The sequence below is a fragment of the Crocodylus siamensis genome, chromosome 4 (assembly GCF_052110815.1).
Source record: "Crocodylus siamensis isolate JL-2025a chromosome 4, ASM5211081v1, whole genome shotgun sequence".
In the NCBI taxonomy this organism is placed as follows: domain Eukaryota; kingdom Metazoa; phylum Chordata; order Crocodylia; family Crocodylidae; genus Crocodylus; species Crocodylus siamensis.
The window spans coordinates 174,015,592-174,303,949 of record NC_143398.1 but is presented as its reverse complement, the minus strand read 5'-3'; the positions used below and the strand labels follow the sequence as shown (position 1 = coordinate 174,303,949).

At 43.0% G+C, this 288,358-nt stretch overlaps 2 protein-coding genes, 1 non-coding gene and 1 pseudogene across 11 annotated transcripts; 1 reads left to right on the top strand and 3 right to left on the bottom strand.

Moving 5' to 3' along the window:
* Positions 1 to 132,690: 132,690 nt before the first annotated feature.
* TRNAC-GCA (transfer RNA cysteine (anticodon GCA)) lies at positions 132,691 to 132,763 on the bottom strand. Its single transcript has one exon. It is a non-coding gene; the product is annotated as a tRNA-Cys (tRNA).
* Positions 132,764 to 153,186: 20,423 nt separating this feature from the next.
* On the bottom strand, positions 153,187 to 153,271 carry LOC149867188 (U2 spliceosomal RNA; annotated as a pseudogene).
* Positions 153,272 to 153,451: 180 nt separating this feature from the next.
* On the top strand, positions 153,452 to 232,219 carry FN1 (fibronectin 1). Of its 7 annotated transcripts, none has more exons than XM_090044943.1 (46): positions 153,452 to 153,802; positions 155,435 to 155,563; positions 157,674 to 157,811; positions 162,644 to 162,775; positions 163,130 to 163,267; positions 166,310 to 166,468; positions 167,987 to 168,178; positions 169,012 to 169,191; positions 170,653 to 170,829; positions 172,895 to 173,047; positions 175,575 to 175,703; positions 178,240 to 178,383; positions 182,988 to 183,109; positions 184,857 to 185,022; positions 185,340 to 185,516; positions 186,670 to 186,798; positions 186,913 to 187,002; positions 187,609 to 187,803; positions 189,284 to 189,556; positions 193,471 to 193,737; positions 195,886 to 195,980; positions 196,593 to 196,761; positions 197,287 to 197,373; positions 198,412 to 198,603; positions 200,864 to 201,139; positions 202,205 to 202,387; positions 206,773 to 206,862; positions 208,267 to 208,536; positions 209,359 to 209,475; positions 209,982 to 210,146; positions 210,946 to 211,101; positions 212,844 to 212,957; positions 214,614 to 214,883; positions 217,048 to 217,235; positions 218,968 to 219,055; positions 219,308 to 219,484; positions 221,636 to 221,725; positions 221,981 to 222,160; positions 222,985 to 223,074; positions 224,173 to 224,510; positions 225,499 to 225,637; positions 227,628 to 227,792; positions 229,040 to 229,165; positions 229,662 to 229,768; positions 230,708 to 230,818; positions 231,411 to 232,219. In XM_090044943.1, the coding sequence occupies exons 1-46, from the start codon at positions 153,643 to 153,645 to the stop codon at positions 231,483 to 231,485; spliced, it is 7,308 nt and encodes a 2,435-aa protein (XP_089901069.1). In that variant the 5' UTR covers positions 153,452 to 153,642; the 3' UTR covers positions 231,486 to 232,219. The 7 variants fall into 7 exon arrangements, with proteins under 7 accessions (XP_089901069.1, XP_089901067.1, XP_089901071.1 ...); XM_090044941.1 differs by having other exon boundaries at positions 224,041 to 224,510; XM_090044942.1 differs by having other exon boundaries at positions 153,453 to 153,802; positions 200,867 to 201,139; positions 224,041 to 224,510.
* A 9,768-nt stretch (positions 232,220 to 241,987) lies between these two features.
* ATIC (5-aminoimidazole-4-carboxamide ribonucleotide formyltransferase/IMP cyclohydrolase) lies at positions 241,988 to 284,640 on the bottom strand. 3 transcript variants are annotated; one of them, XM_090044939.1, is made up of 16 exons: positions 284,561 to 284,640; positions 280,626 to 280,752; positions 277,633 to 277,709; positions 276,481 to 276,547; positions 271,643 to 271,731; positions 269,515 to 269,666; positions 269,259 to 269,415; positions 265,700 to 265,825; positions 265,394 to 265,501; positions 261,675 to 261,760; positions 259,929 to 260,018; positions 255,936 to 256,064; positions 254,812 to 254,904; positions 244,908 to 245,090; positions 242,984 to 243,139; positions 241,988 to 242,346 (listed from the first exon to the last, which is right to left on the bottom strand). In XM_090044939.1, exons 1-16 carry the CDS (start codon positions 284,613 to 284,615, stop codon positions 242,227 to 242,229), a joined length of 1,815 nt encoding a protein of 604 aa, XP_089901065.1. In that variant the 5' UTR covers positions 284,616 to 284,640; the 3' UTR covers positions 241,988 to 242,226. The 3 variants fall into 3 exon arrangements, with proteins under 3 accessions (XP_089901065.1, XP_089901066.1, XP_089901063.1); XM_090044940.1 differs by lacking the exon at positions 284,561 to 284,640 and adding an exon at positions 284,455 to 284,554; XM_090044937.1 differs by lacking the exon at positions 284,561 to 284,640 and adding an exon at positions 281,807 to 282,442.
* Positions 284,641 to 288,358: the final 3,718 nt, after the last annotated feature.

Below are 288,358 nucleotides of genomic sequence, written 5' to 3'. Positions count from 1 at the left end.
GGAAGTTTGAAGGGCCCTGATGCACTCCTTGAAGTGCCCATCAGCTGACTGGCAGTCCCAGCCACTGGAGAGCACAAATTCCTGGAGGGTTTCAGTACATTTCTGAAGCTGGAAGCACTGATCAGCTGATCGACATTCCCAACTGCAGAAGCACATGGGAGCCCTTCAAGGGGCTCTGGTTCACTCTAATGCTTGGGGGCACTGGCCACACAATCAATATAAAGCACAATGGGAACTAGCCACAAAGTTAATTACACATTTTTTTATGTAATAACTTTGTAGCTTATTTCCTGTTTTATCATCCCAGTAACTGCATGAATTTGTGGCCACGTTACTACTTCAGATGGCATTCACTGGTTAAGTACATTCTAAGTGTAATGTCTGCCAGGGCCCTAGTTACAAGTCTACCAACAAACTTACATTAAATACTTGCCTTTCCAATGAATCCCAAACTTGGTTTCCTTCAGACCAAAGATTTGGCCCTGATTTAGAATACTAAGCCAGCAACTCATCTCATTTATACTAACAGGTTCCAAGCTTGAGTGCCTCTCAATGCTAGCAGCATGGCTAACAGCCAGACTCCCAGTTCAAGTCTTGCGCGGCAATATTACTAGAAACAGCCTTTTTGGAGTTCCATTTAACTAGAACGGTGACCATCTGGGCACTCACCAAGCAAGAAAGGAAAAATCAGAGATGGAGAAAACATGGTGGACAGAGCTCATTATGTGATACTTGTTTGCTTTTGCAAAACCAAGTGTGATGTGCAAACCCCAAGTGTGATTTGGCTCTTGAGTCCATGAAGATCACAGCTACATCTAGGGTTCAAAAAGTGGTTTCTGTTTAGATATGTCTACAGAGTAAATAAACAAAATCTATTAATATATTGTCCAGAAATCTTCCTTATTTATCTAACTTAAGTAATATTGTCTGTCAGCCTGTACATTGTTAAACAACGACATATGAATGAATTCATGGATGTACAGGACTGAAGAGTCATTCAGTGGAGGGGCATCCCATCTGTATTGTGAATGGGACCTGTAAAGGGAATGTGAAGGTCCAAAGAACATAGCTCTGTGATTGTGTCCAAGAGGCATCTAAATGTATTTATGCATGAACCTACGGGTACTACTTACTCAAGTTTTATATGTGTGTCATGCAACTGAGGTTAATGTTATTAGTTATGTGTGTGAGTGGACATAAACAGAGCCCTTGTGTCTTTAGGAGCCTGAGTAAATAAGATATCACTAATTAAGGAAGAATGAACTGTTATTATTGCTCTAGGTCTACAAAGGGCTCAGTTCTGTTTTCTGGCCCATATCCAGCAACACATTTACACATGAGTACAATTTAAAGCACCTGAATAATCTTATTAACGTTAGTTGCTCTCTATCTACAGATGCCCATTCCAATACATCATTTTGCAAGACATTTAACTGTAAAATAAACTTGGGATTTTCATCCTCTTAACCTTTATGTAAATTAAACTTAAGGCCCTATTTGTCATACTGTCTTCTCATTACCAAGTAATGAAATATTATTTCTTAAGAATGTTGGCACACAATTTATCACTAACATTCCCATCCCAACAGTTATAACAGGATTTTTGTTTATGACAAGTTTTATAGCTATATGGCAAAAAAGCCACAAGTCTTATTAGTTTTCTTTTTTTTAACAGAGGAAATTCTTCCTCTCCAATTAAAAGATGAAGATCTCAGGAAAAATACCAGACAAATGAATATAAAGACTAAAATGCCCAGAACAGGGATAGCGCAGGCAATAATAGTGTAAGTTTCCCTACACTTTTCTATCATCAGTGTGCCTCAACCCAGCTCTGCAGGGACCACCTCTTGGCATGAGAAGGTAGTTTAGTCTCCAAACCTATTTCAGTCCTTGGCCTGCTTCATGGTCCTTCCACCAACAGCACAAATTCAGGCCAAGCACAGAGATTTATGATTTGGCAGCCTGCCCACAGCACTAGACCACCAACTCATTTTATACAGACCACTAAGTAGTTCTGAGATGACCACTTTTTCAGTTAAACATGCAAAGCATACAATAAATTTATTTTGGATGAACTCTTGCATATACTGAGAGCACCTCAGTAGGAACCCATATTTACCTGAATTCAAAACCACAGAGGAGAGGCAGGGAGTGGGGGGACAGGCACAGGCATGGGGGCAAAAGGAGAGGAGAAAGGGGGCAGGTAGCAAGGAGCAGGCACAGGAGGACAAGGGGCAGGGGAGCAAGAGGCAGGGGTCAGGCTCCTTGCCCCTCCCCCCTCCAACACTGCTTTCTCTGCCACATTTAAGATTACCTTCCACTAATTAGATTCTATACATGGAAAATGATAAATTTATTTTATGGTTTAAGACTGACTCAAAGTGTAGAGTGATTGACTCAGCACCACTTTCTCTAGACCTTGAGCTGTCTTGGCCATACATCTGAAGGGGGAGTGGGTTATGGTGGGTGATTTTCCACTATGGCAGACCTTAACTTTTCTCAGTGGAGCAAGGTGTTCAATGGGCCAGCTCATTTATTCTATTCACAGCACATCAAGGGCCTAGTTATTTGACAGTATCCCTTTAAGGTGTAATGTACCCTTGTTTATTCCCCTGTTTGTCATTCATGTCAGAGTGCTTGTTCCCACCGTGCACAGAATAGCAGCTCTACCCGCCGCCTGGTTAAAAGTATACTTATTGATTTATCCCATCAATTCAGGCCCATAGAAGACAGGACTTGCTTCTCAAAGGAGAACTATTTCATCCTCTCCTTCATCTTCATCCCCACCACAATTAAAGAATACTTTAAATATTCTTAGGTACACAGACCAATTGTACTTGCCTATGGTATGAAATACAAAGATGTGTGCTAGTACTCTCCCTGTATCTCATTCTTGCATGTAAGCATGTGCTGACATATATGCCCCGTCCCCATGTTTTTCTCTGCGATGTCTAAATTAATTGATAGATTTCTTTTTTTAGTAATTAAGAAAAAATATACTGTCTTTAGTCAATTCATAGTATAGTAGGAGTCCAAAAATGCTGTTTTTCAGCTTGTATGAATTCCCTCCTTCTCTTCTTTTCCGTGCCAAATTATGGCATTGTAGTATCATCACTAAACAGACCATTTCGGAGACTGTCTCATAGACCTGAAAAATCCTCCCATATATGCAAATCTGAGACTGAAAAAACACAAGGTAGTTGCAACTGAATCATTTTCACCGTATGTACCCATCGGTTCCCCTTACTCAGCAACAGGAATGCTGGCATCTAAGAAATGGGTCAACCTCATGTGATTCAGAGTTCAGGTTTGGTGAGATTTAACATCTGGGAAACAGAATGCTTATCCACCCTACTAGGAGCAAGACCAACCCCATCTCTTTCTTCCAAGAAGCTTGATTTTTTGGAAGAAGGCCTAATAGTTGGCTGCACCCTCTTAGTACCCTCCATCCCTGCACCTTAGTACTGGATATACAAAGTTGGCTGCCAGTGTTGTTACCTGTCCTGCTGCTGCAGGACCCAGCACCATGTGGGCACCAGGCTTCTACCTGAAACTTCCTTCCTTTCTGTGTCGCTGCAAAGGTGGAGGTTAGGCATAAAGAGAGGAGGCCTTCAGTTCCTATGGAACCACAGGTAAATGGGATACTTCCCTAACTGCCAATTAGTTATTTCCATGCTTCAACTTTAGAGAAACAGTTATAAAGAGTCACTGATCGATCCCAGCTGAACCCAAAAAGGGAAGTGGGCTTGTTATCCAGGCTTTTGGAGTGTCTACTATAGGATATGTTGGCTTGAGGCAAGAAGTGAAAAAGCTGTGCAAGAAGGTGATGCAAAGGAATATGGAAAGGCCTCCTTTACTGAGTGTTCTGAGGTTCAACTTCTTTGGTTCATAATAATTTAATCTAGGGTATACCAATAAGAAAGCAATCCTGAAGTTTGGCAAAGGAATGCTGCAGGTGATTGTGTCTGCTGTAAAGAGGTTTAGAGAGAGGAAGGAGTTTCCTTCATGGAAATCTGAACCACCCAGAAAAAAATCATCTGCTAATGTAGAAATAGATCCTTTAATTAACTATTGTATTTAAGAGGGATGATTTCAAGCATAACCCTACTTAATTTAAAAATATATGCACTATCAAACTTATTGTATTCTTTAAACAGCTTAAATGCACTTGGGAGTGGAGCAAAATAATGCTGATGTGGTTTTAATTACAGAAATCACTATACCAGCTACCATACCAACATCTAAGGCAGAGAGTAAATATTCCTAATAGCCAGCTGAGCTGACCCCATGCTGCAGAGAACTACAAAACTGCTTCATATTTAATTATCAAACCATTTTCCTTTTGAGATATTTTTCACACCATTTCTCACTGAGCTTATATATTAGCAAAGATACTCTGGCCAACTCCTGCATAGCTTAGTGCTTTTTCAGCTCATCAAGAGCTTTGCCTAAATCAAGGGAGATGCATGGATGGATCCACAGATTTTTAAGGTCAAAAGGAACCATCTAATCTCACCTTCTCCATAACATAGACTGCTGAATCTAATCCTATAGTTTCTGTGTGGGAAGGAACTCCTTCTCTTTCTACATAATGCAGCCCACTGATTCATGGTTGAACTACAGCAAATTTTTAGAATGACAATCTTTGAACTGAGTGAAGAATGCAGGATCAAATAGAGTGCGTAGGCTTAAAACGTATATTTAAATAATTACCCCACTAGCCTACCCACTCCTCCTATTTGATCTTGGAGTGAAATAACAATGTTGAAGGTCTGTGAGGTCATAAAGGTTTCCTTGAAAACAGATCATCAGTGCAGATGCAAAAGCTATGTTAGCAGAAACAGCATTTCTTTAAACTAAGTTAAATCTATGTAAATTGTTTTGATAAGGGGCCAGAGTTTGATCCTTTTAGACACACTGGGCGCATCTACATATGATATTAGTGTGACACAATACACTGCGCTGGAGTTTATTGCTCCTGAGTGCTTTACATGTGCAGGACTGCAGCATATTAATCCAGGTCCGAGCAGCTCTGGCTGGCAGAGGGCCCTAGGAGTCAGTCTGCCAGCCCGGGGTTGCTCCAGCTTGGTTCAACATGTGGCAGAAAGGTTGGATGGGACACAAGGGTGTTCCAGTGTGGAGCTAACCAGCAGGCAGCCCCCACACTGAAGCACACTCGTGCCCCCAGCCAGTCTCAACAGCATCTACACGTGCATTGCAGCACACTTAATAACAACACCATAGACTAGTACTTGTGTTTACAAGTACTAAGCTACAACGGCATTTATTAGTTTATAGAAGCCTAACTGGACTACATGTGTAGACCCTGAGACTTTACTGTGTACCTAATTAGGCAACTCTGCAGTAAACATCTCGTGTAGACTTGCCCACTGAGTAACACTGTACTTGTTGAGTAATCCCACTGATTTCAATAGGGATATTCAAAGAGCAAAATACTTCTTAATACAAGTAAGAGTACCAGAATCTGGCCCTCAGTAAATGGTGTTTTTGTACAGATATTTCCCTGCACCCATTCACATTTATCCCGATGTGATAATCCCTCTTGGAAAAGAAAAGTGTCTTCCATTTGGCAAATGTAGTGGAAAGTGGCCTGGAAGGGATGTTTCTCAAAGAAGCAAAAGGCGTTTGTTTGCTTTTTCCTGCTTTGTAAACCCTGATAAATTTTCCACATCTGAATACCAAGAACATTGTCAAAAATGTTTTTTTTCTTTTACTTTACCAATCACTGCACATCGCTCTAACACAACTCAGATTCTGTAAAAGACAGAAAAGTCAGTTCATGCAGCTCTTGGTGATTTTTCAGCACGAAGGGGAGATGTTTAGAAACACACCCATGTGGCAAAAAGTGAAAACATACTGCAGTATTTAACAAAGGAACCTTTTTAGCTTAGACATTTCTGGCAACACAGAATGCACCAATCTAGCTATTCACTGAGACTTGTGATCATTTACACCTATTTAGAAAGCAGGAGTTGAGGCAGTCAACCATTGCCTGTTAAATGGACCATGATGTTGAAATGGCCTCAATGACTGCAGTTTAATAGTGATGCACAGACAAACTCTCTCACTGCCTCCATGTTTCTAAAGCTTCTAAATATGCCATATATCAGTAGCTTAAGAGGAAAAATTGAAAGGGCACTGCCATTGTATAAAATGCAAATACCTGAAAGCAAAAAAACTCTATGTTAAAGTTAGCATTAAAGAAGCAAACGTAGGCTGGAAAATAAAAAGGTACAGAATTGAGATACCTTGAACAACTTTGGCCCTACCCTCCTCCACAACCTCATACATCCTTCATGGAAGAGGTAGATGTGCCCAGGTATTGAAATTTTAAAATCTTGATAGCTGCTATTGATGTAAGTACTTTTCGGGAACAACCCATTGTTTTGTTTCCTGTTTGTGCCACACCTTAAGCAAAAGGGTCCCAGCCTAGGAAAAGGCCTTCTGGGCTTTATGGTCATATAAATAACAAATACTTTTATGGACCCAATTGTTGAGGTGTCTGAGCACTTCACAAATGGAAATGATTTATTTCACAGCTCTTCTGTGAAGGTATGAAAGTGGTTTTACATAAGGAACTGAGGCACAGATAGCAATTCAACTTGTTCAAGGTCACACAGGAAGCCAAGAATAGAACTGAGGTCTGGTGCAGCTCAGGTCATCGCTTTAACTGTAACACCATCCTTCTCTTCCTACTAATTCAGCTAAGAGTCCAAGGCACTAAAGACATTCCATACCTTAACACGTGCTACAATGCATTCTGATTAGAAAACATTAGAGCAGACTCAATTAATCAAGTCTGCTCTACATTCTAATTAAAACACTGTAGCATTGCCCCAGCATCATGTGTATAAGCCCCTGCAGGTTTAAGAATAGCCAATGGGGTGATTTAACTAAAGCACATCAAATGAGCTTTAGTTAAAGCATCCTGCAGTCATTTTTAAATGCAAGAAGGCTTAATGCATGTAATACTGTGGCTTTTTAATCAGAGCATCTCTCTAGGAACCATTCTAATTAAAGCACTTACCCCTACCCCTGAGCATGTATATAAGCACCCTTCAGGTCTGACAGTTCATGCAGCAGTAGGGAAATGAAATGGAACCTGCAAGTGAGGGGTGAAGGAAGAAAACATGGATGGGTAAAGATGGGGAATCAAAATACTATGAGATGGCTTTGGCTCTTTGGAAGACAAAATTTCTATACTTTAAGATAGTTTACTGGTATGCTGGACCTGATTCAGAGGCCACTGAAGTTAACTTATATTTAGCAGAGTGGACTCGATCACACTACGAGGCCTGTTTCTGCACTGCTGATACCAATACAAGTTATATCATTGATTTCAAAACAAGCTGGATCAAAGCTATTTTTTTATTCGTTTTGTGCCTCCCCTTCCAAATTCCCCTACTCCTTTTACACATCTGTATGGTTCAAGTAACACTGACTGGAGGTTTTGCAAACCCTAATAGCTCTGCTGCAGACCTTAATAAGCACAGAGCCTATGCATTAGCTTCCTGAAGCAGGCAGGGGAGGTCAGGTAGTTCAGTGCATTAGGAAACTTTGCAAATAGTTACAGTCTGCATGTCTCCACATGCAGCAGACATGCACATGTTCATTGTGCTGCTAATTTGCAGTGTAATGGGGTTTTCTGACTTTGGGAGATCCCAGTGTCAAAAACATTGCAAAAAAGTGGTGTGGCATGCAGCAGTGAGCACCACCAGAAAGACAGTCTGGCCAGCCAGAGTCATGTTTTAGCTGCTGGCCAGGCACCGAACACCCAGATTGCCACTGCTGCAGCCCTGGGAGGCCCTGAGGACTCCAGGTAATGCTGCTGGGCCAGCCCAGATGCTGGCTCCAGCCTTCCCTACCCCATTTGCCATGACTTAGAGCATGCATGCAGTGGCATGTCCAGGGACAAATAGCAGTGGCATAAATATGTGCCACTGCTATTTTCCCCTCAGGAACTCATGTTCTCACTCATAGGGATGTGCCCAATGGGTGCATCTACATGAGCAATTAAGGTGATGCGATAAACTGTGGTGCAGTTTGTGCTAGAATCAACTGTTCCCAGGTGCAGCATCTGCATGTGCACCTAAGACAGCAGCAGTTTGAGCCAGGGCAGAGCAGCCCTGGGCTGGCAGTATGTTTAGTGGGGTCAGCTCCAGGAACCAGGTGGCAGCGTTGGGTGGCAGAGGGGCTAGCTGAGGCACAAGAGTGATAAAGTACTGAACTGTGTAGCAGGCAGCCTTTGCACTTTAGCACCCTCATGCCCCAGCCAGCTCCTATCACTGTCTACACATGAGTTTCAGCAGAGTAAGTAAATATGCCATAAGACAGTACCATCCTCAACAGTACTATTTTATGACAGTTAGTTTATTTACTGTGCCCTAATACCAGTGCACGTGTAGACAGTGATCCTTTACTGAGGAGCTAATTAGTCAATTCTTGCAATAAAGTGCACATGTAGGTGCACACAGTACCTCTTACATAGAACCCCAATACTGTGTTATTCCCTTGTGCTATATTTAACTCCAGAGAATGACTCATATATCACTTTTTGTGAAGTCTGAAGGAAGAGAAGGCATCAAAATTTACCAAATGCTGGAATGGGAGGGCCAGACTAACTGTGTTGCAAATGCTTATGTAATGGGAGTGCTCACAAAAAGTTAAGCAAATGCACATGTGTTTGCAGGATCAAGGTTGTTGTCACTGGTGCAAACTCTGATAACCCCAAAAGGCAAGGTGCTGTTCAAGAAGGTGCTCATGCCATCAATTTATTTTAATTCCCAGTATCTATGCTCAAGAGGACCTCTAAACTTCCATTGATGCATGTTTCTTCCACACTCTAGTTAGGTAAATAGCACCAGCTAATCTCCCTGCAAATGCTGAAGCGTGCGTGCTGTTTTGACTTTTGCCAAATTTTCCAGTTTCTGCCAGTTATGTCAGTCAGTCTTGGAAGTTATTTCTAAAAGGTGGTCTCTGTGCCATAGGGAATTAGACTTTGACTTTCCTTTAAAGCCTGAGATCTGTACCTGTTGGACAAAATATTTTATGGGGATGCAAATGATAAAATTAGGCAGACAAGGTTCTTTGGGTAAATCTGATATCTTGTATTAGACCAACTAAATAGTTGGAAAAATCTTTCTTAGCGAGCTTTTAGGTTTAAAACCCCTTTGTCAGGCTGAGGAAGCATCTGTAGATGGTGTGGTAGTGCTCCACGGAAGAGCACACACCAACTGCAGATGCTTCCTCAGCCTGCCAAACGGGTTTTAAACCCAAAAGCTTGTTAAGAAAATTTTTTCCAACTATTTAGTTGGTCTAAAAAAAGATATCAGATTTACCCAAAGAACCTTGTCTGCATTGTGCCCTTAGACCAGCACAGCTACAACCTACGCCCCTGTAATGATAGAATTAGAAATTAATCTTTGACTTGTACCTCTGCCATTTTAACATAATTAGTTGCTTTGGAATTATATGATGATTGTAAATCTGTGTTTCTGAATAAAAAAAAATCACTGTAATTGAAATAGTTGTCATAAAGCCTTTTAGTGCAGTGGAAACTCATTTAAATTTGATTTATTGCGCCTTGAAATTTAAGACTTAGGATGAGATTAATGGGCTGTTTTCTGGTTACATCATTTTCATGGATTGTCAAGACAAGCTTACATTGAAATCACATAGGAGAGTTTAGTCAAAATCCCTTGTTAATACAAGAGAATGATGGCTGTTTCTAAGTAACTCAATAGGATGACATAACAGATAAACTGCATGAGGAATACATTTGGAATTTCCACTATATTATTAATGATGATTATACCAATGTCCACAACAAATGCTTTACATTACAATAAAAGGCTACATATTCTTAAATACAAAAGATCTGACTCACTCTTGTTCTGACTGGCCGGCAGAAAAACCTTTTTTGCTCCTAGAATTGCTACTAGGGTGAATTTTTGTGAAAGGCTCCTGTTCCTTTCTTTGAGCTCAGCTAGATAGGACTTGGGTGGAATTTGATGTTTACATGAAGAGTATCAAGATATTTAAGGAGAGATTTTTAAAGACCTAAAGTTTGGGTAGGTATCTCAATCCCAGCGAGAGTCAAAATACAGGGGTTGTAAACTCATTCTTGTGAGTAACATTTATTTGTACTAAAGCACCCGCTTCACGCTTCACTGTACAAATGACATGAGATGGATTTCTCAGAAGGCTCAAGGGGTCAAAACCTCCAGTTTGGCCTATGGCAAACCATCCCTTGCTGCTCTCTAGTTGAAATCACATTGTTCAAACTTCCACAATGCTGGACCCAATAAAAATGATGATTCAATACCCAGACGTTAAACACCAGACAACAGTAAATCACCTCTAGTATCCTTAAACTTAAGTAATGTGAAACTTCCATGTTACACTTCTCAAAAAATGTACAGCTCTATTCACAAATTTTGAAAAAAAATGTAAAGTTCTAACGAGGGGGAATGTTACAAAGTTTCAGCCATGTTCTCAAACACACCACTGTTTTGTGATTATCAATACTAATTCAAGAGAAGTTTTCTTTATGTGCTACCTCTGCACACTGCAAGGCTTGGCTTTTCTTGGCAGAATGGAAAACAATTTTCTCTGACAACGTCTATAAGACATTCTTAATAGTTGGTACTGGGAAAAGGGAAGATCTTATTTCATAAAATCATAGGATGTCTGTACAAGAGTGTGGAGGCTTCTTTGGTGCACTGTAATTACTGCACATTGGAGCGGACTTGATCAGTCGCGTGTTCTGTAGCGTGGCAATTACCATGCTCCAGTAACCTTCTGTGTTTCATGTATCAGTGTCCCTGTGCTGCAAAATGGTGGCAGGGGCTCATCAAATGAACTTTAGTTCAAGTGCTCCTGCTGTCATTTTGAAGCACAGGGATGCTGATGCATGAGATGCTGCTGCACTTTAATTAAAGGACTACGCCCCCCACCTCCCACCTCAGGAGCGCATGTAAAAGTGTGTATAGATCATAGAACCATAGAATATTAGGGTTGGAAGGGACCTCAGGAGGTCATCTAGTCCAACCCCTTGCTCAAAGCAGAACCGTCCCCAACTAAATCATCCCAGCTAAGGTTTTGTCTAGCCAGAACTTAAAAACCTCCAAGGATGGAGAGCCCACAACCCCTCTGGGTAACCTGCTCCAGTGTTTTACTACCCACCTAGTGAGAAAGTTTTCCCTAATGTGGTGCACTTACCGATACAGCCTGGTATGCCTGGGCTTGGAAAATCTCCAATATGATTGGTGAAGCCTGCCCATCAATCAGGTAACGGCAAGGAGGAGGTTGTCTCACCCCCTGCCTGGGGGAGGGAGGTGAAGAGCTGGACTTGAATGAAGCCTGTACATTGCAGATCTGGCAGCACTCTGGGGCTGGAGCTTCTGGAAATGAAAAGAGCAGTGTGCCCAGCACGCTGCAGATGCATCAAGGGACCGAGACAAGAGAGAAGCTAAAAAGAGCTGGGGAAGAACTGCCCAGTGGGCTGCTGCCCCAAAGAGCCCCTGTAGACACCTCTCGCCGGACAGGAGTGGCAGACGGCTCTAACCCAAGTCAGTGGGCAATGTGGTGCATGGGGTGGGACTCTGGGAGCTGTGTGAGCAGCTTGGGTCTCCAGCCACTCGGTGCATGGAGCAGTGCATGGAGCCCAGACCCTGGGACCTGCATGAGGCAGCTCAGATCTGCAACCCCAGGCATGTGGCCAGGACCTCAGTGAATGCAGCGATGCACGAAGATTGAGGCCCTGGGAGCAGCTTGAGGTGGCTCGGGTCTGCAATCCTTGGCAAGCATCCAGGGAACTTGGTGCAGGCAGCGCTGCAGGGAGTTAGACCCTGGGACCCACCTGAGGTGGCTTGGGTCTGCAACCACCGGCACGAGGCCAGCGGCTTGGTGCAGGTGATGCTGCACAGAGGGTCCGGGAGTGGATTGAGCTCCAGCACCACCTGAGGCAGCCCAGGCCTCCAACCCCCAGCAGAAAGCAGAGCCCTCGGTGCATGCGATGGTGCACAGGGGCCACCTGTGGGCAGCAGCCCAAGGGGAACCAGTGGCCTGGGAGGCCACACATGTAAAAAGCAACTCAGTCAAGGGGATGAGGACCACCCATCCAGGCCCCAGAGTCATGAGTTGTTGGGGAAGGGATTCCCAAAAGGGAGGGGAGCTACCCTGGCTGTGAGGCAGTTTATCCTCGGGGAAGCTTGAGCTAACTGATTTTTGAGGTGCCTTACATTTTGTGGGAGAGTGCCTCATATTTTGTGACACTGCGCCTTATATTTTGTGGACGTTTTAACTTTGTATATTAGTAGTTTAATAAAGTGTTAAGTATAAACTTAAGGGACACTGCTGGGACCCCTTCCCTGATGGTTATATATATTTATTACCTATACTCACCTATGCATATTTGTGGTTGAATGCTGTTTATAGGAATTTATTGTGTCTCCTTGTATTTACTTGTTGGTATTCATTTTAGATTAACTGATTATCAACCTCTTTCTTGGGGTTACTTGAAGGGGTGTAATCTTTCAACCTTTATCTGCAGGACATAGCAAAATATGATCATTGTACATTTGTGTGTATATGTCATTAATATACATTTTCTTTAGATTTTGTATATATTAATACATCTGTCCTGGCCTGGCTCTGTAGGAAGTAGAGGGATCTGGCCTGCAGTTTGAAGTTCCTTCTCACAGCATTCCTGCCTTGCCACCTGTCCCTTCTATCTGGAGAGGGAAGCACATTACTTGGGTGCACCCAGGTTACACTAATATCTAACAGCATTCTAGAAATATCTAATATAGAATCTAAAATATTTTATAAACTATTTAACAAAGAAGCATTCATTGCTTTCCTCCCCCGAAATAAGATCAAAGTCGGTCTGTTTGCATGTTGGTGCATATTTAATAAACAGCCCTAAATGAGATTTTCTTTGAGCTAGAAAGTGACTTGGGCTACACACCCATACAGGGAAATAAAGGAAAGTAAGAACTTTCATTGCACCCCAATGTCTGAGCCAAAGAATCCTTAGGATTAGAAGCATATTAAACATCTGTTCAATGCTCCTCCACATCCAATGGACAGGACTAGGCCAGAGAACACTGAATCCAACTCCCAGCACAACAGGTAATAAGAAGGTACCATCACTTACTGCTGATATCAGTAAGCTGTAGATTGCTAGCATCCCTCCCCACCCCAGGAGGGATAGGGGAAATAGGAAGATGCATTATCTCCTAGGGTTTCTCTGGGTGTGGTGTTGCTTATGCACAGTTCCTTGTTCAGGGCTGTAGGTCCACAAAATGGGCCAGATCAATAACTGGTATAAATGGATGCAGGTCTCTTTAATGAAATGGTGCCCATTTACATCACCTGGGAATTTTGCCCTTAGCAGTCACAATGCACTCCAGAAGCTCAACTGCCTGTCAATGATAATTGCTGAGCCAATAAGTAAATACAAGATGCAAAGAACAATAGTTTTGGCTAACTTATGTTCAATTATACTCCTAACATATTCAAGCATTGGATTTTCCACTAGATTTTTGTCCCCAGGGTGATCTAGTTTAGAAAGCAGATTTCTTTACAATGAAATGTATTTGGCAGACCTGCTGCAAATGAAGTTCATCTTTAGGGCAAAAAAGACTGCAAAGCAGTTGCTGTGTAATCAGGTCAATTATTGGTTGCTAGGAGGAACAGATCCAAGTTTGCCCACATTTGCCACATGAAAGACATTATGGATCTTTCATTCAAACCATCAGAAGCATTATCAGAGTTATTATTTATTCTGCCAAAACCATGATGAATTCCCTCAAGGAGGGGAGGGGGCTTTGTCCCTGGGTTTTTTTTCACCAGCATTATTTAACCTAAGAAGAACGTAAACAACTGTAAAACCAAGCTGTACAGAGTTCTTGCAGGGACCAATAAAAATCAAGGTGTTTGGGGCCATAAATTTCTTTCATTTTGTACTCCCTCCCCACAGGAGAAGGTGGGAGAGTGCAGAAAATCCAGAGGAGGAAATATTGCTAAAGAAACAAACCAAACAGGAAACAAATGTTTTTAAAATATGTGGTTCCCTTCAAAAATGCTAAGTTTTAAAAAACTTTTCTTTGGTTCCTGGTGAACCAGCTTTCCCCCAAGTCTTGTCCCCCATCCACAAAAAGGGCCCAGTTTGCCTGGTTTCCATTTCAGCTGGAATTATAGTCCACTGCTGACTGAAGGGATGCCAGTTCACAATACCAACAAATGCCAAAAAGTTTCAATTCCTGTATTCAGAACCAATGTTATTTCTGTTCCCCCCACTAAAAAACAAAACAAAACAAAACTATTCAGAGATTAATCTTTGCAGTAATGGGTAACTATTATTTCTAGGCCCAGCACTCTTCTATTATATTTTTTGTATGTTCTGTGACTACAAGGTAAAGCTGTAATTAAGGATATTAACTAGGAAATTGAAGGCCAATGCGTTACAGGCCATTGTAGACATTTCTGAATTTTTCATAGAGACTTACCATGAACGTAAAGGTTTCAACAGTGACTATTCATAGGTTTTATAGAATATTTTTCTAATATGTGAAAATAAAATTTATGTAAAACTAACATGTTAAAGTGTGGAATAATACAGATCTGGTTGAGGTAGAAGTGCTGACACATGCCAAACTAAATTTAGATCCTTGGCACTGAAAACCAGTGGTTCCCAAACGTTGGTTAGGAACCACAGATGGTTAGCAGAGCACTGGCTTGTGGTCTGTGGACCACTGGATAATGCCAAGGTTGTTATTGTCATTAATTCCACCTGCTACACTGCATTAACGTGTAATTGGAGAATGTTAATCCAGGGGTGCATCCAGGAGGGGTGTAGTTGCACTCTTCTATGATACTTGTTCCACCCAAACTCAAAATCTGGCAGTGGAAACAGCATTTCTATTCAGGGAGCAGTGAGGGAATCATTTGACTTTGTGGCTCACTATCATCTACTTATGCCTTCTAATCCCTCTTCACTCCATGGGTGTTAAAGACCCTCAACTCCATTATTCAAATACTTCTTTGTTCTGCAGTTTTGCTGTTTGTTAGCCATTCATGGTAATGTCTCTCTTCTATTTCACAGACTGTTAACTCTAGCTAAAAACCTTAACTGGGGTGTGAACTATTAACTCAGGTGTAGAAATGACTGACACTTAAGTATTGGAGGCACTGTCAAGACACTCAAGAAGCCTAGATTTGTTTGACAAATATGAATAAGAAATGTAAATTTAACTATAATGACTACAGACTAATGAAACAATATTTTTTCACTATTTATGTTTAGCTTGCTTTGTTTTTTAAACCTTTATATCTATATAATCTAACAAAACAGTACACATTTCAACACATTTGGATTTGGTTTTGCCATGATCTTAAACTGAATAATATAGTGCTAGACCCCTAGAATGTTAGTAAAATTTCCAGTTTCTGTTTAACTAGAGAAAATATGTGTTGTTATATTTGAAAAATATGTTGTCTGGGAGTGTCCTACTAGGTGTAGGTGATCACCTATTTCACTGACGCATACCAGGTTACATGCCCTTTAACATGAATGAAAGACTGGTGGACATCCCATCAATCACATCAGAACTTTCTTCTGCATATTAATTAGCAGTAACTGCATTCAAACTCTTCCAAAGAAAAAAAAATTGGAGCAAACACTTTAGACTTTAGAATTCCATGAACTATCATGCGTTTTGTTGTTAGGGTAATGAAGTGATACTGAGGTTTGCATGGACATAGGAATGGTCACTTACCCATGGTATCTTCATTATTATTATTGCACTTCCACATTTACTCATGGAGAATTCACAGGAACAATGGGAAAGTTAACATGTCTTGACATTTTTAGGTATATTTTATGCCATATTCATCAAAGGAGCCCACATGAACCAGACCTTGAGTGTGAGTAGGCTGAATGTATTGTCATTATGTTCTGATGGAGTAGGCCAGGCTGGATGGACCATTGGAGTGGGAGTTAAGAACTGGTTTGGGCTCTAATGCCATGTAACTTTGGAAGTTATTAAAGAGTGCATAAATGCCTTACTGAAGTGGGGCCCTCAGCTTTCTTCTTCAGTGTATTTATGAAAGGAGGACAATAATTCTTACTGACCATGTCACTAGAGTGTAATGAAAAGTAATCAATGTGTGTAAAGCCCTTTGAAGATACAGTGTCCTTGTTAATGCTTGTTAATTTGAGCATTACCATGATAACCAGCCTTTGGGAAAATGTTGCAGACTCCAGCAAATATATGGAGTAAAACTGACTAAGTGAAGGCAATATAATTGCAGGGTCTCACTTTAAAACCTCTCTCCTCTATACACAGTTTAATTACATAATCCTTATAAAACTCCCATTGAAGTCAATTGAGGATTGTCAGCTTCCCCAGAATGGTGTGAGTACTGAAATACACTGTACTGCCTCATGAGCTGGTAGTAGTGTAACTACGTTAATGCACTGCTGAGCGCAGGCAAATAAGCTCTGCCGAAGAGGCAAAATGCCCCTTTGCACACACAAGATCTTTAAACACACCTGCAGCCTTCCTTTGACCCAACAGGCTTTGAAAGATGCATGGCTTAAGTCTCCCTCGGGATAAAAAAATTCTGCATATCATGGGGAAATGTCATCAATGTTTTCATAGCTTTCATAGATTTCAAAGACATTAGGGCTGGAAGGGACCTCAAATATCATCAAGTCCAGCCCCCTGCCCCAGTCAGCTAGGGTCAAAGGATCCCAGCAAGATAAGCATCCAAGCATTTCTTGAATGAGTCCGGAGTAGGTGCCTGCACCACTTCTGGAGGGAGTCTATTCCAGGTCTTGGGGGCTTGGACCATAAAGAAATGTTTTCTTATGTCCAACCTAAAATGGTTGTGGAGGAGTTTATGACCATTGGTCCTTGTTTTTCCTTGGGGTGCTCTGGTGAACAGACATTCTCCCAGATCCTGATGTACACCCCTTATGTACTTATAAGCTGTGGGGAGAGAAGAGGGGGAGGGGGGCAGATGGAGGCAGAGAAAGAAAAAATTATTTGGGAGTGCACCTCCCCAGAAGGTAAGTCCCACCTAGCCGGGGCCCCACCCAACTTACCCCTGCTGCTGCCTCTATGGCACTGACCCCCACCGCGGGGGCCTCGATCTAGCCCCTGCCTCTTTCCTCCCCCACGGACTGACCTGCTGGGCTGCGGTGCACACCTGAATGCACACAGGCACTCAGCCCCCCACCACAGCCTCAGATCGACTCCAAGAGGCTCCAAGATCTACCACAAGAGGCTGTGAAATCTACCAGTGGATTAAGATCCACTGGTTGGTGACCACTGATGTAGTGGATCTCAGTGAAGACCAACATGATATACAGAAATTTCCTTATACATTAATAAGCTTAGCTAGGAAAGGGTAATTAATTTTCTTATTGCACATGAACAGCACACCTAGGTGATCAGACATGACAGTGATATGCAGACAGAGGCAGGCAGATGTATGGCTGGGGCTACAAGGAGAAACAACACAGCCATATGTTTCATTACATAACAAGTAGTACAATTAAATTCAGGATGTCAAATCAATCTGGTCTATTCAACAGGAAATTGTTTCTGTAATAGTAACCTTCAGTAGAAATGTAATATCTGAAATATATTTGCTGATCTGCATATGGTACATTGATGTCTCTGTGAATTTGCCAAAGTTTGGGCCAGTTGTTAAAAATTAGAACATGGAATAGAGGACCAAATCCTCAGCTGATGTAGACTGTCTGAACAGAACTACAATGATTTTGTTGAGGCTCTGGCCTTACATGTTTTTAATGAAACTCTGTTGTTAAAGGCTGCTTTAAAAAAGGAACCAGGCATTTTAATTCTGTTTATTGCAGAACCAGGCATTTATCTAGATTTGATAAAATAATGAATTAATTGGAGAAATAACCAGTTGCTTTTGTGTTCTATTAAAAATCCTGTTTTAAGGACTTCTTTTGCTAGACAAGTTGTTTCTATGAACTGCTGATTTTGCTTTTTCTGTAACAGTTTATCTGTTATTAATGAATCTTATAATTGTTGTTAAATGATAAATGTAATGAAAAGCAATGAGAACACTTCATACTGATAGTCTATAAGCATTTCAATGTATCCAAAGCACATCAAATAGAGCTGATTACATCATGTATTATATTTGGAATGTATCCCTTGGTAACCATGTGAATTGTTTTTGCTTAAACATGTCATGTAAGTTCATTCCAATTTAGCAGAAGGAAAGAGAAATGCCAGCCTATGCTGCTGAAGTAATTTATCTCAAGTGATTTTGTTTTTAAATCAAAATCCTTGAAGGACTCCTGTGAATTCTGGACATTGTGAGAAACCTCAACTTCGTGTTTCCTCAGAGACAGTAATACTGAAATTCAGCCATAGTATAAGGCAGCTGGAATCAGTGAAGTTCCCCATGGATAAATTGGTCTCTGATCTTTTTTTTAAGGCTTCTAGAATGGGTTTTCCCCATGTCTCCATTACGTCAACCTCTGGGACTTCACTGTTGAGGAATGCAGCATGTAACACCAAAACTGAAAGCATCTCTTGGGTTTTCTCTATTTGGTAATCCAGCTGTTCTCCAACTTTTCTGTACTTTGTTTCATTTTTGGCATCTTAAGGTGAGTGGCTTGATCGGTCTCATCTATTATTTATGTGTCCCCATTAACATAGAATCTAAGTCCATCAATACATGAATTAATTTATCTTCACTATACTCCTTTGATAAATTCCAAAACTGTGGTCTGGAAGACTAACTGCAAGGTTAGAAGTGAAGAGGTGCTAAGCTTTTTGAAGCATCATGCTGGAAGCATGAGTAAAGCATCTTGCTACAGCTATAGAAGCATGAGTTCAAGTCTTATTCTGGAATTTGGGCTGATAGGGAAGTGAGGCACATAGAGATGAAGGGCATGATGCAAAATCCATTAGGGTCAAATGGAATCATAGAATCATACAAAAATAGGGTTGGAAGGATCCCCAGGAGGTCATCTAGTCCAACCCCCCACTCAAAGGAGGACCAGCCCTAACTAGATCATTCCAGCCAGGGATTTGTCAAGCCAGGTCTTAAAAACCTCTAAGGATGGAGAGCCCACAACCTCTCTGGGTAACATGTTCCAGTGTTTTATTACTGTCCTATTGAGAAAGTTTTTCCTAATATCCAACCTAAATCTCCCTTGGTGCAACTTGAGATCATTGTTCCTTGTTCTGTCATCTGTCACCACTGAGAACAGTCTGGCTCCATCTTCTTTGGAACCACCCTTCAGGTAGTTACAGGCTGCTATCAAATTCTCTCTGTCTTCTCTTCTACAGATTAAATAAAACCAGTTCCCTCAGCCTTTCCTCATAAAACATGTGCCCTAGCACCCTCACCATTTTCATTGACTCTCTCCAACTTGTCCACATCCTTTCTATAGTGGGGGGCCCAAAACTGGACATAGTACTCCAGATGTAGCCTCACCAGTGCAGAATAGAGGGGGAAAATTACTCCCTCCCTGCATTAGGAGGAGCTAGCAATGCTTCTAATAATGCAGCCCTGTATGTTGTCAGCATTCTTGGCAACAAGGGCACACTGCTGATTCATATCCATCTTATTATCCACTATAACCCCCAGGTCCTTTTCTGCAGAGCTGCTGCTGCTTACCCACTCAGTTCCCAGGCTGTAGCAGTGCAGAGGATTGTTCTGTACTAAGTGAAGGATTTCACGTTTGTCCTTGTTGAACTTGATGAGATATCTTTTGGCCCAATCCTCCAATTTGTCTAAGTCACTCTGTATCCTAGCCCTGCTCTTCAGTGCATCTACTACACCCTCAAGCTTGGTGTCATCCATGAAATTCCTGAGGGTGCAATCTATCTCATCTTCCAGATCATTAATGAAGACATTGAACAAAACTGGCCCCAGGACCAACCCCTGCAGCATTCCACTTGTTACTGGCTGCTAGCTGGACACTGAACCATTTCTTACTACCTGTTGAGCCTGACAATCAATCCAGTAGAAGCATCCAAGCATTTAGGAAAAATGCCAGTCTGAGTCACAAATGAAAACATAAGGTGTAGTCACCCTAGTACGGCATCATAAACCTATTAGCTCCTTGGACTTTCCTCACTCCTCTGTGCTTTACGGTGACTATCCTCTGTGTGACTAACTTAGAGGGATACTTTTATTTGGAAATAAAGAAATGGTTGTTTGCCATTATTTATCTCTTGGCCAAAAGGTAATGGTCATCAGTCAGAGGAATTTCTTCAGGAGTTCAGGTCATCCATTTTTTTTGGTAGGTTACAAAGACTATGTCAGCATTCCCAACCGCCTCTAAACTCCATATTATACTGCCTGTCAGTACATGTAGATCCCTTCAGTACATCTGCTGCTTCTCCATTTTGGTGGAATCAGAACTCTTGACCTGTACTGGTTCTCTTAGCTCTCGTGGCATGGGTTGTTAGCTTTGAGAGTGGGTAGGAGTGATTTCTGAGACTGATAGTAATCATGAAGTCCTACATGACTAAGTATTTTTTCATTTGCACTTTTTAACAGTAAAAACGAAGATTGTCCTAGATTGTGCAATATAGTAACTATCATTAGGCAAGTGGTCCGGTGTGTCAGATAGTGTATTGTGCACTGATTGGCCAAGAATTGGCCAAGAAGCTCCCTTAGTTTCCACACAACAGCTACATACTGCCTAGCCTTCATGCCCTATGACTTTCTCCCCCTCTCTTTCTCCCATCCCTGAGAATCCCTCCCATCGGTGTCCTTCCTTTGCCTTTCCATTTAGCTAAATAAATCCAACTCAAGCTATTAAAAACTGATGATGCTAACATATCTTTGCCATCATTGCAATGCTCACTCAACTAATTCACAGATTATAAAACTAGAAGAAACCACTGTGGTCATCTATCTCACCTCTTGGATAACACAAACATGTGGACTTCCCTGAATTAATCCTGTTTGAACTAGAATGCATTGCTTAGAAAAACATCCTGCCTTGATTTAAAAACTGCTTGTGATAGAGAATGTAACTATGATAATAACCCTTGGCAAGTTGTTGCAATGCTTAAATAGCCTCTCTATTAAAAGTATGCTTGTATGTTATAGCCTTTTCCCTCTCCTATATCTGTTGTCTATATAGAGGGTAAGGAGTGTGGGGCAGGGACTGTAGTTGGTAGTATACAGCCTAGTACAAACAGGCTCTGCCCATGGCATTTCCCTGGCACTACCGTAACACATGTAATGCATAATGAAATATATCCTCTTATATTTTTCTTGGTAATCTCAAGCAAGCAGCAATGTTACAGATTCCAATTTCCCCCCATAATTCTGATGTCTTTAAGGGCTTACAGTAGCCAGAGGTAAGAGGCTGTCCTTTTGAGCAGCATATATCAAGTTGGAAAGGGAAGGAGAACTATGATTCACTGATTTACCTTTCATTGACTAAACAAGCTCAGGCTTTAAGCTATCTTCTTGGCCGTATGTTAATACAGCATGTTTAACATGCCACACAAACTCAAGGTTTCATTCATAACCCTAATTACATTCTGTTGACTTTATAGGGCCAGATCTAAAACTGGTACAAGCAACTTCAACTCCATTCATGTCAAATACAACTCCACCAGGTCTGATTTGATGTCAAATCCTAAATAGAAAAGGCACATAAGGAAGAGAAATCCCCCCTCCCACAGCTTCCCATTTCAACAAGCTGAAGATTTTATTCATAACCAAAGCAACTATTAATAAAATGGCTGAATAAGAATGGTTAACCCCAGAGTTTGAATGCATACCTTATGCTGTGCAAGCCAGCATGACAACAGTCAAAACAGAAATCAGCCTTTCAGTACATAAACTTATAAGGCTGTCTGTAGTGTTAAAAATCAGACAGCATCATATCAGTGGCAGACAGATGAGTCACTAAAAAGCCTGAGACAGGCAGACCTAAAGTCACCTCCAGCCTACAAAACAGTTCCTGGCTTTTGTCCAAAGTATGGCAAAATTCATAAATAAAGTGAAATGATCAGCAAATGGATGCCTGGTAGGAAAAAACAAAACTCCTCTTGTTTTTCATGGAGGGGAACCAATATATTCCTTTGTATGGCTGAAGTAGTAGAATCAAAACAATAAGAAATTTGCACCACACTGAGGGAATATAAAGGTAACCATCACAGGTGATAAAGCAGAGGGAAGGGAAAAAGGTAGGAGGAACATGAGGAGGGTTGAATTTGTTGCTGCTTTCTTACTAATTAGCAATTTACAAAGGAGACCTGATGATTCTATTTGCAGAGCCTCTTCCCCGCCTGCTCTCTTTGACCTCCACCTGGTGGTCATGGACGCAGAAGATGGTGTCCACCAGGACATCCTGGAGGGCGCCAGATACCTCCAGGATGGCCTTCCCAGCAGTGGCCTTGCCCACCCCGCATAATGTGGACTGGTGGGAGTGGCCAACTTGAGCAGCACCAGAGCCAGACGGGTGTCAGCTGGGAGGGCCAGGTACATGACAGTGTCCTGGCACTCCAGGTGGGGCCAGAGCTGGGGAAGCAGGTCAGCAAAGGTGGCCCGGGTCATGTGAAAGGCATCAGCCCACTGCTCATTGTCCCAGTCATGTTGCACCAGCACTGCCATGAGTCCCAGCTGGTGTGGTGGGCCCAGAGGCAGCAGGGCTGGAGGGCAGCAACAGGCCTGGCAGTGGCATCCTGGATCCAATCATCAGCATGACTGGCAGCACCAACTGCACAGCTGTGGGGGCCTTGGGAGGGCATATACGGGGTGGGCAGGCAGTTGCTGCATGTGGGGGAGCTGGGTGGAGCGAGATGAGTGCGGCGCAGGCCAGGTGACAGTGACTGCAGAGGGCCAGGAGGGCAACTGAGGCGGCCAGAAGGATTGGCACACCCTGTCCCTTGATGCCAGGGCCAGGGGCTGGTGCAGCTATAGCTCAAGAGCACAGAGGAGGCATGAACAGAGTTGCCATGTGCTGCCTCTGTGTGTGCCACACTGCTCATCCGAGCACTGGAATTAGCTGCCCAGAGATCATAGTGCGGGGCTGTGTTTTAAAAATGAATGCCAAGTGCTGGCAGCTGGTCTGGCTACAAACATGGCTGCCAAGTGCTGGCAGCTGGGGCCAGAGTTGGGAGTTCCCCCAAGTGGCCACAGGGGTGCATGGAAGCACTGGAGGGACATGGTACAGTACCAGGTCCCTGCATGTGTAGAACCCTGTCCAATATCACTTACTGCACATTAAGCCAAAGTACAGCAAATCTAGTCATGAATAATTGCATGTGTAGATGCACCCTATTAGAATTTAATTTATCTCATGCTTTGCTTTTCAGACAGGTTTTTATCTATACACACTCATGTCCTTTCCCAGGTCTGATCCAGAGTAATAGGCCTACACTGAACTGTATTCAGCAAGACAGATATGGTAAGGGTTGAGCAACTAGGGCATGGCACCCAGCTGATGGAGAAACTTCTCTTAAGCAAGTTGGCTTGCTGGCTCTTCAGTGGATCCACACCCACTGGAAAACAGTCCTCTACAGCAACCAAGTACCAAATGGAAGAACTTGGGTGTGGTAAGGAGCCTTGTGCCAGGTCAACTAGTTTGGATTACTGGAGGTTAGTCCAGAAAAAGCCTTGGATTTCAGCACCTTTTTCTGCAAAACTGCAGCTATAACAATATTCCTCTTCTCCTGACTTCCTTTCAGTGTGATTGAAGTCTGAGCAGTCTCCTTTTTCAAAGCCAACCTTTGTTAGTTTCTCCCGCATTCTTCTTCCATGAAAAATAAGAAATGTGGAATGGAAGGGAATAAACAAAGAAACCCAAGCAATTGCACTGCCACCAGGTGAGCTACTCCGAAAGCTGAAGTGCATACTTGGACGCCTCTCACAGACTGGTACAGAGGGCTGAGATTTAAACTCTCAACTTCTGAAGAAAGTTAAACTTGAAAGTTGTTTCACTTGGACAGTTTGCCAACTGGAACAGTCCATATAGTGTTTGGCTACTAGGTCAGCTGGACAGTAGGCCTTTATGAAGCGGCTCGCATTCATTTTGGATTTGGCCGACTCAGGGGACAGTGATTCAATTCAGTGATTTGAATCACTGTCCTGAATTAATTCGGCTGAATCTGATTCGAAGATTTGGCTGCTGCCGCATCAGCCTAATCTGTGAATCACATGGAGCCCAGACCCCACCTGCTCTCCCTGTCCGTCAATGGCTGCCCCACCCAGCCCCAGGTCCCGGCTCTTTGGGGAAAAAAAGCCTGGGTGGGGGGGTGATCCCCATTGCCCACCACTCCCCCACACCATGTGGGGGGCTCTGCCATGAGCCCCACGACCAGCTCCCAGCTCTCCCAGTCTCCCTCATAGCTGCCCTGCCTGCCCCAGCCCTGGCCCTTTAAAAAAAAACCCTGACACACTGGCTTCTGTGCTGTGCAGGGGTGATCCCCACTGCCCCCCCCACTGCCCCGCACTGTGTTGGGGGGCTCTACACAAGCCCCCAGAGGCCCTAAGGCTGCTACAGGAGCTATTGAGTGTGGGGGTTGTGTTTTTTTTCTTAAAGGGTTGGAGCTGGGGTGACAGGGCAGCTATGGGGAGGGGGGCTGGGGGAGCAGGTTAGGGTCAGGGGTTCTTGGCAGAGCCCCCCCACACAGTGTGGGGCAGTGGGGGGGCAGCGGAGATTGCCCGCCCACCCCCACCAGGCAGGAGCCAGTGAGTACTGGGGCTTTTTTCTAAAGGGCTAGGAGCTGGGACTGGGTAGGGCTGGCAGAGCAGGCAGGGGTTGGGGGCACTCAGGGGGGTTGGGAAAGCAGGCAGGGGATGGGGCCTGGCAGGGATCCCCCATGGTCCCCTCTTCCTCCTTAAGCCTCCCCTTCCTCGCCCCTACTTACCAGCTCCGGGTCCAGGTCCAGCTCCTTGCTGCAGCAGGCAGGGACTGCCTGAATCACCGAATCGGGCTGAATCTCCAAATCGAATTAGCACCCAAAGTTTCACACAGCTCTACTGGACAGCATTCATTCAAGAGACAATATTGCCAGCTTAGCATTTAACACAGCTTCAAAGATAGGCAAAGGTCTATTCTATAAACTGGAAATGTGCTACTGAATGACTGGGGCAAAGACAGAACTCTGAGAATTCAAAGGGAGAAAGCACTGAGGCAGATACACAATTCATCTTGGTGAAACTACCATCACTCTTCACTAATCTCATTTGTATTAATGAGACAGATGAGCAGCCTTTGCAAATTACCTGAGGTTTCTAATAGGTGGGGAAAGAATAAGATCTACGAAAGGAAAGGAAAGGAAGAAATATGACTTGATGACTTACCTTTCATTAACAATATTGAACTCTGACCACTAAAATGATTGTGAAATGTAAGTGTTAAACACCGGGAACATGTTAATGTATCTCATTTTCTACCTGCTGTTTATGTGTACAGATGATCCTGAAGCACAAACTCACATCTGAGCACTATAATGATGGGACTTTTAGAATCCAAAAGTTGCTGAAGTGGCAGAATAGGGAGGGTGGCCTAGTCCATAGGGCATTAGTCTGGATTTTAGTAGATGGTGGTTCCATTCCTAGATCAAGCCAAGACTCCCTGGTAGACCGAAAGCAAGTCCTTTTAACTATCCATTGCTTTGTCATCCAAAAAGTAAAGGTAAAGCTTCCCTATATTTCAGAGGTATATGTTAGGAGGTATAAAAATGACTAATGAGTGTGAGTCATGGCATTGAGGCCATATGCCTAAACAGAACCTTAATGGCTCTGCGCCTGCTATTGGCTTTTTTCAAACCAAAAGCCCAAATCTGCATTTGGCCCCAGTCTTTCCCCTGTTTATTTCTATTAGTGACTAATTAAGACCGGTTCCATTTTGCCAGGTGCTGGATGTGCAGAAAATGTGAAACTGATTCTGCCCCAAAGAGCTTAAAAACGAAACAAACAAGACAGACACAGAGGGAAAGAAAGAAAACAGTATTATTCTTTTTTTACAAATGGGGAGCTCAGGCACCATGAAATTAAATGGCTTGTCCAGTGTGATGCAGCTGAGGTACTTCTTTGTACATTCGTACAGTAAAGTACCTTTCGACAGCTGTAGCTGTAGCTGTTGCCCTTCAGCAAAAATTAAATAAAGTGAACACTGCACACTGAATTGGAGCACACTGAATTGCTATGAATTGATAAAGGATGCTAGGACATAACTGAGGAATTCACTCATACCTATCAAAGATTTTACATTAGTACTGCTGAAAGCAGATTCAAATAACCAAGTACCAGGCTCCCATCAAGAATTGCAGCTCTCTCAGTACAATATGTTTCTTATTTTTTTCATTGACATTAGTTCTATCTGTAAAATAGACCGCCAGCTGTGCTTTTGTGATGCTGCATATAAATCCATCTTTATAGTGCCTCATCACAACCATTCTCCTAAGCTAAAAAGAGCAGAGCTCCCTTCAAGCCTTGCAGTGCTTCCCCTTGATTGGCCTCACAGCTTGTTCTTGACTGACTTCTCACAGGAGACCAGTCCTCCAGCTCTATATCATTCTCTGTGTTCTCCCAGACAGTGAATGATAGATCTGGCCTGGAAGCTATTAGTGGGCCTCCAGCACTGCAGTGCATTCCATTATTGCTTGGCCCTCAGACTATCCCCAGCTTCAGCGTCCCAATAAGAAACTGTAATATCTTACCCTTTTAGCAAGATAGTGTAAACAGGGAAAATCAACTTCCTCTCTGAACATTAGTAAAATGCCTCATTTCTTTGGAATTCTAGGAATCAGTACAGCTTCTTGCAGAGGCCAGTACTCGAGCTGACCACCCCTTAGTTAAGCTACTAGCCTCTTGCCTGGGTTTATCTTACTGTGGAGGGAGAATGTAGTGGTATTTACAGGCTTCCAGGAACCCCCCCACCCAGAACTAGACCTACCAATCACAAGAAAGTAGATGTTAATCTGAGAGCTTCACTCTCCCCTTCTTCTTTTCAGGTATCTGTGCCCTATTCACCTATGTAGGATGATTTGCATTATAGAATATTAACCACATACAGTATTTATATATTTGCAATATTTAACATATATCATGCACCTACTTTCTAATATTTACTTGTGATGCAATTACCTTGAGAACCATGATTGTCACACTGTATAATTTATGACATTTAATGAACAAGTTCGACATTTAACTATAGGAAGAGAAGCAGAGGCTATTAATAGGGTACATAATCATAAGGATGGATGTGAGTGTTTTATAAGATACTTTGGGCCAAATTCTCTGAAGTCAATGGAACTATGCCAGCCAAAAATGTGGCTCTCTACCGTTTTCAACATAGCAGGTCTCAACCAAGCTTGATTCCGGTCCTCATTTTACAGTGCTGTTATTAAAAATTTTGATGCCTTTATTAAAATATTTACACAGTAACATTGCTCCATTTTAGACGGTTAACACTCTGGACCCAATCCAGAAAAGCACTTAAGCGAGATTTAAATTTAAGTGACTGAGTGATCCCCATGGCACCCCGTATACACTTAGGAGTTTGTCAGGATCACAGCAAAGGTGCTCTGTGTCTTACAGGATTCTACTCTTTAAAGAAAAAAAAATAGCATGTATGTACCAACATGGGACAGGAGACCCAAATTTGTCTGCTCCCACTTAGGAAAGCATGAGTTCCTTAATCTGGTGTTTTTTATTCTGTGTTTTTAAGTTAGAGGACTTGTATCACTGTCATCAAATGGTTAAATGTCTCTTTTTAACTAGAAGATGAGCAACTGGCAAGTAATATATATTTAAGACATCTTCAAAGAAACCCACCGTAAACAAGTCCAAAATGAAATATTGTTACTGAGTTATTATATACAATGCCTATGCCCATTTATGGAATGGCAAAGCAAACTATTTGTTTTACATGTCCTTCTCAAGATCAAATCTGTGTAGACAAATAAAATGCTGATTGCTCAGTTACTTCCTGTTTGAACACCATATATAGTCATAACATCGACAAAAAGCTCTTCTGAATACTGTGGTTAAAATGAAAACATTGTTTACAATTGATGTCTGTCAGGATAGTTTCAGATGACCCCTGTGGTCCTAGACTGTTCTGCAGCCAGCCAGTGGAGACACTGTGACACAAGCAAATGTGAAGTGTATTTTTATAACAAATATGATTCAAAGCATGTCACATGCACAAGAGGCTGGGTTATACGAACTTGGTCATAGAAAGATGTGCTATCTAACAAAAACAAAACAGCCAAGTGAGAAGCTTAGTCATTTGACTAAAAGGTCAAATTTAACAAGGCAAAATTAAAATTAATTCAGCCCTCAGCCAAGGAGATACAATAAACTATACATAGGAGCATCCAGTTAAGAAGGACAAAATTAGCTATACTCATACATCCATTGGTTTTTTATGTTTTCTGTTAGTATTTGTACTTACCTGTAATTATGCCATATTTGTGTTTCTCTGTTATAGCTCATCAGCTCCCCTCCATGATGCTTGAGTAAATGATTTATGTCAAATCTGTGAAACAACAGGTATACTTTGTCTTTCTCTCTGATGCTCACCTTTGTTGGTTTCCTCCCATTTTTCTTCCTGCCAGTGAGGGCCCCGAGTACTCATGAGCTTTTTGCTGTTTGTCACCTGCTCTTTATATTTACCATAAAACTGGGAATTTCAGATGAAAATTTCAAGCAATCAGCACAAATACATCAGTGTCAGAATAATGCCCCTGAACCATAAAATGCTATTGTGCTGCAGTCTCTGAACTTCATTGCAGCCTGACTGCTAAAAATGAGTAGAATTTGTTCAGATTATTTTCTTGCTGTGATCCTTTGTTCCAAGGAATTAAGGAGTAGATCCACAAAGAAGACTTAGGGTGTCTGTAGATGAAACAGTGGCCCTAAATTGAAGTGGTGGGTGTTAAAAAACGCTGCTTCAATTTAGGGCCGATTAAACCCCCATGTCATGCACACACCCTGCTGACTTACTTGCCTCTCTGGTGGGGAGGGCAAGGTATCGGTGGGTGGAGTGGTCCCTGGGCTGCAGTGGGGGGCGGGGGAGAGTAGCTGGTGCCTTCCTCTGTGGCAGCGGTGCACAGCCCAGGCAGGCTCCAGGGGGGACAAAAAAAAGATCAGGCTCACTGCTTTTCTTGGGCAGAGCCTGCCTTCCCAGGCTGCTGCCCGGCTGCCTGCAGAGCCGTGGAGCTGCACGGAGCCTGGTGCTTCGCTCCACGGCTGTAGGGGCAGCAAACTCAAACTCCTTAAAGGAGTTTGAGTTTGCTGTGTCCCAAGTCATTTAAGGCGTATTACGCTGCTGAATTTCCTACAGTGGATGGAATTAATGAGCAATACGCCACCAAGGCATGCAAACACCAACACCATTAAAGCAGTGCAAAAGCATGTAGCTCACTTTAAAGTATCGTGCACACACGCCTCTCATTTTGTCTGCACATGGCCTTAGGTGTTGCATTGGTGAATGCTGCTGTGGCTAAATTTGAGGTGCCTAGTCTTGAATTTGAAAGTTTGTCTAACTTTATTCCAATTATGAAGTTGTTCCAGTAAAAGATATCTTACCTCCCCAAAATCCTAGTCAGCTACTGGAATTCATAGATCCTAGTTAGTTGCCTCAATACCTTACACAATGCCTGGGGAGACAGGGGTACTTCCAAATGGGATCCACAAAACCCAGCATCCTGAATAGGGAACATCTCAGATAGGTGGGGGCAGGGGGTGGAAATGCTGAGGAGATGAGTGGGTATTAAATCTTTCCCCTTTCTAGGCCTCAGGCACCTAATTCAGGAGTGCAGGAAGGTGTCCCCCTCCACTTAGAATTCATGGTCTGAAGCCCTACTCTGGAGTTAAGGCTTTTCTTTCAAAGGATAGTCAGAAGACAACAGAGTCATAGTATCAGAGCCTCTTTTATCTGATAGATCAATAAACCACCCCAACCTCAATCACTGGTATGCTGATGATGCTGTAGTCTGTGCTCACTTGGAAGCAGACCTTCAGGCAATCATCACTATCTTTACTAAGGCATACAAGAAAATGGGACTGACCCTTAACAGTCAGAATAATAAGGTCCTCAATCAACAAGCTCTTAATGAGTAGTGCCCAGCTCTGGTAATTCATATTTACAGTGAGACTCTGGATAACATTGAATATTTCCCATACCTGGGAAGCCATCTCTCACAGAAGGCTGATATTGATGAAGAAATCCAACATCACCTTAAAAGTACAAGTGCAGCCTTCAGACAGCCGAGGAAACAATTGTTTAAAGACTGCAACAACAGATCCAAAACCAAGGTCATGGTTTATCAAACAGTCATGATCCCCACCTTACTATATAGAACTGAGATGTGGACAATGTACAGGAGCCACTTAAAGTCTCCGGAAAAGTACCATTAACACTGCCTGTGAAAGATCCTTCAAATCCAGTGGGAAGACCAATGCACCAATATTAGTGTCCTCTCACAAGCAAACTATGAGCACTGAGGCAATAACCATCTGACATCACTCGCAAGGCCAGCCATGTCATCCAGATGTCCAACTCCAGATTCCCAAAGAAATTTTACTCTCCAAGCTCAGTCAAGGCCATAAATGGTGGAGCAAAATATTATTTGGGGGGGCTGAGCCCTGCCTGAACGCTGCCCCTCCCTTCTGCGGGGCCGTTGCGGGGTTAGCATATGCTGGTGCTGTACGTGGCAGCAGAGTGGCTGTATGCTGAGTGGTGCCGGGCACTGTGGGATGGCAGCTCCATGGGGCTGCTGCTGTTGCTGGACACCACAAAAAGTCTGGGGGGGGCTAAGCCCTGTTAGGTCCAGCTTTCTACTGCCTATAGTCAAGGCATATGCTCAAGGGGAAGGCAGAAAATTGCTTCAAGGATGTCCTCACAGCCAACTTGAAAAATGTAACATTGACATCAACTCATGGCAGACTATTGCCCAGGACTGTCCCAAATGGAGAAAGTCTGCTACAAGGATTTCAGTACTTTTAAACCTTATGATGACAACAGGAGATGGAAAAGTGGGAGTGGCAGAAACAATATGTCGCAAACTGAATCAGAATCCAGACCCACCCACCTCACATGGAAACACGTCTGAATAGCAACAGAGTCTGTCAATCTTGGATTGGCCTCAGATAAAGCAATCCCAGAAGACAATCATCCTCGACTGGGAGGGATTGCCGATGACTAGTTTCTCTTTCATCTGATAGCTTAGTGATTGTAGCACTCATCCAGAAAGATGCAGCCCAGGGTTTAGCATCTTTCTCTGCCTAAGGTATTTTAAACCTAGAACTCTTACCTTCTAGGAGAATGTCCTAACTGCCAAGCTATAGGGTTATGTGTGTGTGAGAAAGAGAAAGGAGATGTGTATTTAATCCCTCCTTTTCACAATATTCCATTTTGCATGGAAAATTTATAAATTTGGGGGGCAGGGGGAAAAGGGAGAGAAAGAGACCCTGTTGCTTGGTGATTAGAACAGTCATCTGGGATCACAAGATCTGAGTTTCAGCCCATGATCTGATGAATATTTAACTATTTCAGAAGTCACCAACTTCAAAAGGAAGGAATGAGAGCACAACCCCTTTCTTTTCCCCCCACCCCACAAAGAAAACCCTATAGTCTGGTGTTGGAAGACTAAATTAGGATGTGGGACACCTGGAATCCAGGCTCCCCAGGCAGTGGAAGGAACTGAACACAGATCTCACATACTGGATAAGTAGTCTAACCAATGAGCTATTGGATTAAAGAGGGCCCCGCTACTATCTCTGCTTCTGGCTCTCCTTTGTGCAGAGTGCAGACCGTCAGCTGTACTCTGAAGACATCTACCAGTTAAATCCCTGTAGCGGAAAGAGATAAAGGAATGTCTCATTTATGGATCCTGATGAGGCACAGGAATGACATTATTGTTCAGCCCTGTGAAGACCAAGGGATTTCTGGCTGTGTCCAGAAGCAAGACCTACGGTGCGTGGGGAAGTTAAGCACCTGTGGACTTTTGATGCCTCCAAAGTTAGGCAGCAACTGAGTGCATGCTTTGAAGATCTAGATTTTGGACTCAGCTGCCTCAAACAGCAGATAGATGCCTAAAACTATCCTAAATCTCCTTATGAGTCTAGCCATGAGTTACTAGAGTTAACTGCCTTATGTAATCCCACAAATTTACAGATGGGGGATCTTTTGAAATTTCTTCTATATCAGTGGTTTTCAACCTTTTCAGAGTGATGGCACCCATTTGCAGGTTTTTTGAATGTGGCGGTTAACCCAGTCGAGAACATTGTTTTATTTGTTGGGTAGCTGACAGACTCATAATCTTTCCTTATGATAAATCAGAGCATTAATTGTTATTGTTACTTTTTTCTGAAATCCCTCCAATTTGTCAGTATCTTTCAGCTAATGAGGTGCTCAGAGCTGAATGCATGTTGAAGAGAGCTGTAAAAAAGAGACATTGTATCTTCCTGTCTTATGACGTGATGCATCAGGGAACACGGCCAAAAATTCCATTGGTGGTTATTATTACAGTATTATTATTTGTGTGTATTACAGAAGTAGCTAGCAACCCGATGAAGATCAGGGTCTATAAAAACAAATATCAAGAAGGGATTCCTTTTCCCAGCAATTGTACAGCATGGGGTATCTCTAGTCCTGTTTTAACTAAGTCAGAAATGCTAGTTTGGATGGTTCCAGGACACAAATAGCTGTGGCTTACTCTGCAGCTCAGCTTTGGACACACTACAAGTGTTTACATCTTGAAGCAAACATCCGTGGAGTGGCCAGACCAGCATTTACGCCCCAGGAGGATGAATTTGAGTTTATTGTCCTTAAGTTTAAACAGGACCACAAGTGCTAGTCTAGACATACCCTCAGACAGGGCACAGCAGCTGGACAAAATGGATGAATGGGGAGCATGTGGGTGGGAGGATGAGATAACAAAAGGAACAGTATTTAACAGAGGAATGGACATCTCACCTTCCTACTTACTTAACCAGTACCAGACAGTCTTTTGGGGATTGCTTTGGCAGTCAGTCTTTCTCATTGGTCACCTTTGTTCCCACATCCTATTACCTCACTCCTGATTTCCTGTTAACCATCATACCTAAGGCTCTTGCATCATGAATACACTTCCACTTTCTGTCTCCTGTTGAACATATGTGCTTATTTTTATGTATGGGTCTTTTCCCACATTGTATCTCATCATTTTATTTTCTTCTCAGCTTGCTAATCTTTCCAGATCCTTTTGTGCTATATTTTACTTCATAAGTAGCACCTGCATGTTTTGTTATTCCCCCCTCTCTTAAATAAAACCAGCCCTGTGGATTCCTGCCAGGTGCTGTTAAGACATCACCCAAACTCAGCAGTTTAGCAGGTAACCCTCTGACAAGGCCCAGTTCCAAATGGATTTAATTTCCTTTTGCTAGTCAGGCTGCCTGCAGTCCTGCTTATTCTGACTACATATAGATAATAGAAAAATAAGGACACAGATGAGCTGCGGTGCAATAAAGAAACTCCATTTCAGGGTATTGTTTCAGGGTGAACACTTCCAATGATGAGAAAGCAGGATGGCCATGATATAACAAAGTGGGGCACATCTACATGAGATGTTTACTGCACAGTTAACTAATTAACTGCACAGTATACATCTCAGCATCTACAGATGCACCCCTATTATGGTGCACAAAACAAATAAATTGTGCAGCAGGTAACAAAAGCAGGGTAGTAAAGTCTTTTTGTACACAGCAGTACATGAATAGACCCTGACAACTGGCTGGGGCACAAAAGTGCTTCAGTGTCAGGGCTGCCTGCTAGCTAGTCCCACACTGAGGCACCCTTATGCCCAAGTCAGCCCCTCCACAGTACACTGAGCCTAGTCAGAGCAGCCCTGGGTTGGAAGTCTGACCTCTGAGGCCCCCTGCCAGCCAGAGCTGCTCTGACCAGGCTCCATGAGCTGCACATGAATAAACTCTGGAGCTAATTGCTCCAGAGTTATTTGCCCCCAGGCATACCATTTGAATGTGTACCTGGAAGCAAAATACTCGAGCAATAAGCTCCGGAGTTTAGTCATGTGCACTAATTGCGTGTGTAGACATGCCGACATATACTGAAATAGCACTTGGCACCTAAAATAAACCACATGTTTAACTTTCTGAATTGGGTCCACAAATAGTTTCTTTGAGAATTTTGTGACTCCCCTAAAGGATAAGTGGAATTTCATAAACCCCATGAAAAGAGTATGATCAGTATCATTATTACTTTGAGGTCATGGGTCACCAATTAGATCAAGGCTCCATTGAGCTGAGTGCTATACATACATATGGTAGGAGGCAAGTCTAGGCCTCAGGAAGCCAAGCCCACAGAGGCAGACTCCTGTACCTGATGCCAATTTTCAGCCAATGGACTATGCTCAGGTAACTGGGCCCACCCTCATGGAACAGTGTGAAGGTTTGAAGCGTGGGGTAGATACATCAAGGTGTAGCAGGCCAGATAGTCAGTAAATTGGCCCAGCTATACTGGAATCCCCAGTCAAGCCAAGCTTTCTTGGTATGCTATCTGCCACCATGTAAACCAGTACAGCCTGTTCCATGGTTGGGTTGTCAGCAACTAAACTGGTGACCCCACCTCAGTTAGCCTGAGTGAGGAGGGTGTGTGGGTACCCAGCAGGACTAAAAACAACACTTGTCAAAGGGTCAATGGGCTCCCTGCAAGCCAATGGTCATCCATACCTAGACAGGAGTTGGGCACCATCAGGTCATTCTGTCCAAAGAATCGCCAATGATGCAAAGCAACTCAACTAGCTGGAAGGTTGCTACAGCATCTAAGGTGCCCCAATAGTTACAGCAGCCTTGGGACTGGCCTGACTTGACTTGATATTGGAGTCAATGGAGTTAAGCCATGTCACCTCGGACTGATATGTGAGTGAGACAAACAGATGGAGGAAGCTTGAAGGAAACAGTGCTAACAATCTCAGACAACATATCCTGTAGGCAACTGCTAATAGGATTTTTTCATAAAGGGATCAATAAAAAAATGGATCTTGGCAATATCAATAAACCCTGCTGGACATATGCCCAAACCACAGAGTCCCTCAAACAATATGGCTGGAGAAATAAAAGGCCAGGAATTCTCACTTCTCACTGACTTTCACAATGTTCTTTTAAAGCTGGAGACTCCAAACTGCTTTAAAAATAACATCCATGCCCCCAGACATTAGAATGATGAAGTGGTTCTTAGGTACCATGTCCATAATGAAGCTAAATGTTCCCTCAACATTTGAAAAGTAATTATATAGCTTGTTTTTTAAAAAAGGTCTCTTGCCAACAGCAACACAATTTAAACAATTTTATTTATTTTTGAAAGAGCCTGCTTTTTAATAATTAGTCTATAAAATAACTTGGAATTAATAAGTATCCATTAAAAATCAAATACAGAATTCAATATAAGAACACCCAATGGATTTCAGCTGGTAAATTTTCACTTATATCTTCTTGGACCCTGGATATCTATCCCATTATGCCAACTACATCACTTTCTTCAGAGTCCTGTCTAGCAATTTCCTGACCTGTCCCAAGCCCTATTTGGAAAATGTCTAAAAGTAGAGGCCTATTGATGTGTGTTTGAGAGGCATCAACACTTTGGTTTGAATTGAATTGGTTTGAATTCTATCAATTCTGAATTATACCAGTTTAATGGAGCATTTTTAGTGGCCTTTTTACATTAACAATTTTCCTATCTCTTTCTCCCCTAACGCCCTTGATTGTTCAAATAATATTTTTCCTGGAAAGCCATACATAAATATTGGAATAATATTATTGAAAGTCTTGTCCTTGACTAAATTTCTCTTCTACTGAACCACAACTACATTTAAATAACCAATCCTTACCAAAACAGAACAGTACACTGCATACAATTTAGCTGCTTGGAAGAAAGTGAGGGAAGGACAACAAACCATGTATCACAGATATTAGCATAGATTCAACAAAGAATAGAACAGAACAGAACTAAAAAGATAATAAATTATAGGGAATCAAAATACGTTTGCAACCAGCAAGTAAATCAAGCAGGGAGCTCCCAGGCCCCACTCCCCAATCGAAATTGCAAAGCAGGGGGCTGGGGAAATTGTTCCGAGCTGCAGCTCTGCGATTGCAATCGCAGCCCCCAGCCTGTGATTGTGGAGTAGGGGCTGGGAACCGTCCTGGTCAGGGACAGGTCCCAGTCCCATGCCCCTATCAGGCAATCCAGATGCAGGGCTTGGAAAGCTGCAGAACCCAGCCCCCTAGCCCGATCCACTGGTGGGGCACCTAGCAACAAGCCCCTGGCTGGGTGGGGAATCCCAGAGGCCTCAGACCTGCTCCTCCCTTGCAGGTTTTTCCAAGTCCCCTGCCCCTGATCAAGGAGCCAAAGCCAGGAGCTCCCTGCTGCTGGGGCCGGGGGACATTGTCCCCACCCGGGCTCCAGTTGCAGAGCTTGTCCCCACAGCAGGCAGCCCCCATGGGGCAAGCAACAGTCTCCTAGCCCCCACCAGGTGACAGCTGTCTCGAGGCCCTGTGCTCCCTGCCAGCAGGGGTCCAGTACAGGGCTAGAAGGGGCGGGAGCAGACTACTGCCAGGAGCAGCAGATTTGCTCTCATATTTCTGCACAGATGGAGATATGGAGTAAACCCACACTAGGTAAGCATCTACACATACAGGGATAGGGTGCAGATCTTCTTCTGGCAGCAGTCTGCTTTTGCCCCCTCCAGCCCTGTACTTCTACCCAGCCCATAGCATTTGCACATATAGACATGGCCTAGGAGATCTAGATTGTCTCTAGCTCCTCAAGGAAAATGAACAAAGTAAACTTTTCCCCTACTGTAGCTGTAGGGTTTCTAGGTTGGCATTTCACAGTGAGATTATCACTTTACAGATTTTTGCGAGGATGATGTGAGGTATAAGGCAAGGTAGCAGGAACAGCTGGTTAAACGAGGAGGAAAAAAATAGGCATCAATATTCTGATTAGTGGCACTTAGACTTTCAGTAAATAAAAAAATTGAATATCATGTTGATGATGTTTTGACAACTACTTTAAAAATATTGAAAATTTATGAATTTTTTCATTAACAAAATATCATCACAAAGTCAGTATTTCTTATGAAATTTTTGTTTTCATATTGCCATTGCTTCTAGGGGAGCTACAATTCTCCCCAAGGAGTGTCAGGACTGAGAAGATGCTGGAAGCTTTCAAACAAAGTTTATTTACAGCTCTGGAGAGGCAGAGCCACCTCCACATTGTTACAGCTATGACCATATTAATGATAAAAAAGGATCCTGCACCAGCCACAGGTTCCAGAGATGTTCTTACTTCCTCACTGCTAAGAGTACCAGGGCGAACTCGAACCAGTATCCCATGATCATCTTATAGAAAAATTCGCCAACTGCGGCCTCAGCTACATCACAGTCTACTGGCTGGGGAATTGGCTTTGAAGTTGGACCCAGAGAATGGTAGTTGACGGAAGTCAATTGTTGTGGTGTGCCATGACCAGTGGGATCCCCCAAGGCTCCATCCTTGGGCCTATCCTTTTCAACATCTTCATTAATGATGTGGACAATGGTGTCAGGAGCCGACTGGCCAAGTTTGCTGATGACACCAAACTTTGGGATAAAGCGTCCACGCCTGAGGACAGGATGGTGATCCAGGCTGACCTTGACAGGCTCGGAAAATGGGCAGACAAAAACCCAATGGCCTTCAACTCCAAAAAATGCAAGGTACTCCACCTTGGGAAGAAAAACCCGCAGCATGCTTATAGGCTGAGCAGTGCTACGCTTGCTAGCACCATGGCCGAAAGGGACTTGGAGTTCATGATTGACCACAAGATGAATATAAGCCACCAATGTGATATTGCAGCCGGCAAAGCGAGCAAAACTCTGGCTTGCATCCATAGACACTTCTCTAGAAAATCCCAGAATGTCATCCACCTGCTGTACTTGGCCTTGGTGAGGCCGCAGCTGGAGTACTTCATCCAATTCTGGGCTCCACAATTTAAAAAGGATGTGGAGAAGCTTGAGAGAGTCCAGAGGAGGGCCACACACATGATCACAGGGCAGGAAAACAAGCCTTATAATGAGAGGCTGAGAGCTACAGGAAAGTGCAGGCTCAGGGGGTACCTGGTGGCTGCCTGTAAGTATATAAGGGGTGTACATCAGGCTCTGGGGGAACGTCTATTCACCAGAGTGCCCCATGGGATGACAAGGTCAAATGGTCACAAACTTCTCCACGACCATTTCAGGCTGGACATAAGGAAGAACTTCTTTACAGTCAGAGCCCCCAAGACCTGGAACAGACTGCTGCCAGAGGTGGTGCAAGCACCTACTCTGGATTCCTTCAAGAGTCAATTGGATATTTATCTTGCTGAGCTCCTGTGACCCCAGCTGACTTCCTGCCCCTGGGGCAGGGGGCTGAACTTGATGATCTTCCGAGGTCCCTTCTAGCCCTAATATATATGAAATCTATGAACATAGAAAACCCCCCATCTTCTGTGCTTGAAGAACTGAATATACATAGGACTGACTAAAGCATGAAGAAGGGGTATAACTTTAACCCCTACTAACTTCTGGTTGTACTGTGACTCCTCCCCTCTTTGTTCTGGGAACACAAGGACTTGGGTTATGGTTTAGGAAGGAAAATTTCTTTTGCATTCTTACATGCAGTGTCACTTGCTGACCCTCATGTAAAAGGCTTTGTGGTTTGTTTGCCTCAGTGTGACTCTGCTGGCGGAGTGGGATACACATAGGGCACAGACAGAAGTGACAGCTTTCACCTGATCTGATCCCTGAAAGTTCTCTACAGCCATGACTTAACACAAGTGCACACAGGTACAGAGTACTTTAAAGGGGCTTGAACTTGCAACAGTCTGAAACCTCATTACATGAGGGTTCAGACGAAGGTGGTCCAAAGAAGACCACCTTCATTAACTTGTGTCTGCACATGTGAGCAGTGTTTTCAGAATGGGAAGTGCAGGAGGAAGAAGAGGGAGCTCATTCTGGGGGTTGCTCAATTGGCACTGGAGGATGGGAGGGTAGACTGGAGGCCCATTCCCCACCCGCCAAGGTGGGGAGCTCCAATCCACTCCCCCCACTCCAGCACAGGTTTGGAAAACCCCAGAACAGACCTCCCGTCCTGCCTTCTCCCTTTCCCGTGCTGAGACTGCACTGGGGCAGAGCTAGGGAAAGTGGCTGCTGAAAGCTCTTCCCATATTGGCTTCAAATTGGAACTTGATCCCCCACCCTCCCAACCCAACAGCTAACGTCTGTTAGTTTGGGACAATCAGTCTAACTCATGGTGCTTTCTGTAAACCACCATGAGTTAGACCAAGGAGCTGCACTTCTGTCTGCACCCACAGATTCTCACCCAGTTTTCTTACACCACTATACCTTTCACTCACTGACAAAATTAGCAGTAGAAAACAAGTCTATATTAAGTCCCATTCTTATATAGCAGGATATTGGCAGAAGGGGGAAAGGACAAACAGAAAACACGAGTATTATACAACACAAGGTCAATCCCATAAACAGCATCAACAGTTATGATTATGATCCTCTGCAAAACTCCATTGACCTCAATGGGATTCCATGTGATTGTAGAAATCTCATGTAGGAAATAAACAAGATATAATAACGGCATCTCTAGGCAAAAGTGGTAATATGTATAATGGTTCTGATTCTCTGGCATGTTGATATCATACCCTCCTACAGCAGTGCAATTCCTCTCATTACCAGGTCTGCATGTAAGGTCTCTTTAAAACATTTTACATATACAGTAAATTGGCAAATTTTGGCAGCTGACTTGACTTTCTGTATTTCATGAACAAGTGACTTTAAAATGTTTCATTTTTGCCAACAATATTTCACCAAATCAGAACTAGGCACCTGGCCAACCTCCAACTGTTTCAGCACTGACATTAGAGAGACTCCTATTTTCAGAGGCTGGATGATTCAATTGTAGAAATGTGCTCCAGGCACAGAGGGTGGAGAAGGCAGGCAGGGCTTGATTCAACATCCATCAAAGTCAGCAGGAGCCTCTACATGGCCTTCAGTGGACCCTAGAGCAGGCTCTTGGTTTGTTTGTTTGCCCAGAACTCATTAATCTTCCCCATTTCTGCTCCAGCTCTACATAGTAAACTTCCAAACCCAACACCCTAATATCAAAGCCTTATCACTCAGTGGTCTTCTCTCCAGTGGAGAAGTGCTGTCTCTCTATCAACACATTTTGCTGATGTGAAGGGAATCATGCAAAGGGTTGATCCAGTGATTCTCAAGTGTATGGAGGTTGTATATTCCCTTTTACACTTGTTAGACTGCTGGGTGCCCCTATGATTCCATTTATGGGTAATAAAAATACCATGAGTACAATATGGCAACATCTCCTACAACCTATCATACTGTAAAGTCATTCTTTTTTTTCCTTCACTTTCCTCTGTATATACTTTCCATTGCTGCTCTTCCCATTCCTTTTTCTTGTGTACCCTCCAGATGTTCTCTATATATTCCTAGGAGTACACCTACCCCTGTCTGAGACATACTGAGTTAAGCAGCAGTGCAACAAGAGGTGGGCAAATAGGGCACCAACTCCAGGCACCAATTTCAAAAGGGCACCAGAGCATGTGCCACCACAGCAGTAGCCTGTGTTTGGTGAACTCATGCTAGCACAGCTGTAGCACATGCTGCCCACCACAGTGGCACCAGCAGTTCTTGTGTGAGGAAGTAAGCACTCTCTCCACTCTCCAGTGCTGAGTGTATTTTCTCACCCCTTCCTTGCCTAGGGCATCAACATTTCTAGTTATGTCTCTGGGGTTAAGCAATCAGGAATTCATTTGGCCTGCTCCAGGCCTTGTAGACGTGCCACAAGTGACTGAGTAAATATTTTCCTGGTCTGGGCCAGCACAGACAGGACCATGGCAAAATGCTATGTACCACCCTCCTGACAAGCCCCAGTACAGACGAATTATGCTGGGAGTGGTAGAAAACAGGAAGGTGCACAGACCCCAGTGCCAGAGAGGGCCCAGTGAGGAGCAGAGCAAGATGGGGCTGCAGAGGGCCCAGGCGCCAGTGAGGCGCAGAGCAAGACGGGGCTGTGGAGGGCCCAGGGAGCACAAGGGGACCAAATTGCAACAAGGTCCAAACCAAACAACATGGGTACCATCTGCGAGGCTTGGGGCATGGTAAAGGGATGCTTGGAGCCATGCATAGCTCATAAGGCTAGGGTGCCCTGAAACACCCAGTGTGACATCTATCTTGGAGCAGGACCCACCAGGGGTCCAGAAACCCACGGGGTCCAGAGACTCAATCAAGAAAGGGTCCAAGAGGTCTTAGAGGCAGCCTCCCTATCAATCATTCAATCAAAGATGTGGTGGGCGAGAATAGAGGGTGCCCATTGGGCCAACTTGGCATGGTAAGGGGGTCTTGGAGAGATCGTGGTCATCCTGCAGGACCCCATCCCATGACAGCACCCAATAGGACTGTTGGGCTCTGCCATAAGCCACAGGAAATCCAGATAAGTTAGCAAAGCTGGTGGCTGGACCCAAAGGTTCCATATAGAACAGATGTGGGTGTTTTCCTCCCTCTTTCTCTGGATGTAGCATTTCTGCTGCATCTCCTGAAGGTAGGGCAAAGAAGCAGGCACTTGACTCCTACTGAATTTCCAGCCACTTTCAACCACAAAAGTTAGAGCCAAATGTTAATGTCTTTGTGTAGCTTTCATTCAAATAAATTCCCACTGAAATCAGGATGTATTTGTTTGCTATGAACTGAGTAAGGACTTCAGAATGTGGTCTTGTTAAGTGGTTTTAAATCATCAGGTGCTGATGAAGTACTCTGACAGTCTTGCCAAACAAGGCCCTGTCCTTAAAACAATTAGACCCCTTGTTTCACATACCCCCCACTCCACAGTTCATCGTTTTTCTCTGGCTAGAGACTAACATGGAATTTATAGGTTTTCCAAGGCAGATTAAGCATTAGACAACTACCTACCTGTACTGGATTTCTTCTGAATGTGTGGAAGTGGCTATGGAATCTGTTGTAAAGTCTATAGCAGTTGCACTTAGTACCACTTACATATATGGGAGATGGTACAGAATTTGGCTGGGCTTCAGATGCCTAAGTGCCACTTAGATGTATAGCAAGCAAAGTAGAATTCTGCCCTAAATATCCACTGTTGGATGGCAGTAGTAGAATATCAGAGAAGACTCAGAGACATGTAAATTAAATTAGGGAAATAAAACAAAAGACACAAGATGGAGAATCGGATACAAGAGGAAGAGGGTTAAAAGTACAATGGAAGATGTGTTACACTAAAATTGGTGTAAATCAGCATAGCTCTATTTACCTCATCCAAAAGACACAGGTGAAAAATCATCAAAATGTGATTACAGATGCATATTTGATATGAATATGGCAGTACTGATTTCTGCCGGTAGAGATTCTGACCTGTGCTACTTACAATCCTATTTTGGTGACTCTTCAGTAAAAAAACTAAACACTGTTTTGAATGTCATCAGACCCTCTCTGTTAAACTGGCATCTAGTATTTGTGACCTAATCCTGAAGTACTGAAAGAAGTAAAATTGCCCTTGAATTTAATAGTTCTTCCTGTTTTAGTATTACAGCACATCATATTTATTATGAACTTTTTGAGGATACTTTTCTCATTCTGTTACTGATGTTCTAGTCTGCAGTTTTACACCAGGTTACACACCAAAAAAGTTGATGTGTCTGTGGTCTTGGAAGTCTAGTAAAGTTCAAACACTTCCTAATAGCGCAAGATAAAAACAAATGCAGGATTATTCAATGAATCAGGCCAGGTCATTCATTAACATGAGATCACCCATATTTGTTGGCTGCTTTCCTTTTGAGAAGCCTTCAGCAGAGCTATATTTCCTTCCAAATGATTTTTCCTTTTTTCAGTCAGAGGGGACCTGAGTGAGAGAGTCATCATTTGGAAAAACACAGTAAAAGAAAAAAAAATCTACCCTTTAATTGCTAAATTATTCATTTTCAACAGTCTAAATGATAATAGCTTGTAATAGAATAGCAATGTACAAAGCTTTCTTTCTGTTGCAAACGGGGGAAAAACAAAGTTGAAACTTAATGTTTACATCCTTTAGGAGAGAGATGGCTGTTTTTCTCCTTTAACCAAATATGTGTATTTGGCCAAACTCCAGTGTCCTTGTGGTAGTGCTGTCATATTCTATGTTGGCTCCCCAAAAACATCACTTTACCTAACATATCAAACTAGACACTGTACTTTGCCAGATCCACTGCTCAAGCAATCACTGTTTATGCTCACAAATCCTGGCAAATGGAAATGACAGCATCTGAGTACTCGTCACTAGCATTTTTACATCTTTTCATGGTTCACAGCAATAAAACTGCTGCAGATGAGGGTCTTCATCACTCCATCTCCAAACCAAAGTGTGTGTGTGGGGGGGGGGGAGAGTGTGTATTTACAGATTTTCCAATAATATCCTGTTTAGTATAGGGAGAAGAACGCTGCTGACAATGGGCTCTGTCCAGCTTGAAGTCATGGGAGGTTTTCCGTTGGCTTTGGAGGGCGTTGGATGAGGATGAAAATGACTATAATGCAAGCTTTCTTTGCCTCTAACAAGACTTGTGGGCTTTGGGGCATGGAATTTTTCACTTTTCAATCCCAGTTCATCAGACTTACGATGTGTCTATTTCTGGAAGCTTTAAAAAAGAACATTTCAGGGAGTGTCTATTTGACTGGTAGTCACATATGGTATCTTTACCTCCAATTATTAAAGAACAGAAGACAAAAAAATACCTGCTGCTTCTCTATTACTGCAGCATGTTCTGTATTTTTATAATGGCTCAGACAGTAAAGATTATATCCATAATTAGGTTCTACTTTCCTGAACTGACAGATTTGAGAACTGACTTTTTTATTAGGTTGACTGAATAGCTTTCAAAGTATTTCACATTTCTTATTGATTCATGAAATCTTCCAGCATGTCTGCTCCCATTCATTGTAAACACTATCTTCATTCTGTTTCCTTCTCTCTGATCTGTAGGCCTGACCCAAAGGCTAGTGAAGTTGAAAGGAATTTTTCCAGTGACTTCACTGGGCTTTGTATCAGACAATAAAAGTACATAAAAGCATTCTTTCTGTAACCTTCCATTTCAAGTCTCCATTAACTACTGATCACATTGAAAATGTCAATTCTCTTCTAAATGTGTGATGTATCTAACTGGTGATAGTTGGGCATCCAGGTAGCTAATCCTTGCACATTGATGGATAATCAAGCATCTGCCATACCTGAGACAACACTGTCAAGTGAGATGCCTCACTGGGATGAATCAGTTTGTAAAATAAGAAACAAAAAATGTGGTAGATATATATGGAAATATGTTTTTTGGAAAGACCCAAAGGCGGCACATGCATAGCTCAGTGTGATAATTAGGCAGTTGATTTGCTTTTGCCTTTTACAGAGTCCTTATATTTATATCCTTATATTTATATCCTTAATATAAACACTTTGTAACTTTGATTTGAAAGAATGATTTGATTCTCGCACAAATCATTAATATTAAGGGTGTTGATAAAATCCAAGTTTAACAGCTTAGCATTTATGGGCTGATTGGAAAGTGGTGATTTTTCCAAGTGAAACAAATTAAAATGTTCCTTTGAAAATCCATAAGAACAGAGGTTTTGGGGAAATAATTTTAACCAGCTCTCTAAATATTACAAGTCAGGAGTTTGTCCTCCACTGAAAACTTTATATTATGGGCATGAGGAGAGAGAAGAATAAGAGGGAGGAAAGAAGTAAGTTGGAATAAAGAAGCTTTATCTGTGGACTAGAGAGCCCGAAGGGAAATGAAGTATGGATTCGGGGAAAAATTGGAAACAGGAGCCCCAAAGACAGCAATAAAACCAGCAAATATCTCTAGTGGGAAAGGGAAAGGGTGTAGAAAGGAGTGGGAAAGGGAAAGGGTGTAGAAAGGAGTGCTGTATGCACTACTGGCATGCATCCCAAAAGGGTGAGGGGTGTGGGCTATGTTTTCTCTGGATCTTAAGGGCAGAAGTTTTCTGGCAGTGAAAGACTATGTTGGGAGAGCACGCACACCTGAAAGTAGAATTTGCTATACTAAGCCACTTGAAAAATGGACAATGGCAACAAATGTGGGGAAAACATCTGCTTAGCATGCATTAGACCACCAGCAGTGCAGCAAGAAAAAGGAAAGGCAAAGAGCCAGTGAGAAAGGGAGTGGATCATGCATGTATCCAGATATGTTTGTGAGTAGTACAGCTACCATTTTTGTAGAGAATAATCATCATCATCCTTTTCATCCTACTTGCAGTTCATCATAAGGAGAGAGAAAGCAACAGCAGGGTAGAGCCCTTGTCTATTTTGTGCTGTGTCCTGCCACCATAAATTCTGGCAGCCAGTGGCACAGCGAGCTCCTTCAGCACAGCACACAAGGTGAAGAGGGGGTGTACCAACCACAGCAGGTGGGGCATAAGCACATTCTACCTCTTTAGAATTGGATTTTGAGTAGGCTGGTAAATCCAGAGCCCGTCCTGACTCAAGGGATGGAATCCCATTTCCCTTTGTGCAGCCAAATGGGACTTTTCTAGCTGTGTATTTGTGTGTTTCAGGGTTTATCCTTGCATTATTGGCATGTGAGTGTGCATGCACAGAATGAGTGTGTGCAGTATGTTATATACTCATTTGGCGTCCACATCTGTGCCTGAGCATAAGCTCCCTGTCAGAAGAGAGCATAGCACACTTCCCCAAGGAGCAAGAGACTCAGATTCTTGGCCTCCCTCACCCAAAGGGGGCTTGACTGTCTATCTGTCTGACTTGGACCACTGGGTCACAGGTCCAGCACTATCCAGGCCCCTCTTCAGCCCTCCTTTTGAAGCTGACCCACTTGTATTTAACAGTCACTGGATAAAATGAAGGGAGAGCAGTACAGTCTCTGCTATTGGGAGTAAATGCTAGAACCCACAGCCCCATCCCAGGCAAGGTAGCAGACCAGCCACTGACCCTACACACCCTCTAGCTTGCTCTCTTTTGTTGGCTGTCTTGGCTGCCTGGGAGGGCATCTTCAAAAGGAGTGCTAAAGAAGAGACTGCATAATGGGAGTGCAGGGCAGTACAATCACAGCCTTCATATAAGTGCCAAAAATGCCACTTACGTGGCTAGATAACTGCCATTTAGGTGCCCAAAGAGAAACAAAATTCTCCCCCCAAGGTCATGACCATTATCAGATCTTCACACATGGCTGTCATGTTGGGGATAGCATTTGTACAGTTCCACAGCAACACAACCCCCTTCCCCATGCATACACCCCAAGTTTTCTTTCATTGTCTCTCACAGATGCTAAATAGACTACTGTATCTCCTCCTGAATGGCTCCATCTCTTCAAGAGATTCTGGGTTGTCACTTTCCCTAGGTAGGGTTTACAGGCATGATGAACCACTGCTTCTACCAATTTTCACAAGCACTTGTTTGAGAGGGGGCTGGATGCACATGTGAAAATTTCCCTTACTCAGTCTTCAGCAATGATTCAACCAAGGGCCCAAGCATCTTAGAATATGAGCCTGAGTTACAGAGCAAAGCTATTAATTTCCATGCTGTAGCAGACTCATTAACATGCCTTTGTGGTCCCAACTACCAGACAAGGACAAAGTTTTAAAGTGGGTTAGTGATGCTTACACACACACACACACACACACACACGCGTATATATACACAGTGCTGAGCAATGGGCCACAGATGGTGTGTTGCTTTGATGACCAGTTAACAAAGGATTTCTATACCAATTTTTATCTGTACCTATTTTGATTCACGGAGCAGCAGGAAAGGCATGTCCCTAACTTCATGAAGCACATATCTTGAAAATGTGCATGTCATTGATAGGCAGGAGGGAATATTTTCAGGCAGCAGTCATAATTCTTGCCTGACTGCTAACATCTGTTTGCTAAAGCCTGCAAACTTCCCCAGAGTTTTGAGGTTTCAAAACATTACTTGAAGATGACATATGAAATATTATGAAAATGTGCCTTGCAATCCACACCCAAACCCCCGCAAAGAGCATTTCATATTTTCAGACTTTGGTCAACAGAGCTGTTTCAGGCTGTTTTTAGTTCCTTAAATGATGGGGTTTCATACATCCTTGATTAAAAATGAGCCCATGCACCAAAGCTTAGAGAAAACTAGACAACCATAAACCCACAAGGCCAACTTTGAACTAGACTATGATGGGAAAATAGTGGTTATTTCAGACAACATCTTATTATTGGAACTGGGATAATTTCTTAATATATGTTACCCACAATGTGTGGGTAAATAAATGGTAAACAGGTATTTCTAAAAAGCCATGGTATATTCCAAAGCACTACCAGTATTCATCAGATGATTAATCCTTCTTTCAACATAACCCATTACTGACCTCCCAGACCAGCCAGTCCCTTTACTGTAGGAATAATTGACAAAAGGCTGGGCCTGGTCTTATCTCCACTATCAACTCCATGTTACTCTTTTCCCTACCTACAGTCCAGGTAACATTTGTGATCCATGAAGGTTTCTTTCTTTATCCTTCTTCCTTTCTTTGAGGTAGATTATGACTTGGAAGTAAACCTCAACCTCCAGTAATATGATATGGATAACTCGGATCTTGTGCCTGGGCAGGAAGGATTCAGCAGAGCTATACACCTGTTATTCTCTCTTCAGATCTAGTGGGCAGGTTGTGGCTTGAGAATGGCTGGAGCCTTGGCTGCAGCTCCCTAGGTTTTGATGCTGAAACAGTTTGTGAGAAGAAGATAATGATTCACTGCTGAGAAAAGAGAGAAAAAGACTGGACTTGTTAAAAAAAACAGAAGGAATTAGATTCCTAAGTCCCCCTGAAATCTAATTGAATTTCATCCTCACAGGGCAGTATTTTTAAAGATATCTAGCTGCCTAATTCCCACTGAAAGCAATGGTAGTTAGGTGTCTAAACTTTAAAAATTAGGCCTTTGGTGTTGTTTGAAAAGCCCAGCCCAAATTACTGCCACTCAGAAGTGAGGAGGAAGCAGGTTTGAAAACCAGTAGCTTCCCTGAGGCAGGGTGCCTCCCAGGGCTGCTTTTGCTATGATGCAACTTAAGCACAACTTGTTCAGCGTTGAACTTCAACTCAGTATGGAGCTTTCTCTGTGCTACTCGGAGGGTATGTCTACATATGCAGTTAAGTTGATGGACTAAACTCTGGCATAATTAACTGCTCCCGGGTGCAGTGTCTACATGTACACCCAGGACAGCAGCAGTTCGAGCTGGGGTAGAGCAGCCCTGAGCTGGCAGGAAGCTTGGGGGAGGGGGGCAGTCCTGGGCTCTGGGAGGTGGTGGCAGGATGCAGAGGGGTTGGCTGGGGAACAAGGATGCTAAAATGCAGAGCTGTGCAGCAGGAAGCCCCTGCATTTTATTTAGTACCCTTATGTCCCGACCAGCCTGTCACTGTCTACACGTGCATTTTGGTGCAGTAAAGTACTCCGCTGTAAGATATACTGTCCCTGACAGTACTATCCTATGACAGAATTAATTTACTGTGCCCTAATATTGCCACATAGGCAGTGATGCTTTACTGTGAAGTTAATTAGTCAACTCCAGAGTAAAGACCACTTGTAGATTCACCTACAGTCACTCCAGCTGTTACCGAGTTTATTAGTAAACATTTTTCCAAAGAAGCTAACTACTAGACAGCAAGACCCCAGATGTGGATTCAGACACAATTCTTTTAACCTGGATTAGTAGAAAAAGAATCACCATCCTGGTATCATATCATACTCTACTGTGCACAGTCACAGAGTGGCGACTTCACCTTTTGAACTGACATGTGGGAATATTGGCTTGGCTATAAAAGATATATAAGAAAGAAAACAGTTATTCATAATAAAATTTGAATGAGATATTTTTCCAACTAGTTGGAGGACACAGACGAGGGGCCCGTTCTTCAGCAATAGTCCAGCTGTGCAAATTTGCAGCCCAGTTTTATTAAAATGAGCTCATTACTATTTAGTTTGAGCCAATTCCCTCTTCCTTCACCCCAAAACAACAGCTACACAGCCCTTCATAAAATGATTACAGAAAGATAATTCAAGCAAAATTTGATGCTTTTCAAAATGCAGCTCTTGGGATCCATTTTACATCCTGCTTGCTTGTATGTTAGGTGAGTGTAACTTCCCTGACATCAGTGAAGTTACTCTCGATTTATACCAGAATGAGTGAGATGAAAACAAGACTTTCCATCTTACCAGCTTACTCATTTCTGTGTCTGTCTAATGTGTGTGCCCTTGCACTGCTGCATGCATTTACCCTCGCATAGTTCAAGGTCACAGAGGAAGTCTGTGGCAGAGCAGGGAATTGAGCCGAGTCTCCTGAATGCTAGACCAATGCTCAAATCATGCTTCCTCATGAAGCCAGTGGAAGCAGATGCTCAGGACTGCAGAACTGTGGTCTTAGGAGACCACACAAAAGCCATGCAAGCAATAACAAGAAGGATCATTTTCCTATTAAGGCATTAGACTGGGACACACATCCAATTTCCAGCCCTGCTGAAGGATGTCATCTAGGGCCAGACCTTTTAAAGATATTTAGGCTCTGTATTCCTACTGATTTCAAATGCACTTTTAAAGATCTGACACAATATCACTACATTACATAGTTCCGCTACTATAAAATGAAGATATTGGCATTCATTTCTTTCACCACCTGTCTCTTTTAAGTAGTGTGCAAACTCTTCAGGACAGGGGCTGTCTTTCTCACCATGCATGCATATCACACCTGTCACAATGAGACCTGAAGCTTGATTGAAATACAAATAATTTATTGCATTAGTATTCATGTGTATATACCAGAAAACACTCACAGCAAAAGTAATTTTTGCACAAATCATGCATTTTGTGGATTTACTGCTGAAAAGTAAATTGCCTTTTTTTCAACAGCTTGTTTTTTTAGACTTTACCAAACTCCAGATGAGTCAGGGTGCCATCCTGCCCTGCTTTCTGCCTTTACCAAACATAGTAAACTTCTACTTAAACTTGTTTAGCTCTAGAATCATCAGGCCGAGTGAGAAATTCAAACAATATTCAATTTAATCAGTTCAGATGAGTCTTTTTTTTACTCTCTTATTGGTTTCAATATTCCTAGAAGACAAAGTAAAATCCCCTCCCAAATGTGAGTTAGACCCTTTCAAAGTGCTAAATGTTGTCAATATTGAAGACACAGTAGGAGAATTGATTCTCTTTAATGGGGGAACACTTGGCCTTTAGAACCGAGACTCAACTCAGGACCCCAGAGAATCAAGATCAGATAAAATAACTAGGGTGCTCAGTGGGGGTAGACTAATTAGTAAGTAATGAATCCAGGGCATTCCCTCTAGGAAATCCATCCCTAAGCCCAACTGTTCCTGCAGTGTCATTTTACTCCTTTGATATGGGTGGGATCAAAGGTGCTAATTTGAGATGGAGTTATTCATGCATAGGAATTAAGGAAAATGAGTTAAACAATTCCCCTACAATTCAAGGTTTCCACAAAGACCAAAGTGAATATGTAAATGAAAGATCTGATTAAAATCAGCATGAAGTCACAGGGAACTCTAAGGATACTTTCATCCAATGGAAATCAGAAGTGACTTCCCAGAAGTCAGTGGGGTTAGAACTTTCTAAAATCAGGAGAGAAAAATCAGGCCCTGAAAGTGGTGACTATTAAATAGTCAGCTCAATAGAGAATGCTTAGATAGACAAACAGACAGATTGATCAATCAATCAGAATCTGGTACTTACAGCAAGTATTCACGATCCTTCTTCTGCTAAGGCCTAGATGAACAAATAGGCAAACGGGGCACATGCCTATGGCCCTCAGTGAAGAAGGGGCCCAGTTGTGCTTATTTTAATTATTGAGTGAATAAAGTAATATACAGTATTAAGTAGGGGCCCATAAGTTTCTTTGTCTAGGGCCCACTAAAGGGTTAATCTGGCTCTGCCTCTGCTCCCAGCTTAAAGGCTTTAAAACTGCCTGCTTGTACAGTAAACTGTGCTGCTGGCATCTGTGCTCTCTAGAAAATAATGGTGTGCCTCTGCCTACCACTGCATGCAAGGCCCTGAACTTTTTCAAGCATCTGCAGTGTTATTAATAACATTTGAAATTCCAAAGACAAATGATATTGACAAACGATTGTTAAAAAAATTGGAAGGGCGGGGGTAGAAATCATAATACCCACTTTTGACTTAAATTCTAACAAAATTTTCAACCAGCTGTGCTAGAGGGCAATAAAATCCCAAAGTCTCACTTTCCTATTTGATTTCTATCCTATCTTGACACCCATTTTCTCTAAACCCTATAGACTTAATCAGAATGCACTGGACTGGTTTGATGCAGTTTAAAGATGGTAAAAAGTCCCCATAGGTAGAAAATAAACCCCACAGGTTTATTATGTTATGGGGACTTTTTATAATTTTTACCATCTTTAATTTTCCCTGAGCCTGAGGAAGGGCATATATGCCCGAAAACCTGCTGGAAAAGGTATTTTTTTTGTGATTTCTTAGTTGGTCCAATAAAAGGTATCATCTCTGAGCCAAGAGTTCTAGAGTTTTGCATTTCTTTTTGTCTCAGACCAAGATGGCTACCAAATACATCCCTGTAATGTAGAACAAGTTTTGTGATTCCTCCTCTTCCCCTCTCCTCCTCTCCAAGCAGAGAGAGATCACTTTGTAACCACTATGGGAAATGAGGAGAAAAATAAACTCTGACTTGTCAGAGCATGTGTTGTTTAAGGGACAGTTTCAAGATCAGGTTAATACGCAGAGCCTAAGGCTCTGGTTCTGAAATGTGCATTAGTCTAACTCTCCCTTTAATAGTTTCGACAAGTTGTCATAATGCCATGCATGTCCTTTGAGTCCAAATGAATGCTCTCTCATTTTCCTTCTATGTGTTCTTTTTTAAAATCTTGCAGTTCTTCAGGTCTTTGTCAATGAAGTGTTGGGTGTAATGTTTGTTGTTCAGCCTAAATGACTTAGGCCACAGGACCAAGCTTTTCAAAACTGGCTAGCAATCTTGGGTAACTCTCAGTTTTGGCTTCTAATTTGAAACTGCTTCCTGGAGCCAAATTTTCAGAAAAAGTTTTGCTCCTACCCTCTGAAAAACCAAGCTTCAACAGGCAGCTCTAGGTGGGCCTGAAAATCACATGTCATTTTGGAAAATGTTGGCCTAAATCTCTTCATTCTTCAGTTCCTTTCAATATATCCATCTATGAAATCTATTGGCCCAAAGCATGCAAAGGCATTCAGATCAGCGACTGAGACATTTGTGAGGCTCTGTGACCTCCTGGTCAGCAAGTACTACAGATTCCTCTGTATCCAATCCACAGAGGATATGAGTCTGTGACAGTCGTATCAGAGAAGCTTGGCTCTTTGACAGCTCTGAGTTCTGGAGTACAGTTATAGCCATTGCACTTATACTTCTCATTGCATTTTCAACTCATGTTGTTAATTAGAAGACACTTGATAATAAAGGAAAGACTTAACATCCTGAAAGAGCTTCTTGCCCTTCAGTAATCAAATCAGACGCTAAGCCATAACTTTATGGACCCAATGTTGTAGTTGTAAAATATTTAAAGCTTGAAGTGAAAGGGATTTGTTTGTGTGAGACATCAGGTACCTGGAGAAAAACAAAGGGTTAAATTCTAGCTGCTGCTGCCCGATGGGGGTGTATGAAGTGGGCCCTATTCGATTTGGGCCCTATTGTTAATTTGGATCACTGTCCCTAATTCGATTTGGCCGAAACTGAAGATTCGATGCTGATTTGGAGAATCAGCTATTCAGTCATAGACACAGCTTTAAATGTTTTTTTCTACATACCTCAAGGTACCAGCATAGCTTGTGAACTCTGTGATGCTGGGGCAGATGGAGCATCCCACAGGAGTGTGGAGGGGCCCTCCATGTGTTCAGCAGTGAACCCAGAAGTGAACCCAGAAATGGAAATGGAAGTACTTAGAAGTGGATCAGAAGTTCTTTCAGGTCTGTTGGGGAGCACACAGGGCCCACCCCTCCGCCTCTCCTGGCTCGAAGATTGGCCATGGGAGGCTGGCGGTACCCCGCCCCAGACCCAGGAGACACAAATTGCTGGGCCAAGGCGGTGCTGAAGGTGGGGAAGGATGGGTCCCCTGCATACTCCCCGGCAGACCCAGAAGTGGACCAGAACTGCTTCTGGTCCACTTCTGGGTCTGCTGCTGAGTATGCTGGGGAGCCCCCGGTGCTCCTGTGAGATGCTTCATGTGCCCCACATCGCAGCATTCACAAGCCGCCTGCTACCTTGAGGTATGTAGAAAAAACATTTAAAACTGTGTCTATGTCTGAATCACCGAATCTTTCCAAATCGGGAGTTATATGTAAAAAACCCGTAACAAGTGAGGCAAAAATAATCAAAAGATGTTGTTGCGCTAGTCCTGTAGTCATTAGAATTAAATGTACATCTTTTTTCAGATTCATCAACAAAATCTAGCCTTCTCGAACATCTTGACAGTACATCCAATACTTCACTGAAAGTTATTTACACAACTGAATTAATGCTCATTTGAGCTAACATTTCCACACCTGAGTTCATGTTTTTAGCTAGAATTAAAAACAGTCTTCAGGGTTGTGAAATAAAACCTACATTGCCAGAAGCAGCTAACCGAGAGCAAGCAGAATTGCAGAAGAAAGGATAGCTTGATTAGTAGAATATCAAGACTGTTGAAGGGGGAAGAGCTCTGCTAAGACATATGAAATGAAAAGTTTATAAGGAATCAGGTGCCATGAAGTCAATTGACCCCCTCACTGCTGCCTAAATAGAAATGCTGCTGTCACTGTCAGGCAGTTGGTTTCAAACTTTGGATGAACCAGGAATCAAAGTGGGAGAGGGTGCAAATGCAACACTGAATCCCCCTCCTTTGAATCACCTCCCTCCCCATTTGCTTTGGAAGAGGTAGGTGGATAAAAGGCTCCCATATCACCCTCTGCTCCCAACACAAAGCAAATCAAAATGTAGTCCTACACCAGTAAGCACTCAACTTAAAACCTGCTTTTCTATTACATGCCCAGAATATGCTGAATGAACTTGAAAGCTATGTTGCCTAGCATTTAATTACAGACCTCAGTACAGACCACAGAAAGTCAGGCTCTCATCTCTTTAGCGCTCACACACACATTGAAGACCATATGAATGAATACATACCATAAGAATAGGATATTTTCTTAATAAGTTACAAAGCCCACTCCTGATCATTCTGACAGTTAATATAAACCTTTAGCAAACCTAAAGATGTATGAAATCAGAAATCATGTGCAATAAATGTTGTTTACATTATTATTATTTGTATTTATTTAGGAATCTAAAAAAATAGGCCAGTCTAGACAGGAAGGGATGAGTAATCAAATGCTCCAATCAATCTAGCTGCATAGGTTAATAAGGATATTTGTTTTAGTAAATGTTTCACTCATTGACAATAGCATCATTATACTGATATTCCTATTATGTTGCTGATTAACCTTAGCAGTGGAATCTCAGGCTTACCGGACCTTTCTCTTCCAACTTGCAATGCCTCCATGCTTTATACAGTTCCAGTTTCTCCCAGAACAGAGTACACAGAAACTTCTTTCATACAGATTTAGGTACAGATTCAGCAAACTGCCGAGACTTGGGCTTGCCTTCAAGTATTTGAGTCATTTTATTAAAGCCAATGGGGCATAAAATTGTTCACATGTATATATACTCCATGGAATTGGGCATAAGCATGACAGATCATCTGTTTCATACTTTTTAGTTGTCTGCCATCTTTCCACAATAGAGCACTAATGGTGTTACAGAGTAGATTAATAATAGCCTTTGGGGCCTTTCATCAATAGACTACTGGTTCAATTCAACTTCAGATCAGTTAACATCACCTGTCTGGGAATGAGATGAGTTGTTGTTAGTGGGAAGATGCTACAGCATTCCCACCACATTTAGTACTAATTGGAACATTTGTTTAGCAGTCATAGAGCCAGAGTCTGAATGAATCCTCTTGCCCACAGAAGTTACTGTGCCAGGTCAAGAATATGGCATACTGGCCAGGCACTGACACTGCTTCTTGTTTTGTGGATTCAGATTCCAGTTTCCAGGGCTCTCAACAGAACATGGATGAAAGAAAAACAAAAATAAAAAAACAGAAGTAAATAAGGCTTAGGACAAATTGAACCAAGTTGTGTTAGCAGCTGCAATGGCTCTTACCTTTTTTTGGTAACAGGCAATGTTCATTATTAAAATTTTGGGGAAAATTTACTAGGATTATACGTCAATGGAATTTCCTCCTCTTATACCATGAGAGAATTTGTCCCTTGCTCTTACATCAACTTGCTGTTTATTTTTAGGGGGTCCAGTATAGATTGGTTGGTTCATCCTGACTACTGGACTATTCTCATGTGGTACGTTCATTGTTTTCAAGTTCTCACACCATTCTTGGTAATTTTTTCAATACTAAGCTTCTTCTTTGTCATGTCTCCAATCCAACCTTTCTGTATGGTCTGCTCCCAATATTCTGCACAGGTCACTGCTTCTGGTGTTGGTGTTGCCAGATCTTGTGGGGTGAGTTGTGGTACATCTCAGGAGGTGATCCATGGTTTGCTTTTCCTGACAAACACATTGGTCAGTTGCATAGAGGCCCCATGATTTCATAAGAAAGTTGCATCTTGAGAGACCCACTCCCAATCTGTTCAGGCTCTGCCATGTGTGCCATTTGTAGTTGGAGCCAGATGCTAACTTCTCACTGGCGGTAATTCCTCTCTGGCTCCATTCAACAGCTTTGTTGCTTAGCTTCTCCGATTTCTTTTTTTGTTGCCAGATGGTAGTTCTGGCTGATTCTGGTGGTAAGGTCAATGGTGTGGTAGAAGACAAAAAGCTATTTCTTGATGAGAGACGACGGTGCACTGGTTGACGTCCCTATAGTGGAGGACAGTCGTCTGACTCTTGAATGTGCTAGTCAGTGCTACTTTCCTCCTGATATAAGGGGTGCTATGCCAGATAGTACATATAGACAGGGAACAGGGGTGGGTTTTAGCCAGTCTGTTATAATTCTGCATGGATCACTTAGGACAGTGTCAATATGTTTACTGTTACCTGAGCATCCCCAGGTAGCACAGGCATATCTCATAGATTTTCATAAACATTAGGGCTGGAAGGGACCTTGGAAGATCATCGAGTCCAGCCCGCTGCCCAAAGGGCAGGAAGTCAGCTGGGGTCATAGGATCCCAGGAAGATAAGCATCCAATTTGCTCTTGATTCAGCCACAGAGAAACAAAGTGCTAAGGGTGGATGGATGTGCTCCCCACTTGGAATTTGCAAATGGAAAAAAGCCATTATCCCTACAGTTACAAGGAAGCTCTTATATTTTGTCAGTTCCTTAACTGGAAATCTGTCATGTCCTCACAGGGTATGTATGATAGTTATATGCCCCACAGTCCTTCTTTATCTTGAAATGTGCTTCCAAACACAGTAGAACCTTAATTAACAGAAGATCTGGGGCAACAAAGAATATTTGCAGGTTCATACAATTGGAGAGGTTCATATAATTGGTCCATTAGATTTGAATTCTACTCTCAGGAGATGTGTTGTAGTCATACTGTAGCCGTGATGGACCTGTTTTCCATTGTGAGTGGCAATTTCCAATATCCTCTATGTTTTGGTATTGTTGGAGTATTGTTATAGTCATAATGACCTCAAGGGACATAATTCTCAGAGCATTTGAACTGCTTTGCTGTGCACCACTTCATCTGTTTAAATTTGCCTTAAAAACCACTGGATTCATCCACAAGTTGATTCCACCATCTCTTACACCATCTAACCCTTCAGCTCTCATATTTAGTTCACCCTGTCTTTAAACCATCTTTGATGCACCCCTCTAAATAAAAAAATCCAGTCTGGAGAATCTTAGTATCTGACGAAGTAGGCTACTGCCTATGAAAGCGTATGCCTTTCTGAACAAGTTAGTCTCTAGGTGCCATCCTGCACTGCCTTCTGCCTAAAGTAGAAAAGAATGAAGATCTCACTTTATTTGAAGCTCATTTGTCCTGAATCTATAGTAGGTTTGAAATAAGAAAACTGTTTGGATAGCAGGGGTTTTCAACAACAGGGGATGTAGATACCATGGTATGATCCTGGGGTCAAAAGAAACCATGCAAAAAAAAAAAAAAAAGCGAGGCGGTGTACATGGGGACAGCACAAACCACCCAAAATTAGAGCCTGGTCGGCCGGGACTACACTCCAGCTGCCAGGCAGATTCCGAGCAGCAGGATCACCACTGCTACAGCCCCAGGGGGCCCAAAGGACCCCAAGTAAGGCTTCTGGGGCCAGCCCAGTGCTGGCCCAGGCATTCGCTGGGGAACAAATGTCCACGCTTGTGTGGATGAGGCCCATAGTGGGATTCATGATTGGAAGAATCTGTAGAAATGTATGGTTGAATAAGAGCTCTTTCTGGAGTGTTTCCAATATTACCACCTATGCAAACAACCCTGGCATGAAAACTGGAAAAATAACTGTGATTCAACATAGATTTCTCCTCAGTGCAGTGGGTAACTTGTAGCCAATGCAAGAATTATTATCATCTCCCTGCTGAATACAGCATTTAGCCCAATTCAATTTTGTCTGCAGTGACAGATATCAAGCCAAAATTTATGATTGTAGGCCACCTGGGGAGGGAACTGTGCTTTTATTATGTCAGCCCTATTCCCATTTATTAGTTTGATCATTTTTCAGATAAAGAGAACAGGTGTGTCCATCAAATCAGTAGTCCTTCTCTACGACTATTCACATCTCAGTGACAGTTGGCCTGCATCATAGCCCAGCCCCTGGAACAGATCTTCGAGAGTTCCTGGCACTCTGGTGAAGTGCCCAAAGATTGGAAGAAGGCCAATGTGGTGCCTATCTTCAATAAAGGGAGGAAAGTGGATTCAGCAAACTACAGGCCTATCATCCTGACCTCTATCTCAGGGAAGGTCTTAGAAAAGGTTATCAAAGAGGTCATTCATAATGGACTGGCCGATGGCAACACCCTGAGGGATAGCCAGCACAGGTTTGTTGCAGGTAGGTCATGCTTGACCAATCTCATTTCCTTTTACAACCAGGTGACCTATCATGTGGGCAAGCAGGAAGAGATTGATGTCATATATCTTGACTTTAAAAAAGCCTTCAATCCCATGATCACCTTTTGGCAAAACTGGCCAACTGCAGCTTCGGGTCCACCATGATCTGCTGGCTGGGGAATTGGCTCCGTGGTCAGACCCAGAGGGTAGTAATTGACAGAAGTCAATCATTGTGGTGCCCTGTGACCAGTGGGGTCCCCCAAGGCCTATTTTGTTCAACCTCTTCATTAATGATGTGGATATTACAGTCAGAAGCGGACTGGCCAAGTTCGCCGATGATACCGAACTTTAGGGTAAAGCATCCACACCTGAGGACAGGAGGGTGATCCAGGCTGACCTTGACAGGCTCAGGAAATAGGCGGACGAGAACCTGATGGTGTTTAACACTGAAACATGCAAGGTTCTCCACCCTAGGAGGAAAAATCTGCAGCATGTCTATAGGCTCGGCAGTGCTATGCTGACTAGCACTATGGAGGAGAGGAACTTGGGTGACAGGAATGATCACAAGATGAACATGAGCCTTCAATGTGATGCCGCAGCTAGTAAAGCAAACAAAACCTTGGCTTGCATGCATAGATACTTCTCAAGCAAATCCCAGGACGTCATTCTCCCGTTGTACTTGGCTTTGGTGAGGCCGCAGCTGGAGTACTGCGTCCAGTTTTAGGCTCCACAATTCAAAAAGGATGTGGAGAAGCTTGAGAGAGTCCAGAGGAGAGCCACGCACATGATCAGAGGTCAGGAAAACAGACCTTATGATGAGAGGCTGAGAGCCATGGGACTCTTCAGCCTGGAAAAGTGCAGGCTCAGGGGTGATCTGATGGCCATCTATAAGTTTATCAGGGGTGTTCACCAGGATCTGGGGGAATGTTTGCTCACCAGAGCGCCCCAAGGGATGACGAGGTCAAATGGTTATAAACTCCTGCAAGACCGTTTCAGGCTGGACATAAGGAAGAACTTTTTTACTGTCCAAGTCCCGCAAGGTCTGGAATAGCCTGCAGCTGGAGGTGGTCAAGCACCTACTCTGAATGCCTTCAAGAGAAACCTGGATGTTTTTCTTGCTGGGATCCTATGACCCCAACTGACTTCCTGCCCCTGGGGCAGGGGGCTGGACTTGGTGATCTTCCAAGGTCCCTTGCAGCCCTAATGTCTATGGATTATCTATGACAGCTACCATGTGTTGTGCCATGTTACAAACTCTTTTGGAAGGGATAATGGATTACCCCATATCTGCCTTGTGTGGTGTTTTCTGAAGACTCTGGTTCTACTAGCCATCATCAAATAGACTATACTGGACTACTTGGGCCATAGGTCTGATCCAATTTGGCAGTTCCTATGTTGTTGTTGCTTTCTGGAGGAGGAGGGGAACAAAGGCTATTTTACTATACATTCAGTACCTAGAGCAGTGTGACTTTTGAGTTTGGTTGAGGCTTTTAAAAAGCTATACTGAGATTTTCAAAATAGCCTACAGATTTTTAAATAGGGATTTTCGAATTAGCCCAAGGGAACCCTGAATCTTTGAATATTTGTGCCTTAATGAATAGTAAGAGCATTTCCAAGTTGGTTTGCTGTTCACAGTGTGAAAATGAGAAAAAAGAAAAAAACGTATCACAAGCAAATGCCTTCAGATTCTTTCAGTATGATGAGGATGCTTCATATGAAATCCATAGACCATATGGACCAGGCTAATAGGCTTATAAGCAGTGGGTGACTGAGCATCTAGCATAGTACACTTTTAAATGTTCAGGCACCAAATCAGGAACCCACAGTCTATAATTGACAGTCATTTCTCAATACTTCCTTGTCGCGAGCATGCTTCACCACCCATGTCCAATGCAGCCACATTCCTGAATATTTCATCTTTTAGGGTCCTTATAAATTAAGCATTCCCTCACTTAAATATCTTTATAAATTGTAGCTGGTGTGAGATCCAAAACCATGATTCCTCTGTTTCACTAGGTTTGGCTCTAGAGACTATAGACGCGTTATTTTTGCAGCAGCCTACAGAAGACAGCCAGTTAGGACAAACCACTTGCATGCAAACACCTATTAAAACCCAAAGAAACAGGCAGTAACATCAAACTGGAAAATAAAAGACAAATAAGATACAATGAGTAAAACATCCTATGGAAACCCTTGGAATAACAGGCTGATAGCAAAAATTTAGCTGGCATCCCATCCTTTACCCATTCTGAGCCCTATATATGCATCTGTACCACCAAAGTTCCATATGCATAAGCTAACTCATTTTAGCATTCCCTTCTCTACAAATTTTATGATATGTACATTTGATAGGACCTTTACTCTGAAAACCTCTAGTAATTAGCATTATTGTCATTCTAATATTTGCCTGTTGCTATGGAAAAATGCAGTTAGGATGTGGTATGGGCTTCATCCAAACTGGTCCAGGTGTAGGCATGCCAAGGTTTTTAGTCCCAGTCTTATAAACCTGTGTGTTCCTCACCTGCATTACAGCATTGCTACTTCTTACAATGACAGGCTACAAGATCTGAATAAAATAAACAGTGAAAGAGGGCAAGTCTGGAGATGAACGGGCAATTAGGTGAATGAGAAAGTGAAAGGATAAAAATGCATGCACAGTATTTTGCAGGGCTTGAGCGGGGGTTATATTTATAATGGGCGCATGGGATCATTCTAGCAATGGTAAAGAACAGTGGGACAATGCTGTCACATGTTACTTCTACAACTAGACCACCAACATAGCCTGAAAACCAGGTGGAGAGAGGTGAAACAGCAGTAAAGTATCCCCTGAAGTCATGAATATAAACAAGATTAATATTTTATGAAGAGGCCAAACTGGGAAGCAAATTATGAACAGGAAATAGGGAAGTGCCTGAGCAGGAAAGTGGGCATGATTTTTATCTAAGAACTTAAACCACACATTTCAAAACACTAGTTTAAATACAGTTGGGCCCTAACCACACAAATCAGATCTGGTTCCAGAATTCAAACTGTTTGGCGGGGTGGGGAATGACCCAGGTTTGAGTTCAGTCCATCATAAAGAAAAGTGTGATTTGCAAAATTGGGGTGAGATTTAAATTCAGATTTCAAGCATCCTTAGAAGCTTGATGTTATTCCTATCTGGGATCTTGGTTCACATCCTCTCTAGTTTAAACATAAAATCTCAAATCCTTACTTACGTCACTCTGCTAACCTAGTATTGTAAAGACACCAAGAACTGAGTAAATGGGAACTCATTTTAATGCCTCTGTTAGAGTGATAGAAAGGGGCCCTGGCATAACTGAGCATTAAGCTCAAAGAATCCCGGTCCAACTCACATATTTTTATCATATGATTGTAATTTTCAATTAATACATTTACAATATCTTTAGATTTTCCCAATAAATTGTAAAAAAAATACATTTAGAAAATCATCCCGTCACTTTCCCAACAGCATATTGTAAGACAACATCTTCCAACGTTGGCAGTTTGAGATCACTGGAACAAATTCACTAGGAGGCTCTGGTACTGAAAGCAGGGTTCAGGGCACCTCTGGCTATACAGTGGCAAAAAGCAGTTAAAATACATTAGTGACTCTGATCCATTGTGTGCTAACATCACAGAGTAGAGAGATATATGCCAGACTTTGCTGAGTCATGAAAAATAATATTCATGACTAATTTCTTTACTGATTAATATAAAAGTCAAGAATAAATTATTTGCTGAACCCTATTCAGCCAGCTACAAAATATTTAAAACCGAGGAAAAACAAATGATCATGGAATTTGGGATTAATGTTTAAACTTATATAAACTTGTCATGGCTGTGTTGTGGCCTAAAAGCCTAAGGTCCCATTTCCAAAAGTGACTTAGCCACTTGTAATCAATGGTATCTAGGCCCTTAAGAATATGGTGAGACATATGTCAAGATTTACAGAAGTATTCAAGCGCGTAGCTATGCAAATCGGTATTTGTAGGACTTATAAACTGACCTAAGCCAGTTCTGACTTACGTTCCACTGACTTTCAGTCAGAATTAAAGGGCACCTGTACACATGCCAATTAATTGCATCTGCTGGAGTGTGTTAATTAACATGATCCAGCAGCCCCCATGTCACATATATTCAGAGTCCCCCTCAGTCTTTATCCTGATGAATAAAGAAGCGGGGGCTCTTTATCCATCAGCTTTTCTATGGTAACTACCTGCATGCATGGTCTTGCCCCATGGTAAGAAAAAGATAAATCGTAGTATCTTAGGCTGCCTATACATGAACAGCGAGGCTTCTCTGACATGCTGTAATTACAGTGTGTACAAGCAAACTCAATTAATCAGTCAAAATACACTGTGGTAATTACCACGCTCCAGCAGTCTCCAGCATCTCATGTAGCAGTGTCCCCACACTTAAAAATAGTTGCAGGGGCACTTTATCTAAAGCTCATTTGACAAGCTTTAGATAAAGTGCCCCCTCCACCATTTTTAAGCATGGGGAAGTTGATACATGAGACACTCCAGGTGCTCTAATTAGAGTCCCGTCCCCCCACCCCCCAGCACATGTATAAACACCCTTAGTTATCAACAAAGAAAAGGATAAACTATGAGTGACAAAAACTCTACAGAGTCAAAGTTTCAAGCAATAAGAAATGGGTCAAGCAGTTGCTTGTTAGCACCTGATAATGCCTCCAGCATAACAATTCCATCTCTAGTCACCCTCCATAAGACTTTCCCTTGCTGACACCCCAAATTATTTATCTCTCAGATGAGTAACACTTAAGAGAGAAAGAGCACAGAACCTTGGACAAGGAGGGGAGTTCAGGAGAATTTCCAAAAAGATCTTGAAATAAAGGTGTATAGGAGGATGGCTCACAGAGGAGATGAGAAAAGCAAGCAGATCAGAGTACATTATGGCACAGGTAGATTCTGAAGAGATAAAGTGTATGTGACATATAGATGTGTACATGTGATGTATACCTGTGGACCTTTTGGCTAAGATCAAGTGTAATGGCAGGGCATCTGAACTCCCAGGCTTTTGGGCCTGGGATTTGCATGTTGGATGCCAACCCAGTAGAAAAATGGACCATAGGTATTGATAAACAAGGTTATTGAATTTAGGTCATTTGGATTTGGAATGAAACTGGCTACTGGATTTGGACTGAGACAAGAGTGTGTGTGTGTGTGTGTGTGTGTGTGTGTGTGTGTGAGATGAAAAGCCAATAATGATTTTTGTGGATCACACCTCAGCTTTACTATCTTTATTATGAGTTGGCTTTTAATTGTATTTTAAACTATATATGGGAATTAGGAATCATGGTTTTTTTTATAGATCCTTAATTTATGAGTATCTCAGTGTGATATGAAATTGATAAATGATTTATCAGCTACTTCTGTGACAATCCTTATAGCAATGGGTCTTACTCAGGAAAGTGCAGATTCTGGCAATAATTTTGCCTAATTATTATCCCCTTCCTAATGTTGACCTGGATCCTTATCTATGAGCAGTTCCAGTGCTTGCAGAGGTATCAGAATCTGGATCTCAATACTTAAGGCTGTCTTGTGGCTTTTAAGCAGTCAGAAGCAGCCCTGTTTGTACCCAGACACAGGGAGTTCAGAGCAGGGACTGCTCTCAGCATTAAACACAGAATAGAAACTGGTATAGAATGGAAGTTAATAGCCCCAGGCCCTTCCTTGCCATCCTTCTAGTGTCTGGCACTGCCATCAGCACTGCAACTTCCCCATTCTCCTGCACTCAAATGTCACGTGAATGGAAAAAGCAAGATATGGAATTCTAGCTGTACCCTACAGGGGAAGAAGGTCAGACAAGGCAGGTAGGGACAAGTTTCCTCCACTGTTTTGGGCATTCATGCAAGTTCAGCCACATTTTGCTTCACAGGATAGAGAAGGAAATGACCAAAGCCCCAGACATAAAGCATTGCTGACTGAACCTACATAGCAGCACACTTAGAGGATTCAAATTACTCAGCCTGTGTATTTAAAGGCTCAGTAAATAACTAGTCTGGGGGAAGGTTTCCCAAACATATTAATGATGTTTTTTTTTCAACGATCCCTTTTACTGAAATAGATGAAGGAGAAGAAATATTTGTTGAGGGTGTGTTTCTACATGAGCCCCTCTGGCTGGGTTTTTACAGTAAATGACTGAGATAGGCTAGGGCCAAATACATTCAGTGGACCAGTTTTATCCCTGCTCCTGCATTAGCATGGTATAGCTTGTGCCTCATGTACTTAAACCCTGCTGGGGGACCCATTTCTTCCCCTAGCCCACCTTGAAACAGCTCTAATATGGAGCCATTGCAGATGCAGAATTATTTGATTGTACAAATGCTCCACTCCTGCTTCCCGATGCCCCCAAATATCACTCTCCTCCTCCAGCCCAGCTGTACTGTCTCCATAGACAATCCATATGGAGGACTGGGTGCCCCAGCAGGAGTAATACAGGGTTCCTTGTAGTTTGGGATACAGGAGGTCCCCAGCCCCCTTCTGTACAATGCCTGTTCAAGTTAACACAGATGCTCTGTTGCCCAGGCTTCAGAGCTTATCTCCCACTCAGAAGGTACTCTGCCATTTGAGGGAGTTTCAGTGGACAGACTTCATCTCCAGTTGTCTAGTCAAGTACATGTGTCCAGAGTCACATATATTGGGATCATAAACTCTACTGGAAACAAATATTATCAGCTTGAGACTTGAAAAAGACCACAAGAGAGGAGGGGTCTTTGAGGGTGATTTTGGCAGGGACAGGCTAGGGACCTTCTGCAGCCAGGATCAGGACCCACAGAACTATTTACCTGTGCTTTATTCACTTTGGCTAATTCTGGAGGGACCACCAGTCCTGGGAGAACTGAGGAAATTTCACTCCAGCTATACACCAAGCCAGGGCTGAGTCTTACCGCAAGAAATTGATGTGCTGGACAATGGGAAACAACAAGGCATGGACTGATACAGTTGGGCTGACAGTGTAACAAGTTATTCCATGAACTTTCTCACGCCTGTCCAGATTACTTGGAATATAATAATTAATGACTCATATCATGGCATATCTTCAGTAAGGCTGTGGCCTTTTGTACAGAACCTCAAGTCCATGTTCCATCTCTATCCAAAGGGATGAGAGATGCCACAGCAACCACCGTACATCTAATAAATAAACAAAAATATCTGCCAAATGTGTTGAAAGGGATGTTAAAATTTGTGGGTGGCTCAGTCTCTGTTTTCAGAAAGAAATATACTAGGGATGCATGGGATATTTACTATGAAGGCTGAAACTATCAAGTTTACGAAAAAAAAACTTCTCTAAGGTTCATAAAATTGTCAAGTCAACTCTATATTTTCTTTGAACAGACATTTTGTGCTGTAACCCTGTGAAATTTTGAGCAAAGCCAAGAAAAGCTCAATGCCTTGGATAGAGCTTTCATTTGAATTTTGATTTGAATTTGAAGAAAAACTTCCTGGAGTGTGACAACTCCTGGATGCTGAAATCAAGAAGAATCATCATTGAAGTGCTCTTAGTTGGACACTGGACTCACACCCTTCCTATCAATCTCAGCTGAGTTCATTGGGGTTTTTAACATAAGCTATCTGGCATGGCTTAACTGTATGAGATGGAGTTCAGATTCCACTTTCACATAGGCTGGTAACCATCTGTTATGCAGTGAGAATGAAGGAAAAGACACTCAAGTGTTAAAGGATTTTCCATTCCTTCCCACTATTCCCATTGTGTGACCAAAGGACAGGCTGGTTATCCCAAAAATTCACCAGGAAAGAATCATAGAGTTGCTCAATTTACTGCAGGGCAAAAGCCTTGGGATGTACCCCCTGAAGTTTTAGCAACATATAGGGGGGCATCATGAATGGTGCATGCCCCAGCAGCTGCAGGGCATGGATGCCCTGGCAGCGGCAGGAGCATGGCAGTGGGAGCATGGCAGCAGTGAGCGGGGAGCTCCTGCAGACGCTGCCAGCACTGTTGGTGGTGGGGAGGGGGCATGGCAAGCACCGACCAGGGGTTGACAACCACCCACAGGTGCCGCCGGCAGCAGCGGCGAGGGGTGATCATGGACTGCATGCAGATGCCACCGGCAGTGCTGGCAGCGGGGTGGTGAGCAGCGACCGCCCGCAGGCATCATCGACAGTGTCGGCAGCGCTTTTTTGCAGGGGGTGCACCGCCATGCACAGGGGGTGCATGTGCACTTTGTGCACTCCTTATGTATCACCCCTTGGGGGCATGCTGTATGAATGAAGATACAGTAGCTTGTAATGTGGCTGTCTGTTCCTTGGTAAGCACTCGGACTGGATTCCAATTACGTGAATTAACTCTGTAGTCATTAAACACTCTAAGTGTTTGTACCAATAGAGCTACCCTAATGGCACAGTGGGCTAGATTCTTCAGTGTAACAAGGCTTTCTTTTCCCAGGCTTGCGCCAACAGCAACAGGTACATTAGCAGAAACGATTGGGTTTGCTGGGCCCAAGATGATAATATCATGGAGATAAAGACTAATCAGCACCTCAGTATGACTCCAAGTGCTCTTTTATTTGTTGTATTGCCACTTTTGTGTACAAATAAACATTGTTTTTGTTGTAACATAAGCGGTGCCAGGATGTGGGCTGTGTCGGAGTGGGGGCCCAATCTTGCAAAACTATGATCCTGGATGTACTGCCCTGACCCAGGTGTGTTTTTCACAATGCTGTGCCTAGACCAGAGGCAAGCAAGTGTGGTTCCCATGCTTGCAGATGTGTGCCCCTAGTCAGGAAGCAGCAGCATGAAACATGCATCCCAGATACCCCTTTCAGTAGAACTCCTGGGGTGCACAATAAATTAACAGATATCTTCCCCTTTAAGGTGTTACAAACTGTGACTAAGTTTGGTTATGCAAATATTGTTGGGCAACTAGAATGTGACAAGGACTGAAGACATTTGTTTGCTCTCAGCTTTGTGCCATCATAAAAAATTTTATGGAGGTACAAGGGTAATGTGTCTGCTTGCACTCTTTGATTTCTAGGTGTCCTGTTTTCATGACTGCCTGCATTTTTCACTTCTCATTAACCTAGGTTTTATCCTGTGGTGTAAGTTTCACTTGAATCACATTCACTTTCACTTGAATCACATTAACCAGAAATATAGACAAAGAAATGCCACCAATTTTTCCATGACAAATGGGAGGAAGACACCCCACAAAGATTTTCAGTGCTTCCTCAGTGTAATGATATTATAAAGTCAGTTATACCAGGGATGAATATGTGCCACATAACAAAATAGAGAAGGAAAGCCTATGCCCTTGCAGGATAACCTTTACAATAGATTGTCTTGTCTAAAATGTTTTGCAAGATAAAGTATTTCATAATCAGTTAGGTATTTGTCTCTTCATCTTGTTCCTCCTGATCAAAAGCCCACTGGAGTCACTAGAAATCTTTCTACTGACCTTATTTGCTTCTAATTCAGGACTGGCGCTGGGTAGGAAATTGTGTAACTATACTTAAATGGGAACAAATTCAGAGCATTACTGCCAAATGAACTGGAACAAAAGAAGTGTGTTTCACTCAAGTTAAAAAGCAACATATTCACTGTATGGTGCATGACAAAATTTATCTGAGAACAGTTTATTACTATATATGCTTATATAACCCCTCATAATGTGATCCTTCCACTTACAAGCTAACTATCCCAACATGGATTATAACATCCAGGATTCATTTCCTCTACCAGTGTCATACATTCCATGACCTACTTACAGGGTGCATCTACACAAGACACTACACTGCCATAGCAATGCACTACGGTGACATAGCGTTGGTGGGGAGAAATCATGATGCTGCAGCTACATTGCTATAGCAATGTGTTCCCTTGCTATAGCATGCTGCTACAGCGTCATACCAGCTAAAAATAACTGTGAGCCTCCGGCACGGCACAGTGATGGGCTGTTACTACACCGCTATTTAGTACTTCCAAAAGGAATTACTAAATTCATTAACCCAGGTTTTATCCTGTGGTGTAAGTTTCACTTGAATCACATTCACTTTTACTTGTATCACATTAACCAGCTTCCTGGATCAAGGACAACAAGAAGTCCTTTTTTAAATACATAAGGGGCAAAACGAAGGTACCAGGTAACGTGGGGCCCCTGCAAGGAAATTTGGTCGTCACACCAGACGACAAAGCTAACCTATTTAACAACTTCTTTGCCTCCATTTTCCTGAGCAGGGACCGGATCAGCCCCCACCACCAGGCCCCCCTCAGGCCCCAGGGGAGGCGCACCTAGGCCAAGGGTCAGTGAAAATCTAGTCAGGGAACTTCTGGAGGGACTGGATGTATTCAAATCAGCTGGTCCGGACGATCTAGACCCTAGAGTGCTGAAGGAATTACCTGAGCTCATTGCGGGACCCCTGGCACAGCTTTACGAGCACTTCTGGTGCTCTGGTGTGGTGCCAGAGGACTGGAAGAGGGCCAATGTGGTTCCCATCTTCAGAAAAGGGAGGAAGGAGGACCTGGGGAACTTTAGGCCAGTTAGTCTTACCTCGATCCTGGGCAAGCTTTTTGAGAGAATTATTCTGGCACATGTCCACGAGGGGCCAGCAGGGGGGATTATGCTTGGGGCAACCAACACGGGTTCATTAGCGGCAGGTCCTGTCAGACCAACCTGGTGGCCTTCTAGGACCAGGTCACCAAATCCTTAGATGCAGGGGTAGCAGTGGACATAGTCTTTCTGGACTTTTGGAAGGCCTTTGACACTGTGTTTCACCCTGTTCTCATTAAGAAACTGGGGGACTGTGGTGTTGACACCTACACAGTCAAATGGGTTGCCAACTAGCTGCAGGGCCACACCCAGAGAGTGGTGGTGGATGGGTCATTTTTGACCTGGAAGGACGTGGGCAGTGGGGTTCCACAGGGCTTGGTCCTCGGGCCTGCACTTTTCAACATCTTCATCAGTGACTTGGACAAGGGAGTAAAAAGCACCCTGTTCAAATTTGCTGATGATACTAAGATGTGGGGGGATGTAGGCATGCTAGAAGGGAGGAATAGGCTACAATGGGTCCTAGATGGGTTTCAACATGGACAAGTGCAAGGTGATGCACCTGGGGAGGAAGAACCAGCACCATACCTACAGGCTGGGGAACTCCCTTCTCATCAGTGCAGAGGCAGAAAAGGATCTTGGAATCATCATTGATGCCAAGATGAACATGGGCTGGTGGTGTGGGGATGCAGTCAGGAAGGCCAACTGCACCTTGTCATGCATCTACAGATTCACCTTGAGCGAGCAGGTCCAGGGAGGTGATCCTCCCCCTCTATGCAGCACTGGTCAGGCCGCAGCTGGAGTACTGCATCCAGTTCTGGGCGTCGCACTTCAGGAGGGATGCGGACAACATGGAGAGGGTCCAGAGGAAGGCCACTCACCTGATCAGAGGGCAGCAGAGCAGGCCCTATGAGGAGAGGCTACGAGACCTGAACCTGTTCAGCCTCCACAAGAGAAGGCTGAGGGGGGGTCTAGTGGCCTGTTACAAACCAGTCAGGGGCGACCAGCAGGCATCAGGGGAGTCCCTGTTCCCCTGAGCACTAAAAGGAGTGACTAGAAATAATGGTCACAAGCTGGCAGAGGGTAGATTTAGGCTACATATCAGGAGGTGCTACTTCACGGGCAGGCCAGCTAGGATCTGGAACCAACTTCCAAGAGAAGTGGTGCTGGCTCCTACCCTGGGGGTCTTTAAGACAAGGCTTGACAATCACCTTGCTGGGGTTGTTTGAATCATAGAATCTTAGAAGTAGGGTTGGAAGGGACCTTGTAGATCTTCAAGCCCGACCCCCTGCCTGGGCGGGAGAAAAAGACTGGACTCAAATGAGTCCAGCCAGGTAGGCAACAAGCCTCTTCTTAAAGACCCCCAGGGTAGGAGCCAGCACCACTTCCCTAGGAAGTTGGTTCCAGCTCCTAGCCGCCCTAACTGTGCAGTAGTTCTTGCGGATGTCTAATCTAAATCTACTCTCTAATAACTTGTGTCCATTGTTCCTTGTCATGCCAGGGGGCGCTAGGGGAAACAGTGTTTCCCCTAAACCCTTCTGGTCCCCCCTAGTGAGTTTATAGACAGTCACCAGGTCCCCCCTCAGCCTTCTCTTGTGAAGGCTGAACAGGTTTAGGTCCCGCAGTCTTTCAATGCAGGGTCTGCCCTGTAGTCCCCGGATCATACGAGTGGCCCTCCTCTGGACCCTTTCAATGTTGTCCACATCCCTCCTGAAATGGGGCACACAGAACTGGACGCAGTACTCCAGCTGTGGCCTGACCAGTGTCGCATAGATGGGGAGGATCACCTCCCTGGCTCTACTTAAGATCCACCTGTGGATGCACGACAAGGTCCGGTTAGCCCTGCCAACCGTGACCTCGCATTGTCGGCCCATGTTCATCTTGGAGTCAATAATGACTCCAAGATCCCTTTCTGCCTCTGTGCTCTCAAGAAGGGAGTTTCCCATTCTGTAAGTGTGCTGCTGGTTTCTACTGCCTACGTGCAGCACCCTGCACTTGTCAGTATTGAAACGCATCTTGTTTATGTCAGCCCACTCCTGTAACCTATCTGAGTCTTGTTACAGTTTTTCCCTCCCTACTAGTGTGCTCACCTCACCCCAAATTTTGGTATCATCAGCAAATTTAAACAGGTTGCATTTCGCCCCATCATCCAAATAGCTGATGAAGAAATTGAACAGTGCAGGCCCAAGGACCGAGCCCTGGGGGACTCCGCTGCCCACTTCCCCCCAGGTGGAATATGACCCATCCACCACCACCCTCTGAGTACGACCCTTCAGCCAATCTGCAATCCATCTGACTGTGTAGGCATCAATGCCACAGTTGCCTAGTTTTTTTAATGAGGATGGGGTGGGAGACGGTGTCAAAGGCCTTGCTGAAGTCTAGAAAGACTACGTCCACGGCAACACCTGCATCCATTGCCTTTGTGACCTGATCATAAAAGGCAATCAGGTTGGTCTGACAAGACCTGCCCCTAATGAAACCGTGCTGGTTGCCCTTGAGCATCATCCCTGAAGCCAGCCCATCACAGATATGCTCCTTGAGGATCTTCTCAAAGAGTTTCCCAAGGATCGAGGTAAGACTGGCAGGCCTATAGTTGCCTGGATCCTCCCTCTTCCCTTTTCTGAAGATGGGGACCACATTAGCTATCTTCCAGTCACCTGGCACCTGGCCCGAGCACCACGAGCGCTTGTAAAGCCATGCCAAGGGCCCTGCAATAACCCCAGCTAGCTCTCTCAACACCCTGGGATGGAGAGCATCTGGACCCGCTGACTTGAACACATCCAGCCCCTCCAGAAGCTCTCTAACCCAGCCATGCCAGGGGGTCAGACTTAATGATCTGCTCAGGTCCCTTCTGACCCTACTAACTGTGAAACTATGAAACTATAAATGACGGTACAGTAACAACGGTGCCGTAGGGGCACGTGTATACACACTCACAATGCCCCAAATGAAAGCACACTGATTTGATATCCAGAAAGACGCACAAGCCTCAGGCAGAACATTTTAATCCCCCTGGATATTTCATCACTGCTGTCAGAGGGCTAGTCTTAAACAGCAAAACTTTAAAAACCAACTTGAACAGGAAACTGTGGAACTAGAACTCTCTATAGACTGGAATGCATTAAGTATGGTCTCAGCAGAAACTCCGGATTTTCCCATTACCTGGAGTAGCTTTTATAATCCTTATATGTAGTGGGTTAATTGTTCTGCTTTTCCCTTTTGATCTTTTCAACCCACCTTCCCTTCTCTTAGAAGTGCCCCCTCCCGCTACTCTTTCCTCCTCCTTTACCTATCCTTTGCATTGAAATTACTTTATTTCTTTCTATTTAGTACCTCTGCTCCCTGAGCAAGTCCAATCACAGCATCTAACACCTCTCTGAACAAGTTAGTCTATAAGTTGCCACCCTGACCTGACTTCCTTGCATACAAAGTGAAGATAGTTCTGCTATCAGTTCAATGCAATGCAAGTCTACTCAGAAAAGCATTTCCAAAAAACTATATTTAACAAAAGTAGAGAAACCATGGGCCAAATTCTCTGCTGGCCTAACTTAACTGAAGTTAGGAGTTGGACCAGGAGAGAATTTGGCCATACATTCTTACAGCATTACTGCTGGAAAACCTCTCCCTAAGGAGAGCAAAAACCTAGGGAAATGTTTTGGTTGAATGAGGTTTTGATTTGTTGCTAATAAGAGTCCCTTAGGTTAATAACATTCAGGATAGTAGTATCTTTTTAAATTAGCAGTTCCTGAATGACCAGCATTTGGAACCTGGAAACCCATGACCTCCATGAACCCTGAAAAATCAACTACATCAAAAGGGAGAGTGTAAAGGCGAGAACTAGTTTTCCCTTGTCTCCTCAGAGTTAGGGGGGCTAATTCATAATTGTTTGATTTAGTTTTACACAGAAAGCATAGGATCCAAACAAGTAAAATTCAGGTAATTGTGTGTTCTCAAGGTCCATTAAATGCCTTATGTTTTCAGTGATAGGTCTATACCACATCATTTGTGCTTTCAGGAAGAGTTGTGTTGGCACATGGTGTATTTACTTGCTCCTGCTCAGAAATGTGGAACCGAGAGGTGCCCATTTCCAAGATCTCTGTTTGCAGTGTACTTGAGAGCAGTTACAAGGGGTCTGTTTGCGTGGCTTCACTGACACATTTCTAGTAAGAGCAGGTAGGCAGGGCATGCTCAAGCACATTCTTCCCTCAGAGCACAAGAAGTGTAGACAACCCCAGAGTAACAGATAAAACTAATCTTGAGGCAATTATCTTGCGGAGAAGGTTAATACATTTCAAAAGGGGGTAACATTTCCACACAAAGTCAATTCAGCTATCCCCTAATATCTCTGTAGCATTGTCCACTCCTGAGAGTGTATGAACAGGCAGCACAGACCTTTGAGTAGAGCATGAACAGGGGACAAGATATTTGCATTCTTCTCTTCTTTCCTCTCCTTACCCCACTAATTCAAGATCCTGTCTGCTATGTGACCCTGTGCCTAGTGTTCTTGTTTAATGCCAAATGGATAGTAAGAATGTCCTATGCTCTGTGAAAACTTAAAAGGAAGGCAGTGAATTATGGCAGCCTCCTGTTACAGCTGGTTCAGCTGCTAGGAACAAGAACTTCAGAAAAGAATTGATCTTTCCATCTGCAGATGCACTTTTAACTGCTAGGAAGGATAAGGGCATGTATGGTAGATTCTAATACTTTTTATGCTTTCTCACTCAATGCATCCCATAATTTTTTAACCCTGGAGCGATTCATAAGATGCGACTAAACTAGTATCAATGACTATATATCACTGCCAGCTTTGATAAGATCACACCTGCAGTCTGGTGCATTCTTTTTTATGCTAATTATCTGTCAACAGATTTAGATGTCCTAAGGCACCAGATTTCTTACTTCGCATGAGGACCTTCTGGCTGTAGCAATCCTGTAAGTGTAAGGATTGTGTTGGAAGAAAATGGAATATGACACCATGAGTTCCTTCGCATAAGCCTTGATACACTTCAAAGGAAAGGCTTGAAATTGCATCTGCAGTTTGCCGTCTAGACTTCCATCACAGCAAAGACATGTAGGGTCTATCAAAGCCACATAAGGGATTTGACTTTATTTTAATGGGAGTTGGTGTTCAAACCCTTTAAGGTACATTTGAAAACCTCAGTGATACAATATAAATACTGACCTACACATTATAAAATGACTGGTGATTTTGCACCTCTCCATTTTTTCAATACCCAACTGAAAATACACTTTAGAGTTGCCCAGCCTCTGAAAATAGCCTCCTTTGAGTGTCTCAAATTAGGCATGTAAAAACAAAGGCATCTAAAATCTCTAGCCTCTTTTGAAAAGATAGGCTGCTGAACCAGCTTTAACTGGAGTATAGAGCAACAGACCATAGTGGTGAATGGGCCATTTCATTGCTCAAGCCAACGAGCCAGCATCTAGACTACAGAACAACTTCCCCCCACCTCTATACTTAATGAACTAAAACAAGTTTTCTCCTTTTTCCCCACAGCTGTAGAGCATAAGGACCCCTACTGCTGTTGAGGTACCTACGAAAGGGGAAAGACAGAGATTTTTCAGCATGGCCCACTTCTTAATCCACCTTTTTTTCCAGTGCAGTTTCTCCTTTGATTTGACATGTGCATGTAATAATGACTGAACCCATTCAGACTCACAGGCAGACATGCCATTTTTTACCTTATGGAGCAGTTCCCTAGAGGGGAAAAAATGTGTTTGACATGGAAAAAAAATCCTTCCATCAATCATCATATTCCTGTCACAAGTATTTTGTAGTTACTCCGTGCCTTTCAGGTCATTATTTAAAAAAACCCATTGATCTGTAATTCTCATTTACTTGCCAAACAGGATTCACATTAATGGCTCACTCATTTTGTCTCAAAAATTCTGTTCCCAATTTCATGTGTGTTTGTTTTTCAGTCAGGAGGGAAAAGTCACTTCACTGTCAGGTACCTGTAATAGGCAAAATGTTGACCTATTCTGTTAGAAGTCTGAAGCCAAATATAGTTTAGTTTGTTTTATTTAAGAGGAGGAAGAGGGAGCTATCGCAAATAAATCAACATTCTTGTTTGTTAGAATTTGTGCTCTTAAGCATTTTGGCTCTTATCCAAGCACTGCCAACTAACACCATGTTCCTTCTAGAGAGCAGTGAATTTCCAGCAAGTGTATCCCAAAACACGGCTGAATTAAACATACCTAGCAAACACTTTTGCATTGCACCAGCTAGTATTTTGATTTATTACTGGTTTCTACAGTAAGCCCTTCTCGCCCCAAAGTACACAGAGAGTACCCAAACTGATTGCTTTCTCCCCTAGTCATAGAAATCAGGTATGTTAGCATCTGTTACTGACACAAAAGAGGCTAGACTGTTTTAAATTAGCCCCTAGGTCCCAAGTCAGGCAATCAGTGAGTCCTCTGAAATGTCTGTCTCAGTGCCGAAAATCTCATAAATATAACACCTGATGAAATATAGGCCATTTTCCGGTAATACACTTAAACTGGTCCAAGACTTGTGGATAACCTTTACCGAAAGAGCAAAGCACTAATACTGTACACAAGCTCATTTATTCCCCTTGAGTTACATGGACTGTAAACCAGGGCAGAATTTTCGCATGGAAAATTACATGTATTGCTCCCTGCACAGTTTTCACTGATATCTGGAATCTTTCAATCATCCCCTCTTTCTATGAGTTTTAATGAGTATTATTTGACAGCTGCTCCATCAGCATTTCCATTGTTGAAATGTTCAGTTCTAGTGTCTGAACTATGGTCAGCTGTATGAAATATAATTCTGTATCTTTTACCCCATGGAGACTCCAGAGCCTTTGTTCTTTCAATCCAGTTTCCCTGTCATTCCAGGATTTGAATACATGGATTGAGGAGGTGGCTTTGAGGTCTCGTCTAAATAAGGTTGAAGACAGAATTTGGTGTTCTGTTCTGAAGCTGCACACACGAGGGTTATCATTGGCACTGAAATACGGCAAACTGAGTCCTGAGATGGAGGCTGCAGCTTATTATAACTGGAATCAGGACTATGAAGAATAGGGTGGAAACCTGTTCTCTTGTCCCCCACACATGCTCACATCCTTTCCCAAGATGGAGCAAACAAGGTTTTGAAGTTCCGATCTGGGCTCATTTCCACGTTTTATCTTTTCCATCAGTCTCAGTTGCTTTCTCACATGAGACCAAAACTTCTCCCAAGACACTCTGCAGTTTGTATTTAATAACTCTTGCCCAAATGTTTTTCAAGCAGATGTGCTTGTGACCAGCTTGCTCCTGGGAGCCAGATGTGCACATCCTATATCATGTATGTGTGATGGCACCCCCAGACAAGACACATTTAAATCATTCAGGAGGCAACTACTAGATAATATGGTTTAGTCTTTAAACATATCCACAAGCTTAATTCCATGCCCTAGCAGAAGACAAGAGCCAGGCATCTAGAACTACATCTCTTGCCTGCAGTCAGGCTGTTAATATCAATATGTTAAAAATAATATAAGAAGAGCGCTGCCCTGAAAGAAGCATATAGCTGTTGGGCTGCACCTCCAGAAAGCTAAGTGCCTGCTAAGGTTCAGGTCTGTAATCCAGCCCTTTGGAAATTATGAAAAGCAATGATGAGAGCAGTTAACAAAGGCCTTTGGGCATCATTGGCTTTTTGCCTGCCCATCTCAGCTTCAGCAGAATTAGACGTAACTTCCAATTATTATACACTAAAACAAATGCCTGGTTGTGGAAGAGCGCTGAGTTGCAAGGACACAAGAAAGTAACTTCCTCTATTCACTGCCTTATATCACCAGGGCTGTTTTGCTGGAGCCTGGAAGAACATTTTTCCAATTCTGATAACATAGTCCTTTAGCCCTCCTACTGCTAAACTTGTCCTTGCAAAAAGTATAAATTTTTAGCCATTGACTAGCTAAAGTCTGCTGTGAGGAGCCTGTCATTTTGCTTCCTAATAGAGTACTGAACCTGACTCAGGGATTTATTGCAGACATTACATGCTTAGAAGATGACAAGCCCTGTCACGGTTAATCTACCTCATGTAGGTCCCACTACAAAAAAAAAGTTTTTTACCACATTTTGAAGATGGCACTTTGACCACGCAGATTGGCTCAATGGGCAAATACATATGCAATGTAATGTCAATGTCACTCATAAGGGAAGAGTTGTTGCCTTAGAAATAAGGGCGTGACCATACTACAGCTTAAGGTGTGATTGCAGCACAGGCAACGCATCCCTGTGTTAACTTTAATCTAGCTAAAACAGGTAACAAAAGCCATGGAAATGCAAAGTAGAGACTTCATGAGAAGCCAGGAAACTATGCATGTCTTCAGTGTGTCCAGCAAGCTGGTGCATCTTCACAGCTATTATTATGCAGGCTAGTTAGACTGAAGCTAGTGCAGGCATGTATCACACTTTCTATTACAATGTAGGCATGCCCTTGTAAACCATGACAATTAATAAGAATATAATAACATAAACAATACTCAAAACACCTAACTAATGGCACACTGATTTCACTGGTTTTAGATTTGGGAAAAATCTTGCACACACACAAAATCTCATGCCAAGTTTTTCCAAAGTGCCTCAACTTCTGAGACAGATGGACAATATGAGAAATCTAGCAGGAGTCTCATTCTCAGAGAGTGGCTGCTCAGTGTTTTCTGCTAGTCAGGGGCCTCAGACTAGCATCTAAGATCACAATTTCCTTGCTTTAAAAAATCTAGGTTGCAGTCTCCACCAAGTATCAGAAACCAGGTAAATACTTACATCTGTGGCCCTTGTTCTGGTAGGGTCTTAGGAATATGACAGACATTAAAATAAAGGTGTAATTGGATCTGATGTAGGAAGAATCTCTACAATTGCACTTCCTGCATGCCACATTGCATGGCAGGAGGCGCAACTATGGGATCATGCATCAGGTCCCATTGTGCTGTATTGCCAGTGGAAGGGGAGTCTGATCCACTGGCTAGGAGCAAGCTTAGCTCCCAGCTGCGGCAATGCACGCTGCACTCCCCCAGCTGGGAGCTCTGATCAGCTCTGACTGGGATTGGGAACTCCAATCAGTTAACTGGGGCTCCCCACCTCTTAGCACAGTGGAGTTTTGAAAGGCTTCTGTGTGCTCCAGAGGCTGGGCACTGGCCACACATTCAATTAAAGGCATGATAGGAACCCACCACAAAGTTATTACACATATTTATCATGCCATTAATTATTTGAACATGTGGCCTGGTCACTACTTAAGATGTGTTTAAGCAGTTAATCATGTCTTAAGTGTAACATTTGAAAAGGACCTTAAGGAGTTCCTACAGACCATGTACTATATCAGTCTACTTCTACTGAGTGTATCCAGCTCCAGGTTGAATTCCTGAGTGAGTAAAGACTGGCAACTTTGATTACATGATAGAATTGCATATGATAAAATTAAGGTTGGGAATTCCAAAAGAGGTAAGGGAATGAGATGCCCAAATCCTACTGAACTTTAATGGAATACTAGTATAGCTACGCTCCAGGTAAGCATTTGGATAAGGTGAAAAGGAGATAAAGGTGAGGCAAGAAGATATTCCTACAGAAAATGGAAGAAATTAATTACATAAATGAATCTGAAATAAATATGAGGGAATCAATGACCAGTGGAAAGTAAAGATGATTGCTAGAAGGGTTATATTACTGGATCTACCAGTTTCAGGGATATCCATGCTGGAAATTCACTGCTCATTTGTAAGAACAAGGGGTTATTTGACCAGGCTTGGATGTGAACCAAAGTCTTCAGGAACCCAAACTCTAACAGACAAAACACTTCCCTGCCTGCCCGGACCAGAGGACTGACCACAGGGTAACGTTGGGCAAATGGCTTGTTCAAATATGGGATATTTTTTTCAGTGTCAAGAGAACTAAAAGTGGCAACTAAGAGCATTCCCAATTCATCTTGTATTAAAAGTATTCAGAAAGTAAAGAATGTATCAAAGAACAGTGGAAAACAGTGGAAAACATTTCCAGCAGCAACCAGAAAGCCATGTGACAGTTCACCTAGTTTGACATCAATGCTTCAATGCAGAGTATAAGAATAAAGGGAAAGTAGACAGTGAAGGACACTTAATGGGTGAAACCCCATTAAGTTGTGTCATCTGTCTAACCCTGCCCCACTTCTGGGATATACCAGAAACAATTATTTCCAGGTACAAGTTAAAGCAGCTTCAGGATCACCTCTCTCTCTGGGTTTACTGCTCCTTTGCATTTCTGCCCTACCACTATCACCCTCCTTTCTCACCCCATTATCTCTCTCTTTCCACTCTCCCTTGTCTTTTGTATTCTAATTTCTCCCTCCCTCTAACACTCTGCTTCATGCATGTCCTTTCACGGCATCTGATGAAGTGAACTTGGGTTCACCAAAGTTTGTGCTCACTCTCTATATATCTTATGTAGTTATTATAAAGGTACATATAAGGTGATGCTCCCTTCTGACAGTAAGGGGGGAGAGGTAATGTCAGGCCAAGAGCTAGTTGTGCTTGGTGAAGATTTCCTTATGGCAAGAGAATCCTTGGATATTGCTTCATTCCAGTTTTTAAATCCTTTGGGCACCATGGCTGTGGACCAAAAGGAATTTAGGAGGAGGCAGCGCTCTCACTCATTCAAAAAGTTTCTTCTATGTGTTACTGTGTTTGAAACAAAGAATGGGCTGGGGATGTATTTGCCTGATATTCTTTAGATTTAAATAATTAAAATATCTGTTCAAAAAATTCCTGGTCCTGTAATAATTAATAAGGCTCAAAATGACCAGTGATAACTAGAACTGGGTGGGAAAAGTTTTCATATCCTACAAAACTTAGAGATTTAAAAAATTCCCCTGCTGCTCAACAAGATGAATTAAAGGTCTTTAGAAGTTTTCCATCTGGGAGAGAAAGAAAAACCTTTATTCTAAAATATCCTGCCTGTTGGGTCCCTCATTTGGGATCTGGGGGTGCCTGTACATGTGCAGGGAGACTGTAATTATAGGGTGCTGTAATTACAGCACATTGAAGCCGACTTGGCTAACTGAGTCTGCTGAAGCATGCAAATTATTGCACTCCAGCAGCCTCTGTGTCTTACGTATCAATGTCCCTACAGTACAAAATGGTGGTGGGAGTGCTTTAATTAAGCTCACTCAATGAGTTTTAGTTAAAATGCCCCCACCATCATTTTGAAGTATGGGGATGCTAAATAAATGAGACTCTGTGGGTGCTTTAATTAGAACAGCTCCCCCTCCTACCCTGGCGCGCATGTAAAAATGCCCTGGGAGCCCCAGATTCAAGTCCTGCTATGCTCTGAAGTTCTCCTTCATCCCTGATAAATTCCATAAGCACAAGTCTCTCTCAGGTTTACTGTTGTGCTGAAAAAATTCCAAACTAACTCTAATGATTACCATACAGAAGCAAAAAAATATACAAAAAGTTATGCAAAGAATGAATTAACCCAGATAATAAATCACAGCAGTAAAATAGTCCATTTAGCTATTCTGGTTATTCAGCATCAAAATTTTCTGAAAGCTGATCATTTTCTGAAAGTTAATAAGTGTAGGAGATTATGAATAGCTGAAAAATACCTAGGAAGTGTAGGAAAAATATTCTGTACTATCTAAGGTGCGCATTTGCTGTTAACCAATGTGTTTGGATATGCAGTTTGGCATGTGCATGCAATTAAGGAATGGGGAGAAAGGAGTTTGCATGAACAAGTTAGGTTTTATCCATATATGAACTGACTGGGTCTTTTTTTCAAAATGTCCTTTTATAGTTTCATAGTTTCTAGGGTCGGAAGGGACTTGAGTAGATCATCTAGTCTGACCCCCTCCCATGGCAGGAAAGAGTACTGGGGTCAAACGACCCCAGCGAGGTGTTCATCTAACCTCCTCTTAAAGACCCCCAGGGTAGGAGCCAGCACCACTTCACTTGGAAGTTGGTTCCAGATCCTAGCCGCCCTGACAGTGAAGTAGCGCCTCCTGATATCTAGTCTTCAGCACCTCCTGATATCTAGCCTTCTGGCAGAAAATTTCCTATTTTCAGCTAGAATCTCACAGTGAAATTTCTTGAAAGTTGGAGATACAGCCATATGGTATGGTTTGTTTAAAACTTATTCCCGTATAAAAATATGTTTTACATCTGACTTAACAAAAATACAGCTGAAAAGTTGAACTTCTAATGTGGCATGCATGTAGTCATAAATTTAGGATGTCTGCTGCTTGGAGAGGAAAATAAGAAACTCTTTGCAATGCATCATTTTGTGTATACACTTTGCAAATTACATTTATAAGAAATTTCACATGTTCCCTGTAGTTCTGTTGTACAACTGTGTACTTACTGTGAAACTACAGGATCACATTCCCTGATTCTTGCTTAGACTAGTGGTTTTTAACGTTTTTTGGACTCAAGACAATCATCATTGGACTTGAGGCACCCTGCCAGAACTTTTGTGAATTGAGTGGCACTCAATTTCAAAACCAATTTATATATTACAGTGCTTACCTCCTTGTAGAGGGGCTGGGCAGGGCAGATGGGGTATTTTTCAGGCAGGGGGAAGTCTGAGTCTGCACTTATCTACCTAGTTTATTGTTTATCTCCTCACACCTCAAGGGACCCTTTAGAGGATCTGGTGGCACCCCAGGGTGCCCCACCACTCTAGTTGAGAATCACTGCCCTAGACTTGTTCCATAAGTAGCTGTTCTGAAACCAAATGTGCCACTCATTGGAAGGGTGGCAGAAACAAGTCTATGAAGAAATGCCTTGTATAGTTTGACATTATTTTCTCCATCTCCATACCTGTGCCCAGCGCACACAGACTACAATTATTCATTTATTTTATTCATATGCTTTAGACTGCCTCACACCAGGTTTCCTGCAGGTTGGAACAAGAGCAGTAGTGAGGATGACTGGGAGGGTGACACCAGGATGCTTCCAAGAAATTCCATGTCTTTGGGGAATTATGCAAAAGCTCTGAATACACAATGCACCAAATGGCTGGAAGTAGCAGCAATGAATACAGCGCACTTAAAATAAAGATGTAAGTCAATATAGTCCAAAGCCATCCCTTTATTATTGCACAGAGGTCTGTGCATGAAAAAATGGCATCTTCACAAAGACCACATCTACAGAAGATGCTGACTGCACACTAGCTCATTACTACTGTGCAGTAGTGTCATGTGGTGGGAAGTGTGATGCAATACTACTGCGTGGTAGTAATGAGTTACTGTGCAGTCACTATCACGAAAGAGCCATTCGGTTATACAACTACTAAATGATTGTGCAGTAATAGCTGCACAGTCAGCATCTAATGTAAATGCGGCCAAACAGTAGTGCATCCAATTACGTACTCTTCTGCTAATGCCTATATATGCATGCATCCTCAACCCACTGGGGCAACTATGAATTGAGCACATGTATATACAGACTCCATGCTCATATTCTGACCTATGTTTAAAGTCTCAAACACAAGCCAAAAGTATCTTTAGTGGTGGCAAGATTTCACTAACAACATTAGATGCATATAGACACCCTCTACAATAAATACCTCAAACCAAGCCCTTCTCTGAAATCTACTGAGACACACACAAATATCACACCAAATCACACATACACCCTCACATTCCATAAACATACCTCCCTTAGGATCATAAGAAGTAAGGCTGGAAGGAACCACATGAGATCATCTAGTCCATCCCCCTGCTCAAGGCAGAATCATCCTTAACTAAATCATCCCGGTCAAGTGTCCGTCCAACCTGAAAATTTCCAGGATGGAGATTCCATAACTTCTCTACATTGCCTGTTCAACGCTTAATCACACTCATAATGATAAAGTTCCTACTGATCTCCAAATAATATTTCCTCTGCTGCAGTTTGATGCTATTGCTCCTGGTCCTGTCTCCTACTGTCAGAGAAAAATCTATTTCCATCTTTTATATAATTTCCCTTCAACTATTTGAAGACATACCAAATTCCTATCAGTCCTCTCTTCCCCAGACTAAATAACCTGAGCTCTTTCAGCCTTTCCTCATAAGTTTGTGTTTAGTCTAATCAGTTGTGTCATTCTCCACTGGACTCTTTCCAACTTACCCACATCTTTCTTGAAGTGTGATCCCCAAAAAGCGGACACAGGACTCCAGGTGAGGCCTCATCAGTGCTGAATAGAGTGGAAGAATACCTTACTTTGATTTGCAAGAGACAGTCCTGTTGATACAACTCAGTATTCTGTTGGCTTTTTTTTTTGCAACAAGAGCATACTTTTGGCTCACATTCAGCTTGTGGTCCAGTGTAACACATCTGAAGTACTTCAATCTAGCCAATCATTTCTCAGTCTGTACTTGTGCAAACAATTATTCTGTCCCAAGTGCAAAACTTTTCACTTGTCTTTGTTGAATGTATTCTGATTGATTTTAAATCATTTATCCAATTTATCCAGGTCATTCCAGATCCTATCCCTACCCTGCAATGTGGCTGCAATTCTACTCAACTTGGTGTTATCCACAAATTTGCTAAGCATGCACTCCATCCCAGTATCTGAATCATGAATGAAGATATTAAATAATACTGGACTTAGCCCCCTAGGAAATTTACTTGATACCTTCTCTCAACTACCCATTAAGCCAGTGATGGATACTCATTGAGCATAATAGTACAACCAATCATGTATTCACTTTACATTACTTTCCTCTAGTTTTTATTTCCTTAGCTTGTTAATGAGCATGTAATGGGAGACAGTATCAAAAACCTTGCTAAAGGTAAAGTACATCCCATCCACCACTATTCACTTATCCACAGAGTCTGTCACTTTATCACAGAAGGAAATTCAAGTTGGTCAGGCATTACTTGGTGAGTCCATGCTGGCTGTTTCTGATCACTCTGTTCTCTTCCAGGTATTACAAAACAGATGCCTGGAGCATTTACTGCTCTTGTCTACATTCACATTTTGCCAATTCTACACATGTTGTTTATCCTTTTTTCCTTTTCAGCATTTGGTTATTTTTACTTTTCCATCCATTTTCATATTTCTGTGTATTGCATGCATTAAAATGTGTCAAAACCCAAGGCAATTCCATGCAAAAAAATCTTTGTTGATCACACAGCTAAATATGTGAAAACCAGATTAAGCCAAGTTATAGATCATTCAACATTAATTTTGCTCCCTTGGAAACTGTGTTATATGAAAACATTATCAAGTAATTAACTGCTGCATTACATTGTGAATATAGACCTATGAACACACACACAATCAGTTCATCATTCCCTTGGTTTTGCTTGTTGTTTTAGGGAATCCCTGGTAGGGAAGGAGTGGGGTGCCAAAGACCAGGATTCTCTGCATGTCTCTTAGTCTCTGGTTACCCAAGGTCAGCCAAGTCTACAGGGGAGTACTCACTGGTTGTCTGTGGGGGATAGGATGGGGAGCAGATCACTGTCGTATGCTGGAATTACAATGTGTCAGACAAGATTTGATTAATTAAGTCTGCTGGAACATGATAATTACCATGCTCCAGAAAACTCTAGCGTCTTGTGTATTAGCATCCCTGTACTTAAAAATGGGACAGGGGCACTTTAATTAGAGCTTGTCTGATGAGCTTTAGATAAAGCACCCTTATCACCACTTTTAAGCATGGGGATGCTGGTACATGAGACACTCTGGGTGCTTTAATTAGAGTTACTCCAAGAGCTGCTCTAATTAAAGTGTCCTGCCCCACCGGCCCGCGCTCCTGGAGCACGTGTATAAATGCCCCTAGACACCACAGACATTTCAGGAAGCACTTCAAAATGAAGTGCTTCAAAGATGTTCCTTTTTTTGAGTCATTTTGAAGCCCTTTGGCCATTTTTGAAGTGCTTCTTTGTCTGTGAACATCTGCACCTTTCCTGTGTGGAGGACTTCAAAGGCACTTGGTGTACTTCAAACAGGACATCCATGCCTTAAGTGAATAGCTCTACCCACTCAAAACACCACCACTGCAAGTGTAGAGGCTTAATTATCACCATTTTAAAAATAAGAGTCCTGTCTGAAATATTCTGTTACAGGACATACCCAAAAGCTGTTATAAATTAAAGGAATTAAAATGAAAAATGTCTTTCAGCTTGATTATTCTATTTGACATCACTTTGTTTGGAGGAAACAGTGAAACTAGCTATACACAGGCAGCTTGCTTTGCTGTTTACATGGGTCTCTTGCTTAGCAACAAGGGAGAGAAATATTTTTGAAAAATAGGAAATATAACTGTAAGACTAAAACAAAATTGGCAAAGGCAGGGAGGGGAATTTGAAATTACTTATAACTTAATTGTTCATACTGATTCAATGTTAATGTAGGTTTTGTATGGAAGGGAAATAAATATTTAACATACATTTATATAGGAACTTTTTACCCCAGAGAGATTCCACTGGAAATACTTGAGGACCTCAGTGTGTATAAGTATTCCCAAGTCAATGAGATTGTTCATGCGCATATAGTTAGTACAGGCAGTCTTCGGACTTATGACACAATTAGTTCCTGAAATCTTCATCTTAAGTAGAAACACTGTAACTCAGAACCAATTTTCTCATAAGAAACAATGTTATAAATAGGGGATTGGTTCCTGAACCAAGGCCCGATACCCTATTTTCACTAAAAGTACCCCGGAATTTTGTATTCAATCAGTTATAGATGAGTAATATAGCTACATTAATGTATTTATTTTGTAAATAGCAATCATACTGATTTGGAAGGACTTCTTTGAGGTGACTTTGCTAAACTTTTTGAAGGGCTCTTGGTTGGACTTTTTGAAGGGTTCTTGGCTGGTGTCTTCTCAGGAGTCTTGGCTGCAGGTTTTTCTGGAGTCTTGTCTGCTTTCTTAAAGAAAGTGTCCAAGGAAGTTTGGACAGATGTTCTCCAGGGAGATGAGCGACGCAACGAACTTGTTTGCTGGTATGGTGTTGCAACAGATCAAGCATTGTAAAGCCAAAATTGGCATTGTAAAGTTGAAACAGGGTGTCAATTTATAAACGCCGTAAGTGCAAAAAGTTGTAAATTGAGGACTGCCTGTAATTGGTTTATGTGTTGGTATAATTGAGGGCCATATGCAAAGATCGTCCACATGCAACTGAAATAAAGCCACCTTTGAGGCCAGATGTAAGAACTATTTAATAATAGGCAGCAACTCTATACAAGGATGTAGGTCAAGAAATTAAAAATATTACATTTAAATGAAAGTTTTTCAGAAAACGTAAGAAAGCAGATATACTAGAAATTTCTCAGGGTTAAAATCAATATTGCTTCCCTAACTAAAGATGCTATGAGATATTTAATTATATACCTATGAGTCATTAGAAGCTTGTTTTTTTTTCTCTCACCCAAAAGGCAGCATCTTCAGTCAAACCAAAATGATTTGTAACACCATACTGGCATAAGTACCTGGATTAAATACTAACTGATAAAAAAAGAAAGCTGCTGGCTGAATCACCAAGACTTTCATGGAAATATTGGGCTTCATAATCATGAACAATCAGATTACATGATGAAACTGAAATAACTTGCAGAGGGGTGCATCACAGAAGGTACAGAATTTGTTCCTATTAACAATTTTAAAAAAGAGGTCTGTGAGAAATCTTTCAAAAGGAGAGCATTAGCACATCAATGATGAAACAGGTAAGGAAAACGTCCAGAGTAGTTATACTGTATATAATCATAGATAATAATAAAGTCCTGTAGATTTTGGACTGTATATAAACTGTGGCAAGCACCATTATCTTCCAGCCTAAAAATTTTCCAGGTATCTCAGCAAGATTCAAGGCCTCTGCTTCCGACCAAAGAACATCCTCTGCCTTTCTTTGTCCCCCAAAATAAAAATTCCTTTGGGGATTTTCTCTTTCTTTAAAAACAAACATTAAGAAAAAAAATCACACCTTCCTGCTCTAACAATTGGCTTGGAAGGGAATGGAAATAAGTCAGCAACACAAGTACAGTACTATTATTATGTGGAAGACCTCTTTGGGGTTTTTGATAGCTTATTTAGATTCTAAAGTAAAGCACAAGCTCTAGTCAAAGTATTTCCCAGAAAGTTGAACACCGAAGTGAATTCCATCTCCTCATTCTCAGTTATCAGAGCCTGCTTCTGTTTATGCATTCTTTTGTATAAGAAGGAAGTCAGATATCATCTATGGGTGAAATTCAGGGCCACTGTTTACACCTCACTCAAGCCTTACTTTTTCTTTTATTTGGTATATCACCTGTATGCTAATACAGACCAGAATTTTGCCCCAGGTCAGAAGCCAGAAAAGCATACTACCAGGATAAATGAAAAACAGGCACTGCAAGATTCTGATCTTAAAACATCAGAGGGAAAACAGCAGCAGCTTATCTGAGTGTTTGTTGTAGGACAGCAAGATTCCAGCAGCACTCATCACACAGTTAGAGCTGAAGACAGATTGTCTTTTTTTGTATTTGTACAGGATCCAGCATGATGGGGCCCCAATCCCAACAGGGGCCTTTGGGAACCAACATACCATAAATATTTACCATTACTTGTAAAGAGTGCCTTGATAGATCAAGGTCTAAAGTCACTGTCTAGCACTATGTATTTTTCAATACCTTTCCAAGGTAAATTCTAAGGTATTCCAGTAAGTGCAAAGGCTAGTTATCTGTGTGTTTGCCTTTCTGTTTGTACAAACAAGTATACCAGTACTTTTCCAGGGCTGCAGAAGAGCTAACAATGTTATGTATATGGAGCTCACTATGCTGGCATTTCTATGGGATGGTTACATTCTAGAGAGCACCAACACATGCAAACACTGTGCAGGAATTGTGGCAACTGTCAAGAGCAAGAGGATTCCTATTACATATTTTTTGATATTCTGATTAAGCATTTTATTTAAAAAGGAATCAGCAGTTTTGAGAAGGACTAGTTAACTCTGTGTTTTTCCATACCACCTGCCAGCATTTAATATATTTAAAACTACTGGTATATAACTAGACAATCTTGGGGGGGGGGGAGAGGGGACACAAATATTACTGTAGTAATATGGGTTTCACTTTAGCAAGCTGAATATTTTCTGTCAGTTTCAAAATGGAATTAGTTACTTTCATCCTGCAGCTATATATATAGATCTATAGATCTATATATATAGCTGCAGGATGAAAGTGACTAATTATATAGATAGATAGACTAATATATATAGATAGATAGATATAGACACACACACACACGTATAGTTTTACTCTGGGCTTTAATATGTAGGATTTGAATTATACACATCCCAGACTCTTTGGAAATAGCAGACTCTGAATGACTGGCATTCCTCCAAGCTTATGAAACAATTACTCTCACTGACTCACCAGGGTCTTGTTACATCCAGCGGAGTTTGGAACTATTTATTTAAGTCTAGCCAGTTTCTACCCTAAATATGCTCACACCATGTTTGGGCAAGTACAGTACAGGTGATGGTACCACTTAGTATTAGAAGACAGGATCAGCCAGCTCAGAATGGTACAGTTTACCGCATTTATTGACTCAGAAGCCGGGGGACTGAGGTATAAACAAAGCACCATAATTCTTCTCCTGTTTATAGAAAATAAGGAATAAATCCACTGTAACATACCATAGCTAGTAATATGTGCCCAATGGGCTGTTCTGGCAGCTGGAAATTGCTGTATTACACTCCAGCCATGCTGATTCACATCTCTGATATATCCTTGATATGTACCCTCCACAGAGGAATTCAAGGGATGGGGGTATGGAGTTGTTAGTGTTCAATGTACAGCATCTGTACTTATACCTTAAGCTCTTTAGGGAAGGGAGTGTCTTTATGTCCTGTGTTTGCAGAGTACCCAGCATAATGGGGTCCTAGTCTGCGACTGAAATTCTTAGGCAATGTAATAAATCATCATCAACATCATCTGGATATTTCCCTGTGGTAAAGGGAATTTCCAACTTGTCTCCTAGGATGCAAAGCAGACCCTTTTGGTGCTAAGGAACCTGCCCAATGGAAGTTTTTCCAGGGGAAGGACTGTAGGTACAAGATGCATTGATCCTCAGGACTATAATTAAGTGTTAGTTCCAAGCTGCAAAGTGCCTAAGCAGCAAATAGCTTGAGGAAAAGTTCTGGACAGAAAGTATTATGTGTGGATAGAGTAACAGAATGGTAATATATCTAGCCTTCAGCTCAACTGATTAAACCTTCCCTTCATGACCAAATGTGGACTAGAAGCTTGGTGGAATTTTTTAGCATAACAGTTAAACCTTTAAAACTAAGTGTGGGGATAAGTATTAAGGCTGTGCAAAATTTCGCCATGTTTTGTTTCAAAGCTGTTTCAACACGTTTCAAGCTCAAAACAGCAAAATTGAAAGGAAACAAAAAGCATTGAAATAGCTTTGAAATGAAATGAGGGCACACAAAATGTTTTGAAAGTTTTGAAACATTTCAAGTTTCGAAGTAGCTCAGTGATGGGAGGCAGAGGAGAGCCAGGGCTGCACTCTGAGTGGCTCCACAGCCCCACGGAGCTCAGCCCAGCAGGGAGCACAGCTCTGGCTCTCCCCCACCTCCCGCCACTGGGCTGCAGTCTGTGGGGCTGGTGGAGCCTATTGGAGCGCAGTGCTGGCTCCGATTGGCTCCACCAGCCCCATGGAGCTCACCCCAGCAGCAGGAGGTGGACAGAGGAGGCACTGTGTTTTGCCTCCTGCCACCAGGCTGAGCTCCATGGGGCTGGTGGAGCCAACTGGAGTGCAGCATTGGCTCTGCCTGCCTCCCGCTGCCGGGCTGCACTCTGTGGGGCTGGCAGAGCTGATCAGGGTGCAGCCCAGTGGTGGGACAGAGCCAGCGGACAGAGCCGGCACTGCGCTCCGATCAGCTCTGCCAGCCCCACAGAGTGCAACCCGGCAGCAGGAGGCAGACAGAGCTGGTGCTGCATTCCGATCAGCTCTGTCAGCCCCATGGAGCTCAGCCCAGCAGCAGGAGGCATTCCCATGTAGCGCAGCCTTGCAGCAAGAGGCGGGCAGAGCCAGGGCCGCACTCTGCCTCCTGTCACCGGGATGAGCTCCATGGAGCTGGCCCCAGGTGGCAGTGGCAGTGTCCTGTCATCTGACACATATCCGGAGGCCTGCACCCCCGGGAAGAGTCTGGGATAGCCCAGCAGCCCTCCCAGGGGTGCAAGCCCCTGGATCTGTGCTCTGGATGAGAGGAGGCTCAGGCTGCCTCTCCCACTTGGGTCCAGCAATGGGCATTGGCTACTCCCAGCACCGGACAAGATTGCTGCTGCTGGTGCCTGAGCCTCCTCTCATCTGGGGTGCAGATCCAGGGGCCCACACCCCCAGGAGAGCTGCCGGGCTGTGCTGGATGCCTCTGAGGGATGTGAGCCCCTGGATCTGTGCCAGATGAGGGGAGGCTGCTGCTGCTGTCTGGGACAGGTGGCAATTTTCTCTGGTACTGGGTGTAGCCCATGCCTAAGGCCAGTCCCAAGTGGCAGGGCAGCCTCCTCTCATCCAGGGCACAAATCTGGGGCCCCACTCCCCCAGGAGGAGTCTGGCACAGCCCCACAGCCCTCCTGGGGGTGCAGGCCCCCAGATCTGCACCCAGATGACAGGAGTCTGCCACTACTGCCTGTGGCCAGCAGCAGCATCTCTCTTTCCCGGTGCTGGATACAGGCTGTGCCCAGCGCCGGTCCCAGGCATCAGCAGCAGCCTCCTGTCATCCAGCACAGATCCAGAGGCTGCACCACTGGGAGGAGTCTGGCACAGCCCTGCAGTCCCCAGATCTGCATGCTGGATGACAGGAAGCTGCCATTGCTGGCAAAATTTTGCTTTCAAGATTTTGAGGTCGTGTTTGTTAGAAACCTCTGCACCTATTTCCCTGAAACTTGGCAGGCTTCATACCCTCAGAAGGGGCTACCATCCCTGCAATTTGCATCCAAATCAAGCAACAAAAGACAAAGTTTTAGGCATTTTCATGATCCCCATTATAGCCTATGGGCGAAATGCTGAAACGAGTCAAAACAGCAAAACGATTTTGACTAAACGAAATGGAATAGTGCTTTGAAATGAAATGAAATGATGAAACGAAACACCATCCCTTCGAAACAGTGAAACAGATATCGAAATGAAACGATAGTGTTTCACACAACCCTGATAAGTATCATTAGATATCTCATTAGATATCATTAGATGAATCCAACAGGAGTTTTGAAATGTTTGAAAAGGATTCACAGTGAACAAGGCTAAAATAATTTTGGTTTCTTGAATGGCTAAAGTGTAAGTAAGCTCCATGGAAAAAATAACATTAAAATACCTAATGAGCAAAATGAATCCTCTACCCCCTCAAGAAATTTTATCCTTTGGACTAACCATTCTGTTGTAATCCAGCTACTGTCACTTGAACCTAAAATGCACATCCAAATAGGGGCTGGTCCAACTCTGACTGGGAAAAAGTCAAACCATTATTCAGCCTTAACTGTATGTTACTCTAGCAGTGGTCCCCCTGACAACAATGTAACTACTCATGCTATAAGGAAATAGTCAATGAAGTTCGTTGGGAATTTTTTGATAATTTTTTTTGTCAGAAAGTGTTGATTTATTAAGCTCAAAAGTGTTTCCAGGAAAAGGTTAGATTCAATACATTTTCCATTTCAAATACATTTTGGAACAATGTTTTGAAATGATCAAAATGCTTTCAAGAAATGCCTGAATGCTTATCTTGGTGGGATTATTCGACCCCAGCAGACTTCCAGCCCTAATGTCCATGAAATCTATGAAATTTTCAAAGGAAAAAATCCGTTTTTGCTGTTCAAAACAACTTTGAAATAGCTAAAAAATTTAAGAAATTAAACAGTGTAACATTTTCTTAAATATCTCAAAATTATCAAACTATTCAATTGACCAAAATTGATTTTTCCTTTTATTTTTTTCTTCCTGTAAAATTTTCTTACAACAGAAAAACTGTTTCTAGCCCAGCTCTTCTACTTACTGGCCACATACAGGAGACACTGACTGAGCGGTTATTACTGTGCAGTCATTTAGTACTTGCTGACAAGTACTAACTGACCGTGCAGTAACCAGTGTTACTGTGCAGTAGCATCCCCGCACAGCTTTTTGGTGACACTGTCTGCACAGTAGCTTGTTACTACTACTCAACAGTGTTGTGTAATGGTTTGTGCTACACGATGCTACTGGGCAGTAGTAATGAGTTACTGTGCAACCAGCGTCTCATGTAGCCACAGCTACCATAAAGTAAACAGGAACTAAGAGACAACAGTGGATGTACTACATAAAAATACTGTAAATAGATATAAGCTTATTTTAATGTAAGTATTGGCATTACATGTGCCTTGACAGAATTACAAGTAAGAAAGATTTTTCCTCCTAGTGGGTTGCTAAAGAAATGCTACATAAATATTGCTATACAAATAAAAGAGCCCAGCATTCTGGTATGTTAAGAGATATGTATGGCATACCTGCTTATTTGAAGGGCCACACTTATACACATGGGGACAGATATGACCTCAAGCGTCTTGAAAACCAGTGATAACATTTAACTTGCAGTATTACTGGGAAGTGAGGATCAATGTGACACAAAGCAATTTGTCCATTGATGGTGAATATATGAAAGCAACCTATTAATTCAGGGCTATCCAACTTCTGAATGACTGGAGGCAACAGGCCTCTGCACCAAATGCCATGCAAGCTGCATACCTTCTAGGGTGCACACTACATCATGCTGGACTTTCTAGTCACACCAAATGGCAGATGCCCCTGCCCACCACTGGACCAGACACGGTCCCTTGGTCATAGGCTTCCTTAGCTCTGTGGGCCATCCTACCCCACCCCCCCTTCCCCCACCCCTGCCCCCAGGAGAAGGTCCAGGTGCAGGAAGCAGAACCTGGAGGAAAAAGGGAGTTCAGAGACTCCAGTGATAGGAGGACAGTAATAGGCAGATCAGCACCCAGATCAGGAGCTGGGGCGGGGGGGGGTGTTAAGGTTAACCCCTTGGGAGGCACATGCGGCTCATGGCCCACCAGTTGGACAGCCCTGTATTAAAACATTAAGACAGTGGTTCTCAACATTTCTGGACTCAAGGCACCCCTCATCAGACTCAAAGCAGCCCTTGGACAATACCAGATGTTAACTTTCACTTATTATTTTACAACAAAAAAATAATAGAGCAATTCTTCTGCTGCAGAGAACTCAGAAAGCCCACAACAGGTCAGAATATTTTCGTCTCTGTGGATTCCTACTTGAAATGTCTGGGTTTATCTTTTGAATCTTGGGTAGATGTTTCCCCACCTGGCACGGCAATCCTAACCTTGAACCTGAGACCTCAGCCTGGCCAGCACACCTTAGCATGCTACCAAACAGCTAATCCTCAGAATGGTTATGGTTGGCTTGAAGCCTCTAACAGGACCTACCTCTCTGCTCACTCCCTAAAGTGAACAGTTGGGATCAGCAGACTTTCTACCTCTTACATATAAACCCCTGAACAGGAAAAGGAATTGTTGGTAATAGCTCCACCCATGTCCTGATGTGACACCTTGGTTGACAACAATGCATTAAGGAAACAAAATACAAACTAATAGTAGGGTGAGATACACAGAGACTCTGAACCAAAGATCTTGGTTTAAAGATTCTCACTCACTTCAGTCAGCCCTTTGGATCAGCCCCTTATTTTGTATTTTTTAAAAAGATGGATATATATTTGTGCATGACATTTAGGCTCCAGACAAATTGGTAGTGAGGCCTTTGGTACTGCATCCCTGTTGTACATTACTTTGCAATGTTTTTCTTCTGCACAGGTCACCGTGTGCCTGGAACTGGAATTTAATTTTGCCCTAGAAATCATATTGACTTGTATGAAGAGTCCTAACTGAAGAGTCCTAACTGGAAATAAATTGTGCTAAACTGCACAGCGTAATTAGTTGTTATGTATCAACCCACAAAAGACTACATTAAATTGATGGGCAAGTGAGTCAAGGTCATCAAATGGTGGGTGTTTCTATAAAAGCCTGAGAAACATGAGGGAGATGAGATAGGGTATGGGGGGTGGAATGTGAATTATTCCAGGTTTGGGGTTTCAACAACAACAACAAAAGCAAAGTAAGAGAATAAAGGCTGGTAGTAGCTCTAGTAGTAGTATTCACAGATTAACATATTTGGATAAACTAAGCCCCCTCCCCCCCATATTTTAACCTATTTGAAAACAGATCAAGCCTTTTGGATGTTTGGAATTGTTCAGCTAAATGTTTTTGGGGTTTTTTATAAATTTATTGGTTGAGGATGGAACCAGATGCTCTTGGCCAAAATACTGTGAGAATGTTTCTTCTCAAAGTATTTTCACTTAGGACCAAAGCAAAAAGGACCTTTGGTCCTTAAGTAAGTTCTATTTCCATGAGAGGTATGGAAATGTTTTGCCAAGTTCTCATCCTTAGGATGAATGCCCTTTGGATGCTAGTAAAAGCAGGACAAAAATTATCTACTTTCTGAATGTTGCCTATCCCTGACGATGGCCAGGAAGGAGAGGATTTATTTGTCTTATGGGTTATTTTACAGTTTAATAATGGTCTCTGCACATACTTGAAAAACAATCTTAAAAGTTTCAAACATAAGATACAGAAGGCAAAAGTGACTTTTACTGAATGGATCAAGCATACTGGTATGAACTGCCCCAAAATGTTAACATAATAAACTATCATTGCACCATTTAAAAATAATATTTATCTATTGGAAGTTTTGTCTGTTGTAGGAAGGCAGTCAATTTTATGCGGTTTGAAATGTATTAAATTATATAGCAGAAGGCCTTAAATACACAGCTCTGTCAACCAGGAATTTGCATGACAGTGTTATTCTTCTTGTTAAGAATTTGTGAACAAGAGATCTGCATGTTTATATGGCCTTGGCACAAAGTGCTAGGTATCAGATGTGACCATTTAAGGTCTGATCCAACCTCCACTGTTCCCCTCCTCCCACCTCCCCGCCCAATTATTGGCCTCTGTGAGAAGTGGATCAGGTACTTAGGATTTGATTCAGCACCATGTACTCTCACAGTCAACAGTGGCAATTTTGAGCTCAGTCCCAAGCTACCTTGAATTACTCTAGTGGTATGAATTCACTTTGAAATTGCCAAGTGTCTCAGTGGTGTACAGAAATTTCCAGGCAATATAGAAGGGACATAGAAAACTGCATTCCATTCCTTTTCAATGCCAATGATGTGTCAAGGAGGGACAAGGCTGGAGGACACGGCTCTTGTGACCCTTTTGAGTATTATCTGCCTCAGTGTTATCTGAGTGTTATTGGAGGAGGCCATAACTCTGATTTATTTTTTCCTTAGGAAAATAGGGGAAAGCATGCAGGGCAGATGAGATAATGAGTCAGGAGACCCAGATTCTGTCCCTAGATTTGTAGCTGACCTCCTCCATGACCCTGGAAAACTTGTTTCATCTCTGATTTCTCTCCCATCCTGTTTGTCTTTCCTATTTATAATATATGCAGGATAGTGATTGTCTCCTACTATGCATGTGTACAGTTCCTCAGGTTATGGAGCACCACTCTCATTTTGGCCTTCTGGATACTATTGTAATGATGATGATATAAGAACCTGGAAGCCTCTTTGTGCTGAAGGCTTTGTAGCCCCTGCCATTTTTGCCCTCTGTCTTGGGTTCTGTGCACAGACTACACTTTACCCAAACTCAAGGATGACAGCCACACAGAGGCCAATTTATTAGTCCCCCAGACAATCACATTTCAGTTTGAGGGGTTTTATACTATTCAGTTTTGTCCCTTTTATCAACTATTTAGAACACACTGTTGTCTGTGAGATGGGGCCGGATTCATCTTCTGGGGGCTCTCTGCTAATGCAACAGGGAGCCCCTGGTCAGCTTGCAGCCTGTGCTCCTGCACAGTTCACTCTGCCCTAATGCCAGACCTGTCTGTGCATCAGAAAAAGGATAGCTCACATTGTTTAGAAGGCATTTACTCTCTAGATGCTCAAATCCTATGGAAAACCTTTTGCTCAGATTAAAACAATGTTGTGTGTTGCCTCAGATAAAGCTGTATATGGAAAAAGCTTTACATTAAGGAAAAAGATAAGGGGAAGACAGCTAGTGTAGGAGGCAGTAAAGGCTGCAGAATATTATTTAAGCTGGTAAAGGAATTATCTCATTCATAAGACCCCTCTGACTCACAGAGCAGTTAAGAGTGGGAGGAAGGCAGTGTGTTACTGGACAAAGCAGAGCTCCCTTTGCTCATTTCATATTTCTATTATGAGTCAGCACTTGTAGGTTATTAGTGAACAGAGATGAAACATTTCTTCCTTATTGTCCCTTTGATGCCATGGAAGGTAATGAAAACTCAGTCCTAGTTGGTTATGGCCCCAGTCAGCTATTTTACCCTGGCACCATAGCAGGGAACTCTGTAGCCTCAGTCCTCTGTTTGACACATGGTGAGACCCTTCTACTGGGGGTCCCCAGGTCTTAACATGGGAGCTGATGGAGTTGCTGGCCATAAGGAAAACAGATCTCCAGTCATTTACTCACTTTCTATTAAGGCTGATTGGTTATTAATTACAGGCAGCCTGGCTAGGGGGTGTGGAATTGGTATGCTACAATGTGAAGGGCAGTCCATAGATGCATAGGAAATGGTCAGTACCCCACAGGGATAAGTATCCTCTGCCAAAGAGATTCTTAGCATGAGGTGCAGGCAAATCTTACTCACTGAGGCCAAGATGTGGGGCAAATGCCTTGAGGTCACACCTTCATAGAATGTCATGGCCTCCTACTTCTATGTTCTAGGAGGGAACATTTAAAATAAATGTAGAATGTGTCCTCTACAGTACCCATTCAGCACAGTACTTAAAACATGTGCCTAACGTTAAACACATGGTACTTCTATGGAGGAGATTTTTCACATCCTTAATGTTAAGCATATGCTTAAGTACTTTGTTGGATTGGGATCATATAATTGTTGGGTTTTGTTCCCTAACACGCTCCACCTCTTTCATTCTGCAAACTACTTTGCAAGGGAAGGATTCTTGTGATGGCATAGACGAACCAGAAACTGTTTGAGGGGGAGGTGGGATGGGGGGGAATCCCAGTAAGAAAGAACAATAAAAAAGGACTTTAAAGAGATTGTGTTGAGGTATATTATGGACACTCAGTTTCAGACTTGGAAATGGAAAGGGATCTCTAGATGGTCTTGTGAGCTTTTATTCATAGAGAAAATTGTGTAATTGAGGGTACAGTATAAATAATGGAGTACAGATACATTCAGCTCTAATTAAAGTGAAAGCCCAACCCCCCTCCACCCTGAAGCACATGTACAGATGCCCTAACAGACTTGGATGTGGAAGCTGCATTATGTATCTTAAAGCAAAGGGTAAAATAATACCAGGAGTCAGCACGTTAAGTGAAAAGGAAAAAAAATAGCAGGGAAGGGCTACAGACCAACATGGATAAACATGGACTTAAAACAGGCCATTAAGAATAAGGAGAGGAAAATATGATCCATCAGTAAAGAGGAACATCTTTCTGTGGTCAAAGAATGCAGAATGGACAAAGATAATTAAGCCTGACATTGAAAAAAATGTTCAAACAAATAGCAAAGGGTTCATTGGTCATATCAATAAAAAGAGACCCAGGAGGGAAGAACTGGAGCTACTATATTTTAAAGGTAGCATGGAAATGAAGGACAACATGGGAACTAAATAATTACTTTGCCTCGGGCTTCAGTAAGGATGGTGTAATTGAAGACAGTGGTGGGGTATCACATGGCCATATGGACTTCTGAAGTAGAAGCAAAACTTAAACAGCTTGTTGTTACACAATTGGTGGGGGAGGGCAACAATCTTCATCCTAGAACAATGAAGGAACTGGCATGTGAAATAGCAACTCTTTTTTAGCGGAGCTCTTCACTAGACTAGTCAGCTTGAGGAGAGTGATCCAGATAATAACAGGCCTGTTAGCTAGACTTCAAATAGTATGTGGGGTCCTAGAACAGATACTGAAGGCAAGAATAGTCAAAGACATGGGAGCATATGGATAAGGGGACAATACAAAACATGGATTTAGCTCAGAAAGATGGTATAAGATTAATGTAATATCCTGCTATGATAAAATAACAGATTTCTTAGACAAAGGCAATATCATTGATTTAATTTATCTAGATTTAAACAAGACTTTTGATACCATGCCTTATGGGAAATTATTGGCCAAGCTGGGGAGAATGGGGATCAGTGCTGCAACTGTGACAAAAAAAAGAGTACAACTGGTTATGTTGAAAGTTGAGTTATTTGAATGGAGAGCAATTACCAGTGGTGTTTCTCCTGTTTAATGTGTTTTTATTAGTGGCCTTGGTATTAGAACTAAATGTATCCTCATGAAGTTTGCAGATGACACTAAACTGGGAGGAATTGCCAATCTGGAAGAGGACCAGATTATATAAGGAAGTGTTAAATTATCTTGTGGAATGAAGCGTAAGAAAGAAAATAAAGTTTGACAGTATGATTATAACAGTGCAACTAAGCCACTTCTCACAAAGATAAGCTTAACATTGAGCTGGGGTGGAGCAGCCTAGGCTGGCAAGTGGCTCAGGGGGTCAGCCTGCTGGCCTGGGTTTGCTCCCCCCACCTCAGTATGCTACAGAGGGGCTAACTGGGGCACAAGGGTGCTTCAGTGTGGGGGCTAGCTGGAAGGCAGCCCCCACAATGAAGCACTCTCATGCTCCAGTCATCTCTTTCAGTATCTACACATATGCTGCTGCAGAGTTTTTTACTCCGTGGCAGATAGTACTTGTATATTTACAAGTACTATACTGCTGCAGAGTAAATTAGTTTACTCCAGCCTAATAGAGGTACACTGACCTGCAGACACCAAGATGTTTACTGTACAGTTAGTCAACTATGCAGTAAACATCCTGTGTAGATGTGCCCAGACAGCATTTCTTTGTAATGACATAAGTGAAATGGGACTCTACGAAACACTCAGATGTCCAGTCAGACAATGGGCATGGTCTTACAGACTTTATACATTCCAGACGCCCAAGCAGACTGATGTAGTGACTGAAGTTCCCACTTCATTGAAATTTTAGTGATTTCAAAAAGTTACATTTACATTCTGAATGACAAAATAAGAACATTTCAAACCAACTTGTGAAAATATATATATTTTTAATTGTCCTTTGGATGAATCAAAATGTTGTTTTACCAAAACTAAAATGGTTTATTTCAATATTGAACTTTAAGATATTATATTATAAATCTGGAAAAAAAAATAAAGAAAAGTGGTTCTGAAATGGCTAATCAAAATACTTTGGTTCTATTTTTTTCCTAAAGAAAAATGAACAATGGAAAATAAAGTTTTCTTGAGGAAGATTTCTATTTTCACAAAACAATATTTTCGGATGGAAAAATCTTTAAGACAAAACATTTCTGCCACTTCTGCTCCAAACAAACTGTACTCCCAGCTGAGACTTCTAATGACTTTAGGGCAATTACACCTTCCAAAGAACAGTTTGGGGATGATAATTGGAGACATGATCATTAGTGAGTGGCATCTCATCTGAACATTGCTGTAGTTGTACTGTTTGCATAACAACTAGTCAACAATGCATACTTTATACTGCTTAATAGGCACTTATTCCTCTACTTTTGCCTACTTTCCCCTCCCCCATACATTTCAAAGCAAATAAATGAGAAAAACTGGTAGCTTTGTAAATAGGATGTTTACAGTCCTTAATCTCTGTTTATGCAAATTATACTTTGGAATGGTCATTGCTCAGACAAACTTCCATTGAAACCATTGGCTTGGTTTCAATGGGAGCTTTGCTTAACTAAGAGGCGCATATTCAGGTTCAAAATGAACATTCTTGCCAGTAGACCTTTTAGCAAACATGTTTAGCACTTTATAAATGTTTTCACTTTTGTGTGTTAGGACTTGAGCCTACAGACTTGTACTCAGATAAGCTATTCCTCAACATGGTCCCATTTATGTTAGTGCCGCTTTTTGTGCAAGTCAAAAACAATGCAAATAAATCCTGTCAAAATCCAGCCTGGAATCAGTGGTAAAGTTGATCTCAATTATAATATTTCTTCCATGGTGGTATCTTGTCACCAAAGGACTAAATTTTTAAGAAAAGATTTTAGGGGAAATCACTATAAAATGATCAATCTTTAGGCTGTATTATCATCCTATTTATGATAGGGTTCAGATTGCCAATTAGCACGCTCCAGCAGCCTCAGCTTCTTGTGCATTCAGCATCCCCATGCTTCAAAAGCGCCCCCACCACCATTTTCAGGTGCAGGATGCTGAAGACATGAGACGCTATGGGTGCTTTAATTACAGCAGCTCCCTAGAACCACTCTAATTTAAGATCCCTCCTTCCCCCCCCAAGCACATGCAGACACGCAAGGACTTTAAGATTTCACGAATACTGCATTTATCTCTATATATTTATACTGGCAATGTTGCTAATAATCCTTCTCTGTCTTTTTCGACCCTTCTCCAGTCTACTTTTTTCCTTTCACTCTTTGTTTGCCTTTTGCTTTGTCTCATTCATTTTCATTCCTCCATTTCTTTGGGCTTCTTTTTGCATTCCTGTATTACTTTTTGCATGTCTGCATGAGCTGTATCCACCTCCCACCTTTATTAAAGTTTTATTAAAGTCAGTATTACAGTACTACCCAAATCAGGGGCTCTTTGTGCTAGGTGCTGCTTATCCACATGGTAAGGTCAAATCCAGTCCTGATGTGTGTACAGTCTGAACAGAAACAAAGGAAGTAAAAACAGAGAAAGCAGGAGAGAAAGCTCAAGGCACATAACAGATCAGTAGTAGAGCTAGAATAAACCAGTTGTGTGCCCACAGGGTCACATGACCACTATTTTTGTTTTGCTTCCTATGAGTTGTACATCTTTCTCACCGCTGTAGAAGAAAGAGAATGATGGCAGGTTCCACTGTTCTACTTCTCCAGATTGTGTATATATTAAGGTGCTAAAGTGACACTCGGGGTGTTGCAAGAGCCTTTCAAGGGTGTCACAGAGTGCCATGTTAACATTGTTAGGTGTACAAACATGATTCACAAGATAAACCCAGAGATTTCAAACTGGAAACTATGGTGTTAAAAACATTCTGGCTTGTGGTCTTTCTAAATCCTTTGTTCTCTTATTTTTCTCCAGTCAAAAATAAAGTGAAATTTGGCAGCAGGGAAGCAGGAATTAACATTGCCGCCACTCCCCTGCCACTAAACTTGGACCTGTGAAAAGCCCTGCAGGTCAGATGAAATAGATCTAAGACCCAGATCTGGCTCATAGGCACCCCTATGCAAAACAATCAAAGGCCAAGTTGCAGCCAGCTTTTTGTAGTGGACACTCCGGGAAACTATCTGAGATCTGGGAGTGAAGGCCTAAAGCTACATTACTGCAGGACTTGAACGGAATGCTTGAAAGCTGCAATCCATATGTTTTAGCTTCAAAAAAACTGTAAGAACTTAGTTGGAAGAAAATTCGAGAGCAGCCGCTGGAAGTGGAGAACCAACAAGCATTACTCTTTATTTTTATAGTGACAGCACCTCTGATAGATGAAATTATAATCCAACAAGAGTATTGGAACTTGCAGCACTTTTTATTTCTGATGACAGTGCTCTACCAACCAACATGCATATATATTGTTGTTTACTTATGAAATCCTAGCTCTGCAAATCCTTCCACAAATTAGACATAGAATTTGGCTGAAGATCAACAAGAAAAATCAAGAAAGAGCCAAATGTTAAAAGGAAAAATTGCAGCACAGTGGAAGCAAGAAGAGGAGAAGTGGCAAGAACAAATGAAATGTGCTCCAATTGATTAACAGTGGTCACGTCAACACTTGCAATAATGCACTGTTGTTACTGCACATTAAGTTTAATACCTCTAAGATGAGGTACTACATAAATGTGCAGTAGCCAGCGTTAAAGTGCAGTAGCAATGGCGCATGGTCTTTTCGTGACGCTTAACAAGCAGTAAACTCATTCTACTGCTCATTAGCATGCATTATCATGGTTTTTGCCGTGACAAGCTAATGTGCAGAGAATTAATCTACTCTGCATTAAGTGTCTCATCTAGACATGCCCAGTGTGACGTATTTGATTGTGTGTTACAACCTGAAGCATCTTTTCATTTTAAACAGAGGTTATGACTGGCAAATAAATTTGGTGTAGAGTTATTTGAGAAAGAATGTTATGCAAAAAGAAAATGTGCAACCACAATAATTTTTTTTTTTACCAAAGATTTGCTGGGTACAGACTTGTATTAAATGTTTCAAGAGCCAGACCTCTCAAACACAGGAGGAACACTTATTAATAAGAAATGCTGAGCACACACAGCCTGAAAGTGAAATGAACTGGTACATTTCTAATGAGTGGAATTTGACTGATTTTTAAAAAGTAGTAATCTTAAGGAGAAAACACATCATTGATATGTTAATGGAATAATCAGTAAATGAGCTTTAAAGCCAGTCACAGTACAAAACAAAGGGCTTGCCAAAATGAAAAATTACAGAAACTTATGTCACCATATTATTAAGACTGGGATATTTTGAACATGAAAAGAAAAAGAGGGACTATTCTGGGCTGAATTCTCCTATCTCTACTTCATTTTGTCCTGCTGAGGTGGAATGTGACGTACAGATTTCAGCTGTAACTTGTGAGTAGAGAAGGTGTACAGATGTAAAGCTAGTGTTGGAAACAGAGTTAGCAGCTGAAGAAACCACCTCATCCAAAGGGAAATGGAAAGGACATGATGAAATATTGCTCCCTACTACCATCTTCCACTGGCACAGAGTCATTTAGGATATATCTTCATTGCACAGCTAACTCAGGTGTTGCCCTTAAACCAGATTACTTCCATATACAGGACACTAACCAGCTGTTTGTGGGGTTTTTACTCCATATTAGCAGACCCATCTGGGAGTATTGGTTAAAACCCAGTCATCTGTGGTCTTTTAACATGCCCACTTTTGAAGTGAGAACATGAGATAAACCACTTAAGTGCTAATGGTTCACAATTCTCTGTACCCTGATTTGGAAGCCCAAAAAGATCTCCCACTGTTTACTAGGAAAGAAGCAAAGTGCCTCTGCTTACTGAACCACAAAGAACTATGGAATATGCCTCCAAAGTCCTACAAAGTAGAGTTCAGCAAAATGCAAGATTTCTCATTCAGAAAAATCTTCATATTTCAGTCCAAAAATGGTTGAAAGCAAAAATTGAAAAACCTCCTGCAAACTAAAATTTACACATCCTCTCCCCGCCACCACAATCATTTCAGGAACACCACCGCATGGCATTTCTGAAATGAAATATTGTTCCCAGGAACCTAAAACTGATGAAAGGCCCTGATGAAACTGATACTTTTGCCAGTTACCCTGCTAGGCCTGGGGTTCTCTGGCTCTCAGGCAGGCCTACCACATGGACAGACAACCTAGGACTTCCAGGCTCCCAAGTTGGTTGTCTCATATTTATTTATATATTTATTGGATTTATATGCACCTTCTTCAAGAGATTCAGGACAGTTTAGATTTAAAAAAAGAAGATAAATTTGACCAGAACACCAAACCTAGGTGAAATCTGAATTACAGTAGTTATAAAATTCTATCAAAGCAAAAAAGACAATGAAACCCATTTACCTCAAAGACTGATATCTTTTCCTCTACATGTTTTTTGAATGTGCTCACAAGTAACAACTTCATAGAGAAGACCCTGTTGTAATAGGTGTAATAGGAAACTATGACCACTCCAATTCCAAAAGCAGCTTGTTGTTAACACTTGCAGTGGTGAAAAGAAATGGGGATTTAGAAGAATGTGGATATCTGAGTATTCACTGAGGACTATCACTCGGGAATAGGAGTGTTAAGAAGTGGGTGGGTGAGCATAAGGGGAAGGGCAGCTGTGAAAGACTCTTCTAATATTTAACTACTTGCAGCTGCTATCTGTTCAGTACTTTATAAACAGGACATGCTTTGTCTCAGGCTGAGGTACAGTACCATACAGAACAAGAAAGAAAAATCTCATACTGTCCTGGTTAGCTGCCTCTTGTTGACACTATTTGGAAAACAGTAAGCGTTTTCCATGACGTTTCAGCATTTTTCATGGACATTTTCCAGTTTTTCAATGACAAATAAGCCTTTTTTGTTTTTCCAATAAAACCCCCAAACCCTCCTTACAATTAAGCTAGCCCAAAAATAAAAAGAGTGAACATTCAGGGAAAAATTCTCCTATCCGCTCCGTCCATTTGGTATTGGTCGGGTTTGCTCAGAATAATAATAATAATTCTTTGCTAAAAAAATATGAACAAAATTACAGTTTGGTGGGAGAGGAGAGGGGGAACATTTTGTTGAGTTTCAACCAGTTCTATCTTTAAACTGGTGAGTGGTATGGAAAATGTTGCCTCTAGATGAACCTGGCTGTGAAAAGGGGAAAGGATGCAGCATCACTGATATGATTTCCCAAGGATATTACAGATCATAAATATCCCAAGTGAGTCAGTACATCTCCTTCAGGGGACAGAAGATGAGGTCAATCAGTGGTTGGTATTTTTGCTAATGCAGTATGTTAAGTTACTGCTGTAACTACTGAAAACTTCAAGTATCAGTCCATTTGTTCATCTCCCTGCAGGCATCAGTGGATGATGCCATTAAGCATCTGCCTTCTAAATGCCTTTGATTTCTTCTTCCAGCCAATGTGTAGGAATATGTTAAAACGCCCATAAATATACTCTGTTCTTTCCCTGTTACATTTGCTTCTCACTGATTCATTTTGTATGCTGGTGAGAGTATTAGTTGTCTTTTCTGCATAACTTGTGAGTAAGTAGGAAAATATGAAGAACCTCAACTACATAATAAAAACAAGGCTATTACCTGCTGCAGGTAATACTCTGCCAGTAAAAGCAAGTTGTAGAGTTTAACTGTACCTATTAATCATTTAACTGATGGATGCATACAAGAGCTCAGTACAGCTCTGACGGAAAGTAAAAGAAATGGATTTAAGCCATTTTGGTGTTCTATCTCACTGTATGAATGCACACCATATGCATGCACAGCTGAAGACATAAATATGTTAATAGATTATTTCAGAAATCTGTATACAGGAAAGGACAGCCATATAGCCATATCACCACTTAGGTCTACAACAAGTTTTGGGCTTGAGGGGGGAAGGGAACACTGCTTGAGGGGTGGCGCTGACAGGTAGAGGAAAATGCTCCTGGGGCTCACAGGGCAATACATGGAGCAGTACTGTCTGCTGCAGAAAGATGCTGCCTGTACTGTGCCCTTTGCCCTTTGCTTACCTTACATGGTAGCAGCGCCCCAGAGGGCAGGACCTATATCTAGCCTAGCTGAGCTCTCCTTGCACATGAGGCAATTTACTGAAACCAGGACTGTTTGAATGAAACATTTGCTTCTCCAGAAACTAGTACGATCTGACAAAACTCTGTTTTTGTCAGAAAATTTCCAACCAGCTCTACTTGACATTGGACTGGTAGTTGTTGTACCAAAATGATCATAACAGGAAGGGCTCTCCGTCTGAAATAACGCTTCTTTTAGCCAATTCAAGAATTATATTTACCAAACCATCCTGTTAGTTTTATCCAGCTTTTAAAAGGAAGATCTGTATTTCTCCTATTCATCCATCAGCATATATCAGTACAGGCCTGTTTTGATCTAATTTTAAAATGTTTGTCCATTTTCAGGAATGATGCGAGTAAATTAACTGGTTATTTGGCATCATTCAGTTATGCAGAAGAATAAAGGCATGATGCTAGAGTTTGTTTCTACCTGACTAAAATTGGTGACCCACAAAGTCCAGGAATAGCCAGAAATGAGGTCCCATAAGGAAAATATGAGAAGAAAAATAGAGGTATTGATTAAAGGCATTGATGGAAACTATTATCTTTACATGATGGATCTTGCTCCTATTTAATTAAATGATGGAACTTACACTGGCCTTAGTGGTGCTGAGTAATTATTATCCTATTCATAGGGGAGGAAGGACTGTGCACTGACTGGCTCACCAAAGCTCTAGACTATTATTCCATATTCATTTCCTTGTTCTTCTACATCTTTCTGTATGATCTTGAGCAAGTCCCTTAGTTTGAATTCCTCTTCTGCCAAATGTAGGTGATCTGCTCTACCTCACATGTATGCTGTAAGGATAAATACATGAAAGATTATGGGGGATATTGATACTGCAGTAATGAAGGCTTAACTATTTTAGATAATCCTGTGATGTATTGCAACAACACCATGGGGCCCTTGTCTGAGATTGGGGATTCACTGTCAGGGAATTACTGGTTAAGGCTGCAGTACTACAGAAAGGGATATGGAAGGTCAACTATGTGTTAGCGTTGCAAGAGATGTAAATAGCATAGTGGGATGTTTTAAAAGTCATTCTGCAAGCAAGGCATGGGAAGTGACTCTTCCACTCAATTCAAGATAGGTACTTACCTGGAATACTGTGGCAAGTTTTGAGCACCACGTTTCAAGAAAGACATGGTCAGATTGGAAAGAGTCTAGCAAACTGCAATAAAAATACTTAAGAGGTTGAAGAAATGTTACCTACAAGGAAAGATTGAAAGAACAGGGACAATTCAGCCTGATGAAGAGAAGACTGAAGGGGGATTTGATACCTGTATTCAAATACATGAAGGGCTGTTATAGAGGACGGTGATAGACCAGTGGTGCACAACCTTTTGGTCCCACGGGTGAGATGGGTGGCATGGAGCCAGTCTGTGGGCTGGATTGGGCTGTCTGCAGGCCAGATCAGGCTGTGGAGCCCAGCTCTAACCCCTTGCTGCCCTACATACCAGGATTAGGTCCTGGGGGCCTGGCATTGCCCCTTCCCACCCACCAAATGATGGGATTGGGTCCTGGTGGCCCAGCACCATCCTGCATGCCAGGATTGTGTCATGGCGGCGGGGACAGCATTTCCCCCTGCCACCCTTGAGCTGAGATTGACCGCTCCAGCAGTACCCCCACTAATCCCCCCACACCAGGATTGGGCCCTGAGGCCTGATGCTGCCCCTGTCCAGTCCCAGCCAGATCCAGTGTGAAGGGCCCAGGACTCCCTACAGGACCAGAAATTTGGCAGTGGAGGAGCAGTGGAACAGCTTACTTCCGCCACATTTTTGGACCCAGAGAGAGCCCCACAGACCAGATGACATGATGTCATGGACCAGATCTGGGCCATAAGCTGAAAGTTAAGCACCCCTAGGATATATTATTTACTGTTGGCCACAAGAGATGGGACAAGAAGTAAGTCATAAATTGCAACAGAGAAAATTTAAATTGGAAATTTGGGAGAACTTTCTAAATATTGGATGCTCAGGCAGCCTAGCGAGGTTGTGAGATCTCCATCATTGCAAACCTTTGAGACCAGAAAAACACTTGGCTGCAGTGTTTAGATAGGAATGATCCTTTCTTAAAAGGGGTTGGACCATACCTTCTGAGGTCCCTTCTATGATAGGCACTGAACAAGCGAGTAAAAAGATAGATTCGGACCTACACGCCATGGTACGGCAAAATACAACAGGACAGTGGACAGATTAACTAGTACAGGTGACATCAAATAGTACAGATGGTGACATTTCCAAGGACCAGGATTTTAATTTATTGCATTTTATTTACCAAGTAATCATCTAATTAGGCTGAAGCTTTATTTGGCCACAGACACTTGTGTAACTTCCACTCTTAATAACTGATTAGGGAGACCAAAGTACTGCCCATTTTATCTGTAGCCAAAGGGAACTCTCTTCCAGGATTTGTGTTATAACAAGAGCCAAGCTGAGAAGACTGACAGTTAGATGACTGTGTGGTGTGCAAATAAAGGGTATTGCTTCAAAAGAAAGTGTATCCCAGAATCTATAATAATGATTCTTTCTACTGAAAACAAAGAAAGCCTCAACAAAGGAAAAACTAGGGCCTGGGCCAGAAACTCATCTCGTATAACTCAGTATAGCTACTTTGACTTCAGTAGAACTAAGGGCTATTATACCAGCTAATACAACTGCATGGAAAAACATTTTCTACTACATTATTTTTCTTACATCTAGTAAGAGCCTGCATCCCTCCTTTTTTGTTGCTGTTTTTATAGTCTTAGTAAAATTTGTGAAGAGATTAGAAGTTTCTCATAGAAATAAACATTTACCATTGAGTTGCACCACAGTTAGCTTCTCTTCATTATGATTAACAAAGTCGCAGGTCCTGGGTTATTGACAGACATTGTGGAGCCCTAAGTAGTCTGACCTTGTAAGACTAAGTTCAGACTACTGGTCTTGACAAAGCATTATCTGAAATACAAAAATCAGTGTTGCTAATTCTTTCAATTTGATCATGGGTCTCACTACATTTGCCTTTTACCCTCTGACTCCTGGGCTAGGGACAGATATTACACATAAAACTGTTTAAGTGATTAGAAACTGGTTTAAACCTGTAACAGAACAGCCATGCAGTGCACATAACCAGTTTCAATATGGCTGAAACTGGTTTAAGATAAATCTGGTTGAATGTAGTATCAGACTTAACTGATTTGGCTCAAATTGGTTTATGCAATGTCTGTCCCAGACTCCTTGCTGGTTTAAGATAAACCAGAGACCCCCAGCATTCCAGCATGCTCTCTGGGCTGGGCAGAGCTCTCTGCTCCACATCAAGACTGACCCATCACTCTGCTCTCTAGCTGGAGCGGGGACCGGCCCTAGCAGAGACACCGGGCAGCATAGCTCTGTTAAGGCAAAGTGGGCAGGGACAGGGTTAATTCTTCTCTCATTCCCCACTTCTCCCACTGCAGCCTGGGTCAGCCTGTCTGCCAGGGAGCAGAGGGGAGGGGGCTGCAGTGGTGGCCCCTGGAGCTGGCAGACCCCAGCTACAGGGAAGGGAGGAGAGAGGAATTAATCCTTCTCCCTGCCCCATGCTGGGTAGGCTGTCCTGTAGGGTTGGGAGGGGGGCTCTGCTCCATGCTAGGGGGGGCTCTTTCCCCTCCTTCTTCTCCCAGGATGGGGAGGGGGTCTCTGTGAGGAGCTGGATAGGGTCTCTTCCTCCTCCTCCCCTTCTCCCTCCCCTGCCACTGCAGCACTGGGAGGGGGTGTCTCCATGTGATGCTGCCTGACCTGGGTGGGTGGGTGGGGGGAACTGACAGGGGGAGACTCTATTCCATGCTTGGGGGAACTCTTCCCCCTCCTCCTCCTCCTTCTTCCAGAGAGGCAGCAGGAATGTGGAGCTCAGTTGGGCAGGGTAGGGTGGGGGGTCTAGGGGACTGCATGGCTGCACACACGCCCCCATGGCTGCAGCGCCTGCTGCCTGGCAGCAGTAGCAGGTGGGGAGGTCAGGCTGCTTGTGCCTGGCGCAGGTTTGGATCTGGCCAGAACTGCACTGGGGGAGAGAGTGGAGCCTGCCTTACCCCCCACCCAGGGCTCTGAGCCTGAGCTCACAGCTTCAGCGGCGAAGCGAGGTGCTTTCCCCACTCCCTCCTGTGCAGTCCAGCACTCACACTCTGCCGGGACTGGAGGAACCCCTGCCTGCTTCCCTGCAGAGTCCAGCACTTTGCTTCTCCAACAGCGAGCAAGCTGTGGGCGTGATGTGAAGCTGCGGGGATAGAAGCAGCCAGTCAGGCCATGCAGGGCTGTACTCCTCACAGTAGTGATGTATAGGGGGTGCAGGGGGATGCACATGCACCCCCTGAGAGCACTGGTGCACCCCCTGTCAGGCCATGCTCCCTGTTTAGCTGGTGGGCAGGGGGGCAGGCAGGAGCACCAGTGTGCCCCCTGTGAGTGCCAAGGCAGGGAGCAGAACTGTCACCCAAAGTGACCGCACTCTGCTTCTGGAAGTCGCTGTGGGAGTTCCAGAAGTGGCATGGCTGCTTTTACGGTAAGTGAGATCAGCTGCGGGGGCACTCCCCCTCTGATCAGTGGGATCAGCCACTGGGGGACCCCCCCCGGCTAGCAGGATTGGTCGCCGGGAATCCCCCCCAGTCTCTGACTGGTGTCAGGGGGGGTATGTGCCCCTCCTGACTCAGGAGGCACCAGACACCTGTGACTCCTCACCTCCAGCACAGAGCCGCACCTGGGAATAGAGGCTCCCCTGGGGATAGAGGCAGCCAATGCTGCACTGGGGCTGAGTTCAGCCCTGCGTAGACTGTCCAGCCACTTCTATCCCCGCAGCTCCATGCTGTACCTGCAGCTCACTTTCTGATGGATTAACCCTGTGCTGGACTCTGCGGGCAATTAACCATAGTTGAGGATCTGGCCTAGACAGCACCTAAATAAAGCATTGAAAAATAGAGGTGTGAAGACAATGACTTTCCTGCTCCTTTGAATTTATCATGGTTTCATGTATTTTCCCATTTTACATGGGGATGGATCTGAGACTTTAGTGTGTTTGTCATGAAAAAACAGAACAAGGCAATGAGCAGACTGGGGGCTAGGCCCGTGGGACATAAAACACCCAAGTGCAATTCCCAGTTCTGCCTTTCAAGTGCTCATAACAAGAACCTGGAAGCTGGTCACCCACATCCCAGGTGAGAGCACTGACCCTCAAATTACTTACTGGTCCAGGGTCACTTTCTTGATGGATTTGATGAAAAATTCCTGGGCCAATTTCAAAACTTTCAAAATACCTGAAATTAGGATGTTTCTACAAGAATTTGTAGGACTAAAAGGGTATTTTTCAAAGAAAAACACTTCACTGAAAAAATCCTAAATACCTCTAACTAGAAAATAATAGGGCAGAATTTTGCATTTGCTAGCAAGCAGCCTTGATGCCTTCAGGGACCTGATAAATCCTTTTTTCTCTAAGGACATTATTACACATGCTGTGTGTGTGGGGGTGCTTTAATGAAAGCATCTGCAGTGTCTCATGTGTCAGCATCCCCACATTTCAAAATGGTGGCAGGGGCACTTTAACTAAAGATCATTGAATCAGTTTTAGTTAAAAAGCAATCTCTGCCATTATGAAGCATGGAGATACTGATACACAAGACATGGAGGCTGCTAGAATGCGCTAATTAGCAGACTTGATTAATTAAGTGTGCTCTGAAACACTGTAATTAGACCATGTTGGAGCAGTCTTCCTGCACATCTACAGGCACTCTATAGTAAATCAAGAAAATGTGAAATGTTGCATAATGCAGACTAAGTTTTTAGCTGCTGAGTATTGGGAACGCTTGTAGTTTTGTTCTTCTTTCAACAGATCAACCCATTAATACAATCTCAAAGAAGGGAACTTCCAGTTTGAAGGCTATACTAACCCAATTTGCTTTGCCACCAACATTATGCATTTCTTTTCCTGACAGGACACCTATTTTAAATATGTTTAGTGTATCACAGTGATTGCATTAACTAAAGGGGAGACCCTCAACTTAAGAGCCAGATCTTGGGTCATGCCCAAGGCCACCTTGTCACTGGTAGCATGAATGACCTCATGACAACTAAGGATTTCCCTGGTGTGGAGGATTCCTTCAGTTGCTAAAAAATGAGGAAGAATAGGGGTGAGAGGCTATATAGCATGCCATCAAATTCAAGTCACCGTGATGGCCGCAAAAGCATTTCTGAGGTTCATGGAACTCCATAATGTCATATCCCTGCTGTAAAACTGTAAGCCAAGAACATAAGGGTTATTTTCAGTGTATTTCTATTGCCCCTACAGTTTTATCATGAGGGCTGCAATATTTGGTGACTGTAATGCCCCAGCTCCTGGAGTCAAGAAATTCCACTGAATCTCATCTTTCATTAACAAAAGCATCCAGTTGTAGAGAAAGCATGAAATGGGACATCAAAGCCCCCCAAAAATTCATGTTAAAAATCATGAGTCAAAAGAACCGCAGATTTACTTTTAAGAAAAGAAACTCACCAATTTGAAGCCAGCCTCATGATTTCTAAGGGGCCCAATGCATAACTTTTGGTAGTTAACAGTTATCAATGCTACCTTTTCAATCCAGCCCAAAGAAAACACTAGGCTATGGGCAGAATTCATCTCCCAGTATCAAAGAGCCTCAAAAGGTAGATTTTTTTTATATTTCAACATATTTATGGACCTATTTGAACATCCCTTCACCGAGAGTAGCACCCAGCTTTATACCTCTCAACATAAATTCTGAATCCCTTTTCTTACCTACCAGCTTGCATGTACTATCAAGGAGAAGTCTTACGTGAAAACATTCTAGTAACTCTGATGTTATTTTCCTTAACTAAGGAAAACTTCATTTCCATGATCAGGAATTAAGGAGTTTCCCTTTGCCCTGAAGTATTGTTTTTCTCCCACAATTTTTGTCAGCCAGTCAACTTCTGGAACATGGCCAGAATTCTTTTTTCTTATTTTGACCTGGCTTCTTTTGAAAATATTTATTCTAATTAAATCTTAAATCATTTTCTTTCTATCTGGCTTGATGTGATATTCTTTCTTATGACTTGCCAAAACCCAACTCTAAGCCATGAGGCACTCAAATGTACAATCAAAGGTATTTGTCAATTCAGAAAGCAAAAAGATTCCACCTATTCTCTGACAAATTTATAGGTTTTTTGCTCTTCACTGTTGATCCATCAGTTAATTCATTTCAGAGTCTGTCTTCTGGTTTTGGAGATCCCCTATGCCAGGGGCTGACAATGTGCAGCACACATGCCAGAGCATGGCACATGAGGCCATTTTGCTTGGCATGCCACAGCCAGCTGAGGCGTTGGGCAGGTGCCACCAGCTGCAGAGCCCAGGCTGCTTGCAGCAGGTGGCAGGGAGGCTGCAAGTCTTGCTACAAGCAGCTGAAGTTCTGCGGCAGGCAGCAGCTGCCCAGAGCCCAGACTGGATTTGGCAGACAGTGTAACCAGTGCACTGTGGTCCGGAGCCCCAGCTCAGTTCCACGGCCAGAGGCAGCTGTACGTGAGCCTTGGGGAGCATGGCAGGGAAGGGACCGGGGATAGCACTGCCACAAGGATCAGGCCCCTTGTGACTCTCCTGCCATCCACTCCTGGCATGCCAACATCTTCCAAATCCAAGTTGCAGGGTTTTTTGGTACTTGGCCCAGAAATGTTGCTGACTTCTATTCTATGCACTCATCTTATCCTACCTCTCTGGCCTCGTATTAGCCGATTTCAGGTGTCCTAACTGCAGGTGCGAGGGAACGTAATAGGGGTAGGGACTCAGGGTAAATGGGAAAAAAATGACTGTGGCCAGAAGCTGCATGTTTGTGATCATGGTGGCAACTGGAAGTTATTGCTTTCACTTTGCCCCAGGGCATCCAGCCACATCCCTATACTATTGGCCTATTAGTCCAGCAATTAATATTAATTCTCTAATGCCCACTTTTGCTCTCTCTAATGCAGAACTGTTTAAAGTTTCTGGTTCCATCTCACTAGCATTTTTTCTTTCAGCCTCACCCCTTCTTCCTGAGTCACTTCTTGTTTTCAGTCTTGCCTAACAACACTTTTTTGCTTTGGCTTTTGACTAATACTCTGTAAAGTAATTTATGACTGTATTAAAGGATTTGTGCAGATGTTTGAGGATTTGGACTTACAGACCCAGAATCCTGAACTGATATAAACTAGAGGCATTTGAAATCAATTGAGCCACACCATTTGAAGAGATGAGTCATAATAGTTACGCTTCCTCTGCGCTAAGATGATTTTACCCCTCCTGGAAGGTTCTCCATTGCTTTCCTCCTGGAGATTCTTTATTTTCCCTTGACTGCCCACACAGCATTCTGACTGCTCCAATGTCACAGTGGTATTTGTGTTACCAGGAAGTGTTGCTGCTCAAAAAAGGAAGTTTTCACTTCCCTTTCAGCATAACACTAACAATTTTTAATAAGATGGAGATGCTGATTACATGCTTTTAAATATCAACATGCAAAAGAATTAATTGAAAACTAAGGAAACAGCTGCTTGAAAACAGAATGACATTTGAACACCTAAAATAGAGACACTTTGTGAAGAGAGAATTGCTTCTAAAATTAAGATTTTCCCATATAATAAATTCTGATAGAAAAAGGAGTTTATGAATCTGACTCATGACAAATATGAAGAGCCAAAGTATCTATTTTTCTTGTTAGCTTTTAACCTACTAAAGCTGATAGGGTTACACAGGTGTAATTGCTAGCAGGACTGGGCCCCAAGGGTTTTATGACCTAGAACAGGTTGGACTGCATTCTTTTGGTGACCTCTATACTCCTACAATGGGAAGGTTAATGGCCAAGAAAGAACAATTTAGATCAGGACTTGGGTTAGGAGACCAGAGCTGTTACCTTTTTGAAAATGCTACAAAGGGTAATTATAATTGTTATAAGCCTTTATCCCATAAATAATGAGGGCTTTATTTAAATCTCACACCAGTTTTACGTGGAGTTTGTTCTACTGACTGCAGAGAGGTTACTTTTCATTTACATTAAGCGTAAAATTAGAATTGGCTGCAACAGTTTGAGATGGTCTGAGATTAGGGTTACCTAATCAGGGTTTCCCGGACATGTCCTCTTTTTGGACCCTCTAATCTCTGTCCAGCATTTTTTGAAATCTGAACCAACATCTGGGATTTTGCTCTGCTTCAGTGGCGGGAATAGGGGGAAGGGCAATTGGAGGCAATGAGCACACGTGTGTTTGCATGTGCACATACACACATGGCCATTTTGGAGTCAGGCAGAGTCATAGGAGCAGCCCTGGCAGCTGGATGCAGGTAAGTCCGTGGGGGGCAAGGGTTGGAGGGCCACGGCTTGGGGACAGTCCGTGTGTGTGTGCATGTGTATATGGGTGCATGTGTATGTGTGGCAGCAGTGTGTGTGGAGCTGTGGGGGGCTGCCAGTGGGCAGATGGGGTGGGGGGCAGGCACATGCCCCTCCAGCAGGGGAAGAGGATGGGGGAACCCTTTGAGGGCAGTGGGGAGCTCTGTGGCTCGCATGGCAGCACTGAGGCCGGTGCCAGTGCTCGCGGGGCTGGGCCAGCTAAGAGACACTGCCTGGTGAGGCAGGGCCAGGCTACTTGGTGCCACAGGCATCCCCTCTTCCCTTCTACCCGTGCTGGGGCTGGACTCACTCTGCTGCCACCCACATGGACCCACACTCTGAACCGGTTGGGATGGGGGCAGCTGGGGGCCTCCTCTGGCAGGGTTGGGGGGAGCAGAGGGCTGCAGGTTGAGACTGAGGGGCACTGGCAGGGCCAGGGGGCTGCAGGTTGGGAGTCGGGGTACCAGCATGGCCCAGGGGCAGGGGGCTGTGGGTCTGGAGTTAGGGGCAGCAGTAAGGCCAGGGGTCTGCAGGTCAGGAGTGTGGGTCACTCGCAGGGATTGGGGGGCTGCAGGTTGGGACTGAGAGGCACCAGCATAACCTAGGTGGGGTGAGGTACTGTGAGTCAGGAGTGAGGGGCAGCAGCAAGGATGAGGAGCTGCAGGTTGGGAATGAGGGACACTGGCAGGGCTGTGGGTGGGGAGTGAGGTGTTCCCCAACCGGTGTCCTCTTTTTTGGAACTGGAAATATGGTAACCCGATCTGAGATACCATAAAGATATTTTAAATAAGGGATTTTCTGTGCAGTTAGTCTGTATATTGGAACTACTTTTTATGCACACATTCCCCTTAAGTAACAGCAAAATAGAGCAAACTCAAGATAATCATCTTAAGCTTTTGCATATCTTTGAATTGACTGTACTGTACACTGAAAGATGCACTGTTACAGTCTTCAAAAATTGTACATCACCTTTTAGTTATCCTCCAAAATGGAATGTCAGGACATGAGAGGAAGCTGAAAAGACAACTTAGATCAGGAAAGTTAGTCCTGGTTTATCATGTCCAAGTTTAGCTCAAATGAACAGCAAATCAGTTTACCTAAGTAAAATGAGTTAGTGGAATCTGCCAGTTTTATACAGGATGAATTTCCATGCCATAAAAATAGTCAGAAAAATTCTTCTTTGCAAGCTTCTGGGTACAAACACTGGTGCTTGTACCCAAAAGCTTGCAAAGAAGAATTTTTCCAACTATTTCAGTTGGTCTTACAAAAGATATCAGATTTACCCAAAGAACTTTGTCTGCCTTTGTCCTCAGACCAAGACAGCTACAACCAACATCCATGTTATGAAAGGTACTTCAATTGGCAGTATAATTAATAGTTTCATCAGAGAGACCATGACTGAACAAGCTCAATAGCTAAATTACCCTCACACTGGTGGGAATGGTATTTTGGATGGGAAGCTCACAATGTCGCTGTGAAATATCTGTTCTGTGTCCTAACAGAGGACTTCAGTAAGATTAAGATAGAAGCTTTCATAAACATTATTTGCATGTAAAGATATGAAAATAAAAAGCTTAGCAATGTCCTGTGATTTTGGCAACAGGAACTCCTGCCCATGTGTTAGCAAAATCCAGCTGAAAAAACCTACAGGGGATAGTTAATGGTGTAGGAAGGGTCAAATCGTCCTTTTCCAGAAATTAATGTACTTAGTTGAAGCAATGGCTCTGAGCACTTGTGTACTGTTCTGCTACCTCCTGGGCCTAAGCCTAGGGTTACCATACGTCCGTTTTTTCCTGGACATGCCCTCTTTTTTGGCCCCCTATGTTGCATCCGGGTGGGTTTTTTAAATGTAAGCAAAATGTCCAGGATTTCCTCCCCCGGTCCATTTTCAATATGGCCGCTGCTACATAGAACTGCATTTCCCAGAATACCTAACATGGTGCGTACATGACTGGGAGCTGAGGTTGTGATTTTGCTTTGCTCTGCAAGTGGGAGCAGGGAGTGGGTGATCCAAGGCAGCAGGGAGCACAGAGGGTCAGGAGTGAAGGGCACCGGCAAGGCTGGGGGTGTAGGAGGCTGCGGGCCCAGAGTGCGGGGCACCAGCAGGATTGGGACAAAAGTGGGTGCAGGTTAGAAGTGAGGAGCACTGGAAGAACTGGGAGGGGGTGGGGGCTGCAGATCAGGACTGAGGGGCACAGGGTGGAAATGGGTGACTGTGGGTTGGGCGTGCAGGGCAATGGCAGAGCCAGGGGGCTTCAGTTTGGGAGTAAGGGGCAACAGCACAGAGGGTGGGGGGCAGGGTATTGCTTTTTGGAAGTGAGGTTCACTAGCAGGGCTGAGGTCAGTGGGTCAGGAATGAGGGGCAGCAGCAGGGATAGGAGGATAGTAGGCACTGTGGCTTGTCAGTGAGGAGCAACATAATGGGCAGGGGCACTGCCGCCCCACCATCATATTTCCCCACACCCCACTCTGTCCCCCCGCAACTGTCCTCTTTTTTGGACCTAGATATATGGTAACCCTGCTAAGCCCAAAATGCTAAGGGAGTACTTATTTATTGATCTCATAGAAGGGAGGTTTCTCAATGTGTGTTGAAACAGAGGGAACAGAACCAAAGAGTTTCTGCAACTTATCTCTTCTGCCTCTCCCAGTAAAACTGTCAGCACACATTCTCCACTCAGAAAAGTTAGAGATAACCAGGGTATATGTTTGGCTCTGGTTGGTGCCAGCCACCTCATGCCAACACTATAATTTGCCCCAGATTTAAATAAATCATCTAGCTGGCTTCTTATATGGTCTTTGACACCGTAGTATCAAAACACATCATAATCAGAAAAGGATTTTATTTTCACAGGACATATCTGAAGTAGGGATATACAGTCCCCCTTTTATAGATGGGAAACTGAAGCAAAGGCTACATCAAGGCTAAGTACAGACAGTCAAAAAAGCCTGAGGCTGAATTGATTCATTCTTTGCAGGTTAGTCTAAGCTGTGTAGAGCAAACCAATAAGCAAGTGAATACACATTCACTCTTGATTCCAGAAATGCAGCCACGTGCCTGCAGTGGCCCAGGCCAGAAGCTGGGGGGTGCTAGGGCACACCTCTCTGCTCAGCTGGAGCAGACAGCTTGGGCTAAGGCAAGCCTGCCCACCCTGCAAGGAAGGGTTTGTGGAGGAGGTGCAAAGCATCTTGGGATGCTGGGGGACTATGAATTAACTTGAACCTGGAGGGAGTGTCAACAGCCATGCACAGAGTCTGTATGGTATGCATCTCAGTCAAGAAATTAATCTGAATCTCCAAGGTCCCAATCAAGCAGTGTAACCATTAGCCTACTCTTTCATTTTGTGATTGAGAGACATAGCAGTAAACAGACAAATTTACTGGAACTGTGTGTAAGAGACTTATTGCAAAAACACACCTCATTCCTTAGTGCACAGACAGTGAATGGAAAAATAGACACTAGCATCTAAAGAAGTAATAAAAAAAGAACTTGTGATTCATGCAAGTAAAAAAACAATTCCCTTCTCTACCTGTCAGCAGTAGATTTTTCTGTGACAAGCTCTGCTATTCTGGGATATAACAGCATGTGTCTGTGAAGCTATTCCAGCGTGATTCACTTTTCTTTGGTTTGTTTTGAAAACACACATGCATGTAGCTGAAGCACGTAACTGTAGTTTGGGTTAGGGACACATTTCCTTTTTTTATATAATTATGCTAGACAAAAGGATCTTTTGTCAGTTTGCTGTTCCTGCTGCTTATATAAACTTGTACAGATTTCTCAGAATGATGCATATGCATAAAGATAATTAAGAAGGGGGGCAGAGAAAATATTAGCAATGTGAGCAACTTTCTGTATCTCATCTACTATTGCAGATCATCAGCATGTACAACAAAACTGTTGACAGCCATATAGAGAGACTACAAACTCTCTTTACAGAAGTAATGTATTTTTTGATGTAAATATTGGATACATTTTGCTTGAAATAATATATTTTTAGCATTTTTCAATGCCAATTTCCTTTTTTTTACTGAAGACCGATTGAATGTTCAAAAAAATTTCTACTTATATGGATCTGGGTTTCCCTGGCATAAAGATGAGCAATAACTGGATCGAAATGGGATAAGCTCAAGAAAGGACATTTTACTGGCTTTTTGGTTTTGAAACCCTTTTGAAATGAACCCATTGCAGCTGCAACTCAGTCCATGTAAGTGTTTTCAGAGTGTTAGAAATATTATTAGGAATGCATAATAAATAGAGTGTTGTTAGAACTGCACAGTTTGCATCTCATACCTGATAAGGAGAAACACTACCAAGGACCTTTTGTGCTAAGAATCACTCCCTTTCTTTCTCCCCCTTGGCCATTGCTAGCTTTTCTAATGCTAAATTACTCTCTACCCCGACACACTCCCCCTGACTTTCTCATGCAGATTACAGAAGCTGGAATTCAACTGACTGTGTCCTTGAAAGGGGGGGGGATTTCAACCCTTAGTAACCTAGAGAGCTTTCTGAGCATGCATAATTAGCTGATGCATATATGCCTATCCGCCCCGCATACTTAAATAGTTAATTATAATATACATACGACGGATGAAGTGACGTAATCACATGTATGTTTGTATGAACCGGAAATGAGTTGTAAGAGTTCCTGTTTCTGCACACGTGCCCAGGAGGGAGAGCATATAGTGCTTGCTGCGGGTTTCCTCGGGGGCGGAGCAATTTGAGATTTTCTGTCTCTGCTCTGACCCTATTTGCAAATACACCTTTTGTGCTGCTAATAGTGTGTGTCTGAGAATTATTTGCGAGCCTCCAAAAGAAATGAACCGCTTTTTGCATCAAGAGGAAAAAGAGAAAACGAGCCTACTAGATTTGACATGAAGACCTAGAATGGCCAGATCTCCAGCAACATATATATGCATTGCTTAAACTGGAAATGAATTCCTTTAGTACTAATTTGTACAATCTAACCATAAAATATCAGTGAGGTCTAGACTGTTCCTTATGACTAGGACTTCCACCATTTTACATGGTTGGATTCTGTATGCATTCAGATCCCAGAAAACTAGGTGGCATCAGGAATGCATCAGAGATCTGAAACATGATTTGATTCTGTACTGCAGAATGGAACCATGTTTCCAGTGAAGAAATAGGGATCATGATCTACCACAGCATGCTGATAAGAAGTCTGGTGGCACATGAAACACCGAAGCCTTCACAATGCAGGAAGCAAGCTCGCATTTAAACCTTTGCAGGATTTGGGCATTTCATAATGGCAGCTCTGAAATTAATTTAAACCATTGCTCCTAATCACAACAAGACTTTATTCTTTTTTATTTAAGAGATTAGCCACAGTTTCACACTTTGAAGTGTCATTTGTTTTAATCCTATTCCTTGCTTTTCTTCAAGCTCTTCAATTCTCCATTCACAAGTAAAAGTAGGTATACAATAAACCAAGGGTGGGCAAAATGGTGAATCTAGCCCATGGCCGGACCCCATTTCCCAGCAGCCCTGGCCTGAGTGGCTGGGACTGGTTTCCACAGAAACCCCAGCAGTAGCAGCACTGTCATAGCACAAGGCCGGGGTTTCCATGGAGACCAGCCCCAGCAGTGGCTGGTAGGTTGCATGGCAGGGCATGAAGCTGCTCTGCAGTCAGGCTGGGACCTTGCACCAGTGACAGCATCATCCAGAGCCAGGGCAGAGCTGCGAACTGCAGCCTGCATGCTCTCAGCAGGGGTGTGCAGGCAGTGGCAGAGCCACAGTCCATGGCCTGTATGCCCCTGCCCAGAGCATGCAGGCTGCAGATGGTGGCTCTGCCCTAGCTTTGGATCTTGCTGTCTCTGCTTCAAGATCTGAGCCTGACCCTGGAGCAGCTCCCCACCCTGACGTACACCCTGCCAACAAGAGTGGTGCTAGGGGAGGGTTTAGGGAGGGCTATATCCACCCCAAAATTCTCTGCAGCCCCCCATAGCCACCGCTCCCAGCAACACCACTGCCACTGCCCACCACTCACAGGTGGCTGCAGCTGAATCTGCCCTGTTCCCACCCACAGCACAGCCCTCCCACCAGGAAAAGGCTGGCATCACTGCTGCCTGGCAGTGCTGCTGGGGCCAGTCTCCACCGAAACTCCAGCCCCAGTGCAGCTGTTGCTGGGGTCTCCATGGAAACCAGCTCCAGCCAGGGTGGGCTGGGGCTGCTGGGAAATGGAGTTCAGTGCCAGCTGGATGCGGCCTGTGGATTCTGCCCACCTTCGCACTAAATTCATTAGTATCATTTCCCTTTCTTATCTTACCATGGTTTTCATTTTACAACCCTTCAGATAATACTCATGCATTATTTAAACGCATCACTCAAACTCATCATCAAGTGTGCAATTAACTATGGATAAGTATAAAGGAATAGCACAATCAAGTTTTAATTAGCATGGGGCCACAAAGTATTAATGGAACCTTTCCTTGTTGCATAAGGTCTAAGAGGAAAACCTGGAAAAGTGTAAACCTGTTATGAGAAAGGAGAAAGGGCAAAAAAATCTGGTCACAATTTAGCTTCACAAACTCAATTTTAACAAGAAGATAGAAAAGTAGTCCAGAGTACAGGAAGAACAAGTTAAGTAAGAGGTTCAGGTTGGCAGGGCCTCATGCAATTCATCCCAGAGTGCTAAAAAAACAAAGTTTTCTAAAGCATTAGTGATCATCTTTTAAAAAGGATGGTGGATGGGGTTGGTCCCAAAGGAAAGAAAGGCCAATGTAATCTGTATCTTCAAAGAAGGGAAAAAGGAGTGCCCAAAAAATACCAACCAGCTTATCTTTGATCCCTGGATAGATTATTAAATTGTCCAAATTATTGTTAAAATTATTAAATAATCAATTTGCAAATACTTAGAAGACAGTCGCAGAATCACAGAAAAGTAGATCTGGAAGAGAGGTTGGTCATGACCTTTGGAGGTTGTCTAATCCATCTCCTGCCAGCGGTTGGATCATCCCTATCCAACCCATCCCAAACAAATCCTTGTCTGATTACTAAAACGATGGTAGCAAACCTGTGTCACAACCACAAGGCATAGTATCTTAACCTGCCATAAGTAAAGCAAGATGACGACAGTGGATTTTAACTGTTTGACAATTTAAATCCAGGAACATGGATTTGCCAAATATAATTCCATAGACACCTTCAAGGAGAAGTGGGTGCTTTCAGGGGTTTGAGTCCCAGGATCTCCCTTTAGATTCCTCATTTTAAATTTTTGAGCTGAACCCCCTTTCCTTTTTTCTCCTTCATTGTCCCAAGCATCCACCTGAAGCCTTCAACCTATTCTTATCCCCTCATGATGAGATGACAGAGAGGGCTTTAATCTCAGTTTCATTTCAGGGTTCTAGATATTGCAGCTTTGGATAAGTGCTCTATACCTGGTAACAGGGAGAGGTTTGGAAGACTGTGGAATCTCTTTCATTGGAGCTCTTTAAGAGCAGATTAGACAAACATTCTCTGTTGGGAATAGCCTAGGTGTATCTGATCCTGCCTCAGTTCAGGTGGTTGGGCGGACTTGATATGGGGTGACCAACCTGCAGTACACATGCCACAAGTGGTGTGGGCAGTCTGCATGGCACACAGCAGATCAGGGAGGGACCAGGCAGCACTGTAGCAGATGGGGCAGGACGCAGAAAGCAGAATAGAAGTTTGGGCACGGAGCACAAGGTGGAGATCAGAAAACAGACCAATAGATCAGGGAAGGGGATTGGAATGGCACTCTGAGAGACAGGCCTTAATTTGTGGTACACCTACCAAAACAGGTTCCCCCCCCTACATTGGATGATCATGAGACTCTTTCCAATCTGGCGTTTCTATGCTTCAAAGATACCAATTCAAGTCCCCTCTGGAACAGCCCAGAGACAAATAATAGCTTAGTCCTGACCCCATTAAAATGTGTGGGTTTTTTGCCACTGACTTCAATGGGGCCATGATTTCACATAATAAATCCAAAACAATTTTCAGTCTGGAATTCCAGTGTTAACATGAAGTGTGTTCTTTTGTTCAACTTCTACCCAGCACACACCTAATACTATACAGCACCTAAACATGCGGATCATAATGAAGCCAATGGAAATATTCATGCACTCACATACTATCCTGAATTATATTTAAATGAATATGAAATTAACTCCAGATAGCTAGAGCTAGATATCAGAATTTGGACCTAGATATCAGATCTAAGGTTTCATTTAATTTGTCCACTGCCGCAGTGCAGACATCATTGGGTGAAATTTGACTCGTGCTTATCAATGACAGTTCAAGAAAAGTACTATAACTTTAGGAAACTTAGTGAATAGTATTGAATAACTCCTCAGTTTATCTTCTTGCTTGACCTAAGGACCAACTTTTTAAAAATCTAAGTTTACTGCATACATGTAATTTTTCTTGTCTCCCATAGCAGTAGCAGCTTTGAAGAACATTAGCTAATAAATTGGCTGCATTCTGATTGACAGAGCCTAGATTCTATCCATCTTCACTTCTGGTTATTATATATTTTGTCATTTCCCTTTATTAGATCTAGATCTGGCTTTATGGCTGGTCAGCAGACTCTACAGGAAGTAATCCTGTGTTCCTGCATTTACATGCTTCCTTCCTTAATTCCCCTCATTATTGTTTTCTTAGGCAATTTCTCAATAATTGAAATGTTCATACCCATTTTACTGACCATTTGTCATTTATTAGACCTTGTTGGTATGCTTGCATTGAAATGTTTTTCAAATACAAAATAGCTTCTTAGCTAAAATTATTTGTTTGTGTGAAAAAGATTAAATTTAGTTAAAATTCTGATTTTTTCCAGCAAAACGTTTGACACAACTGATTGTATAGAGATTTTTGGGTTCTTGGGTTGTTGTTTTTTTTAAATGAAAAACAATATTTTCTAGTAAACTTTGTAGAATACAAATATATAGTGATTTCAAAGAACCTCCCACTATCAGTGCTATTAAATGTTTTAATTATTATTCAAAATAAAACAGCATAAGGTGCAACCTACAGCACCTGTAGCATTAGTGAAAGTCAATGAAAGCTACAAATGCTAGACATCTTAGATATAATGAAGGATTTAACACTAATGCTGGTTTTATGGCACATTATATCCTGCTTGATTCCTGAACTATTCCTATAGGTGAAAGGTGATAATGATACTCCTTCCTTTTGATAGGTCTTAATCTCCCAGAAATCAACCTTTCTTCTAATTGTTTGTTTGCTTTCTCTGAAAATTTCTCTCTCCCCCCTCTTTTAACTGTTTTTACTATGCTGTACCAGTTTGTATTCCTCAGACTTGAAGAATGTCTTGTATTCAAAAAGTCTAATAGGGCCAGCACACCAGGGCCCTGGCAGTGACCTGATCCTGCTGTCACCAGCCACAACGTGATCTTGTTAATAAAACTTGGAAAGGGAGACTGCCCACCTGTTTCAGAAAGCCACAATCTCTTTGCTCACAGATTCGTCTTGGACCCTGATACATGGGCTAATCATGGCCTCCAAACCTCCCCTACAACTGGCCTGTGGGCTCTCTAGCCCTGTTGCTACTGGGCAGTGAGGTTGCTGGCCTATTCTCTGTCTCATATTGTAATCAAGCCCCTGCCCTTTGGCAGGGCTCCAGACAGCCACATGCCCCTTGGGAACCACTGGGACCTCCTATCACTCTTTTCTAGTCACACTCAAATTACCAGTATAACAAAAGAGCAAGCCTACTGGCTATAACTCAGCACACTGGCTGTTAACAAAATCTCTACTCATCCTGGGTCCCAGCTCTCTGCAAGTCCCCAGTTCCTTATGTGTTGTTAGCAGGCATAGCAGGATCCCCAGGCAGTAGCTCTGCCACAGCCAGCTTGCTACAGAACACTTTCCCCTGTGACTTGCAGGGCCAGACTGACTGCCCTGGCTCAAGTCCTGGTTTATATGCTGGTACTGCTCTGGCTACCTCTGGTAAGGTATCTTGCAAGAGCACTCTGTTCTCTTGCTGTGCTACCAACACAGCAATAGCAATAGGTACTCTTAGCTGAAGCCTATGTTTGTCCCTCCAAAAGCTGTCTACTATTGTTTTTTCCTTTTAAAATAACAGGAGCCCCAGGCTTCCTGTTATAAAAAGCTTGTCTATTTCTAGCCCAACTGTGTAGTTGGTCCAGTAAAAAAATCCTAAAAAAATCTTGCTTCCTGCAAAACATCTTGGAAAAACTGGCCCTGAATATCTATGCAATTTGCCCATGAGAAGAAAGGAATTAGAACTGGTTAACAGATCAATGGCAGAACAAAATCTAATGTAAGAATCCCATTCTTTAGTATATCCATCCTTTCCTCAAGTAAATAAAGTTCAGAAGGTAGTGGACGCAGTGAGGCAGAAGGAAGCTGGAAGAACAGTCAATCTTTCACCATCAGCCCTGAAGCAGCCACAAGGAAATCTGTGATTAAGTCAGTCTAATTAGAAGAATCCATGGGAACAGGATTTCAAAAAGTTCCTGGCTAAATGTCATCCCCTAAGTGGAACAATATACTCCTTATCTTGATTATACTTTTAAATTTTGCAAAAAGTGTGTCACTGACGCAGGTGGGGAAGAAATATGATATAGCTAGAGGCACAAGAAACATCATACCTCGGTTTGAGGTTATATTAGAATGCAGAATTCATCAGAAGTATAGGAAAACAAAGCAGCAAGGGCAGTGGCAATATGGGTGAGAGACAAAAAACAGCAGTTTTTTGCTCCATCTGATTTATGATATATGGCATACGTGCCTATTAAAGTTTTGTTTTTTGTATAATATAATGTTAACTCTTCAAGAACTCTGTCATTCTGAGAGCCAGCATTTCTGCCACCTGCTATACCAAGATGTCCAGAAGGCTTTCAGGCAAATGGGTGCTAACATAAGCAGAGTTTGTCCCAGTATCAGTTCATTGCTGGCCCCCATGGTAAAGTGTTATTATGGTCAGCTATGATATAGAGTTCAAAAACAGCATCTTCCTCCAAATTCTCTCTCAAAACCATCATAATTTGTACTGTTGCTCTAACTCAAGTCATTTAGTGTTTTGACATGCTATAAGGTTTTTGTTCATATGGATGTATTGGATGCACAGTAACTGCACTTAAATTAGTCGGAGAAACTAAGGAAGAAACTAGATTTTTATTAGTCGTCTCAAAATAAGCTTTTTTTCAAAGAATAGCATTGCATGCAACTGTCTGTCCAGATCTAGCCACCTAAGCAAACAGATAAACAGAAGCAATAAGACACTGGGCCAGCACTATCTGGCTTTTTCCATTAATGCTACAGCTATCACATGAAAATATGCTCTCTTTAAACCATATTACTTAAGACAAAGCTTGACAGAAATGATTGTTTCCTGCAGTTGTTGCAGCACAGCAAAATGAGGATGTTTGCCAAAAATGACATAAATCTAAATTTAAAATAAAGTTTGCTACCTAGTAAAATTGTCATGTGTTACTGAGTGGCATCTGAGATTTGTTACATATGAGTATGGTTGGTAAAGGTCTGGAAGAAAGGAGGATAAAAAGGTGTTCCCTCTGGAATGTTTAGTGCTAGCAGCATCCATCAAGTTCAACATACCTTGTGGTATAACCGTGAGGCTAAAGGGATTGTGTGTTCAAAGAAAGCTATTGCTACTGCTGTGAGTTACTGTATTTATACTTTTCATTGCCGCTGGTAACTTACAAATGATGACAGGTGAAACATTTCTTTTGTTCTTTGTGAGATTTTACAGTTACCTCCAGGCTCATTGAGATTGCCTCCCTGCAGAAAGGTGTAGACTAGAACACTCATTTCTAGTCATTTCCATACAGAGTTGCATAGATTTTTTTTCTTTCTACACTTCACAACCATATATTGTACACTCATGGTGCTAGTTTTATGCCACACTTCTCCATTTAATTCAGTTGAGTTCTATTCAGGAGCAGCTCAATTGGCCAATCAGAGAGGGGACTGCAACAATGTCTCCAGCTCCCAGGCCCCAGCTCTGAGATTGGAGCTGGCCCCATCGCAGGCAGCTGCTCAGGACAGCTGACAATGTCCCAGCCCCAGCTCTAAGATCAGAGCAGGGGTTAGACAGTAGGGCTGTGTGAAGCTTCGGGTGGTGATTCAACTCAATTCAGTGGCTAAATCTCTGAATCCAAATCAAATCAGGGGATCAATTTAAAGGTCCAAATCGATTCGAAGCTCTCCGAATCTTCGGAAAAGATTCAGAGAGCTTTGATGATTTGGGCAACCTCCAGTGGCTGCAGCAGGGAGCTGCAGCCAACTCTGAGCTGGTAAGTACTAGGGGCAGGGGAGGGAGGCTGGGGGAGCAGGGAGAAGACCATGGAGGGACCCCTGCTAGCCCCCTGACTAGTGAGTGTGGGGTTTCTCTTTTTTTTTTCTTGAAGAGCCAGAGCTGGCCCAGGCTGGGCACCCATGGGGGAGCTGGGGGAGTGAGGGGGGAGGTCCTGGGGCTCATGCAGAACCACCCTTGCAGTGTGGGGCGGTGGGGGCAGCAGGGATCACCCCCCTGCCTAGCAACACCCAAGGAGTCGGGGCTTTTTTTTTTAACAAGTGCTGGGAGCTGGGGTGGGAAGGGCTTTCTGCACATTAATTGCAAGTATAGATGAACCTGTGTGATATCCCCTTTTTCTCATCTTCCATGTAGGAACATAGTGCATGGCAGGTGACAGGGAAAGGAAGTGGTCATATCCCTCAAGGTGATAACCATTCTGGCTGATGGAGCAGCTCTCTGGCAATTGTATACCTCAATCTGAAAAAGCCCATGTGAATTGAACTAATTATGCTAATATGGAATAGAATAAATCTAAAATTTCCATTTTTTGCCAGTGTCCCTGTGTGAGAGATGTAATTACACCTTCCAAATTAGTACAGTACTCTGCAGACCTTTCCCAGCCCAGACCAGATCAAGCTTGTGATTTATGGGCTGTGAACAAGGTGTGTCTACTCAGGCACATCTGTCCTTTGACTGCAGGAGTCATTAAGTGTGAAAACCTCATTCTAATTGCTCCCAGTTAGAACAGAAATAGCGTATATCAGAAGAGATGTGAATAGGGGCACCACGGGCCAGAGCAGCACATCACATTACTGCTTTACAAAGCCATTTTGGAAGAAAATGGTGCAATACCAGAACTAGTTCCAACAAACATAAAGCTACTACGCAGGTTTCAAATATGTACAGTCATTTTCCCCTGATGGATACTGTAGCATCCTTATACAGCTATAAAAAACCACTGTGCTTAAGGCATTGAGAACAATGCAGACTCTTTTTTAATATTAGTAATTTATATTTAAATAAATTTCAAGCCTAAAGTGTTCGAATAATGAAAAGTGTGTCTTGAATGCATTGGTATGTGGAAGTTATAAACAAACAGTACTTTGACATAATTCACCAGTAATGAAATTTGTTTTGTGGCATACAACGAGAACCACAAGTTTATAATTTTAAGATTGTCCTGGGGACAGCTTATGCATATAAAATTTCCTGTTCATTTTACTAACTTGGGCATAAAAAATGATGATTTTCTGTATCTGATTACCAGACCTTAAAAATAATAATAAAAAAGGTATAGTGCGACTCATAGAAACCTGCAAAGACTCAGCACAAATACCATAACTTATATGAGTTCCTGATTTAGTTCTATATAAACTATGGAGACTCTGCAGGAATAAGTGTGGCCCAAGAAGTTTGGTACGAGTTGTATTTTGCAAATCCGTAACAGGGAATTTGGTACCTTAATCCTTCATTTTCTAATAACAGGTATCATAAAGTTTATTATTGCTGAACTGTGTCAAAGTACTGTCCATTTATAACTTTCACGCAGGTCAAAAACCTACATGACTAGTCAGATCTGGCCGAGTGCTCTTCCCAGCAGATGTCAGGGTAATTGAGGTCTGGATCCAGCCCGCGAGGCCATTCTGTCTGGCCTGCAGGGCACCTAAAAAAATGTAGAAAATTAATGTCTCTGCCCTTGGTTCCTGTCAAAAATGACAGGAACCAAGGGCAGTAGGACCCAAGGGAAGCCCAGTGGGCTCCAACAACAGTGGGGCTTACCTGGCCCCACCCCCCCAGCTGGAAGCCCCAGCCAGGGTTTCTGGGCTGGGAGCATGTGGCTGCCCCGGTGCGGAAAGCTCAGGTAAGTGATCGGAGGGACCCCGGGGGGCAGGGAAGGAGCATGGGGCAGGGAAGCAGCCCCTTTTCACCCACTCCCGGTGCCCCATGCTGCAGTTGCTTGCAGCCTGTGTGGGGCTGCCTGTGCCCACTCCAGACAGCCCCACACAGGCTGCGAGCGCTCACAGCACAGGGCACTGGGCATGTGGTGGGGGAGGGGCTGCTTCCCCCTTGCGCTCACCTTTTCCCTGGGCTCTGTCCCTGCATGGAGAAAAGCGCCCCCTCACCCACCCCATGGCCGGTGCCCTGCACTGCAGGTGCTGGGCACGGGGTGGGGAGGGGCTGCTTTCTCCTGCCCATGCTCAGCACCACCGTGTAATCTGGCCTCATGGCCAGGCTGGCAGTGGGGCCGGGTTACAAGCTGGTGCTGAGTGTGGGGAAAAACAGCCCCTTGCCCGCCCCATGGCCAGTGCCCCACACTAGAGCCGCCTGCAGCCTGCATGAGGCTGCCTGCGTCTGCTCCAGACAGCCCCACATGGGCTGTGAGTGCTTGCAGCAGGGAGCATCATCCATGGGGCAGGCAAGGGGCCACTTTTCCCCACACTCAGCACCAGCTTCTTTTGTGCTGGCAAGCAGGGGGTCAGGGCTGCATGCTGCCCCCGACCTGTACCACAGGGCTGGTGGGCACTGGATGTGAGTGGATGGAGAGCCAGCAGGAGCACAGGGCCTGCAGTGGTGTTCCAGGGCCGGTGCTGGTGGGGCCCAGAGCAGGGTGGCAGGAGCATCAGGTCCCAGCTGGCAGGGGCTGTATGGAACCAGCCCAGCTCCCCCCTCTCCCAGCTGGTGCAGCCCCACTCTGGGCCCCACCGGTGCTAGTCCTGGGACACTGGTCCCAAAATGGTGACCAGAGGGTGGGGCATCTGTCAAGGTCCCCCGCCCAAAATAATTGCCCACCCCTGATTTATAGGGAGCAGGAGGAAAACCAAGGGGAATATGGGGCCCTTGAAAAATGGGAAGGGACAGCTGATAACAGACCGGACTTGTGGTGGTTGGGAGAGGTTCCAGAAGACTGGAAAAGTGCCAGTGTGGTGCTAATCTTTAAGAAGGGGAGGAGGGAGGGTCTGGGAAACTATAAGCCAATCAGTTTGATCTTGATACCGGGTAAAATTTTGGAAAAAAATTATCAAGAAGTCCATTTGTGAGAGACTGTCAGAAGGCATAATGCTGAAGGATAGCCAACATGGTTTTGTTGTGGGCAGGTCGTGTCTGATCAACCTCATCTTCTTCTATTATCAAGTAATAAATCGCTTAGATGTGGGAGACATGGTTGATATCATATACCTGGATTTTAAAAGGCCTTCAATATGGTCTCCCATGATGTTCTTATAACAAAACTGGGGAATTGTGGGCTGGTAGAAGGTGGGTTGGGAACTGGTTAAGGGGTTGAACCCAGAAAGTGTTAGTGGACAGGTCTGTATTGTCTTCGTGGGAGGTGACCAGTGGTGTCCCACAGGGTTTAGATCTTGGCCCCATGCTGTTCAATGTCTTTATCAACAATTTAGATGAGGATGTGGAAAGCACGCTGGCCAAGTCTGTGGAGGACACTGAGTTATGGGAAAAAGTGATTAGGATGTGGATCCAAGTGGACCTAGATGAGCTAGAAAGGTGAGTGGAGCATAACTGGATACAGTTCAATAAGGATAAATGCAGAGTGCTTCACCTGGAAAGAAGTAACTATAACATGAATATAGGTTAGGAGGAAATATCCTGGCTAGCATGATGGCTGAAAGGGACCTTGGGGTTATGGTTGATCACAGCAGGAACATGAGCCATCAGTGCAACTCTGTAGTCAACAGAACTAATAGCATTCTGAGATGCATTAGCCAATATGTTGTGAGCAGGAGTGTGACCAGCAAGTTTCAAACACTTGGTCACATGCAGCCTTGGTCCGAGTAATGGGTGATGTCCATCTTACAGGCTCCTGTAACTGGCCGAGTAGCTGTTCACTCCAGGGGTAGTCTTCCTCTATCTCTCCTGCCACGACTTTGAATGTTCCAGTGTGGGGGTCAACTATTCGGGGTCCCTCTGCAACACACGGTCTGCCCGACGGTCACTCATGGGGCTCCGCCACCCCTACACCCCAACCACGCACCACCTCGATGGATCCCTCTGTATTCTTGGCCACGTCCCCTCTCTCCTGTAGCTATGGTGCCTCTTGGGTTTCTTCTCGTCCGGCATATCAGCCCTGGAGCCTGCTTTGCTGACCCCTTCATGGGTTTTCTATGTTCAGAGGTCCTGACCATGGAACCTACCCCTGTCTAGAGCAAACTCCTGCCCTCAGGATCACATCACCACGTGATGCCCTACAGGTTTTGCTCCATTTATTCTGTATACCTAAACCCGTCCTGCCTCTCAACCCCTTCACCTGGGAAAACAAAAAGAAAGAACACGAAAGAAAACCACAAGACACCTTATCTGTCACTTTGCTGGGAATTTGGATAGTCCTCCTCCCTGGTTCCTTATGTGTGAGAGAGAAGGAGCCACTGGGCTCCAAAGCACATGGGCTAAACAAAGGCCCAGCGGCCCCAGGTCTGCAGCCCCAAGGAGTCCGGCAGAAATCTCCCTTACCCAGGTGTTTCGGGAGGGGAGGGGCAGAGAACTCCCACGCTGGTATAAAGATGAGCCTGGGACAGGGAAGTAGGAGGAGTGCAGAACTGGAAAGAGGAGGAGGAGGAGGAGGAGCAAGTTGGCACATGCTGCAGGAAACTCTGAAGGCAACATGGAGTGCTGGTAGGAGACCCTTGCAGAGAGTAAAACCCACAGCGGGGACTGAGAGCCAAGCCTACTGACTCTGCAGGGGCGCAGAACTGTTTGTTTATGCAGGGGAGCTGGTGGAGCTGGCAGATAGAGTGTTACTGTAATAACCATAATAGAGGGGCACTACAGACTTTCATGGTACTGTAATACATGTAACAGTGGCACATGCCAATAAGATGGGGTTATAGATGGACTCAAGGTGCTAAAAGAAGTGGTGGCAGCCTCCAGAAGAGTCTTTGAGAGAGAGAGAGAGCCACCAAGGAGGGACTGACCTCACAAAGGTCAATTTTGGTTTAGATATTGTCTGCAAACAGCAGGAACAGTGACATGGGCCAGGAGAGCCTTCTTTGTTTTCTTGCTTTCTTTTTTTGGGTCTTTCGTTGGTCGTTTGCCTGGCACCAAGGACATGTGGCAGGACCAAATGGCTGGTCAGACCCCAGTGGAACAGGCGAGGGTGTAGGGGTGGCGGAGCCCTCAGGAACGCAGGACCCTGCGGGACAACGGTGAGACTACTAATTGGACTACATGTGCAGGTAATGAACCAACTCCATTAACATCAAGTAGTGGCAGGCATGTAGATCATCAATTAGAAGCAATAACATCTTCGTTGAGTGGCAGGTGGCATCCTACAGGTCTGCAAGGGACTGTAGTACTCAACACCTTACAACAGGGTACCAGGAGCCTAGTTCCCCTATAGTTTAGCTAGGGAATACCCTCCCATGCTTAAATCGTATCCTCGTATCCTCCTTTTTGGGCCATCCTCTCCAACTCTGAGACTCCTTTCCCCAGCCCACTTCTCTCCCTCCTGAAGCGTCCCTGTCCAAGTACCTCATAGTTCCTTTATGTATGGTTGGTCACTCTTTGATTACGGGCCTGGAGGACAAACCTTATGAGAAAAGACTATGGGATCTGGGACCATTCAGCCCGGAGAAGAGAAGACCAAGGGGGACTTAATGGCCAGCTATAAGTATGCAAGGGGTGAATATCAGAAGCTGGCAGAAAAGCTGTTCATTGGGGCACTCCAGGGGAGGCCAAGAAGCAATGGCCATAAACTGTTAGAGGATGGTTTCAGGTTGGATGTAAGGAACAACTTCTTTATGGTAAGGGTGACCAGAATCTGGAATAGACTTCCCAAGGAGGTGGTGCAGTGCCCAACCTTGGAAGTCTTCAAGAGGAGGCTGGACAGACACCTTGCTGGGATCATTTGATCATTTCTAGCAGAGGGGGTATAGCTCAGTGCTAGAGCATTTGAATGCAGATCAAGAGGTTTCCCCAGTTCAAGTCTGGGTGCCCCTAGGTAGGAAAGAGTGCCCCAGCCAGATGCCTATCCAGCCTTCTCTTAAAGACTCCCAGGGTACCTCCTTTGGAAGCCCATTCCAAATTTTGGCCACCCTTACTATGAAGAAAAATAAGGGGGCACCCAGACTTGGGCTGGGGAACCTCTTGATCTGCAGTCAAATGCTCTACCACTGAGCTATACCCCCTCTGCTAAAAATGACCAAATGATCCCAGCAAGGTGTCTGTCCAGCCTCAATGATCTGTTGAAGTCCCTTCTGACCCTAGCATCTGTGAATCTATGATCTCAGCAGTATTCCTATCCAGAGCAGGGGGGTTGGACTCGATGATCTTTCAAGGTCCCTTCCAGCCCTTAATTTCTATGATTTCTGTGATAATACCCTGAGTGGCTTTAAAATTATGCTCTACATATTAAGTCATTTAGTTAAACGTTTCAATCCAGGTCTCTGTCAATTACACTCCTGTAACAACTCCGATGCTTTGTTCTTGTTACTGACGAGGGTAGAAATGACTGAAGGATACACTGAGCGTCACAACACACAAGATTCTGGCTTTTTACTTATTGTTTAATACTTATTGTTTACAGTATTTTTAATTAATACTGACACTTAGACATGAAATACTAAGGCCAGATGAAAAGCCTCCTGTGCATTACCTCATCTGATTTCAGAATTTTTTTCGTATGTAGTTAGACATGTCTCAGGCTTTTTCAAAACAGCTTAAAGAGACATTGTAAGATTTGAAATAATACATATTTTAAGTCTCTGTTATAATCATTCTGATAACGAGCCCTGAAGTGTTTTTAGTTGGTTTTTTTTATCATTAATGGTTTTTATTTAGATCCTGTATTGGAGAATGAATATAAACGGGACCGGGGTTGGCAACCTCTGGCCCACAAGCTGGACCTACATTGCCAAGTGATTTTTATCTGGCCCATAAAGTAGAAACTGGTGGCAATTTTGCAGGGGAGCAGGGGGTGGGGAAATTTTGGCTGGCAATGAGAGAAAACTGGCAGCAACATGAGCAGCAGGAGAAGCTATGGTAGCAGCTGCATCTCTAGCAGTGAACTGCCTTCAGACCAAGTTGTGTTAATGCCATCCACTGTCACTGAAAGGTTACCAACCCCTGAACAGTCACTTTTACTGTTATGTGTTGCCCTTTTCTGATCAATTTCTTCTTCAGCTTCTCAAGAAGAAATGCTGCCATGCTGGGGTTAGAGATGCTACAAGAAAATATTTAGGTCCAGAATCTGTAAGGGCTTAAGATCTTTCCTAACGTTAAGTATGTGAATATTTATTAATAAACTCATGCTTATAACACCAGGTACATCTACACATGTGCTTTACTGAAGAATTGACTGATTAACTCTGCAGTAAAGCACCACATACAGCACTATTAGGCCATAGTAAACTAATTAACTCCACTGTAGGATAGTACTGCCCAACACAAGTATTAACCTGCAGTGCAGTTATTTAGTGCACAGCAATGTATGTGTAGAGCTGGCGAGGGAATGGGGGTGCTACAGTGAGGGGCTAGTCGGCACTGCAGCGCTCATTTTGAGACTGCCCCTGGAAAGACTTATTTGATGCTTGGTGGCTGCATCTACATATGAAATTAGTATGCCTGAATAAACTCTGGTGCGGTTTGTGCTGGAGTTTATTGCTCTCAGGCACAGCATTTATATGAACCTGTGACTGCACCACGTTGATCAGGAGCAGAGCAACTCTGGGCTGGCACACTGACCCCACTGACCTCCTGCCAACCAGTGCTGCACTGCCCTAGCTCAATGTAAAAGCTGCTCCTGGAAGCAATAAAATTGAGTTCAAACTGATCTGGAGAGGCAGTCTCATTTGTTTACAAAAAATAGATTAAATTGAAATTTCCCCAAAAATCTTCTATGGGTCTTTGTATTTCCATACTTTGCTCATGTGTATTCTACAACAGGGGTTGGTAACGTTTTTGAGCAGAGTGACAAAAACACCCACACCCTCAACTTGTGAGATGCTAGCATGCCAGGGGTGGATGGCAGGGGAGCCACGAGGAGCCAGATCCTTGTTGTGGCAGTGCAGCCCAAGCTCATTCCCCACTATCCACCCCAAGGTGTACATACCAAGCAAAATGCCTTCACATGCCGTGCTCTAGTACCTATGCCATTGGTTGCCTACCCCTATTCTACAGGGACTTGTTTTCTTCCAGGCGCAAGTTCAACTGACTTGCAATTAGACCTTGGTGCTGTCTTTACTGATTCCTTTCCAGACCCAGGGATACCCCATACGAAATTAGCCCCCAACTCCACCACCGCTTACTCCTCTTCCAGGCATACCAAAGTCTGGCAATTAGTTAGTATGGATAACTTGGAACAGCTCTGAATGCACACTACAGACTCACTTTCAGGGTCTTTGTTTTTCTCAGGCATTTGTCCAAGCCTCTAATCCTTCTGTGGTGCTAAACTGCTGGGCTTTGGCTAGTCCAGAGTGGGAACAAATGAATGGCCCTGGGATCATCAAGGTAGGGGCCTTAGGAATCTAAGTCACAAATTTAGATTTTAAAAGGTATTTAGGAGCCAAACTCCTAGCAATGTGAGGCCAAATGCCTTTCAGGAGCCAGGATTTTAGGTATTTAATTTAAACTTGACTCCATTTTTAAATACCAGTGCTGCAAAACAATAAATCCTGCCACACACATGAAACCTTTTCTAGCAGTAGGGTACTACTGATTTGTTGTTCTCCTTTGCATTTCTTTGACCTAAACAGTTATTTCTCATGAACAGAAGTGCTGACTTGCCCCTCTCCATTTTTATTTTTTTCTTCAAGAATTTTCATCTAGAAGAGAATATTACAAGTCAATGTGTTATTTTAGTCAGAAGAGCAAGGATGAATTTTAAAAGACACATTTTGGAAAATGGCACACAAAATATCCTCAAAAGAATTCATGGGATTTATGTTTCCTTTACTGCACTCAATTTCACCTTCTTGCATGTCTTTGAAATGATGCCTGAAAATGATTACAAAGAAAAAAGGTGATCAGGACAAGTTACTAGCATCAGTAATGTTAATTTATTTTCAATAGTGTCATAACACTTCTTATTATAAATAGAGAAGATAGGCTGCTGCAGGAATTTTGCCTTTTGTAATGTAGACATGATCAGTATTGTTACAGTAATGCAACAGATGGAAAATATGAGTGCTTGGACTGGAAAGTGAGTTATGCTGTATTTCCACATTGTTTATACATCTACAGAGCATAATCAAAAGCAGAAGAATTGTATATCTTCAGACTCTAAAACCTTTACCTGGTGCTATAAATCCTTCAGCTGCATAACAGACAGCAAGTGGGTTTAAGCTAATCGAGCCAGATAGATACTCTGATCTGACAATTTGTACTTGGTAATGTTTGTTTCATTGTTGCATGACTGGGCTAAGGAAAAAATGTGCCTGCAGTAAATACAGCTGACTCAGGATATAAACAGAGAGCACAGATATCAAACTAGTCATTGAGAGACTATTTTTTAGTATTTGTTTGCACAATATGATGCATCCTTTCAGAGATTTCTTCTTCACTCAGTAAGTACATCCAGCTTTTTTTTCTTTGCCAAGAGGACAGCTTTGAACCATGTGCTGGGGAACCCCTGTCCCTTGGGAAGGTTAATTAGTTAACAAGCCCAATGCTACTCTCTTTCAAGATCAACAAGAATTTTGTACTTCAGTTCAACAGGATAAATTGCAGTGATCCCTACTGCCAATACACTAAGGAGTCAGAATTCCACCCTCAACTCTATGCAGTAAGGCATGGGTTTTCAACCTCTTTTTAGAAGTGTACGCCTTCTGGTGGCAGTGGCCAGATGCGGAGCGGGTGTGGTGGGGGAGTGGTTGCGTGTGGCAGCCACTGCCACCACCAACCACCCTGTGCTGCTGCCGCACGCCACTTTCCTACAGCCGGTTGCACATGTGTCTCCGCGGGCTGCTGACATGCCTCACATCCAGCTAATCATGTGCCACCCGTCAGCAGCCCACAGAGCTGCATGTGTGACCAACCATGGGAAAGTGGTGCATGGTGGCAGTGCGGGGCAGTGGGTGGCAGCGGTGGCATGGATGGAGGCAGCTGCCACCATATGCGAGCCCCCCCCCCAACACACATCTGGCTGGCCAGGTGGTGCCTGTGTGGTCAACAGGGGGGCACCGCTGCCCTCATCCCCCCCATTTCTGCTCCTGGTATGTGTACCCGCGGTTGACAACCCCTGCAGTAAAGGATGCTTATCTTCATTTAGGTTCAGGGGAGTGTACCTTTCTCTGGACTTTGCCTGAAAGTTGTCCTCAGTCAATCCATTATAGAAACATAGAAAAACAGATCTGGAAGGGACCTCAGGAGGTCATCTAGTCTAATCCCCTGCTCAAGGCAAAATCATTCCTATCTGAAGCATCTCATCAAAGTGCTTGTTTAACCAGCTTTTAAAAATTTGAAAAGGATGGAGATTCCACTTCTCTACATAGCCTGTTCCAATGCTTAACCACCCTCAGTGTGAGATGGGTCTTCCTAATACCCATCCTAAATATCTCTTGTTGCAATTTAAACTCCTTTTTTATGCCATTGGCTACAAAAGCTTGTACTCCTTAACCATGATAGGCTTGTTTAGAGCTTTTTGACACTGCAGTGGGATTATCTTGAGTTTGGTTCTAGTATATCAACATATATAAGTTCTTGCAGTTCTGTTGCTCCCACTACTAGAAAAGTGTACTGAAGGGGTGTGAGGTGTAGGTGGAATCAGGACTCCCTATCACCTTCCCATGAACTGATTAAAGGAGCCAGGGGATCATGAGGGTAGTGAGTTAGTATACAGGGTAACCTACTTTCCTTCCTATGAAGTAGGAGCAATGCCTCAGGTGGGATTCTGAATCACAACTCTTCCTGGGACTGTGCAGTAGGTCTGTGCGATTTGGGCAGCTATCAATCTGGCTTCAGATCCAGCTGCTTCAGATGTCAGCAATCCAGTCCGGAGCTCTGGACCAGGTTCCTGCTTCGATCCGGCCAAAGCAGCTCCGAAGCTTTGGAGCCGCCTTGGAGATCCGGCTATAGGGTATAATGGGGAATCAATGAAATAGCTATAACTTTGTTGTTTCTTTTCTGATTTGGATGAAACTTGCAGGGATCATAGCCTCTGCTGAGAGCACAAAGCCTGCCATATTTCAAGAAGATCAGTGTAGGGGCTGGGGGGAACTGCACACCAAATTCTTGAAAGCAAACCTCATATCACTTGTATGTGTTACACCACAGGGGGGTGAAAACTGCTGGAGTGGTAAGCTCCGGTGAGACCATGAAGCCTGCCACATTTCAAGAAGATCAGTGTCTGTCTGTCTTGGGGCAGCTGATTGCCTGTATTAATTATTTCCTCTGCTTAGTCTGTGGTTTGGTAGGTGTTAATATTTGCTTATTAACTCGTTAACACCTAATTAACATCTACAAAATGACAGACTAAGGAGAGGAAATAATCAGTACCGACAATCAACTGCCCCAAGACAGATAGTCAGTTGCACAAGCACCTATGACACGAGTTTTGCCTATCAGCAGCTAGGGGTGCAGGGCCCCAGAACCCCCCTACACCTATCTCCTTGACAGCTGGCAGGTGTCATGGCCACAGCAGGGGCTAGCAGGCCTGCAGCTTTCACCATGCTGCGCCTTAACACACACAGTCACCCATGTCATGAGTTTTGCTTGTCCGCAGCTTGAGGTGCAGTTTCCCCCAAACCCCTGCACTTATCTCCTTGAAACTCGGCAGGCTTTGCGGCCTCAGCAGGGGCCACCACTCCTGAAGTTTTCACCCCCCCGTGGCATAACACATACACATAACATGAGTTTTGCTTTCAAGAATTTGGGGTGCAGTTCCCCATGAAGCCCTGCACTGATCTTCTTGAAGCTTTGATCTGGACGTGCTGCTTCAGATGTCAAAGTGTCCGAAGCTTCTCCAGGTCCAAAGCACAGTTCGAAGCCTTGCACAGCCCTTTTGTTCAGCTCTTGTATCACTTTCGCAGAGGCCTATGCCTCTAGGCATAACCAAGCCTAATGAAGGCAGGTATGGATCCAATGCTTATAAAATTCTTTGAAGCATTTTCTTCCCTGATATCTATCTACATATACACCAGGACTTGTGTATACAGGTTGATGGATGCATAAAACTTTCTTAAACAAAAACATACATATGCAAGCAAGCTCTTACTCAAGTCTGATCTCAAATTGGACTGGAGAATGAAGTAAAATGGATGCAGTCTATAAAAATGAAGACCTGTAGTTATTGTTATTAAAATAAATTCATCATTCAAAGCCTAAGGAATAACTGCAAGTATCATAAATCTTGTCAAGAAGGGAAACAGCAATAAATGACAAGCTTTGGAGGGGATCCACTCTAATGCTGCATGGTTTCATGGCCATTTAGATCAGCACATTCTGAAACTAACCCTGAGACAATCCAATCTGCAAAGCAACTCAAAATAGAGCTATAACTATTACCGGAAAACATATGCAAGCTATTATCAGCTTTGAATGCCAGCAAAAGAAAGGTCTAACTCATTATAAGCAACGTTTGGAAATAAGGAATTAATTCAAAGGATTAATGATAGGGTTAGAAAGTCTTTTGTCACCAAAGCCCAGCTTGTAATCAAAGAAAATGTCCTAAATAAATTGGGTTTCAGGGTCTCTTGATTCAAGCCCTTACCATAAAACTCAAAAAAGACATAGCTTGGCATAATTATATGTCTGCTTAGAAGAAGCCAAAAAACAAACTTAGTACAGAGTCACTTAGTACTGTCACATGGATGTCAACAAAATAGTCTAGGCCAGTGGTTCCCAACCTTTTTTTGCAACGACCCGCTGCTTGGAATGGAGTGCGGCAGCAGTAGTGGCAGCTGCCCAGGGGTAGGGGTGGGGGAGCTCCAAGCATGGGGTGCAGCTTGCCCTTTGCCTGCAGTGCTGCCAGTATTGCCCCCACAACCCTCATCTGAGTTGCAACCCAAGGTTGGGAACCATTGGTCTAGGCACTGAAGAAGTCTGACTCATGGTATTGAAGCTGATTGAACTATACCTGGCAAAGAGTATATCATTGGGCAACTTCATCTCACTGACTTTGCCTTTCTTCTGTATGAGTGATGACACTGCAGACAAGCAAACAAAAGAGGTGGTAAGAAACATTCCCTGAGGGTAGATTTTGTATTAACTCAAAGCTAGCACACCCATTTCTGACAAGCTAGAAGCAGAATAAGAAAGATCTATTCTCCAACCAAACTCTACAGTAAGTGATTTGCAGCATGAGTTTCTTGCTGAACTGGAGGAAAAAACCAAACAAGGAAGCAAACTTTTTATAAGGCTAGACATGTGCCCAGGCCAGAAACAAATTGAGCCTGATGGGAGCAGTGTAGTCCAGGGCTGCTCCTGCCCTCCTCTGCTCCACTGCAGTAGCCAGGGGGAGCTCCAGGCTCCCCCAGGTACCAGCCGCAGGCCAGCAGGGGGGTCCAGGGGGCTGAGGGCATGGTGAAAACTGCAGGCTTGTTAGGCCCTGCTGAGGCCATGAAGCCTGCCAGCTGTCAAGGAGATAGGTACAGGGGGAGTCTGGGTTCTGGGGCCCTGCATTCCTAGTTGCTGACAGGCAAAACTTGTGTTGTGGGTGCTTGTGGGACTATGTGTGTGTTAAGGTGCACCCTCACTGGTGCTGGGCCATCTACACAACATGGTAGTGTACCCCAATGAGGGCTCCTCCTCCCCTACAGCCTCAGTCCTGTCCACCACTTTTAAACAGCAGCAGGTATAAAATAACCTAGTGAGTGAGCAGTACTAGCACAGTCGTACCAGCAGCATCTCCAGTAGCCTAGCCAAACTAACACAGAGCCTTTCTTTTTATAAAGGGATTGAAAACAAGAAATAAAGATGTTGTGTTGGATATATGCTACTCATGGTGTGTGATGGCTTATCTTGTGTTTTTATGTCTATATATTTATTATGAAAAAAATGGAATAGTTACAGAAATATATCTTAGGAAGCTTTTGGCTTGAAAAACCCTTTGTCAGGCTGAGAAAGCACCTGCAATTTGTATGTCTGCTGTTTCTGTTTCCCTGCAGGCAAGCCCAGCTTGAACTTCGAAACTTGAAATGTTTAAAATATTTCAAAATGTTTTGACTTATATCATTTTGTTTCAAGGCTGTTTCAAAGCTCTCAGTTTCATTTCAATTTCGCTGTTTTGAGCTCAAAACGAGTCAAAACAACGTTCAAATGAAACTGTCGGTGAAATTTGGCACAGCCCTACAAAGCAGCTATTGTAGCCCCCTACTCCCTGGGCTGACCAGGAGCAATTTGATCCTGCATCAGTGTCTACATGTATACTTAAGGCATATTAGTTCGAAGTTCCATTTTCTAGTACCTGTATCTGTTGATACTAGCAAACAGCACTTTAAATTAATGTAGTGCACAGTAATTGCTGTGCACCTGTAGACAGTGATGCATTACTGCACAATGGATTAATCTGATGTGCAGGAAAGTGCACATGTAGACATGCCCTAAATGAAGCAGATCTATCAGTTCCTTGATTCTGGGTGATTCCCGAACATCTTCCACAGTACCAGGAGCAAAACCACCTAGGAAAACTCATCAGGTAGACTTTAACTGCTCCATTCTCCATCAGAGCTCAAATTCCCTGGAAACGCAACTGGAGAAAATTTAACACAGTGGGTATCAGCCAAAGAAAGAGTCAGAAGGTAGCCATATTCTCACAATGGTTGCTTTTGAAGCATTTGTTTTCAATAGTTTTCAGTTCATAAAGGCAGAGGAGTCCAGTATGTAAATGTATTACAGAAATTTGAAAAGTGCTTCACTGAATGTAAACTTGAAACATCAGAGGTATGTTTTCAAACAGAGTACAGAAAAGGGGCAATGATATAGAAAAATCGATGAATAATCTTCAGCCAAAACTCAGTCTTCTAAAGGAGGAATGGGAAAGAAGAAAAGCTGAGTCCTTGAGAAAAGAACCAATTATAACTGGGATCTAAGGAAAAGAAAAACCTGAGAGAGAGATTTTTGAATTTGCTAAATGAAGAAAGTCCTTAGTCCAAACCGAAGTGTATTACAAGAGAGTGAACAGTGCTGGCACTGTGAATGCTACACAAAACACAGAAACATGATAAAAAGAGACTTGCTGCAAAAAGCTTTCAGTGCTGAAGTTAGAGGGTGCATCTACACAAGATTCTAACTGTGCAGTAGCTTAATAACACTGCACAGTAGTGTGCGAGGCAAAAACTGTGCTAATATGCTACCTCACAGTAGTATTAGGTTACTGCACAGTAAGCATCATTAAAAACCTGTGCACTGGCGCTACTGCACAGTAGCACAAGTTACTGCACATTGATTTAGTACTTGGTTAACCAAGTACTTGGTTAACATGTAGATGCATCCACAGTGCACAAAAATAACACAAGGAGCTCCATGCATGTTTGGAAAGGGTAGGCCGGGGTAGCCAATGTACAGTATGCATGCTACAAGTGGCATGAGCAGCCTCTGTGTGCGGCATGTGGCAAACTAGGGAGGAGAGAGGTAGCACAGCAGTAGATATAGAAGCAGAAAGTAAAGCAGCATGTTGGGAAGGCAAAACAGCACAGGCATCAAAAAGCAGAGCAACAGATCAGGCAAGGAATACATGACAGGAAGCAGAAAGCAGATTAGCAGATGAGACAGGGAGTACAAGGCAGAAAGCATGAAGCAGGGTAGCAGATCAGGAAGGAATCAGAGTAGGGAACAGAAAGGAGAGCAGCAGACCAGGCAGAAGAAGGGGAATGGAGTGTCACTCTGAGGATGCTGGCAGAGCCAACACTAGGGGTGTGCGGGGTCAAGGGCATATCAGGCTGTGCAGGGCCTGTGCTGGGGGAGAGGGGTGGTGAGCAGCTGGAGCATGGAGTGAGGGGGTGGAGGGGTGATGAGCGGCTGGAGCACCGAATGGGGCCTGTACAGCACTTTCCGCAGGGCTCCCCAAAGCATGGGGCCCAGGGCGGTCACCCCAATTTTCGCCCCGCCCAAAGGACAGCTGTAGATGCCAGGCTATATTGTAGCACACCAGCCAAAAAGCTTGGCTTCTACTGGCATAAGCAAAACCAATACCCAATATCTGGAAAAGATGCAAGAGCTGTAGTAGGTGACAGTGTTTTTTCAAAGGTTTGTAAACATCACTGCAGTTTGTTCATAGCTTGGACATCCAAGAGTTCATCAGTAGCATCATTAATTCAGAGGGGTTTCTCGCTGGAGCAATGGAGGAGGTCATAGCAGAAAATGAACAGATCCTCAGCCTGAGAACAGTGGTGCTGATGTCTCAAGAGAGAGCCACAGGTCCATACAAAAGTACAGGGCACAGAGACTAAATATTGTTAGTAGGTTGTTTATATGTTTTTGCTGTTCATTAGTTGTTATTGTTAGTTTTGGGAGGAAGAGTGTGGGGAAAATGTACCTAAAAGATGTTTTTACAAGAGTCATTTGGAACTGCTAAGCATTTGGCAATGCTGATCAGCTAGAACAGAGACACTGAATGAGGCAAGCCCCTGTTTCAAACTTCCAGGCTCCAAGTGCTTTCTGAATAGCACACAGAATTGACTTAAATGTAGCCATACACCAAAGCTGTTAACAGAACTTGCCAAATGAAGTGGATCAGCTGTGCGGGGATGTGTACTGCACAGCTAATGTGTTTCATTGGGTGACACAGAAAGTAAGGCCCCTGCTGCTCCTAGGGCTTCAGGGGTCCCATCCTGTGGAACAACACTTGGGGCATGCCTCTACGACTTAGGGAGCACCTCTGCAAATGTGGAAACCCAGACAGGAAATCCCAGGGTTTCAGGGGCCTGATCCTGCACCCCCAGGAATTTCCTTGTAGGGGAATTTCTGGGGTACCCAGGATTAGGCCCATGAAACTCTAGGAACACCTGCCCAGGGAAGCTGGAAAGCACAAAAAGACATCTGCTGCAAAACAGCAGCACAAATTTATAATACCTTTTATCATGGCCACAAATTTAGACATTTGCAATGCTGGGCTACAAATGACATGAACATGCATTTGCTTTTGTTTTGTGCTGCCATAAAAATGTTTCTGGCAGCATGAAGGCAACATCAGCTTTCAGTGCAAGGCAGCTAAACTGATTTACACCACATAGGGATCTGGCCTCTCTCTAATATTTTAAACATCTTTTTTAGAGAACATTTTTCCAGTGTCTTTTACTCTTGGTTGGGGTTTCCCACTGAGATATCTCACTGATCTTTCAGGAGGGTGGAGAAGGCCAACAGAAAACAGCAGTCCAGAGAAACCTCTGCTTCTAACTGATTTGTACAGGAACAGAGACTATTTGCTAAAATCCCACAACTTCAGTCCTCAAAAGGAGGGCTTAAGTGGGCGATAAATCTCCATGTTCTGGGGCTCTGCACATATGTAATTCCCCCTCAGATACGGATTATGTATGAGGGACCCATGAAAGGAACATAATTCTATCACTAATAATTAGTTAAAAACTAGTATTTAAGCAGTGAACTGAATGTTGGGACAGACTGTATCCTTGTCCTGCTCAGCTGAGCAGAACAGTAAGATTTCTCTTCCCTTCCTGACTTACCTGACAGACAGGTGTGGTGCTCAGTCTTGCTTCCTCCAGGAACCAGAAAACAGAAACAGCAGGCAACCAGAATTGGGCAGGGCTAAAAAAAAACCCCAAACAAACAAACATGTTAAGGGTGAAGTTTCTTTCATCATTGTGATATTGAGCTGAAAATCAGATTATTGAAAAGGAAACTGCAGGTGTTGAAAACAATGTAGCCTTCAACACTTGCTAGCCTAGCGTAGATTATGGAGGAAACTACAGGTTTTTTGGATGTGGAGGGGAAAGGATGCTGGAAAGGGAACAAGAAAGGAACGTAGAAAAAAATAATAAATTGTAATTCACAAGCTTTTCTCCAGGTTACTCTTGGCTCAGTATAGTACTCTGCTTCAATCCCAATTACATCTCTCCTGTAATAATAACAAGTAGCTGTTTGCTACAGACTTCTCAGGGGATTCAGCTTCCAACAGGAGGCTACACTCAACCAAGAGTAATATTTGTGGCTATATTTTACCAGTCCTGCCTAAAACCAAGCCACCCTTTGCATGATTTGCAATATTCAGTATGAAAAACAACTGTAAACTGCAAACATTTGTAAACAGTACGGCTTGTTGCTGAATGTTGCTGTTGGGAATATCATTGTTATTTAACAAGCAAATTCATATGTAGAGTTTGGCATTAGCTGCAGCCTATATATCTCTGCACTTCCACGCACAGCCTTATAAAATGCAGGGGATGACCCTTCCAGCCCTCCCAGCTCAGAAACTTGTGAGCCAGACCCCAAAATCTTTTGGCTTCAACCCCCAACAATATTTTTTTAAAGATTATCCTGATATATATGATGTATATCATTTGGTTTTTGAACTGTCATTGCCTTTTCCCAGTAGGAAAGACTTCATTGTCTACTCTTCCTGATGTATTAAGCTGGTGTTGGCCCCTGCTGCAGTATCTACTGATCACACAGCTGCCCCGCTTTTCCCAACAGTTAGTTCTTTCCCTAGGCTCTGCATCAGTTTTTTCCTTAATGAATTCTGCCTCCTATCTCCATATCTGATCAGTCCCAACAAATTCTCACTCCTAGCTTCACCCCTTTTCATGGGGTTCTTGATCTTCATCCTTTCTTTTTGGGCTGGGCTGTGACAGGTTCCTTCTCCATCTTTCTGACTGCATTTCCCTCATTGCTTGACTAGTAGGGTGATGAGGAGGGGAGCTTCCAGGCTCCTGCTTTCTCCTCCACATCTATGAGCATGATTTCATGCCATCTTCATGGAAGGGAGGAGAAATAAGCTCGACTTGTGTACAAAGCAGCTGCTCTAACCCAGGAGGCAAGCAGCCAGAGAGTGGACTCCCCTCAAAAGCAGAGCTGAAGGGCAGGATCCTTTCTTGTGAGGGGGGGGAAACAGGCCCCAGTCGTGGCCAAAATAGCATCACTCACAAAATGGTAGGGAAAGGAAACAATGTTGCTTTCAATCTCAGTAACCACATCCTAGTTATACAAAACCAGAGCTGTAACTGGAAAGGTCTGAGTGTCTATAATGACCTGTAGGGTCTATAGTGATGAATGCTGTTCATGAACTTCCTCTAAGTGGACATCCAGGACTGGTGCCCCGGTCAGTCACTGTAACGCATTGTAATGCTGCTGTACACAAATAGTGCTACTGACAGTGACAATGACATGGAGTTATTTGTACTGTGTTTCAAGTACTGCTTTAACATGCTCTGAGGAGTGGGGAAGGAAGTGTCTAAAACATTCCAATCAAGAATTTAGACTAGGATTTTCAAAGGATTTAGGCAACTTGGGTGGGATTTGGGTACCAAATTCCTCTAGCCCCCTTTAAAAATCCCATTCCTAAAGTCCCCAAAGTCAGTTTATATAGAGCTATGTCCCCCATAGATGTAAATAGGCAGTTCACTTTTGATTTAATCAGTTTTGCTTGAAATCAAGAACCCACCAGATAGATCTAATGTTGCAAGTTACTGTAATTTTACGGCAAGATTTATTATATTTGATGTTTTTCTTAAAGCCCTGGCTCCTGAGAACATATTATGATGCAACAATCTCAGTCTTTATTCATAAAGAGCCATGTTTTTTATAATAGCAGAGAAAAGCTCCAGAATGTGATCTATGTATATGTAATGAATCATAAAGCAAAAGGAGAATAAAGGAAACCCCCATTTTTTAAAAAAATATGTTTTTTTCAGGGGGTTGACTAATTATTTTAAAAAGCTTGGGGAAACTAGGAACATCTCAAAGTTGTGTATCAAGTTAATTAACGGAATTATGGAAAGGGGGGAACGTGTATTTTGTAGGTGAATGCCATTGACTATTTAGAGCCAAACAACAAATAGTTCATGTCAATCTTATTAATTGATTAATACATAAAGAGTGTGTGCATGGGGAGGGAGGATTGGCCCTTGGCTTAAGGACAATTCACCCTGTTCTGTCTGTCAGAACAAATATCTAGGTGTTCTTTAATTTCCAGTTGCAGGATCACAAGGGGTAAGCATCACTCAGAAACAGCAATGTTCTGAAGTCATGACTGAGGGATTTAGAACTATTATGCTTAGAGCAAATAAAGTATTGCACATGCCTTAGAAAATCCTTGTTACTTCTGTATTGAGTTAAACATTGACTGGACCTGGAAAAACCACAGAGTTTGAAATTCTGATTTTATGGAGAATTCCAGATCACAACAGGAACTCTTGCAAAATATTTGGGAACTGCAGGCACCATTGCCAGGTCCCCTTGAATCACTGAAAGAAATCCTGTTTTGTTCCAATTACCACTTACAGAGATAATGAAAAAATGGGCAATACAAGCTATACTGTACTGCCCATAAGACTCTTAAAAGAGCAAGGTATAATGTGGTGCATTGTTTACTGTCCTGTTTCACATTCACTTCACTGTCTGGAATTTGGCTTGAGCAAATTCTGCTCTTAGTTGCACATCTGCACCCCACCAAGAAACATATTTCATAGACATTAGACATTAGGGCTGGAAGGGACCTCGGGAGATCATCGAGTCCAGCCCCCGAGTCCATGAGTATATTTGGTGGGTGATCTAACTGGGTTGAGGAAAAGTCAGGAGAACCATTTAAGTACACAGGGGTGGTTTCATAAACAAAGAGGCAGCAGGCTACAGCTAGTTTATAGATGTTTATAGAAAGAGTGCAAGTCCAAACCAACATTTTTGCAAAGGTATAGGAGACTGCATCCTATTAAGAATTAGGAAACACCAAAGTTGGTTTAAACAGTAAATAAATAAAGCCAGACCAAGCATTTCATTAAGAAGAATACACATTTTTGTTCCTGAATTTCTATTGGATCAAAATCTAAAATAATCCTATTAGGAATCCTGAAGAAAGACAACTGGAATCCTATAAGCTTCCTGAAACAAGCAGGAGGGATATCTGAAGTCTAACTATACATGGTATTACAATAATTGTTACTTGCTGCATAATGATTAATGACACAAATTCCTTTGGGATATATGGCTTCTAGACTAGCAGGATGCCATGTTACTACTTTGAGTGAGCTGTGTGAAAAATAAATATGACTAAATGACTAAATATCAGTCTAATCCGGAAATAGGAGGATGGCTAATAGAAGTTTATTTGAGCACCAGGGTAGATTACCATTTTATTTCATTCACTGATTATCCAACTAATGTTTTCTTAGAAAAGAACCTTACATTTTTCTTTATATTTGGAAATGATATATCGTGGCAAGGCATTCGTCATGGTAACACCCATTTGCTAGCCCTGTATTTCCAGTTCAGTTTTCAGTAAAGTGGCATGTGTGAATCAGCTTTGCTCTTGTGACTTTAAGGGAGTTATGTTGATTTGCACCAGGTGAGGATCTAGACTTCAACTACAGTAAACCAGGGTTTTTTAAAAACAAATCTTAGATACTTCATCCACTTCTGACATGCTTGAGCTCCTTGGAGAAGAGATTTTTCCTCTCACGCATTTGGCAAGTATCTATTGTGTGCTAGGTTCTACCACCAAAAAAATATCATTTACTTAGTTCCAAAGCTCTCCCAGGCTGCCACCATCTTTTTGTTCTGCATTCATATAGCATACCAATGCTACGGTCATAAGAAAAATAAACATTACATCCTTATTTGTCATTTTTCTTATCCAATCTGTCTCCTTATCACTGTTTCCTCAGCCTATGAATACTCCTCAGCTCTTAGATTTTTAAGAAGCCTCCTCCAACCAAGCTCTAGCCCACACTACAAAGGTTTGCTGTCAAAACTCAAGTTTAATGGAGAAACTTTGAATGAGTCCACACAAGAAGTTCCTTTGTGATGGCACACTCCTCCACTCAGCCTGCAGAATTACTTCATTTCTGCTGTAATAGGCAGAGTAAGGCTTCTTCCACCACCTGGCAGCCAGCTGAAGGTGTATAGAAACACTCTTGTACCTTCTGCCAGCTGCTACCATCTGTTGAACAGCTACAGGCAGTCCTTGACTTACAACATTTTGAGTTACAACATTTTGCACTTACAGTGTTTATAATTTGATACCCTGTTTCAACTTTCTGATGTCAGTTTCAACTTTACAACACTTGATCCAATGCAATGCCACGCCAGCGAACAAGTTTGCTTCATTGCCCATCTCCCTGGACAACTTCTGTCCAAACTTCCTTGGACACTTTCTTAAGAAAGCAGACAAAACTCCAGAAAAACCTGCACCCAAGATTCCTTAGAAGACTCCAGCCAAGAACCCTTCAAAAAGTCTGACAAAGAGCCATTCAAAAAGTCCAGCAAAGTCACCTCAAAGAAATCCTTCCAAATCAATATGATTGCTATTTACAATATAAATACATTAATGTAGCTATATTACTCATCTATAATTGATTGAGTAGAAAATTCTGGGGTATTTTTGGTAAAACTAGGGTATTGGGCCATGGTTCAGGAGCCAATCCCCCATTTATAACATTGTTTCCTATGGGAAAATCAGTTCAAAGTTGCAATATTTTGACTTAAGACATGGTTTTCAAGAACCAATTGTGTCACAAGCCCAAAGACTGTCTGTAATGCCCTCCAATGCCAAACTTTGCACTGGCAGCATCGCTGGTATAACAAAGCTAAAAGGAGCCATCAGAAGCGCAAGGGTGTGCACATGCTCTGGCAGTGTTGTCTGCTGACAGAGGCAGCACAGTAAAGGTGTAGCCTCAGATATTTTTGTGCATTCTACTAAGACTCCTCATCTCCTTAATGACAGATGAAATCTCTCTCTCTCTGGCATGTGTACATACCCACCCCCACACTCTCTAATTCTCTTCCACTATATTGTATGGAAACCTATTAGCAGTTCTTAGCAACAGCAAGAGGATTTATCTTGTGCCCCCCTGTTATCATCATTACAAACACCTACACAGCAAAGAAAAGCTTTCTTAAACATTTCTAGGCTTCTTGGGAAACATGCCTTCAGTCTCCCTGGCATAGTTAACCCAACCTGTGGACTTGCTGGAGCAAGTCATCTTTGCTTTTTTGTCTCTAGTACCTGGAACAAGCACATCTTAATTCTTAACTATGCTAGGTGCTAGCATAGTACGGATAAGCTAGACATGATATCCCATCGCATATGTGGATTTTTCAAATTGACACGTCCTTCTTTTCCTCATTTGATCCTAGCTCAGCAAGAGGATCTATTCCAAATGTCTGGGAAAGACATATTCCTATTATAAACAATCAGTTTAGAGCATCATAACCCAGGAATACATGCTCAGAATCTCTCTCATCGAAGGATTCCAATTCAGCATCTACAATTAATTCCTGGGTAAAACAGCATACAACATCTTAAATATGGGGACCCATTTTTAAAAATGAATGTATATTGTAAGTATAGTAGAACCAGATGTTCACTGCTTTGCAGTGATTTGCACCTTTTACAAGATTAAGGTCCTCTCTGGATACAGCCACACCAATTCTGTGTGCACATTGAATGGGAGGGAGCTAGTACCTTAGATAGCTTACATCTAAAATTAGAAATGAAGAATGATCACAGTTCACCTTTGTCATGTCATGACTAAGCTGATCCCAGCCCACCTTGACTGCCAGGTCAAGTTCCTGTCAACCTTCAGGCAGATACGACTTCTGGGTAATGGATACAACTACGTTTTTAAATGCCAAAATAAGGATATTTGCAAATGTGCTTTCCTGAGACAAGAATTATCTTTATAACTTCTTATATACCTGTACAGTTCATACTACGATGGGACCCTGATCCCAGCTGGGACCTAGAAACAGTATTGTGATGCTAACAGAAAAAATACTTGATAAGGAGTTTTAGTGAATAGAACTAGACCAATGACACTCAAGTCTTTTAGCCCCACGGGCCAGATGAGTAGCATCAGGCGGTCAGCAGGCTGTATTGGACCCTGTGTTGCCCCTACATGTTGGGATTAGGCCCTGGGGCTATGCACGACCTCCACTCAGCTTTGCACACTTAAAGACTGGGGCCTTGTGCCACCTCTACATGCTGAGATTGGAGCCACAGGTCCCCATGTGCCTCTGCTTGGCTTCACACACTGTGATAGGGATTTGGGGTGCCCCATAGGCTGAATTATATGGGCTGATGGCTGGATCTGCCATAGTTAGAGGCTGAGAACCCTTGAACTAAATTTATATTTCATTATCCTTTGTTTCCCTGCAGAACTCTTATTGAGACCATTCAGAATTCAATAGTAGGTCTGGGAAAACATGTGTCCATGCATGTCAGGACCCGACCTACTCAATCAGGAACCAGACCAGCCTGGTAGTTTATTATCTCTCAGTTAAGAATTTTTATGACATGCAGCAATAGCTCCCAAAGCAATTCATAGAGAAGACATACAGGCAAAATTGTTATGTGGCATCTTGCTGTCCATCATCCCAGAGGAAATTCATCTATGCCATGATGGGCCACTTCAAGTGCCATTTTGGGGCAATGACCACATCTGGCTTCTTATATAGACAAACAAAGAAGGTATTGAATGTGGACTAGCCAGAACAGGATAGGTAGCCATGCTGATGGGAAGCCATTGACCTTGAACACCCTACATTCATAAGTGGAACACTAGACAAAGCATCTTTGGGCCAACATGAAAGCTGTAAACTGTAAGGAGCTGTAAACTAATGGAGGTATGCTTCTAGCTTCGGGGTGTGGATTTTTATCTCCCTAGAATGTCTACAGATGTCCTACAGAGCCTAATTGTTTTGGCTTCCAGCTGAAGAGTGGGTCTGAACACAGTCACCCTTCTCAACCCCCAGCATTAGAAAGTCTTTCAAATTGTCTTAGTAGCCCAGGCTTACGTGCAGACTTCCATTTTCACTGCTATTGTTACTTAAGGTAGCTAGATTAAAACAAGTACTGTCACCCACATGACACCACCTTCTCCAAATTCCATGTGGATGTACCCTAAAGGTGAGTGGAAGGGATTACTCTGAGTGCAAGTAACATCTTAGCTATGCGGCTTTCCCTGCTACCTTCTGACATCTTGGGATATTTTCCAACAAAAGCTGTGGATTAGAGAATGGGGGAGTGCTTTCATTGGTAATAAGTTCTCTTTTTGAGGAGTGATGCCACTGAGGTTAGGTCAGAATAGGGGAGTGCTTGATTGGTAATAACCTCTCTTGAGGAGTGATACCACTGAGGTTATGTCTAGGTCAGCATTTCTCAACCCATGGGTCACAACCCAAAAGTGGGTCACAAACTTTAAAGAATTTTTTCAGCAAACTTTAAAAATAGATTCTCCTGCAGCCCCATGCCCACTGAATGCACAAATTTGGGGGGGATCATGTATCCCCCTATGCCCGCCCCACCCCGCACACCCATCCCCTGCCCCACACACTAGTGGGGCCTTGTGCTTGGGGGTGGTGGGCAGTGGGTGGGGAGTGAGGGGCACCAGCAGGGCTGGGGCTGAGGGGGGTTGGGAGTGAGGAGCATTGCCAGGGTCAGGGGTCTATGGGTCGGGGCTGGACATCAATATTTACAAATGGGCCCTGGTACAAAAAAGGTTGAGAACCTCTGGTTTAGGTGATTAGTGAAGAGAATTATGATCATAAAGCAAGATCTTTTCTTTACAAATTTTTGGGAAGCAAGGAAAATAAAGAAGGATGCTTAGAGTCCCGATGGGCATTGGCGACTCATAGGGTGTGCATGTGGGTGCACGCGCTCCCCCACCCCGAGATTGGCCACCACCAACATAGCACCCCCCCGAGACTGGCCACCACCAACATAGCCGGGGGCGTCTGCAGGCGGTTGCCGCTTGCCACCCCCGCCATGCTGCCGATGCTGTCAGTGGTGTCTGTGGGCAGTTGCCGCCTGCTACCCCCCGTTGCTGCTGACACCGCCACAGCCACCTGCTGGCAGTCCCTGCTTGGCCCGCCCTCGCTGCCAACGTCACCATGGCCACCTGTAGGCAGTCCTTGCTCTCTGCCGCCATGCCCCTGCCACCGACACCACTGCCTGTGGGTGGTTGCTGCGCCCCGCCCCCCCCCCAGCCTCTGGAGGCACAAGGCATTCATGCTGAGAGGGATCTGAAGACCTGTGGGGGGACAATTATACTATGGGGGGAACGGATCATAACCTAAAACACTGAATTAATACTTTTTGTTAGTTGATGTTGTCCTATTCTCTCTCTTCACAGAAGGGAAAATAAAAATCCCCCAAAAAGAAACAAACAAAAAAAGGATTTTTTTCCTTAATCCCATTGACTTCAGGGGTGTTGAGTCGTTACTCAAGATTAAAGTCTTTATTGGGTTGTTTTTTCCCCGCACAATATTTTGTGCGGTATTTTTTGCAATATTGTTGTGGGAGTGCTTCTGGCAGCCTCGGGCTATTCAGAGCGCTCAACACCCGCCTTTTCTGTGCTTTAGCCTGACTGGCAGCGAAACGGGGAAGCATCTGAAGGCTCCAAAGGCCATGTATTACCTCGGCCTCTCGGGGGAGCAGACCTGAGCGGACCGTGTGCGGTTTCCCCGCTCCAGGCCGGGGGCTTTTTTTTTTTTTTTCTGTTTTTTTGCACCGGTCCTGGAAGCACTGCAATACCAGGTCAATGCATGGAGTGGATGGAGCATGCTCCGGTTCCACCACCCAATACCAAAAAGAATCTGCTTCCAGGCCGGGGACAGCTCGGGCTGCGCCGAGTCTCGTCCGCGCCTCACGCAACTTAACGAAGTTTGCAGTGGTCGCTTTTGTTCGCCCCAGAGTGCTCAGCCCCGTGACGTCAGCGCGCGCCGGGACCAATGGGAGCCGCTGGAATCGGAGCAGGCAAATAGGTGCGGGAGCGGGCAGGGTGGGCGCCCCGCTCCCGCTGCCGGGGCTATATCAACCCCCGCGGGCCGGCGCTCTGCCGCTCTCTCGCCACGCAGGGAGGAGCGGGCACGGCACTCCCCGCAGCCACCCCGGGAAAGTTGCCGCGAAGTGCAGAGCCGCTGCTCCGCTTCTGCCCGTCTCTCTCCCCCCGACCTCTGCAGGATGCCCAGGAGCCCCGCGGGGCGGCGGCGGCTGCTGCTGTTGCTGCTGCTGCTCTTCGCCCTGTGCCTGGGGGCGCGCTGCACGGAGCGCAGGGCGGCCAAAAGCAGGAGGCAAGCCCAGCAAATCGTCCAGCCCTCGGCGCACGCCACCCAGAGCAAACGTGAGTACCTGGCGAGGGCAGGGGGCAGTCCCCAAGAGCCCTGCCACAGCTGGTGGGGAAGGTTGGGAGGTCCTGCAGGGAGTTGGGAAACACAGAGCAAGGAGCAGCGGTCTCAAGTTGCAGCAAGGAAAGTTTAGGTTGGGTATTAACTCACTAGTCTGGTAATAAAAGACTAGAACAGGTTACCCAGAAGGGTGGTGGACGCTCCATCCTTGGAGGTTTTCAAAACCTGGCTAGACAAAGCCTTGGCTGGGATGATCTAGTTGGGGCCGATCCTGCTTTGGAACAGGGAGTTGGACTAGATGTGACCCCCTGAGGTCCTTTCCAGCCCTCATTTTCAGCATGAAACACAACTGCGGTCCTGGGAGCAGGTCCTGTAGGAAAGGGGGCTGAAAAGGATTTGGTTTGACTCGCCTGGTCTTGTGGGCGGTTGAACCCTGCGATGGAGCTCAGCCGAAAGTTTGGTACTCTGATGGGTCTGATGGGCTTTGCTTGGCATGCTTGGGAGAGAGAAAGAAGAACGTCTTTCTTCCCCCTCCAAAGTGAGCGAGTTGCAGCATCTCTGTAGTGCCAAGTAGTCGCCTGGCCTGACACTCATGTAAGGATCTGGCAGCGTGAGTTTCGATGGGCAAAAGTGCCACTTCCCAATGAAGACATGGGAGTGGAAGCTGGTTAGAGAGCTTGCCTGCCGCATGCCTGTAAAGTAAAGACCGGCAGGGTTCTTTGGGTAGATGTGATATCTCTTCTTAGGCCAACGATCTGCTCTAATAAAAGCTATCACTTCTACCCAAAGAAGCTTGCCTGCGTATGCCCTTAGACCAACACAGCTACAACCAACAACCCTATAAACTAAAGAGCTCTTCAGCTGGATTAGCGTCAGACCCCTTCATCTCAAAACAATATGTGTTTGATTACACAGTGCAATGAAAGAGTTAAACACAGTGAAGCAAAAACACTAATGCACTCCTTTTTGCCAGGTTCTTTGGATAGATGTGGTATCTTTTATTAGACCAACTTTCTGCAAGCAATTATGTTGTGGGGGAAGGGGATGTCTGCTGAAACAATTGCCCTTATCACCTTTCAAACTGGTTGGGAAAATGTAGCCTGCTTATCAAGGACAAACTTCCTGGCATTGAAATCCAGTAGGCTGGGAGCTGTTCTCTCAAGGGAAGTGGTGGAGGCCCATTGCTTGCCACGTTAAGAGGTGTACTGACAGAGTTTTTGGCAGCGTTACCTGGGGAACAATCCCAACTAGCAGAGATGGACCGGGACTTGCTCCAAAGACCAATGAAGGCAATTGAGGTCTTTCCATAGATTCCATCGGTGCTTTGGATTGGGCCCTGAAGGAGTGGTATTTTCCATCTGTAGATCTGGAGCCTGTTAAATCTCTACTTCAAAGCCACCCATGCAGTTGCTGGAGTATTTCATTCAGAGCAGAGTGCTCACAAGGTTTCAAATTCAGTGCTCCATCTTGATTTCTCTCCAAATCTCAAAGTCCAGTTGCCACATTAGGGGCCGGTCCAGGACCTTGGGTATATGCCACTGAATGCTTTAACTCTTTCCCCCTTTTATTTGAGGGTCATGTGCAGGGAGACAAATGTAAACTGAAGACTTATGTTTTCATTCCTTCAGAGGGCTGTTTTGACAATGGGCGACACTATCAAATAAACCAGCAATGGGAACGCATTTACCTGGGAAACACGCTGGTCTGTACCTGCTACGGGGGATCCAGAGGCTTTAACTGTGAAAGCAAACCTGAACGTAAGTCTTTAATGACAAATGTGGAATGGATTGTGAGGCCAAGTAAATGAAGAATCAAATGGTATTATAGATGACGGACCAAGTTCACAGTTGGTATAATGTGGCATTGAAATCAATAATGGATTTATGCTGATTGACAAAGATTTGGCCCTGGGCTTTAACAGGTGCTTTTGATTAGAGATGGGCCACTACCAGAATGCTGTACCCAATCATCAGTCACCTCTAGGGAAGAATGAATCTGAACCTTAATTTTGGAGCCAGCCTTTTCTTTATAATGAGCTGTCCCAGTTCATAATTACCAGGAGGAAAGTTCAGATTGCAAAGTTTGACGTGGAGCTGTCTCTTCTCTACTTTCACCTATAACTTTCATCTTTATTTCAGAGCTTTTTTTACTGTCAACATGTTTTTAAAACAATTTTTAATTTTTTTATTGCTTACATATTTACTTGCTCCATAATTTGCACTTGAAGTTCCCATACGTGGCTGTAAGACTGGAGTAATTAATACCAGGTTGGACTAATTAATACCAGTTTATGACCATTCATATCTTCAATGCTGAGGATACATTTCTAGTTTCAGCTAAGTGCATGAGGGAATACAGAGTAAGTTTGGATAACAAGAGATTTTAAGTTTACCAGATGCTGGGCAATGTGACCTAGTTTGGGATAACAGTGACATTTGGCTGATCAGATGTTTATCGCTGGCTTGCTAGGACTGTTTTGTACTGGTCTGGTGATGCAAAGGAGTCATAAACCTATCTTAACTGATAAGATAGTTTATTGTTGTCTTTTGGCACAAACCATCCAGAGCCTACCAGTGACTCTAGCCTTTAATTATGTATGACGCAAGGTCTTGGACACTGCTGCCCAAGAATCTACTATAGTGGCAGAATACTTTTGACTAGTAACTCTTCTCCATTCCATAAAGGAAAATAAAGCAAAGTTCACTTCTCTCAACCTTTTACCATTGAACTGTTAAGGTCTCCTGTGGACCATCTAGACATCATAGTGAAAAATCAACAGAATTAGTTTTCTATAGAAAGGAATTCTGAACTTGATGGGAACACAGTCATGTAACTGTCTTGCAAACATTTAATGAGAGTTGTTCACACTTACACATAATTTTACTGACTTTAGTGAGACTGTTCCTGATATTTAAGACTATGTACCTCAGGGGCGGGCAATTATTTTGGGTGGAGGGCTGCTTACTGAGTTTTGGCAAGCCACTGAGGGCCGCATGGCAGACAGCCAGGGGCAGATAAATATTAATTTTCTAAATTTTGGGAGACCCTGTGGGCCAGATAGAATGGCCTGGTGGGCCACATCTGGCCCCCGAGCTGCATTTTGCCCACCCCTGATGTACATGAATAAGTATTTGAGGGCCTTGTTATATAAAGAAAGTGCTTCATCCTGTAGACATGCTGCCATACAAATGTTTATTCACTAACTAGGCAGAAGATTTGGATCACTGCATCTCTGTAAATACAACTACAATAGAAAGTCAATTATCCAGAATAATTAGTATCATCATCCTTTTGGATAATCGTATTTTTTCTGGATAATTATCATCATATATATGTTACTGTACTGTGTAGCACATTAAAAACAACAGGAAATAAATATATAGTTCTGCATGATGTTTAAAAATGTCAAAGACACTGACAAACAAAACCCAAGTAGGGGTTTCGTGATGCAAAACTGTCTGGTTAATTGACTTTTTGGATAATTCACTCTACAATAGTTCTTTTACCAGCTCACCCACAACAGTTTCCTCCATGTTCAGTTTTCTCCATGTATGGATCCTTCCCCTACAGTTAAAGCATCAGAAACCCTACTGTACAGTTACCCTTATCTGCACTCCCCATATTCACAATGGGGCAGTGCTGATCTTCAGTTATATAGAAAACCTTGTGTGAGGTCTCAGTGCTTTGATATATTTCACTCTTATGCGGCTGTCCTCCAAAGAAAAGTAAACAGATCTGAATTTTCTTGCTCGCAGGGGAACACTTAGTGAGAAGGAGGGAGGGGAATTGTGGTTTGAGTTGCAATCTGAATGCTAAAGACTGTACATTACTGTCATGATCACATGGAATCTATTCCTACCCCCTCAGCTGAAGAAACTTGCTTTGACAAATACACTGGGTCTACTTACCGAGTAGGGGAGACTTATGAGCGCCCCAAGGATTCCATGATCTGGGACTGTACTTGCATTGGAGCTGGACGTGGAAGAATCAGCTGCACTATCGCAAGTATGTTAGAAATCCTATTACTAGAAGCATTATTTTCTAGTATTATGCATTTTTCGGAGATCTGCATTATACTCAAGTGAAACAGTCAATATACATTTTATTTATAAGTATGGGGAGTGATCCCAAAAGCCCAAAGCACCACTATGAATTTTTCCATTGAAAACGCCAGTTGTATTCACATGAATGGACCTACCATAAGTAAAAGGAATTATGGCATGGGCAAGGCTAGCAGGATTTGGTCTTTTATTTAAAAAGAAATGTATTGTTCTGTCCTGTTACAATAGGCCAACATTGGAATAATTTGTGTCCTGGCACATGCTTTTAGGACTAGTTTAAAACATTTCAGCTGCTCTATAATTATTACAGGTCATTGAGATTCATCAGATTTCGATGGTAACAAAAAGAAGGGTCTTACTATAAAAAGACGGCCAGATCCCCAGGTGTTGAAAGTCAGCCTGGTGCCATATTAGTGGACCTACAGCAGCTGAGGGCTACCCTTTAAAAAGTTCCATAGGCCTCCGTAGCAACAAACAGGCTACAGTTTTGTGTAAGAGAGTCAGGAGAAACTGGCATGGGCCATTATCAACATATTTCTACACTTCTTTATTCACTACTGCTCCATCTTCTTAGCTAGTCTGTTTCTTCACAATCCCTTCCTTTCATCTCTAGGAGGCTTTTTAAGCCTTTCCGTCTAGAAATCCTTTTGGTGTTATTGGAGACTATTTGTCACCACTTCCCTACCTCTTTGTTTAATGAGAAGACTTATCTTGACTGAACAGCCTCTGGTACCATACACTAAAAGCATGATGTTGGTACATTTAGACCAACATTTTCAAGTCCCTTACACATCTTTAACAAGTCTCCTCTTCATTGTTTTTTCTGATATAAAAGCCAGTTTAGTTTGGTTTGCTGTTCAAAGCTCCTAATATTGAATATTTCAAACAGGACATCAGAAGTGATACTTCAGGAGAAATGCATAAGGCTAGAATCCAATAGAGACAGACCAAATTCTACACTGAATTCAGAGGGGGTATGTTAAACATAATTAGAATTGCAGTTACCCTGGAAGCAGTAAGATGGGATGTTTGAAATGCTAGTTGTTGTCAAATTTAGTAGAGTAATTATTGCTAGACTCTTATTTTAAATTTCCCCAGCATTGACCTGATTCAGAGGCCTCAATAGATGGACTTCTGTTAACCTCAGGTCATTGCATTAGGCTCAGTACTTTTGCTGCTACACGGATTATTTTAGGAAGTAGGCAAAATCAGTGGTTTCTAACTTTGATCAATGTTGGAATCTTCATCCTCTGATTTCCCGTAAGACCCTGCCATTCACTGCTTCAAATACTGGTCTTTCTGTAAATGCTGACCAGTGGATACAAAATATGTGAGGCTGACTTGCTGTTATTACTAGGTCATCTGATGATAACCTAGCCTACAGCTTGACATTGCATTGAATTTGAAATCTAGCAGGAATAAAAACAACAGTGGCTCTAACATCCTGTCCCATCAATTCACTCCCTGCTCTCCATGCTCTGGCCAGCACTCTGATGTCTTCTGGTTCTGACAATAAAACAGTCCTAAAGGAGATCAGAGACTTCTCTGATGTTTTTCCAACACACACACACACACACACACACACACGAAAAAGAAATAGGGAGGAAGCCAGAGAGAGAAAAATGCCGTTGAACAATATTTTTCCATGGCAATTTCTAAACTGACTGACTTCTACTGTAATTTATGTTTCAGATTTTTCATTTTATTTACATTTGAGCTGAAAATTGGTAAACTTTGGACAAATCTTAAACTGTTTGTTTCATTTAGTTGTTGAAAAATTGATTTAAACAGGATATTTTCTTTAGACATTGCCCATCAAAAAACAAACAGTACTCCCCACCCCCCAAAAGCAGGATGTTTCATTGCAAAAACATAATCCTTAATGATAACCCTGTCACTCACCTTTGCCCAGTAACAGCCTCAGTTTCAAGAGGATCTGCAGTGCGTTCCCTTTAACTAGCTATCACCATTCTGCTCTTTGAAGCTGGCTTACAACCTAAGCCATCCACTGGAGTCTCTTAGATTGTTAGGGGCTGGAAGGGACCTTGTAGATCATCGGGTTCAGTCTCCCTGCACTAGGCATGAAAAGACAACTAGGGTCAAGTGACCACAGTGAGGTGACTGTCCAGTCTCCTTTTGAAGATTTCCAGGGTAGGTGACTGCACCACCTCTGGAGGGAGTTTATTCCACAGTCTGGGCACCCTGACTCTGAAGGAGTTTTTCCTGGAATTGAGCCTGAAGTGGCCTTTCAGGAGTTTGTGTCCATTGCCCTGGTCTTCCTCAGAGGTGCCCTGGTGAACAGCTGTTCACCGAGTTTTTGATGTACTCCCCTGATGTAGCAGTAAGCTGTTATCAAGTCCCCTTTCAGCCTTCTCTTCTGTAGGCTAAAGAGGCCCAAGTCCCTCAGCCTTTCCTTGTATGGCTTGTCTTGCAAGTCCCTGATGATATGGGTGGCTCTTCTCTGGACCCTCTCAAGTTTTACCAAATCCTTACTGAAGTGCAACACCCAGAACTGGACACAGTACTCCAGCTGTGGTCTTATCAGTGTGGAGTACAGTGGGAGTATCACTTCCTTAGTTTTGCATGAGATGCAATGGTTAATGCATGCCAGCATGTTGTTTGCCATGCTGGCCATAGCATTGCACTGCCAGCTCATGTTCATGTGGTGGTCGCTCACTACCCCTAGGTTCCCTTTCAGCTGCGGTACAAGTCAAATTGTCGCCACCAAGCCTTGAGGTATGTGGGGGATTGTTTGCCCCCAGATGGAGCGTCTTACACTTCTGAGCGTTGAACTTCATCTGGCTTTGGTCCACCCAATTCTCCAGCCTGTTGAGGTCTGTCTGTATCTGCGACCTAACTCCTGGTATGGCCACGCTCCCCCATAACTTAGTGTCATCTGCAAACTTGGCCAGCGAGTTTTTCACCCCCACATCCAAATCCTTTATAAAGATGTTGAAAATCACTGGTCCATGCACAGACCCCTCAGGGACACCACTGGCCACTTCTTGCCAGGACAACACAGATCCATTCATGAGAACTCTCTGGGTCCTACTATGCAGCCAGTTTTCCACCCACTGAACTGTTGAGCAGTTAAGCCCACAATCTTCCAATTTTTCCACAAGCATAGCATGGGATACTAGATCAAAAGCTTTTTGCAAGTCTACCACGTCTCCTGTGTCCAGGTGGTGAGAGACGTGGTTGTAGAAGGAGATGAGATTGATACAAACAAGACCTACCCCTGACAGAGCCATGCTGGCTGTCGTTCAGAATCTTACCCACAACGAGCATATCGCACATAGATTCTTTAATGAGTTTTTCCAGGATTTTCCCTGGGATGGAGGTTAGGCTGATTGCCCTATAGTTGCCCGGGTCCTCCCTCTTTTCCTTCTGGAAGATGGGCACAATGTTGGCCCTTTTCCAGTCTTCAGGGATTTCCCCAATGCACCACGAATTCTGAAAGAACTCTGCCAGGGCTTCTGCAATGACCTCAGCCAGCTCCTTCAGCTGATGAAGTCCATCTGGTCCTGCTGACTTATAAATGTCTAGCTTTTCTAGTTGGTTTTGTACCAGCTCAGCATCCACAGTGGGAAGGCTGTCATTTCCACCATGCCCCCCTGTGATCCTTATCACGCTTGTCTTTCCTCTTGGTCCAGTGAAATACCAAAGCAAAGTGGGCATTCAGGAGTTCAGTTTTTTTCTGAGTGTCCATTACCAGCTGTCCCGAGGTGTTAAGCAGGGGCCCCACACTTCCATTTGTTTTCCTTCTACTGCCTATATACCTAAAGAATGACTACTTCTTGTTCTTGACTCCCTTGGCTAACTTAAACTCAGTTGTCGCCGAAGCTTTCCTAATAATTTCCCTACAAGTGCAGACCACTTGTAGTCTCTTAATAGTCTTTCTCCAATTAGAGTAGCACCCAAAGTCTCCATCTCTCTCCTCCATGTAGAAACACCAAGCAGCCCCTCTCTGTCCTCAGCAAGCCACTCTACTTAAGGTCAGTGGAGGAACCCTGACCCTCCTCCTCCTCTGGATTCTAGCCCAGGAGCCACAAATAAAGCATCTCTAACCAGCTTTCAGTCCATTACCTTCTGCATCCACAGATCAGCTCTTACGTTGTCGCTGGGAAAGCACCTCCTGTCCTCCATCTGCTGTACTTCTTTTGCATAGGTGCTCAGGCAACCCTGCCGAAGCTTGTCACCACAGGAGGCTTCCAGCATTGGTGCTTCAGCCTGTCTGAGCCAAATCTTCAGGATGGCCCCAGTAACAACTGCTTCACAACCCAGTTCAGACCTGCTGACAAGCTGCAGGCAATCACCTGGCCTGTTAAGCCACCTCTGTCCCCACAGGAACAGCAGATCCCTCTCTTGTTTTCACTGCTCCAGCCAGCCTTTAGCTGCTTGGCTTTCCCCCTTCATAAAACCTGCTACTGGCGTGGCTGGAAAAGCTACTTAATCTAGGCTGGCCAGCCTCTAGGCTTCTATGCCCTTAAAAGGGATACTGTTCATTAATGTGTGTTAATCACCTGAGTTTCTTTTGTGGTTGTGAAACTTAATGTCACTGAATTTCCATTTGGAACTAACTTCTTTTCATTCAAACAGGATCCTCAGTGCTTTTACTTTCAGGATATACCTTGGTTTATTTCCTGTTGTCTTGGGATGCCTACGGGGAATGCTTCTGAAATGACAGTGGGTTATATTGTATGCCTTGGTATCACTGAATATGCACAAATATTCTTGTTCTCAAAGCTAACTAAAACCATTTTCTATTTGCCACAGATCGGTGCCATGAAGGGGGTCAGTCCTACAAGATTGGTGATACGTGGCGCAGACCTCATGAGACAGGCGGCTATATGCTAGAGTGTGTGTGTCTAGGAAATGGGAAAGGTGAATGGACCTGCAAACCTGTAGGTATGTAAGGGTTTTGACGTATTTCTTTGAGAGACCAAGCTTTTAAAGTGTTTGGCAGAAGTCTGCAACAAAGGCCATTAAACAATCGTATACTCAAACAAAGCTTGCTCATTTTACTTGGTTTGGGCCCGTAGCCTATTTTAACTTAAGCTGGTGGACCAAACAGGTTTGTGCACTGCTAGTGGCTCTTAATCTCTTTTCACGCTGAGATCACACTTCTGTTTAGTAATAGGATCAACAGAAGAACAACTTCCTCACACATGTGCATACCCACAGTGAAAACCCTTGGAGTGTAGAAATAACATGCATTTAAAACAGATGAGAGAGAACACTGACTTTTCTTTATTCCTGTAGCTGAGAGATGCTATGACAACAATGCTGGAACCTCTTACGTTGTCGGAGAGACTTGGGAGAAGCCTTATCAGGGCTGGATGATGGTGGACTGCACCTGCTTAGGTGAAGGCAGTGGACGTATTACCTGTACCTCCAGAAGTACGTATTGATCATTATTGTCAAAGTGTTAATGTTATGGCCAACTGATGTGTGTGCATTGTTTTTTAAAAGCACAGATTCTAAAATGACATCTTTTTTTTACTCCTTTTTTGGGCCTTGACAGTACAAGCTAAGACACTGATAAGATGGAAAAAGAAAATGTCAGGAATGCTTGGCATTACATAAAATGTAGGAATAATGTTGGCCTGCATCAAATATTGTATGCATGTGCATAGTCAGGGAAAGGGGGTGTGATTTTAAAGAACAATCAAGTTAGTCTAATGTAAAGTGTGTGAAATAACTTTCAAGATGAGGTTGGAAGCAAAAATTTACAAGTGGTTTTTACCATATTCCGTTTAGTAATCTCAGCCCCACTGGGGACACGCAAGAGTTAGCTTTGCCTGTGAATGACAGGTGGTTATGTTTGTGGGTTCTACTTTACAAAGACAGCTTTGGAGAAATATACATAAAGGCTCACTAAATATCTGCCTAGTGGACCAAATTATCCACTGATTTACAGTGCCTGAATCCCCCAGGATATCAGTAGAATTGTATGGTCTTCAAATTAGTGCAAGATTTTGCTTGAAGTCCTTCTAAAGCTGCCTCTATGCTACTTGTTTTCTATTGATGCAGCTCTTTACTACAGGATTGCACTAATGCTAACACTTCTGTGCTAGGATTTTGTACCACTGCCACTATATTGACACAAAGTATCCCATTGTATTGGTATCTGCAACCTAGGCAGGGCCTTTAAAAGTCATCCCTTTACCTTCCTTCAATTGTGAATACAGGTCTCCTTTGCTTTATGCGGGTTTTGTAGGTGCAAATTAGCTCTTTTATGTGATGACCCTTTTTATACCAAAAATTCATTATATGCATGGTAAATTCACTCTTATGCGATCAGTGTGGTGGGAGCTCACTGTCAGCTGCTTTGTGCAGTGCATTATGGGAGTGATGCACACCAAAATATAGTCTCTTGTGGAGATCTTCATTCCTCACTCATTGTCTGCAACTCGTGTTTCTGTAGTTGCCCTCCCCTTTATGTCTTCTGTGCATCCCTCTAGCTTATCTCCTACCCCTCTCTGCTGTTGGTAAATACCAAAATTGTCTTGTAAAAGTAGTAGAAATGGGTCTGGGGATCAGTACAGTTGAGATCTTGAAACGTATCCCTATTTGTTACATTGTAAAGTGGGTTCCCTTTATGCGAATTTGAGTTATGCGCCATTTCCCAGGAATGCATGTACAGCATAAAGCAAGGGAAATCTGGACATGTAAAACCAGCTCATTGTAGACCCATGACAATTTGCACCAGCTGAAGATCTGCCCTGAGGCAATTTGACTTGGTGTCTTATGCCTCAGTAATGCAAGTTATGATAAATGTCTCTGAAGCCTTTAAATGGCTGCATACCCAATTGTCTTGGGATAGGATGCTAGTAACTTTCTGCTGATACAAACAATAGAACTGTAAAGAACTAAAACTCAAAGAAGATTTGGGATTTGAGGCAAATTTATGGAATGATACAGTCAAGAAATAAGCTATAAAACCAAACCAGCCATGTCCATGTTAATGCTGTTTGAAAGAAATAGGAAAAATTATTAATTGTCAAATGGGAAAGGATAAAGCCAAGAGAGAGTATGTTACCTGCAAGGTTTGTCTTTTGTCTTGTAATTTTAGGGACCTTCTGTTCAATCAAATTGGAAATTACAATATGTCTTCCCTATTCATTTTTTCACAAAAGTGGATTTTCTTCTAAAATGTAATCCTGTATCGATATAGTCTTTAAATATAAACGGACAGCTGTGGCTTACATAATTGTGTACATACCAGTGGATGTGTAATTAATTTTGGAAAATCTGGTCTGTAATTCTTAAAAAGTGATTTTTGGTTGCTTTACTTCTTGGACACCTTAAAGGGGCCTGATTTTCAGAGGGCAGGTGTATTTCCATGTAAAAATAATTATATTATCAGCACTATGGCCACTTTTTTGGCAAATGCACAGCTTTTTGTCATTTTAACTACTAGGACTTGCTAATGAGTTTTCCACATGTTAGTTTCCTACCCAACAGCAATCTGAAGTAATGCATACATCATCTCACAGTTGTTCATACAGTAGACAGGACTTTTTTTTTAACCCATGATTAAATTTGAGCCATAGTATCAAGTTGCCTTTGCATGTGAAGGTAAAAATGTTGTAATGGAAGAAGAATTAGTTAATCTGTGTGGCTCTGCATTCAGCTAGAAGAAGTTTATTGTACTATCATTTGAACCTGTTCACTCAATTCATTGGGGGTTGTGGTTACTAAAGACAACAGCAGGATTCAGAAATGTTAAGATTCCCAGACAGACATCCGTAACTTCCATTAACTTTATTGGCAGTTTCCTGCACATTTCTTGAGGAAGAATTTCTCCTCAAAATATTGCCCATCAAATAGGATTTATTTCCTTCTAACTGAAATAGGTCTGTGTGGGTATGAACTGGCCCCCTCTGTAGCATGAAATGAACATGCAGAAAAAGTCCTTGTGAAAAATTAAAATTGGTTTCAACTTTGCAGGGGAGAAGGGTTCCCACAATGTGGACAGGATGGAATATACTTAAGGTGGTTTTGAAATTAGCAAGAATGGCAATAACCTAAAACTTGATTGGCAAAAATAATTTTGAATGCACTCTGTTTTGTCCACAGTGGGAGCACACTTGTGGTAGCCAAAACCTGGTTCCATATCAGCGGGTTAAATCTTGTCCCACTAAAATCAAGGGGAGTTTTGTCCTCCCTGGGAAATTTTGCCCTTGGCTTCAATGGGTCTGGGATTTCTGAATGGCTCTCCAACATGTGCTTTTTTGCAGTTTAGTCAGACATTTAAAGCATATGGCTAGCTTAGTAACAAGTAATGGAACTGGGTAGTGGAAGATAAATTGGGTTATGGAGGATTAACAGTGGAATAGCTCATACCTGTTGCCATGTGTCATAGCTTTTGCAATAGACAAGCATTTTAGTATTGAAACATTAAACTCTTCCCCTTATTAATTTTTTCTTCCCCTACAGATCGGTGCAATGATCACGACACCAAGACTTCCTATAGAATTGGAGATACATGGAGTAAGAAGGATAACCGAGGAAATCTGCTTCAGTGCATCTGCACTGGTAATGGCAGAGGCGAGTGGAAATGTGAAAGACACACATCCCTGCATACTACTAGCACAGGTAAGTGCCATCTCTTAGTGCACCAGAAGCACTGAATAGTACAAATCAAACGAGGAAGATTTTGTGTTGAATTGCACGAATCAACAGGAGTTCTGCCAAAGGAAGAGCTTCAATCTGAGCCAGTTTTCAGAGGAGACTAATTGTTGTCTTGTTTGTACATATGTAAGTAATGAAATACACTTACACATGACTTGCATGCACAAATTAATATATTTGCTGCGAAAAAACATGCAAAAAACAGAACATGTAGAATCATGCACCTACAAATAAACTAGTTTGAAAATGTGGCACTTGAGGTTAAAAGGGTTGCTTCAGGGTGACCAACTTTAAATTTCCTGAACTGAAATTCTGCTAAGGCCTTCTGGTCTTCCAAGATTATGCTGTTTTGGGGGGTTTTTTGGCAAGATAACTACTTCTGCTCCTGGTCAAGCTTTAACATACAGAAATGTTATATACAGCATTTGTGTATTAAATGACTTATATTGCATATGTATGATCCTTCGTGATTTTTGCTCGACATTTTATATGATCATTGTAAACAATGTCCCTTTTTCTTTGATTAGGTAAACTGTTCAGCAGCTGAATTATTTTTCAACATATCTTTCCACTTCCAGAATTTAGTTTCCTTTCAAAATAAAAACATTCCCAGGGGCCTATCTTAAGCTTTTTCACCAGAAGTTTCCTACTGCTGTTGCCACCAATTTCAGTCCAAAATGGGAACACTAGTATAGACAGGGCTCCAAGAAACCTCTTAGCATTTTAAGAGCAGATCATGGAACAGGTCACTATGACAAAAGGCTTCAGTGATTGCCAGTGTCATGCCTGCACTGTTGCTGAAGTGGTTGTAGGAACAGCAGGAAATTTTAGCTGAAGTTTCCACATGTAGAAGAGGCCTCTGCATGTCTCAGCATTACTCTTGACTACAACTGGTCAAGAATTTTTCATCAAATACCTTCTTGACAGGAAAAGGCTTTTCCCCAAACCATATATTTCTTATTAATGTTTTTGTTGCTTTTGAAATGTACATGCTCTTCAGTGAAAAAATGTAAAATAACAGCCTAAAATTGCAGCTTTGGGGTTTTTTTCCTCTTACCCTTTCTTACCTCCCAACCATTTTTATTTCCTCCTTTCATTGGGTTCAGGCTTTCTTTGAAAAAGAACAAGCAAGTGTTTCCCCAGGAAACTTAATTTTTTTAAAGTTTTTTTTCATGTAAAACAGCTAGATATGCTTTACTCATAATCCTTATGACTGTAATAGGGATGATTATTAACGGAGTTGGGTAATTCTTTTTTAATGTTGACGTACTAATCAAAGCTGTAACAAATGTTATGTAAATGGAAAAATATCCTCAAACTAGAAAATATGACTAAGAAGATTAAATGAGGTATCCCTTTAATAGACTTCTTCACTAGAAAGTTAAGCCTCCGATGGTTACCTAGATTAAAGTTTTTCTCTTACTCATTTTTTTTTGTAGTATCTGCTGCTTAGTTCTACTTCTCTAATGTTTTCTGCCCTAGGATCTGGGTCTTCTAGCTTTACAGATGTACGAACTGCACTTTACCAGCTTCAACCCCAGCCCCAGCCATATGGCCAGTGTATAACTGATAATGGAGTGGTGTACTCAGTTGGCATGCAGTGGCTCAAAACACAGGGCAGCCAGCAGATGCTTTGTACTTGTCTGGGAAATGGAGTCAGCTGCAAGGAGATAGGTAGGACTTTTCTTCTAATGCTCATTCCTTGAAAATTAAAAGCCTCAGGCCAACAACGTAGTTGAGATAATGGTTCATTTTATCTATTTAAATATTCCCTTGGTGTTTAACGGAATTACTCACAGGCTTAAGTGTTTTGCTGGATAGGAGGGCCAAAATGGATCTTTAGAATATGGTTGTCTTAAATAGGGACCAGAGCTCACTGAAGTTGGTGGAAAATGTCCCATTTACTTTGGGTTAGGCCCTAAGATGCTTTTGGCTTTAGCTTTCATTCATATGAGACCCCAGTATCTAAACCATTAAGACTTTCCATTCTATGGTGACTGCTTAAAATGCATGTTAATGTTAGTAGCCCCTATGTGAATTTAGGAGAGTGAAAACTCAGATTTTTGTCTTGCACTAGAAAGTGCAGCCTTGGGGGGATGTATACAAAGGGTGTTTTTGAAGGCTACAAAATGAAAGACGGACAACTGCTAGGGTAAAGGGAGAAAAATAATTCAGTTTCTTCCTGTTTTTGAATATTTGGGGCCTGGTTCCATAGGATAATGAGTAGATCTCACTGAATTACATACATTCTGCAGTGGGAGAATACAGATATTGGGAAGCAGAATTAGTAACACAATTCAGCCTCAGTTGCAACAATATACAGGGGAAAGATGCAGGTGAATGTTAATATTACAGAGCTGTGTCTTCAGCTGGTGTAAATGGGTGTGGGCCTATAGAGGTCAGCAGCTGAAGATCTGACATCTGGCTGACAAGTTATTTTATAAGAAAGGGAACTGAGTGGGGCCCTCTGAGCCACAATGTAACACTGTATGTTGTTTGTTTTGAAGCTGTGACACAAACCTACGGTGGCAATTCCAATGGAGAACCATGTGTTTTGCCATTTACCTTTGATGGGAGAACCTTCTATTCTTGCACAACTGAAGGCCGTACGGATGGCCAGCTGTGGTGCAGCACAACCTCAGACTTCGTGCAGGACAGGAAATACTCCTTCTGCACAGAACAAAACGGTCAGTTATTATGGAAAAATATCTTGGAGCAGTTGGCTTAATTGTGTAGTTCCAGGTATACAGTATATAGAATATAATGAACCAGAGCTTTATCTGGTATAAATCAACATAGCCTTGCTGAAGTTGGCTGATTTACACCACCTGAAGCAATCTGGACAAGTACTCATCCTAAAAATTTGCATTAAATTTATGTAGCTGCTCAAGAAACAATTAACAAATGTGACTCTTTATGTCTAATCTGTTGACCTTGCTCTTTAATTTAACTAATAAGGGTCTGTTCCTGTTGTTTCAAGTGGGAAGGAACCTAGATCAAAGTATTTGACTCTTATTCTTGTTCTTCCTAGTTGGCCTGAGATTTGGAATGGTTAGCCAAAAGAGAGATCTTCTGTCTGATCCAATGGACTTTTAGACTGCCCTTTCAATCATGAATGCCTTGTGCCTCCCAAGGCTGGGTGGGGGAACGGTGACTGCCCTTACGCAGTGGCGGTGTGGGTATGGTGGTGGCAAGCAGGGACCGCCTGCAGGTGGCTGCAGTGATGTCAGTAGTGAGGGCAGGCTGAGCGGGGACTGCCCACAGGTGGCTGCAGCAGTGTTGGCAGCAAGGGGGCACAGGGATGTTGAGCACCGAGTGGCGATTGGCGACCTCCTGCAGACACCCCCAGGTAGCAGTCAATCTCAGGGTGCATGTGCACCTCCTACACATCGCCAATGCTTTCAGTTGTCTAAATTTCAACTAGCCAGGAAAAAAGACCTCCATTTAAGGAGAAGAGGGAAGGACACTGGTTTTTGCAATCCTCTGATGTTAAAATTCCAATCCTGCCTCTCCAGATACGTTGCTATGTATAGCAATAATCCTGATCTTCCAGGTGGAAGATGGAAGAATCCTAATCTTCCAGAAGAATTCTAAATTTCCAGCTGCTAACTAGTGCAATAACGTTCTATGTCATCTGTACAGGGGAAACGCTTCTTTTGTAGTAAGGGGTTATTTGCATCTTTGCATACTGGGGGTGGGGGTAGGAAGAACCATGGACCTCTTTATTGAGGGTTAAGGATTGACTTAAAGTCACTAGTCTTGACTCTGGTTCAAAGGTAAACCTACTCAGCCCCATCAACTTTAGTGAGGTTGTACAGATGTTTTAGGATGAAGAGGATTTTGACTCATTAGGCCAGTTTTCTGGACCCACCCTTGGCTCTTTGGATGGCTCCATTGGTGTGAAGGAGCTGTAAAGGTGGTTTCCAGTCTCTTGGTAGAGGTTCTAGATTGTCCCTACTCTCCAGGAATTATCATGACGAAGCCCAGCCCCTCTTTCAAATCTGGCTTTGCTAAACCTTTGAATATGGAACAATTTGCAGAATGTGTACATTTACATTATTGAATGAATACAACTGTTTGTCTGGTGATGGGCATATGTGAACTGTGTCAGTACAGGCTATTTAATTTAATCCTTCTGCTTTCTGCAGGTTTGGTCCAGACACGTGGTGGCAATTCAAATGGTGCTTTGTGCTACTTCCCCTTCCTGTATAACAACCGCAACTACACTGATTGTACTTCTGAGGGACGGAGAGACAACATGAAGTGGTGTGGAACCACCCCTAACTATGATGCTGACCAGAAGTTTGGCTTCTGCCCTATGGCTGGTAAGCTGCATTATAAAGATGTAGATGGTGATGTAGGAAGATCTATGGCTGGTCAGTTAGTTTTAGATTTGAATCCATCATAGGATTTTTTTTGACCAGCAATTCCCAAACTATGGTCTGCTAATCTGCATCTCTCACTGATGTAAGCCCTCTACAAGTGTTCAGTCATGGATGGCTTCCAGAAAATGGCAGTCCATCTCATAACTGATGAATTTTAAAGATTTTTTTTTTTTTGGATAAGTGACATGTAGCAGAGAATCACATGTAATTTTCTTTGTCCATTTGCAACAAAGACCTAATGCTTGCATCACCTCTGGAGGGAGTCTGTTCCAAACCCTGGGTGCTTGGACTATAAAGAAGTTTTTCCTTATGTCCAGTGTAAATCAGCCTTCAAGGAGTTTGTGGCCATTAGACCTAGTTATCCCATGGGAAGCTGTGGTCAACAACTGTTCTCCCAGATCCTGATGTACTCCCTTATATACTTATAGGCAGCCACCAAGTCACCCCTGAATCTTTTCTTCTGCAGGCTAAAGTCCCATGTCCCTCAGCCTCTCCTCATAAGGCTTGCTTTCTCATTGTAAATCAGTACAACTTCATTAAAGTCAATGGAGTTATTGTGTTTTATACCACCTGGGGTTCTGACCGTATATCTGTAGTAGGCTTATCCCTCACTGCTCACTATTTCCTCTCACATGATTCTACAGTTATGGATACTCTGTGTTCATAATATCAGTCTGTTACTATAGAAATTAGTGTGATGTCATAAAGTCAACATGATGGGCCATTTCTAAAGTTTGTGCAAGTCTCCATGATGTCATTAGCATGTGTGTGTGTAAAACTAGGGCATTTAGGGGAATTTTGAAGGATCAAAACACAAAGCAGTTATAATAAGCAGTTTGTAAATTACAGACCTTTTCTAAATTGCAGATATAATGTAGAAGTTATTTAAAGTAGTTGCAGCATGGTTCAGAGTAAATGTAATTACTTTACACTCACAGACATGCCTTTTATATGATGACTAAAACTTACAGCATATTTGTGTAAGCCTAGTAGCATGTAGGTGATCACTGCACCCATCTTTGAACACTCTCTCTGGGGAATAACCGAGAGAGTATCGAATGCTATGCAACTCTTTAAGACAGGAAGTTGAAAAAGAGAACAACATATCCAATTGAAACCCTGGAGATAATTTGATGTAGATAGAAAGTAATTACCTCTGTTAGTGAGACACATAAAAACAAATTATTTTGGGAAAAAAATAGTTAAATTAAAGCATAATGCCAGTCTCAGCTTGTGTACATTGGGCACCTATCCACATGCAACGAGGCTGCTCAATGCGCTGACTTTAGTGTCCCATGCATCAGACACCAGTGTCCTGTGTATCCATGTTCCTGTGCTGAAAAATGGCAGCAGGGGTGCTTTAACTAAAGCTTGTTCGATGAGCTTTAGTTAAAGTGCCCCCACCACCATTTTTCAGCGTCGGGATGCTGGTACATGAGCTCCCAGAGCTCATGTATAAACATACCCATTAGTTTTAAATCCATAAACTACAATAAAATTATACCAGTTTGCACCTTTGCACCAACCATAGATTTGGCCTATATTCTTCCTTTGATTAATATCTGTTACCTTAGAAGTCATCCCCCTCCACTCCTGTCTGCTCAAAGCAACAAGTGATACACCCTGCTCAATACTGTGCTCCTTTAAAATCAGTATATCTTGTTCTGCTGTCTCATTGTACCTTGTTTAGACATTTCTGCCTTTGTAAGCAGAGACTCCTGTCAGAGTAGCAGGAGTTTGAACACCCATGTTTCCATATCTATATTGGGGGTGGGGAGCAGCAGATTTTAACAGTTTTGGATACAGAAAAAATTGAGGATATAAACTTTAAGGACTTTTATTCACAAAATGTCAACACCTAGTAAAATAGCACTTTCAAACATATTGGATACATAATGCACCCCTGTTCAGGTCTATACAGTATGCAAATGCATGGCAGATTATATGACTGTGTGTTAATGTTAATACTAGCTAAATAAAGCTGCTCTTACACCTTCTTGAACAGCCCATGAAGAAGCCTGTACAACCAATGAAGGTGTCATGTACCGTGTTGGTGACCAGTGGGACAAACAGCATGATATGGGCCATATGATGAGATGCACTTGTGTGGGAAGTGGCCGTGGTGAATGGACATGCATTCCATACTCCCAGCTCAGAGGTACATGTCTTCATTTATGCATCAAGGGTGTGATCCAGGCACACTGAAGTCAAGGGATTCATTATAGTGACTACACTGGGAGTTGGATCAGGTCCCACAGTTATTATCTATCTATCTATCTGTCTATCTATCCAAAGATCTGGGTCTTGTCTACATTCAGGGACAGGTTGGTTCAGTCTTCACACTATAAAGTAGAGAGAAATCCTGGGTAGTTGATCAATAAAGATCCCTACATCCTCTTCCTCTGCATTCAGAGTCAGCACCACTGATATCCTCAACTGTGGTTATCTTCAAGTACAGACAAATGCCCAGACTAGCCTGAAGCCTGAAGGCAGGATAAGAGGCAAGGCAGTCCTGCTATATTATTGAGCAGTGATGTTTTTAATTCCTCTGCATAGAATGAATTACCTTTGGTGGCTAATCTATAAGAAAAGTTGGCAGGACAGTACCTTTTTTTTTTAAATACCCCAAGTGGGGAAGTGCTTAGACAGCACCAAAAAAGAAGACTTCAAAGCAGAGAGCACAGACATTTGATCATTCTAAAGCAGACTTACAGCTTTGGTTTCATGTCTGGAAAAGCAGAGGGGTGCTGTCAGAGAGCCAAGAAAGGACTGTAACATCATGGCTGAAATTGGATATAATTTATAAGGAAAGGCTCACTCCAGAGCTTTGAGGTTTTTTGTGCATTTTGTTCAGGATGGTGAGAAATATTAAATACTACAAGACTAGCTGGTTACTAAAGTTCCTTTCTTTCCTGCATAACTGTCTGGCTCTCTACCTTCATATCTGTGAAGGATGGGTTTGGTGAGGTGAAGGGCAGAATCTTAAAGGTCCAATTGTTGCAATTTCTGCTAAAAAGAGCAAAATGATCATCTTGGGGAAATACCTTCCTTTTTTTAAAAGGATGCAGGCTCTGTTAGGCCAGCTGTTAGACACACATTGACTTGGGGAAATATCTTTGGCCCTTCTGTAGAATTTGAGCATTTACAAAGTAAAAGTGGATTTTTCTTTACAGTGAACCAGTGCAATAGGAAAACACAACTGCGGGCAGGAGATTGATTAAATTACTTGCCCAAGAACAGAAAGCCTGTGACTGAGCCAAGAATTGAACTTGGGTCTCTTAAATCTCAGTTAAAAAAACAGCTAACTTCTATAGTGGTTTTTATTTTATTTTTTTTGTTGGAGGGCGGTGATTTGTTTTTTAATTAGACTGTATCAATCGGATTCTTCAAGGATCAAAAATTCTTGGCCAGATTATCAATTGATATGAATTGCCATAGATCTGAAATGTGAGACATTGTACTTTTTTTTACATCAGTGGGGGATCTGGTCTTGCATTTCTAAAGAAGAATGAATTAGTTAGTAGTAGTAATAATTTTATTTTTATAATAAAATGTCATTTTTATGTAATCTTTTAGGATTACATTAAATCATGGGCAAGATTATCTTTCTATTTTGTTATATGAGAAAATCACTTTGGACTGCATCATGATCTTCTTATATGTTCAAAGTAGCATCTTACTCTTCTAGTAATCTTATTGATTTTAGTGGGAGTACTCAAAACGAAAATACTATTCAGCAGGCACATTTACACAAGATATTTAGTGCAGGCCTGCCTAATTAGCTCCGCAGTAAAGTCTCAACATCTACATGTGCAGCCTTGTTAGACTGGAGGAAACTAATTTACTCTGCCACAGGTTAGTACTTGTAAATACAAATACTGTCCTGCCACAGGTTAGTACTTGTAAATACAAATATTGTCCTGTGGCAGGGTTCTTTAGTGTGCAGCAACACACAGGTAGACACTGATGGGGCTGGTTGGGACATGAAGGTGTTTCAGCCTGGGGCTGCCTGCTGGCTAGCCCCACACTGGAGCACTTTCATGCTCCACCCAGGCCCTCTGCAGCACACTGAGCTGGGCAGAGCAGCCCTGCGCTGGCAGGCTCACCCCCAGGGCCCCTTGCCAATTGGGGCTGCTCTGTCCTTGCTTAATGTGCTGTGGTCCCTGGTGCATGTGAAGATGCAGTACCCTGGAGCAATAAACTCCAGTGCAATATGCACCAGAGTTTATTGCTTTGCATCAGCTTCATGTGTAGATACACCCAATGTAAATAAAGGTGTCACAGTCTAGACCTGTATAAGCAGAACTAGTGATATTCACTGTGCTATTTTCAAATCTCTTCAAGTGTTAGAATCTACATACTCCAAAGAATAAGCAGATAGTCCTTCAGTTTTCATAAAGCATAGCTTTTTGGATCTGATCCTACAAACCTCTTTATGCTAGTGGACCTTACTCAGAAAAATAATCCCATTTGACATCTGATGAATGGACTTTGGGGAGCATAGTGTACAGCTTTGTCCTGCAAAGATCACACATTCCTCCAACAGGTCCCCAAGAGTCCGTCTTCTCCTAAATTTTCACTACACTATGTTGATTGGGAATGGGAATAATATGTTCAGCAAAAGAATTTTGTATCTTTTTATTTGGAGCCATTATCAACTGAAATAACATGTCATTTTTAAACAGACCAGTGTATTGTTGATGACATCACCTATGAGGTTAACCAGACATTTCACAAGCGTCATGAAGAAGGACATATGCTGAACTGCACATGCTTTGGCCAGGGTCGTGGGAGATGGAAGTGTGATCCTATTGGTAAGTCATTAGCCTACTGCTCTCCTTCTTTAATGTCAGATGAAAACTACCATGATAACATGTTATTGTGTGATGAAATGGAAGTGTGAATTTGGGCCAGTTTTGGGTCAGATTTTTTCTTTGGAAAAATCCTGCTAGTCACAACTGGAGTGATTAAAGACTTTAGAGATGTTAGGGTTGATGTACAGTAGCGTGAATAAGAGCAGAATTTGACATGCTGTGGGAGACACTGATGCTGTCTGTAGTAGCAGTGGCTAGCAGCAGCTTAACTCCCTACTCATTTCTCTTGGAATAGTCCTTCCCTATAAAACCCTGTTATCAGCAGCTATCACCAGCCTTGAGTAATTGAGTATTTTAACCACACATTAGTGAATGAGCTGATCAGCAGGCAGGAGTCTGATTTAATGCAATTAGCTGTTCTGTGGAGCAAGTGAGTAAAGATTACCTTATCTTCTAAATTGCTATTTATCCCCTTCTTTTCTGAAATTTCTAGTCTCCTAACTGAAAGCAAAAGCATGGAAAACAGCACCAAGCAAATATTACCATACCTTGGACTAACTCTTTATACTCTCTTTGCACAAGAAGATAGTGGGCTTGCCCAGACAAGCACAGATGTTTGGTTCCCTGGGGACAAGTTGCAGCAGCACAACTTGTGCCAGAGCTGCTTGTCCCCGGGAAATGCCCGTGCCACACTTTGGCACATGGCAACTTACCTTGGGGGCAATAGGGGAGGCTGGCACCAGCACTGGGCTGGCCCCAGCAGCCTTACCTGAGGTCCTGGGGGCTTCCTGGAGCTGCAGCCACAGCAATCCTGCCAGGCAGAGCCTGGCTGGCAACTACAATATGGCTCTGGGCAGCCTGGCTGTGCTTTTCAGCAGTGCGTGCTGCCTGAGTGTGTGCTGCTTCGTTTTTTTTCCTCGCAGGTTTTTTTTGACCCCTGGATATCCTGGGGTCAAAAAACCCATGGGGGAAAAGAAAACTGGAGCAGTGCATGCATGCACAGTGCACCCTTGCAGCACAGAGAGTGTCAGACTGTGAGGCATGTGATGCTGTAGATGTGTTTGTGGCACCACATACCGCACAGCTGGGCTCATCTGGATGTGCCCAGTAGGTCCAAAGTATGAATACATACATCAGTAGCACTGCATAGGTTAGTTAAAACCATATTAACTTTGTGAAGAGAATTTTACTTTCCTAACCAAAAAATGGACACTGTTTGGGTGTTAAAACTTAGTTATTTGATCTGTAATTACTAAACCCAAGAGATCTTTAATATTTTTCTCTTGGCAGTGGTTCAGAAAGCACTAGCAGTTAAATTGTGTCTTATTAACCTTGAGTCTGTACAGATTTACTGGACAAGTTCAGATAAGAAAGTTTGTGAAATCCGTTATTTTGAAAGAAAGAAATGTATTTAAAATAAGATGGGAACATTGTAAAAAGTTGCTCCCTGTTTAATTTTGCTATTTATTTGTCTAAATGTAGGCATCTATTTTTTAAAGGAGGATCAAATTGCTGTTCATTGAAATCTATGAATAAAACTTACACTGAGGCAGATTCAGATCTGACTTGTGCTTGTGCAAGTCCTTAGTTAGTCTGTTGAAGGCAGTAGTGTAGATGTAGACTTTCATTGGTTAAGCTGACTCCCAAATTTGATCCATCCTTCTTTCATTCAAACAACTGTACTTCTAGAGCTGTGGTTCTCAACCTTTTTTAGACTCAAGGCACCCCTGAATAGACTCAAGGCAGCCCTCAAAAAATATCCATTCTTAGCTTTTACTCTCTTTTTCTGCCTACATAAAATAATAGAGCAGTTTTTCTGCTGCAAAGAACTCAGTAAAACCACAACTATAGACTTCTGTTTGAAATCCCTGCATCTATCTTGTGAATCTTGTTTGCAACACTGTTAATGCTAACTTTGTATGACACCCTGCAGCACCCTTGAAAGAATCTCAAGGCACCCCAGGGTTGAGAACCACAATCTTGGTTGAGAATCACTGATCTAAACTAATTTTACAGAAATGAAAGGAGTAGCTTCAGATTTAGATTCGTGTAAGGCCATGATCTGGGACCCCTGAGGCCAATATTTTTCCTGTTGACTTCAATGGGAGCAGCAGAATTGAGCCTTAAATGAGAGGACTTGGCCAAGTGGTTGAAGCAGAATTGGGCTCCACTATCTGCTGGGGTCATCCTTGCTTAAGGAAAGCTCCCATGGCCTTCAGTGGGAATGGTGCCTGAGTAAGGACTGCACTGGCAGAGCTGGCCTTTGGAGTGTTGTCATTTTAACTTACTTCAATGGTGTTAGCTTTCACACATATTACTTCTCATTTTTAATAGTAAAAGAGATGTCTAAAGAAGTTTCCAAGGACCTTTGTTTTAAAAGTAGCCTTCTGCTGCCTCTTTTTCCTCGAGTAATGCTTTTACTAGCACTGCAGTATACTTTGCCTCAGGGTCTTCATCATTTTTCTATATTTTAACACAGGGGATTTATTTCTGTTGTTTAAATAAACACTGACTTGTACCTATCTCATGCCTTCAGATCAGTGCCAGGATTCAGAAACCCAGACCTTCTATCAAATTGGGGATGCATGGGAGAAGTTCGTTCACAATGTTAGATACCAGTGCTATTGCTATGGCCTTGGTATTGGAGAGTGGCATTGCCAGCCTTTGCAGACCTATCCAGGTAAGACTCCTAAACGTGAAATACATTCTCCCCAGTCATTGTGGAGCAAAAACCTAATATGTTTCCTCTTCTGATCAGTGCAGTCTTCATGTACCTTCATATCTTTGTCAGCACTGAATAATGCTTGGTTCCTCTTTCTCTAATAAGCAAGAAAGGGTAGAAATTCTTTGGGACACGATGAATGCAGATGCTTTATATTCTGCTCCCCTCACAGCTTTATAGGAAATGGCTAAATGGCAATGACTGTTGTCTTCCATTTATAGCAAGGTTATTTCCATCTGAAGGCAGAGATGGAAGTATCAAGCATAGCAGTAGAAGATCAGGGTCTGATCACAGCTAGTGTAATAGAAATCTGGATTCATTCCTTTGGATTCAGTGAATTTAATCTGGATTCATACCAAAATCTGGGCCACTGGGGTTTATTTCCATGTTTAACTTACAATATATATCTGCAAATCACAGTCTGTAGGTACTGAGTCTTTTATGTTGTCCTGTATATGTACAGATCTTTTTTAATCAACCCACATACTGAAGCAAAATGCACCATGCAATGAAGTCTCTTCTCTGGCTGTGGCATGAAATAAATATTTGAACTCTTCTTTGCCCAATCAGTTCCAGGAAATCTTTATAAGCCTGGTCAATGTCTCTATTTGTTGGTCTGTTCTTTTGCAGTTTCATGAACATAACATGATAACCTTTATATTTAAAGGTTGCTTCTGTCTAGTCATCCTAGTTTTAATAGTGAATCCCACTCAAGTATATTTAGACTCCCCTTCTGAGTAAAGACGGATAGAAAATCAAGCAGTTCCTTGTTTGGTTCTCTGAAATTTTGCTTTCATCCTGGTGCAAAAATGAAGTAACTTCATAGAAATCAATGGAGTTACTGCAACAAATAAATTACATCTGCTTTGGCTGCATCTACATGAGACACTTAGTACTTGCATGCCTGAGTACTAAATGACAGCACAGTAACCAGTGTTACTGTGCAGTAGCATCCCCACATGGGGGCTTCCTGGTGATGCTGACTGCAAAGTAGCTCATTACTACTGCACAGTAGTGTTGCATCATGGTTTGTGCCCCACAATGCTACTGCATAATAGTAATGACCTACTGTGCAGTAGGCGCTTCATGTAGATGTTTCCTTTATGTATAACAGGGTCATTATCACCAGTCCATTTTGATTACTGACAAAAAGGGTGCTAAGTATCCAGTAGGGCTCAGAGAGCTTTTTGGAACACCGTGATGCTTTATAAACCCTCTGTATTTTTTGTCATCCAATACATTTCTCTGAATCAAAACAGCATGCTTTAGTTTTGTTTTTTTATAAATGGTGTGGTCTTTATGCAGTGCAAGATGTCACTGTGTATGAATGGTACCTTCAGTTTCTATAAATGCCATCTAGTTACAGAAGCCAATTGGAAGCTATGTGAAAACAAAGACTGTGATTTATGTGCCTATGTTGTGTGCAGTAGAATGGTGATCTGTGAGTAGTTAACATAAGCCATCTACATCATTTTTGCTGGTGCTTGTATTGGAGCACTAACACAGAAAATTAGATGCTAAATTGCAGAGAAAAAGGAAGATCCTGTGATTAAGGCATGCTGGTAGAACTTTGCTGTCCCTTTTAGGTTGATCAGTAGTGCACAGTAAACTGGCAATTGTGTTAATCTCTTATAGTTATCAAACTTAAGGAAAGGATATTGAAAAACGTTAATGTTGAGTGTCAACCTTCCTCCCCTCCCTTCCCCTTCTCCCTCATCACAGCAAACTAAATAGAAGTGGAGCTTACATTTTTTATGTGATCAGGCAAAAATCTCAGTTGGGGGGGCACTTACCAAAATGCAGTATGAACCCACTGGATTTAACTGATGCTTATAACAAGTATATAGCATATTTTTTCATACCTAATGCCTCACAGGCTGGGGTGACATCTTGCGTAGATGCGCTGCCCAAGGAGCAAGGCAGGGACTGACTTATTGCTCTTAATGTCTAAATGGCAAATGAAGTTTGGGTTTCAGAATGTGTTAGCTTAATCTAGCTAGCCCAGGTAACAACAGCAGTGAAGACATGGCAACACAGGTTTAAACATGTGCTAGCAGCCGGAGTGCAGATTCTCTATGGACCCTTGGTATGTACTTTCATTGATAGCTAATGCCGAAGCCTGTGCTGCTGGGACTACGCTACTGTTGTCACCTATGCTGGTTAAACTAAGCTAGAACAGCTCTGCTAGCATATGCTACACTCAGGTCTTTATTTTGAAGTGTGGACAGACCCAAAGAGTTACTTTATGATCTCTGCTTCTCGTTTTTGGCCTTGGGAGGGAAGGAATAACTTGAATAGCTTTATTCTTATGAAAATTAGGAGCTCTTCACTGCCTGTTCAGCCTTCACCTACTTGCATGGTGGGGATTGGCAGTGCAGCAGCATCTCTTCCCAATCCCTTTGGGCTTTAACAGTGATGGCATTCATTCAGGAAACTCAGTTGGCTTCTTGGTTCCCTTTGCACCTACATTCCCAAGTATTCTAGCAGCCAAATGTCTATGCTTTAATGTATTTATACCTGTAACACACTTGTGAGGTAGGAAATTACTTGAGGCTCAAAAAGGCCAACAGACAGCTCCTGTTCCACCTATCAGGTGCTTAAGTGCAATGTTGTTCCACTATGCTGAACTACCTGAAAAAAGCATCGGTGGGCATGCCTACACCAAACGGTAACTGCACAGTAAGTGGCCTAATAACACTGTGCAGTAGCATGCCAGGCAGAAACCATGCTAGTACACTACTGTGCAGTAGTACTAGGTTACTGCTCAGTAAGTGTCACTAAAAAGCCATGTGCCAACTCTACTGCGCAGCAGAGCAACTTACTGCACATTGATTTAATACTTGGTTAACAATGTACAGGAACTATAGCGCATTAACGAATGTGTAGATGCACCCACTGTGTCTCTTTTTTAATATGGCATTATCTAACCCTAAGACTAAGTCACAAGAAGCATTGAGGAGGAAGATGCATCTGCTTTCAGCATAAACTGTTTTTCAGGAACTCAAAGCACGGTGGAACAAGAGCTTAAGCAACTTACACAAGGTCAGACAGGAAGCAAGTGATACAGTAGGGAATTGAACCTGAGCCTCACAAGTCCTAGGTTTATGCCCCTAACTAGTGATTCGGTGTTTCTCTGTGTCCCACAGCAAAGAGCAAGACTGGAAGTTGAACCCTAAGGGTTGAAAAAAGACATGGGTTCATGCTTGGGTCTGATTGTCCCAGGCTTTGAACTGTATTGATTAACTTCAAGAAAAGATGTTTTCTGGGATACTTCACTTAGTGGGACAATGGCCTTGTATATTTGTAGGTTCCCAGAGTAAAATGCAGTGTCCTGGGAGAAATACAAATGTCTGTTTTTAGGTTGAGAGAGATAAAACAGGAATTAGACAGTAGATCTGAGAACTACCCTCCTTTGAGGCAGTGAACCAATGAAGGGAAGAATAGGAAGCAGACCTTCTTTGGATTTCTTTGTCAAGTTTTTCTAATGGTGCTTGCTGAGCCTCATAGACCTTTATCAGACTGCTAAAACAAACTCCTTGCTGAGTTATGCGAAATATGTGCACCCTTAGACTGGAAACCAAGGCTTCATACTTTCTTTAGAGACAGGAATGACTGGAGATGTGTAAATAAATCAAATATAAAGTTCCTGAATGTGTAGATTTGGGGTTAGACAAGCTTTGAAATATTCTCCATGTGGGTATGGGTTTGTTTGGCTGGAAGTCTTTTTGAGTACATATAGGTATGTATGTTACACAGTTGTCCAAACAAACTATAAAGAAAAACTTTAAAAAATAAAAAGGATTTAATTGCTAAAATAACAACTCTTCCTGCTGAGTTAGACTGTCCTTTACTGGAGTTCTCTGGGAACACATTCCTGCTAGTTTAATGCCATATGCATGTTCAAAGTGAGATCTCCTTGGCATTTAGCTGAAAGATTTTCATAGCACATTTCTAGGCAAGTGATGAAGAACAGAACAGAGGATCATGAATAAACCTAAAGGAGCTGTGAATTGTGGGCCTGGTCTAATGACTTCTGTGGTCATAGGAGTCTTTTCACGTACCTCTAATCAGCATTGAATCAGATTGTCAGTGTTTTTTGGTTTCAGTTCAGCAAAGCACTAAAGTACGTGAAATGAATGAGGCCCTCTGAGTCTACATGTCTTCTTTCAGACGGGCTACAGCTAAAGCTCCTGGCTTTCTTTTCATTTGTGGGTCTGTGTGTGTAATCCATGCTTATTCTTCTGTTGGGTGCTTAGGTGCATCATTTAAAATCCAGCTTGTTAAATAAGTTGATTCAGAGACGTAGGGAAAGGCATGCTGTGATATTCTTTCATTAATATGAAGTTAATGCTGCAGGAAAATAATGCTGCCTCTGCTAGGGTGGTCCATAGTAATCACTATACAGAGCATTGGCTCCTAGGGGATAGAAGGAAAATATACTTATTTCATATTTATACAACAATCTTAGACAAACAACACCAGTACTTTAAAGATGCACTGACTGAACAGTGAACAAAGAGGAAATTCCCTCATTAAGTTAAAATGGAAAACTTGTATTTTAGGTTCAACTGGTCCAGTTCAGGTGATCATCACAGAGAGTCCCAATCACCCCAACTCCCATCCCATCCAGTGGAATGCACCCGAACCTTCTCACATTTCTAAGTACATTCTCCGATGGAAACCGGTAAGTACTTCTGGTTGCATAGGAGCAGAGCAGTTAAAGCATCTCACTACAGCTACAGAGGTGTAGGTCTGACCTTTAGTCTGGACTTTTGCCAAACGCTATCTTAGTTTAACCCATCTGTCAGTGGCTACCTGGAGGATCTAAGGTGACTGGATGTGGTTCTAGCCATGTTGCTCCTTTTCGTGTTGTTGGCTAAAGAAATCGGTGTGCCTTAACCATGCTAGTTTGACGTGTCACTAGGCTGTAGCAGGTTGCTGACCAAAATGTATAGCATCTACCATGCAGATCTTTTCCACGCCAAACACCAAAAGATTTTGAGCATGTCTGTCTGCCTCATTACCACCATGTAACACTATAGTGAGACACACTATGGCCATTTTGCATGTATCGCCCACTGAAATAGGATTTATAAAGCCAGCTATGTGGTGCTGGGCTCATACTCAACCCTCACCATGGTGCTGAGGTGTTATAGATATCCCCTCTCCTTTCCTTCTTTGTTTTGTTTTTTTTCCCCCCACCAAAACCCCCCATAAATATTGAGGAAATGTAGCTCCTCATGAAAATTCTCATATTGTTAAAAAGGTATTTTTGGTAGTTAAAAAAAGTCTATGCTGGTCTTGTTACTAATCCAGTGTCCATGTCCTAATGGAGGGGACATTTGCATTTAGGGCTAAAGGTGACTGATGTTCTATAAACATGTATTGTCGTCATAGATGTCTTTGCAAACAGTACTAGTCACTGTATTTATGAGTTGCATTATTGGCAAATACTCTAGGGTAGCAGTAGGTTCAATTAGGGTGAATAAAACTAGTCCTTGTGAAAGATGTCTTATTTGAAGGGAACGCAGTTTTTTACTATCCACGTATAATTGCAACAATTGGATTTGATTGTACCGCATAAGTGAGGAGGTAAAAACAAGCAGGAAATGAAGATGTAAACTTCTGGCAGGAAATTAAATAAACACAGGTCATTTCTCTTCTCCTGTGAACCCTAAGCCACAGCTGGTTAACCTCTGCTTTCTGGCTTATTCATAATTAAGTATGATTCATTTTAACCAGTGTAAATGCATTGCCACATAGTCTTCAAGAGAACACTCTTTACATTTGGCTATTTAACATGTTTATGTCTACCCACTGCCCATTATTAAGAGAACAAGGATGTTTTAATCCAAAGCCTGCTGACATTGCTAGGAGTTTTTTCTACTGATTTTAGTGGAACTTGGATCATGGCCTAAAGATAATAGGCTTTAAGCATGGTTGGGGGAGGGGGAGGGGAAACATTTTTAAGCTGGGGTTTTGTGTGGGAACTTCTCATAGGAAATAGTAGGAAGAGGAGGAAAAATATTGCAGTTCATGATTTTTCATGAATTTTCAAATGATGGCTCACTGCATGATTTCCAACTATGTATTCTCCAGTTGTTTGTACCTGTTGTAGAAATAATGTGTGATTTCAGGTTTTGTTTTTGAAGAATGATTACAATGTGTGTATTGTACTAAGACCTCTCTGGACACCTCTAATATTAAAGTTTAACTATATTGTTATCCAATACCCCATTGCAAATTAACCAACCTGTTTATAGATAGCTCCCTGCCTGTACTTCCCCATGAGGGGCTGTTTATCTGGATATTAGTCTTTCCATTCAGACATCACAGTGGTGGGAAATCATATAGAAGCTTAGCTAGCTAGATCTCCCTACTTTTGGTCTTTGAGCTCTCTTCCATGACAGTGGATGACTTTCTTCTTTTAGAAAAACTCCAGAACACGTTGGAAGGAAGCCACCATCCCTGGTCACTTGAACTCCTACACCATCTCAGGCCTGAAGCCTGGTGTAATATATGAAGGACAGCTTATCAGTGTGCAACAGTATGGACTCAGAGAACTCACCCGCTTTGATTTTACTACAGCTGTGATCAGTAAGTAAAACCAGGGAGTAGAATTCCAGCCCAGGACTTTTCCGTATTTCACTTCTTTGCAAGGTAGTACCCTGAATTATTTGTTCGTATTACAAATGAGCTGCATCCTATCAGGATGTTATTTTAAAGTGAATTTTTACACGCCTCATGGTGGACTTCCCTGCTTGAAAAGAATTGGGCCAGATCCTAGCTAAAATAAGTCAGTGGAGCTGAGCTGAATGATCCCAGCTGAGAATCTTGCCCATCATTTCTACTGGACTGGTATTTGATCTTTCAAATAAAATTTATTTCCATTCCCCATCTCTTTCCTTTTTTAGGCAACACAGTTGTTGGAGAGACAACTCCACTTACTCCTATGGTTGCTACCTCTGAATCAGTCACAGAAATCACAGCCAGTAGTTTTGTAGTCTCCTGGGTTTCCGCTTCTGACACTGTATCAGGATTCCGTGTGGAATATGAGCTCAGCGAGGAGGGCGATGAACCTCAGTATCTTGGTAAGGACGATGGTTGGACCCTTTGGGTCGGATTCTCACCAGCGGTAAACTGCTAGGGCCCCATGGCTGTCGGGGGTTATTGTCATTTATACCAGTCCAAGACTTGGACTTTCTATACTTACGCATGGTTGAGTCCCTCAGTTGTTATTATCAGAAACATACCCATTTGGGATAATGGCGTGTTTTTGTACTGTGCTCTCACCATTCTATAACGGGTTGGCAGCGTTTTTGGGCGGAGTGCCAAAAACACCCATGGCATTGACTTGTAAGATGTTGGCATGCCAGGGGCAGACAGTGGGGTAGTCGTGATGGACCCGATCCTTGTTGTGGCAGCTCAGCCACAGCCCCTTTCCTGCTGTCTGCCCCAATGCACACATGCTAAGCAAAATCCCTTCACATGCCATGCTCTGGCACTCGTGCCAAGCATTGTCTACTCCTGTTCTGTAATACCAGCATTTTAGGCAATGCAGGAAGGATGATCTAGTAGTGGGATAGACTACAGACATTTGGGTTAATTTCTTAGCTCTGTCACATACTTCTTGTCTGACCTTGGGCTGCTTAATCCTAACCTTTCTGAAAAATGAGATTCATAATATTTCACAGGGATTTATGAGGCTAGATAATGCTTATGTGCCATGGGGATTTGCGTGTTATAAAAAATAATGTGTGAGAGAGAATAACAGTCACTGATTTATTTCTGTTCAACTGGTGCCCTGCTGAAGGCTTGACACTGATTATCCCTGGATCCTTCAGATAATTTTTCTAACCTTTCGGGGCCAAATTGGGAACTTGGGGTATAACTTGGTACAGAATCAGTGTTTGCTGCATATCAGTGCTTAATACCAGGCAGAATGCAGCTGAGGTGACATAAAGGTTTGTCTACATGGGCCTGTCATTTCAGTGACTTCACGACTCCAGGTCCTGGCTTCTTCCAGGCAGACTTGCCAGTTGTAGAGGGCTAACTAACCTAAATTGCATGGAGTTCTTGAGATGTGGACTAAAGATTAAGTTTAAACCAAACACATTTTTTTCAAATATTTTCACTCAGAACTAGACTTGAACCTAAGCCTCTCATGTTTCGGGGTGGGAGGGAGTTGGTGAACAAACAGCTAGATTGCTAAGCCTTTTCTTTTTTTTTTCCCCTGCCATAAAGATCTCCCAAGCACAGCCACCTCTGTTAACATCCCTGACTTGCTTCCTGGCCGCAAGTACATAGTTAATGTCTACCAGATCTCAGAAGAAGGAGAGCAGAACCTGATCCTGTCCACTTCACAGACAACAGGTACATGGCTTCCAAAGCCAAGGAGAAGACACTATTCTGTGTTTGTTTTATTAGAGGGAGATTGTCATGTCTCAGCCTCACTTGTTTTTTTTTCTTTGTTACTCCTTTAAATAGCACCAGATGCACCTCCGGAGCACGCGGTGGAAAGTGTGGACGACACCTCAATTGTCATTAGCTGGAGCAGACCACAGGCTCCCATTACAGGTCTGTCTCATTTAAGTGATTCTGTTTGAAAATGTCAATGGAATCTTCAAATCGTGGCATTAAAAAGGAGAGGGACATACAGAGGCCAGCAGAAGTGATGAGCAATTCATGTGGAGTGCAGGATTCACCTTAAGGCTGAAAAGACTATGTAACATTTTTATAATGGGTTTATAATTTATAATTTGAAGCCCATGTTTCAGTTTTCAAGGAGAGGAATACAAACAGAGCCCTGCAGGTTTATTTTAAGGTTCTGGTTTGTTTAACCACAACTTCACTGTCCTTCCTATATGTCCCCTATTTGTCCCCAAGTCATCCCCACAACACACTGGAGACTGTATTGTTACCCAGAGATCACTGCTTCAGAATGCTATGGTCTTCTTATCCAGAGATGTGCTTTGTCCCATTTTAGAGACTGATATATTTGGAAAGGGCCACTATGAGCCTCTAACTTGACTTTTGATGGGGTTCATAGATGAAGACAGCTGCAAACCTCATTCAGGCATGTTATTTGGATCATCTGGGGAAATCTGTTCATATAAAATGTTCACTATTCCTTGTTCCAACTTGTCATGAGCATGAATGGTGACTCTGTTTTCATTGTTTTAGGTTACAGAATTATCTATTCACCATCAGTGGAAGGGAGCAGCACTGAGCTGAACCTGCCTGATACTGCTACCTCTGTGACCCTCAGTGATTTAATGCCTGGTGTTCAGTATAATATCAGCATTTATGCAGTGGAAGAAAATCAGGAGAGTACTCCTGTCTTTATCCAACAGGAAACCACAGGTGTCCCACGTGCAGGTAAAAAGCCAGGACACTCCCTGTGATATTATAGATATTATGGTAGATATTATAGATTAATCTAAGAGACACAAAGAAGCCAAGTGTAAAGGAATATGTGAACCTGAGGGTATACTTTTAATTGAAAATCTAGCATCTGCAAATGCTCTGAGCAGGCTTGTAATCAACATTGGATTTAATTGTAAATCTCACTAATTTTCAGTGAATATATAAGCTTTAACCACTAACATGGATAAGTCAAATGTTAATGAAAGATTATCACTTAAAATCAGTCATTTTAATTAGCAAAGGCTTAATACCGAATGGTAAGATTACAGACCAGTCAAAAGACTGCCTTGTTTTGTAGGATCCTGTCTACATATATGGAAGATAACCGTAAGAGCTTCCGGTGTTGTCATAAAAAGGCTCCCTTGAGTGCAAGTGCTGCTACTGTTGAAAATGTGTTTTGTTGCCCTGATATTTAGGTCATCATTTCAAATGTATTGGATCACATATGTGGATCCACTAGCTATAATTAGCTTGCTTTTTTTTTCCCTCAGGGGCCAAGTCCTTTCCTATTCGACTGAAGTCAATAGGAATATAAATTTTGCAGCATTTTTATTGACATCAGCTGGATTGGGGCTTTATGCTAGGGACATCAGCTTGAAAAAAATGGCATTACTTTAAAGCGATCAGCTAGATTGAGTAACAAAACCAAAAGGAAATATACTAAAAGAACTAGAATTTGGTGTACTGGCAGGGGAATTAGATATCCTTGAAAGTAGCAAGCATAATGTTTTCACAGTGGGAATCCACCAAAAATAAAGTTGGCCCAAGGATTTTATGGTTTGGCATCCATTTGTTCTGAAAATTACAGAAGTTTGTGCTGGCTAGCATTAATGCAGCTTCAGTGCTTGTACAGAGGTCTTAACTGGAAACCTGCTTCGAGTATATGAATCCACATTGGCCCCACAATGCTGAAGTCATGAGAGTTTTGCTTTCGACTTCAGCGAGACCAGAATCGGAACCAGTAGTTGTTGAATTATAAAGATGTTGGATTTTAAGTTAATTATAGACCCTCTGAATTTGCTGCAGGTTTTCAAAATCCTTTCCTTTAATTTGCAAAAGATTCTTGTTTCCAATCCTAGAATGTACTTTGTCAAGCTTGTGGTTCTGTATGAACTTGACATTCTGCTGCTTAGTACATTTGATTATTCAGTTTTTCCTTTTGTGCCAACAAAATGTCATATATAAATCATAGAACAAAATCTTTTAAGCTCCTCAATGGCATTTCAGATGTACACAGATACTTTCAGGAATTTTTTTAAAGATAAGGTTTACTTGACATTTCTCTATTTGGTAAACAGTTTTGATCAGTGTCAATGGATTGTATTATTCAGTAAACACCCACTTTTTTCTTGGTTCACAACATACTGGTGTAGACTCCTTTGTCATTCAGTGAGGACATGCTCTGATTAGCTGTACTGATCTTTTCTGTTAGATGATATTCCTTCACCCAGAGATCTACAGTTTGTGGAAGTTTCTGATGTCAAAATTACCATCATGTGGACTCCACCTGAGAGCGCTGTGTCTGGCTATCGTGTGGAGGTGATCCCAGTTCACCACCCTGGTGAACATGGACAGAGACTGCCTATTACCAGGAGTTCCTTTGCTGAGGTCATTGACCTTCTACCCGGAACAACCTATATCTTTAAGATCTTTGCTGTGAGCCATGGGAGGGAGAGCAAACCATTGACTGGAGAGCAAACCACCAGTAAGCATCTTTCCTTTAAGCTTTTTAAGAACGTTGAAATAAATATTTTTGGTCCTTTCAGTAAAATGTAAATGGAATACTTAGTTCTACTCCAGGAGGCACCCATTCAGTAGAAATACAGAGCTGGGAATTCGGTCAGTCAACCATTGATCTCTTTAGGAGATTTATTTTCCTCCAGTGCTTTCCAATGGGAGTTTAATTCTCATGGCAGTTTCCAGCAATTTAATGTAGTTGAAATTCTTTAAATTGACTGAGAATTTATGGGCTGCCTAGAGCTCGCCTCTATCAAACAGCTGAGACTCTGATTTTCAAAGACATTACCATTTCTGTTTGCTGTGGGAGCAGACCTTGCTTAGTTTTCTTTGAAAACACCAGTCATAATTATAACGGTTGGCCTGCACACCTGGCTTGCGATCACTTCAGTGCATCCGAGAACTTGGTTTGTGCCCTGGGTCTTGGTTTTACCAAGTTAGTCCTGTAGGGTTTCTTTTTTATCAGATACCTCCACAATGTATTTCAGGATGCACAGAATTACTCGACATTCGATATATCCAGGACTTTATATTTATACAATGTGTGTTCAAGGCAGATTGCTAACTTGCTATAAAACATTCGTTATACCTTTTTTTTTTCACTCTCATCACACTGAAGTTTCTGGACGTTTTCATGTTGTGTGTTTTTTTTGTGGACTTTTGATCAGGCTCATAATGAGTGAATGTTTCACACTAATCCTGTCTGGTCAAACCCTGTCCTAGTTTTGATAGTGACAGTATTGCAGTATGAGTCCCATATGTTACTTTCTGTTCAGTGTAAAATTCCTGGCTCCTTGGGTGAGAAAAAGGTAGAGGAAATCTGGCAATTCCTTATTTTCCAGAATCACAGAAAGGAGTGAGATATTAGATAAACATGTTAAGAGGAACTCAAAGAAGCTCAGCATCACATCTTTGATGTGTCCCTTGCAGTGCTTTTCCAACCCAGGAAAGGCAGATCAAAGAAAGAATCCAGAAAATGCATACTTGAGTATTGCACAACCCTACAAATTGTTGCTAGAGTAAGGTCCAGTCCTTGATTTTGAAAGTTTGTTCATATTACTCTTAACCTTGGACTAGCCTTTCAAAAGCATTTAACCCCCTGTTGTACTCAATGCTATCATATTTGCAACTACATCTTTTCCCAGGTTACCATTTTGAAAAGGGGCTCACACTGTTGAAAATTTGGTTCAGGGCACCTAAAAGCAGGGAAGTAGAAGGTCTGTAAATCTTTTAAGTTCCAAAACAGTTCAGATGCCTGGACATGAAGAGTGGTGTTTTCTAAGCACCTAGAGGATTCGGGGTATGTCTTCATTGCTTTCCTGCTGGTCCTGGGAGTACATACTTGAGCATCCCTCACCTGCCTGCCTCTGTCCACATGTGCCAAATATAGAAATGAGATAAAGAAACCATGCTTCACAGCTGCTCTTTAGCATATTGGAGATAGATGCTATGAGAGCTGCTCTGGAGGGGTGCCCCCAGAATAGTTTCGCTGCTTACTTTTTGGGGTTGGCATGGCAAGTGAGATCAGGCAGGCATGGCATACTTGAGAGCAATCCGCCCTGGAAGCAGCAGGGGTACAGAAAAATCCCTGCTTTGATTGGGATTTTTCTGAACATGTCTGTAACTTAGAAGCACTAGTCCCATGAGAAAGCACTTTTGAAAATCTTTTACTCTGCTATTGCTTCACTCTTTAAAAACACATGCCCACCCACACAAACCTCACATAGCAGCATTTACAAATCTCCCAGTTAGACCTACAGATTTCAGTTTGTTCTTAATGGAGATTAGTAGGTTCTGAGTACTTCTGGAAATCTGGCCCACGTCACTGAGGTCCCTTAATGGATATGGAGCTCTTTTGGAAATTTGGTCCCTGGTGGGATACAAAGCTGAGTATAGGCAATTGAATAGCTCTGCACAGACATAGTAGCAAATGCCTGGAATTATTTTCTTGGAGGCTACGATCAGTCACTTAACTGTTTTGTTTAAACCACATTTCAGAAAGTATGCTATAAATTGTGTCCTGTAAGCAGAAGTCCTGGGAAAAAGAAAGCAGTCAGAGTTCCCAAGATAAAACTCAGCGGCAAGTCTTCCCACGGTGCATGCTTGAGTCCCTTTCTGTTTTTCTGTTAAACAGTGGTCTGTAAATAAACTGATTGTGTGTGAGTGTGCAAGTGTGTTGTTTTTAATGTGGAAGAAGGAAGTGAGGAGAAGCCCTAGCAGAGCTGACAGAACAAATTCTGTAACAGATAACTGAATACATATCTACGTATGAGATATGACCTCCTAACCATTTTGTGTGAGGAATAAGGCTGAATAGTAATAGAGGTACACAAATACAACTTGATACATTTATATTTATTATCCCCAACCAGCTTTTTATATTCTAGATGGAGACAGTCCTCAAACCTTTTTTGAAACTGTTATTCTGGGGCTTTATGATAACCACATTTTCTCACAAAAGAATTTCCATTTAATCAAAACCATTTTTCATCAAAAAGGGCTCGATGGAAATTTTTTGACAAGTGCTGGTTCTAACAACATGATACAGAAAAGGTTGTAACTCAGAGCCAGCTTTTAAAACATATTGAATTTGCTAACTTCCATTGCTTTCAATAAGAGTTAGCCAGCGAAATATCTTTTAAAATCTGGTCCTTAGTTTTTACAAGGACATGGTCTGTCAAGGGTAACATCTCTGTTCCATTCATTTAGACCTGGATCCAGGCACAATATTAAATACAGGCATAACTTTAAGCATGTGTTTAGGTATTTTGGTCTGTTGGAGCCTTCAGGACTTTGTAGTGCTGGTTCTTGACATAAGGATGAGGTTAAAAGGAATGCTAGTATGATGACTGGTAGATGGCTTATTTCAAAAGCTTTGCATGAGGCTTATAGAAGAGACAAACATGTGTAGGATTGCTTTAGAGCAGGCTCTAAATCCTGACAATGGTAGGAGACCAGAGGAGTGATTCCTCCACAGAAATATGATATATTTATTACATTAAAATTAAATTAATTTTAAATTAAAATAAAATTATATTTTAAATTTAGAATAAGTGTTTTGGTATTTGTAAAAAAAAAAAAATGAAGACTGTTTTTTTTCTTTTTTCTTTTTTTCAAGGGCAAACTAAAGTTAAGCACCAAAGCCATGTTTAGGAGTCTAAGGGCATGTCTCTACATGCGAGGCATACATTTTCAAAGGGCACAAAAAGCGACAGCACACATTTATGCCACTGCTTTGTGCCCCAGGGCATGCCCTTGCATGTGCTCTCTGACATGTGACAAATTGTCTTGAGTGGGATGGGGGAGGCTGAGGCCAGCACCTGTGCTGGCCCTAGCAGCCTTACCTGGGGCCCTGGGGGTCTCCCAGGGCAGCAGCAATGCCGATCTGGCTGTACAGAGCCTGGCCAGCAGCCAGCCCATGGCTCTGGACAGCCAGGTTCCATTTCTGGTGGTGCGCTTCTGCCATGCTGTTTTTTGCAGCATTTTTTTTAATAGGGGGACATTCCAGTATTAAGTTTTGGCACTGTACTGCAAATCTGCAGTGCAGCGCACAGTTGCACATTTACCAAGTACAGTTTGCAGCCCCACAAACAGGTTTGAGGTGCTGCAGATCACATGCGTTCACTTGTCTGGATGTACCCTAAGTAGCTTGATTAAAGAAATCTGTTAAGTACTCAATCATGAACTCAATAAGAGCTGCTGGGCTCAACAGTTTTAAAAATCAGGCCATTTCATTAAGTGTGTTGATATGGATTTAACAACCTATTTTTAGGACCCAGTTTTTCAAAATCATGACGGGTGTATTTTGAAATTAGCAGCAGCAGCAGCAGGGTGTTGTTATCTCATCAGAAATACTAACATTCGTTTTGCTTTCCTTTTTAGAACTCGATGCCCCCACCAACCTGAGGTTTGTCAATACTACTGAATCTTCAGTGTTGGTGACCTGGACCTCACCACGTGCTCCAATCTCAGGATACAGACTGACTGTAGGTCCCACGAGAGGAGGCCAGCCAAGGAACTATAATGTGGGACCATCTGTCATTAAATACCTATTAAAGAACCTGAAGCCTGGGACTGAATATACTGTATACCTTGTGGCAGTGAAAGACAACCAGCAAAGCACCAGAGAAACTGGGGTCTTCACAACTTGTAAGCACAATGGATTCCTATTCATTGCTTGATAACACTGCTGTCTTCAAAGCTGTAGGGTTTGTGCTGAGAGTTGTTGTTTTAGTTTGCTTTTTTAAAGGGATACTTTGAAATAAAGTTTAGATAGAGCCATTCAAGAAATTGGGTGCTTTCCTATGAGAAATTCTGGCAGAAACAGAAAAGGGTTCATCTTCAAAAATTTTCAACAAAATGTTTTAAAATGCTGAAGAAACAAAAACGTGTTCAATTTTCAACAATAAGATACTAAAAAAAATGTGGGGGAGGGTGGTAAATGTAACACTTTTTCTTGTGGCATCTTTGAATTGTTGGTTGGGTTTTAAAAATTCTAAATGAAAGGTAAAAATGGACATTCTCCACCGGGAAGTGGGAAAAAAGTTATTCACAAGTTTGCAAAAAAAAATCAAAAGGTAGTATTTATGCAGTTGGAGTGTATCATTTCATAAAGATTGGATACTTTTTATAGTTACAGACACAAGTATGATATATTATTATATTGACCTCTGTCCCTTTTATTTCTGCTGTTTGATATGAAAAAATATATAAAGAGGCTTTCCCCAAAGCAATATAGGCATAATATGCATTCCTTAAAAACCTAACATACTTTTAGAAAGAATAAAATATGAATACAAATAATAAGATTCACTATTTAAATTATGGTGAAGTTGCTACATAAACCAACAAAACTCAGGGGGAAAAAACCCTCATTGGTCAGGCTGAGAGCCACATCCTCTGTTCAAAGGAGCACAAGTTGTTCTTTGAAAACAAATACAAAGTTAAAAGAAAGGGTCTACATTTATCTTTGGAGAAACACTATTAGCTTAAGCGACCTTACAGCAAAGATGTAATTGCTCCACAGACTCTCTGTTAAGTGGAATCCATTTCCTCCTTATGACACAGCATGGCCTTTTATATCCAGCTGAGTAGAAGGGTCCAATCTGGGTCACATATATGGACCAGTGGGCCATGCATTGCTTTTATTTACACTGGTGTCAATTCAAAGTAAATCTGATGATTTCTTTAGAGGTATTCTGGGCTGACGCTGCTCTAATCAAGAGCTTTGGTTTCTTTGTGACACTCCTACCAGCTGGCATCTGTTCGGGATCATCACAGAGCTTGATAAAGCTCCTCAAACTTGGTTTGAATTACCTTTTTCCATATTGGGTTGAAGATGCTGCTGAGGGCAAGAGACAAGGGAACGTCTTTGGGTTTGAGCAGGGGAGATGAATGGAGGGAACTACAGTCATAACTACTGGCCTGGAACATTGTAGATAAAGGGCCCAAATGGAAGAAGCTGCCTGTTGGGCCAGTAAATATATTTACCCTCCCCAGGAGAGCATTCTTTCCCAAACATATGGCTGGGAAAAGAGACTCCATGAGGCCCTGTGCCCAACTGGTATCTTTTTTTAAACCCTAATATTTTGATTTCTCTGCACAGCACCACCAAAAACAATTGAGCTTTTGGACAAATTGGTTGTCAAATTCATTGTTGCCAGCTCTCAGCATTTAAAAATCATTGCTCGTGCCCTCAAAGTATGTGATTTTAAAATATACATTAGTTTCTTTATATTTGCCTTTTGAGATGGGAACCCTTAGGACTCATGTGCTTAAACTTTCTGTGCAACTCCAAGGGCTAGAAACTTACTTTCAAAAGTGAAATCTGAAATCCTTGTGTAATTATAATAGGGTACCAGCGACTTGGAGTTAAATCACAAGAGTAGGCAACATTTCGAATTTACTTTTTGGAAAAATAGTATATTTTTTAATTGATCTAGGTATAGACAGGGGGAAAAAAAAGCCCAGGCTTCTAAGTCTGACCACAGGATGTACTTGCAGACAAATTTTGAACTTTAAAAGAAAGATTTTAATGCAAAACAAATATTGACAGCCTCCCCCAAAAATGTATACTTCACAAATGAAACAATATTACAGTTCTGTGATTTTTAATTTTGTAGAGAACAAACACAAGGCCAAAATAAGATCATGAAAGTTGCATTGTAAGGCATTAGTGTTTGTACCATTATCTTCTACTGAGCAGCTGTAGAATGAGAAGTGTGTTAATACAGGTTTCTGTGACTGTCTGTCTGAGTATTGCTAAATATGAACTCCTTTTATTAATTCATTTCACAGTGCAGCCAGTGGATTCAATCCCTCCCTATCACACAGAAGTGACAGAAACATCCATTGTGGTTACCTGGACACCTGCACCAAGAATTGGTTTCAAGGTAAGAAAGTTAAAGTCTTTGGCTCTTCCCCTCCCCTCCCCCATTGCTTAATTATAGTAGCTGTCACCCAAATAGGATCAATTAAGAAGTAATGGTCATGAGCTATGTTGAAGTTAATAGCCTGGGAGAAGATGTAGTTGCAGATATGATAGCATTGAGTACAACAGTTATAAGTGCCTTGTGTTCCTTGCTTGGAGTGACTATTCAGAGATTAAAATATTTATCCAAGTAAGTGATGCCTAAAATGGGCCTGATACAAGGCCTCTTGAATTCAGTGGGAGTATTTCATTTGACTTCTATGGGTGGGAGACAGCCCATTTATGAAGCACCCTGATGATTTATTCTTATCGCCCAGTGAGGTTGCATCAGCACATTTTGGTATGTGGCATCATGTTCCCCTTGGCTTACAGAGGTGTACTCTATTTGTGTCCTTTGTGTAGGAGATGGAATTGAACATAAGCTAGCTTCCCCACAACTACTTTGTTAATGATTAGTATGAAATATGCAGACCCATGCTAGGGTCACTGGGGAAGAGGTTTATAGCATGCTTGTAAGGACGTAGCTTGTTAGTATGCAAGACTAAGACACGACTTTTCAAACACGACTTGGCAGCTGGGTGTGCGACCAAGTCAAGGTGGAGAAGCCCCACGGGAGGTGATTTCTGAATCTGGTAGCATTGTCATATCTGGCTTGACTCCTGGAGTAGAATACATCTACAGCATTTCGGTCCTGATGGACGGCGAGGAGAGAGAGAATCCAATTATCAAGAGTGTAGTTACACGTAAGACACCTCTGATTTTTCCCTTGATTACCTTCCATATTTGTACTCTTCCTTGATTTCATCCCTAATTTATCCAGGGATAAAGTACTGGGATAAAGACTGGGACTAGGGACATCTGGATTCTAGTGTCATGTCACCTGCATCACTGACTTGCAGTATTACCTCTGCTACCGCAGGCATGTCTCTGTTCCTCAATTCCTCCTTGTAGTTAATGAGACAAATGGCACTGACTGCTTATAAAGAACACTGAAATGTATGTGCCTGATCCAGTTCCAGTTGGCATGAATGGAAAGACTTCAAATGTGGTATTTGTCTCCCTGTGTCCTCTCCTTTGTCTCCCTCAGTCTCATTTATTTTCCCTTTGATACATGTATGCCATTTTAGTTTAATACATGGGGAGAGCAAAGAACAGTTCTGAAATAATCAATTTTTTTAGTTAATCACAACAAGGAAGTAGGGTTTCTTCATTAAAGGAAATAATGATTCTTTGAATTATCTACTAATCATTTATTTGGTTTCTTGTAGCATTGTCCCCACCAACTACCCTTCATTTGGAGCCTAATCCAGACACAGGAGTCCTGACTGTATCCTGGGATAGAAGTACCACTCCAGGTAATTGCATATAGGCACAAATTGCTTTTCATCCAATCAGCCTAAGTCAAGTGTAATTACACTGACTTGCATTACATTCCTGTTACAAGCAGCTCCTACTTTATTAACTGGTCACCAAATAAACATTTTGTTGCCATTTAACTTTGAAATACAATGAGGTATAGTACAAATATTCCACCTCCACATCTGCCTTACATTCCATGTGAAATTATTTTTCAAAATATAATGGAAATGGTTTTAAGCTGATGCAGGAGTTTGAAGAAACTGTTCAGATATTCCCCCCAGTTATAAAACAGGCTAAGGAAAGAGAGGATTTATGGCAGTAAAAACTGGGTGTATGCAATGGAAAGCATGCATGGGATTTCCAGAGCACTCACTTTCTCCCATTGAAGCCAATGGGACAATTCTCACTGACTTCTACAAGAACAATTAAGTCAACACTGAGCACTTTAGAAAATCCAATCCCGGGTCTATAAATGTGGCCTTTTTTATGTTACTAGAAATTTGTCTTGAACTCCTAAGAGTGCATAGTTAAAGTGCTGGAATGAGTGATCATATCAGATACAAGTCAAGTGTCACCTGACTCTAGTGGCCCTTGACCTAGCACGGTTAAGGCATGTCAGCTTCCATAGCCACCATCACACAAGTGAATTATGTTATTAGCATCCTTTCTGCCTTTGATCACATGGCAAATGATCAGATATATACTTATAAGTAGCTCCACTTTGGCAGGAGTCCAGAGCAAAGGTCAAACTTAGACATTTGGTGCCACAGCAAGATGCCCTGACCTCTCTGCCACTGGATCCCCCTGAATAAGCATGGATTTCCCATTAATACCTATGGGAACTGCTCAGCTAAGTCTCCACTGGGCAGCTCTTTGGAAACTTTTCTTTGTGTTAACTCCAAATGAATGTGTACTTGCCTGCCAGGATCAGGAGTTTGGGTATGATCAGGAGGGTAAGATACAAGTAATTATATATGCCTGATTTGCATAAATATAGCATGAACTGATTTCTTTTTGTGCTTTATGTATTTAAGGTATTTCTGGGTACAGAATTACCACTGTTCCTACCAGTGGACAGCAAACTTACACCCTGGAAGAAATGGTCAGTGCAGAACAGACTTACTGCACCTTTGAAAATTTGAGCCCTGGAGTGGAATACAATGTCAGTGTGTATACAGTCAAGGGCAACCAGGAAAGCATCCCCATCTCCAAAACCATCACACAAGGTAAAAAAAGGACAAGGAGTGGCATCAGCCATTACAGCAGTAGGCTGACCCTACAGCCTAGCATGCAGAACACACATTGACTTTGCTGGAGGAGGATTGCAGCTTTAGATATTCATTTTACACATAGGGCAGGTGACAGAGGGCGCAAATTAAATCCCTTTACTCCTCTGTATGAGCCACTTTCATTGCCATCTGTAGATGGAATGGGAAGGGAAGTTAGCTCAGTGGGACTACTATATACCCTTTCACCAAGTGGGTTAGAACGACTGCTGCACAATACTCTAATCAGCAGAGCTGCACTGGTTGAGATGAGAAAGGAAGGAAGTAATGCACTACTGAAAGGATCTAAGAGGAGGTTATTTCTTCCCTGGAATAACTGAAATAACAAGGCAGGTAAATGTAGCTTATTTCTCTATACTACTCTTCATTGCCTGCAAGGATGTCACATTGGAACTTTCCTTTTGTAATTGGAGTGACATAGTGGTAAAATTAACATTCAACTCTCTGGAGAATTTGGTTTCATTTTGCTTTGACAAGGGCTTTGTTTGTTTTGTCTCTGCAATGTCCTGAAACGATGCCAGCTATTATGTATGGCAAATGCTTGGCTCTTAACACTGCTTTAAAATTTCTATGCTTCACTGGGACGCCATATGCTCTCAGGGGTAACCAAGGCGGCAGTACTGTAATAATTAAAGCAATAATAGCTTTAACCCTGTGCCATCCTCTACTGGAAGATGTACTAAAATGTCATCCTTTGTGTCTTTTATTGCTCTTTCAAGGTGATATGGAAAATATATTTCATGTGGATAAATAGATATTTTACAGAAAATGAGCATTTTGTTGCACTTAGTCTGTAAAATGATAGTTTTTCAAAGTTAAGCAATATTGCAATGTTCTGTTATCAAATACAACATCCTTTTGCACCATTTCTATCCCATATTTTCTTTTCCACCTAATGACTCTAATAAGCCACAGGTCTTTTACTAGGGTCAGATCCTGAGATGGGGAGAGCACCTATGATTCCCATTGACTCAGGGCTTGCACTCTTAAATTTATGGAGCCAAACTCTCTGCTGGATTAAAGTAGCATAGTTGTATTGACTTTGGAGTCAAAATGTCACTTTATATCAATAGAAGTTTGGGACCCATAAGATTAAAGACAAAGCCAATTTCCCAATTTCTGTTGAGTCTAATCCTTAGAAAAAAGCGGCTTTGCTAAAGTTGTGATGTTTATAGGAATAAGTCTCACACCTGCCTTAGCCATGCAAAAACACTGGATACATTTTGAAGGATATTTAAAATGAATCCTAATTTAGTGGCTTGGTTTGGGGAGATTAAAATGGTTTAATTAAGAAACTAAGTCAATTTCTGTCAGTCACATGACACTGTTTTTGCATGAAACTTTGTAAGGTTTGAATAAACTACCTAGGTTCTAAACTTTTACATTCAAGTAGATCTAAAGTGTCTGGATTAACGTTCTGAGCATGATGATGCTGTGAGTTTCATATGGAATATCTGTAACCTAGAAAGGCCCATTTTCAACCACTTAGTTTTTTCCAAGTAAAACATTTTCTTGCTTCCAAGTGTGGGATTTTTTTAGCATGTGTGCTGCAGCTGTAACAATGGAACTTTAGGAATACTGGGCCACATCTCAGCTGGGAAACTGTTGTAGCTTAATTGGTTAATAAATTGGTTAATAAAGATATACCAATTAACAGCAGCTAACTTCATTTGGAGCTAGAGAGGTTTTCATCAGCTGAAAATTGGGCCTGCTGATTATTTCTACATTCCAAATGGATAGATAATGTTATGAACTGAACAATTCATTTTGGAGGGGCAATTAAAATATTTCAGTTTCTTTCATACACATATATAAGCTGGCAGAAGAAGGGGTTTTTTTAATTGCTGAAATTGGGTAGGTCTTAAAGATAGTCATAAAACAAAACAAATGAACAAAAATCATAGGGCCCAGTTGTGCCATCCCTTTACCTGCTTAGGCACTTTTGTAAATCCAAGTAAGGCTGAGATTTTCTTTGGGAGTTACCCTTGTAAAACTGGTCATACATGAGTTGTGCAGTGCTATTGAATATAAGAAAGATTAGCACAACTGGGCCCTCAAGAGAAAAATGCCACATCACCCTAATTGCTTTAACATTTCAGTGTTAATACGTGTAATCTGATGAACACTGCTTTATTTTTTTCCCTCCTCTTTTCTTTTGCCTCAATGTGTCTTTGCCTTTCTCTTTTGCTCTTTTAATCAGTAGAAGTGCCCCAGCTCACTGACCTAAGCTTTGTTGATATAACTGATACGAGCATCGGCCTGAGGTGGACCCCGCTAAACTCCTCCACCATTATTGGTTACCGCATCACAGTAGTTGCAGGAGGAGAAAGTGTCCCTATTTTTGAAGATTTTGTGGACTCCTCAATAGGATACTACACAGTCACAGGCCTGGAGCCGGGCATTGATTACGACATCAGTGTAATCACCCTTATTAATGGTGGAGAGAGCGCCCCTACCACTCTGACACAGCAAACGGGTGAATTTTGAAGTCTTCTGTGTTTGCAACATGGACAGTGTTTCATGCTGTCACTAGCTGCTGGGACAACTGGGGCTTTCTCCAGGAAGAATCGAGCCACTCACTGTAACGGGACAGGGTAGATGAGGCCTAGCTTCTGTTTTAAATATAAGGGTTGATATGCAGTTTGCACTTTTTGATTCTGTCCATGGATTTCATTCCAACATAGCAGAATAACTGTCAAGTTGAGAGTTTTACTCATGTTAACTGCTCAGATTTTCAGGTTGCAGTTGGATTCACTGACAGTGCAAAATCTGAGTTTATGATCTCCAAATATCCTGAGTTGCAATCTGCAAAGTAACATGAGATCCACAAAGAGGATTCATTCAGTAGAAGTGACTTAGTAGAGAGTCCATTGACTTTCTCACTGGGCAGGTTAATTGAGATGTTAATGTTGTATTTCAGTGGTGGCACGACTCTTTCAACAATGTCCTAAAAGGTAAATAAGAAATGTTGGTCCCTGAGCCTGCGCTAGTGACAGGCACGTCACTCTGTCAAGGTCCTTCTCTCTAGTGCATGGGCAGAAGACAAGTCAAAAACTGTTTTTTGCATGGAACCCTGTCATGTTTGCATAAACTGCCTATATTCTGGAACCTCACACACAAGTAGTTGTAGAGTTATAGGAAATTAATAGATATCCCATCTCCTCCCTTGTGCATGCATGTATAACATCTGGACAAGAATTTTTCATCTATTGGCTGCTGTACGGCGACTTAAGCCTCTTCATAGCAGTAATGTGAGATCCAGCTGCAAAGGCCATATTATAGACCTGCTGCCTTGTTTTCAAATTAGCTCTACAGAATGCATTGAAGTATCAATTATTGCTGAGAGGTTAAAGGAGCCTGACAGTAGTAAAACCGTTTTTTAACCGTAGTGGAGCCAAATGTAACTTAGGAGTATGTTTGCATGGGTCAGACACAGTAGCCTCTTTTTGCATGAGATGTTTTCTCTGTAGATTTTCTGAACTTGTGCCTGAGCACACTCTTGCCTCCCAGGGAATGTTAACAAAAAATGCTTTGCCCACAGCTGTTCCTGCTCCAACTGACCTGAGCTTCACCAGCGTGGGTCCCGATGCTATGAGAGTGGCTTGGATTCCTCCAACCTCTGTTGTCCTGAGCAGTTTCCTAGTGCGTTACTCCCCAGTGAAGAATGAGGAAGATATTGCAGAGCTGACCATTTCACCCACTGACAGATCAGTATATTTACAAAGTAAGAGGTTAACTGCAGAGTCCAACCAAATGTAATACACTTTTCTCCAGCAGCAAATCTCGGGCTGAAATCTGTTGATTATTGGTGGTCTTAGGAGCATTTGCTGGTGGTTTGTAGAAAGCTGCTTGAACTCCTTCCCCTGTCCCCCCACCCCCAGCTTGTTTCCAGCTACATGTTTGTTGTCTGTAGCAGGGACATTGTGTAGTCACGAACAGAAGGAATGTGATTACTTGACTGCAAATGAAAAGTGAATTGGGGGTTTGAAGTAACCCCTATTAAGATGTGATCAAGCTTCTGAATAAATTGAGAACTCCAACCCTGTTAAAGATTCCTTATTAGAGATGCACTCCAAAGGAGGAGGCAAAAGCAAGAAATTAATTGGAATAAATATAAGGGGCCATATTCTGATGGAGAATAACTTGATGTGGCTCCATTGCCTTCAGTGGAATAGGACAAATTGACCATAGATTTGATTTGGCTCATTGGTTTGGCTCATTGTTCTAAGCTATAGTCAAAATCCATAAAGGTTTTCTTGATAAGATTCATAGATTCATAGATGCGAGGGTCGGAAGGGACCTCAACAGATCATCGAGTCCGACCCCCTGCATAAGCAGGAAAGAGTGCTGGGCCTACATTACCCCAGCTAGATACACATCCAGCCTTCGCTTGAAGACCCCCAGGGTAGGGGAGAGCACCACCTCCCTTGGGAGCCCGTTCCAGACCTTGGCCACTCGAACTGTGAAGAAGTTCCTCCTAATATCCAATCTAAATCTGCTCTCTTCTAGCTTGTGGCCATTATTTCTTGTAACCCCCGGGGGGGCCTTGGTGAATAAATACTCACCAATTCCCTTCTGTGCCCCCCTGATGAACTTATAGGCAGCCACCAGGTCGCCTCTCAACCTTCTCTTGCGGAGGCTGAAAAGGTCCAGTTTCTCTAGTCTCTCCTCGTAGGGCTTGGCCTGCAGGCCCTTAACCATACGAGTGGCCCTTCTCTGGACCCTCTCCAGATTATCCGCATCCTTCGTGAAGTGCGGCGCCCAGAATTGCACGCAGTACTCCAGCTGCGGTCTGACCAGCGCCCGATAGAGGGGAAGTATCACCTCCTTGGACCTATTTGTCATGCATCTGCTGATGCACGATAAAGTGCCATTGGCTTTTCTGATGGTTTCGTCACACTGCCGACTCATGTTCATCTTGGAGTCCACTAGGACTCCAAGATCCCTTTCCACTTCCATGCCACCCAGCAGGTCATTTCCTAGGCTGTAGGTGTGCTGGACATTTTTCCTCCCTAGATGCAGCACTTTGCATTTCTCCTTGTTGAACTGCATTCTGTTGTTTTCTGCCCACTTGTCTAACCTGTCCAGGTCTGCTTGCAGCTGCTCCCTGCCCTCCGGCGTGTCCACTTCGCCCCATAGCTTAGTGTCATCTGCAAACTTGGACAGAGTACATTTCACTCCCTCATCCAAGTCACTGATGAAGACATTAAAGAGTATCGGTCCATGGACCGAGCCCTGCGGGACCCCACTGCCCACACCCTTCCAGGTCGAAACCGACCCATCCACCACGACTCTCTGGGTGCGACCCTCCAGCCAATTCTCCACCCACCGGACTGTGCAGTCATCCAAGTCACAGCCCCTTAACTTGTTCACCAGTATGGGGTGGGATACCGTATCAAAGGCCTTCCTGAAGTCCAAGTATATGACATCCACCCCTCCTCCTGCGTCGAGGCGTTTTGTAACCTGGTCATAAAAAGAGACTAGATTGGTCAGGCACGATCTGCCTGCCACGAACCCATGCTGGTTTCCCCTCAGCATAACTTGCCCTGCCAGGCTCTCACAAATGTGAGCCTTGATAATTTTTTCAAAGACTTTGCCAAGGATGGAGGTGAGACTAACTGGCCTATAGTTGCCCGGGTCCTCCTTCCTCCCCTTCTTGAAAATGGGAACCACATTGGCCCTTTTCCAGTCCTCTGGGACTTGACCCGTGTGCCACGAGCGTTCAAATATTCCCACCAGTGGCTCTGCAATGATGTTGGCCAGTGCCTTCAGTACCCTCGGATGGAGTTCATTCGGTCCTGCCGACTTAAAGGCATCCAGTTCTTCCAAGTGACCCTGCACCACCTCAGGGTCCACACATGGAAGTCTGGTGCCTTGCTGCTGCCTCCCTACACTCCCAGTGAGAGACTTGTCATGCCTCTCGCTTAGGAACACTGAGGCGAAGAACTCGTTGAGGAGTTCAGCCTTGTCCCCTCTGTCCGTCACCAATTGTTTCTGCCCATTTAGCAGAGGTCCTATTCCTCCCTGGGCCTTCCTTTTACTCCCTATATATTTAAAAAACAATTTCTTATTGTCTTTTACTTGGGTTGCCATCCTCAGCTCCATGGTAGCTTTGGCCTGTCTAACTGCCTCCCTACAAGCACGAGCAGAAGAGGTATATTCCTCTTTGGTGATCTCTCCCTGTTTCCACTTTTTATGTGCTCCCCTTTTGGCCCTTAGTCTGCCCTTGATTTCTCTGGTCAGCCAGGGAAGCCTCCTGGCCCCTTTCCGTCTTTTACCTCTTAAGGGGATCGTCTCGCTTTGTGCTCGAAGGATAGTTTCCTTAAGGCACAGCCACCCTTCTTGGGCTCCCATCATTTCAAAACTACTACTCTGTAGTGTGTCCTTCACTAATCGCCTGAGTTCACTGAAATCAGCTTTCCTAAAGTCCAGCACGTTCACCCTACTAGTTACCTTACCCACTCGACGCCTTATGTTGAATTGTATTTTTAGGTGATCACTGTCCCCCAGATGGCTACCGATCTGTAGGTCCCCTACTATGTCATCCCCCGTTGCCAATACCAGATCCAGTAAGGCATTCCCCCTAGTGGGACCATGTACCTCCTGCGTCAGGTGGAGGTCCTGTACACAGGTTAGAAACCTGCGTGAGCGGTGGGACTTTGCTGTCTGTGTCTCCCAACAGTTGTCCGGGAAGTTTAGGTCCCCCATGACCACCGCCTCTTTAGCTTTTATGGTCTCTGAGAGTTGCCTCAGGAGCCCCAGATCTATTTCTTCCCCTTGATGTGGGGGTCTGTAGCAGACCCCTACCACCAAATCCTTTTCTCCATGCCCCCCATTTAGCCTAACCCACAGTCCTTCTACTTCCTCATCCTTTGATTCTGTCTTGATGAGGGTTGATGTATATTGCTCCTTAACATAGAGCGCAACCCCTCCCCCCTTTTTCCCCGCCCTGTCCTTTCTGTACAATCTATAGCCCTCGATATGTACCGCCCAGTCATGGGATGAATCCCACCAGTTTTCCGTCAGCCCCACTAAGTCATAGGCGTTTAGTGCAACCAGGAGCGCTAGTTTATCCTGCTTGTTCCCCATGCTCCTAGCATTAGTATATAGGCACTTGAGCCCTGCGACTGGTGCCTTTGCTGCCCCCCCACTCCAAGTCCCAAAGGGCTCTTTGTCTCTTACCTTCTCGTTCCTTACCTGTGCCGTATTGCTGTCCACCCCCTGTCTTTCATGTTCCCAAAGCTCTCTTTCTTCAGGCTGGGCTGTCCTTGTTGGTGCCACCTGGTTTGGTGGTCCACAGCTTCCCCCGCCCTCATCTTCCCCTCCCCCCAACGAGCCTAGTTTAAAGCCCGCTGGAGGAGATCCTCCAACCTGTAAGAAAACACACGCTTACCTTTGGGGGACAGGTGAAGCCCATCCCAGCTGAGCATAGTCAAGGACTATGATGCACTCTGCTGTGGGGCAATCGATCTGGATTTTCAGTTAGGTTAGGTATTAAAAGTCAGTACATATTATTTGCCAAAGGTCAGTGATTGGCAGGGCGTGGGTCTTTGCTTCATTAACTCTAGTTTTCTGAAAAAGAAATAACTGCACCATTTGAAATTTTAACCCTGTAATTGATTTGCTCCTCTTGATACCAAAAAAATACTTTATTCCTTCCCTACCCTAGAAACAACGTAAGTGGGTTGTGTGCTTTCTAAATATAAAAAGCCAAATTCTTATCTGATGTAAATCAAAATATCTTCACTGAAAATCAGTGGAGCAATACCAGTTTACATCAGTCGGTGACCTAGCTTAACGTATAACTATATTTGCAGAGTTGTGTGGCAAACTAATCAGTTCTGGGCAACCCTTCAAAACAATGCCCTTGGGGAGGGAGGACCCACTACTGATGCTTTTTACAGATTAAGGATTCCAGTGAGCCAAAAAAGCCATTCCTGAAAATGCTGAAGCTTCCCCTGGGTTCAAATTTCTAACTATGGATGAGCCTCTGTTTTTGGATAGAGCTACTTGATAAGCAAAGATCAGTCATTCCATCTAAGAAGCTGCAGCTGCAGCTGAGAGTCTAGTAACTGTGAGTTTCTAAATTGCCATGTTTCAATCCTTCAGATCTCCTGCCTGGCACTGAATATCTGGTGAAAGTCTATAGCATCTCTGAGCAACATGAAAGTGTCCCTTTGACTGGTGTGGAGAAAACAGGTAAGTGTGAAAGCCTGGAACACTTCAGCCAACTGCTGTTCCCTTCCATTTACCACCTGTTAATGTGATAATTTGGGATTTATTTAATGAAACCATTCAAATTATCATTGTTTTACAAGTATTGTCATGCTGTTGGAGAGAGGGAGTTCCCAAAAGCATTTAGCTAAGGCTGCAGGCCCTTAGTTCAGAAAATATTAGGTATTCTCAATTCCCATTGTGGTTAAAGGGCCAGATTTTTAGTGGTTTCAGAGCAGGGGCGGGCAGTTATTTTGGGCAGAGGGCTGCCAGTTTTCGTAAGTTGTTGAGGGCCACATGGGTAACCCCACCCCCTGACAGGTGCCCTGCCCCCTGGTCAGCATCTGGGGGCCAATGTCTCAGGGCCAGCACTGGTGGGCCCCAGAGCGAGGCCCAGGCTGGCAGGGGTCTGTGGAGTCGGGCTGGGCTGCACCAGCAGAAAGAGGGGTGAACTGGCCTGGCTCCATAGAGCCCCTGCTGGCCAGGACCCTGTACTGCTGTAGCCCTGCCCTGGGCCCTGCCAGCACTGGCCCCGAGACACGGGTGTGGGCCCTCTGCACCTGCTCACTCCCAGTGCCCCCCAGCCCTGCGGTACAGGCAGGGGGCAGCATGCCCCCCAGCCCTGTGGTACAGGGAGGGCAGTGTGCAGCCCCACCGCCCTACTTCACAGCAGGGAAGGAACTGGCAAAGAGCATGGGGAAAAGTGGTCCCTCACCTGCCCCATGCCCGGTGCTTCCAGCTGCAGCCACTCGCAGCCCACGTGGGGCTGTCGTGAGCAGGCACAGGCAGCCCCATGTGGGCTGTGAGTGGCTGCAGTGTGGGGTGCTGGCCACGGGGTGGATGAGAGGCCACTTTTCCCCCACACTCAGCACCAGCTTGTAACCCACCCCCGCTGCCAGCCTGGGCCCTGCACTGGCTCCAGGCTTGCCTGTCAGGGCTGCGCCTCAGAGCCAGTAGCTGTGGCCCCACTGCTTGCCGTGCTGGGCAGTGTTTGCCACTGCCGCCTATGGGCTGCTCAGCATGTGAGTACCAGGTAGGCAGCAGTAGCAAACACTGCCTGGTACAGCAAGCGAGGCAGCCCTAGCTACTGCTGCCATTTAAAACTGCCAACTATCTTAAGTTCAGAGGATTGCAAATGTGGACTGAAGCAGTGATAGATTCCACTTTCTACAATTATATTCCTGTGGTTTTTTACACTTCTGTATGATCAGGGAGTGTTACATATTTATGCTTCCAGTGCTGAATGGCATTATGGCTTGAGTTAAGTGCTATTACAGTGCTGGCCAGGATTACAAAATTACTTTGGTAGGCAGGCAAGGCATTCTCTTTCCTTCAAACATGTTGTTCTAATAAGCTAAATCTCCCTTTTCTTTGGGATGGGGAAAACAGGTATTGATTCCCCAACGGGCATTGACTTTTCGGATATAACAGCGAACACTTTCACCGTCCATTGGATTGCTCCTCGTGCTACCATCACTGGCTACAGAGTTCGACACCAGTTGGAGCATGGTGGTGGTAGACCCAAGGAAGACCGTATTCCACCTTCTCGGAATTCCATCACACTCACTAACCTGGTTCCCGGATCCGAATATGTGGTCAGCATTATTGCTTTCAATGGCAGAGAAGAGAGCTTGCCCTTGGTTGGCCAGCAATCTACAGGTAAGCTTGGAATGAAGTTGGATAAAATGTAGAGTGAATCTCTCTCTCAGCTGACTATGTTGTTCCTATTAAAACATGTCCTTCTAGCTGGCTGGCAAATCACTGAGTGACCAACAGTAAAACGGAAGGTTTGCTAGAAAAGAAAAGCAATGCTAAGCATGAGAAAGGACTTGATGCTGAGCCTACTGAGATCAGTGAGGGGACTCCTACTGATTTTGTGGGCTTTGGATCACAACTGAAGTGTAAGACATTTGTCTTCTTGGGAGGCAAGGTATTTTATCTTGCAAAGACATTTCTAAGGAGGCAAAATGTTAATTAGAGTGAATGTGATTAATGTCCATATTTCTTTTGTTGTAAATGAAATTAAAGCTTACCTTTGATATGGTGCCCAGAAGAGTAAAGGACGGTCACCTCCCCACCCCCCCGGGTAACTTCCATTACAACTCCAGGACTGGTAGAGTCAGAAGGATATTGGAGCCTCGCTCCTTAACCTTATTATGAGATTTTCAAAATCCTCCCCTAGTTGAAATTATCCTTCAGAAACGAGCTTTCTTAGTACCTTTGCACTCATCTAGATATTCTCACAGGAGGGTAAACATTTAGAGCTCAATCCAATCAATGTTGAAGTCGAAATAAGTTTTTTCCCTTTGGGGTCAATAGGCTTTGGTTTCTGGCTCTTTGCCCTTTGACTTCATGCCAGCTGTGGGCTTTGAAAGGATCTGTTAGTATCAACAGTCTACACGGTGGTAGGTGGAATGTGTAGCCAGCTGGTCTTAAATATTTTTTAAACTTCCTTACTAAACTGTTTAACCTCTTTTCCAGTGTCTGATGTTCCACAGGACTTGAAAATTACTCCCACCAGCCCCACAAGCCTAAGGATTTCTTGGGATGCTCCAGCAGTGACAGTGAGATACTATAGGATCACCTATGGTGAAACAGGTTAGAGTGCCCTAATATTACCAGTCATGACTCCTCTTTGATATTGTAGTTTTAAGTATTTTTAAGGCTGCAGCAAAGATTAAGGGCAACTTTGACTGCAATGTGTGATATGATTTTTCTGATTCTATGATATGTTCTCGTGGCTCTGAATTATGAAGTGATGTTTTGCATATATGTTTCAAGAAGACTACCAAATAGGTGGCATACTGTAATGGCATATCTTTTAAAGGATAGTAAATCATTTTCATTTTCCAAAATAAGGATCACTTCTAGACACTCCAGGCAGTGGAAGTTCAGCACAGGTCTCCTTTGCCTCTTGGTTCAAGATAAAAAAAAAAAAGTGTTTACTAATACATCCTGGGTTAACCCAAAGCTCACTTAAATGAAAGGGAGTCTTTCTCTAACTTTTGATTCAGTGGGCTTTGGATCTGCTCTTGCTTTTGTATTTAAAACATGAGTAATATCAACAGGTTTGAGATTTTCTTTTCCTGCTATGCCCTTCTTAGGTGGAAGTAGCCCTGTCCAGGAGTTTACAGTGCCTGGCACCGTATCTGATGCTAACGTTAGTGGCCTTAAGCCTGGAGTAGACTATACCATCACAGTGTATGCAGTAACAGGCCGTGGAGACAGTCCTGCCAGCAGCAAGCCAGTCACTGTTACGTACAAAATAGGTAAGATTTTAATGTAACTCTATTAAAATTCATAATTTTCTTAGTTTCTGTTGGAAATAATGGGCTGAATTAGTAGTCCTTTGGCTTCAGTGAAATTACTTTTCAAATTAATTTAGTCCTATTGTGTGAATAACATGAAGAAGCGGGAAGGAAGCTTTTTGGAAGTGGGGAGCAGGAGGGACATTAAAATAAAATTAAACAAATTCACTGGGGCTGTGGGTCTGTTCCTTGAGAGGAGCCTCCATAATCATGAAATCAGAGTTGCAGGACATGTTCAAGCAAATGTTGTCTTCTTCATTGAGTGCATAACCCTCTGGGCTCTTCTCTAGTCTTTAGACTAGCTGTCTGCATCAGTCTATGGTATGTATCAGAACCACATTATCAAGGTGTTATCTGATCCTAATATGAACTACCCTTGAGAATTCTTAGGGCAGTGGCTGTCTTCTCCTTTCTGCTTTAAAATGTTCTAATGCAACTCCCACCACAGGCAATGGAAAGCCCTTTAATAGACATTTTAAAAGAAGCTCCTACTTAGCTCAGTGGGCAGTCACTGGACTGTGACCAAAGTCCATGATCCCCAGTTAGGGCTTCTGTGTACTTCCAGTGGATAAATCAAAAGATAAGTAAAAAAAAAAATTACATACTGTGTCTTCCTTTAAAAATAATCTCAATCTAGAAAAAGGAAAGAAGAATAAATGTAGGTGGGAGTTAATAGCTGGGCCTATCAACATAGGACATGGTCAGAAAGAGGGACTTTATGCATCACATATACTGACACAATTTATTTTCTGATGTCCAGAGATTAACACACCATCCCAGATGCAAGTGACTGATGTTCAGGATAACAGTATCAGTGTCAGATGGCTGCCTTCATCTTCTCCAGTCACAGGTTATCGAGTGACAACTGTTCCCAAGGATGGCCATGGGCCCACAAAAACTAAAACTGTCCCTGCAGGTAAGATCATGTGACCTGGAAGCAAAGAGTGTGACACTGTAGTACATGTGAAGAGCTAAAACCAACCCTAAGAGTTAGCAGGTTAGTTATACAAACCAAGTCTTGCCCTAACTTGCATCCCCATGCAGTCCCTCTCCCTTCAAGAGCATCTCACAACATGGAAGCCAGTGTAAATTTAGCCCCCAAACTTCATAGTTTCTAGGGTCGGAAGGGACCTGAGCAGATCATCTAGTCCGACCCCCCGCCATGGCAGGAAAGAATACTGGGGTCAAATGACTCCAGCAAGATGTTCATCTAACCTCCTCTTAAACACCCCCAGGGTAGGAGCCTGCACCACTCCTCTTGGAAGCTGGTTCCAGACCCTAGTTGCCCTGACCGTGAAGTAGCGCCTCCTGATATCTAACCTAAACCTACCCTCTGCCAGCTTATGACTGTTATTCCTGGTCACTCCTGGAGGTGCTCGGGGGAACAGTGACTCCCCCAATGCCTTCTGATCCCCCCTGACTAGTTTATAACAGGCCACCAGATCCCCCCTCAGCCTTCTCTTGTGGAGGCTGAACAGGTTCAGGTCCCGTAGCCTCTCCTCGTAGGGCCTGCCCTGTTGCCCCCTGATCATACGAGTGGCCCTCCTCTGGACCCTCTCCATGCTGTCGACATCCCTCTTGAAGTGTGGCACCCAGAACTGGATGCAGTACTCCAGCTGCAGCCTGACCAGTGCCGCATAGAGGGGGAGGATCACCTCTTTGGACCTGCTCGAGATGCATCTGTGGATGCATGACAGGGTGCGGCTGGCCTTCCTAACGGCCAGGTTAACTGCGCTGCCAGGTTAACTAATACTGCCAGGTCTTCCTTTAACTGGTTAAAGTCCAGGAGGCTCGTCTAGGTGCACTGGGGGGCTCCCACCACTGCACTCACCCCGACAAAGGCCCAATCTGTGCATGGGGCTCAGGGCATAAAGTCCAGCGTCATGTTTTAATGGTGCAACAAAGAGAACAACATTGATGCAGACCCCCTCTGAGAGGGTCTCTGTATCTTTAGAAAATTCCTCCCAATTTTATAGAGTCCCCTAAGGATTAACTTGAAAGCATGACGTAGACTCCTCTCTACTGGCTGACAGTGACCAGCCTACAGCCTTTTCTGGAGACTGTCTTGAACATTTCAGTGTGCTTTATACATATACGTTAAGCCTAGCTCACGAGGATATTTGCTGTTGTTATTAGGTTAATGTTCAATCCCATTTCAGAAAATCAAATGTTTCAGTTCTGTCTGTGCAAAGAGCAAGGTCAGGAAGCCAGAGAAGACTGGAAATCTACAGAAAACCCTGTGCCAGCCCTAAAGATTCCTAATCAAACCAAAGAGCTTACTTTGGTCAGCCCCTTCCAGCAAGGGTAGGAGATTCATCATGTAATGGCTAATGATTGCTCTCTATCCTCTCCAGTGGAACTGACATAGGGCAGTGTTAGCTAATCGTAGACACTGGAGTACGGGGTGGAGCACACCGGTTTTACAGTGAAACCTTTTTACAGTGGCTCCTTTTTGCTAACCTTCCCCATAACTTTTGCCAAGACATTCATTGACTCCACAGTCTCTTTCCTGAGAGCAGGAAGAGACAAATTGCATAACCATATTTACCTCCACTCAGCCACAGGTTTCATTCTGGCATCACTCCCCTCTGTAGCACTTGGCAGAAGAGGCACATATTCCTGTTCCAAATTAAACCTGGTGTTATTGTTTAATTGCAGATCAAACCGAAGTTACTGTTGAGGGCCTGCAGCCCACAGTCGAGTATGTGATTAATGTCTATGCTCAGAATCAAAATGGAGAAAGCGAACCTCTGTCTGAGACAACTGTTACCAGTACGTATTTAACTTCACAGCAAGCAAAAAAACAAAACTAAAAAACTCAAAATAACTCTGATGTCTGAATCTATCAAACACTGCTGGAACCCAGGAGACAATGACTAACAGCTGTCTAGACTCCAGAGGAATAAACACGAGTCCTGATCATTGAGAAGTACCGGGCAAAATGCAATTCCCAAAGGCTGCCACAATGCATTTCCCCCAAATGCTGCGCTTTAGTTTCTTCTGCTAAAAATGGCCTAAGCAAATTTTTTTTTCCTTTGCCTTTAGCCAATCTAGGAAAATTGTCCTGCATAGACCTGATTTCTAGAGCTGGATGGCAAAGGTGGTTTTACCCTGTACTATGTAAGGGCTAAATGTTGTTATAGCACACTTTGCTATGCATGGGAGTAAGAAATTAACTTTATACCCTTCTCTGACGTACCCATACCTTGTGACAAGTCATATAAGAATAAATGGGGTGTACACTCAGTCTGTGGGCAAGGAATAGGCTGAGCCTTGACTTCCACTCACTACTCTTCTTTGGGTATAGGGCAGCAGTAAGGTATTCTCTCATTGAGAAAAAGCAGGGGTATTCCAGAGGGGTATCTAATACACAGGCCTACCTAATGTAGTGCAACTTATATACTCTTCCTTGTTCTGGCTTGTGTTTAAAGTGACAGTAAAACAGAGCATGAGTTTTCTTGAAAAGCTGTATCAAATATTAAGACAAAACTTTCCTATTAAAAAAACCACCTTTGCTAGCGATAAAGCATAGAAAATGCAAGACTAACCTTACATGGCAAATAAAATGACACTGGGAATCTTCATGAAAATCTAGATCTGATGTACAGATAGAGATTTAAGGGCCAGATCCTCAGCAGGCATAAATGAGTATAGCTTCACACAAGTCAAGCTAGACTTCAGCAGAGCTGTGCTTCTGTTTACCCTCGCTTGGGATTTGGTGCTATGATCTGGTTGCATCAGATGAAGACAATGAGTGGAACTAATTTGCGGGTGTTTGTGATCTGATTGTATATATGAGCATCCTCTGCACGCTCATTTCACATTGAAAGGTTTTTATTGATTTAGAATTTAATTTGCATAGCAATTTACTTTCTTTACAAATAATTTAATTGGATGCCAATTTACAAAGGAAAATGGTGGATCCTATGTTTGTCAGCCTTGCACTTTGTACAGCCATTTACACCAATAAAATCTAAGTACAACATGAAGCCTCCAAATCAGAAGGGTAGGCTTGCTTGTCATTAACATTATGACAAGTTTAAATAGTTCTGGCTCTGGTGAGGGGTCTTAAAAAGGGTATAAATGATGTTTCCGTTAATCTTAAGGCCCCCTTGATGCCACCAGAATGGCATAAAGAGGCCTTGGTATAAACAAGAATCGGATGTATGGAGTGAGGTCCTGGTCACACTGAAGTCAATGGGGAAACTCATTTTCTTCAGTGGGGCTGTGAGTTCATTTCTAGTGATTAACCTTTACTTCAGACTCATTTTGCACAGATATGGATATATGTACAAAGTGAAAGGCACTGTAGGACTGGACGCTTATCCTAGCAAAACTGAAAACTGCTTTGCATGTATTAGAAATGCTTTTTTCCTCCCACTGCCTGCTTTTTATCACATAACCTCTTACCGTTAATTTGCCTAACAGACATTGATCGCCCTAAAGGACTGACATTCACTGAGGTGGATGTTGATTCCATCAAAATTGCTTGGGAAAGCCCACAAGGGCAAGTCACCAGTTACAGGGTGACCTACTCAAGCCCTGAGGATGGAATCCATGAGCTATTGCCTGCCCCAGATGGTGAAGACGACACTGCTGAGCTGCATGGCCTCAGGCCTGGTTCTGAGTACACTGTCAGTATCGTTGCCTTACATGATGACAAGGAGAGCCAGCCCTTGACTGGAACCCAGTCCACAGGTATATTTTTAACTACACCACCCAGCTGGCCATGGCAGCAGTGACTCCTGCCCTGTTGGGTAAACTATGCTTCCATGTGCAACTGATGCTCATTGATGGGAAAACCCCTGTAGAAGCCAAGGGGGGATGTTTCCTGTTAAGAGTTGGCTTGGTTTTGTTGGAAAACTGAAAGATATTTCAAGATTACTAGGTATAAATGAGTAAATCACTGGAAAGCCTGTATTCAAAAGAGCTCAGCAGCTGAGCTAGCAGGACTGAAGACCAGATTGCAGATTCCTCAGAGAAGCAGGTGTCTTGATAGTTGCCGTTACCTTTTAGTTCCTTGTCTACAGATCTTTGGGGTAGTCAGGGCAGTCTGGTCATCAAGCCATATTAGGACAGCTTAATTTGAGTTGTGAGGAACAGCTTTGAAGAATGTATTCTGTTATTTCTGGACAACCTCATGCTCTACCATGTGCTTGCAGCAGATGGCAGGATCAGGAACATATGTCATAAAGGACAAGAGAAATGTTCAGATTCTAAGTCAGAGCAACTTTAAATCCCTTGGTGCTGCTGGAGCTGAGGGGAAAAGAAATGGCATGGAAGCCAGGACTTGGCCTCCGTTTCAGAAATAAGGGTCACTTAGCCCTTTTAAATCCAAAATGCATCCAGATTCCTTTTTGATGCTGCTCCAGAAGAAAAAGAGTGCCAGTCAGGCTGTCATTTACACCTGTCTCACAACAAGATATGGGAGGGCATGCTCTGTTTGAAAAAGCATTCTCTAGTACAAAAGTCAGATCCAGCTTAGTACAGAAGAAAATAGTTAAGTCCTTACTTCATCAGCACAACAGGAAAAATAAAATTGTTACAGTATCAAAGGCCTGACATGGAGTCTGAGTAATGCTCCTTCAAGACAGGTTTACATTCTCCTGGGTTTTGAACATCACAAGTTATCTTGTTTGCTGTCTAACAGCTACTGCCGTGCTTCTTTGACAACAAGCAGTTTGATTTGATATCCTCCTTCAAGGCAGTATGCCATACTCCTGCAGACATGTTTAGGTATGGAGCCAGATCCTACTATGTCTATTGATTTAAAACCTCCTCAATTAACAAATTCCTTTCCTTTGAAATGAGAGAAATGGACAGAAATTGCAATCCCTTCCTGTATTGATTTGTGATTTAGAAATCTTCCTGCTAAATAATTCATGTCATAGTCCACACAACTGCTTGGATACTTTTTTAAATGGCTTTTTGAACAAGGACTAGACAATGAAACTATCACATGAGATTTGTCTTCTTCCAGCAAGTTGAAATTCATAGCAGTTTCCAATGTTAACTCCTCTGTCCTAAGTAGAGATCTACCTAAATCGTGCCGGAAGTGTGCTGTCCTTTAAAATGACTCTTTTTTCACATGCTCCCACCTCTACCACTGCTGATTGACCAAAGAACACTGGCGGCCTCACTGCTTACTCCTGATTTGGCCAGGAAGCAAAAATCATGGTTTTAAATATACCGTGGTTTTTGCTTCCCACCACTGATTGGCTGAGGGGCCTCAGCGGTCCCGCTGCTTGCTGCTAATCAGCTGGGAGGTAAAAATCAGTGCATATTTAAAACTACAGTTTTTGCCTCCTGGCCAATCAGAAGCAAGCAGCAGGGCCACCACAGGAACAGGGGAGGCACGCAGCTAAAAAAAAGCAAAATTTAAAAGAGCCGGTGCGCAGTGTACTTCTGTCGCAGTTTACGTAGATCCTTATTCATAACGAGTTTCCATTAACTTGCAAATGAAAAGTTGACACAAATTCCAAGAGTGCAGGGCAGACCATGGATAATGAGTCACAGACTGATGCTATAGTATATACAGTATTATAATGTATTGTAAGTACTGGAATGATTGAAAGGCTACAAAACTGCTCAGATGGGATACCTTTTCATTTTACAGGAATATACCTATCTCCTCATTTCCAAAGAGAAACACTATCATGGCATCTAAGTCTTATCTTGAACAGTCTGGCACTATGTACTTTGAACCTGGGTTCTATATTAGATCCCATAGCTACCCAAAATATATCAGTATCTGCAACCCTTATTTCTTATTTTGTATCTGAAACTATTTAATTCTTATGATTGATAGTGCTGTCTTGACTGCAGCCAAGTCCTTCTAAACTAATTTTCCCAATTTCCACAGCAATTCCTTCTCCAACAAACCTGAACTTTGCCCAGGTGACTCCAACCAGCCTGATGGTTACCTGGAGTGCACCTAATGTTCGTCTCACCGGCTACAGAGTCCGAGTGAATCCCAAGGAAAAAACTGGGCCGATGAAAGAAATCAACCTCTCCCCAGACAGCACAGCTGCTGTTGTGTCAGGATTAATGGTAACTCCCTTGATTCTAATATTGCTGGGCATGACGTGGGAAGAAATGTTGGACATGTCAAGCAATTTAAAATATTCTGGGCCAGAACTTCAGCTGGGATGGATCAACATGAGTCCTGAGTGTCCAGCCCATCATTTGAAATCTAGCCAGTTGTCAGACATTGTCACTTGTATCACAGTAGTTAAAAGAACAATAGATTTGTCTGCTAAAGCTCCTTCAAATTAAGACCAGATATCATTTTTGGAGGCTGTGTTCTTAGTCAAGCACAAGTTATTAGACTCCCTACAATAATAATTGATTGAAGTTCTAGGGCCTTTGCTATGCAGGCAGTTAGAGTACATAATCTGATGGCCCCTTCTGGTCTTCAAGTCTATGAATCATTCTTCTGCATAATTTGAAAAAAAATTATTAAATAACAAAACATTCTAACCTAACTGAGCCCAAGTCTAGATGGCATAAACTAGATTAGCTCCAAAGAAGACACAAACTCAAATAAAAAATATGTTCTAATTAAACTTCAATCTGTTATTCCCATCATTTTTCTTCTCAAAGCAGAGCAGTCTTTTGGTAATAAATCATGTCCAACAGCACTACTAAATCACTGACATAATCCTATCTTCTCATGGGTAGTAAGCACCAAAAGTCCAGGGAAGCATTCCTTTTCCCAGTATTTCAGAATGATGCACAAACTTCCACCATCATTTTTTATTTCTTCTTCCATGTTTATGCTTTAGTAAGTCATATATGTCACTGTTGTAAGTGCTTTTTAGTCATGTGTTTGGCCATTAGGTTACCATCATTATGCTCGAGAACAGGATTATCCAACTGCTGCCTGGTGGGCCTGTGGCTCGCCTTGGTGCAGCCTGATGCTTAGAAATTGGGCAGCCCTGCTCCAAAATATACTTAACATTGTTGCTGTGATTCATGAAAGAACTTGTGTTCCAGCAGCAGAATATGTTACTGTTGTACTACCCACTTTCCCCCTTTTTTTTTGAAGTGCAATTCAAATAATTTTTAAAAATGATTATGAACTTATTTGCTTTTTAATTTTTAAAAATTATTGTAATTGTTTTAATTAAATACATTTTTGGAATTTGAATACGTTAAAATACAATTTTGGCTTTCAAACAGTTGTTAATAATAGTTTCAACCTCATCCCTATTTGCCAGTATTGTAAGTAGGGGTGGGCACAAGTCCCAGGCACTAATTAAAAAGGGCACAAAAATGGCAACTGCACACCATCACAGCAGCAGCCCATATTTGGAGAGCCTGCACTGCCACTATGGCATCCCACTCTGCTATGACAGGCAGTGAGGAGGTAGGTGCTCAGAGCCCTTTTTTTTTTTTTTGCCTTCTTTCCTCCCTGCAGCCCCAGGTGCCAAAGTACTTAGTTATGCCTCTACTGTTTGCTTTTAAAAAGGGCTTGATTTTCCTCCAGATCGTATCTCTAGATTAGTATCGTGGACTTTGACTGCATTATACTGCTTTAACTAAGGCAAAGACTCAGACTCTTTTTTCCCATTCAGCTGGGAATAAATTTTAACCGTCCTAATGATCTTTTAATTTTTAAGTTTCATGTTTAAATTTTTAAATTACTGCTTAGATCCTATATGGCTCTCCTAAATACTTATAAATTCATGCACATTTCCTAATGTCCCAATTCTGGTTCCCTTTCTGAAGCTTACATGTTCCATGTAGTTCTCTTAGCATAGTATAGCTTTGTTTTTCCTAGGTGGCAACTAAATATGAAGTCAGCGTGTATGCTCTGAAGGACTCTCTAACCAGTCGACCAGCCCAGGGTGTCGTCACTACCCTTGAGAGTAAGTGCCATACAAATACTAATATGTTCTGTGTATGGAGTGTGGATCATCTGACAGAAGTCAACAGGTTACGCCTTCAGCAAAGACCTAATAGAAACAATTGAGTGAGGGTGTCAGGATCTGGCCATTTCAAAATGTGGCTATAAGTTGCTCTGAGGGGGGAATTCATCATTATTTTCTTTTCAGACCAACTACTCCAAACCATTGCTTATGCCTATTATACTGACATTAGATTTTGGTCCTTTTGTGCAGATGTCAGCCCTCCCCGGAGGGCCCGTGTAGGTGATGTTACTGAGACAACCATCACAATCAACTGGCGCACCAAGACAGAGACCATCACTGGTTTCCAGGTTGATGTCATCCCAGCAAGTGGCCAGAACCCTATTCAAAGGACTATTAAGCCTGATCTTAGAGTGTACACCATTACTGGTAAGTGAACTTCATCATCAGACAGCCTCCTCTACATTGCAGGCTTCTGAGTAGTAAGGAAAAGATAGCAAAAGACTTTAGATGGAATTCAGGTGCACTTGAGAACTGTTACTAAAATTTAAATCCTACCACATGCTGTGAGAGCAGAGCTCCTGTTAAAGATGAAGATGTTTCATCGAATGAGACTTGCAGAACCAGGCCCTGATTCAGTGGGACTCACAGAGATATCGTAGTTAATTGTTCTGGGCACTTCTTTTTTCAGACAACAAGTGAGTGTTTTCTGGATCTGTTACAGGGAAGTGCACTTGTTGAAACTGGCAGTAGGGCTGTGCGAAGTTTCTGTTCATGATTTGATTTGGCCCGATTTGGAGGCTGAAACTCCGAATCTGAATCAAATCACTAGAAGCTTAAAACTTTCCAAAACGATTTGGAGCCTCCGAATCCATTCAGAAACAATTTGGAAGAGATTTGGAGATTCAGAAGGCAGTCTTTCAGAGGAAACAAACTTAGAAGAAAGGGGAGGAGCAGGAGAAGGAGGAGGAGCAGGGGGTGGGGAAGGACTAACATCTTTAGCTGGCCAGTGAGTATGATTTCTCCCTGACTGCCCTTCCAATCACAGTGTCTTGGGGAGGGACATAGAAACAGCGTAAAAGCCTCTGTCTGCAAGCTTTTTCTGTCCCAGACTCCCCCTGCACCTATCTCCTTGACAGCTGGCAGGCTTCATGGCCGCAGCAGGGCCTAGCAGGCCTGCAGTTTCCACTGTCCTGTGCCCCAAGACATACACAGTCAGTCTTACAAGCACCCATGTCACAAGTTTTGCCTGTCAGCAGCCGGAGGTGCAGGACCCCAGAATCCAGACTCCCCCTGCACCTATTTCCTTGACAGCTGGCTTCGTGGCAACAGCAGGGCCTAGCAGGCCTGCAGTTTTCATGCCCCTGTACCTTAATACACACACAGTGTCACCCATGTCTTGAGCTTTGCTTGTCAGCAGCTTGAGGTACAGTTTCCCAGAAGCCCTGCACCTATCTCCTTGAAACTTGGCAGGCTTTGTTGACTCAGCAGGGGCTAGCTTGCCTGCAGTTTTCACCCCACTGTGACTTAACACACACACAACATGAGTTTTGCTTTCTAGACTTTGAGGTGCTGCTCCTGCATCCTTGAAACATGGCAGACTTCATGCACATAACAAGGACTACCACCCCTACAAGTCTCATCCAAATCAGCCAAAAAATGACAAAGTTATAGATATTTCATTGATTCCCCATTATAGTCTATGGCCAAATCTCTCTGAATCAGTGCCAAATCTTCCGAAGGCATTTCGGCTGAATTGATTCGGAAAAGTGATCCGAATCTCTGAATCAAGTCACTGGCCTCCGGATCAGCCAAATCTGAATCGAATAGTTCTCTATTCGCACAGGCCTAACTGGCAGTACTCTCTTATCACATCCTGCAAGTGACTGACATTGGTTCACACCATGATCGTAGATCTCTTAGCAAGTCCAGAAATGGAACTGCCTGATCTTTGCAGGAGAAAGACTTCTAGATCATCTCCATTTAGTACCTTCCAAAAGCTGAGCTGACCTCTATGAACTGTTGTTTAACTACCCATTTGGTCCTATTCCCTGCTTCGTCCTAGCATTCAGGTTTCCTGCAGCTTGAACTGATGTATTGCTTCATTTTAAATTACTTCACTTCTAATCTGATAATTGCTAGTGAATGGGACAGATTTAATCATTTTCTTACGCACTAGAGGATCATAGTTCTGTGGCTTATGTCTGAAGTTAGGGACAAAGAGTGAAAAAGGTTAAAGATCAAATCATTACGTTTATCTCTTGGTTGAAGGCAGCTTTAACTTAGGATTTAAGTGGCATTTGAAAATAACTTAGTGTCAGTTTAACTGAGTTCAGTGAGAGAGCCCCTACTGCCTTCAGTGGGAGCACATTCAAGTCAACTGGTTGTTTTAGAAATATCTCAGTGCTCTTTTTTTAATTCTCCAGCAAACACAGCTAGTACCAACTTTGAAAGTGCTATTTTTCCAGACAGGTGAATTATCTGGCTGTAGCAATGATCAGAGTATCTTGCAGACTCCTTCTGCAAAAATTTAAATCAGAGCAGGCTAAAATTTGTATTTTTTTTCTACTCTAATTTTAGGCTTGCAACCAGGCACTGACTACAAGATCCATCTTTACGCACTGAATGACAATGCCCGCAGTTCCCCAGTTGTGATTGATGCTTCTACAAGTAAGAGCTTTTTTTTTCTCTCTTGCATGCATACATATATACTAATGGAAATTATTTATACACAATGACTGGAAATTTATATTGTCCTTGCATTTGAGCATATACATCATTTATTGCATTTTTCAACCTTATTTTTTCCTCTTTGAACATGGAATGGATTAGTGACAAAGGATAAATTCATCCCCCATGGGAAGGAGATGTGCAGTCACACGTACTTTTTCCAACATTCATTACATTGATTTTGATTGCTTATAGATGTTGATGCTCCTTCAAACCTGCGATTCCTCACAACCACAAGCAACTCCCTGCTGATTACCTGGCAGCCTCCCAGGGCCAAGATTACAGGCTATATCATCAAGTACAGTAAACCTGGAGCACAGCTTAAAGAGTTGCTTCCCCGACCACACCCAAGCACCACAGAGGCCACTATAATTGGTATGTCTTTGCTTCATTTGGGAGCTCATCTTGCTAATGTCCTCTGCATTGAACAGAGGATTCTGCTTAAGGGCTAGAACGTGGCTGTCCTCACACAATTATATAGCACAATCATATATACTACTTGCATCATGAGATAAAAGTTTTTAGGATGGGGGAGCAGACTCATAGGACTGGAAGAGATCTCAAGGGTCATCTAGTTTAACCCTATACACAGACTCAGGAGAGCAGACTTAATGGAGATACAACAGAAATCCATAGATTAAACTCAGCAGATTTTATATTCCCTCTCCTTTACAGCTGAGTAGGGACTGCATGCACTGTGCTAGCCAGCACATCAAAGGAGACATAGATTATGCAGTCCTTATTACCAGCCAAAATTAATTCAGATAATCCCTTTTTCCCACCCCACAACAAACCCTTCCTTGATCCAGGAAGAACAGACTGTGGTCAGTGATCAGACTGTGGTCATCTCAGCAGGAACTAACAAGTCCTATCCCATTGCCTGGACTAGTGCTTTACTCTGATGTTCCTCTCTGTGTTAAACTGCCCTGTTTCTCACAATCATTATAATCAGTCCCCCTGATTACCTCTCTAGCAATGTACCCTCCCCTTGTATCTTTCCCCTATATATATATTTTTTTTTTGAACAGTCAGTACCTAGCATCTGATGAAGTAGGTTGTTGCCTATGAAAGTTCATGCCTCTCTGGACCAGTTAGTTTCTAAGGTGTCACTTTCTCCTACCTTGTCCCTGTCTCCCTTTGTTGAGCTGTCTTATTTAGAGGTGTTTTTTAGAGCTAAAATTTGGCTTTTTTTCTTCCAGGTCTGGAGCCAGGAACAGAATATACCATCTATATCACTGCTGTGAAGAACAATCAAAAGAGTGAACCATTGATTGGCAGGAAAAAGACAGGTAAAATAAAAAGCTGGTCAACCACAGCTGGAGAAGGTGACATCTCCTCACATGGGGATTGGAGTCTCTGCCCTCTGGTGGCATCTCCAAAGAGCTAATATTACAGCTTCGTTTATAAGGTTCTTTTTCACAGGTCTATGTTGACAGCCAAATACAAGTTCTGCTTGAGATGACAGGTCACTTTAAAAAAAATAGTATTACTTCATTTTTTTTTTAAATTTTATTTCTCAAAGAGATGAATAAATGTATCATACATAGGGCTTTTAGGGTGGAAAAGATAAGATTTCAAGTCAAGCAAATCACATTTCTCTGTGTTAAGAGGTTAAGCACATGAGATCACATTCATTTTTTTCCTGTGTGCCTACACCCTAATTTAATTAAGGTTAATGCTCACATTTTCTTTTAGCTTGTGATGACATCAGTGGGAATGCTATATAGGTCAAGGTTATTCCTTTGATATGCATTGTATTTCTCTAGTTGTGCCCAGTCCCATACTGCATTGTAAAATAGACTACGAGGAGAGGTCACCAAGTAGCAACTCTGCCACACAGGTGGAGACCTGAATAGCATAAGAGTTAATTCCTTAGTGTATGGTACAGATCTTCTTAAACTGCTAATATATGAATGCCTATTGCAAATATATCTTGTTTCCTTAATTTGAGCATTGGTGGCTTCTTTGGCATGCAGTGATAATAGCTTTGGTTCAAGGGTATGAAAATTTCATACCAACACACTTTTTTTTGCCTGTACTTCAAATGATAAGACAATATACCCTCTGCTGAATAATCAGAGGCCCTACAAAGAGGCCCTAAAAAGTGTGTTGTATTCATGAGCATTGCTAAGCTTTAATTGCTTTGAGCAGTTGACAGTTTTCATTGTAGCTGCCTAATGTATGATAATTAATTCAGCCACTTTTCTGGGGCTTAACCTGCTTTGCTTTATTGCTTCTAACATGTCTTTGGTTAGATGAGCTTCCCACACTGGTAACCCAAACTCACCCCAATCAGCCAGAGATTCTGGATGTTCCTTCCATCGATGAGAGGCCTCCCTACTTCACAAACAACAGGTATGACAATGGAAATGGTATCCAACTTCCAGGCACCACAGGTCAGCATCCATCAATAGGACACCAGGGACAGCAAGTTTTCTTTGAGGAACATGGATTTAGACGGACTACTCCACCCACCACAGCAACCCCCAGTAAACACAGGCCAAGACCGCAGCCACCAAATGTGGATGAAACAGTTGAACTCGCTAGGTACCCAATACCACATGTAGTTGAACCTTCATATCCTCACTCCCGTGGGCCAAGGCGCAATGGCACTACAGGCCAGGAAGCTCTTTCTCGGACAACGATCTCCTGGAGGCCCTTATTGGAGAGCACTGAATATCTCATCTCATGTCTCCCAGTCGGCAATGATGAAGAGACTTTGCAGGTAACACAACTGTCCCTCTGCAATGCACTCTGAATGCAGGAAATGTATTGGACTTGATGGTGGCAGTCCCTCTAGCTTTGGGATTATAGCTGTCAGTGGCCACATCTACATGAAATGCTGACTGCACAGTAGCTCATTACTACTGCACTGTAGTGTCGCGTGGCACAAAGTGTGACATGATGCTACTGCATAGTAGTAATGAGCTACTGCACAGTCAGTGTCACCTAAAAGCTGTTTGGGGATGCTGCTGTGTAGTAGCTCCAATTGTGCAGTCATTTAGTATTTGTGTATATAAGTACTAAATGACTGCGCAGTAACAACTGTGCAGTCAACATCTCATGTAGATGTGGCCAGTAAGTCACGATTTAGTTATGAAAGTCCATCAGCATCCATCTTAGGCATGCCACTTCACAGCATAGCATTATTAGCCCTGAAGCTGTTCTGGGATGGAAGTACATGGAGGGTGGCTACACACATGAAAGAATATAGAATACACTGACAAAACAGAAAGACCCTAGGACTGTCTATAGTGTTTTGGTATGAAGAGGTGCAGTGAAAAAATGCATGGGGATTTCCTTCCACTGAAGTTCTTAAGATAAATCATACATAAGCGAAGAGTGGAGCCATGTAGCCAGATTAATATTGCTGTTGATCTTACAGCTAAGTGTGGGGGAAAAAATAAAATTTAGGGCATTTGAGTTCTGTTGCCACCCTCCTAAAGACTTCCTGTATGATCTGGGGCAAGTCACTTATTCTCCTTACCCCTAAAAATTGAGATAATACACCTATCACCAAGATGCATGGAGTGAGACTTCAGGTACTGATACTTGTTAAGCACTTTAGGCTCTAATTATTAGGCCTCCAGTGTGTGACTCCCTGTAGAATTAAATCTGTAGACACTGTCTTTATCCTGAACAGTTTATAACCTAAGAAACACATTCTTTTTAAAGCCAACTTTTGTGTGACACTGGTTTTACTGTAATTGCAGTTCAGAGTTCCTGGAACTTCCTCTAGTGCTACACTGACGGGCCTTACTAGAGGTGCTACCTACAACATCATAGTGGAAGCAATAAAAGATCATAGGAGACAAAAAGTGCTGGAGGAGGTTGTCACAGTAGACAATACTGGTAGGTTAAATTTATACAATCTGGGCAAACTCTGCTTTGCAAGTACATCTCTTACAGGGAAATGGTTTATAGGTGCTTAGGTGCTTAACTCTCATTGTACCAATGGGGTTATAAGATGTGGTTACCTGCAGTTGCAGGGGCTGGGCTCTGAACAATGAAGTCCTTCCAGTTCCATGTTCCATTTATTCCAGGTAATTACATCAACTCTCTGAAAATTATGTCAAACAACTGCCTGACTGCATAATCCTTTTAGAGGTCCCATGTATTTATCTATAGTAGCTGTTAGAGTTAGTCAGAGATGTTAGCTGTAGCTGTTATCAAAGAAAGTTGGTGGCAATGCCCATGTCATGGCCTGCATTCTGATCCAACATCAAATTTCCTTCCTTAGAATAATCTCTCAAACAAGGAAAGGGTTGCTAAATCAGTCTCTTCCTGCTCCTCTCTTTTCTTGTCCCACCATTGGGTGGTGATTTGCTATGTCTTCTCCCTGGTTAGCTGGACTGGGACCATCACTGACTGTCAGTTTAGAAGTGACTGCCCCATATGGAGTTCATATGACTGCACATGGGCAGAAAGCAGACAGCCAACATGCTGTCAGATGCTTCAGAGAAGAGGCACCCTTTCATGCTTATCACCTTCAAGACCTGGTAAACTCAGTCAACACTGCACAATTGAGGGGATCCAGGCTTTGGATGGCATGTTATTAGGATTTTTCTTTTCCTTTTCTTCCCCAGTATTTAATTTTTTCTGGGCACTAAAAAAATAAGATAAATTAAGAGCTAGTGAAATCTGCCACATTTAAGAGTTTCTTTACCCACAAGGTGAGTCTAACCACACAATGCCTCAGACCTGATCTGGAGGCCGCTCAGTCTCTTATCCCAATGAGAGCTCTTGTGTGGGCACATGCCTGCCAGAAACTGGACTGAGACTGCTAACTCATCCAATACAGGCCATCCAACACACCCATTTTTCAGTCAGATACTAACTACAACCAGTGATGTCCAAAGCAGAGTAATATATACAGGAAATCACTAAGGCATTCATATTCCCCCTTCTAACCTTGTCATTTAGAACAGGGGTAGCCAGCCTGTGGGCAGCCTTTGTGGCCCACAGCAGCTTGGGGAGAGAGCAGGCCTCACAGTGGTAGCTAGGCCAGGGAGCAAAAATCGAAGCAGCAGATCAGGAAAGGAGCAGAAAGCAGAATGGCAGATTATGCAGGTAGCATAGGGCAGGGAGTACGAAGTGAAGCAGCAGGTTGGGCAGGGGAAGGAGATTGGAGCAGCACTTGAAGATGACTCAAGGTTTAATTTGTAGCACTCCTGCTAAAAGGGTTGGCCTCCACTGGTTTAGAGCATGCTGATACTGTTGAAAGAGCATGTTGGGTATGAGCTAGTAAGCATGCTTAAGATAGAAATGTCCTGGTATGTACACAGCCCTGCACAAAGAGCAGCTATTATAACATCCTTTAAGGGTGCACCATGCACCGTGGTACACTGTGCTTCACTGTGGCACTCCCTAGTACCATCCCTTCAATAATTCAGGCATGGTTTTTATAGCTTATTTCTCTACCAGGGTTCTACTTAAAACTCAGAGCACTTATGATTTGGGAGGGATAAATCTCATGTCAGAAGACAGAACCACCTGTCATCCCTAGGAGAAAAGCATGCATCTCAGTTAAAGTGGTTCAGTCAGACTGTTGCTTTCCAATAGCAAATACAAAACTCAAGCTCACTTGAAACCTGGCAATTCAAAACAAGCAAAAAAACCTTTCACCTAATATTTTCTTACCACTCCACTGCTCTGCCAAATGCAAATGGAAAACAAATCAAAGAGATGCTGCTGTGCTGACAGAAACAGCAAGAAAATATCCTTACATGGTTCCACTCCTGCAAAGGCATTGTAAGGAAAAACTTGTATTCAGAAAGGTCTTTGCTTATCTTTCCTAGGCGTGTATGCGGTGTATGATTCCTGGTTTTTTTTCTCTTTCCAGTGTCTGAAGGATTAAACCAGCCAACTGACGACAGTTGTTATGATACATACACTGGCTCCTTCTATTCCATTGGAGAGGAATGGGAGCGATTATCTGAAACTGGCTTTAAACTCTGGTGCCAGTGCTTAGGTTTTGGCAGTGGTCATTTCAGATGTGATTCATCTAGTGAGTAGCTTGCTTTTGTCCATCCATCCATATATTTAAACTCCATGCATAAATGTACTAATGGCATGTTTGACAGATCCAATCTGACCCAAACATGAAGCAAACACATGCGCATTTTAGTTCAAAGTAATGTTTTGCATCATCAAAAAATGATGGAAAACTTTTATCGCTTGTGATTGAATTTTGCAGCCCCCTCAGTATTACTGTTCACTGTAGAAAAAATGGTCATTTTTTGTGTTTGTCTATAAGGAATTTGCAAGAAAATACCTTTTTAGTATTTTCCCCTCCCCTACTAAGCAAGTACAGTTATTGCAAAAAATTAAGAGATTTGACACCTCAGTTGAAAAAGTTAACTAGTCATTTAAGAACATATCTGTATAATCTTCAAATCTTAATTTTATGTATTGGCACAATGGGGCTGATAATTCTCAGGGATTTCAAATGGGCACAGATACAAGACTGTTGTTTGGTTAGTATATGATTGCCCTCTCCACCCACCTTTCTGAAGCTGTCTTCCCATTTTCACAGTAACTCATTAAGGTTGGCAATCAGTATTATTAGACGGCCAGGATGACTAAAGTAACACTTAGGTTTAATGCCCGACAGATGTAAGTAGATGAAATTTAAATGTAAGCTAAAGGGATAATATGAAGTCAGAATGAGTAAGTGATTATATATGGCATACGTCCAAATTTAAATGTGCTTGTTTATGGCAGAGAAAACTAACAGAGAGAGCATATCTAAGCCTTGAAAGTAGTAAGCTACAGGGAAAATATTTATTTATAGGGCTAATCATTATATGTCATCATTTGATATGCATGGTCTTTTTTCCCATGATCTGTGTAATGGTTTTAATGTGAATTTACTCAGTATTAAGTACATTCTCCCCGTGTGCCTGTTTAATCAGGCTCTCTTTATAGTTGCATCCAAAATTTCTTCCCAACCCAATCCTGAGCCAAGGCCCTAACATTCACATCTGTAAGTTTTCCCACACCAGTTCCTTTCTTGAGGGAATCCTTTACATGAAGCTGGTATGACCCTCACCAATTTAAAGTCCTACTCTCAAATCAACTTCAAGTAAATGTATGGATATGTTTATGTCAATGAAATTGTGCTCATTTACAGAATCAGTGAATTTTCCCTTTGAGGCTCATGTGAAAGTGAATGGGTTTCTTTACTCTACCACTGAGTAACAGAAACATCTAGATTAACAACCTGACTGTACTGTTCCCCTCTGGTTCATTCAGAATGGTGCCATGATAATGGTGTGAACTACAAGATTGGCAAAAAGTGGGACCGTCAAGGCGAGAATGGACAGATGATGAGCTGCACATGTCTTGGAAATGGAAAGGGAGAATTCAAGTGTGAACCTCGTATGTCACTTTATCATGTATATTTAACTGAATTCTCAGCTTGCAGAGGTGCCTCTTAGCTGTGCTGTTCGGGACAGACTGTATAAGGGCACTTTTTATGTTATATAATATGGTACACCATGGCAGGTCACTATGATTGAACCTCCACACAAGACTGAGTGCCATATTCTTTGAATGTGGGTTACACTTCTAACAGGATGTAATTTGATACCAGTAACATGGGGTACTGCTATGGAGTCTTTTTTTACTGAAGATCTGAACATCTTCCAGATGTGAATTAAGAGTCACTGTCCCTGTAAAGATGAGCACATATGAAGCACAAGGAGTGCTTTAAAACAGCTTATATGCTCACAGCTAATCACTGGTTTGTAGCAGACCTGAGATTGTGAGCGCATTGACTCTGTCTAACCACTGCCCCACCGTACTACACACCTTCATTCTTCAGAGTAAATATGAACCATGCAACTGAATCTTGCTTATTCCTGATTCTCTGCAGATGAGGCAACATGTTATGATGATGGTAAGATGTACCACGTAGGAGAACAATGGCAGAAGGAATATCTTGGTGCTATCTGTTCCTGTACTTGCTATGGAGGACAGCAGGTAGGCAGAACTGGTTTGGCACCATGGCATGAGGACAGATATTATGGGAAGAGTGGGTTAAGGGGATGACATTTTATTTATCATAAAAGCAACTTTAGTTTACATTTTAAATTGGCACTATTTTCATGTCTGAATTACAGAACTGGGGAACACTGCCATAAAATCTGCAACCTTCACAAATAAAAACAAACTTGGAGAGTCATCCCTCTTCCCCTTGATTCAAAAGTGAATCAAGAGAAGTCAAGGCTGGTGTTATTTTCCCTTCTTCCAGCCTTCCACACATGGCTAGTGCGCCACCTAGGAATTCCTCAACTGTGGCCAGAGGCCACTTGGAATATTTGAATAAGAGGCTGGTCCTGTGGATTTTATCTCATTCCCTTTTCCAGTTGCTAAATTACCCACAATACTTTTCTATATAAGTAGCCATTACAGGTGCATGGGGGTAAACATGAGGAAGTAGTCTGCGTAGTGAGTGCAGGAAGGAGGGAGGCATTTACAAAACAACTACCCTGTTGAAATATGACTTATACTGTGGAAAGATTGGAGAATCCCTGATGTAGGCTGGGTTAAATCAACACTCTGTATAATTAACTGCCATTCCCTTCTATATACATCCCCCAAATTAGTGCAACAGATAACCAGGTAAGACTGGTAGCAGGCATAACAAGAAACATAAGGAATCGGGGCATATATCCATGCTTACATTAACTTGCATATTACTTCTATTTCCTTTGCATCCAAGACACCACTGGGTTGTACTGGTGTAAAACTGGAATAACTTTTGGGATGTTAGTGGATTTCCATGGAATAATCCATCAATCTCGGTGGAGTTACACAAGGGGTGAAGGCACACTTGTGTTAGAATGTAGTAGCTTTATGTGCCTTTTGCTCTTGAAAGACAGTGTCTGATTTGTACGTATGTTGATGTCTTCTTTCAAGGGTTGGCGCTGTGACAACTGCCGTAGACCCAATGTCGACGCAGCCTCAGAAGGCTCTTCTGGCCATACCTACACACATTTTACACAGAGATACCACCAGGGCACAAATACTGTAAGTACACAGGACCCTCTCCAGGCAGAGTGTCTTTTGCATGGGTGTCCTACATACAAGTCTTGTAAAAAATAATGGACTAGAACTGCTTGCAGTTTTCAGTCTGTTCTGTCATTTATATTTAAGGCCCCAATTCAGCAAAAACTGAAGCACAAGCTTAAACTTTTAAGCATGTGTTTGAAGCCACTGACTTTGTTTTATAGAGATGGAATATTCTTTGTTGACCCTTTCATGGGTGCCACAAGATGCCATGCAATGTGAGAACTGTGAGGTGTGCAAGGCAAACCCAGAGATTTCAAATAGGAATCCATAGTGTTAAAATTATTCTGAACTGTTGTGGTCCTTTTGAATTCTTTACAACAGAAGAATAATTCTATTATTTTTCTATAGTCAAGAAACAAGTGACAACGAAGAGCTGGCATTTTGCAAGGGGCGCTTTGAGTCTAAAATGGGGTTCTTTGAGTCTGAAAAGGTTGAGAACCACTGCACTAGACACAAAAAGGTTGGCTGCAGCTCTCAGACTAATGCTACTGGCCTACAACACTGTACTTGACATGACTGAGGGCTAACTGGCTTCCTTTTCTCTCAACAGAATGTCAACTGCCCAATTGAATGCTTCATGCCCTTAGATGTACAGGCAGACACACAACATCCACGAGGACAATAATATCTAGCAGGCCTTAATACAGCAACAACAAAATATGCATCTCTCTCCCAAGACGATCATCTGAACTGGAGTGATGCTAGCAAAATCGCATCTTTAAGAATGGCCCCCTGCTCTGGAGTCACTTCCCCAGCTTAAGCTCAACTCACAGCTTCTCCAAGCATCACCCTTGGAGTGTTTCAGACTTTTCTCATAATTGATAGCAGTGTATTGCCTCGTTTTGCTCAAAGTATTTGATGCCATTCAGTATTTTTCAAATAAAAATGGTACTGAGTCATAAATTAATTGAGGATCAAAATGATATGTGGGAGGGAAGAGTGGTGAAATCTCCCTTGCCATCCTAACAAATCTTAATGGGAATGATACTACTAAAGTTTAGAGATAGGAAAGTCCACCAAACACTTCTGCTTTCACTTAAGCGTGCAGCCAGCAATAACATAGGAATTGCAAACCCCATCACTGTGATATTTAAAATATGCACAGTCTTAATTCTTTCCAAATGATCCTAGTATTTTTCTAACTCTATCTTTGTATCTCATACTGTTATTTATCAGAATTTTTCCCTGCCCCTCAAGTGTTTTTATATGGGAATAAATTGTTTTGAAGACACTCAGTATGCAGTTGACAAAGGAGAATTTGGTGTAATTATGATCAGTGATTATTTTTTATACTGTAAGTGCCAAAGCTTTACTACTGTGGAAAGACAACTCTTTTAATAAAAAGATTTACAAACCAGATGCATGGTTAACATTACTTTTTCTTTGCTGCTCTGTAGTTAGAGAGAAAAGATATGAGCTTCCCTGGAATAAGATGGGACAGCTATCATTCTGCAGTATAACATGAAACAGGCAAAATATTTATAGGTCAGTTTCTGGAAGGACAGGCAGACAGACTAATTGTATGAGAAAGTACCTAGAAATCCCAGCTGCGATCAGAGCCTCATTCAACTATTATGCCCCAGTGTAGTGAGAGACAGAAAGTGCAGGGTGCTGAATCTAGGGAGGAGGAACCAGCAGCATACTTATAGGCTGGGGAACACCCTTCTCAACAACAGTGGCCAAAAGGGATCTTGGAGTCATTGTTGACTCCAGGATGGACATGAGCCGCGAATGCGAGGAAGGTGTCAAAAAGGCTAACCGCACCTTGTGCATCCACAGATGCATCACAAGCAGGTCCAGGGAGGTGATACTTCCCCTTTACATGGCACTGGTCAGGCTGCAGTTGGAGTACTGTGTCCAGTTCTGGGTGCCACACTTCAAGAGGGATGTGGACAACATGGAGAGGGTCCAGAGGGGGCAGCAGGCCAGGACCTATGAAGATAGACTAAAGGGTCTGAATGTATTCAGCTTCCACAAGACAAGACTGAGAGGGGATCTGGTGCCTGTCTATAAACTCACCAGGAGGGACCAGCAGAAAATAGGTGAGGCTCTGTTCCCCCAGCACCACCTGGGATAACCAGGAATAACAGCTACAAATTGATAGAGAATAGGTTCAGGCTTGATACCAGGAGGCATTTCTTTACGGTATGGGCTGCCAGGCTCTGGAATAGACTCTCAAGGCAAGTGGTGCTCTCCCCTACCTTGGGGGTCTTCAAGAGGAGGTTGGATAGATATCTGGCAGAGGTATTATGATCCTAGCACTTGTTCCTGCCCAGGGCAGGGGGTCAGACTTGATGATCTGTTCAGGTCCCTTTCAATCTTAGAAACTATGAAAAAACTAGGGAAGAGGAACTACTATCCTCATATTAAAAATGAGAAAGGGGCATTAGGTACTTAAGCATTTAAAACTCAATTAAGAACATATCATGTGTTGTCTCCTCCATTTCACCGAGGCTAACGGCTTGCTGAAAATCAAGCACATGCTTAAATATTTGCTAACATATAGCACTAAGAATTGAACGTGGGTCTCCTGGGACCAGACCAAGGTCTTTGCCACAAACCCAGTTTTCTAGAATGGATTTCACAAATGCTTATAAATCATAATTAATCTTTCTACTTACAACTGGGTGATGGAGGATCATTTAATCACTTATTTCTTAGCAAGGGATTGAAAAATAAAACATGCCTCCCTCTGTTCAAATAAATATATAGATTCACACTACTCTATTCACCTTCCCAAAATTGGGCTGTTGCATATACAGTCTCACTATGGTAAAATATTTATTTATTAATTTCCTTAGAAATGAATATGCAGAATTCAGTTTATTCAGCTGGCAATGATCTTGACTGAGTTTCTAGACCAAGGATTCTTGGCCAGGGACCCCATCAGGGGTATTATGACACCCAGCCCCCGAGCAATGAGAAGTATACCACTCACTCCTTCCCCTACCTACCCCAGAGTCTCACAGTCATAGGTATGCATGGCTGCCCCTTCTGCCTTCTGTGCATGGGTGGGCAGTTGCAGAGCTACATTTTTCACCCTGGTTCATTACCCAGCTCCTTGCACATATCCAAGGCTGGGAGGAAGAGCCACAGAAGCAGGTAGCTCTGGTCCCAGGTGTGTCAGTCCTCAGAGAAGCAACCACAGCAATGGGGGCTGTGCTTGCCCCTGTCAGGTACGGGGAGGGGGAGAAGGGGAAGGGGACTTTCTCCCTCCCAAGCCTCATGTTCTGTCATCCCCTGCAACCATGTGTGCAGCCCAGCACCTCCAGGGCTGGAGTTTGGGGTGGGGAGAGGAGACAGGGTATAGACCTCCCTGGGAAAACTAAGCAGAAATTTGCCCACTGGCTCCTGGACCCACTTGTAGGGAGTCAATGTGCCCTGCTAACAGCAAGCATGCACAGGACCAGGGAGAACTGGGTAGAGCAGTCCAAAAGGGTGACATATTATATTTTATATTATAGTAATATAACTAATTAAAAGTGTGTTGGCTTTTGAAACGGGGTGCTGCTGAATTCTGAAAACATGCAGAAGGGTGCCACGAGTCTAACAGGCTGAGAACTACGGTTCTAGGCACTACTGTAATACACACAAAATAATTAAAGGAATTAGTTTTAGGGCATGTCATTAACACTTCTGCATAAAGGAAGCCATGTTTCTTAGACAGAGAGCAGGGAAAGAAGCAGGTAACTGTTTTTGAACAAGTAATAATTTTGAAATATTGGGAAGAATGTGTTGCTGTGTTCTTCTTGCCTATGGAAACTGAAATGTTACAACTTGCTTACGTGCACTATTGTGAAGGTAACTGGTACAAACACTTTCTAATGCTCTATTTGTTCTCAGTAGAATTGCAACAGAAGCATTTTTTTACATTAGAGACCAAAGCAGCACGTCTTGCCTAGATACTAGTAACTTGCCTATTAAGCTCATTTTATGTACTGATGAAAGCATGCATCCATACTCGACCCTGTTAAAAACCCTTGTTTATAATGGAAAACCTGCTTTAGCTTCAGACTGTTTTTACTCAACAAATTACCACAAACCTAAAATATTATCCCTTTAGAACCTGTTGAATCGCACTTAATTCAACTAGGAACAACATCTTTCAGTGCTAACTGCTTACACTGCAAAAACCTCAAGATCCACATTTGCAAAGAAATCAAAAATACAAAGGCTCCTGGACCCACAATTCTGCTTCCAGTTACACAGAAGTCACATCTATGAAATTACTCTGGATTCACTTAATAGCATAAAGATACAGCTTGGCTTTTTGACATGAGACAAATGTAGCAATAAAAAGCTGTTACTTTAATGGAGTGCTGTCAATAGGACAGCTGAAGAATTTGCAAAGAATAAAAGTATTGCAGTGGGAAGAAACATTTTGCTGTCACCAAAGAGGCTAAGTGGGCGAAGTTCTGGCCTGGGGTTCTTGTGGGGAACACCCTGGAGGGCTCAGTTTGAGCATCTTTTGCTGTAGTTTCATAATGGGACATACAGATTCAATTTTTCACCCCGCAGGAAGATAACCTGGGCCTAGCTACAGGCCCCAGAAGCTGCTCTCTGATTGATTTCTGATAACACAGGGTGCCTATACACATGTAGTGAGGCTGATGTGCTGCAATTAGAGTATGTCTAAGCAGACTCAATTAGAGCCGCCCTAATTAAAATAACCCCCTGCACCTCCTGAAGCGTGTATAAATACCCATAACGTTTTATTTTATTGGGGGAGTGTTAGTCCCCTGGTTAACTACTATGGGTTTGTTCACTTGTTGCTGAGGTGGCCTACTGTAAGGGGAATTAAAAGAGGAGGCTCTGGGAGAGCATCAGGGGAGTGAAACCTGGAGTCCTACGGAGCACTGAGGGAACACAAGGGAACAATCACATTGATGGTAGGGTGCTTGCTGTTTAGCGCTCTGCTGGCTATAACTGTGGCAGTTCATGCCTCCCACCTTGAGAGCTGAATGAAGAGGGATCTCTGTGAGGTCAGGGTGCTACAGACCACAAGGAAGCCAGGACCAGAGAAGAGCCAGGATCTCAAAGCCAGAGACTTACCTCTCAAGAAGTCATGCCAAGGCTGGCTTTGGGAGGGGGGTAGGGGTTGGGAGGAAAGGTCCTTCCAAGAAGGGAAACGGGACAAGTTTGGGGGTTTTATGGGGAGGCGGGGTGGGATGTAAGAGACTTGAGGCAGAGCTTTCCCTGAAAGGGGCCAATTGTGACAGCTCTGTGACACATTTCAACATTGCACAAGAGGAAAAGCTAAATGGCTATTGAGAATATATTGGAATTAGAGCACTTTGCATCTGCCAAGAGAAAATTAGCTTATTAACCTAGGTTGGCTTATACCCTGACATGTAAGGGTGTCTCTCCTAAAACTCCTGTTTGTTATAACTCCTGCTATTCTTGTCAGCCTGACAAAATGTCTTCTTTGCAGCTTGCCTGGATAAACATTAGCAGAGTGCCAAAGACAGATGGCTGAAAAATTGACATGCAAAAAATCAAGACCTTTGTTTCCTTATAGAAATTTCAACCGGGAAAAAAAATCAAGTTTGTACGAATGTGGCAGTTTTTCAACCAGTTCCACCGCAGAGCATAGGAACAAAAGAACTTCCAGGCTCGCTCTGTATTTACTCTTGAGCTGGTGATGTCCTTGCTCCCGGATGTCTCTCAAACCCCTGGTTCAGCAAGTACAGTTCAAGGTCTATTAACATTTCCAAACTCAAGCTAGGTTTACTGAACGAGGCACCGGGGTACAATGAACTCGTCATTCGCTGCCTCGTAATAGATCACACTGCAGCTCATCCTACTCTCAGGAAACTATAGAACTTGCACCTTTCTGAGTGCAAGAACTGTTCCATGCTTGCCCCCGAGGGTGGGACTGAAGCAAGGCTACGGCTGTGCCCTCCACATTGGAGCTGCTTACTCACCAAAGAGCAGTACAGCAAGTGGGATTCTCCACATCCTTGGGGAAGCATCATGCTGAGGCAGAACACTTCTGTCCCAACCCCAGTGCATTTGATAGGCACCTTCTAGCCCTTGAGCCTGCTACATCTTTCCCCGCTGCTTTGAGTGGCAGTGTTTTATTCCTGCATGCCTAAGCTGCTCAGCTAGCCTTGAATATGCATTGAAGTGTCTCAGCAAAAGTTATGCAGTGTTTGGTAACAAGCAAGGAAAAGCCTGTAAACCCTATGTACAACTCCCTCAGCGGGTGACAGAATAAATTGCCTGTCACTTACACTACAGGTACTACCAGAGGTTTCCCCTTATGTAAAACACATTTGAAGACTCAGGATGGTTACATCCTGTCTGGCCTTTTGCTCGCAAACTCTGGAGACTGGAAACTGTTCTTTTGCTCTACAGCGATGTGGATGGCATAACAGAGGTTGTCACAGATGGAGCAAGAACCATCTCCCTATGAGACAGGAAGCTCCCTTGATTCTGAATAGCATACATTATAGAGTGCTGCCGTGCCTCTTAATCATCGCATATATATCAAGAGAAAAAACACTCTCATCTGTTCAAGTCTCATAGAACACTGGAATACGTATTCAGGAGGAAACATCAGATATTTACAACCATTTGAAACAGACGATTGAAAGAGACCCCTAGGGTCACTGGGTGCCTATACACAAGCAGTTGATGGTGCTCCAACACGCTGTAATTACAGCACGTCAGAGCAGAGACTCAGTTCATTGAGTCTGCTGGAGTGTGGCAATTACTGTACTCCAGCAGACACCACAGCATCTTGTGCATCAGTGTCCCCACGCTTAAAAGTGGCAGTGGGGGTGCTTTAACAAAAGGTCACTGAACAAGCTTTAGTTAAAGCGCCCCTGCCACCATATTTAAGTGTGGGGACACTGATACACAAGACGCTTTGGGTGCTTTATTTAGAGCGGACCTTGGAGCTACACTAATTAAAGCACCCCCCTGACTCTGCCCCTTACTCCTGGAGCAAAAATGCCCATTTAGTCCAAAGCCTCCCTGAACAGATCCTGGATTCACTGGATTAGTTGAAACTGCCTTGCAACTGCAACATCACACAGGTTGAAAAGTATCCTGAGGACTGCAGATAAAGAGTAAATGATAAAACAACAGCAAAACAAAGAGCTACTAGTATAGTAACAATCCAGTATAGCTCCTGTATTAGTCAATGCTTTGGAAAATGCAATTAAGAGTATGTGTAAAAATAAATAGATATTTAACTGGGTTTTTTGGGGGGGGGAGTGGGGGGTTATTGCATATACCACAGAAACCATAAAAAAGGCATTCAGAGCACAAAAATAAATCACAGGAAACATGAAATTCAGCCTGTAAAAATTATAGCATAGGAAAAATAGGGGGAAATTATTACAAACTCAGATACCCTACAAGCAAGAGATACATAGAAAGCAAATGGAGCCAAGGGTAACATAGTTAACAAACAAGCCTGCATGACAATGCAGCAATATTTTAATATTGGGTTGTTATCTGTATATCTGAAGGAGCTGGTAGCCCTTCTATTATGGCTTTGGGGGGCATTTACTGTCTTGCCCACAACTGACCCCTTAGGACTGAAGTTAGAGAACATATGTACCAATTTCCACAGAGGCCACATCAGCATGAAATTCAAATATACAAGAATGCAAAGAGAATGTCGCTGCCTACTGCAAGTAAAGAACGAGAACTATGAGGAAAGTGATGAAAACCAGGGGTACAATAGCATGAAATGGTTAAAAAAAACCCATAGCACATAGACTACGATCTCTTGGAGTCTACCACTCTCCTTCAGAAAGTGGTTTAGGCCTCATGCTTCACTGGATAAGTTGTCAAGACCCTAGTGCAAGGAACAATCCCCCGTTGTTTGGCAGGGAGATTCAAGAGATAGCTCAGTATTTATTTTAACTCATATTGGCATCAAAGAATAATTTATGTCAAGATGCATCCAGCCTGGAAAATTCAGAATAGCTGCTGCTCCATCTAGCTAATTGACATTCAACAGTTCACGCTGTTGGCCAGGAAGGGAACTGATTTGAGCATCTGGAGAATGCCCCAATTTAGCCACACCTTGAGTAGTATTCAGTGGCAAAGTCCATCCATCTCCATGCTATGAAGCCTATAAGCAATATGTAAAATTCATTATGGAACGTACAACTAAGGCCAAGAGCACCTCTGCTGTGTTGCTATGACCTAGATTCTGCTCTGTACATAACCAATTGTAGCCAGGACCATTACAAGGATAGTGAGCTTGGCTGGGCAGGGATGTAAGCCACTTTTAAGTAGGTTTTTAACTGGATCCCAGAGGGTTTCCTTTTCTGATGCAGAACACTTGCAGTGGCTAAACCTCTTTCTATGCAGTACAGAAGTTATGCCAGGACACCCAGACATCTATGCATCCCTGATGCTGGACTGTCTTTTTTATAACCAGTGCAAGTCAGAGCAGCCCTCAGGACAGACAAGTGCAACATGGTTCCAGTACCGGGGAAGCACTAAGCTTGGTTAAGATACTTGCACAATGCTCCTCAGCTGTGCAAAGCGTTCCCTCTATTACATTCAAGGATCTAAAGCGAGTGCTGGGTTCCACAGCTAATGACATATTTGAAGATGATTATGTAGCTACTAAAAGGAAGGATATTCATAGTGAATATGGGTCTCCCTGTATAAACCCCATTCATCCCTTCTCCCACAACACTCACCCATGTTTCATAGTTAGTAGGGCCAGAAGGGACCTGAGCAGATCATCAAGTCTGACCCCCTGCCATGGCAGAAAAAAGTACTGGGGTCAAACAACCCCAGCAAGGTAATTATCTAGCCTTGTCTTAAAGACCCCCAGGGTAGGAGCCTGCACCACTTCGCTTGGAAGTTGGTTTCAGATCCTAGATGCCCTGACAGTGAAGTAGCGCCTCCTGATGTCTAATCTGAATTTAACCTCTGCCAGCTTGTGACCGTTATTCCTGGTCATTCCTGGCAGTGCTCGGGGGAACAGGGACTCCCCCAGTGCCTGCTGGTCCCCCCTGACTAGTTTGTAACAGGCCACTAGATCCCCCCTCAGCCTTCTCTTGCGGAGGCTGAATAGGTTCAGGTCCCGTAGCCTCTCATAGGGCCTGTTCTGCTGCCCCGATCATGCAAGTGGCCCTCCTCTGGACCCTCTCCATGTTGTCCACATCCCTCCTGAAGTGCGGTGCCCAGAACTGGACGCAGTACTCCAGCTGGGGCCTGACCAGTGCCGCATAGAGGGGGAAGATCACCTCCTTGGACCTGCTTGAGATGCATCTGTGGATGCATGACAAGGGGTGGCTGGGTTTCCTGACTGCATCCCCACACTGCCGGCCCATGTTCATCTTGGCATCAATGATGACTCCAAGATCCTTTTCCACCTCTGTACTGACGAGAAGGGAGTTCCCCAGCCTGTAGCTTTGGTGCCGGTTCTTCCTCCCCAGGTGCATCACTTTGCACTTATCGGTGTGGAATCCCATCCTATTCTCATCCACCCACCCCTGTAACCTGCCTATTCCCCCTTCTAGCATGCCCACATCCCCCCACATCTTAGTGTCATCAGCAAACTCGAACAGGGTGCTTTTCACCCCCTTGTCCAAGTCACTGATGAAGATGTTGAACAGTACGGGCCCGAGGACCAAGCCCTGCGGAACCCCACTGCCCACATCCCTCCAGGTCGAAAATGACCCGTCCACCACCACTCTCTTGGAGTGGCCCTCCAGGCAGTTGGCAACCCATTTGACTGTGTAGGTGTTGACACCACAGTCCCCCAGTTTTTTAATGAGAACATGTCACATAGGGGAGCAAGTCTTTGACACTCTTGTATTTCCTAGGAGGCCCCTTGTACTCTTAAGGCCCTCTTCCAAGTTTTCTGTTCCCATGCCATGCTTCTTATTCTAACACCAGTTCCATGCCCACGTACCCATTGTGTTTCATTTCTCACCACTGCCTTCCTCCCTATTAGCATCCTTTTCCATCCTGGTCCTTTGCTCACTCTCTGGTCTGTGTGTTCATTCCACAGCTCTGGCAATAACTTGCTGACAGCAGACTGAGATGTAGTGAGTTGAGGGGATGGGAGATATCCATAGATAATGGATTTCAAGGAGCAGTAAAGCCACATATAAGCACAGTAGCAGTGTCTCAAAGACAGGAAAATCTTCATGCAAAAAAGCTCTTATTTAAGAAACTGTTATCCCTGATAAGTAACATTACTCTATATACTTCCTAAGCATGTGAAGGCCCTGTTTGGGACCCACTGTACTACAACATGCACAACTCTTCTGAAGATTTTACACTCTAAATAGCCAAGATAAAGGGAGAGATAGAAATAGGGAATATGGAATTTGCAGTTAGTAGCAGAGCTGGGACTAGAACTTGTACCCTGCACTGCACCCTGCCCAGTGCCCACAATACTTTTGCATAAGCTGAATGGCTGCAGGGCCTGTCTTTTACATGAGCTGGGGATTAAGCCCATAATGCTATAACCCAGAGATTTTTGCTAGTGAACCTGTACTAAGTTAAACAGATTTTGTAAAGTGTGACCAAAAAATCTCCCTTGAAATGTACTGGCTATAGCTAATAAACCAGCAAGTTGGGAATGTTACCTTTTCACCTCACTGAGCTCTAGACATGTGCTTGTTTTTCCAATCAGAGTTCAAACCTACTCAGAGTAAACTGCATACAACAGAGAACAGAATTAGCTCTAGGCAAGATACATTGCAGATACCCATGTCTGAACTCTGAATTGAACTCTTGTGGTATGAAAATCAAGCGTGTAAGATTCATAGGAATTAGTCTCTCCACTATCACCTCCAAGAAAGCAATTCAAGTTTGCCCCTCAGCAAAACCGTATTTCCTCAGCGGAACTTGCCATGCTGAATCAGAAAGTACCTTGGACACAGAAACAATTACATTCTCACTGCAAAGGAGGAGGATAATGGATTGGACACACCTGGATAAAGCTACCTGCTGGCTCCAAAGAAACCCGTACTGATTCAGTTCTAGCACAGATCTTTATTGATTCATTAAAGTTGGCTGCAAGCCAGAGTTTCAGTGTTCTGTCAGCTTTTTAATGAACTGATAATATCTGGGCTATAAATTTTAACTCCTAGAACTTTTTCCTGAATACAGACAGAACGAGCATCATAAAACTATAGACTCAGTACAACCAGAAATTGTACGTTTATTTTCAAAAGAGTTCAAATTCTTCTCTATTAATTCACAGATAACAGCAGTGGTTGTGGTGGTGGGGGGGAGGTTATTTATTGATTATACAAGAATATTCTCTATGTGTTCAGAGAATGGGTTTCCAAACTTAACCAGTAAAGTTACAGTCACTGTTCTAGACAAGCCCATGGACAAATGAGGACTACCAGCTATGACAGCCCACAGTGGAATCAGTGATGGAACAGTCGGAGGCTGGTGTGAATGAGAACAATTCCCAGTTCATCACAGGCTTCGATCACAACCTGGTCAGCAGCCGAGCCAGACGGGGCAGCAATAAACTGTACTCCACTCTGAACAAAGATATCATGAAATTAAAAGTTAGTAAAAAAAAATAAAAACAAAGAGGTAAGTTGTTTAGCAAAACACTGAACTGCACTACACCATCAAAGTTTCATGTTTTTCCCTGGACCGGACTGCAAACCTCACCTCCCACATTTGTATGACTAGTATGCAGAAGCCCCAGTCACAGAAAAGGACTGTATCATATTAAATTGTGTTTGTACAACACGTATGTAAAAAAAACAACCCCTCACCCCCATATTCAGCCTTTAAGAATATACAACATAGCAAGTAACCCACATTGTTCTGAACTTCTCCCCCTGAATAAGAGTTTATCAAGGAGTAAAAGTCTTGCAACACGTCACAAATATTTTTCTCCATATTTTTCAATTCTGTCATATTTCAATCCTCCTTTAACTCTATATGAATGGACTGAATGATCGTTATTCAACTGCTGTTCTACTGAGACCCATATATATCATAAAAATACGATCCAGAATACAGCAGTTCTAGTCAGCATTTTTAGCTCATGGCAGGTTTAAAATGCAGACACATTCCATAGTGGTTTACATGAAATTAAAACAAAGAAAAACCACCCAGGCATTTTCCTTAAGTAACTCTGACATCCTGACTGCTCAATGATCTTACCCGCTTAGCTCTGTCTACATTATCCCTAAAAGGGAAGAATGCATCTGAGCTGAGGGAGACTGCATTCAGTTTGCCAATCCATTCCTTCTTGTCTGCTTCCGTTAACTGTGCGGGGACCTCCTCAAACACTGCCTGCCATTTAACTAGATCATCACCCTAAAGAAATAAAGAGGCAACTTAGCTTGACAGTATTCACTCTTTTTACTGCTTTATGGCTATTAGACAGCCAGAAATGGCTTCTGGGCTTTCCTCCCAGCAATGGTATCTCTTTTATACTCACGTTAACATCTGTTCTATAGCCCTCATATTACTTGGTGCTCTGCAGTTGGGAACTTTACACTGAGAATTATTAAATTTTAAGTGAGCGTGGGAGCTGATTACTGACTACTAAAAGGAAGATTACAATGCCTTCTGCACCATTATAATTCCCTTTCCCCCTTACTATTTCCAGTGCCATCATGCTTTGCTTGGCCCATCTGTGCTATGGCATTCTGTGTAAATGCCAGCACACACAAACAGGATTTGGTATATGACCTAACACATCTGACAAACACCAGCTTAGCTTATGATTCACCTTCTTGAACTGCATCAGTCCAGCTCCCACCCCCTTAAACAAGCAATTGCTCTTGTAGTGATGATTCACTAGGTTCCCATTCCAGCTGTTGGTTTTATACTTTAAAAGGGCATATTATTTACTGAGCTCATCACTGCTTGCAACAGCAAAGTCAGTTGGATTCTGAGAGTCCAAACAGCAAGATACAAAAACTGCTATAAGCAAGTAAAAATAAAGTGAAAAAACCTTCAGTTCTGACAATACTTTTAACTCTTTATTTTCTAATATCCAGAGTAAAACTGATAACTGGAAAAGACTGTTGGTTAAAAAACAGTGCTTGAGGCTTCAAGTTCTTTGGACAGATATATAGAACAAGTTTCTTCATGTTGCAATACAATCCGGTAGATGGGGTACTCAATTGGAACCAGGAGCATCTGGGTTCAATACTTTGCTCAGCTATGGATTTAGTATGTGATATTGGACAAATATTATTCCTTCTTACTCCAACACTTTGGGGATCCATCTGCAACGTAATATGAAATTGTCCAATGCCTTCAACATGCCCATAACTGAACCCTGCCCTGAAGTCAGCTCTTTAGGAGCTACTTTATCCCAACTGTCTGCTACCTTTAGCTGTGCAAGTCCATGTCTGTTTTCATGTCATTCAGAACTCAGCTAGGAACACCAGAAAGAATAATAATTTCAGAGATTTTGTGAGGTGGACATTTTGCCCTTAAAGAACTAGAGCGAGACCCTTATTTTTACCTGGGCCAGTTTTCAAACTGTAATGGCATGTCCCTGATCAGTCTGTGCTTTTGGTTCAAATGGCATCAGCAACTGTGAACCCCAATATCGATGTAGTCAGCCAGCACTCCCAGTTTTCCACCTCCCTTCAGAAGGTCTGCAGGAAGATTGGCTAGTACCCTTAGTAATAAAAAACAAGCCAAGTATGGCCTCAGTCATGCTCTCCCACTTCCTAGAATGATCAGGGCTAGAACAGCAGCAGATGAAGCACACTTATGCAAGGATGAGACCAAGGAGTGCCTCATCTTATACAAGAGCAAGAGCACACTGTCATGCAACTAACTACAAAGTGAGATGTGAAGGTTTTAAACCCTGGGCAGAAGATTAAAAGATGATAAGAAATTATGGGAGGGAATGGACACTAAAAAGAAAAAAAGAATCACTGCCACACTCAGGTCCTCTCCCGAATAGCCTTCGAGCATATGAGAAGCACCGTCAGTCACTCCGTCAGTGAAACATGTTCTGGGTCCTGAAATATGAATATATTAATACTGATCCCATTAAAAAGATGTAGCTTTTTTTTGCAGAAGGTTGTGGCCCATCTTTGAGGACATCCTTGCGCCTTACCTCACCAATAGTTCCAGTGACATACTGATCGATGGCATTGGAGATCTCTGCTCTCTTCACTCCAGCCTTGAACTTCATGGAGAGCACCCGTGGGTGATGTCTGAGCCACCAATGGTTTGCCTTGTCACCAGCAAGACGTGTGCAGTGAATTCGGGACTGCTGGCCAGCTCCAATCCCAATAACCTGAAGCACATATTGAACTTTGTTACTGAAAATCCAGTACATCTTTGTGAACAACTGTCCGCATCAAAGCAGCACTGGTCCCAGAGCAATTACAAACATTGGATAGGTGCATTCATGTCCTCCCAGCAGTTATTTCCCCACTAAAGTAGAGGAAAGCTTGGATCACAGTCTGTCACCTGATAATAAAGTGATAGGGATGCCAGAAATGCCTAAATTCCCTCCCCTGCAACTTGTTTATGACGCAAGCTGCAGCATTTGTGATTTCTGTGGTCTCCATAATTGGGTTCCTCCTGTGTATAACAAACAGCAGGATCAGGACCCAAGTAATTCAGATTGGCACAGAGCAGATTAGAATAGATTGAGCCCATAATGTCTTACCACCTTTACTAGAGGGCTCCTTATAGTTACATTTCCCCTCCATCCCCAAATTGTAGTTCTTTTAGATTGACTTAGTCCAGGCACACAAACTACTTGGCCCACCCTGTCCTTGATGTGGCTTTCTTTCCCATCCAAAAAATATAAATGTTTGCCCTAACCAAAAGGACAAGCAGACTGTAGAAACCTATATATAGCAAATGTTGTCATACACCCTCTGCAAAAGTAGCTAAAATATTAAACCAAAAAAGGTTTGATGTCATTTTGGCTTTCATTTCAAAATACTCACTACAGTAAAATGAAAGGGGCCAATGAGAAATTTTAAGCATCAGACTTGTAAAGGGATATGAGAAAGAAAGTTCGGGTCTGTGTCTAGGCCACCCATGTTTTTGTAATCTTTCAAGGTGCTCAGATATCCCTGTGATTGACACAGTATAAGTGACTAAGCAGATTAGGTGTAATTCCTTTTGTATTATAGATTCAAAGGCAGTAAAGTCTTATAAGAAAGAAGATCGGGTACGCTATGTGAAGGACCATGGTGCGCAGCCACCACATCCTAAAACTTCAAAGCTCTGAAGCTGTCAATGTTTTCACTGTCATCTGCCAAAAGGAACAGGATTTTAAAAATAGCTGTGCGCTACACCTAACTCTTATCTAATGGGACTGGAGTGTGATGTAAAACAGACATGCTGAGGGGAGAATAGAAGCTGTTTCTAGGAGAAAAGTTTGAAATGTGACTTTTCCAAGTAAGCTAGAATGACAGGAACTGTTTTGGCTTTCCATTATTTTTCAGCTCTGCTTTTTGTCAGACACATTTTTTATTCAATGGATATCTTACCTTCGTCTCTTTTTCACTTGGGTGTACCATGGAGTTATAATTTCAGGAGAACTTTCTGCTGTTTTGTAAGCATTACTGCTGACTTGTGTTGCTTAGCTCAGTGGTCTCCGAAGTGGGATGCATGCACCCCAGGGGGTTCACAAGACGATCCATTGGGGTAACGGAAGAAAATATTCAAACTATTTCTATAAATATACATATACTGGGGGTGCGTGCTCAAAATTTTTTTACTGATAGGGGTGCACAATCAAAAAAGTTTGGAGACCACTGGCTTAGCTAAGCATGTCAAATGCTCACCATAACTAAACCCCAGCATACCTACACCTGTCTATAGGCATTGTCTATGCTGCCAAGAAAATAAACCCCAACCATCTGCTTTTGCTTCATACATCAAACTACCTTGATGGGTGACTGGCAGCCTGTGCAAGATCTAGGTTTCAGGTGTGCTCCACAGCAGCAACTTGGAGTGCCCACAGGGTGTCCTTACAACCTCATTTCTAGGATGTATGCTTGGGAAGAAGCTGGGCAGGGCTTGTTTCCTGAGCAATGTGACTGAGCATCGTGATACCCTGCTATGGAGATATGGGCTAGCAAAAACCTGTAACCTTACAAAAGATCAGAAAGTATCATTTAAGATAGCCACTTTTTTATACAAACATAGGTAGTGAATTCCCCCAAAATAAATGGAGCAGCAAGTGATTCTCTTTGAGAAATACGATGTCTCATTTTTTAGAAGTCCTGTAATCTGCATACCTCTGGCCCCCGCTGGGGATAAAGTTGTGGCAATGCCCCCCTTTAGGAATAGGTAGGCTCCTCATTTTACAATATTGCCCTGTGCTTTTACATCTCAATGAATTTAAAGAGGGCAATCCTGTAATTTGGACAATATCCTCACGCCAGCCCAAGGAGGGACTGTGCTGTAGGACTGTATGGAGCAGAAACCAACAAAGCCACACTGCATCTGAATATGGCTAGGGCTGGAATGCAAATGCCAGGTTTAATTTTAGCACGTATAGTATCCTGAACATCTTTCTGAACCTGGTTACTTTAGGTTGTGGGTCCAGAAGGCTTGAATCTACACAGATGCCTGCTAGGCCCACAGCCAAATGTCATGTCCTCTGCTGCGTGTCCACCTTAGATACTCTTCTGGTATCTAAAGGGCATCTGACTCCTTACAGTCTTTTTATGTACCCTTACGCTCCATGCCACAGGGCATCCTAGTCTCAAGATTTTGCAGGTAAGACCCAGAGAGGCTAAGGGACTTGGCCCAATGTCAAGTGGCAAGGGCAGGGAACTGACCTGTCCTGAGTTCCTACTAGAACTATTCACTGGACCATTCCTCTCTAACCCTCCCCCTCCCTGTATCTTCAGTGGGACTCCCTGTACACTGGGAATGTAGTTGATCCAACAAGACTCATGGACACACAAACCCACATGTTGCACATTTCCTGTAGCCCACATGCACAAGGGCAAGTAACTTCTGTTTTATGCACCAGCAAGATATAAAATTTCCTTCACTCATAACCATCGTAACAAGTGGGTATGTGTGGGGATGATGAGAGAAGAGGATTTAACATTTTGTGTATGAGCCAGTAACCTTTTGCAAGCTTTGAAAAGCTGAACACACATTTTTATGAGTGGACTCTTACTATTTCAAACCCAAAGCTTGCAGGAAAGTGAAACCCATTTTCTTAATTTCTTCCTTCTTCCATTAAGCTGAGATTGAATCACTAACCAGACTTGCTAGTGTGGGTTATTATTGTGGAGACACTGTGCTGAGGCCAGCGGTTCTGGCCAATGCCTCAAACTTTCCAGCTCAGCTAGCTGCAACAGATGTTATAGTCATAAAGTCAAAGGCTGGGATGAAAGAAATGAATCATTTGCCTTCTCATTCATCAAGATGTTGTGACTTCACCTCTTACCAGACCCATAAAACATGCTGTAGGATACCCTCCCCAAAGAGTAAATGAAAGATTTGTGCTACTACCTAATATCATATGCTCTTAATTATTTCACCTCAATTAACACTGGCCTTCTTTAATAAATGTATAGAGTTGACTATCAATGTGACTGTTATGCATAGTCAGGAGTTTAACTATTCTGTTTACTCAGTGAAAATATTTCCCGTCAGTGCCTGCCCCCACCCTCACACATCTTTTCTCCTAGGCTCCAGGCCTGCAGCAAAGCCTCTGTACAGGGAACCCTGACTGAGTCAATGGGATATTACGTAGGTGCAGGTTCGATACTTCGCCAACTTCAGCAGCAGAGCTTTTACATTTCCCAGGCAACTCACGTAGTTTAGCTACACGTCTGTTGAGTTTAAGGCCAGAAAGGCCCACTACACATTTCATAGATTTCATAGACATTAGGGCTGGAAGGGACCTCACAAGATCACCGGGTCCAGCCCCCTGCCCCAGGGGGCAGGAAGCTGGGGTGAAAGAATCCCAGCAAGATAAATGTCCAAATGTTTCTTCAAGGTGTCCAGAGTAGGTGCTTGCACCACAGTTGGGGGGAGTCTATTCCAGGCCTTGGGGGCTCAGAAAGTAAAGAAGTTTTTCCTTTATGTCCTGCCTAAAATGGTCTTGGAGGAGTTTGTGACTGTTGGATCTTGTCATCCCTTGAGGTGCTGAGTCTGACCAAGTCTGACCTCCAGTACCTCGTAAGCCACTAAATTTCACCTAGTTACCACTATGCTGGGCCCAACAAACTGGGAGAGAGTAGAGAAAGGGGTCATCCAAGCCTGGAACATGTACCCCTGAGGATCTTCAAGACTGGGGGAAGTGGTAAGCCAACAACTGAAAAAAGAAATCTCTCCATTTCAAACAGCTGTTGCATGTGCTCCAGCAGGCCAAGAAATGGTGGAGAAGCAAAACACTCCTTTTAGTCACAGCAAGGAATAAGGCTTTTACTGGCATGTGTATTGTGCACTGGTCTTCCACTAGGCCTTACCTTCAGCTTGCGGCAAGCCACACAGTACGCACTACAGATACTAAATATGATTAAATGGGGCCAGTGCAGATCAGCTGCAAAAGCCTGCCATCGCAGGGAACCCCAACAAAGTGCTCTCACATAGGAAACGGCTGCGGAGAAGTAGCTTTCTTTGCATGGCATGTCCTGAGCTTGGGCTCTGCAGAGTTGTGGACATATGGACAATCCCCTCCAAAGAAGTGAAGAGGGAAACAGGATACAGGGGTACACCGGAACTGGCTGAAATTTGAGTCTTCTGTAAGACAGAAGAGCTCCTCTGCAGTTTTCCCACATTGTAGGCAGCCAGGCCCTCTGTACGGGTAAAGGAAAGAGCCGCTGAGGAGAAAGATGCCTTCTCGAACTGAAGCCATCTGATTCCTATGTAAAGCCCCCACTCCCCTCATGGCCTATGATCCTTTTATATGTCCTTCCCTCCCTTAATTGCACTTTTCCACTCCAGGTTCTCCAAGAGCCACTCAAAATGTTATATTTTGTCTCAATTTAAATTTTGTAAAATGATGAACACGGTAACCTCTGGTTTCTGTGCCAGGTAAGAATTAGCAAAACTTTTATACATAAATTGGACAGGTCAAGCCACTGAATATAGCTCTAAAGTATACCAAAATGTATTAAAGCCACCTTTGTGACACATTAATTGTAATATCATTTCTGTGGCACAAAGGGCACAGCAATGGCTGCTTCATTGCATTTCTTTTTGACACACTGTCTAGAAACCTGAGGCGTTTAAAAGCAGAAAGTATAATTAGAGTTAGTTAGGAGCTTCTCCATAAAATGTTTTTTTTTTCTGGAAAAGGCTGATTCAGTGTAACCCAAACTTCCCTTGTAGAAAGTACAGGGTCTTCATAAAGTTCTTGTGCACTTTTAAACTTTAATAACTTAGGTTGTAGGTATGGTAGAAACAATCTGTAAACGGCATTTAAAAGTAAATTTATCAAAGTTTTAGCACAACTAGAGTACACAATGCTAGGCTTCATAAGTAAAAACTAATTTATTCTTAAATAAGATGGAGCTCTGTGCCACTCCACTCTGAATGTATGACAGTTCCTAAATGATGTTTTCCCAGAGAAGTGGATAGGCAGAGGTGGACCAGTTGCTTGGCCAGCTCGTTCACCTGACCTGTTGCTGTTGGACTTCTTTTTATGGGGACATGTTAAAAGAGCAGTTTACTTGTCAAAACCACGTTCTTTGGTGGAATGTAGGGCTAGGATCACCAATGCAATTAGTGCAGTAACTCAAGAGCAACTGGGAAACATTTTCAAGGAGTTGGAAGATTGGATTGAGCACTGTATCATGATGGATGGTGGTTATGTTGAAGTCTGGTATTGTGTACTCTAGTTGTCCTAAAACTTTAATAACTTTGCTTTTAAATGCCGTTTACAGATTGTTTCTATCATACCTACAACCTAAGTTATTAAAGTTTAAAAGTGCACAAGGACTTTATGAAGATCCTGTATTTATTTAAATGAAATTTCTTCAGAAAGTTCTCTCAGGTCCAGAAAGGAATTTCTGAGCAAAGCAAGAAACACCCACTGCCTTCCCGCAAGAGATCCTTCTAACAGATTCAAACCACAGCTCCAATCCCAGGGCTATTCAGTGTTCCTGTTCTGCTTTTTTCTTTAAAATATTAGAAAGGTCTTAGGGTTTGTGTTCCATATTAAAATAAATATTAAAACCTCATTTTTCCCCCCCAAAAAACTGAATTCTCATTTTCTCACCAGGCCTCTTTATAATCAGGCCTTTTAGGCTTCCTTGGGCATTTATTTTACTCTGGACTCCTGAAATACTTCAATAAAGTTTATTAAGACCAAAAATAAATGTGCACAATACAGGGAAATATATACAGATATCACAGATTTCTAGGGTCAGAAGGGACCCTAGAAATCATTAAGTCCGACTGCCTGCTCTGGGCAGGAAAGAGCACGGGGGTCACGTAACCTCATGTGGTTGTTCAAGTATCAGAGTTCATAGAAAGATGATATGTGAGTCAATAAACTCTGGAAACCACTCGTCTAAAGCAAGGGTTACCAACCCATAGCCCATGGGCTAGATCTAACCTGTGGAGCCACTGGATATGGTCTGGGGAGCTTCACCAGTATTCAGTGTTAGGGGGTTTCACCTGTGCTGAGCTGTGACTGGGCACTGAGGATTTGCCATAGCCAGGTGGCAGCAGTAGCAAAAGCTGGGTTCAAGCATTGGCTTGCCTCAGACTGAAGCTGGGTCATTCAGTCTGCCACCGCAAAGAGGGTGCAGACTGTTGGTTTAAAGCAGATGAGATTAAATTGTATGATGAGGAGAGGCTAAGGTGCCACCTCTCAGCATGACTCCTACACTGGCAGCAAATGAAAGTTATGTGGTACGTCCAGATCAGTGGGTCTTAACCAGAGTGTTGGAGGAATCTGGGGCGCTGGCAGAACTTTTGAAGGGTGCCCTGAGGTGTGAGGAGATAGGCGAGATGTGAAGAGATAAGCAGATAAACTCAGGCTCACTACCTAGGTGATCCTCTGCCCCCGCTGTCTGGCCCCTTTGCAAGGAGGTAAGCACTGTACCATATAAATTAGTTTTTTGAAATAGGGAGCCACTCAATTCATAAAACTGACAAGGGGTGCAACAAGCCCAAGAAGAGGTGCCAAATCTGGAAAGGTTGAAAAACCACTGGTTCAAAGGATCTTAACAGGTTATTCATGCTGCTATGGACATACCTACTAATCTTAGTATGCAATGTGAAATTCTCAATTAAGTTCTGAAATTGAAAGCCAAAATATAAGCCATCACAATATGAGAGAAATGTGAGGCAATAGCTGGAAAAAGTCTAACAACAGTTAAATACACTGGTTTGTTTTATAGTTAAAATACTATGCAGAGAAAGGGGAAAAACATAATTGCTAATTTTTAAATGAAATAGTGATTGGATCATTAAACAAAGAGTTACCCTAACTTGCTGCACATTATAATGCTTGGTTTTCCCATTGCTGAAAGGCAGGCAGGGGAAGTAAGAACATGCTTATTGCAATTAGTGACAGCTGGTTTCCTGCAAATTAAGTGACACTCAAGTCCATAAACACTCTTTCCCATCCTTTCCTTTCCTAAGCCTCATTAGCACAAGGCACCTGCTATGGTTGTAGTGTCTATTCCAATTATAATCCTCCAAAAAACTGAATTGGTTGAAAGAAGTGTAGATAACTGATGTACAAAAACTCCACTTAAGAAAACAAAATGAGGGGTGAAAATGAAGTATCCCCTTGACCGGGGGGGGGTAACCTATGGCCTGCAGACCAGATCCAGCCCACAGCATCTCAGGGAATTGCTACTGCAGGCAGTGGGGTCACAAGCACAGGCCCACAGTGCCAAAAGGGCACTTTAGCAATTAAAGACAAAGTAAACAGAGGAAATTCATCTCTTCAAACTGGCCCCATATCGTCTTGGTACAGTTCATGTTTGATGCCAAGAATACGTCCTAAGTCAGGACTGTCCAACTGGCAGCCTGTGAAGGATGAACTTGCAGTCCACAGGATCCTGCCTAGATGCCACCCCCATATCACTCTGGCAGCAACAGCAGCCAGTCTCCTGTTCCCGTTCCCTCCTCTGGCTTGTTTTGCGCTCACCCCAGTGCATTGAACAGAGCATGGCATGGGGAGTGCAGGGTACAGCTGGGTCCACACAGGTATGAGCTGCAGTAGGGGGAGTGCAGGGATGCAGTGCAGAAGGAGAGGCATTCATGCAGTTCTGGTTGGTGCAGCACACATGGCATGCAGCCCCCAGCCACTCAGAAATTGCACCATAAAGCACTATGAACTAGGAATCAAGCATCTCTTCCCGGCTTTTAATTATTTTTGGGAGGTGAACATTGTATGTTCCGTATAGAAATACTGATCTAAAGATTGGGAAGATGATCAGGAAATCAGTTATCTCTGGGCAGCACTGCTTTCAGAAAAATCTGAACAAGGGGACTTCTCAGATAGGTATGCTGTAGACAAAGAAATAAGACCTCTCAGTGTATTTAAAAAACTAACACAGGGCAATGCCAACCCTTAAGTCCCAGAGGACATCTTATAGGTTCTGAGGCCAAAAAGGACTGTTTTGATCTATTCTGACTGCCTATGTAAGCAGCCACTGAATTTCATCCAGAAATTCCTGCATCAAGTCCACGACTTAGCCTCTCTATAAGAAATATATTAAAATAAATGTAGGCTTGTGCTGTACATTCAGAAACAGAAGCATGTGTGTCTGGGTAAGATACTTCGCTAGTTAGTAAAATAAGGCCTATTCTAATTACATAGTTTCTCATGTATGACCATACCCTGCTTACATATGGTACATGCATTACTACAATCATTACAAAGACATCTGCAGCAGCACATCATTGAAAAGGCTTCAGAGACTGGTGAGGCTACTGCTGTATGGAGGGAAGTGGAGATAGCAAGGCTTTTGTTCCAAGGCCACCAAAATTAATGCTTTCAAAATGGAGACCTACTTAAAAAGCCATAGGGAGAGGGGGAAAAATACTAGCTTTCCAAACTAATGACTTGCTGTGTGTTATATGGCTCTTGCACCAAAAAAATAATGTTAGGTAATGCAAAAAAATTTTTTTTACCCTGTATAGAGACAATATGATGCATGAAAATGAATACCCTTGAGTATCAAACATATAACATGTACCTCTGAGAGTAACTAAAGTTAAGAATGTTCCCCATTTTGATTCTTTATGATGTACCAAGGGCCAGATAGTGCCCTTTGTTCCCAGCTTTTCCTAATACAAAAGACATTCCTTGGTGAGAGGAGAATCAGTGAAATGATGCATAATGGAAAGTAATAAAGAGGGGAAGTGATTTTTAGTCTGTGTAAAACCCTTTTGGTATTTAAACCCAATATTGAATAAATGTTGGAAGAAATATATATATCTCGATATATATCTATATAGCTATCTATATATATTCATACCTTCCAATTAATTTTAAGGTGCAACATTACACAACACACCTGAAAATCCCTCCCCACCTTCCATCTTAGCTTCTTAAAATACAGATGATCTTATTATTCTTGATATTCCAAAACTGAGGGAAACAAGACAAGACTATTGCTCTTTTTATGCGAATAAAAGCACAACACTACACAACACCCAGGCAGCTGAACTTTAGTAGAAAAACCTACTCAAGCAAATATCACCCCAAAATACCCCACCTGGATAAAACATCTATATATGAAGCAAATCATTCAAGGCCTGATCCTGCAAACACTTCACACGAGTAAAGCTGAAGTACTTAAGTCTTTGCTAGCATGAGTCCCTATTTTCCAAGACTATCATCCAGTACCATGTGTGGAGAGATCCAGAGATTCTGCTCTTTAAGGCAGCCACTTGAGAGCTACAAAACATTAGCTACTGTTCTGAATAACACTGTCTAAGCTAACTTGTTTAATAGCTTCCTGTACACTAAGAGATTTTACACCCAGTGCTTGACAATGGCTACTTCAGGCCAGTTTGGCTGATATGGTATATTCCCCCAAGCAGCCCAATTTGGTTACCTGCCCATTCTTGGCGTAACAAACTGAATTGGATTGGGTGTATTTGACAGCGATACTGGCAACAATCAAGTCTCGGGAAGCAGACTCAGGCAGCTGAAACAACAAAAAGCAGTAATAAATGTGCCACTTAAACTGCAGATTTATAATGCTTTGCCATTGGCTATCAATCTGCAAGGCTAAGCCCATTGCAAGTACAATTTTATATTACAGCAAAAAAGACAACAAAGATACCCTATTACCAAGACAAATCTGCTTGGTCTAAAAGTTATAAATGAACAATTTAGGTAATAATGCCATCAACTCTTTAAAAGACAACGCCCAAAACCAAGCTTGATTCTTGGCAGATAAGAAATGGGTAGACATTTTAATAATACTGGCCACTATCCTACAAATACTTATGTACTTGCTTAATTCCAGTTGAATTCATTGGGACTACCCATGCATTAAGTATGTGCTTAAATATTTGCAGAACTGGGGCTGTTATTTGAAACACATTTATAAATTTTACTTTACAGATAATCTGCTACTAATTTGTTAAACTGTTCTCCATTTACAAAATTTATCATCTCACCTCCAATCCCATGGCTATTTATGCATTTACCTAGGTCCGTTTCCTTAAGTAAAGGGCAAGGGCTGCAATTCTTTAGGTGCATGTAATTGGCTGTTCATTACTCATGTGATCTTTAATGACTAAACTAATCTGCATGGAATAGAGAGAGCCAGGTGTTTATGCAACAGTGTAAATAAATAGGGCTATTAAACAATGACTCAAAATGAGATCACAATGGTTGCTTACCATATGGCTGCTTAAGCATAATAAAAAACGAAGTGGTATCTTACAATTTATACAGATTACTAATATTTTGATACATTAGCAAAAGAAAAAAAAAAAAAAAAAGGACTCAATCCAGCTAGTCGTATTTTTGCAAGTAGGTACAAAGAAGACAATTTCTCTCTGTTTGCCTAAATAAGGACCAGGACCTGAGCATCAAATTGTTGAAAACCAAGTCTCCCCAAGTGCTTTAAAGGGACTTAAAATAGAATCCCTCCGCTTTTCCTATGTAAAAACACACAAATCACTCCCCGTGTTCAAACTGATTTTTCATTAATTATTTTCTACTTACATTTTTATTTTTGGTAACAATATTCTTGAACAGAGACTGGTCAATAACCACATTATTCCTCTTCTGCATGAGATGCAATCCATAGAGGGTTCGAATCTCATTCTCATCTGGCTCATAATAAGGGTCCATCTAAAAGTAGACAGATAAGTAGCATTTCATACTCCTTGGGCCTTTCTGATCTGGTTTCTGGGAACAATTTACACATAATAATATGTAAAAACCCAAAAGAGATGAACTGATAAGAGGGAGCACTGACAAAGTATCAGAAGCAATAATAGCTAAATGGAGCCAGCTATTAATACCAAAATAAGAAACCTCACTTTAAGGGATATGGTAGATGGTAACGGATGTGCACACTAGCAGAAAGATACAAAAGTCCATATTGGGATATGCAAAGAGGTGCATGCAAAAATGATCTAGCTGCACCAACATGCCAGTTGGAGAAGTCTACCATCTCTGTAAACTTCCCTGATCTTTAGAGCGCCCGCAGGGGCTGTCCACAGAGAGCAGGTAGCCTTCTCTGGAAAAGAAGCAGGGCTTTGAGCAGTGATTCTCAACCAGGTTCGTGGCACCCTGGGGTGCTCTGATATCCTTTCAAGGGTGCTACAGGATGCCACACAATGTTAGGACTGTTAGCTTTACAAATTGTTAGCTTTACAAGATAAACCCAGAGATTTCAAAACAGAAAGCCATAGTTGTGGACTTTCTGATTTCTTTGCAACAGAAAAAAAATATTGTTTTCTGTTGTAAAAAGAAAGAGAGTGAAAAGTAAAGGAGTGACTCAAATCTATCCGGGGGTGCTCTTAGTCTAAAGAGGTTGAAAAACCCTGGACTAAAAAACATCTTAAATGTCAGAATGGAGGGACAGAGAAGTCCTGCTACTAGGAACATAACTTGCAGAGAGATTCTCTCAGAGTTTGTCTATTTAGGGGCATTCAGGAAAATTTATCTGCAGTAACTAAAATTTATCTGCAGTTGCAGAACCCCTAGTGAAACTCTTCCATAACCTGTGGTGCTCTGTAGAAGTCCCTGAGGACCGGAAGAGGGCCATTGTTGTGCCCATCAACAAGAAGTGTGGGAGGGAGGACCAAGTAACTGTAGGCCAATCAGCCTAACTTCTAGGATTTTCCTAATGATGGAAAAGTTCACAAAGTAGTCTATCTGCGATAAGTTTGCAGAGGGTAAGATTCTGAATGACAGCCATGCTGGCTTCATCGCAGGCAGGTCTTGCCTTACCAACCTCATCTCCTTCTACGAACAGATAACTCGCTACTCGGACACAAGAGCAGATTGACATTGTATACCTAGATTTCCAAAAGGCCTTTGATCTAGTATCCCATGATGTCCTCACAAGAAAATTGGAGGACTGTGGGCTTAGCTCCAAGACAGTCAGGTGCGTGAGAAACTGGCTACAGGATAGGACCCAGAGAGTTGTAGTGCATGGATCTGTGTCATCCAGGAGAAAACTGGGCAGTGGTGTCCCGCAGATGTTGGTACCTGGTCCAGGACTTTTCAACATCTTTATTAATGATTTGGATGTGGGGGTGAAGAGCTCACTGGCTAAGTTTGCAGATGACACCAAGTTACGGGGAAGCGTGGTCACACTTGAAGAGAGGTTACTGATACAGACAGACCTAGACAGGCTAGCAAGTTGGGTGGACTGGAACCTGATGTTCAACACTGAGAAATGTAAAGTGCTCCACCTCAGGATGAGCAACACCCAACACACCTACAGGCTTGGTGGCACCAAACTGACTAGTACCACGAATTAAAGGGACCTGAGGGTAATAACAGACCACAGTATGAATATGAGCCAGCCATGCAAAGCTATAGCCAGTAGGGCAAATAATACTCTGGCATGCATTGATTGAAGCGTCTCCAGCAAAACCAAGAAGGTGATTCTTTCACTCTACTCAGCACTGGTGAGACTGCAGCGGGAGTACTGCATCCACTGCAGTTCTGGGCACCGCACTTTAACAAGGACATGGACAAGCTTAAGAGTCCAAAGAAGAGCCACCCATATGATCAGTCTCACATGGCAAGCATATGAAGAGGGACTGAGGGATCTGGGACTGGGAATGCAGAAGAAAAGAAGGCTAAGAGGGGACCTGGTAGCAGCTTTCTGCTACAATAAGAGAGTACATCAAGGGCTCGGTGAGCAACTCTTCACCAGCTCACCCAAGGGCAAAACTAGCAGCCGTGGCCACAGACTCCTGGAAGACCAGTTGAAGCTCAACATTAGGAAAAACGTCTTCACAGTCAGGGTGTCCAGACTATGGAATAAGCTCCCTCCAGAGGTGGTGCAAATCACCTACCCTGGAAATCGTCAAGAGGAGAATAGACAGTCACCCTGCTGGGGTTACCTGACCCCCCAGTTATCTTTCCGGCTTGGTTCAGGGGGCTGAACCTGATTATCTTCCAAGGTCCCTTCTGGCCTTACAATCTATGAATCTATAAAACTATAGGTGCAAATTTAAAGCAAACTTGGGCTATTGACATATGTTTGTGTGTAGCACTACACAAATGAAATACTGTGGGGGTGTCCACATGTGCACAACTCTCTGGATAAAGCACTATAGTCACATCAAATGGCGTGCTCTCCAGCCAGAGAGTAACAGGGGAGTACTGCTCTACTTCCCCCACCCCCAGGGAAGTCTGTCAGAGAGGCAGCAGTGACAGAAGCCATTTTTATAATGCTACAGATCTCCTGAACCTGTAAACGCTCATTTTTTGTAATATTACAAATGTAGCATGTGTACATGCCTAGGTAAACTTCAATAAACTCCTGTGTAGATATTATTCAAAATTTAACCCAACTTACTTTATTATAGAAGTCAAATTCACTATAAAAGTGAGTTAAGTTAAATAAAGGTGGCTTGAATTCCAAGTAGACTGTTCACACAAAGCTTTAATTCAGTTCAACTAATTCATTCTAAAAGTTAAAATTAATTGACTTGAGAATCCCCATGTAGACAAGCCTGCAAGCAATACTTACTGCTGTATCCTTGCAAAACTGATTTCACTTAGGAAATAATCTGCAGCTGAGACTGCCTGTAATTTCATCCTTGCCTGCCTGAAGCACCTGAGCCATCTTTGGGTGGCCACTGACAGTAACGTTTGAATCTGCCTCATCAAAGTCCTGAATGTTTTATATGGAGCTGCTGAGGTTCTTAGCTTACCTGTGCATGACAGTCTCCCAAAGAGAGATGGAAATAAGGGCTACAACAAGGCAGTGACTATACGATAAAATCTGCCAGTGGTTCTGCACCAGAGCCAGAGGACTTCTGAAGTCACAATCAATTTATTGGACACTTGTTCAGCTGCATGCTTTGGGAAACAGGTGGTATGGGGCTCAAGATGGGCATCTGACAGTTATTTGGCAATGCTGTCTTAAATCTTTCCTGACAGGCGTTACTAAAACAGTATGGAAATGTATGTTATCAAAGGGCAGCATCTGCAGCCTGATTACAGCCCCAGTGCATGGGTTAAAAGGGACTTTTAAGAAAACGGCTTGCCATTGTCACTGGCTGGCGAAAGACAACATGAAAAACTTGTCAACAGGTGTTGACATGTCAAACTGCTTCCGATGATCCTTCACTTATAAAATGAGAGAGTTGGAGAACTTCACTTTATAAAGAACAAATTTTTGAAGACAGTCCATTGACAAGAACAGAAGGAAGAGAGAGGACTGGAGGATGCAGCATAGAGATTGGGACTTCTGTTTCAAAAAGGGACTACTGCTTGCCAGAGTGGTGGTACTCAAACTAGTAACAGTGATGGCACCGTCATCAAAATATCTGTTTCATGTTCATGGGAAACAAGCACTCTCTGAAACCCTAGATCCCCATGCATGCTGGGTGTAAGTCCAAATATATTCAAAGGGCATGGGGGAAGATCATAGAAGAAAAAAAAAAGCAAAGATTAAAAACAGAGCCAAGCTGTGTATGTGACTATGAGACAATGAAAATATTTCCCAATAGGTAGAATACCAACCTGGAGAATACAGTAGCCCCCATTTTTCTTTTTGGAGAGGAGTTTGAGAGCTTCTTCCTCATAGCCTGGAGCCACCACACCATCAGACACCTGCAACACACATGGAGCATAAGCCTCTAAAGGGAAACAGACTACTATACTTCCTCAGCTTCTTCCTCCAAAAAGGCATCAGAGCCCTGAATGAAAGCCAGTCAAAACCAACAGTAATATCTCCGTTGACTTTCAAGGCCTGTGGCTTCAAGCCCCTGCAAACATTGACACAAGTTAGCAACTTTGCACAGAAGAATGATCCCGCTTGCAGACAACAGGAAACTCCCATGCTTAGTACAGCACATCCAGGATGTCACAGTATAGCTAGATATATATTAATATGTGCAATTCCCTTTAAAAAACAAACAGAAGCCCCCCACAAAATCAACAGAACCACTTCCTTCCACCCCCTGCTTTGCCACATTCCCCATGTCAAAGTTTAATCTCAGCATACAAAAGATATTAATTCCCTGTAATTACATAATACAATCATTTTGCACTCTGTACACAAGGTTAGTATTCCTGGTATAAATTCCTAACAGCCCATCTCTATATCTCTGAAATCCAGAGCCATTTGCAAATAAAATGATTTGCAGCTTTTAATCATTTGCAGATAGAGTCTATCAATCTGACTTTTTAGGCTAAGAAACTTGGAACTTGGCAAGAAAATCTTTTAAAAAAAATGGCTAGGAAAGCATTTGTGGGAAAACAGAATTAAGATCCATCTATATAACGGGACCTTTGGCACCTCATATTCTCACTGCTCAAAAAAAAGTACAGCAATAAAGCTTTCTTTCAAAATCATTCACTGTTTCAGACAGTGATACTCTTGGGAATACAGAATGTGATCATATCATCCCAACAGCGCTTAAAAACAAAACATTTAATAACTACAGGCCTCTAAAGTAATAAAAAGGGAAATAAAGTAATTCCTTTTCATGCTCACCTGAACCACCCAACAATCGTAGGAGAAACATGGTCCAAAATATTGTCCTCATGAACCAGTCAAATGAGGTAACTCTTTTTTAAAGTAAAATCCCTTTAAAGGGCATGAAAAAAACCTCTCCTTCCTCTCTTTCCTAAATAGTACAAAACAGCCTAGAATATACACCAATACCATTTGTTTATGTATTTACTTAGATTTGTTTTAACTTCTATTCAGGGCAGTCCTCTAATCTAAAGACTTGTGCAATATTGTCAGTTATGCAGGGAACCCAGAGGAATTACAAGTATTATATGTTTGTAGGCTAAATAAAATTACAGCTAGTATCAACAGATAAAGCAACACTCTAAAAAATACTCCCCTTGCTCCCAGAAAGGAAGAGGCAGTATACACTGGTGCTAACAGGAATCTTCTACCACCTTCCAAGTTCATCAATAAGCCATTCCTACAATACAATCATAGTTTCTTTATGTGGGCTTGCTTAAGTGATAGAAATTGTGACTGTAACTTGGACATTAATAATATAATAATAATTAGCGGATATAAACTAGTTTTCACATCTACCACTATGGTTTACCTAATGAACCATGGTATAAATGTTGTGGGGGGAAAAGAGACCTTGTGCAGTCTGAATGGTCAGATAGGTACAAACACATACAATGGACCAAATTAAAAAAAAAAACCTGCATGAAGGAAAATGCCATTTCAGTCAATGAAACCATGTAGAACTGTGTGGCCTTCATGTCAGAATAACTCCCTGGTGTTTTACTAACCTCTCGAGAAATGATTTTAGCAGTTGAAACATCACAAATGTCAGACAGAGCAATAAAGTCACCAAATGAAGACATCCGATCAGCACCTATAAGATATTTTGAGGCAAGCTGTTCATTTACAGGACACATGAAACCCCCCCACCCCACAATTACTTGTATGCCCTAGCTTATTTCTGCAAAGTTTGTTTATTCCATCCAGAAGCAGCATATGGTCCATTTCAGAGGAGTTACAAGGCAGGCAGTATCTGTCAATCTCCCCACTACTAATTTACCTTAAAATAATCTAGTTACAGATTTGCCTTCTCTGCCCTTTTATTTGCAAATCCTCTTTAATGCTGTAGTTAGAACCAGAAACAGACGGTAAAGCATTTTTTTAAGTTTTACTTTATATTAATGAAACCATGGAAATTAAAGCAAAGGGTTAAATAGCACAAGTTGACATTACAGAAGATTTCCTATTCAGCGTAGTGAAGGCATGTCAGCCTTGACCTGCAACCATTTGCCCTTCTAACCATTTGCTCTTCTTGTAACAAGCTACCAAGAATTCATTGTCTGTGTATAACTGATAACCAAAAGGTGACTCAAAAGTGGGTGAAAAAGAGATCAATGCTATTTTTTCACTTCTGAGACTGCATTTAACAACACTAATCTTCACACATAGTAGAATGACAGAGGGAAACCTGAACTAGTGAAGTGCAAGGGAGAAAGTTTTGTATTTTTCAAGGAGGTGAGCATACTTCCAGCTCCAGTCCTTGGGTGTGCAAAGACTCCTCCAGCAACAACCAGATTCCTTCTTGTTTTTACAGTTTTACACTTTAAGGACTTAGAGTGGCAGCAGGGCAGCTGCCATGTGCAGGCCATCCCTGATGAGGTGGTCACCTGACTGCAGGAGGGCCATGTGATTGGAAAAGGGGGCTTAGCAGCCTCTATTTTAACTCAGGCCCTCAATGCTGAGCCAGTAGTCTGCTGCTGGCAGCCAGAGCAGCTTGACCCAGCTGAGCTGCTGCTCAGAACACCGTGGAGGTAAGGGCAGGAGCTATGGGGAGGCTAGGAGGCTCCCGATTCTGGGGCAAGACTGAAAATTACACCCTTCTGAGGTAGGATGGTATAGTGGGTCCACCCATGGTGGGGTGGTCTCTAGGAAATGCCATGCCAGTTGCCTCTGCAGTGACAGGTGAATAAGGGGTGCCTTATAGCCTGAGCCCCCAACAACTTAGTGGATAGTAGGGAAGCAGTAGAGCCAGACATGTTTTCAGACAGCTGAGCCTGTGGGGTGTAAGACCCTGAGGCCCCAGGGAGGGGGGGTGTAGTGAGAGAACAGGCTGCATAGAGTAGGGCCACAAGGGCAGCCTGAAAGACTGTGCAGAGTACGGTTGCAGGAAGCAACTTGAAAGACTGCACTGGGGGCACAGAGTACGGCTGCAAGGGCAACCTGAAAGTCTGCATATAGGCTAGCCCCACAAACACTCCAGGGAGTTAGTCCCAGGGAGGAGTCATGAGTTGGTGCCCCAGTGAGAGAGTGGGAGTGAGTGAGCCCCAGTAAGGGGGCGTGAGTTTGGAGCCCAGTGTGAGGGCACAGTGACTGTGAGCTACGCTAGGGATTGAGACCCATGTGAGACTGTGGAGCACAGGTCATAGTCTGAGGCACTGTAGCAATATGGATGCCATCTGCAAGGCATAAGATACAATAAAGAGCAGGTTGGAGCTCTGCATAATGCCCTAGGCATCGGGGCATGTAATGGGCAGCCTCCTGCACTTTACAACAAGTAATGTAACAGCAAGCTCCATCCGAGGGTACTGAAGGCACTGGCCGACATCATTGCAGAGCCACTGGCAGGAATATTTGAACGCTCGTGGCGCACGGGTCAAGTCCCGGAGGACTGGAAAAGGGCCAGTGTGGTTCCCATTTTCAAGAAGGGGAGGAAGGAGGACCCGGGCACCTATAGGCCAGTTAGTCTCACCTCCATCCTTGGCAAAGTCTTTGAAAAAATTATCAAGGCTCACATTTGTGAGAGCCCGGCAGGGCAAGTTATGCTGAGGGGAAACCAGCATGGGTTCGTGGCAGGCAGATCGTGCCTGACCAATCTAGTCTCTTTTTATGACCAGGTTACAAAACGCCTCGACGCAGGAGGAGGGGTGGATGTCATATACTTGGACTTCAGGAAGGCCTTTGATACGGTATCCCACCCCATACTGGTGAACAAGTTAAGGGGCTGTGACTTGGATGACTGCACAGTCCGGTGGGTGGAGAATTGGCTGGAGAGTCGCACCCAGAGAGTCGTGGTGGATGGGTTGGTTTCGACCTGGAAGGGTGTGGGCAGCGGGGTCCCGCAGGGCTCGGTCCTTGGACCGATACTCTTTAATGTCTTCATCAGCGACTTGGATGAGGGAGTGAAATGTACTCTGTCCAAGTTTGCAGATGACACTAAGCTATGGGGCGAAGTGGACACGCCTGGAGGGCAGGGAGCAGCTGCAAGCAGACCTGGACAGGTTAGACAAGTGGGCAGAAAACAACAGAATGCAGTTCAACAAGGAGAAATGCAAAGTGCTGCATCTAGGGAGGAAACACACCTACAGCCTAGGAAATGACCTGCTGGGTGGCACGGAAGTGGAAAGGGATCTTGGAGTCCTAGTGGACTCCAAGATGAACATGAGTCGGCAGTGTGACGAAACCATCAGAAAAGCCAATGGCACTTTATCGTGCATCAGCAGATGCATGACAAATAGGTCCAAGGAGGTGATACTTCCCCTCTATCGGGCGCTGGTCAGACCGCAGCTGGAGTACTGCGTGCAATTCTGGGCGCCGCACTTCACGAAGGATGCGGATAATCTGGAGAGGGTCCAGAGAAGGGCCACTCGTATGGTTAAGGGCCTGCAGGCCAAGCCCTACGAGGAGAGACTAGAGAAACTGGACCTTTTCAGCCTCCGCAAGAGAAGGTTGAGAGGCGACCTGGTGGCTGCCTATAAGTTCATCAGGGGGGCACAGAAGGGAATTGGTGAGTATTTATTCACCAAGGCCCCCCCGGGGGTTACAAGAAATAATGGCCACAAGCTAGAAGAGAGCAGATTTAGATTGGATATTAGGAGCAACTTCTTCACAGTTCGAGTGGCCAAGGTCTGGAATGGGCTCCCAAGGGAGGTGGTGCTCTCCCCTACCCTGGGGGTCTTCAAGCGAAGGCTGGATGTGTATCTAGCTGGGGTAATGTAGGCCCAGCACTCTTTCCTGCTTATGCAGGGGGTCGGACTCGATGATCTGTTGAGGTCCCTTCTGACCCTAGCATCTATGAATCTATAAGAAGTGACAGAGAGGCAGGGCAGACTTCCCCGGACAGGTGGGCAGGCCAACATTTGACTGGCCTTGTATCGCCCCCCCCCCCCCTTCAATCTTTTCTGACCTTCCACTGCAACCACACTTTTCCTTCCTCCTTCAGACCAGATTTAAGGACAGGGCTTGAAGTAGTAAAACTCATTTTGATAAGAGCAATTCTTAATTCTTGACTTGCACCCAAGTCCCTTTGGAGATGAATGGACAGTGCATTTAATCAGAAATCATTAGAATCCTACATAGAATAACCAAACAGCAAGAGATAGACCTATCTTCTAACTACCAGCACTGTCTTTCAAAGAGAACATGTGAACTACAGAGCACGTTTTTTAAGAGTAGGCACTGGTTTGTTCTCCGCTATTTGCATAGATGATTTCATTGCTTGCCCTCCTACCTCTTGCTCGTGCATATGCAGATGCCAAAGGCGTGAGAGTCTGGTGGAAGTCATGCACCATACAGACTTGAGCCTCTTCCAAGGTCAGTGGTATTCCAACAGCAGCACCTAGTGGACAAAATAAGCAGGGACAGCTGGAGAAAATAAACCTGAGCATGTTTTGGGCCAACTCCTTCCTATCAGTATAGCTTGCCAAGGCAAGCAGTCAGATACTACAGGCCCCACCAGTGACATTCAAGACCATTCCCAGTAAAAAGCCATAATTTCTTCTATACAAAATGCATGACCAATAAGATGCTGTCTTACCTGCAGGACTGACATGTTTGAATGAGGCTGCGGCAGGAATGCCTAAAGACAGCTGAAGTTCTTTCACCAGCTGCCAGGCATTCAGAGCATCACACAAGTTGATAAACCCAGGAGATCCATTCACAACTGTATAAAGACCATAAAAGTGCATTAAAGCAGAAAAGCTCCTCTCTCCCCGAGGAACCTAAATACCGACTGTAAATTACTTTAAACTACTTCTATTTAAAACCAAACCTGTTTGGGTTTTTTTCTTTGAAACATACAAAACATGAAAAAATGACTTTTGGTTAACTGCTCCAGTCATTGTACAATGTTAAGTGCATAGAGCAATACCTAAGCATAGTGATGAGATTCTCCATGAATCACATAAATGGAGACCAGTCTTGTAGTTAAATCTACTGTACTGGGACTCAGGAGATCTGGACTCAGTTCCATTCTTACCACAAGCTACTTTCTGCAATTCAGCCCTCCACATGTGCAGTAGGGATAACAGTACTTCCTTTCTAATATTTTTTGTCTCATCCAGTTTGACTGAAATCTTTAGGACAGACTGGCTCTTTCCATGTGCCTGTATACCCTCTAACACAATAGGATTTTGGTAGAGATCAGCAGGTGCTGCTATCACATAGTTAAAAATGAGAGCTGTCAATCGCAATTAACATGCGTGATTAATGCATCAACTGGTTCTTGAGTTAATTTTTTTTTTTTAATGCATTAACTGAGTATGTGGTTTTGGAGCCTGCACCTGGGCTCTACTGCACCACTTCTGGGCCACCTAGCAGGGCAGTGCAGAGGACCTCAGGGCAGCCTGGGCATGGGCTCCAGGTGGCTGCAGCTGTGGGGGAGGGCACACAGACGCACACAAGCAGCTGCAGGCTGCACACTGCATGTAGAGCAGCACCACACTGGTAAGTCTGTGGAGGGGGTGGGGCTAGGGGTAGAGGAAAGGAATGGAAGGAGGCAGATTAAGGACCCCATGGTGAGGGAGGGAGTTCGGCAAAGGTAGGTGCTGGTGTGAATGGGGCCATGGCGGGTCACTGGATGGAGCTGTGGGAGGCTCCAGAGGTGCGGACATGGCTCTCTGCCACTGCGTGTACCTCTTGAGGAGGCATGCAGGGCATATGCCTCTCAGATAAATGCGTGGGGCAGGGGTGGGCTGCCCGCTGCAAGCTGGGGCTCTGTGCCTTTTTGTCTTTGCCTCAGGAGCTGTGTGCTGGTTGCACTGTCTCCCCTGCCTGCCTGGCGCTGGGAGGCACAATATGCCATTGCGCAGCTCCCTGGGCAAAGGAAGCAGGGTCCAGAGCCCCAGCCTGCAGTGGGCAGCTTGCTTCCACCCCATGCACAAATATGGGAGGGAATATGTCCCCCATGTCCCCCCTCCCAGGGTGTGCACAGTAACAGGGAGCCACACACCCCCTCCCCACCCCCTGGCACCCCTGGACAAGCTGCCTGTGGCTCTGTCTCATGACCTGCCCTGGCCCCAGGTCCTATTCACCCCAGTGCCTGCCCCTGCTCCTGCCCCATTCCCTCCCTTACCATGGGGGCCTCAATCTGTGCCACGCCCCCAAACTTACCACAGCAGTACTATCTGTGTGTCTCTGTGTGTTTATCCCTCACTCCCAAGCCACCACCGCCCCCAGCCCTGTTGCTGCCCCTCACTCCTGACCCACAATATCTCCATATCATGCCAGGATGTGTGAGGACTGTACCCCCAGGCTCCAACCCCCCCCTACACACCCACATCCTTCCACACACACACGCACTCCACACCCACCCCCCAACCATACAAAGTGCCTGCATAATTTTTAGTTTTTCTGTGTGGTTAGTTGCACTTAATTGCAATTTTAATTTTTTTAATCATGCAACTAATCACAATAACATTTTAAAATAATTTCACAGCCCTATTAAAAATGAAAACAAATTATTTAAATTGTACATTTCTGTCTCCCTGGAGCATTGGGGTGTTGAAACAAACTCAGACCTCTTCCCTCCACACCCCTCCAATTTAATAGATGTGGACCAAATTCTTTAAACACATACTTAACAATTAATATTCTTACTTTAAACCTGTGAGTAATTCTATTGAAGTGAAACATTCTGCTGAAAGCATATGCTTAGGATCATATAAAATAGGGCTGGAAGGAATCTTAGATCAGGTAAATCCAACCTCCTGTTCAAGCCAGAATCATTTATCCCATCTAAACTATGAGTTTTTGTCTATCCCACTCTTAAAATTCCAAAAATGGAGGTTCCACATTTTCTCTGAGTAGCCGCTTCAAATGTTTAACCACCTTCATAGTTAGAAATTAGGGAGAACTTTCTCATCTGAATTTCCTTTGTTACAGTTTAAGACTGCTGCTCCTTGTCATGGCCCCTGAGACCATAGAGAATAGTCTAACCCCGCTGTCTTTATAATCACCTCATAGGAATTTGAAGACTATTATCAAATCCATCCCCCCCTTTGTCTTTTCTTTTCCAGACTAAATAATCCTAATTTCTTTAGCCTTTCTTTTATAAACCACATTTCCCAGACCTCAAATCATTTTTGCTGCTCTCTGCTTGGCTCTTTCTAGTGTGTCCATGCCTTTCTTGAACGTTAATCTGGACATTTCATCAGAAATACTAAATCTGAAGACTGCAAACTCCTGCAAAAAGAATCTGGTAAAGTGAAATCATCCAAAAACACTTTAATCCTGTCATTGCTGCACACACAGAAATTTAAACAGAAAGAAGCACCTGCTTTCACATGTCTGCACTGGGAGCATTTCAAGAAACAGGAAAAACAGTTGTTGGACTCTTCTGAAAGAGGCTAGGACAGCTGATACTCATCACTTTTGCTGCCACACTTGCAACACAGACCTACAAGCATGTCAACTTCCAACTTTTGAGCATGAAAATCCTTCCAAGAGATTCTTGAATTAAAAGTACAAAGAAATAATGTAAAAGTGAATGAATGCAAGTCCTTAACCCCTTTCCTTACTAGGATACTGCCTACATGAGAGGCATGAAGCCAGAGTTGCTGATCACTGACAGTGGATACAGTTAAAAGGAGGTGTGGGTGGGTGACAAATAAGGGAAGTGAGAAACAAGTAAAGAATCATAAAAGATGGTAAAAGGTTTTCTTTCCTCTATTCTAGTACAGAATTAAGATTGTGCCCTAGAGCAGCTACTCTCTGTCTCTGCTTATTCCTTAACTGTAAACCTATTACTACTTCAGCTTCTTAATAGAGAACTCTGCATCATTTTAATTATGCTACTGCAAGATGCTTCAATCTCAGGAAAAAAACTGTCACAGAATAAGTCAGCTACTGTAATGGAAGCATATGATCAGAGAAAGGCACATACTTCAAAACAACTCCCCTGCACTGTAGTAGGCATGCCACAAGCAATCTAAACCTGTTGTCCAAAAGGCTATAATCAATACCTTTCATGCTCCTAGGAACCAGCAGGGTGCCTACTTGTTCTCCGGAGGATCCCCAATTCATGATCCAGTTCATGACACTTCCACCCTCAAAGGCCCCAGCTTTAGCTCACAATTAAGCACAGGCTTCTGTCTTACCTGTCAAAGGAAGCTTAGGTCTCAGTGTATAGAGCTGTGCAGGGGTCTGATGAGGGTTCATGCCATACCGCAGAGAAAGCTGAGACACCCCCTTACTGTATTCCTTCCTGAAGTAATCAGAGATTGCAGCATCATACTGGGCAGTGTGGGTGAAGGCCTATGGACCAAACAGACAGGACTAGTTGACAGGCCATGCTTTTAAATAAATAAATAAATAAATGAAGTGCATTTTTGCCCCCAAAAGAACATGACAGACCTTTAGTGCCAGCTGGCGTCTGATTTCCAGGGAGGTGTCTGTGTTACTGGATGACTTCATCTCCTTAGCTACACAGGAATAGTCTTCAGGATCACATACAACAGTCACACGAGCATGGTTCTTTGCAGCAGCCCTCAGCAGGGCTACTCCTCCTTCAAAGAAAGGAACCCAGGTGTGTAACATTATTTTTCTGTATTCAAGGACCCTGAAACCCTACATCTTAATAAAAGGTCAATCCTCTCTGGTACAGGGCTACCAAATCCTGAGTCCCATCTCTGATAAATGGAGATAACTATCCATGTGCCTCCCACCTTAGGATCTCAAAGCTCTTTCCAGAGATTGATTAATCTCTGTTGACCAAAACCAGGCCCCGCGTATCCTCTCTCTCTCTCATAAACATAAATGCAATCAGTTATTCAACTCTCTTAAACTGAACAAGGTACCTGGGCCTTGCAAAAAAACCCCCAATGGTTATCTACTAGAGAGAGGTTCTGAACTGTGATGTTTGAGTAACTGGATAGAGGACATACTGAATTAAAAATGAGACTTTTGGATGAATTACTGTGAATCAGGTAGGTGAAGTTTGAAGACACAGATGCTGAAGGGGCACAAAAGAGACAATCAAAACTAATTTCCTATGGCAACAAACTGCACAGGGACAAATCCTCGTTTATTGCAGTGGAGTTTTTCAGTGATCCTCTGGGTCTTGATTAAATGTTTTCCTTTAGCTCATAGCAATGTTATCTGCTCAGGTTGCACGAGAAAGCACGCTCAGTCCGACACTTCCAGACAGAAACCCTTCAAACCTCTATACACGAACTGCTTTCTTAGGTCAAAACATGCCATTCCACTTCTGAACAGCACAGGTCATCTGTAAGTTACCTCTTCCGCTCCCCTTGGCCGGCCCTCGCCCGCCCGCCTGGCAGGGGGGTGAGGCGGTGTCCGGAAGGGGGGGTTGGGACCACCTGGAGTTCGGAACCGTTTCCCTCACCCCAAGGTTACCCAGGTACCTAGCGCTCCGTCCCCTCACCTCGTCCCGCTTGGCGGGGCAGGCGGGGTGGTGCTGGGGCAGAGGTTCAAAGACTCGTGCGCCTCGAGGGGTCCGCGCAGGCGGCCACGGGGAGGTTGGCCGAGGGAGGCCGGGCATGTGCGGACATGCCCACGCCCTCGGCGCTCCCTGCCCGCGCGGCCCCCGGGACAGAGAGGGGTTCCACCCTGCCTCCCTCTCCGCAGAGGGGCCCGGAAGGCCGTTGCCTGTGGGCTGCAGCTCCCTCGCCTCCGTTGTCTTGTTGCCCGTCCCGTCCCTCCAAACCCCCCGTCCTATCACCATCACCCCCGCTGCACCCTCGGGTGGGACGAGGGCAAGCCAAGGGGAGCGGAAGAGGTAACTTACAGATGACCTGTGCTGTTCAGAAACATTTCCGGTCCACTTCTGGATCCACTAGGGAGTGTGCTGGGGGGACCTTTCTGCTCAATGACTGGTGCCTCCTGAGTCTGGTGGGGGCACCCGGGGTCCCCCTGCAGCCAACTGCCAAGCCGGAGGGGGCCCCCCAGCATGCTTCCTGGCAGTACTTCCAGTCTATTGCCAAGCACACGGGGGAGCCCCCACTGCACTCCTGTGGGTCACTCCACCATCGCAGCATTCACAAGCAACACCTGCTACCTCAAGGTATGTAGAAAAGATATATAAAGCTGTGTCTGTGGCCAAATTGCTGATTTTCCGAATCAGTGTTGAATCTTCAGATTTGGATTTGGCCAAATCAAACTGGGAACAGTGATCTGAATCAATTACTTGAATCACTGCCAAATCTGAAATGAACAGGGCCCGTTTCACACAACCCTAATAATTACCATAATAATCTGCTAGGTGGATGTGACGCCTTGAATGAACTGCATCATAAATAGGATATAATCCAGTCATAGATGGGACACGATCATAGATCACCACCACTACTGGAGACTTTTATAAATGGATGTGGTCTTCCAGCAAGTCACAGTGCACCCAATGCACTGTATCAGCTATTGCTTTTGCCATAGCCACAGAGCATCTAACAGCAAACTATACAGCCAGAGCTCTAAGGTCATCCCCCAGTGAAACATCTGTTCTTATAGTTTTCCTTTGACTCACCAATGTCAATTTTTTCAACTGCTTCCTCCACAGTCACATCTGGAGAAGAGACAGTCTTTACAAAGGGATACAAGTTACAAACCACAACTCTAAAAAGTGGAAGAGAAAGCCTGGGTCACTCATCATCAAGAAGTAACATAGTTAAGTCTGACTTAATCATTCACTCAGAACCATTGTTGTTCTTTCAGCATGCTGGCCTTTCCAAGATAAATCAAGACTTTTCCTTTCAGCATGAAATCCTGCATACAAGCTGATCTCTCAAAAGGACTAAGAGAGATAAAGGGTGGACACTGGTAATTTAAAGTTATGTTACAATGATTAGACTAGTACAGGGCTGTCCAACTGGTGGCCTTTAGGCCAGGCTCTGCTCCTCCCACCCCTCTCACAGCTTCCCCCACCCATCTTCAGCTTCCACTACCTGATCCTGCCTCTGGGGGTAGAGCTGAGGGAGCCCACAGCCTCATAGACCCAGGGACCCTGTCCAGTGCAGCATGGGGTGCTGGCATGGTACAGCAGGGCACCTGCTGCATGGCATAGTGGGAGGGGCCTATATGGCACAGCATGAAGTGTACGGGAGTGTCAAGATGATGCAATAAGGGAGTGCAAATGGTGTGGGATGTGTGCCTGCGGTGTGCATGTGGGAGGGGAGGGGGAGCACAGCACAGTGCAGCAAGGGACAGGTGTTTTGAGGTGCTTAACATGAGATACTTTAAATGGTCTTTATTCCATGAGTAGATAGCACTGTGAAAAATCAGGATCCTCCAAAACATCTCCACGTCAAGCACCCAAGATCAATAGTCAATTAAAAATAATTAATCCAACATAATCTAAATTCTTAGATTCAAAGAGTCAGAAGGGACCTCAGTGGACCATCTAGTACCACCCCCTGCCCCTGGCAGGCAAGAAAAGAGTCACCAACCCTGGGGTCACGTGATCCAGGTCAGGTGCCTGTCCAGTCTCCTCTTGAAAACCCTCATGAACGGGGCGAGTACCACCTCCCTTGGGAGCCCATTCCAGATTCTGGCACCCCTGACCATGAAGAACTTCTCCTAATGTCCAGCCTAAGCCTTCTCTCTAGTAGCTTATGGCCATTGTTCCTTGTCATTCCAGGGGGTGCCCTGGTGAACAAATCATCACCTACTTCTTGTTGCTCTCCCCCTATGAATTTGTACACCACCACAAGGTCCCCTCTTAGCCTTCTCTTGGAGAGGCTGAAAAGGTTAAGGTCCCTTAGCCTTTCCCTCGTAGGGCCTTCCCTGCAGGTCTCTAATCAGGCGTGTGGCTCTTTGGACCCTCTCCAGGTTGTCTGCATCCTGCTTGAACTGCAGCATCCAGAACTGGACACAGTACTCCAGCTGCGGTCTGACCAGAGCCATATAGAGAGGGAGAATCACCTCCCTGGACCTGTTTGTGAAGCACCTACGGATGCACGACAAGGTGCAATTGACTCTGCCGACTACTTCATCACATTGGCGTCTCATGTTCATTCTGGAGTCAACAGCGACTCCAAGATCTTCTTCTGCCTCAGTGGAGCTGAGAAGGTCACCCCCCAGCCTGTAGGCATGATGGCAGTTCTTCCTCCCTAGGTGCAGCACCTCGCACTTGTCCTTATTGAATTGCATCCTGCTGCTCTCTGCCCACTTCCCCAACCTGTCTAAGTCAGCCTGGATCTGGTTCCTCCTCTCCAGGGTGTTAGCTTCACACCGTAATTTTGTGTCATCTGCAAATTTGGACAGGGTGCTTCCCACCCCCTTGTCCAGATCGCTGATGAAGATGTTGAACAGCACAGGCCCCAGAACTGAGCCCTGAGGGACTCCACTGCCCACATCTTTCCAGGTTGACACCAATCTGACTGCTAAAAGCCCATGTTGGTTACTCCTCCACATCACATTAGCCAGCAGATGTGCTTCTTGATAATATTTTCTAGGATTTTCCCTGGCATAGAAGTAAGTGACTGGTCTAGTTCCCCAGGTCCTCCTTCCTTAAACACTGGGGTGACATTAGCCCTTTTCCAATCCTCTGGAACCTGACCCAAGTGCCATGAGCACTCATATATCCTTGCTAGTGGATCAGCTATGACCCCCACTAATTCCTTCATTACCCATGGGTGGAGTTCCTCTGGCCCTGGTGATGTGAATACGTCCAGTCCCCCCAAGTGTCTTTGTACCGCGTCAGCACTGACCATTGATTGGCTGATGTTCCCTTCGTTGGTGTCCATGATATATGTTGAGGGTTTGTCTAGATTTCCATTTAAGAAGACAGAGGCAAAAAACTCATTGAAGAGCTCTGTCTTGTCCCTGCTATCTATCACTAAGCCCCACTGCCCATCCCGTATGGGTCCTAGGCTACCCCACACCCTTTTTTTGCTCCTGACATTCCTAAAGGAGGACTTTTTATTGTCCTTAATCCCTGATGCTAGCCTGAGTTCTAGAGTTGCCTTGGCCTTCCTGACCGACTCCCTGTGAGTGTGGGCAAAGAAAAATACTCCCCTTTGCTAGCTACCCCCTGCTTCTATTTCCTGTGCGCCTCTTTTTTTTGCCCTTAAGGTATCTTGGATGCCCCTGGTTAGCCAAAGGGGCTTCCTGGCCCCCTTATCCCCTTTCCTCTGCCATGGGATTGACTTACTCTGAGCCCAAAGAATGGTTTCCTTGAGGAATTCCCCAAACTATCCATGAGCAGGAAGTTACATACTTTCACTTTCTCAAGTACTGACAATATGATATCCAGAAAGTCATTAAACCCCAATACTGCATATCCAGAGTTCCCTTTTTTATAAACCCAATTGCCCATTACAGTGGTTGCATTTTAGAAACCCTTCAGCAAGCCTTTCTGGGGCTTGAATAGGGGCTTTTTCCCATCTCAAGGCAAGGTGGATTCTATAAAAAATAACTTCCAGATATAATTAGGTAAAGGGTCCATCTATTCATTATTATGTCTCCAGCAATACTCAATAATGCATAAGGTAACAATCCCTCTTGCCATAAATGCACCTAGTGTAACATACAAGTGGTAGGAAAGGGAAGAAATCAATCTTTACATTCTGATGCAAATAGCTTAACTCTAAAGCATGAATGAATTGCGTCAGTTTGTTATCTGGACTTGTCCTTATACAAGTGTAAGCTGTCACAAAGGTAACTTGCCACAATATATATTCAGCCACAGCAGCAAGTTCCACAGGAGGACAGAGTCATGTGCACCTGAGATGAACTGCTGTTTAGTACTCCCTGATCTTCCTGTGACATGATGAAATCAATGCAAGGGCCTGCTTAGTTTTCAACAAAACCTTTATATCCCTTCTGTCTCCAGTTTTGTTGCAACTCATTTACCACATCCCATTCACTCAGGCCATGACTTCTTTTCTAGCCATCTTTGCTGCTAAGTCACTGAGGTGTTTCACAGTCTCCACAGAGAGTAAGATCCCAAGCTGGTGTAAACTTACAGAGCTTCATTGACTTCCTTGTCACTAACACTATCTATGCAAATCAAGGTAGTAAATACAATTGCTTATCACCTTCACTGCATAACTGAATTCAACAGAGCAGAAGACAGGAATCTGCACCTTTTAAAGTAAAATAATCAAATCAGATCTACTACCCCAGATAAGGCTGCACCCCCTGCTCACCCAAACACAGAACAGGGAACACCTTTTCTTCCCCTTTCAATCAAGGCAAACCTCAGCAATCATGCCCTGTACTGCCATCACCACAGGCAATTATGGTTATAGTTTTTTAAATTCCACGATTCCAAACTTAGTCCAAAACCAACTGATGCAGACATGTGGTACTCCAAATTTTCAACCCATGGACTGGATTTGCAGTCCCAGGTTGATCCATAGGCCAGATCCAGTGTGCAGTGCTGGCCCAGCCTGGGCCCAATTCAGCCACCTAGAAATAGGATGACAGAGCCGGGACCCAATCCAGCTGCGCAGGACTGGGGGCCCATGCAGCCACATGGGACTTGGAAATTTGGCATTTAGGGAGCAGTGGCAGCATTAACTGCCACCACTCCCCCACTGCCAAATTTCGAGACATATATGGAGCCTTGTGGACAAATAATGCTTCCTCCCAAGCCAGTCAATCTTACTGAAGCAGAACCACTCATTTTAAACTGGCGATATGTCAAAGAATAGAAGCAGTATAATCAGTTAAGGTTGATCAGTGCTTTGAAGTGACTAATTCCAGAACTACCCTGGGTAAAGATAAAAATATTTTAATGCAGACCACAGAAACCTGCAGGAATCCATGTGACTTAGTTTTTTGTTTTCATGTGATTCAGCCTATTGAGATCTGGTGATGATACCCAAAAACAGTGATTTTCTTCCTATAATGTGGCCTGTAATCTTTGTGTGTATCTATTATGTTTGAATTTCAACATAAGTTCATGGATTAAATAGAATTGCACAAATTTCAAAAGGCATGTTTATTAAGCAAGCATTTCAAAATCAAAGTAATTGTCTGATCAGCCCCCTTGAACCAATTCCAGTAGAATTGCACCTGCTTGGACAGGTCTGAACTTGGCTCTGAAAGGAATATGCAAGGTCATATTACATTGCATTATGCTCATCAGAAGGTCAAACTCTTGCATTTTGTCGAAATTTAATGGTGCTCCCCCACTGTTAAAACCTAACTAACTAACAAGCCATTTTGGCTATATTCCTAGCCATGACACATCTGCCAAAAATATTTTATTTCATCAGTGTAATCCAGCAGGGAACAAAACAAAAACATAAACTGGCATTTTCTTGCAAATTCCCAGGCACTTGCTCACTCACTCCTCAGCATTTTCTGATTTGTTCCTAATGATTTCCGATCAACCGCACTATGTTTTTGGTAGCTCACCTTACAAGGCTGAAATCCTGTTTGTCCATATCAGCTTTATCTTCTGGTATGCTGCGAGCCAGTATTCCTAGTTATAACAACAAGGATTGTTTCACAAAGTTCTTCTTTGGAAAAAAAATCTCAGCATTTTTCTTCAGTACATGTGCTCCCTCACAGTTTCCCTCCACAAAGATGATCCACTTACGTTTAAGACTCAACCTCTGCACCAAAATCCCATTTCAGTTGCTTCCTGGACCGGATGCTCAAGTTGCTTGCTAACAATTTTTTTCAGTGTTAAATTCTAAAGCACCCCAAGGGCTGAACAGAAAATCTGAAAACTGCACTAAATAAGCAGCCAATTGATAACCTCAACCATGGAACTGTCATTAAAGTTTCTGGGGCATAGGCGAAGAAGAAAAAGCTCCTTGCCACTCCTTACCCCAAAATAAATAAACCATATGTAATAAGTGAAGTGGTAATAAATAAGTTGTGCCTTGGGTAATAAGATACAGCTGACTAACTGATAAATAGGAAATGAGGGAGAGAAAAATGCAACTGATTGTCTAGTCTAGCAGTTCCCAATCTGTGCTACGGGTACCACCAGTGGTACGTGTTAACAGACTTATTATAATTACTTTATATGACAAAAATTTGCTGGTGATACTTAAGATAGAACTAAAAAGTTTGCTGGTGGTACTTTACTTTGTATCATTTTAAATTGGCGGTGAGCAATCAGTCAGACTTTGGAAACCACTGGTCTAGTCTACAGCAACTGGGAGAGTACAAGTCAGACATGGACAGCATTTGGAGCCCTTTCGAAAGGGGGACATTTCAAAAGGGCAGCAGAAAAATGTCAGTGTTATAGTAACCTAGGGAGGAAGTCACAACACCCACCTTCTGCTGAAACCTAGGCTGATGTGCTTGTCATGCAGCTAACTATTATGCCCCTTCTTCATGGGAAAACCCCATCAGTGGAGACAGTGGCCAGGGTATATGCAAGATCCTTTCAATATTTCTTTGACCCCATGAACTCTCTCTTCCTAGCTTGTTACTAGGATGAGATCAGAGATTTCTATCCTCATTCTCTGATCCTATTAGCCAAGCCCCTAAAATGCCATTTGACAAACCATCCCTGACTTCTGTTCGGATGGAAGCATGTCAGCAGCAACTTACCAGCATGGACTGCAGGATGAAGGGTTTTTACGCGCCCCCCTAACATTTCAGGAAATCCAGTCAGATCAGACACATCTCTGTGCCGAGAGAAGAAAGAACATCACCATGACTGTTCTATACTTGTGATACTTCTATGCTTGCTGGTCAACTTAATGTATCAAGTTCAAAATTCATTATCTGCATTAAGGGCCCAATCTAGTCCCATATAAAGGAACAGGAGTTCTACTGCCTTCAGTGGTAGAACAGACCCTAAGGTTAGACCTTGACAGTTTTGAGCTTAAAGGGATGCCCTTACATTAGGAAGACTAAAAAGTACACATAGCAGCTTTATTTTGGTCTGTGTGTGAAACTTGGGACATCTCCAATAGCAGATGAAAAAAGAAAGATTCTTATACATTTCAATACCTTGAATGCACCTAAGGATGAAGCCAATGAAAAGCAGCTATGTCTAGTTATTTATCACATAGCTCAGGTTTTTCCAGTTCCTAACAGCTGCTAGGTATTTCAGGGACAGGGAGTCACTGCAACTATGCTGTAGGTTAAAGAAGATATGATTTTTTGTTCTGTTAAGCCTGCTGTGACTGACAGTAACTAGCAAAATGTTACTAGGAATAGCCAATTATTTGCAGAAACATGGCAGGAATGCTCATGTAACTGATTTCTCAGTTAAATTCCTGATATGTAACTGGTTTCCTATATTTAACTAGACACTGACCTACATTTTATAGAAAAAACTACATTTAACACAGAAGAAAGAGAGAAAGAACACAGCTCTCTGCCTGTAACAGTCCAGCAGACATTCCACCAAAAACCTTATTAGGCATTAGTTGCTTTTCCCATGAACAGAAACAAAGCATGCATTCTCCTACTCAAATTAAATTGAACTTCAATTATTTTGTCAATGAGAGCACGTGGTGAAATAAGCAAAATCAGCAAAAGTTGAGTTAACGTGACCACTATCCTCACAGATAGAAACTATGACTTTTTCTTAAAGTAACTCTTTATCCTGGAAGATGCAGAGTAGAGAAGCTGCACAAGTTGGGAAATTAAAGTTTCAGAAGACAAATTAAAATGACAGCATATCTGCCAAATAAAGATGCTTTTCTAGAGGCAGCATTTTAGATATTATTCCTCAGCTCAGACTCACAAAAGTTCAAGGCATGAAACACCATTCAAGCTGTCGGAGAGTTGTAAATATGGTCCCATGGTATAGCAAAGGAAAATTGTCCTACATTATACCCAAAACACTTGGAGTAAAGAAAAGCAACCCTTTTAAATTAGACACTAAGGCCGCATCCAGACTAACAGGGGCATGCGCTTGCAATGGCACAAACAATGTGCTTGTCCTGTTTAACCGGGCTCCATATACTGGGGGTGGAGCTGGCTAAGGTGCAATGTGCTTCACACAGGGGAGCAGGCAGCCCTGGCTGGCTGCCTTCGTCTCAGTGTGCCTCAGAGCCAGTGTGCCTCAGAGCAGGGACTCCACCTTGGAGTAGCTGGTGTGCCTCAGCCCAGGGCTCCCCCAACTCGTGCATGCTATTTGATGTGCTTTACAATGTTTTTTTTTTTTCCCCGGGGGGGTGGTGTTTGCTACCAGGAAATCCTCGTAGCAAATTTTGCCCCCATGCTGCAAATTAGCAGTGCTGCACAGTTTAAGGTGCAACGCATATAGTCTGTGGGCTACACCAAGGTTTGTGGTGCCACAAACTGCACATGCCTGCATGTGCGGACACAGTCTAAAGGGTCATGGATTAGTTCTTGTTGAACCTAGTCAGATGCCTCCATGGCATCGCTCCAGAAAGAAACAAATGTAGACTCTATACATTTAATTTCTAGGATAAATGGACACGCAGCCTGAAAGATCTTTTGTAATACCAGTGGCATTTGGGAAACACTGGAGCAGACTAAAGAGGTTAAAGAGTCTCTGATTTCTCCCCTCCCCACTCTTAGCACTGAGGAGAAAAGGTTTTGCTGAAGATTTCTGGATGAACTAAGGGAATTATCATTCTCTGTGGGTGGGATTTTAAAATCATCCACATGACTTAGGAACACAAACAGCATTGACTTTCAACAAGGCTTGATCGCCAACAAGCCATTTTTGAAAATCCAACTCTATTAAGCAGCTCAAAACATGTCATTCCCAACTGATGCTCTACAAATACACTTAGTCCCTACCCCAAACACCTACAAACAGGTCTCATAAATACAGTATTTAAAAAAAATAGATGTCTGTTTTTTTACATCAAGAAATAATCCAGGTAAACTCTTAAGGATTCAGTGTTCCCCTCCTGTAAAATGTAGCTTTAATTCTGCTCCTGTTTTAATTTTAAAAATTGGGAAATAATGAATCTGCTTTTCACTTCCTTCAGCTCATGACTGCTCAGAGTCAGAAGAAACAGTAAAAAGGGAGGGAGAGATTCTCATGACTGTGTGCCCTGCTCTGACCTTCACTGCTGTCATGGCTAGAGAGAGGGTTCAGAGAAGTGGAGCTGAACACTCAACAAGCAGGGAACAGGGAAATTTGGAGGCACCATAAATACCCACAGGTTGCCCCACGCAGTCATCCAGCATATTCTTTCTTGCATGCCATTGGAAATGTTCTTAAAACAAAGAATCTCCAAATCTATTATATTCTTGCTGTCCCACAAACAGAGATCAATACGGGGCTGCCTGCATGCATGAGTGTTAGAGCCAGGTTTCAGAATTTAAAACAACATATTGTCTCATATAAAACACCTGGAGCAAAGGCAAACCACAAAACATCTGGAATGTAGGTACCTTTTCTTCCCCCCAGTCACTATACGAAAGTACTTGTACCAATATACTCTAGTCAGTCTGCTCCCAGTCAAGGAGCAAGACTTAGATTTTTGCTGGTATTGAATTATATTTTCTTCCCTCAGTTTAGAAGTGATATGATCAAATGATTTAAAAGTCTTCAAAACATTTGACAGAGTTTTGTCTGGGATTTATACAAGCGCAATTAGAGTTCTTACCTGACCTGCAGACCACCATCCCTAAGGCATTTGGCTGTTCCTCCAGAGGCAACTAATCCCAAACCAAGAGAACCGAGACATTTTGCAAATTCTACCAGGCCAGTCTTGTCCGAGACGCTGAAGAGGGCTGGAAAGGGAAAAAAAACATGAAAATTCTGGTAGTGTAAAAGCAATGTTGTAGCCATGGTGGTCCAGAAATGATGTCGGGGGTGAAGGTTTCTTAAGACGATATCTTTTATTGGATCAATGATGTAGCTGAGATAAAGATAGATAAGTTTTTGGATTTAAGACATTCTTCCTTGGGTCTCAAATTCTGGTACACACAGGTGGCTGTTTCTTTGGAGGCTGCATATACACAACTAACCACATGAGATTTTCCCTCGTTTACTTAAAACTACAAAAAAAAAAAAAAAAAAAATCAGTCCTGTAGAAATCAAGGTATTCAGATTTGGAAGTATGTTACTAAAGAATCTAACATTGGACATGGACACACAGCACGGTTGCTACATTATGATTTATCCTGGATTTTACTTAGCAGTAAAATACAACCAGCTTTCCCAAGCCATCTGTCTGCAGCAGGTGTTATTAGAACACCTGGTCACCAAGGAGTGGTGGAGTTGGTTTGCACCGAACAAAGGGTTCTCTGGAATGAAAGTAGAAAGCAGACACAAGATGGTACACTGATGTAACTTACACCTGTATATAGTTAATCTTGACTTTCCTAGGAATACCTTTACCCACGGTAGAGTGGCTTACCCTGACTACACATCATATCTTTACTTCATTTCTACCCTAGAATAACGCCAAAATACTCTGGAGTAATTGTTTTGTGTGTCTGCATTCAGTAGCATTAAATACCAGCCTACACTTCTGGGCCATTGTGTCTCCTACCAACGTGCTGGACTGCAACTCAGGAGACACAGGTTCTACTCCCAGTTCTATGACTAGTCTGCAAGGTGAGCTTTGGCAAAATATATTGGTCTGTCCCACAGTTCCTTTATCTGCAAAATCCTGTTCCTTTGCAATGCCCACCATACCACAGCACAACAAATAGGCCCACTCCTTTGCAACATCCTTTGAAATGAGTCATCTTCTTCTTCTCACGTCCCTGTCATAAACTTTGAAATGAGTTAATGAATAACATGAGGGCTAGATAATAAAGGAGAGCAGCATTTGAATACCCATCAGGAAAATCAGCATTATTAAATCTGGTTGGAGACTGAGTGTCCAGATCCCATAGGCCAGGGATGCCCAAATCATCTAGCCCTGCAAACATGATCATTAGGCTGTGTCATCTGGCCTGGAAGTCTGGAAATCTGGTGGTAGAACAAGCAGCAGCAGTGTTAATTGCCATTGCTTCAGGAGGTGGAGTGATTCACATGGCTACAGCTCCACTGCTGCCAAATTTCTGAGCCTGTGGGGTGCCCTGCAGGCTGGAGGACATGCGTCCATGGGTCACATCTGGCCTGTGGGCCTTATCCTGGTCACCCCTGCCATGGGCAATTCTGAAGAGCTCAAGCAGAATATTTTTCACTTAGGTCAGCAACAAAAGTATTGGTTTCAACAATAGTAACTTAAGTAGCAAGGAAGAGAAATTCTCTTTGTTGCAGGAATTACTGAGGAAAAAAAGTCTATGGCCTATGCTGTGCAGGAGGTCACACTAAATGATTACAATCATTCTCTCTAGCATTTCTAATATAGAAATCTATTAGTTTCACTCCAGAGTTTCTGGCTTCTCTCTTCTGCTGTAATTTAAACCTTTACATAACCAGGTCTGACATTTTAACCAAGGAAAACCAAGCTTTGCTTCCATGGTCTGCAAGGATTTAACAAATACTTCACAACAGTGATCTCTATCTACTGATAAACTTACCAAGAGGTAAATGTGGATACCAATGTAGGGTGTTCTTACCTACCCTCCTCAACAATGCAGCCTAATGGCTCCAACCAACCCTAGTTCAGAGATCCAGAAAACCAACATAGTAAGTTACACGCATAAACTCGTAAACATTACGCATATCAAATTTACAGGCACAAGAGTCTGCAAGATTGGAGCCTTTACTTGCCCACAGTAAGAAGGGAAGTGGCTACTGTCTTGCTAGCTGGATTCATCAAACTGTAAAACTGTAACAGGGCCATGCACAGATAAAACCAATGCTCATCGGTGCTTGCCTTGCTCTATTGTTCGATATGTGAAGCACCTTGATACATAAAGAAACTGATAGCTACCTTCAGTTTCTGCTGGGCAACCAAAAGCTGAGTCATTTAAGTGACTTGATTCCCACAGCCAACCAGTGTCAGAAATAAAGCACCCAGAAAGGTTCTAACGTTATCCCACCTGCCCTTACGTTACAGGTTTTAACCAAGGCCGCTCACACAGTTGAAGATACCCAGGGAGAACCCTGCATCCACAAACAAAACTGACGGTGGCACACAGGCCAGCATCCCTTCCAAGGGCTCAGAAGAAAATCAGTGAACAAGTAATAAGGGGTGTGAAGGCAGAAAATGAGTGGGTTTGTATTTGCTGCTTTGAAGGTGATATCATCTGTCATGTACCTACATAAAGAATGGGATCTATTTATCTTTATTCCTTCATGTTCTGAGCCACGTCTACTTCCACGTCTGACAAACTAACTTTTTAAAACTACTGCTCACCCAACCAGCCATGCAGAGCAGGCTGGATTCTGCCATGGTCTTGTCTTGACACAATTATTAACTAAAGCCGTGATGTGGCAACGATCTTGCACAGACAGAATCGGGGCCTGTTATCTGGCTGCAATGCACTCTTACAGGTGTTGCTGAAAGGGCCGGAGTGAACCACAGCCTGATGGCCAGATCCCAGGCTGTGACTGCAAGCGCAGCCCATGGAAAAGGCCCACTTTTGTGAAGCAAGGGGCTTTGAGACAGAGCTCAGAAGCACCCCTTTGAACAACAGCATTTGAGAAGATGGGCTGAGCCGAGGCAGTGCAGATCATGAGCACTTGGGTGTAAAATGCAATTTATAGCAGACCCCTACACACACTCTAATGACTAAGCGCCATTCCTCCAACAAGCTGCATCGACTTTCAAGGAGGCTTGATTCCCAACACGCTGCTCCTGAAAATCCCACTTTAGTAAGAGGCTCAAAACATGTCACCCCCACCTGCATCAGGCACTGCACAAATACATGCTAAGACCCAGTCCCTACTCCAAACAGCTGCACCACATGGTATAAAAACACAGTCAAAAGAAGACGTCTTTGTTCCCCCCCACCCCCATCAAGAAATCAGCCGGCAAACTCCTTGGGATTCAGCGCCCCTCCAGTTATAGGCAGCTTTTATCCCGCTCCCATCTGCAGTTTCCAAGTTGTTTCTCAGAGCTAAACTTTGATGAAGACTTAGGAAAGAAGGAAGTTCAGGATTGGACTGGGTGAGCTCCTGAGGCCCCTTTCAACCCCGATTCCCTGTTGCTTTTCTCTTCCTTCCACTCAGGACTGGTTGGAAACAGGGCACTGGGCCTGGCTGCCTGCAAATGAAGCCCAGCCCCTGCTGTTTTATGTTCAGGGTATCTCGTACTCCCATAGTTGATTTATTTTGTGGCCTCTCCCTGCTCAGAGGGGAAAGCAAGCCTGGGGGGGGGGGTCTATTGTCCCGAGTTCCCAGCACTCACCCGTCCCCTTCAGCCCACCCATCCCACAGGGACATCACGTATGGTGCGGGATTCTCCTTGGAGCCCACCTGGGAGGCTGCACCAAGCACCCCCCGCCCCCCAACTAAGTTTTCCGGCAGAGCCAGGCGCGCGCCCGGCAGTGCCGCGAGGCTGGGAGCCGGGGCCGCGGGGGGAGCGTTACCCAGCTCCTGCCCTGTAGCCATGGTGCGCGACGGCCCGACCCCTGCTGCCGCCGCCGCTGCGCCCGGGGAGGAGGGAGAGGGGGCGGGGGCGACCTGCACACATACCCGGGCACCACGTGGGGGGCGGCTCTGGGGGCCGGGGGAGGGGCTGGGCGAGCATGCTGGGAGCTGGGCAGGCAGCCCCCCACCCCCCCCCCCCCCGGCCTGGCGCCGAGTACCTGCGACTTTGGAGCTAGGGGCGGCTCCACAAAGGGCAAGGGGTGGGGGAGTTGTAAAGGCAAGCCGGGAGCAGGCGGGCTTTTCTCCAGTTCTTGTTGCAGCTGAGCGGGGAAAGCCCCTCCTTTCCCCCCATGGCAGATCAGTGGCTGCTCCTAGTCGTTTGGCGAGCATCAAAGGCCCAGGAGCGGAGCAGCTGCCAGGTGTCGTGAGCCTGAGGCCCGCCAGCAGCTGCCACGCGTGCGTGAGGCAGTCCCGCAGCCGCGGGAAACGTTGCCCTCCACGGGGGCCCTGGCGCGGGAGCAAAGTACCCCGTTTTCTCGACTGAGGTGCTCCCTCAGCGTTGTGGCTGGTGAAGGTTGGGGGATCACTGAACTAGATGATGCCTTCCACCTTATAGGCACTGACTAAAGGGTATCTGTCTATCTATCTATCTATCCTTTAATGCCTATAATAGTACCTATGTGTGTAAATATGTATGTGTGTGTGTGTGTGTGTATAGGTACTAAAATATCTCTCTCTATAGATAGATACTGGTACCTATAAGGTGGAAGGCATCATCTAGTTCAGTGATCCCCTAACCTTCACCAGCCACAACACTTGAGGGAGCAACTCCAGTGTATCCTTTAGTACCTATAATAGTGTCTGTATGGTAGAAGGCATCATCTTGTCTCTCGGATATAGATATCTAGATCTAACCATCTGTAGGTGTTTGCAGTATCACTGTCACATAGTTACTGAAAGAGTTCACATTGTAAATGAACTGAGAACTGCCAGCTACAGATAGATAGATATCCATAGCTGCCAGCTATATATAGATAGATAGATCTATCCTAGAGACAAGGTGATGCCTTCTACCTTAGGCACTGTCCTTTAGTGCCTATAACAGTGTTTCCCAACCAGTGTGCCATCAGAAATAAACAGGTGTGCTGTGGAATTTTGCCATGGCAATGAGCTACAAGAGGTATGAGACTGGGGGATGTCTTAACAGGTGTGCCACGGAAAATTTTTATTAATGTAAGTGTGCCTTGGGCTGGAAAAGGTTGGGAAACACTGGCCTATAATAGTGCCTGTAAGGTGGAAGGCATCATCTAGTTCAGGGATCCCTTCACCTTACAGGCACCTATAGGCACTAGAGGAAATATTCTGTTCCTTGCAGACCTCTCTCTGGCACTTAGCTGCAGAATATATGTCTATGCTTTGGGTATGCTTTTGAAAGCTTGAAATGGCAGGAACGTTGCTTTTTCCTTTAAAAAGTAGGAGTGTAAAACAAAAAATTAAGGCTACAGTGCCCTTTTAACTCTTAAGAATGGGGAAAAAAATGTGACAGCCAACTCTGTGTGTTGGCATAACTGGCAGTTCTCAGTTCATTTACAGTGTGAACTCTTTTAGTGACTGTGACCATGATACTGCAAACATTTCCTTTAACCGTGCAGGTTAGTCCCTCTGGCTATATAGGCTACATGCCAGCATTAAGTATGTACTTTTGCTTCTGGGAAAGTAAAATGTAATCAGCTACAGTCCACAAGTTGGCTGGTGCAGCCTACTAACTTTAACATTTAACCTGGTTAAACTGTTTAGCAGTGAGAAGGCCTGATTCTCTGTGGTGTCACAGTTTCAGCAGTGCAAACAGCGTAGCCTGTTCTGATATGGTAGCATATTCCACCCACTTATGCTACAACAACTGTGGTGGTAACTGCACATAAAGATTCAAGACAAGGCTCAAAGTTAGCTTGCTTGCCTGTTGTTGGGTTGGGTTTATTTTGGGGGCAAGGGGCTAAAAAAAAATCACCTTTTCAGTTTACTCAGGCAATTGTAAATAGTTTTCAAATGAATAGCAGACTATATCAGATACACATCCTTTTGTAAAATTAAAGAAACAGAAAGCACACGTGGTATATTGCTCAACAAAGCCATGGCCGGAATGATCTAGTTGGGTCCTACTTTGAGCAAGGAGTTGGACTAGATGACCTCCTAAGGTCCCTTCCATCCCTAGTTTTCTATGATTCTGTGAAAAAGTAATACGTTATAAAGGAAGTGTAAGGACAGGTCACATGAAAAGAGCATTTATGGATTCCATCAATGTAAATGATGTAATTTGCTTTTAGTTCATCTTAAAAAGCCCCAGTTGCCAGAATCAAGAATTCCCATGATTCCCAGTGTTCATTTTTTACAAAAACTTCTGTACCTTGTTTGCAGAGAAAAGCTGGAAAACAAAAAAGCAAGTGAATTCTAAAGACTCCAAAAACTGTAAGGCAAATAAAAATAACCTAAAATTTAGCATTTGTGGGGATTATCATTATTTGCAAACTCTTGAAGTTGGCAGTATAATCTATATAAGAGAGTCAAGCAAAAGATAGTATAATGCCCTAAAATTCTGTGTACACTGATTACTCTTGCAGCAGTCTGTGAGATACAGTGATAACTTTTTATTCAGAAGACTGGTGTTCAAATGAAACAATACTAAATGGTACAGGAGTGCTGTCATTAAAAATATATACTTTAGAGAATAACAGTTGCACAGTGCACAAAACTGTATATTTAGGATGGGTTTTGGGGACAATTAGTGAATATAAAAATGGAAAATTCTACAAAGCTGAGCACGTTTATCCAAGTTTGTAAATAAATGAGAGAGTTTTTTAGATAGTACATTAGACCATAGCAAAAAGGCCAGATGTGTTAGAAAAACAGGATATTACATATTATTACAAAACCTGCACGTGATCATGCACTCATGCAATAATAATAACCAACATGCTCAGAAGGACAGAGGTGATACAGCTTATAAACAAATGTTTAAGGGGACACTGTTATCCTATTGGATAGAATTTGTTTTTTCTGATAGTCAAACAGTTTGTCTTTCAGGGCATGTTACAAAGTCTCTGTTTATTTAGGCTTTGCTTCATGGGGTGGTTGGAAGTGGGGCTGAGTTCATTCTGTGGCTCACCAGTGTCCTTCTAAATGGACATGATACTTGATTTTTGTGTTGTAGTATAGCTGTGTTTTAACCAAGCATATGGATTTATGTGCATGTGCTGTAATCTGAGACAGATGCACTTAAGGAAGAAACTGTAAACGGAAACCCTTCTGAGACTCTTACTTTATAAAAATGTGAACCATGTGACTTATAGATTTGGGGTGATGATCAGCCTGTGGGAAACTAAAATATCTGTACTCCCACTACCTTCCCTTCACTTATCCTGTGGGCAAGGAAAAAGGGGCTTAGTGCAGTTTTGGCTTGGGCCTTTAAGCCACCACAGGGCTTATCTTGGGCCAAGAATGCAGTAGGGTCACAGTGAAAATTATAAGGAGACACAACTATTAGCATCACAGACACTAGACAAACTTAATGCCTGGTTCATGCCAAGGTCTTCATCTATGTGAAGAAAAAAAAAGCAGATGTAATTAACTTCAATTCCCTGCTTCTGTAAAGAGACATGAAAAACAGAACAAGATTGAATAGGGATATACAAAAGGAATAAAGTTCCTATGTTTGCTGTTGTCAGGGTGATACCCTAGATTCTCTTTTCCGGAGGCTATGGAAACTAAATGGTAGTATTCTTTAGCTTGGCTTCAAGTCAGTATTACTCTCAGTTTCTGTAGGTAGAATATTAACATGAATTTGGGTGTGTGTGTGGGGGGGTTGACTTCACCATTTATTATTGTGGCTTGTTTAGGAACACTGCT

Bases quoted from the DNA above. Each gene is read 5' to 3' on its own strand.
- ATIC (XM_090044937.1), bottom strand. From the start codon at position 281,885: ATGATTTGGGCATCCCTGGCCTATGGGATCTGGACACTCAGTCTCCAA. The intron at 280,753-281,806 runs GTATTCAAATGC...TTCCCTTTCCAG, and splicing joins AATGCTGATTTTCCTGATGG to CCCTCTTCAGCGTCTCGGAC. The intron at 265,502-265,699 runs GTAAGACAGCAT...TTTGTCCACTAG, and splicing joins CAAACATGTCAGTCCTGCAG to GTGCTGCTGTTGGAATACCA.
- FN1 (XM_090044941.1), top strand. From the start codon at position 153,643: ATGCCCAGGAGCCCCGCGGGGCGGCGGCGGCTGCTGCTGTTGCTGCTG. The intron at 175,704-178,239 runs GTAAGTCATTAG...TCATGCCTTCAG, and splicing joins ATGGAAGTGTGATCCTATTG to ATCAGTGCCAGGATTCAGAA. The intron at 221,726-221,980 runs GTAAGAGCTTTT...GATTGCTTATAG, and splicing joins TGTGATTGATGCTTCTACAA to ATGTTGATGCTCCTTCAAAC.